A 241,044-nucleotide genomic window follows, 5' to 3' on the forward strand; every position below is an offset into this window, starting at 1 on the left:
TGACACGCAACTCTATTTCTCCTTTTCATTTTCCTCAGGTGAGGCTGTTGATGTGCTGAACTGTTGCCTGGCCGCGATAATGGACTGGATGAGAGCTAACAAACTGAGGCTCAATCCTGACAAGACTGAGACGCTGTTGGTGAGTGCCTTCTCGGCCCAGATGGTGGATGTTCAACCTGATCTGGATGGGGTTACACTCCCCTTGAAAGAACAGGTGCGTAGCTTGGGGGTTTTGTTTGATCCATTCCTGTCTCTTGAGGCTCAGGTAGCCTCGGTGGCACGGAATGCGTTCTACCACCTTCAGTTGGTAGCCCAGCTATGTCCCTATCTGGACAGCGACGACCTCGCCTCAGTTGTGCATGCTCTGGTAACCTCTAGATTGGACTACTGTAATCCACTCTACGTGGCGCTGCCTTTGAAAACAGTTCGGAAACTACAGCTAGTGCAAAACGCAGCAGCCAGACTGTTGACGAGGACCAGACGGTCCGCACATATAACACCTGTTCTGGCGCGTTTGCACTGGTTACCTATCGGTTTCCGGGCCAAATTCAAAGTGCTAGTTTTGACTTATAAAGCCTTACACGGTGCGGGACCACAATACCTAGCGGAACACCTCTCCCGATATGAACCTACCCGTTCACTACGTTCAACATCAAAGGCCCTCCTCCGAGTTCCGACTCACAGAGAGGCTCGGAGGGTTGTAACGAGATCTAGGACCTTTTCAGTGGTGGCCCCCGAACTATGGAATAGTCTCTCCGACGAGGTTCACCTGGCGCCTACACTTTTATCTTTTCGGCGCCAGGTTAAAACCTTTTTATTTTCCCAGACTTTTTTAAAATTTTACATTTTATTGTTGTTATACAGACCAGGCTGTTAATTGTTTAAAATATATGCTCAGTGTTACTATTGTCATTTTAATGTATTTTTATTGTATTGTATTTATTGTGCACTGCCCAGAGAGCCTCTGGCTTCGGGCGGTATAAAAATTGAACAAAATAAATAAATAAATAAACCTGCACAACCTGACCCAAGCCTTAATCAAGAGATTGCAGAAAGTGATGATGAGGCTGAGAGAGGTACAGACGTAGATGAGAATGATGAGATGACTGGACTGGAAGATGCTGCAGAGCCAGACCAGATCCCAGAACAAGCCCCCAGATCCTCATCGCGAACCAACAAGGGTGTACCACCTCTACACCTGTCCTACCTCGCAAAGTCAGTGTTACCCAAAGAACCATTGACTTGGGAGGAGATCAAGCAGATGCCAGCATCTGAGGGCACTCAGTGGAGAAAAGCCGCTCAGGAGGAGATGGATGCACTGCACAAGAATAAGTCGTGGACCCTGACAGAACTTCCACCAGGCAAGAAAGCCATAGGATGCAGATGGGTGTTCAAGGTGCAGCAAGATGCAGAAGGAGAAATTGAATGCTACAAGGCAAGACTAGTTGCCAAAGGTTTCCTGCAGAAATATGGAGAGGACTATGATGCTATCTTTGCTCCTGTTGTCCGACACAGCACAATAAGAATGCCACTAAGCGTGGCAGCCTCCAAAGAGATGCACGTCAGACACCTCGATGTCAAGACTGCCTTTCTGCATGGAGAAATAACCTAGGAGTTGTACATGCAACAACCTCCAGGTTTTGTGAACCAGAAGCAAGCACATCTTGTATGCAGACTTAAAAAGGGCCTATATGGACTCAAGCAAGCTGCAAGGGCCTGGAACGAGAAACTGGATAAAATGCTCAAGGAGCAAGGCTTCAAGCAAGGTGAGGTAGACCAATGCCTGTACACCAGAAGCAAAGATGGATATTTGACATATATTCTGATTTATGTCGATGACTTGATCGTGGCAACGCAAAGAGATCAAGACTACACAGAAATTGTACATCATTTGAACAAAGAAGTTGAAATCAAAGAGCTAGGCACTGCAACATACTACCTAGGCGTCCAGATTGAAAGGGAAGCAGATGGCTCCTACCTACTCAACCAAAAACAGATTGTTGGTTGAGTAGGTAGGAGCCATCTGCTTCCCTTTCAATCTGGACGCCTAGGTAGTATGTTGCAGTGCCTAGCTCTTTGATTTCAACTTCTTTGTTCAAATGATGTACAACTTCTCTTCCTCTTCCTCTTGTGTGAGGCTTGGGCTGGTTTACATTCTCATTACAACTCTGCTAAGAAATAGGACCAACCAAATTAGTTCCTGTTTCTGTGTGTGTATTTTTACAATACCGATACTTCACACATATTTTTAAAATACCAAACATGACCCACCTCCTTTCACTCTGATTGGCTCCATTCGGCAGGAAAAGACAAGGAAGCATGTTAGAAGATTCTTCCCAGTGGCTGATTGGCTCATAGGATGCTGGGAGACATAGGGATCCTGTTGGGACCCTGCTCCCCAAAAAGTAAAGGGTCTAAGACCCCCCAGAACCCTGGACAACTACACCCCTGAATAAAAATGATAAACCCTGTTGGCTGCCTTCAGAAGGAGGCATTTTGGCACTTTGAGAGCCCCAGATTTTGGTTGCAGACCCCAGCCCCAATTCCCAATGCTGCCCTGGGTTCCTACAGGGAGGAAGGGTGGGATATAAATCTAATTAATAATAATAACACTTTTGCCTCTGCCTTCAGCCCACCGGTATCCCATGAACCTTGCTCCTTATTTCCTCTGTAATGGCTGTTGTAGAAGAATCTTGCTCCACCCTCCTCTTCATCTTTCTCTCCCTTCACAGTTCATTCTGGCTTATCCCTAATGCTGTGGACAGTCACCTTTTGTGCCAGATGGAGAATCTGTGCTCTCTTCATAACCAACAGTATCTTCTACTGATTCTCTTGCCAAGCCTAAAGATCTATGTGTATTTTAGGGCCAAACTAGAAGTGATGCTTAACATGTCACATGGAATCAAGTCAGTTTATATAAAAAAAAAATTACAGCAGGTGCTGGGAGGGAGGGGTGATACTTTTGTTGAGACTACTGCATAAGGGGAAGGATAGTGTAGAGCTGGAAAAGGTTCAGGAAATCATAATTAAAATTATCAAGGAGATGGAGCAACTTCGCTATGAGGAAAGTTGGGCTTTTTAGCTTGGAAAAAAGCCAAGTTACAAGTGCACAATGGAGCTGTGCAGAATTGTTCACAGTATGGAGACAGTGGACACAAGGAGACTTTTTTCTCCCTCTCACATAATACTAGAGTTTGGGGCCATCCAATGAAATTGAAAGGTGGAAGATTCAGGGCACACAAAGAAAAGTACTTCACGCAGCACATAGTTGGAGTATGAAATTTGCTTTCACAGGAGGCAGTAATGGCCACCAACTTGGATGGCTTTCAAAGAGGATTGGATTATTACATGGAGGGTAGAGGCTACTAGCCACGATGGCTATGTTCTACCTCTAATATTGGAGGCAGTATGCTTCTGAAAACCAGTTGCTGGAAGCCGCAAGTGGGAAGAGTGCTGTTGCACTCAGGTCCTGCTTGTGGGCTTCTGACAAGCATCCGGTTGGCCACTGTGAGAACAGCATGCTGGACTAGAAGGGCCCCCTTGGTCTGATCCAGCACAACTGTTCTTATGAAAGCAACTCCTCAAAATCAATATTAGGTGCAATTAGCTTTCCTCTCAAGGGTAATATCAACTGCATGCAACAGTCCCAAGTAAAACTGTGCCCTTCATGCCCGCTATTAATGTTTAAATGCGCACTAATATGATTTCAAAGGATATGTTTGGCTGTTGGTGTCTTTTAATGATTCTTACCCTTTTTAATAAGATAAGTATGCTTTTATGATGTATGCGAGGGGAGGGGAGCCTCTGGGCCAATCATGCCCCCCCCCAAGGGATCCAATTTGGTCTGTGAGGCCATTTAGCCCAAACCACAGCCACCCGCCACCTGAGGTCATAGAATCATAGAACAGTAGAGTTGGAAGGGGCCTATAAGGCCATCAAGTCCAACCCCCTAGGTCACTAGTGATATCAGCTGATGGGCAGGAAGACAGAGTTTAATCTTGCCTTGGCTATGTGATCCCATTCCCAGCAGAGAATGAGATTGCACAGCCATGGCAGCAGGATTTAATCCCCACTCACCAGCTGAGCAGAATTAAAGCCCTGTGAAAAAATGTCCTTTAAAGCTGAGAGCACATGTGCATGGTATTTCAAAGAGGATTTCACAGAGGCTTTAAGACAGCTCATGTGCTCCTGTTTGCTGCCTTAAAGTCTCCGTGATTGGGAACTTAAAGGGAGGAGGAGGGGAGACTTGCAAAAGCATTTTCCAAGTCTCCCCACGTTTCCCTTGTGAACAGGGACATAAAGGGGGAGGGGGGAGACTTGGAAGAGGCTTTTCCAAGTCTACCCTTTAAGTCCCCGATCGCAGAGACTTAAGGGAAGCACAAGGGATTTTGACAGTAGGTTCCCCACCCACTTGCTAATAATGATGCCATGTGAAATTTGGCCCAGGAGGCAGATCCTGATAAGGATCTGGCCCATGGAGCCAAAAAAGTTCCCCATCCTTGATGTATGTACATCATGTTCTTTCTGCTTCAAGTAACATAATGTACTCATGTATGTTCTTCCTTTACAACAGGCCTGTAATGCCTCAAGCTTCTAAAAATAAACTAACTTTTCTTTATAAACTGCTTTACATTTCAACAATATTGAATGTTTAGTTTTTTTCAAAGAATATCAGTCTTTCATCTATTTATTTATTACATTTGTACCCCAACTTTCTCCCAAGGAACTCAAGGTGGCTCATTTTTATCCTCACCACAGCCCTTTGATGTAGGTTAGGCTGGGAGACAGTGAGCTTCATAGCTGAGTGGAGATTTGAACCCAGATCTCCCAGGTCCTAGTCCTCAGTGTCATATGAATCATTTGGAAATGGTCTGAGTAAAGAATGAATATTTAGTTTAGAGAAGAATACTCTGCTACCAGGAACATTTGCTACAAATATTGCAAAACAAAATAGGCTGAAGACAGTAACACGTTTTAAAACCTCAGATGTGGAAGTGATCCCCTGATAGTGTAAGAACCTGGACAGACAGTTTGGGGGCAAAATTGATGGAGGGGGGTAACAAGAAGAATTCTGCATCCAGCTGGAGAACACATATTTTCATTGTATATCCTAATTTATATGTATGGATGCAAATTTAGAAACAATTTCTATAATTAAATAGAAATGTAATACATTTCACCTTTGTGGGGAAGACTGCAACCAGATGACCTGTGTGCCATCTCAGTCTAGGGCTGTTGATGGGCAACTTCAAGGCTCCTGCTCTCCCTTCTTCGAGGCCCCTATCTTTCCTTATGGTTTTTTGTCTTTAAAATGGATTAAACTGGACAGCCCTTCAATAGAGAGCTGTAAACACCCACGGGTGTTTCTGTCACCTCCTCCCAGTTGTGTTACCCCGGGAGACTGGTCTGAGGAACTTGTAATGAAAGTCTTTCCTGTGAGAAGGATGAGACATGCATTCTTTAATTTACTCCTGAGTAGACTACCATGGCGTCCTCCTTCCAGGACGCTTAGGACTGAAGCAAGGCAGAAACCTGACATGTGGGGGTGGGCAGATGATTGGGAGAGAGGCATGAGCTCAGCAAAACACATAAAGATGCATTTATTTAAGAGAGTGGGAGAAATAAGAAGTAGCAAAAGGATAGGAAATTAGAACAGTTCTAAATTATTCTGTTTTAGGCTGACACAATGTTTAGGGTTATACTGGCCTGCAACCAGGTTGTCTCCCCAGGTGTTTCATGAGAGACACAGATATAACAAAGACCCCTCATTTTTATACAGTATGGGCAGATCAGTGGATAGAATAGTGGAGTTTGCCAGATACACCTGTGGGTAAGAATTCCAACTTGTGGTATCAGGTCTGGTCCTCCTTACAAACTTTGCTGGAGAAAGTAGAGCAATTGTTACTGGAATTTTACTAGCTGGTGATTTTAATGCTAGAATAGGCCAGGACATAAAAAAGACTCAGGCTAGTTTGGAGGATTCAAAGAATCTCATCTCGACCTCTTAGGGTAAGGTGCTGAATAAGCAAGGGTTTTTTCTCCTGAACTTGGCCCTTAGATTTGGCCTTTATAGCCTTCATGGTACTGACTGTGATCATTGGCAGATTGTATCTCCCTACATGAACCTGCCTGGGATTTGAGATCTTCAGGTGAGGTCTTTCTTGTGCTCCCCACACCTTCGCAAGTACATATGATGGGGACACGAGATAGGGCCTTTTTGGTGGCTGCCCCTAGGCTATGGAACTCCCTGCCGAGTGAGGTGCGTGCGATTAGCTCCCTCCTTGCCGTCTTTCCAGCGACAAGTAAAGACTGTTTTATTTCAACGGGCATTTGGGATAAAGAATTACTAGGATTAAGTGTCCTAGGATTGGTGACTACATTACTTATTATTTTAAATTGTCTGCTGTTTTTAACGTATGTTTTATGGTTTTAATTTTTCTCAAAGTTTAATTCTATTTTTAATTGTATACTTTGTATGTTTTAGTTTTAGTTGTAAGCTGCTCTGAGTCCTATTGGAAAAAGGGTGGGGTAGAAATAAAGTTTATTATTATTATTATTATTGGCATGGCTTATACACTAGTTCTAATGGTGCCAGCATCACTGACTATTCCTTGGTATCATTGTCACTCTTTTCTCAGATTCATTCTTTCAATATACATAATAGATCAGAGAGTGACCACTTGTCCTGGTTATGATATTTTCAGACGCTACTGCACCCCTCCACTTGTGGTGGTGTTGTTGTTATGTGCCTTCAAGTCGATTATGACTTATGGCAACCCTATGAATCAGTGACCTCCAATAGCATCTGTTCAGATCTTGTAAGTTCAGATCTGTAGCTTCCTTTATGGAATCAGTCCATCTCTTGTTTGGCCTTCCTCTTTTTCTACTCCCTTCTGTTTTTCCCAGCATTATTGTCTTTTCTAGTGAATCATGTCTTCTCATTATGTGTCCAAAGTATGATAACCTCAGTTTCATCATTTTAGCTTCTAAGGACAGTTCTGATTTAATTTGTTCTGACACCCAATTATTTGTCTTTTTCATGGTTCATGGTATGCACAAAGCTCTCCTCCAACACCACATTTCAAATGAGTTGATCTTTCTCTTATCTGCTCTTTTAACTGTCTAACGTTCACATTCGTACATAGGGATTGGGAATACCATGGTCTGAATGATCCTGACTTTAGTGTTCAGTAATACATCTTTGCATTTGAGGACCTTTTCTAGTTCTCTCATAACCCTGGTCATCTCTCTCATGAGATATGCTCCTCCCAAGGAGTCAGACAAGGAAGTGTTTTAGCACCCACTTTATTCAACCTATACTTGGCCGACCTTCCTTCTGCTTTGCGAGGGATACAATCTCACCCTCCTAAACTAGGTTCTGCTAAAGTCAATATTCTACTTTATGCGGATGATGCAGCTCTTATATCCCAAACCCAGTTGGGCTTGAAAAGACTACTCTCAGGTTTCGCGGAGTACTGCAAAGATAACCTTCTGACCATCAATCATACAAAATCTAAAGTCGTCGTATTCTCTAAGAGGAAGGTCAGAGTTCCCTGGTATCTCGGCTCTGTTAAAATTGACCAGGTAAATTCCTTTAAATATCTGGGGATCTGGTTCCAAGAGAGGGCAACCGGAATTCCCAAGCCAACTACATCAAAGCAAAAGCTGGGGAAAACTTGGGAGCTTTACCCCGGTTCTATTTGTTAAAGGAGGGAAATTTGTCCCGGCTGCAATACACATCTATAGAGTTAAAATTATCCCAATGTTGATGTATGGGCCCCCTGTATGGATTCCATATTTTAAGGGGCACTTAGAGGGTCCTCTTCATGCCTTTTTGAGATCTATCCTCGGTGTCCCTAGATGTGTATTTGGGGCTACTCTTATGCTGGGAGTTGGTTTAAACTCCCTAAATTGTCTAGCCTGGCTCTATACCATTTATTACTGGCTACGGTGCTATTCTAAGCTTACACAAGAGTCCTATGTGCAACAGATCCTAAAAGACTCTTCAAATGCATCCTGGACGAAAGTGGTTTCAGAGAAAATAGTCTCGGTAGGTCTTTCTCCAGTAGAACTGCTGAGCATGGAGCTTAATGTAGCCAAGGCAATGGTGAAACGTCACCTAATGGATATAATCAAGAGCTTTCTATAGATGCTTCTGGCCCATGTTCCCCTCGGGCCTTAGGCTTGGACGTACCTCCCAGTAAAGATGGGATGCGTTATTTATATTGGCTATCTGTCCCTAAATACAGGCCGGCCTACTCATTGGCCCGCTTTGAAGCTCTACCCTCAAAATTATTGGAGGGCAGGTATGATAAGACCCCAAGAACTCTTAGGTACTGCCCCTGCAAAACACATGAAGTGGAGTCGGTCTCGCACGTCCTTTTTAAATGTAAATTTTATGAGGAAGCCAGAAACGACCTCTTAACCCCTATCCTTTTAAATATACCGGGTAGTACTCTCAGCGTACTTTTAACAATTCTTCTTCAGGGCTCCAACAAAGAAACTGCCATATCAGTGGCCAAATTTTTAAACCAGGCCATGATGATTAGGAAGACCATGACTATCTCTAACAGGGTTTAGGCCCTGTTTATTTGTCCGATCGGATGTCATTTTATGAACCCTTCCGCCCCCTGAGATCTTCTGATGAGTCCCTTCTTGTGATTCCCTCAGTTTCACAAGTCCATCTATCGGGAACTAGAGATAGAGCGTTCTCTGTCATCGCCCCTACACTTTGGAACTCATTACCAGTTGAGGTGCGATTGACTTCTTCGTTTTTGGCATTCCGTCACCAGGTTAAGACATTCCTATTCTGGGTGGCGTTCAACTTAAATAAGGAATAGGAATAAGAATAGGAAAATTTTTAAGGAGAAATGGTGTTTAACTTAAATGAGGAATGGTAATGTTCTAATTTTAATAGATTATGATAACATGTATATGTTATTATGTAGTTTTAGTATATTTATTTTTTTGTAAGTGATTATAGTTTATTATGTATATTGTATTTATGTTTTTATAACATAAAGAGGCTGCTGCTATGTCAGGAAAGAGACAGAGGGAGTGTGACTCTGTTGATTCTCCTTGATCTCTCAGCGGCTTTTGATACCATCGACCATGGTATCCTTCTGGAGAGGCTCGCGGAGTTGGGAGTTGGAGGTACTGCTTGGCAGTGGTTCCGCTCCTACTTGGCGGGTCGTCTCCAGAAGGTAGTGCTTGGGGAACATTGCTCGACACCGCGGGCTCTCCAATATGGGGTCCCGCAGGGGTCAGTTTTGTCCCCCCTGCTTTTTAATATCTACATGGAGCCGTTGGGAGAGGACATCAGGAGTTTTGGAGTGCGTTGTCATCAGTATGCTGATGACACGCAGCTCTACTTCTCCTTTTCATCTTCTTCAGGTGAGGCTGTCGATTTGCTGAACCGTTGCCTGGCCACGACAATGGACTGGATGAGAGTTAACAAACTGAAGCTCAATCCAGACAAAACTGAGATGCTGTTGGTGGACGGGTTCTCTGATCGGATGGTGGATATATACCCTGTCCTGGATGGGGTTACACTCCCCCTAAAGGACCGGGTTCGTAGTCTGGGAGTCTTTTTAGACTCTTCCCTCTCACTTGAGGCTCAAGTAGCCTCGGTGGTTAGGAATGCATTTTACCAACTTCGGTTGGTAGCCCAGCTACGTCCCTATTTGAGTAAAGAGGACCTTACATCAGTGGTACATGCTCTGGTAACCTCACGTTTGGATTACTGTAATGCGCTTTACGTAGGGCTACCTTTGAAGACAGTTCGGAAGCTACAACTAGTGCAAAATGCGGCGGCCAGATTGCTGACAAGGACCAAGCGGTCCGAGCATATAACACCTGTTCTGGCCAGCTTGCACTGGTTGCCAATATGTTTCCGGGCGAGATTCAAAGTGTTGGTATTAACCTATAAAGCCTTATACGGTGTGGGACCACGATACCTTGCGGAACGCCTCTTCCGATATGAACCGGCCCGTGCACTACGTTCTGCTACGAAGGCCCTCCTCCGGGTTCCAACTCACAGGGAGGCCCGGAGGGTGATGACAAGATCTAGGGCCTTCTCAGTGGTGGCCCCCGAACTATGGAACAGTCTCCCCGAGGAAGTACACCTGGTGCCGACTCTGCTCTCCTTCCAGCGCCAGGTCAAAACCTTCCTATTCTCTGAAGCATTTTAAGTTACACTGATTTACTTTTAAAAATGCTTATTGTATTGGATTGTTGATTGTATTTTAGTATTATTTTGTTATTCATTGTATTTTTATGCTAATTTATGTTCACCGCCCAGAGAGCTATTGCTAGTCTTGACTATTGTCTCTATTTTGGTTAATGACTGTGCCAAGGTATTGATAATCCTTGACAAGTTCAATGTCCTCATTGTCAACTTTAAAGTTACATAAATCGTCTGTTGTCATTACTTTGGTCTTTTTGACATTCAGCTATAGTCCTGCTTTTGTGCTTTCCTCTTTAACTTTCATCAGCATTCATTTCAAATCATAACAGGTTTCTTCAAATAGTATGGTATCATCTGCATATCTTAAATTATTGATATTTCTCCCTCCAATTTTCACACCTCCTTCATCTTGGTCCAATCCCGCTTTCCGTATGATATGTTCTGCGTATAGGTTAAACAAATAGGGTGATAAAATACACCCCTGTCTCACACCCTTTCCGATGTATACTGTCCTTACAGTAGCCTCTTGTCCAGTGTATAGGTTGTGCATCAGGACAATCAGATGCTATGGCACCTCCATTTCTTTTAAAGCATTCCATAGTTTTTCATGATCTACACAGTCAAAGGCTTTGCTGTAGTCTATAAAGCACAGGGTGATTTTCTTCTGAAATTCCTTAGTCCGTTCCATTATCCAACGTATGTTTGCAATATGATCTGTGGTGCCTCTTCCCTTTCTAAATTCAGCTTGGACATCTGGCATTTCTCGCTCCATATATGGTAAGAGCCTTTGTTGTAGAATCTTGAGCATTACTTTACTTGCATGAGATATTAAGGCAATAGTTTGATAATTACTGCATTCCTTGGGATCCCCTTTCTTTGGAATTGGGATGTATATTGAACGCTTCCAATCTGTGGGCCATTGCTTAGTTTTCCATATTTCTTGAGAAATGTTTGTCAAAATTTGGACAGATTCAGTCTCAGTAGCTTGTAGCAACTCTATTGGTATGCCACCTGCTCCTGGTGATTTGTTTCTTCCAAGTATTTTAAGAGCAGCTTTCACCTCACATTCTAAAATTTCTGGTTTTTCATCATACGGTTCCTCCATGAATAAATCTGTCATTCTGGCATCTCTTTTATATTCAATGTATTGCTTCCATTTTCCTTTTATTTCATCTCGGTCTGTCAGTGTGTTCCCCTGTTGATTATTCAGCATCCCTACTCATGGTTTAAATTTCCCTTTCATTTCTCTAATCTTTTGGAATAGGGCTCTTGTTCTTCCCTTTTTGTTGTCCTCTTCTATTTGTATACAATAACTGTTGTAATAGTTCTCTTTGTCTCTACGTACTAGTTGCTGTATTGTTGCATTTAGGGTTCTGACCGTGTTTCTATCTCCTTTTGCTTTCCTTCTCTCTTTAACCATTTTAAGAGTTTCTTCAGCCATCCATTGAGGTCTTTCTCTCTTTTTAACAAGAGGTATTGTCTTTTTGCATTTTTCCCTGACCTTGTCTGTGACTTCACTCCATAGTTCTTCTGGTTCTCTATCAACTAAGTTTAAAACCTCAAACCTGTTCCTTATTTGAACTTTATATCCTTCTGGGATGTTATTTAAATTGTATTTTGGCATTATGATTGTTTTGTTGTTCTTCTTTAGCTTTACTCTGATTTTCGATATGACCAGTTCATGATCTGTACCACAGTCTGCTCCTGGTCTTGTTTTCGCAGAAAGTATGGAACTTCTCCATCTTCTGCTACCAATATAATCAATTTGATTCCTATATTGACCATTTGGTGATGTCCATGTGTACAGTCGTCTTTTTGGTTGTTCAAAAAATGTGTTCTCAAGAAACAAATTATTAGCTTCATAGAATTCAATAAGTCTTTCTCCTGCTTCATTTCTGTCTCCTAAGCCCCATTTCCCCACAATTCCTAGTTCTTCTCTGTTTCCTACTTTTGCATTCCAGTCCCCCATGATTATCATCATATCTTGTTTTGGTGTGTGATCAATTTCTTGTAAAATGCCATAATTTGTGTGTGGGGGTCCTATTTCTGACAGATGCTGCCTCAAGTGGAGTACTGGCTTTAATACCTGTTTAACCCTGTTAAATTCTCAGTGGATGCTAAAAACAGATACCTTACAAGATGAATAAATCTAGATATATATTCACTAATAGGCTTGCTTTGTACTTTGGTGGTTTGGATTATAGTGCTGGCCCTCCAGCTTAGAATCCTCCAAGGTAATGAGTTTACCAACTCCTTCCTTCTTTTGTCCAGGGCTTGAGTTCGTATGACACATAGCTATGGGAATATTATTCTCGAAGAATCTAGTCACCTCCATGCCCATATTTAAAAATTTGGTCTTTTTGTCATAAATTTCTCTGGTAATCTGCTGACTCCTAAATGTCACCACGCCGCGTGCATGATGGTAGTCGTAGAATAAATACTCTATATTCACTAATAGGCAAAGAACCTTGCAGTTTAAGATCGTACCTATAGTCCACAGATATTTCTATCCAACTTTAAAAAGCAGGGAAATTGGGCAGCTATAGTGAATGCACCAGGGGAGCAGGAGACCTGACCTCCTCTCTGAAAAATTGGACTGCCCTACAAATTTGTCAGAATGCAAACACAATTTGGGTTGGTCTTTCACAGTCCAATCCACTTCCTGTGTAGCTTGGAAGAATTTGGTAACATGTGCCTCTGAGCATATGGTGAGTGGTGGCAACACCTGCCATCTCCAAAGATAGAGAATTATATTTGTGTATGTTTGTTGGTGTTCTTCTTACTTTGCTTCTTTTCTGTGTTACTACTGTTTCTACAGAGAATCTAAACTAGAAAATTTTATTTCCCTCATTATTCATAAAGAAATCTTTATTTTATTTTATTAATTTCAAAGCCTTTGTATTGGTCAATGTCATGTGATGGTGCAGACAACCTTTTCTGTTTCAAATTGGAGGTTATGTTCTATTTCTCTTTTGGGTGCATTAACAGTTGAATCTGAAACTGTAGTTTGATGTAAAATCAGACTGGTTACAATATGCTGCTACTTCAGCAATGACTCTTAGCTGTTGGAAAAAAGAGGATGCATATTTTCAGCCTGCTATGTTTAAACTGTTTCTTCAACTAAGCAATGTTTGCAAAAATGCCTATATTAGGGGAAAGTATGCATAAAATTGAATATATTAATGAAAATAACATACAAAAATGCATTACATTAGGAGAAATTGCTTGCAAAATGTGTACATTAGTTAAATCTGCCTACAAAAATGTGTTTACTGGGAGATTTCTCAGTAAAGTGCTGGAGAACTTTCATGAGGATTTTTTTTTTTTTAAAGTAGCAAATTGCTGCAGAAATGCGGAGAACTGAATTTAAGACTGGAAAAATGAGAAACTGAAAGAACTGAAATGGACAGATTTTTCTGTCCCTACTTGGATACAAATAAAATTCGTCACTGGCTTCTCAAGTGGGTTGCCAAAAAAAGATGCTGGTCTGGTTCAGTATTCAAAGTTCTCCATGAACTACTCTCACTTTAAGAAAACAATTAAGAAAAATAAATTTATCTCACAGTGCTTAGTCAACCTCACCAGTGCACCATTAAGGAAGCACTTTACCAGTTTACATTTTCAAACTATGCTCACTGCGAATCTTGAGGGTAGATAGTATAAAATTCCCATGGAACAGCACATTTGCCCTTGTGGGCAGAGTCAAGCAGAGGACATTAAACATTAAGTCTTACACTGCCCCTTGAATGAAGCAGTAAGAAGCAGGATGCTGGGTTAGATTATGGCTAACTTCATAGAATCATAGAATCGTAGAGTTCAAGAGGCCTACAGAGCCATCAAGTCCAAGCCCCTGCTCAATGCTGGAATCCAAATTAAAGCATACCCAACAGGTTGCTGTCCAGCTGCCTCTTGAGTGCCTCCAGTGCTGGAGAGCCCACCACCTCCCTAGGTAATTGGTTCCTTTGTCATACCACTCTAACAGGAAGTTTTTCCTGATGTTCAGTCGAAATCTGGCTTCCTGCAACTTGAGTCCATTATTCCATGCCCTGCACTCTGGGATGATTGAGAAGAGATCTGGGCCCTCCTTTCAGTTTTCAAGAACTTGAACAGTGCTATATCTCCCCTCAGTCTTCTTTTCTCAAGGCTAAACATGTCGAGTTCTTTCAGTCTAATGTGAAGTATTGGTTCCCCTCTATTCAGCACTGGTTAGGCCTCATCTTGAGTACTGCATCCAGTTCTGGACACCTCACTTTAAGAAGGATGCAGACAAACCGGAACAGGTTCAGAGGAGGATCAGGGGAGTGAAACAAAGAGGAGAGACTGAAAGAACTGGGCATGTTTAGCCTTGAGAAGAGAAGACTGAGGGGGGATATGATAGCACTCTTCAAGCACTTGAAAAGTTGCCACCCAGAGGAGGGCCGGGATCTCTTCTTGATTGTCCCAGAGTGCAGGAAATGGAATAATGGGATCAAGTTGCAGGAAGCCAGATTTCAACTGAACAGCATGAAAACTTCCCAACAGAGTGGTACAACAATCGAACCAATTACACAGGGATGTGGTGAGCTCTCCTACACTAGAGACATTCAAGAGGCAGTAGACAGCCACCTGTATTTGGAAACTATTCTTCTGTTAATGCAGCCTAAAATAGCATTTGCCTTTTTTGCAGCCACATCACACTGTTCACTCATGTTCAGCTTGTGATCAACAACAATCCCATGATGCTTCTCGCATGTAGTATTGTTGAGCCAAGTATACCCCATCTTATAACTGTATATTTGGTTTCTTTTTCCTAGGTGTAGAACTTTGCACTTATCCCTGTTAAATTTCATTCTGTTGTTTTCAGCCCAATGCTCCAGCCTATGAAGATCACCTTGAATTTTGTTTCTGTCTTCCAGGGTATTAGCTATCCCTCCCAATTTTGTTTCATCTGCAAATTTGGTAAGCACTCCCTGCACCCCCTCTTCCAAGTCATTAATAAAAATGTTGAAGAGCACTGGGCCAGGACCGAGCCCTGTGGCACCCCACTCATTACCTCCCTCCAGTTTAAGAATGAATGAATGAATGAATGAATAAATGAATGAATTTATTCTTACGGTCGGAGACCAATATAAAACATCAAAAATATTAGTACAATACAGGTTAAAACAAGAAGCACTTTCTGTGCAAAGGCTGGTACTGCCTAAAAGACCAGTGCTCAGGACTGTACAGACGGTTGGACTAGCAATATTCTGCGATGTGTAATTGCTGTGGCACAGAATCTCACGACCTGCTTGTAATTTGAGGGTTTTGGTCTGATAAAAGATATCTGACATAAAATGCAGCGTCCCTACCCAAAATTTTTTGGATAATCGGGGTAATAGTTAAAAGATGAAAATCGTGATAAAAAGCACAAGCTAAAAGTACATGGCCAACAGTTTCCACTACGCCCACACCACAAGGGCATAGGCGCTCAGCAAAAGGAATCTTTTGGTATCTGCCATCTAGGAGAGCTGACGGTAGTACATAAAGCTTCTCCAGCGTGAATGCCTTTCTGAGCCTAGAGGTGGAAAGGGAAGTTAGATAGTGCACAGGGGCAAAAGTTCCGATGGTAAGAGTAGGGCCAGGGTTGGTCACTACCAGGGAATGGTGGTTTTGGAGTTCAATGTCTAGGATTCTTTGATGGATAGCCTGCCTCGCATTGCAGAGGCCTAGCAGAAAAATGGCGGAGAGGGAGAAACCTAGACTTAAGAATTTCCTATTTAGTGTTTTTTTCCACCTTGATTGGTATACATCTGAGAGTACAAGGGGGGCGAGTCCCACAGGGGAAAACAGCAATTTCAGCCAAAACCTAGCCTTGAGCATCCGTATGCGGGCCTCTATTGTGGGCAGCCCTGCTTCAAGGCGCAAAATGCTGTTAGGAACATATGGTGGAATACACAGAATGGATCTCAAAAATCTGGTTTGAACAGGTTCAAAGGAAGAGTATTTGGAGTAGGGAACCATATAACATTTGGGAGATGACTTTCGCCACAAAGACTTGTATAGCAGAGGGAACATATTGCCCTCCCTTCGTATAAAAGAACAAAAGGAGCGCCTTAGAGTTCCTCTGAGCACTGATGATGGCGTTCCTAGCATGAAGATGCCATGTTCCAGAAGAATGGAAGGTCACTCCCAAGTACCGATACGAAGATACTTGTTCAATTGGGAGACCGTTTAGGTGTCAACGGTGCTTCCCCTTTTTCCTGGTGAACACTAATACCTTCGTCTTGTCCTGGTTGATGACAGTTCCTTGGAGCAGTGGTCAGCGAGAGCTTTCAGCAGTTGTCGCAGGCCAGTACTAGATAGCAAGATGAGAACTGCGTTGTCTGCATACAAAAGGATAAACACGGGTTTATTCAAGAGGGTGGGGGGATGGGATGGAACCTGCACCAAGGATCCGACCAGGGAATTTATATAAAAGTTGAACACGGTGGGGGCTAAGACGCAACCCTGTTTGACGCCCTTGAAGGTAGCAATAGACCTGGTCAGGTGGCCAGCATTGTTGCACCTAATGCGTAATGTGGTGTTTTCGTGGAGGCATCGTATGAGTGCTAAAAGGCATCTGTCAATATTGGTGGTCTCAAATTTTTCCCAGAGCTTGTCTCTGGGAATGAGATCAAAGGCTGACTTGAAGTCTATAAAAGCCGTATAGAGACTTTCCCTCCTTTTAGATAAGTATTTTTCCACTAGGTGTCGGAGAACCAACACATGGTCCATGGTGGAGCACTCCACTATGAAGCCAGCTTGTTCCTCCGCCAAGATGTTTTCCTGGTACAGCCAGCTTTGCAATTTTTCGAGTAGATGAGAGGCATATAATTTGCTGGCGATGTTTAGTAAACTGATAGGTCTATAATTAGCTGGATCAGATCGGCTGCCTTTTTTATAAATTGGGATAATAATAGCTAATTCCCAATCTTCAGGAATACAGGCAGTGCGATCTATACTCGTGAAAAGGGCTGCCAGGACCGGGGCCCACCACTCAATGTTGGATTTAAATATTTCAGGGGGGTGTTAACGGGCCCGGGTGACTTGCCTGGCTTCAATTTTGTAATTAATGTGGAAACTTCCTTGACAGATACCGGAGGCCAGTCAGGGAAATCCAACTCTGCATGTTGGATTCGATTCTGTCCCCTTGAGTAGATGTTGTAGAAGTGCTGTTCTCAGGATTGCACAGAGATGTAATAGTCCAGGCTGATGAACGGTCTGGGCCATCCCCTGGCCACAAACTGCCAGAAGGTGGCAGCGTCTTTAGCCCTTGAGGCCTGAATTAGGGATTGCCAATGCTGGGTCTGAGCCAGTTTTTTTTTTCTTAATTAGTAGTTTATATCTCTTCTTCAATGCTAAGCATTCAATGGGAAGTGCAGGGAGATCCTTATCCCTGTAGGCTCTGTATTTCGTGATTAAAAGTTTTTTCAAGTCAAGGCATTCTCGGTCAAACCAGGGTTTAGAGTTGTGTGGACAAGTATGTGGCCTTGTCGTGGACTTGGTGATTAAACATTTTTGAAGATCCGCGATCAGGTCTTGGTATGCCACGAGTAGAGTTTCCCCGGAAGCCGCCGTTAGGATAGTGTCACGCTGACGAAGGCATCTAGGTGAGTGTAGTGTTCCTTTAAGATCCATCTCAGTTCTAGTTGACCATTTGACACGCGCAGTTCTTGCTGCATAATCTGGTTCCTTGACCGGGAGCCAGTTGGCGAGAGGAAACACATTGCCACAACAAAGGGATAAGATCAATGGGAGATGGTCACTTTCCGTGCGATTGCCTACTGTGCAATTAGATACTGTACTTAGAAGGTCAGAAGATACAATAAAGAAGTCTATGACAGACGCACCAGATCCAGAGAGGTAGGTGAACTCACCACTTCTATCACCATCACCATGACCAGATTCAAACTATGTAACATTTGAAGTAGACAATAACTGACGTAGTTGCATCCTGAGCCTTTAGATTGTCTGGCCGGTAAATTGAGCGCCTCATCTGCAGGTGGGGGAATTTCGTGAAAATAGGCATATAAAGCCCTGTCGTTCGAACCTATTCTGGCATTGAAATCGCCAGCGATCATCACCATGGCTTCAGGAAATAGCGAGGACAGATTGGTAATATATCGCTCTAGCTTCTGACTGATAGCTTTTACCATAGTTTTCTGGCGAAGCGGGGGCAAATAAACATTAATGAGTAAGAGCCTAGCCTGATTGGATCCAATAAGTAGCGACATGGCTAGCCCAGGGAGAGAGGTTAGACTGCTGATGGTGGCAAGTAAATTTGTGGCAACCAGCACAGTAAGGCCACTTTTGAGCCGACCGCCTTTGTTGCTTGGCATTGCCTTCGGCGAGTAAGCAGAGAAGCCATTCAGTTCGACTTGCGCTCTGGCCCACGTCTCCTGAAGGAGAATAATATCATGTCTGTTCACAAAGTCTAAAAAAGAGGGGTCCATGACTTTATTCCTCCATCCAGCAATGTTCCAGGACAAAATAGAAATCCGGGGAGTAAGAGAACTCGTGATGTGTCAAGCTGACCTAGCTTGAGTCTTGATATTTAGATGGACAGTTGGCACGTTGTGGGAAATGAGAGAGCTGGGTAGAGTGGTCGATTCAGCCGGTGAGGAGTTTATTATCTCTAAGGAGGGATCCAGCCGGCTGACATTTGAGATTGTCACCTTGGATGGAATAGAAGGAAGGGCCACTAGAGTGGACACCTTATGCGGGGATCCCTCTTCGCTTTTATCCAGTTGTCTCATGTCAGTCCAGGAGGGAGCTGGGCATGTGCACTCTGTGTTCTTTGGGTTGCATTTTTGTGCTGTTTTTAATGCTGGTAGGTTGATTTCTGCTACAGTCTGTGGAAGAGAAGTGCCTTTGTTCACGGGAGAGATCGATGTTGGTGCCTAAGACCTATCAGAGTTGGTAACTTGCGGCTCATCAACAACCTCCGTCGATCGATGTTTTTCATTCTTGAAGCAGATCTCATGCTCAGGTTTTGACAGTCCGTCACAAAGATGCGTTATCAGTCTCTGGAGTCTAGAGATAATGTCCATTTGAGCTGAGGATGGGAGAGCACCGAAGGCACTGAATAGTCTCTCCTCGTCTTCATTGAACAAAATCCGTCCATTGTTGTTTTCAGGGGTGTATTCGGGACCTTCCAGCCCATTGTTAGTCACATTGTCCTGAATCAAATGGGCTTCGTGAAGGGGAGGCTCTGACTTGGGCTCTAGCTCGATAGAATTCTTTGCCAACTTGCGTGCTGGTTTTGTCGGTCTGGCTTTGCCGGGCGCACTTTGTTGGATGGAAGAGAGAGGACAGTTAGGGCCTGAGGCCAAGCAGTGTTCTCAAAGAGCCTTTGCGTTGTGATTCCAATTGTATGAAGCGCATCTTTGTTTATAAGATGGAGACTAGCTTTGTCAGGATTGCTAAAGGTCACCTCTATGCGAGCGTTGATGGAGTTGTAATGGAGATATTCTATATGATTAATATCATCCAAAGTGAAGAGACCTGGTGTAATGGTTTCTAGGGTCTTCAGAAGATGAACTTTGCATTCAATCTGCGTGCGATGACCGTAGGATTTAGAACTTTTGGCAATTAAGTACTAATCACCATCTGGCCTCAGGCACCAGACTCTGGGGATGTTTAGGTTCCTGGAGTACAAGAGTCCACGGATTCTGCTGCTCAGAGTTCTGTAGCTGAGGCGAGCTATCAGTAAAAGGAGGCGGTAAGAATGGAATTGCCACTACATCAGAGAGATTAGAGTTAGTTTTGTCATCCTTGGGAGAGTCATCCCGCTTTACAGCTTTGGTTTCTTGGCTGTTCCTCATATTGAGAATAGAGTCTAATAATTTGAAGAGTTTAGCAAAGTTCATTTTCCTATAGCGATGGAACTTGATCTGTTTAATATTTTTACTCTTTTTGACAGTGTTGTTCCTTCTTTTTCTAGAAGATCTCTTGTAATCCTTGTTGCCCTTCCACTTAGGGTTGCTGGACTGCAATAGTTGTACTGAGCCAGTGCATTGTCGAGTAGTCTTTGTGTCATTTTCATGTTGTAAGCCAAATTTCCTATAGGCTTCCACCAATGTAGTTAGTAACTTATTGGATTCAGTCAGGAAATCTTTGATACAGATTATATCCCTGGTTATCGTATAGAGCCAGCACTCGAGTGAGAGCTGGTCAGGTTGGTCTTGTGAGTTCACCTCTATTGTTGAGTCAGGTATCCTGTTTGGATTCGTGCTGGATTTTGAATAATTGGGGCTTGACTGCTTGAGTTGCTGGGAGCTCCCGTTGTTTGTTTCATGAGATAGCTTATTCACCAGTGTGCTTATTCACCATGCTCAGCCAGGCTCTCTGCTAGCTCTATCTCCAGTGCAAGGTTGGAGGGAAGGGGGTCAGCAAAGTCCATTTGAAGGGCCCCATTAGTGTCCAGGGACCAATCCAGGAGAGTGTTAGGCTGGTTTATAATGGCTGGTTCAGACTCCATAACCGTTGTGACATAGTTCTTATCGAGTCTCTGTGCATCCTCTGGCGTGTCTAATCTCTCTGTCTTCACTTTTTGCGGGGGGAATGTATAATTTTTGACTGCTTTGATCTTTTTGTATGTGGGGGCGGCTCACAATATGGGAGCATTCCCAGTTTTCTGTATGCATTTCTGGTGTAGACCATAATAAGATGCTATCACTTTAAAAGAAAAAAAGAGCTGAAATTACAGCTGCTATTGTCCAGGAGAAGCAAAAGAGCAGGGTTAAAGCAGAATAATTCCTTGTTTATTCTATTTTTTGGGGGGGGAGCTCTGACAGCCCAACAGGCACGCCGTGAGTGGGAGAAAGTGCGGCAAGTTATAAGTTGTAAAAATTGCTTACTCTTCATCTGCAGTAGTCCCAGATAGGTGAGAATTAGGAGATGGACGCTGAGCAGAACAGAAAAACAGTCCTCCACACGCTCAAGGACAGCCAAAACGAAGGCCAAGAAACAATGATTGGTGTTGAAGTTAGTAAATCAACATGCCAAGTGAAAAATAGTGAGGCTGCAGCTGCAGTTTGAAGAGCACTGAAAGAGAATAGTCTGGAGAGCGGCTGAAGTGGCGTCTTCCTATCAGTCTGCCATCTCCCCCCCCCCCCAGTTTATGGAGGGATCATTGATAACCACTCTTTGAGTACGATTCTGTAGCTAACTGTGGATCCACCCAATAGTTGTTCCATCCAGCCCACATTTAGCTAGCATGCTAATCAGAATATCATGGGGCACTTCGTCAAAAGCTCTGCTGAAGTAGAGATATATTATATCCACAGCATTCCCGATCAAGAAATTAGGTAAGATTAGTCTAGCAGGATTTGTTCTTGATAAATCCATGTTGGCTTCTAGTAATCACTGCATTGTTTTCAAGGTGCTTACAGATTGACTGCGTCATAATTTGCTCCAGAATTTTCCCAGGGATCAAGGTCAGGCTGACTGGTCTGTAGTTCCCAGGTTTCTCCTTTTTGCTCTTTTTGAAGATAAGGACATTAGCCCTCCTCCAGTCATCCGGCACTTCACCCATCCTCCACGATTTCACCAAGATCTTCAGCCAGTTCCTTCAATACTCTAGAATGCAGTTCGTCAGGCCCTGAAGATTTGAACTCATTCAAAGTGATTAGGTATTCCTGTTGTCTATCAATTTCAAGCTGCAATCCTGCCCCTTCAACTTCACGTTTAGCAGGAGGGTCATAGATGCTCTTTTGGGAGAAGACTGAGCCAGAGTAGGAACATCTGCCTTTTCTTTGTCATCTGTTATCATTCTGCTTTCCTCATTGAATCGCTGTATCACCATTTCTTTTCTTTGTCTGTTGCTATGGATGTACTGTCATGAAGAAAGCTTTTTTGTTGCTTATGGCATTTCTCACTAACCTCAGCTCATTCTCAGCTTTAGCCTTCCTGACGCCATCCCTGCAATTCCGTGATACCTGCCTGTACTCTTCCTCTGCGGCCTGGCCTTCCTTCCACTTCCTGTATGTGCCCTTTTTGGTTTTCATGTCATCTCTAAGCATCTCCCCCCTTTTTTCCTTCATGGAATTTTTTGCCATTATGCCTTTAGAATTTCCTTTTTTAGAAACTCCCACCCATCTTGGACTCCTTTTCTCATTAGGGTCACTTGCCGCAGACCTTTCCTTACCATTGTTCTGAATTTATTAAAATCAGCTTTCCTGAAGTCCAGGGTTCACGTATGGCTACCCTCAGCTTTTGCTTCCTTTAAAATCAAGAACTCAAGTATAGCGTGGTCACTTTCCCCCAGAGTTCCCATAACTGCCACTTCATCCACCAAGTCATCTCTATTGGTTAGAATTAAGTCCAGGATAGCTGATCCTCTAGTTGCTTCCTCCACTTTCTGTAGGAGAAAGTTATCTCCAACACAAATCAGGAATTTTTTGGAGGGGCCGTGTTTGGCAAAAAAATTCATCCAACAGATATCAAGGTAATTGAAGTCCCCCATTACTACTAAATCATGCCTCCTCAAAACATTGGCACTTTGCTGTTCAAAAGTTTCATCCTCGTCTTCTTGATTGGGTGGTCAGTAGTAGACTCCAACTACCTTTTATTCCTTGCCCCATTTATTTTAATCCAGATACTAACAATGGAGCTACCAAGCTCATCCTCCTGTATTGCTGTGCAGGGATATATATTTTTAACATATAGTGCAACTCTGCCTCTCTTTCTATTCTGTCTGTTCTTTTTCAGCAAGTTATATCCTTCAATTCCTGTATTCCAGTTATACCTATCAAGTCATATTTACTCTCCTGTATCAGAGAGCCAGTGTGGTGTAGTGGTTAAGGTGCTGGACTACAACCTGGGAGACCAGGGTTCAAATCCCCACACAGCCATGAAGCTCACTGGGTGACCTTGGGCCAGTCACTGCCTCTCAGCCTCAGAGGAAGGCAATGGTAAGCCACCTCCAAATACTGCTTACAGTGAAAACCCTGTTCATAGGGTCACCATAAGTCGGGATTGACTTGAAGGCAGTCCGTTTCATTTTTTCATTATGAGTTCAAGTTCGTTGTTTGTTTCCCATACTCTGGGTATTAGTATGCAGACATCAAAGACCATGTGATTTGCGGCTGGCTGCCTTCCTACATTTTGATGAAGACTATTGCTGGGCCCCATTAGAACCATTACCTCAGTTCCTCTTACTGTGCACAAGCCTGCATTGTTACCTCCAAGTTTACGTCTCTCTCCCCCTTGGGATTCAGTTTAAAGCTCTCCTGATGAAGTTCTCCATGCTGTGGCCAGAAGCAGAATATGGCTCAGAAGCAGAATGCATTTCCTTATGTTAGCTACCAAGTGGCCATTTTTACTTTTATCTTTTAAAACCAGAAAGAGATCTGTATTTGCAAATCCTGCTAGATGTCTGACAAAATTATAGTTTTAGACTTGCCCTAGAATCTGGACCACTTTTATTAGTGTTATAACTACTATTTGACATTTTGAACTCAGTTTTATTTTATCTTATGTTTGAACATATGTTTTAATGCTTTAAAATTCTACTGGACATATGATTTATTGATGTTTTTGTGTATGTTCTGATTTGCTGTGTTATGACCTGGGGTTACAACATTAAACTTACACTACGCAAGCTTTGAATGGATCTAGTGGATTTTTACAGTGACGAGCAGTGTCAGGTTTTGCTCTGCATGACACCCTCTTCAACATGCTTGATGCCTCTGGATGCTCACCAGTCTGCTGATATTTCTCTGTTCCCATTGTTCATGCCCTTTTGTGGCCACCCTCCATTAATACCACTCCCTGGGAAGGTCAGTGCAGAGTGGTGAAAATGCAGGTTGGGGGAGGAATTCCTACCTATCCTCTGAAGTCAGCTAATTCTGCAGCTAATTACGAACGGATGGGCAGATGCTGAGTTGCCTTCCAATTGTTCCTGGCAAGTGGGCTCTCAGCCTTAAATAGCTGGCTGGTGCCCATCCCATTGACATGGGTGCCTGGAGCTCTGTGGCTGGCTGTTGGTGCATCATCCCATGGCTGCTATGTCACAGCTGGGTTAACAGGACCCTTCTGGATGGTAGAGACAACTACTCTATTTGAAATACTGATTTGTCTCAACTTTTAAAAAAACCTTTCAATTTGTGATGATACAGCTTCAATTTAAAGAATGAGCACTTGGTGCTGTGTTCTAAGACCTCTTCCTGTTGGGACTGGAGTCATGGTGACGTGGGCAGGGCAATCTTCATTATGGGAGTGGTGATTTGTAATTTCCCCCTCTCCATTGAATGGTTTTTCATGGCTGTGGTCTGAAGAGATAGAGGGATGGCTTTTCTTCTCCCCCGAGATGTTCCTGACTCTGCCCTGTTTTGGCATCTTCACTGGCATAGCAGATGTGTTGTGTTCCACCAGCACATCTAAGCAGTTGTACTGGTGTATCTTGTGGCAGTGGTATACCTGGCATTGCACCAGTATAGGGGGGCTTCCACCATATTCTATAACCCCTCAGCCAACATATCTCAGTTATAGAATTGCACCTTAAATACACCAAAATGTTTACCACTGAAGAAAGCTAAAACCATGTAAAAGGGAATGTTTACCTGGGCTTAGAAACAGAATACAGACTTTAGCATTATCATGCAGAAAGAGCAGAAACTCTTTATTTCAGAAAATAATTATCCTTGTAAAGTAATTCAGTAGCAGTACATTTGGATATTTACTTAAACTTTAGATCATTGAACTCTTCAATATTATATCTTCATTATGCACAATAGTGACTATATGACAATGTTACTTTGAACCCATATTTATTCTTTTTGTACCCTGGTTCTTGCAACTAGATAATATATCAAGTCCCCACCGACAGAATCAGTGTCTTAAAGTTCCATAGCTTCTTATTCCAACTTTAAGTTTCATGGACTTCAGAAAATTGAAGGTTTGCAGAAATTAACAAACTTTTCATTCTTTTCACATATTTTGTTCTCTGATTGCTTATGTCTGTTTTCAAGCACTCCATTCTTCCATCTGATACAAATGGTGGAAGAGTCTGAGGCAAGTGACAAGGAAGAGGTGCCAGAAGTTATGTTGGAGAAAGGCCACGTTGCCATCCAATGTTAGGAGCAATGTGCATGGAAAACCCCTAGACTAGACTAGTATTTGTTGTGTATGCCACAATATTTGAACGCCCTATGTTTCCTTGTGTAGAGATCTAGGCAAATGCAGCAGAGCAATGCTATCATTACTACTACATCTCAATCACCAGTATGAATTGATTCTGAAGACATTGCTTTAAAGCGTATTGCACTCATCTTTCTGAAAGAGAAAATATTTCATAAGATTCCCCCTTCCCCCAAAATTCTATTTTAGGTCAATAGGAATGGAAGGGGGTCCCCTAATTGTCCAGATCCCTCTCCCAAGCCTTCACATCTCTACATGTGTACTGTCACTTGCTTCTACCAGCTGCTTTTAGAATACCCATCCCAAAATATGCACATGTGTACTATGGGCAATGCCAACAATAGCACTTCATTGTCCACTTGTGCATGAGCAGAAAGCACCTCTGTGCACATGTGGAAAGCTACCAGTTTTTCCCCTTGACTGCAGCTTCTTACACTCGCCAAAAAGCTACTTCAGAGGGTTGGCAGACCCTCTCCGGCGTAATATGCCATGCAGCATTTTGGGAGATAAGAGAACTGCATGCACAAGGGGGAAATCAGTGACTTCCCTATGCACATGCAGAAGTGCTTTCTGTTTACACACAGAGATCTTAAGCCACAGTCTGTACATGACCCAAAAAAGCAGTCACAAAACAATAATCTAAGATGGGGGATCTTCTCCAGCAATATGATTGTTCACATGGGTGTGGTTCTTTTCTTGGATGCAGAACTAGTGGTGGTCTTTCTTTGTGCTCTCTGTGGGAAGAAATACAAACAAAATAAGACACTATATCTTGAGCTTTTGTGGGTCCAGGCCACTGCAACACTGGGAGATAGTGAATGCATTGTATGGATATTCAGAGAAAGGGGAACAATTCCTGCTGGGAGGAAGGGTGGGATACAAATAAAATAAATAATAATAATAAAAATGATAATATCAACTTACTGAAGGAAACAGTGAAGAACAGAGGGATAAGGAACAGCAGGTACAGGCGAGAATTGGGAGATGCACGGGATGACAGTGAGCAAATCCAGTTATGCAATGCTTTGGCTGCAGGCTAGAATGAAGACTGGAGCTGCTTCATGCAGTGGCAGCAGCTGTACACTGGGGCAGTAGGGTACAGGGCAGAAGGCTAAGCAACTAAGGGCTTATCCAAACGGAGCAGGATAATCCACGGTTTCCATATTCGGTTTGTCATCTGATAGTCCTCACTTTGCCTTTTAGTTCGCTCTTTCCCAATTAAAAAAAAAGACTCCTACATTCTTTTTGCTTTTTCCAAGCTCCGCCTCTAAAACCTCCCCCTGTCAACCAATTGGTCAGCAAAAAAATGATGTATGCTCCGCTCCCCCTTTGCAAGGAAGCACAATATGGCTGTAAAGGAGTTCTCGCCTGGGAAGGAAAGGCTGCTGGTTGGTTTCATGCCTGCCTTGTTTGTATTTGCGTTATTATGCTTAAATGAATGTATGCTTTTCTGCCTTTATTGATATTTAAGGAGATACACATGCTGGCAATTGCACTTATTTCTCCAAAAAAGCAAGAAACGTGCCACCACCACCCCTCCTTCTCCCTTTCCTTCCCAGGGAGAATGAACAGGCTTGAAACCGACCAGAAGCCCTTTTCTTGTTTGTATTTGCAATATTACACTTAAACGAATGTATGCTTTTCTGATTTGAAGCAAAAATCCCAGCAAGTAGAATGAAATTGAGAAGGCTTTCAGAGGCAGGCTGAAACCGACCATCTCCCCCTTTGTCGCTTGCTGTGCATTGCAGATCTCACCCAGAGTGGCCACCCTGTTTGCAGGCTGGCAAAAAATAAAATGCATCTGCACAATAGTTGCAGACACCCCCCCCCAACACCCCACCATTGCGATGATTGGTTCAATTTTCCTGGGCTTATTCTCACACATGCGCAAAAGTGCAGATACGTGATTGGCTGGAATGAGGAGAAGGGGCAAGAGGAAACGCCCAAGAACCGCCCATCAGCTGTAAAGTCCGTGGTATTGCATCCTAACTCCTGAAGGCACAGCGGATGATTCCCGATTTTAAACAGCAAATTTTTGCCGGTATTGCAAGGAGCGGATTTAACCCGCGAAAATGCGTAACAGTGCGAGACGTCATTTGGACGACCGAAAAATAATGAACACACATAGCGGGCGTGTCCCACATTTTACAGTCGTCTGGATGAGCCCTAAGAGAAGAGGGAGCCAGAGGTCCAAACAGGCAGAGCATCCTTGGTGCAGACAGCATTTAAGGGGAGGAAGAGAGAAAGAACAATGCTAGGGTCTGGAAGGGGAAAGAAACAGAGAGGTTAAAGGATGGATGGGGAATAGTGAGGCAAGGGATTGCAAGAGGGAAGAAAGAGAGCAAGGCTAATAGCTGTGAGGGTGCAGAAATAGAGGCTGAGGGGGAAAGCCAGAGAAACAGTGGAGGCATGACTAGAGAGAGCAGAAATAGTAGCTAAGGAGTGGGAGGGAGAAGAAAAAGCAAAGAAAGGGGATAGGAAGGGACAGAAATAGTGAGGTTGAGGGAAATGGAGAACTTTTCTGTGCTGTGCTGTTGTATTTTTCATCCAGTACAACACTGAAACCAAACTTCATCATCATAGTTTCCTATTGCTGATTTAAAAACAAATCAGAACAGCCTGCCTGCTTCTGCCTGCCCAGAAGAGGTGTGTTCGCTAAGGTCCTCTTTTTCAGAACAGAAAAGCAGCAGCTATGTAACTGATGGATTCTAATTGGTCAAAAGGACGCCAGAGTAAGATTGGGGAAAATATTTTGAAGTGCTTGCAGTCAATTGGTTTTGGTGTCAACCTTGAATGAACCACTTTATGGAAATCCCAATAAATACTGGTGTCTGGATTAGGGATGGAGAGTCACATTAAAGTCTGCCCATCCCAGTTCTCAGAGGGGTTGGGACAAAGTCCATCCCATCCCATTTGCAGATAGATTATTTTATTATTATTATTTTAAATTTATAACCCATCCCGTCTCCCAGAAGGAGCCCAGGTACAAACAAAAACACTAAAACATCTTTAAAACATCTTAAAATCAAAACATCTTTAAAAACATCAAACAGATTGATAGAAATTTCTTTCAAATCTGTCTGGAAATACACATTTAAAAATACAGTTGAAAGTACTTATGCGGTGGACACTGCCTCCACCCCATTTTTCCCCCATTAAAACTTTTAAAACAGCATGCCCAAGCTAGCGCACATTTTATTTATTTATTTATTTATTTATTTATTTATTTAACTTGTATACCACTTTATATTTCAAAAAATCTCAAAGTGGTTTACATTTCAACAAAAATCAATATAAGTTTTACATTCAATATTATTGCTAATAATAAGAAAAACAATCTACATTTTAAGTAACATAATTGAGCAATACATCTCTAAACAATATACATAACATGAAACCAAAGTGAATCATATACAAAACAAAGAATATAACAATTATAAAGTATATCTAAAAATTCACATGAATATTACAATAAAAGCACGTATACAATATCTTAAGCCTGTTTTAATTGGAATTAACTATTGAGAGGAAACCACTACTAAAAATGGACCCATACAGCATCAGGGCCACCAGCATTGGAGAACAAAGAAAAAATGAGTCTTTGAACTTCACAGAGGATTCGGGGGTGCTGCAACTGGCTGGTTACATTCACCAAAAGATAACTCAAATCTTGTATCTAACAAAATCTTATGAGGTGTTCTGTTTTTGGTGCCACAGACCTCATGGCCCTTCATCAAGACCTCTGCTTCCAGTGTAGCCCACACCCCAGGGCTTTCCTCATCTGACTGCCTGATGGCCTTCAGCTCAGTCCACGCCATCCCAACCATGGTGTCCCAGATCAGCCCTTTGTTCCAGACTTCCACAATCAAGCCCAAGTCCAGGCGGCTGATCTCAAAAAGAAAGTCTTGTTCCCAGCATGGCTGGTCCCCTGGAACACCAGCAGTTGTGCTCTTCACATTTTGTACCTTAAAATGCCTCATTGTTTTTGCTCACTTCCTGCCTTGGGCCAGTTACTCATAGTTTGATGATGCACAGACAGCAAGTCCCTCTGGGAGCAATAAGACTTGTTGACATTCCATTGCTCCTAGGAGGAACTGTATGGAAAAACAATGGCTGCCCTCAGTGTTTACACCCTCTTTGTAACCTTTATTGTCACATCTGAAATGGTTCTTGGTCTATAACACATACTGTTCTAATCACAATTGTTCATTTGAACCAGTCACACACACATACACACTTTTATTTATCCACATGAGATATGAAATGGTGACAAGATTGGCTCTATGTGGGATATTGCTACACCCGCTTCAATTATTTGAAGTCTATGCAGTCTATGGTTGTTCTCAAGCAGGTGTCGGGAACCTCTGCCCATGGGTCAAACTTGGCCTGCCAGGGGTCCCTCTTTAGCCCATGAGGCCATTTTCTTCAAGCCATGCCTACCTGCCCCACACCTGATGTCATACGTGATGTACAGACACGGTTTAAAATGAATAATTGCACACTTAAAATGAGCTCTGATTGTTCCTTTACTTGGAGCAAGGTTAGCTCCTCCGGCCATCAGCTGAGGATTTGCCTCACTCCAGGGACATTTTGCAGGAGAAGTCCTTGTGCAGCCGGTGCCTGCAAAAGGCAGACTTTTTTTCTCTCCCCACTCCACAATCAGCATGGGAGAAAGAAACCTGCTTTTTGAAGGAATTGGCTGTATGAGGGACTTCTTCATACAACAGATACCTGAAAAATGCTCCTGGAGCAAGACACACCCTCAGCTGATGGGTGGAAGGGAGAAGTGCTTTGCCAGCCCTGTCCTTGGTGCGTCCCACAGTGCCAAGCATAGGGCTGGCAACAGCCCTCGCACTGGGGCTCCCAACCACAAGGGAATTTCTAGCTGGATGGGACAACCCATCTGTCAATCACGTGGTGTCATAATGCCATGTGACTACCGGATGGTTGTCCTGCCCACCTGTTAAAGTTGGCCCATGGGCCCAAAAAAGTTCCCCACCCATTTTCAAGAGCGTTCTACCAGTTAAGAATTTCCTTCCATGAAGTGTCAGAAGAGATTATTTAAATCCAGTGAGGAATTGGATCCGTTTGCTGGGCCAGATAATTTATCTCCCCCCACCATCACTGGGCCAAATTGGACAGAGAGACAGGGAGACCAACCTGGCAATCTCCTGATATCACAATGATATCAGGTGACACAAAGAGTCAATGATCAGCTGACCATCGTAGCTTGTGCAGTGCTGTGCAATGGACTTCACAAGCCCCAGCCACCAGCTTATTATTGGAATTTGTGGGGTCCTATACATAGTGCTTTGCACAGGGCTTTGCAGACACTGTCAATCAGCTCTGATGGGTGGTGCCTGCAAACCCTCTTTTGGTGAGCCAAATCTTTACCTACCCAACACCTGACATTATACATGACATCAGGTGTAGGGCAAATGGGTGTAGCTTGGCCAAAATGACCTCAGCGGCCAAATGGGGATGCCCGTGGCCTAATTTGGCCCATGAGCTGAAGGTTTCTCACCACTTACTTAAATCAAAAGGAATAATATGTTAATCACTTGCTCAAAGTGTTTTTTCCTCATTATAACAGTTCATCCAACAGATGGTTCTCATTACGTTATAAGGAAGAGTAGCTCCTGAGCAAATAAAGTATAAGTGACACCACCTGAGTTCATCCATGGCAGTTCAGAACTGCTGTGACTTTCCTCTGCTTTCTGAAATGTGCCCAAGAGTAGCCCTATTCCATCCTTACCTGTGCTGCAGGGAGCGTCATATTCAGCATCCGCTTTGTCTTCTGTGTGTGTGAGAGAACAGATGATGAGATGAACAGGAAGCCCCAACACCATCTTCTCTCCAAGCCCCATTAGCATTTCTGTAGAACTGGGGGGGGGATATGGGGGGGGATCCTCTAAAAATGTCTGGATTACAACTCCCATCATGCCTGACCATTGTCCAGCTCCCATCAGCCCCAGCCAGCTTGGAGCCCAGCAGCATCTGGCAGCCACAACTTGCTCAACTTACTTGTTGAATAATCTTAGAAACTGTAGACATTAGCCATTCTAAAATGGGATTATTTCTCCCTATATTTATAGCGCAAAGTAGACTTGTGAAACTCCCTCCCCAGGCAGGCTCACTTGGTGCCTGCAGTAATAGCTTAACACTTTTCAGTGCCAAGCAGATATCTTATTTTCCCAGGCTACTAATCTCTAATGTATTTTCCTTTCTGCTGGGTTTGTGTTTTAGAGCTCCTCTTTACTGTTGTTCAACTCTTTTACCGATTATTGCTGTTTATTATACAGCCACGAGAATGGCTGTTTACTGTAGCCACCGTGGATTTTTCCCATTCCACAATGTTAAACTGAAAATACCCCCATGCCATTCTGATCCTTCCCATAAGCTAATTTCAAAACAAAACCATAAAACTTATAGTTCTGAATTCAGAAACACTCTCAATTTTCATGGTGATACACAAAACAGTCAAAGAGAATCGAGAGTTCAAAGTCTAAGAACAGAGAAAAAACCTCAGAGCCCTTTTGGACTTTTTTCTCTGAGTTCTCATAACCTGTTGAAATTCATTAAAAATCAGCCCTGTTCACAGAGTACCTGTAATCCTAATACTGACCTTGCCCCATACTCTGACCTTCAACTTCTGCAGTTTAAAAGTTAAAAAAAATGCCTGGCTTATTTTTAATTAATTTAAGAAATTTTGGCTGGAAGCCTATGATAACGTGGGGCATGCTCAGTAAGAACCAAATGTCAGTGTTCTAAAAGCCAGACTCACAGCTGCTGGGCTTGCCTAATCAGGGGACCACACCCACACTAGACTTTGATTTCACTTGACCAGTCATGGCTTCCCTCAGAGAATCCTGGGAAATGTAGTTTGTGAAGGGTGCTGAGAGGAAACTCCTATTCCACTGACAGAGCTCCAGTGGCCAGACTGGTTTAACAGTCAGCCACTCTGATTGAAGGTCTGTGAGGGAAACAGGGCATCTCCTAGCAACTCTCAGCACCCTTCACTAGTTACACTTCCCAGGATTTTTTGAGAGAAGCCATGACTGTCCAAAGCAAAATAAAGGCCTGGTGTGGATGTGGCCAAGGACAGCTTTGGTTTAAAGTTGGCTGGGAGGCTACATGTGCCTGCTGTAGAATAAAAAGGTGGGGGAAACGCTGAAAAGCAGCGATACTGTTCACAATGTTTTCCTTTTGGAAAGGAAAGGGGCTTCCCCTCTGCCCAGTGCCCACCCACCCAATCTCCTCCCCCAACCCCTCCCCTCCCTCTGAATACCATTTACCATGAAAAGCCTATTCATAGGGTCGCCATAAGTCGGGATCGACTTGAAGGCAGTCCGTTTCCATTTTCAAACATGATTGCACATAAATAAATCCCACTGAACTCAAAACGTATGCAAATGATCAAACCCAACCTCCCTTCTCCTCCCCTATCCCCTCCCTCTTGCCCATTCCCTCCCCCTTCCTTTGCCCCTCCCTCCCCATCCCCATCCCCTTCCAATACTCTTCTTCCCCCTCCTCCCCATGGTCAGTTTTTCCTATCCTAACCATGATTGCATAGGAGTAAATCCCATTGAACTCAATAAGCATGCAAATGATCAGACCTGCTTTCCCCCTCAGTCCCCTCTCATCTCCCTTCCTCCTCCCCCCTCTTCCTTCTTCCTCCTCCCCTGCCCACTCCAGCCCTCCCTCCCTCCCCCCAGTCAATTTTACCTATCCTAAGCATAATTGCACGGGAGTAAATCACACTGAATTCAATAAACATGCAAATGATGAAAACTGTCCTTCTCATCCCCTTCCCCTCCTGCCTGCTCCCATACCAGTCCTCCCCTCCCCTTTTTCTCCCTTCCCTCCTCCTCCTCCCCTCCCCATCCCCTGTGGTCATTCACCTATCCTAAGCATGATTGCAGGGAACTAAATCCCACTGAACTCAATAAGTATGCAAATGATCAATCCATTCTCAGCAAACTTGCACAAGATCCCATTTCTTACCTCCCGGATTAAAAAGCAGGGAAATTCACTAATAGGCAAAAAAACCTTGCAGTTTAGGAATGTACCTATAGCCCACAGATATTTCTACCAAACTTTAAAAAGCAGGGAAATTGGGCAGCTATAGTGAATGTACCATGGGAGCAGGAGACCTGAACTCCTCTCTGAGATATTGTACTGCCCTACAAAATTGTCAAAATGCAAACACAATTTCGGTTGGTCTTTCACAGTCCAATCCACTTGCTGTGTAGCTTGCAAGAATTTGGTAACTATGGCCAAGCAATAAAGCGATTGATATACTCATTTAACATCAAATTTGTAGGGCAGTCCAATATCTCAGAGAGGAGGTCAGGTCTCCTGCTTCCCTGGTGCATTTTCCATAGCTGCCCAATTTTCCTGCTGTTTAAAGTTTGATAGAAATATCTGTGGGCAATAGGTACATTCTTAAACTGCAAGGTTTTTTGCCTATTAGTGAATTGTTTATAGCTTATTGTAAACTGCCCTGGAAGTATTTAAGTAAGGGAAGTACAAGAATGTTACAAGCAATGTTTCCTTAGGGCCTTTTTAAATATATATATATACTTTTTATTCTACTGGGCCTTCTTTTTTAAAAAAAGTGAGACAGCCTGAACTGAAGTGATCCTTGCAAAAAATACAGCATTGATATTTTTATTCTGTAGAGTCAAGGAGATAAAGAGGTGAGTGGATTCAGGCATTTACTTACTGTATCGAAGCCATAACTTCTTTCACTACGCTTGTGACAGGGACTGCTGACCAAACTCCACTTTCGTGCATATCTCTATGTGTCTATATGAGCATTAAGTTGCCACTCAAAATTCACAGATGAAACTACTTTTAGGAGACATTTTATCAGTGCCAGATACTGACAGATGTGGATGTACATGTCAAAACATGGTTTGGATAAACAGTGTGAAATTACCATGAATTCACCTATACACACACTCAACATGAAGAAAGACATAGAATTGAAATAAAGGAGTACTGAAAGTCCCCTATAGACGTCTTTGGGGAGCATACAGTTAGAAAGCAAGGAATTTGGAGACAGGCAATATTGTGAGGGCAAAGACAGGGTGGTCTATAAATGCAGATAGTGATGAATGATACCCATTCCAGCACTGAGATGCTTACCTGGATGGTAATAATCATAGACTTTTACTGTTGCTGGCTTTAGATCCACCACTTCTGTTTCCTGGTCCACAGACAAACTAAAGCTTTGAACATTTTTATCCAGCTGAAGAGAGAAAAGAGACAAAAATAGTAGGTAGCTGTGATGGTCCATTAGAGAGAGAAAGAGAAACAAAAGTAGGATAATTTCTTTATTAGGACCAACTACAGTATCACAATGTGATAGGCAAGCTTTCGAGTTCCCCAGAACAAGATGTTAAGTAAAAAAGAGGAAATAAGGAAAGGTCTTTCATCTAAACAAGATTTCTCCCTGGTACTTTTCCTACAAACAAGAACTGTAGTTCCATGCCCTCTTTCCCTCGATCCTGGATGGAGCATCACCTTGAATAAATATCCCAGAATCCCTTCTCCATATCCCTGCTTTATGTCAACCTGACAGAGATATGCGTAGCCCTTACCTGATCTAGGTAGATGCTGATCTTGTCAGGCTCAAATTCCACCTTTTTAACTAGGGGCTTCTGTAGCAGCTGTCAGGATATAAAAGAAATAGACACAGTTAGTGAACTTTGTCTGGATTAAGCAGGCAGCCATAATGGTAGATGAAGAGACAGCTGGTGTCCCCTAAAATCTGGGCTTGTACAAAAGCACCTCTCAAGGATGACAGTTTTATACATCCTTGCAATTGTTGCATAGAAAATGAATAAAGGGTTTCTCATTCCAAGACTCGCTTAAATATATATCATACTCCATAACTTGTCTCCACATCAGAAGTTGAGTGAGTGTATAACTTTCAGCAGCAGAAAGTTTACCTTTCTACAATAATATAGCAGGAAATCTAGAACTGAAGATCACAGCAGGTTCTTGGTAGACATGCACAAACAGTAAACAATTTCAATTATATTATAATTATATTTAATTACTTGCAAAAATAGCATATTATACATTTTATCTTTCAAATAATTTTTGAACAGAAATTTGAAAAAGTGTACATGCTGCAGCATATGATGGCATAAGTCTAAATTTTCCTGGGCTGTTTAAGACAGCAGTTTATTTGTCTAATTTAAACCTTCCCAAAATGAAGCTTTAATTTATTTATTTATTTATTTATTGGATTTCTTACTCGCCCATCTGGCCAGCCATCCAGCCACTCTGGGCGATGTACAAAATGAACAAAATAACACAAAATGACACACCAATACAATAACATTAAAATCTAAAAGCGATAATGGTAAAATCTAAACCACCCCAAAGGCCTGCCTGAAGAGCCAGGTCTTCAAGGCCCGGCAGAAACTCATCATAGAAAGGGCATGGCGGAGATCATTTGCGAGGGAGTTCCACAGGGTGGGGGCCACAATTGAAAAAGCCCTCTCTCTAGTCCTCACCAGTCTGGCTGTTTTGACTGCTGGGATAGAGAGAAGGTCTTTTGAGGCCAATCTTGTTAGGCGGCATAGCTGATGATGCTGGAGGCGCTCCTTTAGATAGACTGGGCCAAAACCGTGTAGGGATTTAAGGGTCAAAACCAACACCTTGAATTGGGCCCGGTAAGCAACTGGTAGCCAGTGCAACTCTTTGAACACTGGAGTTACGTGATCTCGCCGGCGGCTGCCTTTAATCAGGCAAACCGCCGCGTTCTGAACCATTTGCAGCTTCTGGACCGTTTTCAAGGGTAACCCCACATAGAGTGCATTACAGTAGTCAAGGCAAGAGGAGACCAGGTCATGTACCACTGATGGGAGCAGATGATTGGGAAGGTAGGGGCACAGCCTCCGTATCAGATGGAGTTGATACAGCGCCGCCCGGCTCACAGCCGAGACTTGAGCCTCCATTGACAGCTGGGAGTCAAGAATGACCCCCAGGCTGCGGATCTGGTCTTTCAGGGGCAATTGTACCCCATTGAGCACCAGGTCAACATCCCCCAGCCTTCCCTTGTCTCCCACAAACAGTACCTTGGTTTTGTCAAGGTTCAGCTTCAGCTTATTCCTTCCCATCCAGCCACTCACCGACTCCAGGCACTGGGACAGGGTTTCTACAGCCAACCTCAGTGAAGATTTGAATGAGAGATAGAGCTGCGTGTCATCTGCATACTGGTGATACTGCAGCCCAAATCTTCTGATGATAGCCCCCAGCGGCTTTATATAGATGTTGAACAGCATCGGGGAGAGGATGGAACCCTGTGGCACCCCACAAGTGAGAGACCAAGGATCCGAAACCTCATCCCCCAATGCCACTCTCTGGTACCTACCAGAGAGGAAGGAATGGAACCACTGCAGAACAGTGCCCCCTATGCCTAACCTCTTCAGGCGGTCCAGGAGGATAACGTGGTCAACGGTATCAAAAGCTGCTGAGAGATCCAGGAGGACAAGGAAGGTGCATTCGCCCCATCCAACACCCTCCTCATATCATCCACCAAGGCGACCAAGGCTGTTTCAGTCCCATGTCCAGGCCTGAAGCCCAAGTGAAATGGATCGATAATCCGCTTCCTCCAAGTGCGCTTGCAACTGCTTCGCCACCACCCGCTCAACTGCCTTGCCCAAGAATGGTAAGTTTGAGATTGGGCGGAAGTTGTTTAAATCTTGGGGATCCAAGAAGGGCTTCTTTAAAATTGGTTTTATTACTGCCTCCTTGAAAGCTGATAGCATCACGCCCTCTTCCAAGGACGCATTTACCACCGCCTTGACCCCCTCGCCCAGTCTATTCTTGCAGTTCATGATGAACCACGATAGGCAGGGATCAAGTAAGCAGCTGGTTGGCCGTAAGGTTGCAAGCACCTTGTCCACTTCATCAGAAGGAAGAAGCTGGAACCAATCCCACATCACCAAAAAACCACTGGCCGACTCTGGCTCACTCACTGTATCCACAGCGTGTGGAATCGTACTCTTTAGATGATCGATTTTATCCGCAAAGTGCTTCGCAAACTCATCACAGGAGGTTTTAGAATGTCCCATCGGTTCCGAAGCAACTGGACCGACCAGGCTTCGGACCGCTTGGAACAGCCTCCTGGGACAGCACTCTGCGGATGCAATAGAGGCAGCATAGAAATCCTTCTTTGCTGCTCTTATCACCACATGCAGCCACTCTAACCCGTGTCCTATCGTCCTCGGAGCGAGATTTCTGCCACCGGCATTCTAGCCGTCTCACCTCCCGCCTCAGAATTCGCAGCCATGGAGTATACCATGGTGCTGTCTGAGTCCTATTCAGGGGGAGAGGGCATTTCGGAACCACCTGGTCTAATGCCCTGGTGATTGCCTCATTCCACTCCTTTACCAGGGAGTCGACTGAGTGCCTGTCTGCAGGCTCCATAAAATCCCCAAGCTCATTCAGGAATCCATCTGGATCCATCAAATGCCTGGGGCGGACCATCCTAATGGGTCCTTTGCCCCCACGGAGGGTGTGTGGCATCGAAAGGTCTACTCTCACCGAATAGTGATCTGACCATGACAAGGGGGTAAGAGATGTACCCCCATTTTCAGATCACTCCCCTCCTCTCCTGAGGCAAATACAAGATCAAGTGCATGACCAGCTACATGGTGGGCCCCATGGACATAAGGCGCAGTTCCCAGGAAGCCATGGTTTCCATGAAATCCCGAGGTGCCCCTGTGAGGGCAGCCCCAGCATGTACGTTGAAATCCCCCAGCACCACCAAATTCGGGGATTGTGCCCGCACATCTGAGACCACCTCCAGCACCTCAGCCAGGGAGTCCGTCATGCAGCAGGGTGGACGGTACACAAGCAGAATCCCTAAGCTGCCCTTTGGGCCCAACCTCCAGTACATGCAATCCGCAACCTTGGTGTCATGGAGAGGAGGTCTGGTGAGAATCAGGGACCCCCGATAGATGACCGCCACTCCCCCTCCCCATCTCCTGACCCTCAGTTGCTGCGCATATAGAAACCCAGCTGGACACATGGCCTCAAGAATGGGAGCTGCGGCCTCATCTAGCCAGATTTCCGTAATACATGCCAGATCCGCGCCCTCATCCAATATCATATCATGCATGAGAGATGTTTTTTGGGCAACAACCGAAGGTCAGAGCATGGAGTCCCACATCCCCCACTATCTTCTGGTGTTGGGCAGGCCCAGAACAAGAGACAGATATTACGTATCTCTCCCTAGTTCCTCTTACCTGACGTGGCATTTATACTCCGCCTTTCTTTTCATGAAACCCAAGGCGGCTTACATATGGTTCCCAGGCGGTCTCTCATCCAGGCACTGACCAGACCTGACCCTGCTTAGCTTCATCAGGGAGCTGGCCTTATGTGCCTTCAGTCCATAGCCTGGGACCTATACTTAATCCTATACTCACTTTTCTGGGAGTAAAGCTGCAATGCTAATTCCACATACCCGGAAGCAAACCACATTGAATTCAATAGGACTTACTTTTGAGTAGACATGGTTAGGATTGTGCTGTGAATCAATGGGACTTTTGAGTGAACATAGCAAAGAATTGTGTTTGCATTGTAAATCTTTCTCTCCTCTTCCAAACCCTTTTTTTGTAAGCAATTACGCAGTGCTTTCTTAGGTGTCACTGCTTTTATTTGGTAGGAAACTACTACTGATTAAAAAAATGTTCTGCAATGACCAACTGGTTTTGACAATAAACTATTGTAGGGGGTGTATGTATTTTTACATCTGCAGTGTCTGTATACTTCCAACAACCCTGTGAGGTAGGGTTGGAAACCAAAGTAGCTCACACTAAGCAATAAATCCATGTAAAATCCAATAATCATGAAACAGTTGCAAAAGAGCTTAAAGTGGCATGATTCTGAATTTTGCGTTGGGTGAATGACATATCATTTAAAGTTGTAGTCCTGTGCATGCTTCCCTGTTTGAATAAGCCCCACTGAATACAGTGGGACTTGCTTCTGAGTAAACATGCATAGGACTGCACTGTAAATATCTTTACAGGTTGTGTAAATAACATCTTTGACTGTCATGCTTATATGAATATTTTTTCATACTATGTCTCAATACATATCTGATTTTACACTATGGTGGTACATTATTATTTCCTCTACATTTTAAGTGTGCCCTTCTTGCTTGAGGTAGTCATGGTCCCCCTCTGTTATTTTCACCCTGAGGGACAGATTAAGCTGAGAGATGGTGAGTAGCCCATGGTCACCAAGTAAACTTTGTAGCCCATTTCCATTTAAAAAATTAATTAAAATGATTTATACGCAGGCAAAGTTTATGAAGAAATGCAGATCCACATAATACATTTAAAGCACATCCAACCCGCATTTAAAGCACATAACTTCCCCCAAAGAAGTGTAGTTTCCCTTTCACAGTTATAGTTCCCACTGTGGTGGGATTCATGTGCTTCAAATGTATGTTGAATACACTATAAATGCATGGTGTGGATCTGCCCTAGGTGTGCTGTGCATTCATTTGTGAACTGAAAAGAACAATTTAAAAAGATACTTTCTTAAACAGGGGAACGAGTGTAACTCAGTGGTAGTACACATGCTTTGCATGCAAAGGTCCAAAACTCAGTGTCTGGAAAAGACTATTGCCTGGAATCCTGGAGAGCCAATGCTAGTCCGTGTCATCAGTACTGAGCTAGATAATACCAAATGGCCTGAATTGGTATAAGGCAGATTACTTTGTTCCTAAAAGAGAAAAGAGACCCAAGGGCCACGGTGACTCTGAAATTTATTTATGTATTTTACTTACAGCATTTATATACCACTTTATTGTAAAAAACCTCAAAGCAGTTTACAGAAGGAATTAATAAAATCACTGGTAAACAGTTAACGACAGTTTAAAAACATTCAAAATATTAAAACCAGCTTTGAGTTAAAAACAGATAAAAAACAATAGCTTCTACATGCCTGCGTAGGCTTGCCTAAACAAAAATGTTTTTAGCAGGTGCCAAAATGAATACAATGAAGGCATTTGCTTAATGTAAATAGGCAGGGAGTTCTAAAGTGTAGGTGCTGCCACACTAAAGATCCATTTTTTACAACAACAGAACAAGTACTATATGGCACCCATAACATGGAAAGCACAGCTTGAACTTGACCTGGTAGCGAATCGATAACCAATACAGATTTCAGAGCAGAGGTATTATGTGCTGACAGGGTCTCACTCATGTCAGCAATTGTTCCACAGCATTCTGCACGAACTGCAGCCCCCAGGTCAGGTAGTGCTGCATGGAGATTTCTATGACCTTGGCTGAGTGGCTACCAGTTTTTTTTAGTTTTGGTTTTTGGTTAGGAACACTAACTGGTTGTGGGATGTTGAGTTTTCACCTAGTCACATGAATCTTGTGGTTGGTATGGTATTGCATTTAGGAAATAATCACTGTCTTTTGTTTTTGTTTTTCTATTTCCATTTCATTTATCTCTGAACTCACTCCCTTATAGCAACAACAGTAGTTCCATGCACTCAGCTCAACCTCCTTAAACCCACTGATGCATTGTTATTTCCATGATAGTTTGTTTCTTGCTCATTAGTGGTAAAAGAGAATTCACATACTGGGAAGTCTGGCTTCAACTGCTGCTGTTCCCAGTCTACTGCCTCTGAAGGTAGACCAAACCATGTATTTTCTCTTTGTCAATTATTGCTCAATGGAATTGGGTTGGCTGTCAAAGTGAGTTTATAGCAGCCCACAAGATAGACAGAAAGGGGTAGAGAATCTTCGTCCTCTTACTCATTTCTCAAATCTATTTCTGAAGTGAAGGGTCAAGTCTGTAAAGATGTTTAGAGCAGCCATGTAGGGTGGTCATGTACGTACATAGGGTCAGGGCATTCCAGGCACAGGATTGCCAGCCCTGGTTGGATATTGGTATCTTTGCAGAGGATCCCTAGTCAAGCCTCAGCAATAGCACAATCCTAACAATATCTACTCAGAAGTAAATCTTGTTGAGTTTGGGGCTTAGTCCCTTAGTAAGTATGTTTAGAATGGCAGCCTTCGGGGGCATCCATTTTTACTCCTGACTGCTCCCATCTAACATCTTCATAACACTAGGCTTTCTTCCTACAGTGGTCTTCTGGTGATTGGCCTGGCCTGAGGGCACTTAAACCCTTCTTGCCAGAAGTAAGTAGGTTAGATTAAATGTTCCCTACCCAGGCTCCCTAAGCAGATGAGAAGGAATGAGCCTGTCACTTCAGATGAACCTGGGAACACCCTCATTTAGCTAAGATTTCTATCTTAATTTCCAGTCACAGAATTGTTTTTGTTTGACTGGTATGCTCCAAGCAACTGTGGTTGATGCTTAATGTAACATGCTTAATGACATCACTAGGGCCAGCCCCTGAAATCTCAGTATTTGGGATGCTTCTGACCTGGCAACCCTACTCGCAAAGCTCACCCCACTCTGATCCTTTCAACCTGAGAAATTGGAGGTTGAAAGGGGGAGTGAGGGAAAGGGCTTTGTGATCCTTCCTGTGCTTTTGCACCCTTGATATCAGAGGTGCAAAGGAGAAGCATGGAAAGGATCGCAAAGGGCTTTCAAAGCCTCCCACACAGCTCCTTTCCACCTCCTATGCTGCCCTCCTTGAGCAACGCATGCTTCCCTCATCAGCTGATGAGTGGTTGAGAGGGCACCTTGCTCTAGCACCGGAACAATCAGAAGGCCACTTTAAATGATTCTTTTGAAGTCCTGCCCTCATCTACCCCGTCCTTATCCTCTTTCAGGCCTGCAGATCTATTTTTAAAAAGAGTAAGGCAGGTGGGCATGGCTTCCCCAAAACAGCCTCATGTGCCGAACAGGGAGGCCTGGCATGCCAAGTAGGCCCATGGACCAGAGGTTCTCCACCCTGTCTTAGAAGCTATCCATGTGACTCTGTGTAGCAATGTGGTCAGATAAAACAACTAAAATAAGAAAATTATTGAAGATGGGGAGAAAACAATCGAAATTATCTTACCTTCTTCACAGACTTCTTCACAGGAATATATCCAGACAGCATATTCACCTCTATCAAGACCATGTTGGTTGTATTTCGTGTCCCTGTGTAGCTAAAGGGAAAAAGGGGAAAGAGGTTTTCATAAGGGAGGCAGTTGTTAAACCTCTGGGAAAGTTTGGAACCCAGTAGTGAACTTCCTTTCTTTTCCCACAAGCAAACAGTGTGAGGGAAGTGTTTAATGCCTCACCATGAGATGATTACCAATGGGACCCATCACCAAACCTGCTGCTGAGACAAAATGCTGGCTACAGCCATCTGGGCCCAGTGCTCCTCTCAGACTGGAATCTGGGTGGCTGTGGCTGGCAACCACAAAGCCTCAGAGGCCCTAGTATAGAGCCTGGACAGAGCCTATCCCTTGCTTCCATTCCGCCTGGAGCCTAAACTGAGGGGGCTGGCCTCAGAGAATGTGTGACCTCAGGCACACATATTTCTACCCCCATTCCCTTCCCCTTACATGGATCTAAGGAGAAACTCCCTCCTCCCACCTCAAAGGATTGCAAAGAGGGAAGACATCATCCGCAGAGGACATGAACCTCTGAATATACATATGTCAATCATAATAGCATCATTTCCCCAGTGAAAGGATTCCCAGGGAAGAGGAAAGTCACTTCAGAAGATTCTTGCCGTGCACATGCCTCATCCCCAATTTCCCTTACATAAGTAGACCCATTGCTTTGCTGGTCTTGTACCGAAATAAACAAATACAACCCATTGCAACATCTCTGCTTGCACCAGATTCTTCCTGCCTTGAGAAGAGAGGCTGTTGCAGTGGACCCAATTCACATTAGAAATCTAATGCGGGAGCAGGATCTGTTGGAGGGTCAATGCTGTGAGCCTTCCATTTTGTGCTGAAGTATAATAATAATAATTTAATAATAATTTAATTTTTAGGCCGCCTATCTGGCCGAAGCCACTCTATGTATACCTGTGTATGCTTTGATTTGGATTCCTGCATTGAGCAGGGGGTTGGACTCGGTGGCCTTGTAGATGCCTCCCAACTCTACGATTCTATGATTCTAAATAAAAATGGTGTAAATTCTTATATCCTGGGCTGGTTTCTTTGGAATGAGGGTAACTGGAGATATGTGTTGGAATTCCTGAAATCTCTCATTACTTGTAGACTGAGGCAGCATTCCAAGTTCATTTTGAAAGCACTTTCCAAACAAAGCACCATAGAGACAGGCCCCACCTGCAGGTTTACAATTTATTTATTTATTATTTGATTTATATCCTACCCTTCCAGCAGGAGCCTAGGGCAGCAATCTAACTGTTACAATCTAACAGTCCTCTGAGTCAGCGCTTCTAGAGGCTTCTTAGCTTCCACTTTGGGTTTTGAAAGTAAAGCTGAATGATAAAATCTTAACATTCAAACCATCATATTTAAAATAGATACAAACAATAAGTTGGCAATATGTACTAGTATACTGAGGGGCAGATATGACAGCACTCTTCAAGTACTTGAAAGGTTGCCACACAGAGAAGGGCCAGGATCTCTTCTTGATTCTTCCAGAGTGCAGGATGGAGGATAATGGACTCAGGTTACAGGAAGCCAGATTTTGACTGAACCAATGACCTTGGAGCCTACGTTGAGGAATGATATTAATGGCCATAGTGGATTGAATTAATCGGTGATCTGACCAGCAGTCATCGGCACTCATCATGGCCCTGGTGAGGAGTACATCACGACAATCTCTGGCACGGACAATTACGTAATCCAGGAGATGCCAGTGCTTTGACCGAGGGTGCTTCCATGATGTTTTAAATTTATCTTTCTGGCGAAACAGTGTGTTTGTAATAACAAGATTCTGCTCTGCACATTTAGTCAGAAGTAGAATTCCATTCAGGTTGCTATTGCCAACTCCTTTCCCAATGGTTTCTGGCCATAAATCAAAATCACGCCCAACTCTTGCATTGAACTTGCCCAGGAGGATAATTTTATCCTCTTTAGGTATCTCTGATAAGATGGTGTCCAGCTGGGTATAAAAAATTTCCTTGATGTCGTCATCAGCATCTAATGTTGGTGCATAAGCACTTAGAATAGTTGCCTGCTGGTTGTTGGTGAGTTTCAATCGGAGAGTTGAAAGTCGTTCATTAATGCCAGTAGGAACTTCTGACAAGAGCTTCACAAGATCATTTTTAATAGCAAAACCTACTCCATGTATTCATCGTTCTTGTTCGGGCAGTCCTTTCTAGAAGAAGATGTAACCTCCTTTTTCTTCCTTCCATTGTCCCTCTACTGCTCTTCGAGTTTCTTGGAGTGCTGCTATGTCAGTATCAAAACATCTCAACTCCCTCACGATGATGGCAGTCCTGCATTCAGGATGTCCACTATATGTATTGTCCAGCAATGTCCATATATTCCATGTTCCAAAGTTCATTTGTCAATGTGCTGAACTGGTGCCTGGCTGCGACAATGGACTGAATGAGGGCTAATAAACTGAGGCTCAATCCAGACAAGACTGAGATGCTGCTAGTGGGTGGTTCTTCTGACCGGATGGTGGATGTCCAACCTGTCCTGGATGAGGTTGCACTCCCCCTGAAGGAGCAGGTTCGTAGCTTGGGGGTTCTCCCAGAACCATCTCTGTCACTTGAGGCTCAGGTAGCCTCGGTGGCACGGAGTGCCTTCTACCAACTTCAGTTGGTGGCCTAGCTGTGCCCCTATCTTGACAGGGATAACCTGGCTTCAGCTGTCCATGCTCTGGTAACCTCCAAGTTAGATTACTGCAATGCACTCTATGTGGGGCTGCCTTTGAAGATGGTTCGGAAACTGCAGCTTGTGCAAAATACAGCGGCCAGATTGGTAACAGGGACCAGACGGTCCGAACATATAAAACCAATTCTGGCCCACTTGCATTGGCTGCCTGTATGTTTCCGAGCTCGATTCGAGCTGCTGGTTTTGACCTATAAAGCCTTACACGGCTTGGGACCACAATACCTGATGGAACACCTCTCCTGATACAAACCCACCCGTACACTACGCTCAACATCTAAGGCCCTCCTCCGGGTGCCTACTCCGAGGGAAGCTTGGAGGGTGGCAACAAGGCAGAGTGGTGGCCCCCAAATTATGGAATGATGTCCATGACGAGGTACGCCTGGCGCCATCACTGTTATCTTTTTGGTGCCAGGTCAAGACTTTCCTCTTTTCCCAGGCATTTTAGCATGTGTTTTTTATTGTTTAAAATTTTTTAAAGTTGTTTTAAACTACTTGTATATTTGTTTTTAATGTTTCTAGTTACTGTTAACTGCCCAGAGAGCTTCGGCTATGGGGCGGTATACAAATACAAAAAAAACTAAATAAATAAAAATAAATTTGTCTTTTGCGACCGCTAAGTGGTGACCCCACTGGACATGGTGATCCAATCAGGGAGAGAGATGAGGCAGACTATGGGCTCATCCAGACGACTGCAAAAAGTTTGACACGCCCGCTATGTGTGTTCATTATTTTTCGGTCGTCCAAATGACGTCTCGCGCTGTTACGCATTTTCGCGGGTTAAATCCGCTCCTTGGAATACCGGCAAAAATGTGATTTGCTGTTTAAAATCAGGAATCATCCGCTGTGCCTTCAGGAGTTAGGATGCAATATCGCCGACTTTACAGCTGATGGGTGGTTCTTGGGTGTTTCCCCTTGCCCCTTCTCCTCATTCCAGCCAATCACGTATCTGCACTTTTGTGCATGTGCAAGAATAAGCCCGGGAAAATTGAACCAATCATTGCAATGGTGGGGTGTTGGGGGGGTCTGCAACTACTGTGCAGATGCATTTTATTTTTTGCCAGCCTGCAAACTGGGTGGCCGCTCTGGGTGAGATCTGCAATGCACAGCAAGTGAGAAAGGGGGAGATGGTCGGTTTCAGCCTGCCTCCGAAAGCTTTGTCAATTTCATTCTACTTGCTGGGGGTTTTGCTTCAAATCAGAAAAGCATACATTCGTTTAAGTGTAATATCGCAAATAAAACAAGAAAAGGTTTGCTGGTCGGTTTCAAGCCTGCTCCAGAAAGCTTTGTCAATTTCATTCTCAGTGGGAAGGAAAGGGAGAAGGTGGGGGGGTGACACGTTTCTTGCTTTTTTGGAGAAATAAGTGCATTGCCAGCGTGTGTATCTTCTTAAATATCAATAAAGGCAGAAAAGCATACATTCGTTTAAGTGTAATATCGCAAATGCAAAAACAAGAAGCCCTTTTCTTGTTTGCATTCGTTTAAGTGTAATATCGCAAATGCAAACAAGAAAAGGGCTTCTGGTTGGTTTCAAGCCTGCTCCGGAAAGTTTTGTCAATTTCATTCTCCCTGGGAACGCAGGCGTGAAACCGACCAGCAGCCTTTCCTTCCCAGGCGAGAACTCCTTTACAGCCGTATTGTGCTTCGTTGCAAAGGGGGAGAGGAGCATACGTCATTTTTTTGCTGACCAATTGGTTGATAGGGGGAGGTTTTAGAGGTGGAGCTTGGAAAAAGCAAAAAGAATGTAGGGGTCTTACCGCTGCGGGTGCGGGTGCAAAAAAGCTTTTTTTTTAATTGGGAAAGACGCAGGCCCTGCAGGAGAAAGAAAGCATCGCCCCAAGTGAAGGAGAGGCTGCTGCTGTGCTGCTGCTGCTACTGCTACTGTGGGACCTCCACCTCCACCACCCTTCCCTGAGGGACTTCTGCCTGGCAGGACCAGGCCCCAGGTACCCAGCCAGCCAGGACTGATTCTTACCACCTGTCCCTCTTTGGAGGGATACATAAGCCGGCTGGCTGAGGTGGCCTGGGAGACGCAGGCCCTGCAGGAGAAAGAAAGCATCGCCCCAAGGGAAGGAGAGGCTGCTGCTGCTGTGCTGCTCCTTTCTTTCTTTTTTTTATTTATATATTTTTTATTTTTTTATTTTTTTTACTTTTTTGTTGGTGTGTTGATGCAATTTGAGATGAATGGGTGCCTGATTATATGAATGTATGTCTGAGTGAGTGTGTATGTTTATATGCTGTATATATGGCTGTATATATAGCTGTTTTTATACGTTTAATTGTTGTATATTTTAGTTGTATTATGTGCTTCGGAGAGAGTTTTATCCATCAGGCGGGGAGACTTGAGGGGGCCCCAATTGCCGTAGTGACGGGCAAAGGAAGGTATGGCGCTGTGAGAAGGACGTGCCAGGTAAGGGGAACGCGGTCCAGACATGTTGTGGCTGTGCCTTGTTCCGGTCCTTCCCACACCCGCAAGGTCGTTGGTAGTCCTGTCAGCCAACTCTCAGATCTCCAGTTGCTGTTATTAAATGCCAGATCGGTATATAATAAAACCTCCCTCGTCCACGATTTGATTGTGGATGAGGCAGCCGATCTGGCATGTATAACCGAGACCTGGGTGGGTGAGCAGGGAGGAGTTGGTCTCTCTCAGCTCTGCCCACCGGGGTACTTGGTTCAGCATCATGGTAGATCTGAGGGTCGGGGAGGTGGGGTTGCTGTCGTCTATAAGAGTTCCATCTCACTCACCAAGCACCATGTTCATTCAGTTACCGGCCTGGAGTGTTTGCACCTTGTGTTGGGCCAGAGGGACAGGCTGGGAATCCTTTTGGTGTACCGCCCACCTTGCTTCCCAATGGCTTCCCTAACTGAGCTGGCGGAAGTGGTCTCGGATATATTGTTGAGGTCCCCCAGACTAATAGTACTGGGGGATTTCAACATTCATGCCGAGACCACTTTGTCTGGCGCGGCTCAGGACTTCATGGCTTCCATGACAGCCATGGGGCTGTCTCAATATGTTAGTGGTCCAACACATGTATCGGGGCACACTCTAGACCTTGTTTTTGCTACTGAGCATGGGGAAAGTGATCTGGATGTGGGGAGTTTTACAACACTCCCTTTGTCATGGACAGACCACTGCTTGCTGAAGTTTAGACTTTCAGTAACCTCTTCCCTCTGCAAGGGTGGGGGACTTATTAAAATGGTCCGCCCCCGGAGACTAATGGATCCTGAAGGTTTTCAAAGGGCTCTGGGGGATTTTCCGGCTGATAGGACTGGCGCTCCTGCTGAAGCCCTGGTCGCTCTGTGGAATACGGAGATGACCCGGGCTGTAAACACGATCGCTCCTGCACGCCCTCTCCTGTGTAGAGCTCATACAGCTCCATGGTATACTCCGGAGCTGAGAGCGATGAAGCAAGATAGGAGGAGGCTTGAGCGGAAATGGAGACGAACTCCCGATGGATACAATTATGCGCTGGTTAGTGCTTCGACTAAGCTCTATGTAGGAGCAGTGAAGGCAGCTAAAAAACATCATTTTGCTGCCACTATTAAATCATCTCTTTGCCGCCCAGCGGAGCTCTTTCGAGTTGTCCGGGGGCTTCTCCATTCAAACCCTCCGGACACGGTGGAATCATCGGAGGCCCGCTGTAATCAGTTTGCCGATCACTTCCAGAATAAGATCTCATGTATCCGCCAGGACCTAGACTCTCAAGTTATAGCAGTAGATCCTAGTGAGATGTCCGGAGCACAGTCTTGTCCTGTTTTGTTGGATGAGCTTCAGTTGGTTCAACTCGAGGACGTGGACAAGGTGCTTGGACAGGTACGTGCAACCACTTCGGTACTGGATCCTTGCCCCTCCTGGCTGATAAAAACTAGTAGGAATGGAACAGGTAGCTGGGCCAAGGAAGTGATAAATGCCTCTTTACGAGAGGGAGTGGTCCCGGGCTGTCTGAAAGAGGCAGTGGTGAGACCACTCCTGAAAAAGCCTTCTTTGGACCCAGACAATTTTAACAGCTACAGGCCAGTGGCGAATGTTCCATTCCTGTGCAAGGTCTTGGAACGGGTGGTTGCTGGCCAGCTCCAGGCGCTATTGGATGAAACTGATTATCTAGATCCATTTCAATCGGGTTTTAGGCCCGGTTTTGGCACTGAGACAGCCTTGGTCGCCCTGTACGATGACCTATGTCGGGAAAAAGACAGAGGGAGTGTAACTCTGTTGATTCTCCTTGATCTCTCAGCGGCTTTTGATACCATCGACCATGGTATCCTTCTGGAGAGGCTTGCGGAGTTGGGAGTTGGAGGTACTGCTTGGCAGTGGTTCCGCTCCTACTTGGCGGGTCGTCTCCAGAAGGTAGTGCTTGGGGAACATTGCTCGACACCGCGGGCTCTCCAATATGGGGTCCCGCAGGGGTCAGTTTTGTCCCCCCTGCTTTTTAATATCTACATGAAGCCGTTGGGAGAGGTCATCAGGAGTTTTGGAGTGCGTTGTCATCAGTATGCTGATGACACGCAGCTCTACTTCTCCTTTTCATCTTTTTCAGGTGAGGCTGTCGATTTGCTGAACCGTTGCCTGGCGTCGACAATGGACTGGATGAGAGTTAACAAACTGAAGCTCAATCCAGACAAGACTGAGATGCTGTTGGTGGACGGGTTCTCTGATCGGATGGTGGATATATACCCTGTCCTGGACGGGGTTACACTCCCCCTAAAGGACCGGGTTCGTAGTCTGGGAGTCTTTTTAGACTCTTCCCTCTCACTTGAGGCTCAAGTAGCCTCGGTGGTTAGGAATGCGTTTTACCAACTTCGGTTGGTAGCCCAGCTACGTCCCTATTTGAGTAAAGAGGACCTTACATCAGTGGTACATGCTCTGGTAACCTCACGTTTGGATTACTGTAATGCGCTTTACGTAGGGCTACCTTTGAAGACAGTTCGGAAGCTACAACTAGTGCAAAATGCGGCGGCCAGATTGCTGACAAGGACCAAGCGGTCCGAGCATATAACACCTGTTCTGGCCAGCTTGCACTGGTTGCCAATATGTTTCCGGGCTAGATTCAAAGTGTTGGTATTAACCTATAAAGCCTTATACGGTGCGGGACCACGATACCTTGCGGAACGCCTCTTCCGATATGAACCGGCCCGTGCACTACGTTCTGCTACGAAGGCCCTCCTCCGGGTTCCAACTCACAGGGAGGCCCGGAGGGTGATGACAAGATCTAGGGCCTTCTCAGTGGTGGCCCCCGAACTATGGAACAGTCTCCCTGAGGAAGTACGCCTGGCGCCGACTCTGCTCTCCTTCCGGCGCCAGGTCAAAACCTTCCTATTCTCTGAAGCATTTTAAGTTACACTGATTTAATTTTAAAAATGTTTATTGTGTTGGATTGTTGCTTGTATTTTAGTATTGTTTTGTTATTTATTGTATTTTTATGCTGTTTTATGTTCACCGCCCAGAGAGCTATTGCTAGTCGGGCGGTATATAAATTTAATAAATAAATAAAATAAATAAATAAAATAAAAGGCAAAGTGAGGACTATCAGATGACAAACTGAATATGGAAACCATGGATTATCCCACTCTGTTTGGATAAGCCCTATGTTTAGGGCACCTTTTCTAGCCCCTTCCCCATACGGGGTGAGCAGAGTGGATCCTGAATAGGACTGCTCAGTCGTGGATACAGCTGCCGAACTACTCAACTGCCTCGGTCCTTGAGCCAGGATGACTGAGTCTGTATCCACCGCCCATGTGCCAGTCCATGACTAGGGGCTTCTGGATTTCACAGTCCTGCCCCTGTTGCCATTCACTGATCGCCACAGGACTTTTGTTTTATTTTAGTTGGAAGACGCCTGGGTGTGAATTCGTTTATGTGGGGAGGTTGGCGCACAACGATCAACACACAATCTTGACAGAAAAAGGCTTTGATCCAATGACATGGATACCACAATGATTGGAAGTCTTTTATCTGCTGCAGCCTTCATCCGCCTTCACAGCCGTTGTAACATACACATTATTATCCTCCGCCTGTTCTGCCATTGAGGACTTTCTTGGATCGTTCTTTGTCTGGTTCCTCTCCCTTGACCTTACCGCCATGGGTGACCCTGCTGGGAGTACATGACTCCCGACAGCATCACTCACAGGGTTCATTGGAATACGCAAGCCCACTCACCACTGCAAGGTGACGATCCAGCAAGGGGCACCCTGAGGTGTAGGAGAATATGAATGCTGACAGTTTCTCCATCACAGAGGACACTGATGTCCCCCTAACCCAGTCTCCCCAATATTCCTTTTGGAATTGTGTGCTATTTTTTTTACAGAAACCCAGAAAGACTAACAATGAAGACTGGATTATAGAACAGATCCTGGCACAGATACTTTGTATTTAGAAACAGTACAAAATGATGAGATAACACTGAACTACATGAATTGCAAAATGTTATAGTTCTCTGAGCTCAAGAAGAAAAATAAAATAAAATAAAATAAACAGGCAGCCAGTGTCCATGAACTCCATTATGTCTATTAGCTTAGCTATAGACAGTGCTTCTGAACCTGGGGCCCCAGGGGAACTCCAGCTAGGGGCAGGGTGGGATGTTGAATTTATTTTTATAACTGACATGAAACTATTCATACGTTCCCAAAACCTCACAAGTTGCTTCCCAAGAATTGTAATTTTGGAGTTCCTCAAGAATCAGCTTAGCAAAAGTACTGTACCTTACTTGGAGGAGGATATCAAAATGTTCTTTGGAAGCCTGGTTGCATTCCTTTGGTGATGTCTCTACGCTCAAAGCAAAAGCTTCAGACTGTGGAGGTGCTTCATGATATCGAAGAATAGTCTATGTGGGAGAAAAAAACTGCTGTATTCTGAGCTGCTGATATCTTCTGGGTAACAGTTGTTGCTCAAAATGAAAGCCTATGAGGTGCTGACAAACTGCGGCTTCAGAGCTGAAAATGCCACCTGAGGAATCTTGACTGGCCCAGAGTTACCCATCCTCTTGCATCATTTGATTAGCTTTCTTGGGACAGGGTTTTTCTGCCCCAAATGGTGTGGATGGGCAAGGTAGGCTCTTCCTAGTCATACAAACCTATGGCATAGGTGGGAAGGGCAAGAAGGGATGTGTCTGCTACAGTGGTGTTTTAAGTGTAGATTACTACTCTTGTGGGCTAGATCAGGTCTCCATCTAGTGATTTCTCCCATTTGTATACCAGCAATTGTATTTCCTAATGACTATATAATTGCCTGTCACTGTCAAAAATGGGGTAAGTCACATAAATGGGACCTACAACAAAATATTGCAGTGTGGAGTGCTTCTGTCCGTGGTACCAGCCAGCCATGCTCTCTTCCAGAATAGTCTATTTCAGTCCATTTCTGAGTGCCAGATGCTGGTTATGACCTATAAAGCCCTAAAGAGCTCAGGGCTGGTATACTTAAAGGGCCATCTCCCTTTCTATGAATCTGCCCGTCCCTTTAAGAACAGCGGTTGCTCTTGTGCATGCCATTGCTTTCTGAGGCAATGCACAAGAGGGCTTTCCCTGTATGCAGACCTCCCTGCCCCAGGAGGTTAGATTATCTCCCTCTATTCGTGTTCTGCAAGCATTTGAAAGGATTCCTCTTTTAAAGAAGATTTGTATTTTGTTTCTGTTTAATGTACTGGTCGTGCTACTCTATGCTTTGCTTTTTTATTGATTGAGATTCTGGTTGTTTTTATTTTATGTTTGCATCTATATAAGCCACTTTGAGCACTTCTTTGTGAGAGGAAAAGTAGGATAATAAACCTTTTCAATAAATAAAATCCTCACTCCCCACCCACCCCATTTTCTGTTCTCTCCCAGCAGTCAGCCTGCAACCTGTGCCCAATGAGCATGCTCAGTCCTCCTCATGGCCTGTGTTGGGGGATCTTCTCCTCTTAGAGGTTTTTTCCTAACACACACACACACACTTCTGCAAAACTTGCGGTGTGCCCAAACACACAGATACCTTCCGCTTGAGTGTGGGTGGTGCTGTTTTGCATTGGTTCTCAGAGCATGAGTTTGCTATTAGTAAATAGTATTTATATAGTACCTTCAAGAGCAAATAGCCGCCAAAGGGGAAATTTCTGGCCACAGACTGGCACAAGGCCCTTATCTGGACTGAGGGGACATTCTGGATTGATATTGTGACTGTTTTTCTTTGGAATAAAAGTTATCAATGGAGATAGTCATCTGCCCACCCACAACAAAATTGCCCAAAAACAATGCTATATCATAAAGTAGTGCTGTACCTGTGGCGCACTCTGCCCCAGGAACTCTCACAGGCTCTTAGGAGAAGCCAAACCACTGCATGAAGTGGAGACAAGCCCCCCCCCTCTCTTTTGGTAAAAGAAGAGGGGGGAACCCAGCCATTTTGTCTTTAAAGGTAAGGCCACACCCCCACACCCCAAAATTCTACCTGAATTGTGCCACATCCCCACCTCATGAAAATAATATTCAGCCCAACATCACTATTCGTATATATCATATGGGACAATCAATAAGTGTTCCATCACCTCATGTTCACCAGGTAGGATGTTGAACCTCTTGATGACTAGGCATTGATCAAGTTATGCTCTGTTTGTCTAGTTCTTTATGCTATTGGCTGTGCTTACACCCATGACAAGAACCTCCAGCTGCTAATTATGTACTATTGCATACCAAGGAGCTGTTTTTCCCTTCAAACTTGCTACAGTCAGTATGTTTTATTGTCTGTTACCCAGGTATGGCAAACATGAATTCTCTGTTCATTTTCTCAGAGTTGCTCAGGATCCAAGACACCCCTAGCCATTTTCTCTCCTGGGCCAATCTCAAAAGAGAGGCTGCCAAAGTCTGTGCTTCAATTCCACTCCCTGTGGATCAAAGGCAAGACTTGTTTTTACCTTTGTTCCTTCCCCCTTACGATTTCTCTGGCTCACCTGCATGTAGACGCAGCCATTCCCCGACACCTCCACACTGTATTGACCAGGAACCTCTGGGAGAGAGGCTTGTTGCAGCACCAGCCGGTTCTTCTTGTCCACATGGAAGTCATGTTGGAAGCCCTCACTGGATTTTACCAGCACTTTTACATCTTCTGTCTCACGATAGGTCAAGGCTGCATATGCGGACAAAGCCTGCAGAGCAAGCACTGTGTTCTAGTGGGGAAAGCCAACAGTCATCTCAGGTGTGATGTGGAGCAGAAGGAGCAGAAGAGATCGACAAGGCACATTTAAACACATATTGAGATCTTGTCATTGAATATATTTTGACCTGGCATCGGGACATAGTTTGGTGCTAACGGAACAAGCGTGAGAAGCCTTGGGCTCATAAACATACACACACATATGTACATGGAGATTAAAAACATCTGATCTTAGTTTTGTCCAAATAGGAAAGCTATGATTTGTATGGAAGCCAATATTACAAACAAGGATCAAACCTGGTTTGGAAATCAAGGTGCACCAAAACTAAAGAAGAGCTATTTTGCTCAAAACATATCAGGTGCAATCTGGAGTGGATTTTACAATAATTTTTTTTCTCAGTACTTTTGGTACGGTTAGCTGGATCCAGGAGATGGTAAAGTCCATTCTCCTTAAAGGATACATTAGTTTGACTGATCCTGAAAAAAACTTCCAGAATATTTTAACTACTATAGACTGGTGACTAATACCCCCTTTCTGGGGAAGGAGATCAAGCGAGCTCAACTCCAGACACTCTTAGATGAAACTGATTTTCTAGATCCATTTCAATTGGAGTCTAGGCCTGTTTGGCACTGAAACTGCTTTGGTCTCTCTGAAACATTCCTCAGTCACTCTGTGAGATGATTATTACCAAGAGAGAGACAAAGTGAGTACAACCTTGTTGATTCTCCTGGAAATCTCAGCAGCTTTTGATAGGTCTGAGTTGTCTGTAGGCAGCACTGCTTTTCCGGGGCACCACTCAGACATAGACAGCTATTTCCAGTAGGTGGTGCTAGGGGATATCTACTCATATTCTTGGTATTAATGGTCTGCAGTCCCACAGTGTCCTATTTTATCCCCTGTGTTGTTGAACATCTAAATGAAACCACCAAGTGTGGTCATCCAGGGATTGCCACCAAGTGTGGTCATCCAGGGTTTGGGGTGCAATATTATCAGTATACAGATACACAGTAGGAAAGGGAGATTGCCTCGGAAGTGCTTGGGGGAGAGAGAAGAGATTAACAGTTTATTGCATCCAAACTAAATAATTTAGGGTTCCCAACACCATGCTCAAGACCACCCTTCCACAAACCACTGTCCCCCAGATGTTGTTGGACTCCAACTCCCATCAGCTCCAGTCAGCATGGCTGCTGGTTATGGATGATGGGTGTTGCAGTCCAAAACATCTTTCGGTCACCAAGCTATGGAGGGCTGCTCCAGATCATTAGCTCAACCAGGGATTGTGTTAATCAGTGGGGTGGACAATATACCAACAGGATCCCTAGTTTGTTCCTATTACCCAGCAACAGGAACAAACAGGAAAGGCAACCTGCCTAGTGGGCAAGATGGAATTTTACGAATCACAGGAGCTCTACCTCCCTGCCCACCAGCCTTATGCTGACACAGCACCAGACCTTCTCCCTGAGCCAGGTCTCATGCAAAGGCTGGCCCTTTCATGAAGGACTAAGGCCTGGGTCAATGTTTTGTTGAAGACCAATCGGGTGTTCTTAGGGAAGGTAAAAGACTAACAAGGGATCCAAGGTTGAAGGCCATGGATCAGAAGGGAGAACAATAAAAGCACAAGTACATGTAGCTGAAACAAAATGTAAGAACATGCACCTGTACCTACTCAAATGTCATCCCTCTTACTTTGTCTGGCCTCTGCTTTTCCTCCCTTCCCTACTTTCTTTTCATCTCCCTCTGCCAAGGGTTAGATTTTTGGAGCAGGGTCTTCAACTTTGCTTTGTTGTGTCATTCTGAAGAGTGCCATGTAGCATTGATGGCACTACACAGACTATTACTGTCATTAACCAACAATAGCAAATTTTTATCCACCACGTCTTGCTCCTACCAAACCATTGCAGTCATTAAACATAGTGAGCTTCGTATGATGGATTTCTTGTTGCTGAAAATCCACTTAAACATTAACCCTTTGCTAGAATGTGCGTTCCAAGGGGCATATTCAGGGTTGACTTCAAAGAACATAGTGCATGCCCCCTAAGTATTTCCCACTTCCCTAGCTTTTAGGCACAGTACATTCAGGTGGATTAAATCCTTGCTCATTTATCCTTTCCATCCCTTTGCTCCACCAAGCTAGTTTTTTTTCTGAAGTCACCCCTGCATTCAGTACACTCAAATAGCAATATCTGGTAACCCCCTCTCCCTCAGGGAAGCTGCTGATGTTACCTGTGTAGATGTAAAGCCCCCATAAGGGTTCTGTAGCTTGGTGAGAGTAGGCACAATCTTAGATGCATAGTTGATGTCATCTGTGGACACCTCTGGTGTCGAAAGGACAGCCAACAAAAAGTAGGCTGTGGTCTCCATATCTGACAAGGATACAGTTCCTTCTATAGAGGGAGAAGCAAAGAGTGGAGCTGAATTTAATTCTTTATAGAATAAAAAAGCCACCACTGATGGCACATTTCACCTTCTCCAGAGCAATCCTTAGAGCAGGAAAAGTATTTTGCTTTACCAAGCTGTTCTACCCTGTACCCTTGGATACTTTCCTTTTCCAAGCAGTAAAGAATACCATGTGCCAGAGATAGGAGCACACAGGGAAGGGAAGAGATTTAAGGCTTCCCATCCCAGCAACCAGCTCAGTAAAAACTGCCCTGCTCACCCAGTGCATCAATTAACATTAGAAAAAAGGCTCCCACTGGTGTCTATGGTAGGTTTTTTCCTAGTGATAATTGCCACAGTATATGTGCGTGATTTTCACTGAGACTGCAGCTATGGCAAGAAGGCTTAAACCTCCCCATACACTGCAATACTGATAACATCCCCTGCTTCCCTTTTAAAAAATAACAATGCGATTTCTGAGTTGTTACATCACATGTAGTCAGGCCCAGGGACAATTCAGACTTGTCTTCCGCAGTAAGACATTTTGGGCAGAGTGGACCTTGAATCTGGGGTCTGGAAATCCCAGCAGATCCATGCAATCCCAAAGTGGCCAGAAAATGATATATGGCTTATATCTGTATAACCCTGTATGACGCTGTCTGAAAAACAGGAATACTGACAGATCTCAGAAGATTATCGTAAGGAAAAACAAGATGAAGAGTAGAAAGCATATGAAAGCACCATATCAATGAGGTGTTTATATAAACCTAGTAATTGGGGAGAAGTAATTTTGGCTCACAGACACAAAGAAACACCTGAGTTGACATATTTATTTAGGAACAATAGCAGCTAGTGAGGTACTCAGAATTCAGCCCAACATCCTTAGCAGAAAAAGTTGGTACTCTAGAAGAGGCAAAACGGCAGCCTCTAGAACCAAGATTATATTGAATGAAATCAGCCTTCCTACCTGTTTTGTCGGCCTGCTCATCTAAGTCTTTCAGGAGGCTTTGTCGTGTCTCTCTATCCCCAGCCATTGTGAAGACGTAAGCCAACAAGGCCTTAGGATAGGCATCGTGCACAGAACTTAAGTTCTTCTTCAGGCAAAGCAAGGCATCATCTACCATTGTACCCTTTAACACAATTTTTAAAAGACTTTGTTAGACTGCTGAGCAAGATGTGATCCCATTTGAAGAGAATGGCAGGGGAACATCTCACCAAAGTATAGTCCCCCAGGAGTCCTTGGGGGAAGCCATGACACCTAAAGTGGCCTAATACAGAATCAGCAGGATGTGCAGCTGTTCCTTATTCAGCCAGAAGGTGGAGATTACCTGGTTCCTCTTTCTGTTCCAGACTGCAAAGAATGCCCTTCTAGCATCTGGATGCAAGGTAACTGAAGCATACACAAAAGACTTGGCAAGGAGTGGTATTTTACCACACATCAGGTGCAGACATGTGGTCAATGTGTACCCATTACCTGCCACTACCACAGTTTTGTATCAGCCGGAGGTCCACATTCCTCACAACTTCCACACACACAATCAGGTAACCTTCCTGGTAGACTGTGGGAATGCTGTGGACATAATATATCTTGACTTCAGCAAAGCTTTTAACAAAGTACGCCATGATATTCTGATTAACAGGCTCGCTAAATGTGGGCTGAAAGGAACAACTATCAGGTGGATCCACAGCTGGCTACAGAAGCACACTCAAAGAATGCTTATCAGTGATTCCTTCTCATACTGGGGGGAGGTAATGAGCAGGGAACTTCAGGGCTCGCTCCTAGGCTCAGTTTTCTTCAACTTTTTTATTAATGAGTTGGATGAGGAAGTGCAGGGAATGCTTATCAAATTTGCAGATGATACAAAAATATGCAGATGATAGAAATTGGAGGACAGAAACAAAATTCAAAGAGATCTTGATAGCCTGGAGCATTGAGCTGAAAACAACAGAATGAAATTTAACAGGGATAAGTGCAAAGTTCTACACCTAGGAAAAAGAAACCAAATATACAGTTATAAGATGGGGTATACTTGGCTCAGCAATACTACATGTGAGAAGGATCTTGGGATTGTTGTTAATCAAAAGCTGAATATGAGCCAACACTGGATGTGACTACAAGAGAGACAAATGCTGTTTTAGGCTGCATTAACAGAACTATAGTTTCCAAATTGCGTGAAGCACTAGTTCCCTTCTATTCGGCACTGGTTAGGCTTCATCTTGGGTACTGCGTCCAGTTCTGCACACCGGACTTTAAGAAGGATGCAGAGTAACTGGAACAGGTTCAGAGGAGGGCACCAAGGATGATCAGGGGACTGGAAACAAAGCCCTGTGAAGAGAGACTGAAAGAACTGGGTGTGTTTAGCCTGGAGAAGAGAAGACTGAGGGGAGATACGATAGCACTGTGTAGGCCAAGATCTCTTTTCGATCGTCCCAGAGCGCAGAATTTGGAATAATGGACTCAAGTTACAGGAAGCCAAATTTCAACTAAACATTATGAAAAACCTCCTAACTCTTACAGCAGTATGACAATGGAACCAATTATCTAGGGTGCTGGTGGGCTCTCCAACACTGGAAGCATTCGAGAGGCAGCTGGACAGCCACCTGTCAGATATGCTTTAACTTGGATTCCTGCATTGAGCAGGAGGTTGGCCTCAATGGCCTTTTAGGCCCCTTCCATCTCTACTATTCTGTGATTCTATGAACCTTCTGCATGCCAGCAGTGATCATGGGCAGAACAATGGATATGACCTTTGTGAAGTGGGCTACATTCCAGCCACATAAAAGTCAGGTTTCTATGCGCACATCTCTCCATCCAGAGCAGCAAGAGGCATTATTGCAGTGTGAGGGGCACATTCCAGCCAGGGAAAAGAGCTCGAATAGGGTACATTATAGAGCCAGTGAGGGGCATGGCCTGGGAAGAATCTGGAAGGCCAGGCAAAGAGGCCTGGAAGTTCCCCTGCCCCTGTAATGAACCATTTATGACACATGGTGGCAAACTAGCCATACATATGTACTCTGAGACCAGATCCAGCTCATGGTTGCCAGGGGCCATCTTTGCCTTATTCTCTGTTTAGATCTACTGGTGCAAAAAACGTGGAAGTCAATGCTCTTGAAGCCCATCTTTGCTAAAGAGGGGAGGAGGTACAGAGGGGACTTTTAGAGAAGCAATAGGGTGTAATAGGGTGCTTACCCAAGCACTCCCACATAAATGAAGAGAGCAACAGTCAGGAGAAGTGGCTGCAGGAGCAAAGTAGCAGGGGAGGGGAGCCTGACCGCTTCTTTTCCCTTTAAAGCTCTCTTGCATCCTGTCCTTGCATTCACATTACTCAGCAAACACTGAGTCGGTAGTTCTGTCCTGAATGTCAAAGTTGTCCAGAAGGCAGAACTTGGGAATGGCAGGACTGGTGGGGGATCACAAGACTCTGTGGAAAGACGAAGTCTAACAGAGCACTTACATTCTTCTGCAGGTGGAGCTCCAGCAATGAGGCAGCAATGTAAGCTGTCAGTGAAATACCATCATCCACGCCACCCTGAGGGAAAAAAGAAGAGTCGAGCCAGGAAACTGCAGGCACTTCCAGACAGTTGCTATTTTTGAGTGGGATTCTATCACACCCAGGAAGATTCAGATGCAATCCAAGCTGATTTTATGCTCTTGGGCAACAAGCCTGCTTCCCCCCCAAAACGGGACCTTTTGCAATAAGGAAGGTGGCAAGAAAATGCAATGGGAACTGTGGAATAACAATTACCTGATGCGACATTCAATAACCTCCCTGCAAATAAATGAATGCTCAAACAGCCAACATCATCGAACCTCCTTGCAAACTCTGTGCAAAGAAATCAAAATGGATGCTGAACAAGCAGGTCAGCTGGAAGCAACCTATGAGAACTCATTTCCACAGAGTCTGGAAGACATTTCTCAAATGCAATGACAGGAATCTATACTAAGAACACCAACTGCCAAGCAATCTCTTCCTCTCCAGGCTTTAACTGTAAACTCAAACTGCCCATGCTGTTAATTTCCAATCCGCCCACTTTTGAGGATCCAGACAAGTTTCTTTAAATTCTGTTTTGCTCTACACACTCAAGTGAGCTCAGAAAAAGTAATACATTCACTCAGGCTCTACATCAGTGGTTCTCAAACTTTTTTGGTTCATGGCACACTGTACAACATACAAAACTTTTCTGGTGCACTTCATGTACAAAATTTAGCGAGAGAGAGAGAGAGATATCATGGATGTAATAAATCTCGTGTCATGGCCCCGTCAGAGGACTCATCAGACGAGGATGATTCAGGAGTAACAGCAGCAGACCCAGAAGGAGAAACTGAGGAAACTCCTGAGAACCCAGCTCCTCCTCCCCCTCAGCTGCAGAGCACCCCAGGCACAGCTGAAGCCCTTCAGCCAGACGCAGACAGTGAACAGGATACTCCCCCTCACCTGCAGAACGTAGACAGCAGAAGGTCAGGCAGAAGAGGGGCAGGCCTGTCCCCTTAAGGCCAAAACGCTGAGGGCTCACACCTGCTGACAAACCTGCTCCTTAAAAGACAAACCTTGGGTTCAGCTTGTCCGTGACTACAACGTCAGGCGTGGCTTCGTGTGTTTCCAGATTTCCTGAACCTGATCTTGGACTGACCCTTTAGCACTTGAACCCGGACCTCTACTGACCTCGCTTCTGGACTTCTGACTTGGCATGTAAGCTTGGAAAGGGCCTTGCCCTTATCACGCTTCATCCTTGTAGCCTGGCAGATTTATGACCAAGCTGCCAGCTAAGGACTTTCCCGCCCTGGTAAATACCCAGGAATTTCCCGCCCCACCTGCACTGCTGTCTCAGTGCAGAGCTGACATCTCTTTACAAATGGGTTTCTTCTCATTTTTAAAATATACTTCCATAATATTCACGGCACACCTAGTCACAGCGCACTGTTTGAGAATCACTGCTCTAAATAATCAACAATTTAAAGGCAAAACTGCTGGCCTCCTTCTGGAACTCAGTCAGGATGCACTCAGTCAGGGCTCATCCAAACGGAGCAGGATAATCCACGTTTTCCATATCCAGTTCGTCATCTGACAGTCCTCACTTTGCCCGTTTGTTCGCTCTTTCCCAATAAAAAAACCCGCTTCTTTGTGTCCACACACGCAGCGAGAGGACCCGTACTTCTTCTCGCTTTTTCCCAGCTCTGCCCATAACACTCCCCCTATCAGCCAATTGGTCCGCAAAAATATGACATATGCTCCTCTCCCCCTTTGCAACAAAGCACAACAAGGCGCATGCACTTGAATGTACGAGCACAAAAGTTTGAATTTCCTGATGGTTTGGTAGTAGTGGCTGTAATGGAGTTCCTTGTCACTCATCACCCTGGAGCAGCGCCAGCCGGGGGGGTGTCTCCAGGTGCCCCTGACCATCCAGGGGGATTGTGGGCAGTGCAAGGGATCAGCGCTTGTAATCTCCCGGCAAATCCCCCCATAACCCTTGGGCTCATTCACTGCAGGGTTCAGCCCCGGACCGTTATACAGCTCGGCGGCAGGAATGCTGCCCCTGAGGGAAGCAAACAGCCCCCCCCCACAGGTGGCCGCTCTTGGCTCGGGCAGGGAATGCAGGCAAACAACCCCACGTGCTGCTGTGTCAATCTGCGCTGAAGCGACCAGCACAGGCTTTGTGGTGTTCCCTCTGATAAAAGAAACATGCAAACCACTTATATGCCTATAATTCCTGTGTTTTTGTTTGTTTGTATTTGCAATATTTTGCAAAACCGACTGTATGCTTTTCTACCTTTACGCATATTAACATTTCTGGAGATACACATGATTACAATTCCACTTATTTCTCCAGAACAGCAAGTAACGATGTGTCATGTCTAGGAAGGTAGACCACCAGACTCTATGGTTACGGGTGGCTGAGATGCTCTAGCAAACCACTTATATGCCAATAATTCCTGTGGGTTTTTTGCTTGTATTTGTGATATTTCACAAAAGCGACTGTATGCTTTTCAGCTCAGCTGGGCTGCAGAGAACCTGCAGGCTGTGGTTGAAATTGACAAGACTCAAAGAGAGTAGCCTTGCAGGCAGGAAAGCGAAATTGACTAAGGGCGCGCGAGTGTCTGTATGTAATCCAAGAGGAAAGCCTCTATTTCTCTTCTCCCTCCCTCTCCCTCGACTCTGGATGCCTGGAAGCAAAGACCAAGAAGGGCATTTGATGCCCTGGAAGCAAAGACCAAGACGGGCATTGTTCAAGAAGGGCATTTGATGCGGGGGTGAGGGGTGGGAGGTGGAGGTTAGGCAAAGATAAATATTTTCTCCCCCCAACACCACACCTTTGCTCTGATAGGTTCCTTTTTCCCTGGCTTTCCCCTGACATTCGCAGTGGAACAGTGGAACAGTGGAAATACGTGATTGGCTGAGAATGAGGGAAGGGATACGGGGATACGGGGAACCACCCAAGAACCGCCCATCAAATGCCCACAGCTGTAAAGTCTGCGGTATAGCATCCGAGTGCCTGAAGGTACAGTGGATGATTCCCGGTTTAAAAAAGCAAATCGCATGATTTGCGTTATTGCAGGAGCGGATTTAACCACGTGAAAATGCGGAAAAGCGCACGGCGTCATATGGACGACCGAAAAATAATGAAAACACAAAGCGATCATGTCACACATTTTACAGTCGTCTGGATGAGCCCTCAGACAGGATATCATTCATACTATTAGTAATCACATGATTCCCCGCCCCCAGCAACTATAGGTCCCCAATCTGGATTGGGATCCTGGCAGGAGGTAGGGAGATTTAATCCTTTGTATCTCCTCCCTGCCCACTGCAGACTAACCTTGATCAAAGCCTCACCTGCTACTTACATCTGAAAGAATATTTCCACTGGGGTAAATGAGGGCTTTTCTTCCAATGTAAACAGGACTGGGGAGCCTGATACAGATGGAGCCCCCAGCAGGAGCAAAAGGTTAAAAAGCACCCCCTTCCCTCCCCCCACCAGGATCCCAACTTTTCATGCTATCACTAGTTGTGTGACTTCTAGTTTGGCCCACCGAGGCATCCAATGTGATGTTGCGATATAGCAGAATCCACTGTTCTACATTGTTCACAGTAATTCACACTATCCATACCTTCACGGCATTGTTGAAGACCCTTCCCACATTTTCAAAGCAGCCACTGGGAAGTTGGTGTTGTCTCAGCCAGCCTACAGCATCCTCAATGTGCTGCTCATCAACATAGATATAGGACTTTAAACGTCCAAAAGCCTTCGCCACAGAAGCTGTCAGCCTATGGAATTGAAGCAAGAACAAAAAAGGCAATGAGGTGCATTTAGCCTCAGAATCAGGAATGCTCATGTCCCATTATTTCCCACTTTGGTCTTCTTCTGCACTGTCACTGTCCCAGTTCTGATCTGTGTGCCTTTCCTATTTGTTTCTCTTGTAAGACCTATAGGCCCTTTGTTACCTGTAAAATAGCACTGAATTTATTTCCTAAAAGGAAAAAAGGGGAGTGGAATATTAAAAGTAATATATTTTTATGAAATGAAATGCTGCTACATTATCATAACCTCCCCTTAATCTCTTTGACTCTGGTCTCCCATTTCCTCACCTTCACCCATTCACATCCATCAAGCACTCTGCTGCCACAATGATTACACTCTCTCGTCACTCTGACCATGCGACTCCCCTCATTGTATCCCTTCATTGGCTTCCCATCCACTCATGGATCCTGAATGAGCTTCATGCCCTAAGTTTCACAGCCTCCATAGCCTTGCTGCCCCTTATCACTCTGGTTATTTCCCTTCCTGTATCCAGCTCTTCCACCCTCAGCTACCCAAAGGTCTCCTGCTCCCTGAAACAACTCCACACATTTTCCCTTGCTAACCCCTTATGTCTGGAACACCTCCATGCCACCTCCCTGATTTACTTTGAGGCTGTGAGCACACTAGTCAACTACAGCAAAGCATTTCCATTAGCTACTCCTGCAGGGGGAACAGGTTGATCTGCCGATCAGTTGCAAAATTTCTTTGAAGCAAATGTTTAAAAAACCACACTCAAGCAGATCCCATCAGGTTTTACAGTAAAAAGGGGCGGGATTTGTCTAGTATTGTGTGCCTGTTTTCAGAAAAGAGAGGTAGAGGCACACTGGAACCAGAAGAATCGTGAGTCAGAGTCTACCCAGAGTCTCTCCTGAAAACTCACCTTTTCCAGGAAGCCTTGAGATCATCTCTCTAGTGTAACGAAGCCAAAGTAGGTGTAGCTGAAGTAAACACATATTCATTCTCTGCCTACCCATGCCTCCATTGCCACCCCTACCTTTCTTCTGCTGCTTCCCCATGTCTGTTTTAAACTTTGGGGACAAAGACCTTTTTTTCCTGTTCTAGGGTCGTGTAGTGGTTAGAGTGTTGGCCTAGGACCTGGGAGACCAGGGTTCGAATCCACACTCAGCCATGAAGCCCAGACTTTAGGCCAGTCACAGTCTCAGTCTAACCTACCTCACAGGCTGATTGTGAGAATAAAATGGAGAGGGAGGAGAACCATGTATGACACCTTGGTGGGATATAAACAAAATGTAATGTAAAGCGCCCTGTGCATAGCTGGCCCTATATAAATAATAAATAACATAAAAATATAAAGAAAGAAAGGGAGGAGGGGAAAAAAGGAAGCCAATAATTAGAGCCCATTTTCCTGCAGGGAACAGGAACAATCTAATCCATTATTATCATTGTTCTAAATCCATGGCAATTAAGAGGCAATTCATTGGTTTTTCACCAATAATGCTGGCAGTTCCTAACAGGAAACAATGAAAGTGACAGAAGCTGTAAGAAAGAGCCATGGGATTGACTTCTGAATAAACACAATTTAAATATCTTGGTCACAAGGATAGGCAATGCTATATAATAAAATACTCCATTAAGTGTCATTTGAAATCTCCACTTTAATTTCAATTCCAGCTGATTCCAGAAAGACAATGTCCCTGTAGCACTAAATGTCCCTAGCGTAAAAGCAATCTGTTACTCAAATATATCTGAATTGTAGAAGCATATTTTCCAGATTCCTGACTAGGCTATACTATATAGCATTTTTATAGCATTTGAGCAATCAAAGAGTTTTACATCTTAATTAGTACAACAATCCTGCTGGGTAAACTAATACTATCATTCCCATATGGGGGCTGAAGTGGAGAGAGAGTGGCTTGCTTAGGATCATCTAGTAAGTTCGTCCCTGTGATGAGGTCCTCCCAACTCACACACTAAACCAGTTCTCATCTTTATATGAGACTAAGCCTAAGTATATACAGAACTCAAAAGATTGTGCTATTTACCCCTGCCTCTGTTGTTTTGCCTGTGTTGGATTACAGATTGTTAAATTCCTCAGGGCAGGCACACTGATAGTGCCATAGAAACAAAACAACAACAAAAGAGACAAACTCAAGAAGCAGTTTGGTTTTGCTTCTCCTGAAAAAAAGGCCACAGAAGACTTCTATCCAAAGAAATTGATAGTAGGCTTACAGTAATTAGTGGCAAATTTAGAAGTCCAGGTTCCCTTCATAATAGTCACACCACACTCCCTCACAGCCATGTCCCCTTCTAACATCTTATGCAATTTTCTAAGATTATTTTATTTATTGGATTTATATCGTGCTCTTCCTCCCGAAGAAGCCTAGGATGGCAATACAATAAAATTGTATTTTAAACAAGCTTTCAGTCTCTGCGATTAATAAGTGAGTTGTTTGGACACCAGGAATCTCAGTGGTCCTAAAGAGTTGCTGTTTCACCCTCTCCTGCACTTAGCTAGTGGCTTCTGTCTCCTTGTAATCTCCATTTGAAATCAGGTATAATAAATAATAAATAATAAAATTTTATTTGTTAGTCGCCTATCTGTCCGAATTAACGGACACTCTAGGCGACTTACAGCAGCATGATAAAATACAATACACAATTCAAACACATTCATCAATTAAACACCTTGTACACCTTGTAAGTTATTTTCTGCATATTCTACTACACAGTAAGTATCCCTGGTATACACGTCTACTCAGAGAAGCAAGTATCTTGGTGTTTAATAGGACTTACTCCCAGTTAAGACAGCCTAAGATTTATTGTGCAGAAGGGGCAGATGAGGTTCATGGTGAAAGGGCCCCTTGTACACACAATCTGGGAGAAGTACACTTGAATACAATTGGGACTTATACATGCACCTAAACATACAATAATCATGCCATATCGGTTGAAGCCTGGAGATATAGAAAAAAAGTCCCTTCCTTTATAAAGATGCACCATTTTGGTTAAAGGAAGCAAAGTTTGATGCCTATGATACATGCACTAAGTTCTCCTTTGCAGCCATTCCATGCCTCCTTCTATATCTTCACAACAAGCCTGTGAGGTAGGTTGGCACCAAATAAGCTTCATGGTTGAGTGGGGATTTCAAATCCTTTTTGCTCAAAAATGAAAAAGAAAAAAAATCTGTAGTTATTATGAAGTATTAATAAATAAGTACAACAAATGAATCATAAGAACATAAGAACATAAGAACAGCCTGCTGGGTCAGGCCAGTGGCCCATCTAGTCCAGCATCCTGTTCTCACAGTGGCCAACCAGGTGCCCAGGGGAAGCCCGCAAGCAGGACCCGAGTGCAAGAACACTCTCCCCTCCTGAGGCTTCCAGCAACTGGTTTTCAGAAGCATGCTGCCTCTGACTAGGGTGGCACAGCACAGCCATCACGGCTAGTAGCCATTGATAGCCCTGTCCTCCATGAATTTGTCTAATCTTCTTTTAAAGCCGTCCAAGCTGGTGGCCATTACTGCATCTTGTGGGAGCAAATTCCATAGTTTAACTATGCGCTGAGTAAAGAAGTACTTCCTTTTGTCTATCCTGAATCTTCCAACATTCAGCTTCATTGAATGCCCACGAGTTCTAGTATTATGAGAGAGGGAGAAGAACTTTTCTCTATCCACTTTCTCAATGCCATGCATAATTTTATACACTTCTATCATGTCTCCTCTGACCCGCCTTTTCTCTAAACTAAAAAGCCCCAAATGCTGCAACCTTTCCTCGTAAGGGAGTCGCTCCATCCCCTTGATCATTCTGGTTGCCCTCTTCTGAACCTTTTCCAACTCTATAATATCCTTTTTCAGATGAGGCGACCAGAACTGTACACAGTATTCCAAATGCGGCCGCACCATAGATTTATACAACGGCATTATGATATCGGCTGTTTTATTTTCAATACCTTTCCTAATTATCGCTAGCATGGAATTTGCCTTTTTCACAGCTGCCGCACACTGGGTCGACATTTTCATCGTGCTGTCCACTACAACCCCGAGTACTCTCTCCTGGTCGGTCACCGCCAGTTCAGACCCCATGAGCGTATATGTGAAATTAAGATTTTTTGCTCCAATATGCATAATTTTACACTTGTTTATATTGAATTGCATTTGCCATTTTCCCGCCCATTCACTCAGTTTGGAGAGGTCGTTTTGGAGCTCTTCGCAATCCCTTTTTGTTTTAACAACCCTGAACAATTTAGTGTCGTCAGCAAACTTGGCCACTTCACTGCTCACTCCTAATTCTAGGTCATTAATGAACAAGTTGAAAAGTACAGGTCCCAATACCGATCCTTGAGGGACTCCACTTTCTACAGCCCTCCATTGGGAGAACTGTCCATTTATTCCTACTCTCTGCTTTCTGCTTCTTAACCAATTCCTTATCCACAAGAGGACCTCTCCTCGTATTCCATGACTGCTAAGCTTCCTCAGAAGCCTTTGGTGAGGTACCTTGTCAAACGCTTTTTGAAAGTCTAAGTACCGTATATTCTGGCGTATAAGACGACTGGGCGTATAAGACGACCCCCAACTTTTCCAGTTAAAATATAGAGTTTGGGATATACTCGCCGTATAAGACTACCCCTGCTTATGACATGCAAGCGATGTACCTTACCGGCGATTGGCTGGTTGTTGTATACAAAGCAGGGGATTTGAACCCCAGCCTTCCAGGTCTTAATCCAATTCTCTAACCACTATACCCCACTAGCATAAAATAAAACTCGGCATACATCCTAACCGCTACACCGCGCCACATAAAATGAAACAAAACCTAGCTAGGGGACAGGGTGGTACAGAGCGAAACAAGTGCCAGGGATAAGTTGGGTGTTTTTAAGCTCCACATCCTAAAAATGAGATTATGACATCAGCCTGTGCTGGCACCTTTTAACTTTGGAATAGTCTACTGCACAAAACACTAGTCCCTATGATTGCCATTGCTTCTTTTTAGCCTGCATCGCAGCCTCCCCTGCCCTGGTGCCCACCAGATGTTTCGGACTACAACTCCCAACTGTGCTGGCTGGGAGTGGTCGTGCAAAACATCTAGAGGGCCCTGGGTTGGCAGAGGGTGCTGTGCCCCAAACATTTCCATTTCCAGGCCGATTCTAACAGAACCACCACACTGCAAATTCAAACAGCTTAGCTTAAGAAAAAGCATACAGAATTGCCATGACTTTGCCCACATGCCCTGCATTTAAACACACACAGATGCAGCTTCCCCTGCCGCCTTCCAAGGTCTTAGCGATCAAGTTAGCTTGGACAGACCTAGCTGCAACAATTCTCTTTTCACAAACAAGGGGGGGGGGAAGACAAAAATAAATAACCAAGCCCAAAACACACACACAGGGGACAGAATAAGAATTGCTAACTTATTTCGGGGAGCTGCGGTGCATTCAATTTGCAAAAAAATGTATCTATAGTGGGTGGCAAAGATTTGGTGTAGGCCTCAAGAGGAGACGGGCACTTCCTGGATCTAACAGAGAGGGGGAAGGAAAGAAGAAATTGAGCCAGGGAGAATGCACACTTGGGGGAAGGTGGACTTAAAATATTCCACAGGGATGCAACATATTTTGGGAAGGCAAGCAGAAGCATCCCCCAATAAAAATAATAATAAAAAAGGGCTATCATGCACAAACATGGCTTTCAGGCACTGATGGGCGGTGGGGACACCATCCACAATCTTAGCTGAACAGGGCTAAACAAACAGAACATTGTCCCAACCACAATGGCCCAACCACCAGCAAAAACCAGAGAGATGACCCCTCCCCAGCTAGCACCAGTGTTGGACATTCAGGGGGCGGAGGGAGAAAAACATACATCATGCCTCCTATCTCCCCCTTTTTTTGGCTAAACATTTGTAGTCAGCTGCAAAGAACTCTTCCATTTCTCAAAACACCAAAGGCCTTTAACAAAAATCTGCTTCCCCATCCCAGAGAAACAACACAAGCTGGGAAGAAGGGGGGAGGCCGGGGTTCTCCCCCCAAAAAACCCCTAAGTTAAAAAAAAACTTTATCCAACCACAATCTTTTTCATATATATTTTTAAAAGATTTTTTTAAAAGGAAGAGAAAACAAAAGGGGGGGCTTATAGATTTGAAGGGAGGGGAGAAGACCTGGAAAGGACCCCACCCTCTATAGAATAGGATTTCTGAGAAACAGCATCAAAAAGGAGGGAAGGGAATGATCATTACTCTAATTTTCCAAGAAGAAAATGAACGCCAGTGTTGTTTCTGCAGCAATGAATCAGATCCGTGGGGGAGGGGGGGGCTGTGAATTTTCACTGCCCCCCCAAATCTCCTTATAAAAATTACCGTAGTCGGGGGCGGGGAATGCACAGCTCAAGGAACACACCCGGCCTCAAAGTAAGTTTAGCTATTAAAAGCAGCTTGCCCAGAGCTTCACGGCCACGATCCCACACACCTTTACTTGGAAGTAACCGCCCTTGAACATAGCGGGGCTTCCTTCCAAGTAGGCTGCAAAATCCTAAGCGTCTGGGGCGGGGGATCCCCCTTACCTCCGAGTAAACGTGCAGAGGGCTGGGCTGCTAACGGGATGAGTCGATGCGAAAAGTTCACCTTGGGAGGCGAGGGGGGGGGCTTCTTTACTTCCGAATAAAGGCGATTCCCGCCGGGCTTTGCTTGGGAGTGAAGAAGCCCCCGGGGGGCTTACTTTAGAGTAACGATGCAGCGGAACTGGGCGGCGCAAACTCTTTCGAGCATGAATTTCCTTGGGGAAAAAACGCCTAAGCGCTCCATGCAATCAAAAGCAGGACTGGACCCAACCTTGGCCACAAAGTAGGCCTGCTGAAATCAACAGGCACGGCCGGGCTCCGTTAGTTTCAGTGGGTCTCCTCTGGAGTAGAACTTTTCTGGAGGCCAGCCCGCAGCCAATCACACATTTCCCAACTCTAATTCGAGGGAGACCGCGTCACCCCAGCCATGCCTACTCGGAAGTAAGTCCTCTTGACTTTCACGGGGCTTACTCCCAGGTAAGTGGGGTCACGAGCGCCGCCCCAGTCAGGCTCAGAAGAGACAAACATTCACACACCCCATTTGAAACCGATGGGCTCAAGTCTACTCTAAAAGTAACTTGAATTTTCCCGTTAAAGGAAAGAAAAGAGACCGATCCAACTTAATATTTTGCTCACCCGATGAAGAAAGAGAAGATGGGGAGGGGGAAGGACGGAGGGGAAAAGGAAGGTCACCCCCCACTCACCCTCTCCGACCCCAAATGGCTTAAAAGAAACGTGCCTGGCGCAGACCCGTTGAAATTAACAAGTCTAGTCAGTTTCACCAGAGGAAGCAGAATTGCTCCGGACTAGCCTGCTTTGGCTAATCTTTTCCTGAACCCAAAACGGCATTGGAAGAAGGAAAGATTGGACAGGAGGGGGATGCTGAAGGAAGGAAAGTGGTGGGGGGGGAAGAGAGAGACTTGTTGCAAGGAGGAGAGAGCTCTAGTTCCTTACACTCACGTTTGGCAGGAAGTCAAATGGATATATAATATATATATTCCCCTTTCTTTCTCCGGCACCCGGTTTAATTGATTTTTTTTGCGGGGGGGAGGGATGAGGGAGGGTCTCTTCTGCGGCTTCCCACGCGGTGGCGGCGCTGCAATGGCACCTGAAATGCAGCGCCTCCGCCGCCTGCCCTCCGCGTAGCCCCGTCGAGAGGACCCAGGAGATCGGGGCTCCAATACCCCCTGCTGCTTTGCCAGGAGGCTCACCGGGGACCCTAAGTCGGGGCCCCCCTGCGGCCGCTGGATCACGCCCTTCGCCCAGCACCTGCCCTCCTCCCCGGGGCCAAGCAGACTTGGGCGCAGAAGGGCTTCCTTGGATCCAGCAGCGACCTCCAGCCATCTCGCCCGCCCCCGAGCTCCAGCCCCCGCATGCCGGGCCTGATGCAGCTGCGCTCGCTCGGCGGCGGCCCGAACAAGGAGCTCCGGCAACTTCTTCCCTGCCGCTCGGCAAGCCAGGGGCAGTAGGGAGCCAAGCGGCTGGGCTCCCTCGGGGCAGCCTTCGGGTATATGCAGGGAGGGGATGGAGGCGCCCCTTCCCCTCTAAGCCGTGACCATTGGCCGCTACTGCAGCTTTGTTGTGTCTCGGAAATGTTCCACGCCGCTCGCTGACCCTCCCCCCGGCCCCTCTGATTCAGCCCCGCCGTCCGTCCTCCCGCCCGCGTCATCCCGGCCAGGCCTCTGGCTCGGCAGCTATTTTTCAGCACCCGGCGTATAAGACGACCCCTGACTTTGGAGAAGATTTTCCGGGGTTAAAAAGTCATCTTATACGCCGGAATATACGGTACACTATGTCCACTGGATCACCTCTATCTATATGCTTGTTGACACTCTCAAAGAATTCTAATAGGTTACTGAGACAGGACTTTCCCTTGCAGAAGCCATGCTGGCTCTGCTTCAGCAAGGCTTGTTCTTCTATGTGCTTAGTTAATCTAGCTTTAATAATACTTTCTACCAGTTTTCCAGGGACAGAAGTTAAGGTAACTGGCCTGTAATTTCCGGGATCCCCTCTGGATCCCTTTTTGAAGATTGGCGTTACATTTGCCACTTTCCAGTCCTCAGGGACGGAGGAGGACCCGAGGGACAAGTTACATATTTTAGTTAGCAGATCAGCAATTTCACCTTTGAGTTCTTTGAGAACTCTCAGGTGGATGCCATCCGGGCCCGGTGATTTGTCAGTTTTTATACTGTCCATTAAGCTTAGAACTTCCTCTCTCGTTACCACTATTTGTCTCAGTTCCTCAGAATCCCTTCCTGCAAACGTTAGTTCAGGTTCAGGGATCTGCCCTATATCTTCCACTGTGAAGACAGATGCAAAGAATTCATTTAGCTTCTGTGCAATCTCCTTATCGTTCTTTAGTACACCTTTGACTCCCTTATCATCCAAGGGTCCAATTGTCTCCCTAGATGGTCTCCTGCTTTGAATGTATTTATAGAATTTTTTGTTGTTGGTTTTTATGTTCTTAGCAATGTGCTCCTCAAATTCTTTTTTAGCATCCCTTATTGTCTTCTTGCATTTCTTTTGCCAGAGTTTGTGTTCTTTTTTATTTTCTTCATTCGGACAAGACTTCCATTTTCTGAAGGAAGACTTTTTGCCTCTAAGAGTTTCCTTGACTTTGCTCGTTAACCATGCTGGCATCTTCTTGGCCCTGGTGGTACCTTTTCTGATCTGCGGTATGCACTCCAGTTGAGCTTCTAATATAGTGTTTTTAAACAACTTCCAAGCATTTTCGAGTGATGTGACCCTCTGGACTTTGTTTTTCAGCTTTCTTTTTACCAATCCCCTCATTTTTGTGAAGTTTCCTCTTTTGAAGTCAAATGTGACCATGTTGGATTTTCTTGGCAATTGGCCAGTTACATGTATGTTTAATTTAATAGCACTGTGGTCACTGCTCCCAATCGGTTCAACAACACTTACATCTCGCACCAGGTCCCGGTCCCCACTGAGGATTAAGTCCAGGGTTGCCGTCCCTCTGGTCGGTTCCATGACCAACTGGTCTAGGGAATAGTCATTTAGAATATCTAGAAACTTTGCTTCTTTGTCATGACTGGAACACATATGCAGCCAGTCTATGTCCGGGTAGTTGAAGTCACCCATTACTACCACATTTCCTAGTTTGGATGCTTCCTCAATTTCATATCTCATCTCAAGGTCTCCCTGAGCATTTTGATCAGGGGGACGATAGATCGTTCCCAGTATTAAGTCCCTCCTGGGGCATGGTATCACCACCCACAACGATTCTGTGGAGGAGTCTGCCTCTTTTGGGGTTTCGAGCTTGCTGGATTCAATGCCTTCTTTCACTATAGAGCGACTCCGCCACCAATACGTCCTTCCCTGTCCTTCTGATATAGTTTATATCCAGGGATAACCGTATCCCACTGGTTTTCTCCATTCCACCAGGTCTCCGTTATGCTCACTATATCAATGCTCTCCTCTAAGACCAAGCACTCCAGTTCTCCCATCTTGGTTCGGAGGCTCCTAGCATTAGAATCAGTGCTTGAGTTTTAACTATTTAAATCTTGAATTTATCCCAGCATGAGCATCGATAAGTCTTTCAGTCCCCTCCATCTGAAATGTAATGCCTGGTCTTGCACTGAATGTACCATTGCCAGCCTAAGATCAGCAGGTGAAAGGCCTGCAGAAGCATAACTGCCCCTCCCCAACAGAATCGTCCAGACACGCATCCAGCGCACACACACACCTCCCCCGACTTACGTTTTTCCTCTCCCTTCCTACCTCCTGGCTTTGGGCTGGATCAAAATCACACATCCCCCCTTTTTTGCTTTTTTGGAGGTGTACTAAGGCGGGTAGGGGGTAAAGGCAGAAACATGCCACTTCCTTTATAAAGATACATCATTTTTGTTAAGGGAAGCAAAGTTTGATGCCTATGATACAAGCACTTAAGGCTGCAATCCAATGTCTACTCAGAAGTAAGCTCCATTGGGTTCAGTGGGGCTTACTCCTAGGTAAGTATGTATTGCATTGCAGCCTAAGTCCCCTTTTGCAGCCATTTTACACCTCTGTATATATCTTCACAAGCTTGTGAGATAGGTTGGGCGCAAGGGCATCAAAGGAGCTTCATGGCTGAGTGGGGATTTCAAATCCTTTTTGCTCAAAAACAAAAAAGAAAAAATATGTAGTTATTATGAAGTATTAATAAATAAGCACAACAAATGAATCAGTGCTTGAGTTTTAACTATTTAAGTCTTGAATTTATCCCAGCATGAGCATCTGAACAGAACTGCTATACATCTTAAATCACTTTCAACCCTCCCATCTGAAAGACACTGCCCGGTTGTAGCATTGCCAGCCTAAGATCAGCAGGTGAAAGGCCTGCAGTAACATAACTGCCCCTCCCCAGCAGAAACATCCAGGCTCACACCCAGCAATATGGATCTGCACGCCCCTGCACACACACATCCCCCTCCCCCACCCTCACTTTTTCTCCCTTTCCCTCCCTAACTCTTGGCTTTGGGCTGGATCAAAACCACACACCCCTCCCCCTCTTTTTGGCTTCTTTTAAACAAACCAAGAGTGAGAAAGTTAGCAATACACTTCCTCTTTCTCTGCTCCAAAAGAGTAAAGTACCAACCTGAGGTTTCTAGTTACTGCTTTAGAGTGGGGCTCCTGTGCATGCACACTCGTGCACACACACACAGAATCAGTTGTATGGTATTACATTTGCCTTGTCAGAGTTTTCTGATGATCTTCCTACAGTTGTCATTGAGTTACACACTCACCTGGTAGTAAGCCACACTGAACGCAGTGGGACTTATTTCTGAGTGAGCATGCATATGGGCTGTAAGGCATATTTACTTAGGGGTAGGTCCTCACGGAACAAAAGCGCTCTCTCGCTCTCTCGCTCTCTCACACACACACACACACACACACACACACCTTGAACAACCCCCCCAAACTCCTCCCTGGGGCAAAGGAAAGGAAGCGCTCGCTGGCAGACAACAGCATCTGCAGTACACAGGGACCCATCCACTGCTCCGTGCTTCCCTTCACAACTTTTTTTAAAAGCGAGCCCCAATCACTCCCCCAAAGCTTGCTGCTGGCTGGCAGCCTGAGCTTGCAGTGGTCATAAGAAAGTAAGTACCTGGGCTTCACGCCCGCTCCTCTCCATGTAAACTTCTCTCTCTCAGGTTTTCCTCCACAACAACAAATGGTAGGAGCCAATCAGTGTGCAAGGGGTATCCATGCTAACTGTTTATTGGCTATAGTGACTGCTGACCTCACTGGATTCAAGGCTCATCTCTCCCAAGGCAACCAGGAGCCCTTAGCAATTGCACAACTTGATTGGCTGTAGAGACAGAGGGACTCTAGGAGGGGGCCACCTGCAAAAAAAAGTAACGGGACTGTGTCCCAACACGTCCTACTGCAAAAACACACCTGTAGGCGTATACCTCTTTTATGACAAAAAAGTGCTGGCTAGGAGCAATGGGGGCAGGTAACAGTAGGCAGGGTTGACTGCATCCCTTCCCTTTGCAGTCGACGAGAACAGCAGAGGGCACAATAAAACCACAAGTCTGGATGCCCACGTCACCTGACAGCTGTGATGGGCACCAGCTCTGTTGCTTACTCACCAGGTATTCCCCTCAGCATCACGCTTCCCAAAAGCACTGTAGGAGCCATTGTCATGTTTGTAAAGCAGTTGGCGTTGATATCCTGGAGGAGAGAATGAAGTAGCGCTGTCCATTCTGACTGGTACTCTGTTTGTACTTACATATTTAAGGGATTTAGATTTCACTCTTTAGGTAAAAACCTGACAAAGTGGCCAACAAATTTAAAACAATCAGCATAGAAAACAATATGACAACACAATAGTGTTGGTTTTGACCTATAAAGCCTTACACAGCGCGGGTCCGCAATACCTGGTGGAACGCCTCTCCCGATATGAACCTACCCGTACACTACGTGCAACATCGAAGGCCCTCCTCCGGGTACCGACTCATAAAGAGGCCCGGAGGATGACAACAAGAACTAGGGCCTTCTCAATGGTGGCTATGGAATAGTCTCTCTGACGAGGTGCGCCTGGCACCAACTTTGTTATCCTCTCGGTGCCAGGTTAAAATCTTCCTCTTTTCCCAGGCATTTTAGCATATTTTAGCATATTTTAGCATATTTAGCACATTCTGGTATTCTAAATTTAAATTGTGTAATATGTTTTTAGCTCTGGGGAATTTTTGTGGTGTGTTTGTATTTACGATGTGATTTTATTATATTACTGTATTTTTATATTTATGTTTTACACCGCCCAGAGAGCCGTTGGCTGCGGGGGGTATAGAAATTGAATAAAATAAATAAATAAATAAATAAATACCTGTAGCTGCAGGAAGATTATCCTGAACAGATGCATCAGGGGTACCCCATGTGGTGCCAGATGTTTTGGACCACAACTACCAACATCCTTGCCTGCTGGTGCACTAGATAGGGCTAATGGGAATTTAAGTCCATAACATCTGGAGGGCACCACGTTGGCTACCTCTGAGATACACACATAAACTCAGCATCTAAAAGGCCTGGGGGGAAAACAGTTTGTATGTAGTGCTAAAAAGATAACATGCTCTACACCAAGCAAGCCTCCCTGGGTTTTATTAGGGCAAAGTTTGTAGGTGAGAATGGAAATTGGTACTTATCATGAATTTTTATTTGCAGATTAGGCTGGAGGACATTCTGTAGACACGATGATGCCTCCCTCTGGACGTGATAGGCAGCCTCTTTAGAGCCTTTCACCTCCTCTTCCAGGGGGAGGAGTCATCCTCCCCTCAAGACAGAACTGAGAGAGCAGAGAACTCCTCAACCCCAACACAATACAGTAATACCTCGCATTAACATACTCAATGGGACCAGAGCAAGTACGTAAACCGAAAATGTCCTTAAAGTGAAGCACTACCTTTTAAAACTTTTTCCCCCTCTCCTTCATGCGGAGCCTCAAAGCTCCACGCTAAAGCCTCTGCTGCTGCGCTGCCACGCCTCTCAGCTGATGGTGATTGCGCCTCCCAGCTGATTTGCGGTGGCGCGATCGCATCTATTTCCACCCCCACAGCTAAAGCCTCTGCTGCTGCACTGCGTTTCTGGAGAAATACAGGCATATGGAGCATGTATGTTATAGCGAGGCGACGTTAAGTGAAGCAACGTTAAGCAGGGTATGCCTGTATGAAGAATGTACAAAAATAATTAGCACAAAGCAAAAAAAACCAGGAGGAAAACATAGCAGGACATATACACAAACTAAACATAATGTGTGGTATGTAAGACGCAGACAGAAGCCCTAATCACCATACCCCAAAGATTCCAGAGGGTAGTGCAGAAGGAACAGGGGAGGGGAGAATGTCCTCCAACCTAATCTGCAAATAGAAATTCACGGTAAGTACCAATTTCCATTTTTGCCAGATTAGGTTGGAGGACGTTCTGTAAGCAGGATGTAGCAGAGCAGTGAGCCATACAGGGAAGGTTTCCTCTGTCCCCAAAGTACTGACAAACTACCCTCTGGAGAACATTCCTGCCAAAAGCTGCATCTGCTGATGAAAATGAGTCTATCTTATAATGTTTGGTGAATGTGTGTGGAGATACCCAAGTAGGCGCCCTATAGATCTCCAAAATTGGGAAGCTCCCTTTATAAGCCACTGTAGTGGCTGCCCCCCTCAGGGAATGTGCTGTGACATCCCTAGGGGGATCCTTGCCTAAGGCCCTATATGCCTGAATGATGGCTTCTCTCAACCACCTAGAGATGGATGAAGATGAGACCTTGTGGCCTTTCAAAGGACCAGAAAAAGCTATGAACAAGCTTCCGACTTTCTATAACACCAGCGTCCTATCAAGGTAAAACTGTAGGGCACGTCTCACAGAATCCCATCTGTGCTCCTGATGGCATGAAGGAATAGGACAAAAAGAGGGAAGGATCACCTCCTGGGACCTGTGAAAAACTGAGTTCACTTTTGGAATAAAACCCGGATTGGGGTGCAGGACAACCTTTCCTGATGGAAAATGCAGAATTGAGGGTCAGAGGAAAGAGCCGCCAACTCAGAGACTCTATGTGCTGAAGTGATTGCAACCAGAAAAACCATCTTAAGGTCACAAATTGCTAGAGGTTTGAAGGGAGAACCAGTTAATGTGGACAAAGTCGGGAACCTGTGACCCACAAGGGGCGAAATCAACATCACCCCTTTAATGAACCTCTTATACAGGTGATGGGAGGACAGAGACTTACCTCCTCCAAAAGAAAGGACACTGCTGAGCACTGCCACCTGTTATGGTATTAACACTTAAATCCCCATCAACTCCAGCCTGCAAGAACTTCAAGTTATCAGGTCTTTGGATAGAGTGCTGCTCTGCTTGTTTATCTAAGATTTTGCTGAGGTGTTGTCTGTTCTGATGAGGATATGCACCCCCAAGATCCACGGACAGAAAGCGCATAATGCCAGACGGATGGCCCATAACTCCAAGACATTGATGTGCATTTCCATTTCCCTCGTAGACCATGTGCCTTGGACAGTCTGGGTTCCCATGTGGGCTTCCCAACCAAATAGGCTGACATCTGTTGTGACAGCCAGGCGATGCAGTTCCTCCAAATCTGCACCTGCAGCAAGATATTGCGGTGCCATCCACCACCCAAGGTCCTTCTTCAGCATCAACTTTTTCCATTGGGTTATGAGCACCTGAAAAGGTAGGAGGAAGTGTAGAGTCCTTGAGCGGAACAGTGCCCACTTGGTTAGATTGTATGAGGAGACCATCAGGCCCTCTAGCTGGGCTAAGACCATGAGATCCACCAGTCTGAGCTCAGAACCTGGGACACATTGTATTCATGGAGACTCTCTCTGGAGTGAGATACATCTGTAACTGAGTGATGTCCAGTAGAACCCCCAGGTGTGTGATCACCTGGGATGGATACAGCAAGCTCGTCTCTCAATTCACAACAAAACCTAGGTCTTGTAGACAGTTCAGGGTGACCCTTGTGTCTCCTCTGCAGTTGTCCTCTGAGGGAGCATGGACCAGAATGTTGTTGAGATAGGGGCAGATTCTTTTTAAGGCCATCTTTCACTTCCTTGGAAATATCAGCTGCAGAACCCATTTCTTCTGCCCACATGAATGTGACCAAAGAGAACACTGAGGCAGTGGTGGCGGCCCTGAATACCACAGTGTCTGCCACAAAGCTTCTTCAAAGGGCCCCCTCAACCCTTTTGTCGCATGGATCCTTGGATCCTCCCTCCCCTTCCAAGGGAATGACCAAAGAGCAAGCTAAGGCTGCCACCAGCAGGTCCACGACTGGAAAGCGCAGCTGTTGCATGATTGAGTCTGAGAGGGTATAATGACTCTTAGCTTAGAGACCAACTTGGCCTTACTGGAGTTGGCCCACTCAGCCTTCCAGGCTATGTCAAACTGTTAAGGAAAAGGAACTTTTAGAGGGGCTGATGTTGCAGCAGAAAAGCCTTCTTGGCCCCAGATGCACTAGACTACAGAGCGGGGGTGGAGGAGGCCTTGCCTTCCTCAGTCAGCTGTAGAACCCGGCATGTATTGGCTAAAAGTGACTGAAAAAATTCAGATGAGAAAAGGCAGGGTTGAAATGGTACAGCCTCCCCTTCCTCATCTTAAAGCACACCTTCCTCATTGGTTGATTTGGTTGGGGGAGAGTCCAAATCAGAGAGCTCCCCCTTGTCAACCAAAGCAATGGCCATGCCCCCTGGAGTGTGAGATATACCGTTCTCTGACAGCAAGGTCTGAGAACACCCCTGAAGTGCCTCCTGCGCTGCTGGCCTTGGGCTATGTATAGGAATCAACGGAGAAGGCACTTCCTGCCAAGTATGTATTTGAACCTCAGCCACCCCTTGACTAGGCTGGGGCTGGGACCCTGTTCTAGCCCATTTGGCAGCTGGTTCCCATCTGGGGGGGAGACAGACTGACTAGAAAAGGACCTGGAATAAGGAAAACCTCCAGAACTGTCAGTGCTACTGGATCTCTGGTGTTTCCCCCTCCTCCGCTTTTTAGATCTATGACTCGCTCTGATGTCCATGTTTCAACCTTTTCTGGTGGCACCCTCTGGAGGAGGAGTATCCCCTTTTACTGGGAATTATGTATTTCCTCCAAACTAAAGGACTTAATCCAAGAGAGAAACTTTGGAAATTATCCCATGCTGGGAAAGGCCCATGGGGACTGAGAAGAGAAGGGTTCACTCACCCCCACGCTGGTCATGCTAGGGGATGACAACACCACCTCTCTCTGACGCCTGCCATTCTGAAGCCTTATCTGAACCAGAGAAGTGCAGGAGATCACTGAAGTAGTTGGAGAGGCCATAATCCAACCAATTTCTCCCTCCCTCCCTCCCTCCGTTCTTTTACCCAACCCCACAAGGGAAATGAAAAGAAAAAATGGCAGGAAACTGTCACCAGACTGCGTGCTCACTGGCTGTGGCTGAAGACACTGCAGTACCTCCAGACTAATGTCTTTGCACTGCGGATGCGTAACCAAGGTGAGAGCTGTGGGGGAGGGGTTGAGGCGATCCCACTCATAGCAGAGAGTTGCAAGATCTCACCTTACAGCGGAGCTATGGGCCAGTAGGAATTGAGTGCACACATGAACCCATGTGTCTAGGCCAAACTGGCAGTCCTGCTCGATGGAGATTGCAGGACCTGCCCAGCTCCCCCAATGCACCTAAAACTGGAGCAATCAGTTGTGCAGGCCCAAGCAGTGCTTCGTGCAAAAACAAAATGGCAGTCCTGCTCGACAGTGATTGCAGGACCCGCCAACCCCAGCTAACAAGTCTCCATGAAGCCTACAGGGGAAGGAGGAAGATCGTGCAGCGCTTGCTCATAATTAGCGATCCCGTTGGATGTTGGTTGTGGGATCCGCCAAACCCCTTCCTTATCAAGGGGTTATGTTTTTTTGAAGGGGAAACAGGAAGGGCGAAAAGGGGTTACCAACAAGGGAGAACACCACCACCACCCCAAACAGACAGCCACAAACACTCAAACAAGGAAGAAGAGAAAGAGCAATAAAAATGGAAAAGAAAAAAGGGAAGGCTCAGACACTGGAATTTTCTTTCCAAAGGAAAAGACCCTACCACTTTCCAGCTGAGGCAAGGGAGGTCTGGAGGGTGGGACCACTACTCCCCCTGGAAGAGGAGGCAAAAGGCTCTAAAGACCCTGCATATCATGTCCAGAGGGAGGCTTCATCCTGTCTAAAATCCTAATCTATGAGACACTGGCAGTCAAAAGATTTGGCTGGTTATATTTCAAATTAATGCATACAATTCAGTCTTCCCCTAACTTTACCCAATTGTCTTTGCTATCTTCAATAAATCTTTTATGTTGTATCATTTTGGCATGTTCAAAGCGCTTCATGATGACCTTTTAAGCTTTGTCAGTATCATTACTCCCATATTGCAATTGGCGGGGGGGGGAGGGGAGGTATGAGGCTGAGAGATATTGACTTGTGAATTTATCCCAGAGGCAAGATTTAAACATGGGCTTCCTAGTTCCTAGAAGACTATCCATCTCTTAGCCACTATGCTGCACCAGTCTTATTGGGATCTGGCCATTGTGTGGCTATGAGGGGGCACTGAAGGAAAACCTCTCAGGGAGCAATTTAATTCTTCCTATAACTTCTTCATGCAGCCTAGAAGAGCTGGGGCATGCACTACTCTTCTTGTCTCTCAGTAAACAGAGAGAGAGAGACTGGCAAAAGCTTCTAATATGCATCCTTCTAACGTAGAGCAGCTGGGAGAGATGCCCAAGAAAAAGTATGTGAAAACTTGTTCATGCTCGTTTTGGAGAACTGCTGGACTGCAGCACATCAAGCTACCAAAGGGGTGCCAAACACATACACACTTAATCAGGGCTGGCTCCAGGTTTAAGGGGCCTTTTGGTGGCTCTTCTCCATTTAGTAGGCAGGTACCCCAAATGGTGCTGGGACGAGCTGCCATTTTAAATGTATCACAATGCTGCAAGTGACACTGTGTCAGAGGTTTTCTGAGAAATTTAAGTGACAGCTAGACTCAATTGTCTAGAGTACTAGGATAGATTAAAAAAAAAAGAAAGAGGTGCCTATGCAGGCGTCAAGTGATGGGCCCAGGCAGCTCCCAAGGCTGCCAAGGTCTGATGGCAGCAGCCCTGGGCTCAGTTTTAGAAAGAAGGTGTAAATTCCATACTTTCCATGCAGGAAAAAAAAATCTTGCTTTGTGAAAAGAAATCCATTGGATGATATTAAATACTAGTCCTACTCAGAGCAGACCCACTGAAGTTCATAGATATGACTAATTTAGATTTATTAATTTCAGTGGGCTTACTCTGAACATGACTAGCATTGAATACAACCCATAGTTACCAGAGAAACCAACATAGTGCAGCATACTATTTCCAATCTCAGTATTCTTTGTTTAGGGGTACATGAGAGGCAGATCTGATTAATCAAATGAATAGTGCTTCTTTTTTCTGTTATCAAAATCTGGAAGGACAGATCCTACTTCCTCCTTTACAACCATGATAGAAGAATCTCCTAATAACTCCTAATATCAATGCTTTTCTTAAAAACACCGATTCACATGGTGTAGCTAGCACACAGTGAACATAAACTGTCTGTATCTGTGCAGTGTGCTGTTAATCCCAACTTGCAACAAAAGTAGCAGTTTATGAACTGGGGCTCAAAAGCTGCATTCATCAGCTATCTGATAGCAATTAAAATGGACCAAGTGATAGGATAAATGTGGACTGGAGAAATTATATAACAACGTCAGCACATACCAAAGGATGAACAGAACCATCACACCCAGAGCACAACTGACTCTGAGGGCCAATGTGCCATGTAAACTCTACTCCCAGTCATAACTCTTTCATCTATGAAGAACAATCTCAAACAGATCCTATAAAAAACAAGTTGTCTCCTGCAAAGCCACCTTCTAGTTGTATGTAGTAGCATATTCCATGGCTATACTCAAAACATTCTCCTCTGGTCTTGCAGCCTTTAGCTGTCCACACAGTCCTTGCCTTGAACCCCTTACTTAAGCAGCACTCCAAGAAGAAAGGCTCTACTCACCACTCTGTAGGAATTCTATCGTGTTCTTTTTGAAGGGGGGAGCTGCCTGGTTCGTCTTCTCCAAGTACTGGAGTATAAAAATGTTGGGAACAAATTTCATCAAGTTTTGCTCACCGCAGCCGAGGGGTATCTGAACCAGGCGGTCTATGTGTTCTAATGAGGTGCCCAAAATGTCTCCTAAATGTTGGGAAAAAAATTATTATTATCATCATCATCATCAGATGGAGGACTGAGAATAATAGAAAATGGCTTCTCTAAGGCCACCTGAGGCAGAGCCAAGTCTTGAATCAGAGATTTTCCTATTTCTAATGTCTTAGCTACAGGATGCTACATTTTTGCCAAAATAGATTTCAGTCCCAAATTCTGTTTTAAGTTCAACTCTCCATAGCCTATAGATGGCAACTTTTTTCAAAATGCTGGAGCCAGACTAAGTTCATCAGCTAGAAATCTATGACATAAGTTAGACCAGTGGTCCTCAACCTGTTTTGCTCCATTCCCCCCTTTCACCATTGTTCAGAATATAATTCCCCCCTCCCCAAGATAGTCTCTCGTAGCGTGTTGACGTTTCGCGAGTGACGGTGGTGTTTCTCGTGAGAGAAAAATTTCTTAGTTTATATTATAACAGAATTTCTTGGAGCACTTTCTGGTCTTCAAATAATAATCTAATTTTGCAAATGAAAATAATGCTGCATGTTCAAGAATCGATTTTAATCTGTGACATTCAATAAACTTTATTGAATGTCGCAGATTAAATTAAAAACAAACTACAATTTTACAGATTGTACATAACCTACAGGACATCACACTTTGCTGAATAGTGGTCCCAATTCCCCCCCGGAACCCTAAAATTCCCCCCCGGGGGGGAATTCCCCCCTTGTTGAGAACCCATGAGTTAGACACTCACGACTTAACATATGGTGCATGGATTCATGGGAACAAAGTTCAACTAACTACCCATCTGGACTACATTTAGACTTCAGAGGAAATGGAAAAGGCTAGATCTTTTGAAACTGATTAATCAGTGACAGGCATGTGCTTTGGAATTCAGATGACCTACAGCATCTGCATGTACTAAAAAAAATGTTTCCCGGTGGTGGCACCGCAAAAGGAATACGGGCTCAGATGTAAAATTGGAAACTCTAGCTGCAAGTATTACTTTATTCTGCAAAAGACTGTCATGCACCAGATTCTGAAACAGGTGTGACAGTAAACAGACTATAAAAGCTTCCTTTTAAACATCAGTTTATTTACTAACACAGAGGAAAGAAAGTTAGCGTACCCTAAAAAAAAATAAAAAATAAAGCATCCCCTAGGGTCAAAACAAGGACAGTGATTTACCCAGGAAACGAAACATAAGCGACAGCAAAAGGTTTTCATCGTCATAGATATATCTGGGCTCACCTGAAGGCTGCTATTTAGGAAAAGTGGGGTGGAATGGGCCCCTCATGTGTTAAACCACATGTAAGTATTTACCAAGAGCATCTGTATCTCTGGTATAATGAAGTGTAAAAATGAACCACAATAAACATTCTTAGAATAAATGTTTTTGCTATTTAATCCTGAAAATATCCAATGGAAGGTCTTTAACCATTGGTATGACCTTGGCCCCCAAGATTTATTTGTACACCATCCCCTGAAGTCTGAAAAGGTACTTCTCTTTAACAAATCTGTGACTCCCTTCTCCTTTACTCCTGCTACTGTAATTCTTTCCCCAGAACAAAGGGAGACACATGCAGCCATTTTCCATTCATTTGTTAAAAACAGTTTGATGTAAACACATCTTCAGGCCAGCCAGCTATTATGGCGAGTCTTAGCAACTAAGTAAGAAATGAAAAAATGGATGACATTCTGGACCACATGAGGAGTGGGAAATCAATGCCAAATACTCTGAAAACAATGGGAGCCAGAATTACACCATAGTAACTTGCACTACAGCTTAAAGTTAAGTCTCCACATCTCTCATGTGGCTGGGGAAAGAACTCTTAGTCTGATGTTTTTTGCCAAGGCATATTTCCTCACCAGGAGAGCCAGTGTGGTGTAGTGGTTAAGGTGTTGGACTACGACCTGGGAGACCAGGGTTCGAATCCCCACATAGCCATGAAGCTCACTGGGTGACCTTGGGCCAGTCACTGCCTCTCAGCCTCATAAAAACCCTATTCATAGGGTCGCCATAAGTCGGAATCGACTTGAAGGCAGTACATTTAAGAACATAAGAAGAGCCTGCTGGATCAGGCCAGTGGCCCATCTAGTCCAGCATCCTGTTCTCACAGTGGCCAACCAGGTGCCTGGGGGAAGCCCGCAAGCAGGACCCGAGTGCAAGAACACTCTCCCCTCCTGAGGCTTCCGGCAACTGGTTTTCAGAAGCATGCTGCCTCTGACTAGGGTGGCACAGCACAGCCATCATGGCTAGTAGCCATTGATAGCCCTGTCCTCCATGCATTTGTCTAATCTTCTTTTAAAGCCATCCAAGCTGGTGGCCATTACTGCATCTTGTGGGAGCAAATTCCATAGTTTAACTATGCGCTGAGTAAAGAAGTACTTCCTTTTGTCTATCCTGAATCTTCCAACATTCAGCTTCTTTGAATGTCCACGAGTTCTAGTATTATGAGAGAGGGAGAAGAACTTTTCTCTATCCACTTTCTCAATGCCATGCATAATTTTATACACTTCTATCATGTCTCCTCTGACCCGCCTTTTCTCTAAACTAAAAAGCCCCAAATGCTGCAACCTTTCCTCGTAAGGGAGTCGCTCCATCCCCTTGATTATTCTGGTTGCTCTCTTCTGAACCTTTTCCAACTCTATAATATCCTTTTTCAGATGAGGCGACCAGAACTGTACACAGTATTCCAAATGCGGCCGCACCATAGATTTATACAACGGCATTATGATATCAGCTGTTTTATTTTCAATACCTTTCCTAATTATCGCTAGCATGGAATTTGCCTTTTTTGCAGCTGCTGCACACTGGGTCGACATTTTCATCGTGCTGTCCACTACAACACCGAGGTCTCTCTCCTGGTCGGTCACCGCCAGTTCAGACCCCATGAGCGTATATGTGAAATTCAGATTTTTTGCATTTACATTTACATTTCCTCACCAATGGCAGAGATGGTGGCTTGGCCAGAGTCCTTCACAACAGCTTCAGGCAGCTTTAGAGAAACCTCATCCAGAACTGTGTCCCCTGAGGGGAGACAAAGACCAGGAATTAATACAATTTAATACACTAATCAAGTTGCAGTAGTCTGCATATAGCAAGGATAAGACAAGGAGCTTGCCAACTCAGAAAGCCTGCTTTTCACAACCCTGCTCTCTCAGCTGTCTTTCCCTCCTCCACTCCACTTGGTAGTGTCTTCTGCATCATGCTATTGCCCTTGGGAAGAGAGACATCCCCAGCTCAATGACAATTATAGCAACACTCGCTCCATGTTGTCTCCGAGCCGTCCCAGGAAGGGATGAAGCCCAACCATACCTGAGGAGCAGAGGAATACATTGTGGGTCTCTTCTTCCAGGATGCCTTCCGGCTGTGGGAGGAAAAAAGTGTTGTGGTGTAAATTTGTTAAGCAGAGAATAACAGTGGTCTGAAATGTGTGTGTGCCAGCGTGTGCGTGCGTTTACCTAAGAAAGCAGGCTTTTACTCTGCATTGAGATCACTGAGACTTAAGACTTAGTAAAATAAGAAAAGCTACGCCCAGGCTTGGGAATTGCCCTCATGGCTAGGAGAGAGAGAGAGAGAGCAGAGACAAAGGTGTCTCCTCTGCTCCCACAAGACACAGAGATGGCCACCAGCTTGGACGGCTTTAAAAGAAGATTAGACAAATGCATGGAGGACAGGGCTATCAATGGCTATTAGCCATGATGGCTGTGCTCTGCCACCCTAGTCAGAAGCAGCATGCTTCTGAAAACCAGTTGCCGAAAGCCTCAGGAGGGGAGAGTGTTCTTGCACTCGGGTCCTGCTTGCGGGCTTCCCCCAGGCACCTGGTTGGCCACTGTGAGAACAGGATGCTGGACTAGATGGGCCACTGGCCTGATCCAGCAGGCTCTTCTTATGTTCTTATGTTCTCTCTCTTGGACAGTGGAGAAGAGAAGAGAGGAAAGGGGGGAAGGAGGAGGGGCAGATAAGCTTCCCTTAAGACATAAGTCTAACAACGGAAGGAAGTCAGAGCATCACAGGTAAAGGTAATCAAGCCTATCCATCAGGAGGACCCTAACTCTATCTCCCTTCTGAAACATAAACAAAAGAACAAAACAGGAGTTGCTCTTGCTCCACTTCCAACACAAAGAATCATGGGTTCTTCTGGGGCTGCTCTCTCAGAGGAATCTCCCTCTATATTCCCCGCCTTTCTCCTGCTCCATGTAAGAGCTCTCTCAACTGCCAGGCCTTCTGACTGAGCACAGCATTGCTTTGTTTTGGCCAAAGAAGAGGAGCCATCTACCTGGCTGACCTGGCCTTAGACCAGGAAATGCAGTGGTTCTGCAAAATCCAATGTCACTCTCCTTCCCGGGCTGTCAGTAAATGATTTCCCGTAGAAGTTGTTTATGAGAGATTCCTTTCTCAGAGTTCTGGATCAGTTGTCATACTGTACATTTAAAGCACTCTTTATACCCCTTATACCAGTCATGGCTTTTCCTAAAGGATCCTGGGAACTGTAGTTTGTTAAGGATGCTGAGTTGTTAGGAGTCTCATCACAGAACTACAGTTTCCAGCACTCTTAACAAACTACAGTTCCCAGGATTCTCTGGGGGGAGCCATGACTGGTATAAGTGCTGATGGCCACGTACTGACCTTGACAAGCAGGGCTTTTACCACCGTGTCTGACCTGCCTCGCGCAGGCGTTGTGGAGATCTTGTTGCCACACAGATGATGCGTCTCCTCTGCCTCGGCAGTTATCGAGAAGTTGACGTGCCCTAAAGGAATGCAAACATGGCAGAGATCAGTGAGTGCTGGAATCTCAGCCAAGTGTCCAGTGTGAGGGCGAGTGGCTGCTTTTATGCAGTGGGATAGAGCCTCCCCTCCCAGCAACATTTCTGCCACCATGCCCACATTGCCTCCTGTCTCTCTGCAGACTGATGCCATGGATGGAGGTCAGAGCATGGAGGGTTCAAGGCTTCTTGAATGGAGATGGACCCCACCCCTGTCTTCCAGTCCCCAGATCTGCACTAATGGCAAAGCTGCCACCAACACAAGCTGACATAATTAACTAATTAATCCAACATAAACACCCATTTGTTTTGCTGAGTGTTCACGGATGACAAGGTATTTGGGGTGGAAAGGGTGATGCACATGGGAGGCTCAACAACACAGGCCTCCTCACCCCTCCCTTACTCCCACCCCCTCAGGCGCCTCAACCTCACCAAGCTGAGTGGCCGTCACATTCCAGGAAAAGGTCTGGGCCTCGTCAGCACAGAGGCAGGTTTCCAACTGGCAGGCTGGACATGGCTTCACCTCCACGTCTTGAGACTGCAGCAGCTTGACTCTCACCTGGGTGGTGCAAAGAAACAACATGCATGAGACAGGCAGGAGTCCAGGGCAAGTGGCAAGCATTCAGGGAAGAGACAAAGGCAAGGCTTGATGTGGGCTTGTGCCAGGAGAACCAGACACCTGTGCTTGAGGCTGCCCCACAACTGGTAGAGACAGGATGCTGAGCGATGTGGACTGGAGTGGTGCCCAGAAAGATCTTGGCAAGTGAGTTTTCATGTTGCTTTTTGGGCACCGCATTTATGCCTGCAAGGAATGTCCCCCTTAGATGGGAATTTAAAAGTGGATGGTTTGGTCCTCTGAAACAAACCCGCAAACACTATTGCTCTGTATGCCTCTCATGCCGTTCTTCACCCTGCTGCTTGCAACACGTTGCGGCCTGGATTGTGTATGAGGGGAAGAGGACTGGAGCAGTAGCTCAATGTCCTATGGGGCTTGGTAGTGGATTGGACTTGGTGGCTTTCTGGCCCCTTCTAATCTCTCGCAGCTCTAAGGCTGTGTGATATATGTGGGAGACTCAGACAAGGAATGGGCACTCACCTGGATACAGTCCTTGAGGTAATTGAAGACAGTGGCCTTTAGCTGGAAAGTCTCTCCACGGATCACGGAATATGGCAGCGCTAGATCCACAAAAAAAGGCTGGAAGACCCGGAGCGTGGCTTGTCGGGAGAGTCCAAAGCCAACGTCTGCCACACAGAATGCATCAGCGTTCCATTCTGTGATAGTGTCTGGAATTGTGACTGAGTGAATTGCTTTCCCCTCCTCGCTGAAGAACAAGAAGATAGTTGACTCCCTCAGTGACAACAAAACTACAAATCAGTTTTCTGAGGGCTGAAGTTACATTTTGAAAGCAAAACCAGGCTCCAGACTATGTAACCGTAGCACAGGTAAACCTGGTTCAGAAAACCATCCAACTGATTTTGGAGGCACCATAAGCCTAACTTTGTTATTGCCTTTTCAAAGTGGCTGGGCAGGAAAATTGTCATATATGGACTTTCATTTCTAGAAGCATTTCTAGAATGCTCCACAAAATGGCTTCTCTAAGTCCTTCACTTGTTGGTCTCACAAAGCAAGACAGGCCTCAAGAGGACATGAGAAACCCTCAGTCCACTCTATGTGTATTACAGCATTCAGACTGACGGTCCCATTTTTACTGATAATTTGCGGCTAGGGAGAAACAGAAGAGTCTCCTACCTTTATGGATTTTTTTCACTTTCCTTCCCCCCTTATTATACATCCATACTACAGCCAGCATGGATTTTTCACATTCCACAGTGTTAAACTGAAAATACCCTCATGCCAGTCTGCTGCTTCCCATAAGCTCATTTCAAAACAAAACCTTACAAAACCTACAGTCCTGAACTCAGAAACGCTTGCTTAACGATACTCTAGGTTTTTATGGCGATACACACAACAGTCAGAGACAATTGAGAGTTCAAAGTGAAAAACAAGAGAAAAAAATCCAGACCCCTGTTGGACTTTTTTCTGTCAGTGGTCTCATAATTTGTTGAAATTAATTAAAAATCAGCCATGTTCACAGAGTGCCTGTAATCCTATTACAGTAGGACCCCACTCATACGGCAGGTTATGTTCCAAGCCCCCGTCGAAAAGCGAAAACCGCCAGAAAGTGGGGCCCTACTGTATTCCAGCCCCCGTGCTCCAGCTGACAGCGATCAGCTGTAGTGAACGATCAGCTGTAGCGTGGGGAACTCCAGCCACTGCGCTCCAGCTGACAGTGATCAGCTGTAGCGTGAGAGTTTCCCGCGCTCCAGCTGATCACTGTCAGCTGGAGCGCGGCGGCTGGAGCTCCCCGCATTCCAGCTGATCACCCCACCGGCGCTGCCGTATTAGCGGAAGACCAAAAAGCAGGACCCTACTGTACTGACCTTGCCTTGTACTCTGTCCTTCATCTTCTGCAATTTAAAGGTTAAAAAAAGCCTGGCTGATTTTTAATTAATTTAAGAAATTTAACACTTAAGCCTATTATTACGTCAGGCATGCTCAGTAAGAAGCAACTGTCAGTGTTCTAAAAGCCAGACTCACAGCTGTTTAGCTTGGCTAATCAGGGGGACACACCCAGGCCAGACAGTTATTACCATTTAGGCAATCCTGGCTTCCTCCAAAATATCCTGGGAAGTGTAGTTTGTGAAGGATGCTGAGAGGAAACTCCTATTCCCTTGACAGAGCTCCAGTGGCCCACTGAACTCAGTAAGCAATAATCAATCCATTCTCAGCAAACTTGCACAGGATCCCATTTCTTACCTCCCGGATTAAAAAGCAGAGAATTCACTAATAGGCAAAAAAAACCCTCTTGTGGTTTAAGAACATACCTATAGCCATCGGATACTGTATATTCCGGTGTATAAGACGACTGGGCGTATAAGACGACCCCCAACTTTTCCAGTTAAAATATAGAGTTTGGGATATACTCGCCGTATAAGACTACCCCTGCTTATGACATGCCATTCTTGCCTTCGTATCGAACAAGTTTGTTATTCCAGATAGCAGTTTCTTGTTTTTTGTTTGTGTATTCGTTTCCCAGAGTGTGAAGGTTTTGTTATCTGTCTATCCTATGTTTCTTCCTTCCCTCTGTCTTGTGTTTGACATTGTTTGTCTCGTTGTTCCTGGGGAATTCCTTGGGGGGGGCCCTCCCTTCCCTGATCCTTTCCCCCAGAACTTTAGCCTACGGTTCCCAGAGATACCGCGGCTGCGGTTCTCTCTCTCTAAGGCGGCTGTCTTAGTCTCCTTTTGTTAAGGGAGCTTACGGCTTTCCTTCTCACCCAGCGGCACTCCTCCGCCCTCGTTTAGCCTCGCAGGAGCCGCTGCTCTCTGCCGGTCCTAACGGCGATTCCAGGAGACCGTGGCTGCAACTCTCCCTCGCTCAGCAGGCGGCCGCAAGTCTAATCGAGAGCTTCCGATCGCGGCTCTCCGCCTCGCACCGCCTCGCTCTCTCCCTTTTATCGCCGCCTATTTCGGCGGCCCCAGAGCCTACAGCTGCGGATCTTTCCCTTGCTCTGCCTCCCCCTCCCTCCGGCTTTCTCCGCGGCAGTTAATTATGCCGTGACGACCATTGAAGCCTGTGGCTGCGGCTCCGTTTAAATTTGTAGTCCAGCAATGCCCACTCTTGCGAAATAACTACCGTATATTCTGGCGTATAAGACGACTGGGCGTATAAGACGACCCCCAACTTTTGAGAAGATTTTCCTGGGTTAAAAAGTCATCTTATACGCCGGAATATATGGTATCAAACTTTTAAAAGCAGGGAAAACGGGCACCAGGGGAGCAAGAGACCGGAACTCCTCTCTGAGATATTGTACTGCCCTACAAATTTGTCAAAATACAAACACTATTTGGGTTAGTCTTTCACAGTCTAATCCACTTCCTGTGTAGCTTGGAAGAATTTGGTAACATGTGCCTCTGAGCATATGGTGAGTGGTGGCAACACCTGCAATCAGTCGAAACAGAAACATGATATGTGCTATGCTGATCTTGTTTTAGCAGGAAGGATGCAACATTATTAAGTTCAGATACAGTTCAGATAGTCACTTTAAATATGTTTGATTTACTTTGCAATTTTACTGAAGGTTCCTATAGTAAATCATTTTCTTTTGCTTCTGTTTCTGTGAATATGTGAAGTACAGCAACACTTTACCACACTAAAAAACTCTAAAAACAATTGTGGAATAATGGCACTGACTATTCTGCAGAATAGCCTCCAATAGACCAGAGCTTGGAAAAGTTACTTTTTTGAACTGCAACTCCCATCAGCCCAATCCAGTGGCCATACTGGCTGGGGCTGATGGGAGTTGTAGTTCAAAAAAGTAACTTTTCCAACCTCTGCAATAGACATGAGGATGTTGGTGTGTGCGGTTGTTGCGTGAGAGCACACATGGTCAATGGTCAAGAAACATCACAGAGGCAATAGATCTTGTTAAGAGTCCTTTTTTACTTGGACATTAAGGCTTGTAGCAGTTACAAACAGCTTCCCCCCCCTCTAAACAGAACATCTCTCTCCAAAAGCAAAACTTAGACAGACACTAACAAAACCTGTTAGAACATTTCCCCAGTCGCTATCTCGATGGTTGCCATGGTACCGGCCTTGGCTGTCCGTTCCCAGGCCAGACACAGGCTTTGTAGCTGATAACAGAGGAATGTCTCAGTTTGCACAGAGGGAGGTGAAATATGTTCTAGAAAATTTCTATGTGTGCTCTATGTTTTTAATTCACCATGCCCACATTCCTTAAGTGGAGTGGTTTATGCACAGCAGGCTGAACACATGCATCTTGGACAGGCCAAGTTTGTTTTTTCAACAGCTAAATTATTTGCTTAAGTAGCAGCATATTGTAATCAATCTGATTTTACATCAAACTGCAGTTTCAGATTCAGCTGTTAATGCACCCCAAATAGAAATAGAACATAACCTCCAGTTTGAAACAGAAAAGGCTGTCTTCACTATCATACGACATTGACCAATAAAAAAGTGTTGAAATTAATAAAAATAAATTTGACACAAATTTCTACAATGAATAATGAGAGAATTAGAGAATGAGGTTAGATTTTCTGTAGTAACAGTAGTAACACAGGAAAGAAGCAAAGTAAAAAGAACACCAACAGACAAACAAAAATTTAATTCTCCATTTTTGGAGATGGCAGGTGTTGCCACCACTCACCATATGCTCAGAGGAACATGTTACCAAATTCTTCCAAGCTACACAGGAAGTGGATTGGACTGTGATAGACCAACTCAGATTGTGTTTGCCTTTTGACAAATTTGTAGGGCAGTACAATATCTCAGAGACGAGGTCAGGTCTCCTGCTCCCATGGTACATTCACTACAGCTGCCCAATTTCCCTGCTTTTTAAAGTTTGGTAGAAATATCTGTTGGTTATAGGTATGTTCTTAAACCACAAGGGGTTTTTTTTGCCTATTAGTGAATATATATATTGTATACATGTTTTCTGAGCACACCCACATTTGGGTTTTAACTTGCTGTACAATACAAACACATTCTATCTACATAACAACCTAACAATGGGAAAGAGAAAGTAGGGAGGAGGGCAATGCAAATTGGGTATATGGTTGGCGATCACACATAGCCTTAATTGCTAGAAGACTAACTGGAAAGCCACAACTCTCTATTGATCAGCAGTTTAAAGGAGGGGTTGGCAATCCAGCTCCTATGAGTGCCACGGCACCTGCAAAGTCCTTCTTTGATGCCCCTGGGATGAATCATAAACCCCAGATTCCCAGCTTTCATTTTTTTTAAAAGGAAGTTTCTAGCATTTTTAGAACCTGAGATATAAGGCAAAACATCATTCTTCTTAGTTTTCCTTCCCAGGAACTAGCCTGTTCCGCCATTTCAGCATTTTACTTTTGTACCACCACCCCTGGAAAAAATTGTCCTGCTGGAAAAATTCCTGTGAACATCCATGTGTGTGAGAGAGGGAGCGATAAACGTGTGTGAGAGCATGTGCGCATATGAGAGAGACAGAGAGGGGTGGGAGGGTGTATGATTGAGTGAGAGATAAATGCATGTCTGTTTGTACTCTGTATGTGTACAAAAGAGTGAGTGTGGTTTAGCCACTTTGTATATTTTTCCTTGTATTTCCTGTTATTATACAGCAACAGTGCATGTCTGTATCTGTGTGTGTAAAAAATCAATAGTGTCATTTTTGCTATCATGACCAGCAGGAATTTTATTATTTATTACCTGCCTTTCACCCAGAGGTCCCACGGCAGATTACATGAATTTTAAAACACATAATTAAAAACAGTTTAAAAACAGCTAAACAATGCCACAGAAAATAGGATGAGCCCTAAAACTATACATTTCAGGCATCAAAAGCCAGGAAAATGGTATCACCACCATTATGACCTGTGTTTACTTGTTCCCTAGCAAGGTTTGGGACTCACTTACTTGACTGGAACTAAATCCCAGATCCAGGCCTCTGGAAAGTATGTCCTGGCTTTGGGTCTCTCTTCCTTCTTACTTTCTAGGGAATTAAGAGCCTGAGCCACGTCTAGATTACTTTGGACAGGGATTATTGACGTGTCTGTAGAAAGGAGAAAAACATGCGGAGTCCATCAGTAAAGATGAATAAGCAGCAGAATGGCCAAATTTCAGACAGACATTATGATGGCAGAGATAGGCCAACACCACTAGTCTCATCAGATGTAGAACATCCACAAATCAAACTGTTGACTCAAGTGATAGAATGTCAGGAGGGAGATCTTATTTGGTCTGCCAACAGAACATCATGAGGTGAGTATCAGTAGGAATAAAAGACAGTTAAAACCTGAGGAGCCACAGAAAAGAAAAAAACAGAAAGAACAACTGATTTTTATATCCTGGGATTTTCCAGCAGCAGAACAGTCAGATTACTGTGATTCTCACCTTTAGCACTTTTAAAATGTGGTTTCCCTGCTTGCGGAAGCTCACATGAAACCGGCTTTTTAACCTTCGTGTTGGTTAAAATTTTCATTCTTAGTTGCTGTGGGAAACCAGAAGAACAGAAAAGTGAGGTGTAGAGGACCCAGCAGTACGCAGACGTCCAGTCAGGCATCAGCACCCTCCCTCCCTCCCAGTCTTGATGCTGCTCCCCTTTCTTCTGTCCATGCTGCCCCCTGCAAGGACCCTCCACCTGTGTACAAAATATGTATAAAGCTGGGGGCCACATGCAAGAATTTTTGCATGCATGGACTACATGTGAAAATTCTTGCCTGCAGCTCCTCCTTGCTCTGGGATGAAACAGAATAATAGCTATACTTCATTGTTTATCACATGGGGACCAGGGAACAGGGATCCGGTTGTGCTTCTCCTGAGTACCTCCTGCAAATTCCAAACCCCTTTCTGGCAGAGCTGCTCTCTGCTTCCTGGAGCTGAGTCTCACAGATCGTATAGTTCTGGCCTGCTGCTGGACTTCTCTATTGCTGCCTCAGGAAGGATTCCTCCTTTAATAATGATAATAATAATAATAATAAAATTTAATTTTTGTGTCGCCTATCTGGCCGAAGCCACTCTAGGCGACGTACAAACTAAAATTTAAGACCCGGCCTCACACCACTCCCGTTCCTATCTTTTCATAACCATCCTTTATTTTAGAATATCCATGATTTTTATCTTTAAAAATGCAAACTGAAAAAGAAATAAAGTTTAAGATTAATTGAGGAAGATCATTTTTGTAATTAGTACCCAGTCTGTAGAACCTTGAAAAAAAGGTTACAGACACTTGCTTTTTGCCACCCTAGCTCACTGCAGACAGTATATATAAAAAACACATCCACTGAGCTCAACTAGGTGCCCTGGACAACCGCCCAGCTGAGCTCACCCACCCTTAAAATCGGCCCTGGTCAGAGTAGAGCTACAACCGCCAGAATTTGCTGGGAAGAGGGATTGATTGTTAAACCACTCTGAGAACTGTAACTCTGTGAGGGAAAAGGGGTCTCCTAACAACTCACCAAACCCTTATCAAACTACATGTCTCAGGATTTTGGGGGGAGGGAGCCATGATGGTCTAAATTGGCATGATGTTGCTTTAAATGTATCATGTAGACGGGGCCTAAGATTGGTTGAAGTCTTGGAGCTGTACTAATTTGCAGGAATGAAATACTTAGAAAAATACAGACCTTTATAGTAGAAAGATACATAATTCTGGTTAAAGCATGGGTTCTCAACAAGGGGGGAATTTCCCCCCTGGGGAGGAATTTTAGGGTTCCAGGGGGGGAATTGGGACCACTATTCAGCAAAGTGTGATGTCCTGTAGATTATGTACAATCTGTAAAATTGTAGTTTGTTTTTAATTTAATCTGCGACATTCAATAAAGTTTATTGAATGTCACAGATTAAAATCGATTCTTGAACATGCAGCATTATTTTCATTTGCAAAATTAAATTATTATTTAAAGACCAGAAAGTGCTCCAAGAAATTCTGTTATAATATAAACTAAGAAATTTTTCTCTCACGAGAAACACCACCGTCACTCGCGAAACGTCAACACGCTATGAGAGACTATCTTGGGAAGGGGGGAATTATATTCTGAACAACGGTGAAAGGGGGGAATGGAGCAAAAAAGGTTGAGAACCACTGGGTTAAAGGGACCAGGATTTGATGCCTATGATACAAGCACTAAGTCCCCTTTTGCCACTTTCTGTATCTTCACAACAATCATTTGAGGTAGGTTAGGCTGAGAGTTGGTGACTGATCAAGTTAGGGAGTGAGCAAGCAATAACAAGGAGTTTAAAATATGAAACTTCACATGCTCACAGCATTTTTTGTAGTCCATGAAAGCTTATATAATAATATATTTGGTAGCCTTTCAGATACTTCATGATGTGGTTTTTTGTAGGCAGGGCTAACTCCAGGTTTCTGGGGGCCCTCGGTCACCGGGTATCAGTGGGCCCTTGTCCCCTCCCTTTCCTCCTCAAACCACATCCCTCCTCCCTTGTGGGCCCATTCCTTTCACACAAAACAATTTTTCACCAATATTGCAACCCCCTCTTATAAAATAAAGATATACAATTTTGATTTATTTTAATTTGGGGGGGTAAATTTACCTATTCTGTAGTCCTCAGTTCCTAAAAATTTATTCTGGTTCACCATGTTAATGATAGGCAGATTATATGAATAGTATCCCAGCATTATTGTCTTCTCTGATAATAATGCTGGGGAAAACAGAAGGGAGTAGAAAAAGAGGAAGGCCAAACAAGAGATGGGTTGATTCCATAAAGGAAGCCACAGACCTGAACTTACAAGATCTGAACAGGGTGATTCATGACAGATGCTCTTGGAGGTCGCTGATTCATAGGGTCGCCATAAGTCATAGTCGACTTGAAGGCACATAACAACGATGATGTATCAGAGCCTGGAATCTTCCAAAAAATATACTGACAACTAATTCTAATTTTTCACTGTTTCTGTTGGCTTCTCTACTTTAATGTTTTCACAGACAAAAAAATGTGTGAAGGAGGAGTTGAATCCATCCTTTCCTGACATTTGCAAAGATCTTTGAAAAAGCACTTTAAATAAACATTTCAATTCTCCACCAGGATTTTCTACTCACATAGGAAACTGCCTTATACTGAGCATCTAGCCCAGTACTATCTACACTGACTGGCAGCAGCTCTCCAGAGTTTCAGGCAGGAGTTTCTTCCAGAGGGTCTCTCAGGTTCAGTCTCTGATGGCATCTCTCCTCCCTGGAGATGCTAGTGGGGACTGAACCTTCTGCATGGAAGGCAGATGCTGCAATGGCCCTTTCCCTGCACTCACAACTTACAACTTACTCAGCTGTGCTGAGACATTAGGAAGCATTCTAGAGTTAATCTTAAAACTCCTTATTGTCACATGTCACTGTTATATCAGAACACCAGGGCAAGCCAAGGACAGAACTCTAGATAAAAGGCTGCCCTTTTAAGCAAATACTATTTTTTTAAAGTTAAAATTCCATTTCTCAAAAACAAAGCCATTCACAATAATCAGCTACAATTCACCTGTATGCTAAGAAGTATGTATAGTGTACAAAAATTGATACTGAAGGATACTTCCACATCACAGGGCTTACATGCTCGGATACTGTAGACCCATATAAACACAGATGCAACAGAATACTCCAGCCTGCCTCAGTCCATCAGAATCCCTCATAAAAATGTCTAATAAGAGGAATCACCTTTGATGTCTAGTACAGAATAAACATGCAGCACGGGTGAAGATTTAATGCTCTTAGTACTACTAATATAGTACTTTGTATGAAGGGCTGTAAAAAGGGCCTTTCTAGGGACAAACCATTAGTCTCTGAATATGCCAGGCATCATAAACGTACAAGTTTCCAACTTGAACAGACAGATGATATCTAGGACCTCCTGCCAGACCTGGTTTCAAATCGCTGCTCAGCGATGAAGCTCGCTAGGTGACCTTGGGCCCGTAACTGTCTCTCAGTCTAACCTACCTCACAGGGGTGTTGAAAGGAGAAAATGGGAAGGGGAAGAACCATCTTTGAGCTTCTTATAGAAAAAGCAGGATATAAATGAAAATAATAATAGGAGCTTCCCAGCTACAACTGGGATGGTGGGGAAGCGAGGGGGTGAAGCGAGGGGCTGAAGAGAGGGAATTCATATACAAAAGCCCCAGTACAGATCTGAACAATGGAAGCTTGCCTATAAAAGGAGAGGTTGCAATCCAATGCATTCACCTGGGAATAAGTCCCACTGAACCCAATGTAGCTTACTTCTGAGTAGACATTATTGGATTGTAGCCTAAGAAAACCAGGGAAGCTTTCTTACTTTCCTCCCAAGCTCCATATCCCACCCTTAAACTTAGGGTTGCCAGGTCCATGGCCTGAGACTAATCCTGTATCTTTAGGAGAAGAAAAAGTCAGCCAAGTGCAGGTGTTCTTGCAACTCTGTAATGGGAAAAACCACAAGGTGGAATTCTCCCTCCCCCCTCCACAACTTTTAAAGATACAGAAGACCTCTTGGAGCCAAGAGGTCTTCTCTATCTTTAAAAGTTGTGCAGGGAGAGGAGAGAATTCCACCTTGTGGTTTTTCTCATTACAGGGTTGCAAGAACACCTGCATTGGCTGACTTTTTCTTCTCCTAAAGATACAGGATTAGTCTCAGGTAGGGTTGCCAGGTCAGAAGCATCCCAAAACCTGAGATTTGAGGGGCGGGCCCTAGTGATGTCACAGGGCGGGCCGACTGATGTCACAGGGTGGGCCCGAGTGATGTCATGGTGCGGGCCCAAGTGATGTCATTAAGCATGATACATTAAGCATCAATTACAGTTGCTTGGAGCATACAATTAAAAAAAATCTGATTGGAAATTAAGATAGAAATTTTAGCTAAAAGATGGTGCCTGGGTAGGGAACATTTAATCTAGCCTACTTGCTTTCAGCAAGAAGGGTTAAGTGCCTTCAGGCCAGGGCAGTCACCAGAAGGCCACTGCAGGGACAAAGGAGCCTAGTGTTGTGGAGCTTTGGGGAGTAAAGATGGATGCTCCTGAAGGCTGCAATTCTAAATACACTGGGATTAAGCCCCATAGAACTCAACAGGACTGACTTCTAAGTAGATATAGTTTGGATTGCGCTGTTGGTAAACCTTGACTAGGGTTCTTCTAACAAGACGTCCATATCCAAGCAGGGTTGGCAACCCCCTGCCTGGAATGCCCTGCCCTTATCTTTTAACGTGGCTGCTCCAAACCTTTTTACAGATTTGACCCTTCAGAAAGAGGTCTGAGAAATGAGTAAGAGTAAGAAGTATCTTTTAAAATTGTTCTTTTCAATTCACTCTTGAATGAACATCATACCTAGGGCAGATCCACACCATCCATTTAAAGCACATTCAACACCCATTTGAAGCACATGAATCCCACCACAGAATCATGGGAACTGCAGTTTGTTAAGAGTGGTGAGAACTATAACTGTGAGGGGGAAATGACACTTCCCAGAATTCTTCAGGGGAAGTCATGCGTTTTAAATGCGAGTTGGATGTGCTTTACACATATTGTGTGAATCCACTTAATAAATTTTGCCTGCATGTAAATTGTTTTAATTAATTTTTCAAAATGGAAATAAGCTATAAACTGTAGTGGGTGACCATGGGCTACTCACCATTTCTCAGCCTATCTGCCCCTCAGGATGAAAACAATGGAGAACCATGACTACCCCAAGGCATACTTAAAATGTAAAGGAAGTATTGTACAACCATAGTATGAAACTGGATACTTATAGGGACACAGCATGACAAAACTGGGCGGAAGTAATGAGTGGGGTACCACAGGGCTCGGTCCTGGGCCCAGTGCTCTTCAACATTTTTATTAACTACTTGGATGAGGAGGTACAGAGCATGCTTATCAAATTTGCAGATGATACAAAATTGGGGGGCATAGCTAATACTGTGGAAGACAGAAAGAAAATTCAAAGGGACCTTGATAGGCTGGAGCATTGGGCTGAAAACAACAGAATGACATTCAGCAGGGATAAATGCAAAGTTCTACACTTAGGAAAGAGAAACCAAATGCACAGTTATAAGATGGGGGATACTTCGCTCAGCAGTAGGAGAAGGATCTTGGAATTGTCGTTGATCACAAGCTGAATATGTGCCAACAGTGTGATGTGGCTGCAAAAAAGGCAAATGCTATATTAGGCTGCATTAACAGAAGTATAGTTTCCAAATCATGTGAAGTATTAGTTCCCCTCTATTTAGCACTGGTTAGGCCTCATCTTGAATACTGCGTCCAGTTCTGGTCTCCGCACTTCAAGAAGGATGCAGACAAACTGGAACAGGTTCAGAGGAGGGCAACAAGGATGATCAGGGGACTGGAAACAAAGCCCTATGAGGAGAGACTGAAAGAACTGGGCATGTTTAGCCTTGAGAAGAGAAGACTGAGGGGAGATATGATAGCACTGTTCAAGTACTTGAAAGGTTGCCACACAGAGGAGGGCCGGGATCTCTTCTTGATTGTCCCAGAGTGCAGGACACGGAATAATGGGCTCAAGTTGCAAGAAGCCAGATTTCGACTGGACATCAGGAAAAGCTTCCTAACTGTTAGAGCCATACGACAATGGAACCAATTACTAGAGAGGTAGTGGGCTCTCCAACACTGGAGGCATTCAAGAGGCAGCTGGACAGCCATCTGTCGGGAATGCTTTGATTTGGATTCCTGCATTGAGCAGGGGGTTGGACTTGATGGCCTTATAGGCCCCTTCCAACTCTACTATTCTATGATTCTATGAAAATATTTATATAAGCATGACTATCAGTTATGTTTATTATTTATACAACCTGTAAATATATTTATAGTGCAATCCTATGTTTGTTTACTCAGAAGCAAGTCCCAATGTATTCAATGGGGTTTACTCAACCAGGGAAAACTGTACCCTGAAGTGATAAGGAACTTGTTCTTTTAACGAGACCTTATCCCAGTCTGCGTCTGTGTTGGAATTGCTTTTTAATATGTTTTTAAACCTTTTCTTAAAAAAAATGTTTTTAAAGCTTTTAAAAATGTTTTTAAAGATGTTTTGTTTTAATATATTTTAAAGTCTGTTTTTATTATTTTTAAAGTGTTTTTAGTGCTTTTGTTTGCCGCCCTGGGCTCCTACTGGGAGGAAGGGCGGGATATAAATCAAATAATAAATAAATAAAAATAAACTTCATTCATTTTTTTAAAAAATCAGTATTAGTTTCCTCCATAATAAAAACTGTGATAAACCCTGCCTAATTTCTTTAAAAATAGGGTTGGAGGGGGAGAGAAAGATTTACAACACAAACACAAGTCTGAGCTATGTTTACTCAAAAGTCCCATTAATTTACAGCACAATCCTAACCATGTCTAATTGTCTACTCAAAAGTAAGTCCTAATGGAGTTCAATGGGGTTTACTCCAGGTACATGCTTTACTCCCAGAAATTGCTTTACTCCCTGAAAAGCAGGTATTGGATTAAATACTTTCATATTTCATAGCCCAGGGTCTGACTCTTGGACAGAAGAGGAAAAAAAACGTTAAGCCATATTACTTACGCAGACTGCAAAAATCTTAAAGCCACCATTTTCTGACATTGAAATTAAGCCTAGGCATGCCTGGATCAACAAGTCACAACCCTGGCTTCATTGGCTACAATCCTGAAAGGGCGGGGTTACAGACAGAGCTTGGAAAAGTTACTTTTTTAAACTACAACTCCCATCAGCCCCAGCCAGCATGGCCACTGGATTGGGCCAATGGGAGTTGTAGCTCGAGCAAGGAATTGTTCTAAAGATTGTAAAAAATCAGTCGCGCAGTAGGGCGGTTGACGCTTCGGTGTATATCTCGGGAACCAGACCACCTAGAAACTGAAGCTGAGAGTCCGGAGATTAAGGGGTGCTAGCCGGAGAGCCAGAGGGGGCCCCCCAAAACCAGAGACTCCAGCCAAAAACCAGAGATTAAACAACATGGGGCAATTCTGGCCAGAGGTGAGAAAAGCAAGGGCGGGGCTGGAGTGTCCGGCTGTTTGCCGGAGATCTGGCATCGCTAGTCTCAGGCCAAGAACCTGGCAACCCTACTTAAACTGCAATTCTAACTACATTTACCTGGAATGAAGCCCTTCTAAATTCAACAGGACTTACTTCTGAGCTAAACACAGGCTGTTTTTCCAGCCCCTTTCTCCCCTCAGTATTGCCTCGTTCCGTTGCTAAGCTCAGCCCCTCCTCTCATGTCTGAAACTCAGGACAGGCAGGGCAGCTCTTTAGCAACTGTCCAGGCACTTCTTATGACCAGGCTTACGACCCTGCACTTACTTCTCCAGAAAGCTAACAAGTGCCGAGATGAATTATACAGCCTGAGAGAAGGAGCTGCTGGCCATTTGTGACACCTTCGAGACCTGGCACCATCTGCTGGAGGGGGTGCGGCACGAAGTGGAGATTCATACCGACCACTGAAACCTAGGAAGTTTACAGACGGCCCGCATGCTGAATCAGCAACAGGTTCGCTGGGCCCAGTTCTTCACCAGGTTCCACTTTTACATCAGTTACATTCCCCAGGCTCAGATCCGCCAGGCAGATGTGTTGTCCCACAAGCCTGAGGACCAGGATGTTGGTCAGTGACGCAGGCTGTGAGACTCACAGACAAGGTTTTTAGCAGAGAGAGAGAAACCTGAAGCAGAAGGGTTAAAACCTTCACCCAGGGTGAACCACATAGAACGTTTTGGGGCAAAATGCTGGGTACATGTTGCAAAACAGTCAAAAGCTCAAGCAGGACGCATTTTGGGATTTCAGAATTCATATTATAGAGTTTGGTTGCCTGAGAAACAACAAGTAGTGTTAAGCAGAAACATAAAGGTGATAGATAAACCTTGGAGAGACAGTCAAACAGTGATCCTAGATAGTGAAAGCAAACAGGAAACAGCTGATGTTCCTTTTGGACAGCAAATTCCATTAAAAACTGCATTAACAGATTTAATACACAGTGGCAAACGTACTGTTAAAAGACTGAGAGGTGAAGACATAACAACACATGATACAGAAATGCCAAGTACTAGTGGTGCAGGTCCGAATAAAATTGAAAGTGAAGAAGAAATGGAAATAGATAATGTCAGGAAATCAGAGAGAAAAACGAAAGGTCAACCTCCTCAGAGATTTGCATTTAATGTTACACAACAGAATAATGAGACAGATGAAATTCCAGTAGAATGGGAAAAAGAGGGACCAATAGATAAGGAAACAATGGATCTAATGTGGAAGTTTTGTGTTGAGGAATGAAATAAACGTATCATCAAATGAAAGTGAACAAACATGAATCTGTGAAACTTGTGTAAATAAAGAATAAAGAGAAACTGAACTGAACTGTAAATGTAAACTGTAAGAAAACAAACCATGTACTGAAATGTATTGTAATGAAAAGTTAATGTTGTAGAAATGTAATAATTGTAACATGAAGTTTTGAGGTCTGTAAGTCTCAGGTGGGGGCTGTTGGTCAGTGACGCAGGCTGTGAGACTCACAGACAAGGTTTTTAGCAGAGAGAGAGAAACCTGAAGCAGAAGGGTTAAGCTGTGAGAACAGAGTGCCAGACTATCAAGGTCAGTGGCTGGCTGAGAGTGTGATAAGGTGGGAAACTTGCAGGAACAGAGTGTGGGGGAAGAAATGTCGATGGAGAGAGCTGTGTCTAATGTCTTTGCCTAGTAAAGACTCTTACAAGAAACTTGCCTGGCCTGTCTTATTCCTGTTCTATACGGCACTTGAATTCAAACCACGTTTGATCTATTCACGCACTCGCCAACACAGGACACCCAGCTTACCACACAGCAACTTCACATCATTCCCTTGGAAAAGATGGTTGCAGCCAGTTGCCCTGACCCATGGTTCGAGGAACTGCGCAGAGCCCAAGAACAAGACCCATATGCTCAGGAAAGGGTGCGGGAACTGGAGCAATCACAGCAAGACTGTGCACCATTGAGCTGGGCTTCGTTATCACTATCAGACTCTGTATGTGCCTCCAGAAGAATTCTGTGCCCAGGTGCTTCACCAGTGTCATGACACCTCCACGGCTGGTCATTTTGGGGTTTTTAAAACACTACAAGTTGTCACATGGGACGTTTAGTGGCCAAAGGTTAAACATGACGTACAGAGATACGTACAGTCCTGTCCAACATGCACAAGGGCAAAACATGCTCCAGGATGACCTGCGGGTTTATTGGAGCCTCTGCCCACATCTGAGGGACCCCGGCGAATGGTGACTTTGGACTTCATCACAGACTTACCCGCTTCCCAAGGGAAAACTACTACTTCGGTGGTTCTGGATGCTTTCAGCAAAATGGCTCACTTAATCCCGTGCAGGGTTGCCAACCGCCTGAGAGACTGCCCAACTGTTTGTACAGCACATTTTCCATCTTCATGGCCTCCCCACCAGTTTGGTATCGGACCAGGGAGCCCAGTGAGAGAGGAATTTTAACTCATTGATCAGCTATTCAATTAGAATTGCTTTTAATCATGTATTGGCTGGTATAGCTGTGCTCTGGTTCATTTATAATGGGTGTGATATTAAAGTAGAAGAAATGGGGAAATACTGTTCAGGCAGCAAATGTTCAGAGAACAGGGAAGTTGTGGTTAGGCAGAGAACTATTTCTCAAAGGTTTGCCTTTTGAAAAGTCAGGCCGCTTGCAGCTGGCATGAGCTGGCTAATTGATTGTAGGAGGGTACCACCTGGCCTGGCACATGGATAAGACTACCCTTGGGTGTATGAGATTTTTGCCATACATGGTTATGAGGTAGGCTTTCCTGTGACATATGTTATGATGTATATTGTTCTTAATAAACTCATGTAACCTGGTATAGGGGAGAGCCCTTGCCTTTTGGCTCTCCCTGATGGCCATCAGAGTCTTATTATTGCTTCTCAATAAAGCTCTGGCCTTTTGGCTGTTGTGAAGTGTTTTCCTTCCACACCAGGTTACAGCGCATTCCTGGCGAGCTTTGCGGCAACTGCTACAGAGTGAGTTAAGATTGTCATCTGCACACCACCCCCAGACAGATGGACAGATAGAGAAAGTGAACGCTACTCTGGAACAATATCTCCACTTCTATGTAAATTATCAGGAAGACAACTGGGTGACATTATTGCCCCTGGCTGAGTTTACCTACAACAACTCAGTGCACTGCTCTTTGCCAAATTTGGATTTCACCCACGTACTTTTGCCACCCCTGGCTCTATTCTGGCCATCCCAGCAGTGACAGAGTTTGTGCAAGCATTGCAGGCAATGCAGCAGTTATTACAGGAGCAACTTTCGTGAGCAAAAGCCGACTACAAGCGGGTAGCATATCAACGTTGCCAGCCTGGCCCAGAGATACAGGTTGGAAACAAGGTGTGGCTTTCCACATGTTATCTGCCCACCCAGCCATAAACTAGAGGCTCAAAGACTGGATGTCTTTGAAGTGGTCGCTCAGATCAATCCAGTGGCATTTTGTCTACGTCTACCCGCTTCTCTCAAGATCCATCCCTTAATCGCTCCTTAACGCCAGAGAAACTGCCAGACACCCACCGAGTGCACGAGACTCCGCCTCCCCCCGTTTGGATCGATGGTCAGGAGGAGCAAATCCTTGACTCATTGGCAGGGCCGACTCCAGGCATGCCGGGGCCCTTGAGCATCAGCTTGCCTTGGGCCCTGGCGTGCACGTGTGCGGGGGGCCCCCACACCCCCACCTACCTGTCTCCTGTCTTTTACCATTGCCCTTAATGAAGATGGCGGCCACGGTTTCCCTAAGGGCAAGGTCTTGGAACGGGTGGTTGCTGGCCAGCTCCAGGCGCTATTGGATGAAAATGATTATCTAGATCCATTTCAATCGGGTTTTAGGCCCGGTTTTGGCACCGAGACAGCCTTGGTCGCCCTGTACGATGACCTATGTCGGGAAAGAGACAGAGGGAGTGTAACTCTGTTGATTTTCCTTGATCTCTCAGCGGCTTTTGATACCATCAACCATGGTATCCTTCTGGAGAGGCTCGCGGAGTTGGGAGTTGGAGGTACTGCTTGGCAGTGGTTCCGCTCCTACTTGGCGGGTCGTCTCCAGAAGGTAGTGCTTCGGGAACATTGCTCGACACCGCAGGCTCTCCAATATGGGGTCCCACAGGGGTCAGTTTTGTCCCCCCTGCTTTTTAATATCTACATGAAGCCGTTGGGAGAGGAGGAGTTTTGGAGTGCGTTGTCATCAGTATGCTGATGACACGCAGCTCTACTTCTCCTTTTCATCTTCTTCAGGTGAGGCTGTCGATTTCCTGAACCGTTGCCTGGCCGCGACAATGGACTGGATGAGAGTTAACAAACTGAAGCTCAATCCAGACAAGACTGAGATGCTGTTGGTGGACGGGTTCTCTGATCGGATGGTGGATATATACCCTGTCCTGGACGGGGTTACACTCCCCCTAAAGGACCGGGTTCGTAGTCTGGGAGTCTTTTTAGACTCTTCCCTCTCACTTGAGGCTCAAGTAGCCTCGGTGGTTAGGAATGCGTTTTACCAACTTCGGTTGGTAGCCCAGCTACGTCCCTATTTGAGTAAAGAGGACCTTACATCAGTGGTACATGCTCTGGTAACCTCACGTTTGGAATACTGTAATACGCTTTACATAGGGCTACCTTTGAAGACAGTTCGGAAGCTACAACTAGTGCAAAATGCGGCGGCCAGATTGCTGACAAGGACCAAGCGGTCTGAGCATATAACACCTGTTCTGGCCAGCTTGCACTGGTTGCCAATATGTTTCCAGGCTAGATTCAAAGTGTTGGTATTAACCTATAAAGCCTTATACGGTGCGGGACCACGATACCTTGAGGAACGCCTCTTCCGATATGAACCGGCCCGTGCACTACGTTCTGCTACGAAGGCCCTCCTCCAGGTTCCAACTCACAGGGAGGCCCGGAGGGTGATGACAAGATCTAGGGCCTTCTCAGTGGTGGCCCCCGAACTATGGAACAGTCTCCCCGAGGAAGTACACCTGGTGCCGACTCTGCTCTCCTTCCGGCGCCAGGTCAAAACCTTCCTATTCTCTGAAGCATTTTAAGTTACATTGATTTACTTTTAAAAATGTTTATTGTATTGGATTGTTGATTGTATTTTAGTATTATTTTGTTATTCATTGTATTTTTATGCTAATTTATGTTCCCCGCCCAGAGAGCTATTGCTAGTCAGGCGGTATATAAATTTAATAAATAATAATAATAAATAATAATAATAAGGGGATGAAGCCTCCGCCACCATCTTTGTTGAGGGCACACGTGCATGGTACGCGCTCACATCTCTGCCATCAACTAAGATGGCAGCAATGGCTTCAGTGCCTTAGGGAAGCCACGGCCGCCATCTTCATTAAGGGTAATGCTAAAAGGCAGGAGAAAGGTAGGTGGGGCAAGGGAATGGCGGGCAGGCGGAAGCTCCTGCCCTGCGATCCACAGGTGGTGCCGCAGATCTTAGAAGGGGAGTGGAGGGCCCCTCAGGGGCTCCTGTAGCTCCGGGGCCCTTGAGCCAGTGCCCTACCTGGCCACCCTTTAGAACCGGCCCTGCTCATCGGCGCCGGGGAAAGCTGCAATACTTGATCCATTGGAGGCGTTTTGGCCCAGAGGAAAGATCTTGAGAGGCAGCAACCAACGTTCACGCACCGGACTTGGTGAGAAAGTTTCATGATGCTAACCCTGACAAGCCAAAGCCACTGGAGTGGGGGAAGATTCGGCATGGGGGGGATGAGGTGGTGACCCAGGTGGGGAGGGGAGGCCTCAAGGCACCAGGCTCTGACATTGAGGACTGGGAGGATGAGCAGGGGGAGGGGACAAGCAGTGGGGAAAGTTCTCAGAGCACGCACATCCCAATCACTGACACCTCGACTGCCCCCACATCTGCCCACCCCACTGAAAAACAACAAGAACTGTTGGAGACCGTCCCGTGGAGACTGATCTGTTACATACAACCCCCATCCCTGCTCCCACGGTTCAGATGCCCCCTGCTACACCTAACATTTCCCAGCCAGGCACCCACAGGTTCCCACGGTCGAGCAGGCTAACCACCCACAACTCTCGGAGAGAGAAGCTGAGAGCCAGCCCCCTTCACCCCATTCGCACCAGTGGCAGAAGAGGGAAATTCAAGTGTCGTTAAGGAGAAGCCAACAACTTCACGCGAAAACCCAGGCTTCTTAAGGAGGCGCGGGGGGTGTTTCTTTGCTGCGTCAACATCGGAGTGCTGCAGAGTCATGTTTAGCCAGAGTTAGTCAGGGCAAAGTTTCTAGAAAGCATAGTTAGGTGGATGAGTCATAACGCTTTTGATATAACTGTTACTTTAATAAAAAGAGAAAAACTCACAGAACCGAGTGAGCCTCTGTTCCTCGACTTCAGGCAGGGCACTTAGTCAGATCAATAAACACCATATATAAAGGTTCGTTTTGCTCCCAGCATTTTTCTTGAAGCTGTTGTGCAGTGAAGATAATGTCCACTGTCCCCCTGGAAGGTGGAAACCATTTTGGGATTTGGGGAGGATATCTTCTGAGATAGGTAGGAGGCGATTTGCAAGGATCCTTGCAAGGATTTTACCTATGGTAGCAAGGAGGGAGATGCCTCGATAGCTCCCACAATCTGTTCTATCGCCTTTCTTAAAAAGAGTGGTAATTATGGTGTCCCTAAAGTCATCCAGGATCTCCTCCCTTATCCAGATCTTTTCGATGAGCTTATGAAGTTGTTGTGTAAGTTCAGGCCCACCTTCTTTAAAGACTTCAGCAGGAATTCCATCATGTCCGCTAGCTTTGTTGTTCTTCATTTGATTGATGGCTTTACTGACTTCATCCAAATTAGGGGATACTGCAAGCTTGTCTCTAGTTTGTTGTAGAATTTGCGAGACTTCATCAGCCACAATAGAGTTACGATTAAGGAGGTCGTGGTAATGCTCTTTCCAACGCAGTGCAATATCCTTAAGAAGTTTGGTACCATCCATTGAACATAAGGGATTTGTACCATAATTTGTTGGTCCATAGATGGCCTTTGTGGCATTAAAAAAGCCCTGTATATCATGAGCATCTGCAAAATGCAGGATTTCTTGAGCTTTCTTTATCCACCAGGAATTCTTAAGTTCTCTAGTTCTTCACTGGACCTCAGCCTTTGCACTGGCATAGATTTTCTTCTTAGCCAATGTCATTCTGCCATATTCAGAAGGCTTTCCTTTTCTTGTCGATGATACATTCAATCTCAGTATCATTCTCATCAAACCAATCCTGATGTTTCTTAGTTTGGTATCCAATTGTTTGTTCACATGCTGTAATAATGCAAGTCCTCAGTTTAATCCAGTGTTCCTTGATGTTTTCAAGGAGTTCCATAGGTAGATATGTCTTAGAAAAAGGCTTTGATCCAATGACATGGATACCACAATGATTGGAAGTCTTTTATCTGCTGCAGCCTTCATCTGCCTTCACAGCCATTGTAACATACACATTGTTATCCTCCACCTGTTCTGCAATTGAGGACATTCTTGGATCGTTCTTTGTCTGGTTCCTCTCCCTTGACCTTACCGCCATGGGTGACCCTGCTGGAAGTACATGACTCCCTATGGCATCTCTCACAGGGTTCATTGGAACACGTAAGCCCACCCACCACTACAAGGTGACGATCCAGCAAGTGATACATATGTACATACATACATACATACACACAGACTCTTTATATATTCAGTGCAGTGGGGGTGCAAACTTTCTCCCCGTTAAGACCAATAGGAATGGAACAATCCAACCCACACTCACCAGCTTGGTAAAAGTTATTTGCTTACTACGTGATATATTTTACTCTTAGTGCTACATGTCTGCCCCGTGGCAGTGGCTGAAATCCCTTATTCCTAATGCCAGATTAATAGAGGCAAGCTTAGAATTTAATGCTGTAGAATGCACTCAGCACATATTTAGAGGATCCATTTTCTTTATTACTATGTCACATATTCAAAGCCCAAATCTTGTTTTTGCAAGGTCTGGGGAGAATTTCCTTTATTTAAAATTTGAAATGACAATGATTTGTTTGTAGCCATCTTCTTTTATACAGCCAAATTTCAAACATTATATATTTTGCTAAGTAAACCACTTGGGAACTTTAGTTGAAAAGCAGTATATAAATATTTTACTACTATTATTTCTGGAAGGACTCCATGTACATTGTATGCCCAAAATACTCTGAAGTTCAGGCAAACCTTGCTGCACAACAAGGTTCTGTTCTTTCTAGTAGCATATCAAATACTCTAAAGATAGGATACATCATTCCTATTTACTTGCTGATCTTCAATTTACTGCTCAGTGTAAGGATAAGCTTGGGTGTTACTTCAGGTACAGTAGGGCCCCTCTTCTCGGCGCCCTGCTTTTTGGCGTTCCATTCATACAGCGCCAGCAGGGCGATCAGCTGGAGGGGGGCCTGGAGCTCCCCATACTCCAGCTGATCACACCGGAGGAGGGGAAGATCCGCTGTAGCGTGCTGCAGCTGATCTTCTCCTCTTCTGGTGCGATCAGACTCCTGCTCAACCTGATCGCGCCCGCGGAGGGGAAGATCTGATCTTCTCCTCCTCTGGTGCAATCAGCGGGTTAGGTTCCAGACCCCCACGCTACAGCTGATCCACTTTTTGGCGGTTTTCGCTTTCCAGCAGAGGTCTGGAACCTAACCTGCCATATGAGTGGGGCCCTACTGTACTTCAAACTCATGCAGGAGTATAGTCTGGTGTTGGAAAGGATTCTATGACAGCACTGCTTGCTTTGAAGCTAATTAGATAAGATTACAGTAGGGCCCGCTTATATGGCGGGTTCCATTCTGGACCCCCGCCGTAAAGCGGAACCTCATTGAGTTGAATGGGCCGCGTCGTGCAAAAATGATGCAAAAACGGCGCAAAAGGGAAAAAAGCCCTGTTAAAATGGATATGAAAGCCGCCGCATCAGCGGAATGCCTTAAAGCGGAACGCCGTAAAGCAGGGCCCTACTGTATTGACTGAACTGATAATATTGAAATCTTGATTTCTATCTGTGTTACAGGTTGTAGCATTCATTTCATATTTCCTAATTGTAGTTAAGACCAAGGCTGTGGAGTCAGAGTCGGAGTCTCGGAGTCGGAGTCAGAGTTGGAAGCAATTTTGGGTGGAGTCGGAGTCAGAGTCAGAGTCGGTAAAAATGTACCGACTCCGACTCCAGCTTCAAAATAAATTTTGATTGACAAATTTTTTAAAATATAAATTCAAAATGTCAAAGAAGCTTCCCATGAAGTCAGCTGTAGTTGAGCATTTCACCATAACTCAAGATGGAAAACATTTTGTGTGTCAGTGTATGACACAGGACCCAGATGAAGACAAATGCTGTGATACCAAGATCAGCGCATATTCAGGCAGTGATAAAAATGCTCCTATGACAGCTTCCAATTTAAAAAGACATTCACAGCCCTTTCCAGGGCTGTGGCGTTGGAAGCAATTTTGGGTGGAGTCGGAGTCAGAGTCGGACAGTAGAAAAATAGAGGAGTCGGAGTTGGAGTCGAAGGTTTGGCATACCGACTCCACAGCCCTGGTTAAGACAACCTCTCAGTCACAATATTGCTTTTAACTGACATTGTGTATTTTTATTGTTTTTGTAAGCTACCCTGAGAGCAGGATATAAATCCTCTAAATAAATAAATAAATAAATATTCCAAAGTGTTGGAAACTGAAGTCTAGGCATTTAAGGCTGAAAATGTAAGTTAAAACAAAAAAAGATGCTTCACATCCTCCCCTAGTTTTTGGTGGTAATTGTTAGGCACAAAAACGAAACAACTAGACAATACAACCATTAATATGCTTAATTTGTATAATAAGCAAATGATTCACATAATATGCAAGTTTGTCCAGTTTTGTAGGACTGGAATATGGCAACCCTATCTTCAGAGGTATTTGGGCCTCGGCCAAGTTGGGTTAAGATAGCCGCAGATCACTATGGGTTGGGTATGGCAGCCCAGAGTGATCTGGGGCTATCAGGAGGCGGGGCATAGGGCAGGAAAAAAAGAGGCAGGCATGCACGGGAAGGAAGAGAGAAAATGGGGAAAGGAAGGACCTCTTTCTGGGAGAAGGAAGGTCCCTTGCCCACCAGACCTTTTCTCCATTCTGCCATGCCTCCCTAAGCCCTGAGTGCCAAATCCCCTTAGCTAGCATCCACCCTGAATGCAGGGAAGCCTCTTGTAAAGGAGCAGCACCCCGCAGGAGGAATTCTCTTGTTGATCAGCTGATGAGTAGTACGGTTGCATGCACTGCTCTCAGTTGCAGGGGAGGAGACATAGCGTCTCCTTCTTCCCCCTTGACCATATTTTTAATTTTAAACAACCCTTAGCCCTGTCCCCTGAATAACTTTGGGGAAGGATCCGAGGCGGAGTGAGTGGTCTCATCTTTGGGGCAGGGTGGATTGGCCCTCATTGGGAACCACAGATCGGGGACATAAGGTGGGTAGGGAGGGCTGTGCACAGCCCTAATTTTCTGGTACCTTATTCCATGTGTTCCTTTTTTTTGATGAAGGAGGCCCTATTATGGGAACTGGACAAGGGCCCTCAACTTCCTTAATCCAGCTTTGTGGTGGTGGTGGTGTTATTGTGTTGTGGTGGTGGTGGTGGTGGTTATGTTGTTGTGTTGTTGTTGTGTTTTTTGTGGTTGTGTTGTATTGTTGTTGTTGTGTTGTTGTTGTGTTGTTGTTGTTGTGTTGTGTTGTTGTTGTTAGATTTATTAGTTGCTTATTATCCAAAGGTCTCCAGGTGACTTATCAATATTGTTAAAGAAACAAAATATATCACACCATAGACAACATAATAAAACAACCACTACCCCATGCAGCCTTGATACAGATGTTCAAAATTGGCAGACTGCTGACTGCGATATCTGGAAAGGAAGTTGGAAATCTTTATGGACAACAGTTACCCTTCGTCCTTGACCACTGTGTCCAGGTTGATGCTGCATCTGGAAGTCTGCTGGGCGCAGACAGCTTTGTGTTATGTACTTGGATGAAAAAATAGATAGCTGCTTTTTTTTCTGTTAAATGACCAGGCTTGGATGGACTGCAGAATGGCCAATAATGTTATGGAGTGGAGAATGGACCAGAAAGGGCGATAGCATGCAGATGTTAACTGCATCTTTCCCCAGCCACCCACCGACACCATAACACAGCCAAGGAAGCTCCTCCTCCCCCTGAGCATTCAGGGCCTTCTCTGTTGGCACCTCAACTCACCACTGTTGGCACCAACCACCCAAGGGGGGATTGCTTGGCCCCCTCACTAAACAGTTTACATAACAAACTGTGCTTGCTCTTTTGCAAAGTGTTTGGGAGAGTGGCCTGTTAATTGTTTTTATGCTGTACAGCTTTGTTGTTTTATTGCTGCTGGTGCTGTGATTATATTACTGCTTAGAAGTTTCATTTATATTAAGTCGTTTTGCAAACTCTTATACAGTAGTTGGAGAGGCAGACTACAAATAGCTAGAAATACATAAAACAAAGCATACATAGGGCCCTGTATTGAAGAATGATAGTGAAGCATTCCACAAATCTATTAATGAATCTCAAAATGTTTAACAGAAACAAACTCCCTGGTACACAATGTACCTTATGAAAATGAGCAAGGTAGGTTTCAGAGAAGCCAAGCTCAGGGGTAAATTCCACTCACCTTAAACAGGCTATAAACATCAGCTTCACTCTGATACCAAGGAGCTGCCCTCGAGGACCCTTGTTGTTTTTTACTGGAATCCAGAGGGGGAAGACAAGGATATGGTTCAAAGTCTTCCAAGCGATAGGCAAATCCTCTTCCGCCAATTATATAACCCCAATAAGCCTGATGAATTTCAAACACCTGGAAACAAAGAGTTGGAAATGAGGAATCATGCAACTGTATTCAGTGTTGATATAGCTGATTTATAACAGATTTGGCTGCAAGCCACACTGAAGTTCCTTTTGTTTGAGAGGCATTGCTGTAGCAGTGCTCTTCACAAATACTATTGCTGCGCTATTGCTGCTCAGGGATTGCGTTGTATGGAAAACAACACTGTTATCTCCTTTCTTAATAACATGTTTCCATGCTACACACCACTGTATATTACAGGTCACCTTAAGTCATTTGTACCATATATTCTTTCTTGGTCACACCACTTTGCACTAGACATCAATGTAATTGGTTGTAATTGCGTGGAAAGTTGGAGGTGTCTGAAGGATCACGTGTTGTTTTTATTCAGGAAAATGCATGCACACCTGTGCAAAGAGACATCTGCACATAGAATGTGGCATGCCTTTCCCCCTTTTAATACTGTTTGAACTGTACACAATACTAACCATGCTATTAAATAAAGTTATTATTCTTAAAGAAGACACCTGTCTTATGCTTAATAAAAACATGACAGTAGACTTCCGGGAAGGGTGACTTCGCCTGTGCCTGCCTTTGAGACGAGCTCTCGTCTCAGAGGAAGCTTTTTCAGTTTTAAAATCAGTCAGAATGTTTTTTTTGACTGGTAAAGACTTTCTCCCGGGCAGGGAGAAACGTAGAGATTAACCACAAAAGCCTGTGTTTGTTGGGAGGACTGGATTTCATTAGTTTATGAGAGAAGGTTCAGCCAGCAGTGCAGGACGGACTTCCAAACAAGCTCTAACTGATTAAGCGACACGTTTATCTTTTCTTTAAAGGAAAACGGATTTTAACAGGCAAGCATCCTTCTTTCTATTTTTATCATCTGGTTTAAATTGTTGCAGCAAAAAGAGATTTGTCAATGAATTAGCTATAAAGAATCCCTGGGTGAGTTATAACTCTTCTCTTTCATTCTCGAAATTAAGGAGGAAAGAAATTGAAAAAGCTTATCTTTGTTATTATTGCAAAAAGCTGGCCTGGAATTGTGCATTTTAAAGATACAAATGGATGAGGAATTTCTATTCCGAGGAGAAAAAAAATAAATAAATCTGATTTATGAACTTTGGAGTATTATATGTCTGGGACTATTTTTTTTGGTCTATTTCATTTTGACGAATCTGCTTGTTCACGATGCCACTAACTGTTTTGATGCTGTGAACTAAATTTGTTTTGCATTCCTGAACATATAAGAGATAAGGCAGGCTGTGCTGTCTACACTGTGATGTCATCAGGCTTGGAATATTAACCCAATTGTTGCTGGAATAAGAAGTGGGGTTTTTTTTCTTCGTGGTTTTAAGAATGGCAATCAAGAAAGTGGCTGAGATCCTGGAAGTAATTATGTTTCAGAAAATAATGGATGAGATTGTGATAACGAAACAAACCCTGAGACAGGGTAGACAGGAGATGAAAATTGAATTTGGCAAAATGAAGCAGGAGCTTAAAGAAATAGGGGATCTTGTGAGAGAGGAGGTTGATGAGATCAGAGATACAACTCGACAAGCATTAGAAGATGAAAAAAGAAAAATTAAAGGGAAGATGCAAGCCCTGGAGATTGGAACAAATGTGGAACTGGAAAAAGACTTGGAGTTTATGGATATTAGAGATAAAATTTACTGTTTGGAATTCAACGTTGTCTCTGAAGAAATTAATGAAGATATTAGAGATAAAGTTATCAATGTCTTGGATAAATTTCTGGACTGGAATGATGTGATGGAGCTTGACATAGAAAAAGTCTATGGAATTAATTACAGATATGTGACAATGGAAAAACTCTCAAGAGATGTGCCAGTGCATTTAGTAAAAAAGAAGAACAGCGATATGACTTTACAACAATATTTCAGCAACACATTCAGAATTGATGGCAAGGAAATATTTGTGATAAAGGAAATTCCCATCAGACTCTTATTATATGACTATGGCTATGACAGCAAGATTATTATGGGATATTGATAATGGAAGAATGGCTACTGAAATTACTGGACTTAACAGGATTATGGAAGATGGAAGATGGAATTAACATTGATAATGGAAGAATGGCTATTGAAATTATTGGACCTAACAGATTTGATGAGATGGATTAATCGACATGTTTATTTGGAGAAAAATTGATAGATATATTTCTCAAGCAATTGAAACCTCTCTTTGACTTTTTGTGGAAAGAATAAAGTAATGTTTATGAGATTTGATGATTAATTAAGATAACTACTGGAGGAAAGTGATTTTGTAATATAATTTAAGAGACAGGTTTGTTATATATTGTAGACCTATAACTGATCTGCGACAAATCGGAAGTCAACATTTTATTTTATTGTTTAATTATTTTTGTTTTGTTTTGTTTTTGAAAATTTGAATAAAAAATATTTAATGATAATAAAAACATGACAGTAGAAAGTGTGAACAGCATTTGCCATTTGGTGTCGGCTTGGAGTGGGATGGGGACCATGGTGTACTATAGTGAAAAGGATACTGATGTGGACTTAGTTTTCATCAGTCCTTCAGAAAGATCTCTAAAAGGCTTGGGTAGTCAATGTGTGTTAAAGTACTCTTGTGCATTAATGAACACTCCTGTCCACAACATATGTGGCTCCAGAAAGGTTTTCCATTTGTGATTTTTGGCTGCAGAGAACTGCTGTGCAACAGTACCAGGCACAATGAAAAGGACCTCCCATCCCCCACCAAAAGGAGGAAGAAAATGGAGGGCAATCAGAAATATCTCCCCCCCCAAACAAAATGGTGAAGGTGTGGGGAAAAGGCATTTCAAATCAAGTACAGTGTAAAGGTGTGAAGTAGGCACAGCACTAGGGTCCAAAAATCATGAATGATGACTGTCAGATCACTGACAGTAAATGCAGGATAAAAATTCCTCCCCATGAATTCATCCCCTTGAAAAGTTAAAGATTGGGGGAGTGGGGAGAAAAGGTAAGAGGAAAAAGTGCCAAGCTGGTTCTGCAGGATTCAAACCACTCCTACAGATAATAGCAATAACAGTTTGTGATTGCTAGTTCACATGGAAATCAGAAGCCCAAGGATAACACAAATGAAACCAAGTTATACAAACAAGTTTGGAAAATCCATAGGTGTTTTTTGCCAATTCTTAGCAAAAAAGTTTTAAATATCTTAGAGGCAATGGGAAGATAAAAGCAGGAAGATCAGGCAAGGAAAATATCAATAACAACCCACAAAGGTGCAGTAGGAGTTATTGCAATGTGGCTTCATTAAACCTTTCCAGATCAGGACTAGTGCCAGCAGGTGGCCAGGTCAGGCACTGGCTGAGGGTCCCTGCTGCTACCCAAGGGCCCCTTCCATTGGCCGCTTGGAGGGTGGAGCTTGTATATATGTGGATGACACTCAGCTCTATCTCTCGTTTAAATCTTCTCCAGAGTTGGCTGTGGAGACCATGTCCAAGTGCCTGGAATCCGTGAGTGGATGGATGGGAAGGAACAGGTTGAAGTTGAATCCCGATAAGACTGAGGTGCTGCTTGTGGGAGACAAGGGAAGGTTGGGAGATGTTGACCTGATGTTCAATGGGGTAAGATTGCCCCTAAAGGACCAGGTCCGCAGCCTTGGGGTTATTCTTGATTCCAGGCTGTCCATGGAGGCTCAGATTTCGGCAGTGAGCCGGGCAGCCTGGTATCAATTACACCTCATTCGTAGGCTGCAACCCTACCTCCCTGTTCATCAGCTCCCACTGGTAGTACATGCCCTGGTCACCTCTCGTTTAGACTACTGCAATGCGCTCTACGTGGGGTTAGCCTTGAAAACGGTCCGGAAATTACAACTTATACAAAATGCTGCGGCTCGACTACTTACAAATTGTCGCCGCCGGGAACACATCACTCCAGTGTTATTCGATCTACACTGGCTTCCAGTTATTTTCCGGGCTCAATTCAAGGTGTTGGTACTAACCTTTAAATCCCTACATGGTTTCAGACCAGTTTACCTGATGGAGCACCTCCAGCGCCACCAATTATGCCGCCCGACAAGATCAGCCACTCAGGGCCTTCTCTCAGTCCCACCAACGAAAACAGCTAGGTTGGTGGGGACTAGAGAGAGGGCCTTCTCAGTGGCGGCCCCCACTCTCTGGAACTCCCTCCCGTACGATCTTCGCCATGCCCCTTCCCTGGTTACATTCCGCCAAGCCTTAAAAACCTGGCTCTTTGGACAGGCCTTCGGGACTTCCGGGCAGGGTTAATTTTCAGGACTAATTGCCTATTACTCTGAACTGTTATCATTCCTATTTATAGTTTCCTTGTTATAGTGTATTTTATGTGTATTTTATTGTGCTGCATTTACTGCAACTGATTTGTACGTTGCCTAGAGTGGCCATTGGCCAGATAGGCGACACATAAATTAAATTATTATTATTATTATTTTTGTGCTCCACAATCCCCGCCAACATCAAGTCAGGGGCTGTGACTGGATGGTGGTGCAGATTGCAGAGCAGGAGCTCCACTGTCCCAGCCAACAGCACTGGCAGGTGCTTAAATATGACCAGTTGCTTCACCTTGAGCGTTAGCATGCATGCCTGTCATTATCTTGGGTGATGGCAAGCATATGCACTAACGTACAAAGTGGCACAACTGGATATATTTAAGTGAGTGCATGAATGCACACACGGGGGGGAGGCCTGCAGCAGGCTGGTGCCAGCCCTGTTCCAGATACCTGGAGTACTGTGAGGATATATCTGTGAAAATCTCCAAAGGTCATTGCAGAAAAGCCCATTAGAGGGGGGAAATAGCAAACAAGTCTTGTAATACCTTAGATATCAATACATTTAAGGCTTCATTGCTTAGAAAGCTCTTATTCCACAATGCCAAAAAATGTCTCAGAAAAACTTATTTCCTCCAGGTTTTCTCTGGCTTGTAATATTGCCAAGTGTCCGATGAGAGAGACAACATCCTCCCTGCCCTTGGCCTTTCTCACTCTTTATCTCAAGGAATAGTTCCATATTTGGTAATATGAGGAGTTGCAATATTTAGGAACAGTTTCTTAAAACAAAGAACAAGTGGCAAGCTACCCTGTCCCCATGTCCATTCCATATGTAGCATCTTAAATTTAACCTACATTATGTTACCACATTATGTTAGAGGCTGAGCATTCATTCACCAAGTATACCATTTGAGTGTAGATGCACTTATGAAACCCTTAATAATAGTCGGAAAAATGCCTCAGATCCTTAGCTTCTTTTCTTGTTCTTCAGAGGCCATCCCTCCTTCTACCTCCCCAATACATTCCCTGATACTAAGGCATAATTAGTGCTATTTCAGGTATAGTACAAAGAATTAACAGAGAATGAGGGAGAGGGGGGCTAACAAGAAAGGCTGTGGTGAGAAACCGAGGAGGGAAGGAAGCCAGAAGTATTGTTAAACCTCTACAAAGGCAGAAGGGCTTCAGGGATCATGACAGAAGAGGGCAGAAGCAGAAAAATGGAACCAATCATCCATCAGCCAGAAAATAAAGTAAAACATTGTATGTAGCCAAATGAATAGGGTACAGGGAAGGGAACTCTATTTGAAGTTATTGGCCCTGACTGAGAAGGAAGAAGCCCCTTACTTTTTCTGCTGTCAGGGTTGCATTCTCCTTCAGGGCAACACTCTTGTCCACAGCACGGAGAGAACACAGCGCACCAGGGGAAGCTTCTATTTGCAGATTGACATTTGACCCTGGAAGTTCCTCCTCCTCAGAAAAGCCCAAAGTCACCTGTGGAAGGAGGCAAATGAGAGTGGGATAGCGGACAACAATGAGCAAGCACTTCATGGGAGAATGATAGAGAAACTACAATGGCAATAGGAGAACAGTGTAAACTAGGGATGGGCAAGGATTCAGCTGAATTTGGATTCAGCTCTGGATTTTTCAGTGGTCCACATATTCTCCATCTTTGCAGAGTGATCCTGTTTGCGTCAAACTTCTATGGCTTTCCCCAACACCATTTTTCCCTTTGAATATTCCCTCACATATATTGTTCTTTTACTGTTTTTACTCACAGCACAGCAATACAGCTCTCTCTCTCTCTCTTGCTATGCACTCCTCACTACTCCAATAATCCCTGTCCAGCTATCGCCGAGCCTTGAAGACCTGGCTGTTCAGGCAGGCCTACAAGATTGGGACAGATTAATTTATGTTACAACTGAATTAATGAATGGTTTTTTAGCTTAAAATTTGATTATGTTGATCTATATGTATTGTTCTTATTCTTGCTGTTCGTCGCCTAGAGTGTCCCTAGCCCGGACAGATAGGCGGCTGAAAAATAAAATTATTATTATTATTATTATTATTATTATTATTATTATTATTATTATTAAAGAAAAAAGCCAGGTCTCAACTTCGTTGACTCTAGGAGGAGGTGGGGGGCACTGAAAGTTACTTCCCTCTTTTCCTTTCTAAAAGGAAAAGAGCCTGTCTCTGCTTCCTTGCTAATGTGAAAACTGACCAGGCTCAGTCATAGTGGAAAGGATGAAGTGAAATAGCTTTCCTTTCTTTTATCAATATTTTCTTTGAAAATGTTGGTATTTGCTTTCATTTATCAATCTCCTTTTAAAATACCAATATTTTTGAGAGGGGAAAAATCAGACTGATAAAAGCAGCAGAAAGCAGACAAAGAATGAACTCGTAACAATACTTCCTATTAGGTTGACAGAATGCTTTCAAAGCAGCACCAGCTAAAGGATCCCATCCCTAGTGTAAACAGTGAAAAGGATCCAAAGATTTGCAAAACGTAAGGTCTCACTCTGCCCCATTTGCTCTCTCACTAACCTCATATTTGAAGCACTTGTCTATTGTGAACTCATCCACGTCAGCCGCCACCTCTCCATCAGGAAACACAGCATATAGCAGAAGCCAGGCAGTGGGTGCCAGATCAGAGTTCACCAACAAGGTGAGAGAGAAGGTGCCTTTCAGAGCTGGGTCAACGGAAATAAAAGCTGGTGGTGAGGGGCACATAGAGAGAGGGTTCACATCTTACACTCAGAGAAAAACGACCTAGTGGATCTCACTTCTACCAGATAAAAGAAAGAAAAATCAGGGACACCTACCCCAAACCGAGCCAGCCCACTTGTGCATTGCAGAGGTATTCTAACCACAAATGTTTTGAAGCTAATAACTGATTTCTTCCCAAGAACAAATTTTATTCTGCACTACATGGAGAGCTCTAAAATAAATATAGTTTAGTCTATTTAGGTCAAACCATCAGTTAACTGTGGCAATTGACCTTACCTGACTACACTACTCATGCATCTTATGCCAACTGCTTACAAACAAGCTCTTCAGAATATCTTTGTCAAGTGGGAAAAAATTCAGGAATCACTCATAAGGTTTAATTCTGCTCAATGTCAGGAAGTTTTGTCTAGGACTGTACACACCTTAGGAAAACAAAAACTATACTGTAAAGGGTGGAAAGAGTTAACTAGCTGAGAAAGGGTTGCCCAGCAGGAAAGAGGGCTGGGAGAGAAAGAGTATGAGGAACTTCTGGTCTCACCCACTGCCTTTTTAGGCACTGCCCACTCCTGACAGATGATCTCTAAGGGAATTCAGCTCTTGATGGCGGGGTAGTTGCCTCCTCCAGCTCTCACTGATGTAATCTTTTCAAGGTGCTAGGACTGGGTGTCAGCATGTCAGAAACACTGAATATATGTAGAGTTCAAACGATAGCCAGGGAGAGTAAACAGAATGGCAAGGTAGTACCCTGCTGTTCATGCCAGCAGTGGCAGAAAGTTGGGGTCAGGCAAATTGCTGTGCCAGCCTAGAGTCCACATTAAGCCTAACATTGGTAGTGGGGCCAGCTCGGGATTCAGTGGATGCCAGACCAGCACCTTCCCACTCCCAAAAGAGATTTTCGTACCTGTGCCTTTTGCTGTGGCCAGCATGAGTGACTGGGCTGCAGATTCTAACCAATAGAGATGACTTGGTGGATGAAGTGGCAGTTATGGAAACTTTGGGGAAATATATATGTTATATTTCAGTTCTTGATTTTAAAGGAAGCAAAAGCCGAGTGTAGCCATACATGTACCCTGGCCTTCAGGAAAGCCAGTTTTAATAAAGTCAGAACAATGATAAGGAAGGTTCCATGGCAAGCGACCCAAATGAGAAAAGGATTCTAAGATGGGTGGGAGTTTCTAAAAAAGGAAATTCTAAATTCTCACAATGGCAAACAATTTCAAGAAGAATAAAAGGGGGAAGACAGCAGAAGAAGCCCCTGTGGCTTCACAAAAAGTTTAGAGATAACCTGAAATAAAAAAAAGGACACATATAGGAAGCAGAAGGAAGGGCAGGCCACAAAGGAAGAGTACAGGCAGGTAGCACGAAATTGCAGAGATGGTGTCAGGAAGGCTAGAGTTGAGAATGAGCTGAGGTTAGTGAGAGATGCTAAAAGCAACAAAAAAGCTTTCTTCAGGTACATCCATAGTAAAAGACAGAGAAAAGAAATGGTGGTTCAACTCATCACTGAGGATGGCAAAAGGATAACAGATACAGAAGTGCTCAATTCCTACTTTGGCTCAGTCTACTCCCAAAAGAGGGTCTATGACCCTCCTGGCAAACATGAAGTTGAAGGGGCAGGATTGCAGCTTGAGATTGACAGACAAATGGTCAAGGAATAACTAATCACTCTGAACGTTCAAATGTCCAGGACCAGATAAACTGTATCCTAAAGTATTGAAGGAACTGGCTGAAGAACCCTCAAAACCACTGTCTATTATATTTGCAAAATTGTGAAGGACTGGTGAAATGCTGGATGACTTGAGGGCTAATGTTGTCCCTATCTTCAAAAGAGGCAAAAAGGAGGAATGTAGGAACTACGGCCCTGCCTTACATCAATCCCTGGGAAAATTCTGGAGCAGTTTATAAAGGGGTCAATCTGTAAGCACCTTGAAAACAATGCAGTGATTACTAGGAGCCAACATGGATTTCTGAAGAACAAAATCCTGCCAGACTAATGTTATCTCATTTTTAATTTCGGTAACCTCTCTAATAGACCACAGGAATGTTGTGGACATAATTATACAGCCACAAGACTGGCTGTATACTATAGTCAGCATGGATTTTTCACATTCCACAATGTTAAATTGAAAATACCCCCATGCCATTCTGCTGCTCCCCATAAGGATATTTCAAAACAACACCTTACAAAACCTACAGTCCTGAACTCAGAAACGCTTGCTTAACAACCCTCTAAGTTTTCATGGCAATACACACAACAGTCAGAGAGAAGAGAGAGTTCAAAGTGTAAAACAAGAGAAAAAAAATCCAAACCCCTGCTGGTCTTTTTTCTGTCAGTGGTCTCAAAATTTGTTGAAATTAATTAAAAATCAGCCATATTCAGAGTACCTGTAATCCTATTACTGACCTTGCCCCATACTCTGACCTTCATCATCTGCAGTTTAAAAGTTTAAAAAATGCCTGGCTGATTTTTAATTAATTAAAGAAATTTAACATTGAAGTCTATTATAATATCAAGCATGCTCAGTAAGAACCAACTGTCAATGTTTAAATGCTAGGCACAGCTGTTTGCTTGGCTAATCAGGTGGCCGCACCTACACCAGACTTTTTTCCCCACTTTAAACAGTTATGGCTTCCCCCAAAGAATCCTGGGAAGTGCAGTTTGTGAAGGATGCTAAGAGTTGCTAGGAGATGCCCTGTTCCCCTCACACAGCTTCAGTCAGAGCGGCTGACTGTTAAACCGCTGTGGCCACTGGACCTCTGTCAGAGCTCCAGTGGCCAGAGTGGTTTAACAGTCAGCCCTTCTTCTGAGGATAGCTCTGTGAGGAGAATAGGGTGTCTCCTAGCAACTCTCAGCAGCCTTCACGAACTACATTTCCCAGGATTCTCTGGGGGAAGCCATGACTGTCTAAAATGAAATAAAGGTCTGGTGTGGATGTGGCCAGAGGCAGCTTTGGTTTAAATTTGGGTAGGAGACTATATTATTATTATTATTATTATTAATTTCATTTATAAACCGCCCATAGCGAGTAGCTCTCTGGGCGGTGAACAAAACAAGATTAAAATACAGTATTACAATAAAATCAATAACAAACAGCAGCAGGTTAAACGAAAAACATTAAATATAAAACATTGAACATTAAAATGCCTGGGAGTATAGCCAGGTCTTAACCTAGCGCCTAAAAGAAAGTACCGTAGGCGCCAGGCGTATCTCCTCCGGTAGGCTGTTTCACAGTTCAGGGGCCACCACAGAAAAGGCCCTAGATATAATAACAATCCTCCGGGCATCCTGGTGAGTTGGTACCCGGAGGAGGGCCTTGGATACTGAACGAAGTGAATGGGTAGGTTCATAGCGGGAGAGGCATTCCACAAGGTATTGCAGTCCCACACCGTGTAAGGCTTTATAGGTCAAAACCAGCACCTTAAATCTGGCTCGGAAACAAATAGGTAGCCAGTGCAAACGGGCCAGGACAGGTGTTATATGCGCAGACCAATGGGTCCTCGTCAACAACCTGGCTGCCGCGTTTTGCACTTGCTGAAGTTTCCGAACAGTCTTCAAGGGCAGCCCTACGTAGAGCGCATTACAGTAGTCCAGTCTAGAAGTTACCAGAGCGTGAACAACTGAGGCAAGATCGTCACTGTCCAGATAGGGGCGTAGTTTGGCTACTAAGCGAAGATGGTAAAACGCATTCCGTGCCACCGAGGCCACTTGAGCCTCAAGCGACAAGGAAGGGTCAAAAAGGACCCCCAAACTACAAACCTGTTCCTTCAAGGGGAGTGTAACCCCATCTAGAACAGGATGAACATCCACCATCTGGGCAGGTAAAGAGCTCACCAACAGTGTCTCAGTCTTGTCTGGATTCAGTTTATTAGCTCTCATCCAGTCCATTATCGCGGTCAGGCAACGGTTCAGCACATCAACAGCCTCACCTGAAGAAGGTGAAAAGGAGCAGTAGAGTTGCGTGTCATCAGCGTACTGATGGCAACACACTCCAAAACTCCTGATGACCGCACCCATAGGCTGCATGTAGATGTTAAAGAGCATGGGGGACAAGACCGACCCCTGAGGGACTCCACAATGGAGAGTCCAGGGTGTCGAGCAATGTTCCCGAAGCACTACCTTCTGGCGACGATCCGCTAAGTAGGAGCAGAGCCACTGCCAAGCAGTGCCCCCAACTCCCAACTCCGCGAGCCTCCCCAGAAGGATACCATGGTCGATGGTATCAAACGCCGCTGAGAGATCAAGGAGAATCAACAGAGTCACACTCCCCCTGTCCCTCTCCCGACAAAGGTCATCATACAGGGCGACCAAGGCTGTTTCAGTGCCAAAACGGGGCCTAAAACTGGATTGAAATGGATCCAGATAATCGGTTTCATCCAAAAGCGCCTGGAGCTGGCCGGCGACCACCCACTCCAAGACCTTGCCCAAAAAAGGGACATTCGCCACCGGTCTATAGTTGTTCAAAATATCTGGGTCCAAAGAAGGTTTCTTTAGAAGAGGTCTCACTACTGCCTCCTTGAGACTACCAGGGACTACTCCCTCTCTCAAGGAGGCATTTATCACCTCTTTGGCCCAGCCGGTGGTTACAGCCCTGCCGGCCTTCACCAGCCAAGATGGGCAGGGGTCCAGGGCAGACGTGGTCGCCCGCACCATTCCAAGCACCTTGTCCACTTCCTCGAGCTGCACCAACCAATATGTGCCTGTTGTAGAATACGAAGATGGGGAAAGGCTGAAAAACAATTATTCTGTTCACAGTTTCCTTTTGGAAAGGAAAGGGGTTTTCCTTCTGCCCAGTACCCACCCACCCAATCTCCTCCCCTCCCTCTTCCCTCCCCCTTCCTCTCCTTCCCCCTCCTTCCCCCTCCCTGCCCCTCTCCCGCATCAGTTTCACCAATCCTAAGTATGATTGTACAGGAGTAAATCCCACAGAACGCAAAAACCACACAAATCATCAAACCTGCCTTCCCCTCCTCCTCCCTCCTATCCCCTCTTTTTTGCCCCTTCCCTCCCCATCCCCTTCCAATCCCCTCCCCCTCCTTCCACTCCCTTCCTCCTCTCTCTTGTGTCCTCTCCCCCTCCTCCTCCTCCATGGCATTCATGGCATTCCTGCTGTTAAGCATTCTAAGCATGACTGCACGGCAGTAAATCCCACTGAACTCAATAAGCATGCAAATGATCAAACCTGCCCTCCCCTCCTCCTATCCCCTCCCTCTTGGCTCTTTCCTCCCCCTTCCTTCACCCCTCCTTCTTTCTCCTCCCCTGCCCACTCCAGCCGTCCCTCCCTCCTCCTTCTCCTCCCCCATGGTCATTTTCACCTATCCTAAGCATGATTGCATGGGAGTAAATCCCACTGAACTCAATAAGCATGCAAATGATCAAATCTGCCCCCTCCTCCCCTCCCCCTCCTGCCTGCTCCCATCCCCCTCATCATCTCTGCCCTTCCTCCCCTCCCTCCTCTTCCCCTACACCTGCCCTTCCTCCTTCTCCCCTCCCCATCCCCCCTGGTCAGTTTCAACTATCCAACACATGATTGCAAGGGAGTAAATCCCATTGAACTCAATAAGCATGCAAATGATCAATCCATTCTCAGCAAACTTCCACAGGATCCCATTTCTTACCTCCTGGATTAAAAAGCAGAGAAATTCACTAATAGGCAAAAAAAATCCTATTGTGGTTTAAGAACATAACTATAGCCAACAGATATTTCTGTCAAACTTTAAAAAGCAGGGAAACTGGGCAACAGGAGACCTGACCTCCTCTCTGAGATATTGTACTGCCCTACACATTCGTAAAAATGCAAACACAATTTGGGTTGGTCTTTCACAGTCCAATCCACTTCCCATGTAGCTTGGAAGAATTTGGTAATATATGCCTCTGAACGTATGGTGAGTGGTGGCAACGCCTGCAATCAGCCCAAATAATTGTCGGAAGGCAGAGCTGGGGTCTGCCAGGAATTTTTCAAAAATTCATGAACGACGTGTTTAGAGACTTGTTGGACACGTATGTAATCTGTTACTTAGATGATATCCTGGTGTTCTCAAAGAACCAGGAAGACCACGACCAGCATGTGAAGACGGTGTTGAAGAGACTGAGAGAAAATCATGCTAAATTAGAGAAATGTGGATTTGACCTCAAGTCTCTAGACTTCCTTGGATATCGAATCTCAGCGGAAGGCGTGGAGATGGACCCAGGGAAAGTAAGCTGCATATTGGACTGGGGCCAACCTGTCACCAAAAAGGATGTACAGCGGTTTTTGGGGTTTGCCAATTATTACAGAAAGTTCATTCCAGGGTTTTCCAAATTAACAGCTCCTCTGACTGACTGTTTAAGGGGGAAGAAGAAGTTTCAATGGACAGAGAACGCCACTGAGGCCTTTGAGGAGCTGAAGAGAAGGTTTGCTACTGAGCCCATTCTGCGCTTTGCTGATCTGAACCGCCCTTTCGTAGTGGAAGCAGATGCTTCAGATTTTGCCATCGGGGGGGTCCTGCTACAATTAGACCAAGAAGGGAAGGAGCTGCACCCCTGTGCGTACTTCTCTCGGAAGTTAAAGCCTGCAGAGAAGAACTACACAGTTTGGGAGAAGGAGCTGCTGGCCATCAAGGACTCTTTTGAAAACTGGAGACAATACCTAGAGGGGACCTCTCATCGAATTGAAGTGCGCTCCGACCACAAGAATCTTGAAAGCCTCCAAACCGCCAGAAAGCTGAACCAGAGACAGATAAGATGGTCCCAGTTCTTCACTAGGTTTAACTTCCAGATTACTTACCATGCCCAAGCCAAAAACCAGAGAGCGGATGCCTTATCCAGACAGCCACAATACAAAGAAAGTGAATCCGAGGACCAGCCTCAGTACGTAATCCCGCCAGAGAAATTAACGTTGGGAGTATGCCAGCCTTCATGGGAAGAGGAACTCAAAAAGGCACAACAAGAAGATGCAGACATGCTAAAATATCAGCAGGAGACGGGACAAGGTCAAGACTCAGAAGTAACCTTTCACTGGAGAAATGGACTGTTATGGTTCAAAACCGCCAGATATGTGCCAGAAGGGGAATTAAGGCTCAGAATCCTACGCCAGTGTCATGATTCCATCACAGCGGGACACTTTGGGATTTACAAGACCATTCAGAACGTGGCCAAGGACTTCTGGTGGCCTAAAATGCGTCGGGATATTGAGAGTTATGTAAAGTCCTGCTCTGTCTGTCTGCGGACAAAAACACAAACAGGGACACCAGCAGGACTGTTACAACCGTTGCCTGTCCCACACGAACCCTGGAAGGACCTCTCCATGGATTTTATAACTGATCTACCCAAGTCCCAAGGAATGATAGCCATCTTAGTAGTGGTGGATCTACTTACCAAAATGGCACACTTTCTTCCTTGTGCAGGGGCCTTAGAGGCTAAAGAAACGGCCAAGTTATTCATAAAAGAAGTCTACCGGCTGCATGGGTTGCCAAACAGCGTAGTCTCAGACCGAGGAACTCAGTTCACAGCCACATTTTGGAGAGCAATGTGGAAACAGTTGCAGACGGAATTAAAACTCTCCTCCGCCCATCACCCCCAGACAGATGGGCAGACGGAACGCTTGAACGCCGTTTTGGAAAGATATTTACGAAGTTATGTGTCCTATCAACAGACTGACTGGGTATCATATTTGCATTTTGCAGAGTTCGCCTACAACAATTCTCTGCACTCCAGCACTCAACAAACCCCGTTCTTCGCTAATTATGGATTCCATCCTAAAGTTTTTCCAAGCAGCTTAGAAGGAATGCTGGTACCGGCAGCTGAGAACTTCCTTAAGGAATTGCAAGCGGCGCAACAGACACTGAAACAGCAGTTAAACGAAGCCAAAACGGAGTACAAGCGAGTTGCTGACCTGCACAGGAAGGAGGGCCCCCCCTTCAACCGGGAGACCAGGTATGGCTGTCCACCCGCTTCCTCCAGATGCCGGGCAAATGTAGAAAATTACAAGACAAGAGGGTGGGTCCTTTCGAAATAGAAACTCAAATCAATCCCGTGGTGTACCGACTGAAGCTGCCTGACACGTTTAAAATACATCCTGTGTTCCATCGATCCCTCTTAACGAAAGCCGCCCCTCCCAGTGAGTTACGGCTGGAGGAACCTCCCGGAGCTCCACTCCTGGTAAATGAGCAGCTTGAGTTTGAAGTTGAGGAGATCTTAGATTCCAGGATCAGACGCCACAAGCTGCAGTACTTGATTCACTGGAAAGGCTATGGGGTGGCTGACAGATCATGGGAAGATGCAGCTGATGTGCATGCTCCAGAATTGGTAAAACTTTTCCATCAAAGTTTTCCCCACCGTCCCAAGCCAGACAAGGGGAGGGGGGCACAGCCTGGGAGGGGGGATGGTGTCGGAAGGCAGAGCTGGGGTCCCAATCCCGGGGAGCTGGATCCCGGAGAGTTGGGAGAAGAGTATTCGGATGGATGGCAGAGGGAAGGGGGAGGAACTTCCCCCCTTTGGAGCGAAGACGAAACAGAAGAACTGCCAGTGATAAGGTCGCTTAGCAACGGAGCCTGAGCCCTCCCTGGACATTCTCACGCCTCCCCCTCTTTCAGGCTCAGAGCAAGAGGGGAAAGAGGGAGGGTTGCTCACAGCCGAAAGCGGGGAGGCAGTTTACCATCAGCCCCTCCCCTATCCCCCATCCTGGAATCAGAAACTTCAGAAGAGGAGGGGGTGATGCTTCCCCCATCACCGCGCACACGCAGACAGCTGAAAAGACAGGAGAGAAGGGGGGGAAGGCGGGCAGTACCTGAGGGGCAGTTAAGGAGGAGCGAAAGATTGCGCGCCCGTTTGGCCCCTTCTTAAAGAACAGGCGGGAAGAAGTCCCTTGCTCTGTCAACTTTCTCCCAATGCCGCAGGACCTGTATCCCTGTATTGCTTCATGAGAAAACGCAGTCTTTGTTTGGACATTACCCTAATAAAACACGAATTAACTACAGCCATTGGTCTGGTTCCTGAGTCACATCCTGGGCCTGACAATAATGAAAACAAGACATGTGCTGTGCTGATCTTGTTTTAGCAGGAAGGAAACAACATTATTAAGACAGTTGATATAGTTCAGATGGTCACTTTAAATATGTTTTATTTACTTTGCATTTAGTGAATGTTTCAGTGAATATGTGAACTATAGCAACACTTTGCAAAATTTACACTAACAAACTCTAAAACCAATTGTGGAATAATGGCACTGGCTATTCTGCAGAATAGTCTCCAGTGGACACGAGGAGTGTCTCATTTTGCACAAGATAAAACAGTGTGAGGTGAAATACGTTCTAGCAAATTTCTAGGTGTGCTCTATGTTTTTAATTGACCATGCCCACCTTTCCTTAAGTGGAGTGGTTTAAGCATAGCATGCTAAAAACATTCATCTTGGGCAGGCCAAGTTTGTTTTTTCCAACAGCTAAATTCATTGCTTAAGTAGCAACATATTATAATCGGTCTGATTTGACATCAAACTGCAGTTTCCGATTCTATTGTTAATGTACCCAAAATAGAAATAGAGCATAACCTCCAGTTTGAAACAGAAAAGGTTGTCTTCACCATCATATGGCAAATTCCTGATGGGCCTTGCTGATAATTTTCTCTTTCAAAAAGTAGAAGAAGGAATAAGGGGATCAGCAATCCTGGACCTGATCTTAACTAACAGGGACGAGTTGGTCATGGGAATTAAAGCGGTTGGTACCTTGAGGGAAAGTGACCAGGTAATGCTGGAATTCCTGATTCTGGGGAAAGCCAAAGAAGAATACAGTCCGGGAAGTGGTGCTGGCTGGTGGTTGTCTCTGAGGGAGCTCTGCCTCAGAGGAAGCTTTTTTCAGGTTAAAAGCCAGCCAAGAGGAATCTTGGACTGGCTTAAATGTTCTCCAAGGTATAGGAGAACCGATCAGATCTTCCACAAGACTTCGTTGAGCTGTCGGCGGCTGGAATTGATCAGGAAATTCCTGAGATAAGAAGGCAAGCCGATCGGCTGAAGACGGAGTCAGGAATTCCACGCAAGCTGAACTGGAATAAAGCGAAGCGTTTTTTCTTCTCTCAAAAAAAAAAACGTTCTTAACCAGCGAGCCCACTTCTGCCTAAACCTTATCATTCGGCTTAAATTACTGCAATAAAAGGGATTTGTTTATGAATCAGCAATTGAGAAACCTGGGTGAGTCATACTTTTTCTCTTTTAAATATAATTAAGGAAGAAAGAAAATATAAACAACTTATATACTTTTTTTACGACAAAAAGCTGGCTTGAATTTGGACTTTTAAAGTTTAAAAACGGATGAGAGGTAATTATTATATTTTGGACTATTTTTCTCTTTGGACTATTTCTTGTTGGATGAATCCGCTGCTCGTATATGCTACTAATTGTTTAGTCTTGGCAACCAGAATTGTTTTGCATTCTTGGAAGCAGATAAGGACTGTGTTGTGCTGGCTGGATTTCAATAATAGGCCTGGAATATTAACTCTTCTTTTTGGTGGAGGGAAAAAAAGAAAAGAAATAGACTGCCCTTAGGTTCTGAAACAGTGATTAATATTAGAAATTAAAGGCCTCTTTTTGAAAATGACAACTAAAAAAACAACCAAGGCCCAGGGGCGAAGAGGTTCTATTGATACACAGGAAGAGGATATACCCCCAGAAATGTTTCAAAAAATAATGGAAGGGATTAATGCTATAAAACAGGAAATGAAACAGGAAATGAAAACTGAATTGACAGATATAAAAGACTATATTAAAACACAAGTGGATGAGATTAAAGGGACAATTGGGCAAATAAAGGAAGATGCAAAAAATACTAAAGAAAAGGTACAAACCTTGGAGAATAGAACAGATATACTAAATCTGGAACTAGAAAAAAATTTGGACTATTTAGCTGTGACTGAAATGAGAAATAAAGAGCATTGTTTGAGATTCCGTGCAATCCCTGAGGAAACAGGTGAAGACATTAGAGATAAAATTGTTAATGCTTTAGTAAAATTTCTGGACTTGAATGAAGATAGGATGGAATTTGAAATAGACAAAGTTTATAGAATTAACTCCAGATATGCAACAATGAAAAAAATTCCAAGAGATGTGCTTGTTCATTTCGTAAAGAAGACGACCAGAGATATGGTTTTACAGCAACACTTTAAATATACCTTTAAAATTGATGGTAAGGAAATACTGGTGATGAAGGAAATTCCTATTAGACTTTTACGTAAGAGAAAAGAATATGCTTTCCTTACAGAAAAACTTAAGCAATGCAAAATTCAATTTAGGTGGGACGTTCCAGAAGGAGTGATTTTTACATTCAGACAACAGAAATACAGACTGAATACTGTTCAAAAAGCAAGGGACTTCTTGAGAAAAGCTTCAAAAGATATGGAAGAAGATAAACTCAAAGATATGGATATAGTTCCTGGGAAACAAAGTCAACAAGGATATGCAGAGGAGGGGAAGGAAGATGATGGATCCAAAGGAGCATCAGGCAAATTTTAAAATACACGCTTAATGATGGATTACAAATACCTAACTTGGAATATAAATGGAGCCAACACGGCGCAGAAGAGAAAGAAAGTGTTTCATTATTTGAAAAAATTAAAATTGGATATAATTTGTCTACAAGAAACTCATATTCAGAAGAAAGATTCCAAATATTTGATTTGTAAAAATTTGGGTGAAGAATTTATTTCAGCTGGACCAAAAAAAAAAAATGGAGTTGTTCTCTATATTAACCCACAATTGCTTCCTAAATTGGTATTATTGGACGATAGTGGTAGATTTGTGGGGGTTGAAATTACTTTACAAGGTACAAACATTTTGATAGTGGGTATTTATGCCCCCAATGAAGATAAAACAAGGTTTTATACAGGACTTATGGAAAAATTGTCAGAGTTTTCATATGAGCATTGGTGTGTCATGGGTGACTGGAATGGGGTAATCTCACCAAAAATTGATAGGCTTTCTGAAAAAAATATCAAAGAGACACAAGGTAAATTACCGAAGATTTGTTTTGAACTCATGGAACATTTAGAATTGGTGGATACCTGGAGATATATAAATGATAATGCAAAGGAATTTACTTATTTTTCAGAAAGACATAAAACATTTTCGAGGATTGATATGATTTGGATGTCAAAAATTTTAGCGAAGGATATTTTTAAAATGGATATATTACCAAAAACTTTTTCGGACCACAATCCTGTGATATTAACTTTAAAAAAAAAAAATCTTGGATTTAGATGGAGACTAAATGAATCTTTATTACAGAATGATAAAGTAGTACAAGAATGTAAGAAGAAATTAAAGGAGTTCTTTGAATATAATTTATATAAAGGAACAAGTGAAAATATTGTTTGGGATACGAGTAAGGCATTTATGAGGGGATACTTTATTAAATGTAATTCTGAATTAAAAAAAAAGAAACAACAGAAAATGCAATTAATTTTGGAAGAAATAAAACAAAAAGAGGAAGAATTGAAAAAGAATCCAGCTAAAGTTTCTATTGTAAATCAAATTAAAATGTTACAGAAGCAAGTATCAATGTTGACAGTTAGAGAAATTGAAAGGAAATTAAATTTTGCTAAACAAAGGACTTTTGAATTTGCAAATAAACCTGGGAAATGGTTAGCATATAAATTAAGAAAAGAACGTCAAAAAAATATTATTTTAAAGATACAAGAAGGAGATGAGACGCTGACAGATAATGTAAAAATCAAAAAGATTTTTCATCAATATTACTCAACATTGTATAAGTGTCAAGAAATTCCATCTGAAAAAATAGAAGAGTATTTATCTAAACAGAATTTGCCGAAAATTACAGATTTTCAGAGACAAGTTATTAATGGCCCTATTACGTCAAGAGAGATATCTGAAGCTATAAATAAAATTAAATTAGGAAAGGCGCCAGGACCAGATGGGCTATCTGCAATGTATTATAAATGTTTGGAGGAAGAACTCTTGCTACCCTTACAGTCTACAATGAATTCTATTTTGCAAGAGGGAAAGATACCGGATAGTTGGAAAAATGCTAATATAACATTAATACCTAAAGAGGACCAAGATTTAACTAAAACAAAAAATTATCGGCCAATATCTCTACTGAATAATGACTATAAAATTTTTACAATGATTTTGGCTGAAAGATTGAAAATAATATTGCAACAATTTATTCAGGAAGATCAATCAGGGTTTTTACCTAAAAGACAATTACGTGACAACGTCAGGAATGTTTTGAATGTGTTGGAATATTTAGAACAACGAAATGATAAACAAGCAGCTTTGATTTTTTTAGATGCTGAAAAAGCATTTGATAATTTGAATTGGAAATTTATGTTCCAGGTTTTGGAGCAAATGGATTTTGGAGACAACTTTATAAAATGGATCAGATCGATTTATACATCACAGAAGGCCCAGATAATTGTTAATGGAGACTTAACGGATTCATGTGAAATACAAAAGGGTACAAGACAGGGATGTCCATTATCTCCCCTTTTATTTATTCTGGTTTTAGAAGTGCTGCTTAGAGATATAAGGCAAGATAAAAGGATTTCGGGATTAAAAATAAAAAAAGAAGAATATAAATTGAGAGCATTTGCTGATGATTTGATAATTGTACTAGAAAACCCTTTGGAAGGAATTCATATATTGATGGATAAATTAAAAGAATTTGGACCGTTAGCAGGATTTAAGATCAACAATCAAAAAACAAAGATGTTGGTGAAAAATTTAACTTTAAGGGAACAGAAAGAGTTAATGGACAAGACAGATTTTACAATAGAAAAAAAGTTGAAATATCTAGGCATCATCATGACAAATAAAAACTCAAAGCTGTTTCATAATAATTACGAAAAATTATGGACAGAGATTAAGAAAGACTTGCTAAGATGGGATAAACTACAACTGTCATTAATGGGTAGAATATCTGTGATAAAAATGAATGTATTACCGAGAATGATGTTTTTGTTTCAAACAATACCTGTAATATCCTCTGATTTACCTTTTAAACAATGGCAAAAAGATATTTCTAAATTTGTATGGCAAGGAAAAAAACCAAGAGTTAAATTTAAATTACTTCAAGACGCTAAAGAAAGAGGAGGACTGGGATTACCAAATTTGAGACTTTATTTTGCTGCCTGCTGTTTAGTCTGGATAAAGGAATGGATCTTATTGAGGAATAAAAGACTATTGGATTTGGAGGGCCACAATCTGAAGTGGGGATGGCATGGATATCTATGGTATGACAAAGTAAAAGTAAACGTAGACTTTAACAATCATTTTATAAGACGTTCTCTGTTGAAAATATGGAATAGATACAAACCAAGGTTTTATTCGAAAATACCATTATGTGTCTCAAGTCAAGAAGCGTTTTATAGAAGAGAAATGTCTGGAAAAGAGAAATGGTTAACTTATCAAGAACTATTAGAAAATGTACATGGAGAATACACAATGAAAGAGAGAGAACAATTGATAAAGGAAGGATATAGTTTTCATTGGTTTGCCTATTTACAATTGTTAGAAAGATATAAAATGGACAAGAAAATGTATGGGTTTGAAATAAGTAAATCTGATTTTGAAATAGGTTTGTATACAAATGATGAAAACATAATTGCAAAAATGTATAAACTTTTATTGAAAATGGATATGGAGGAAGAACAAGTAAAAGAGTGCATGGTAAAGTGGGCAAAAAATTTTGGTCATAACATACAAATGGATCAATGGGAAAATATGTGGAAAAAAGGCTTGAAATTTACATTATGTTATAATCTTAAAGAAAATTTTTATAAAATGATGTACCGTTGGTACATGACTCCAGAAAAGCTGTCAAAAATGTATAGTAATGTCTCTAATGTTTGTTGGAAATGTAAACAACAAGAAGGATCTTTTTATCATATGTGGTGGTCATGTAAAAAGGCGAAATTATTCTGGGCACAGATAGGTAGGAAGATGCAAAAAATTTTAAAGATAAATATTCAGTCAAAACCAGAATTTTTTTTACTGGGTTTTATGGATAAACAAATAGAAAAGAAATATGGAAGAATATTATTATATATGATTACGGCAGCAAGATTATTATATGCACAAAAGTGGAAAATGGAATCAATACCAACAATGGAAGAATGGCTACTGAAATTAATGGACTTAGTAGAAATGGATAAATTGACGTGTTTACTTAGAGAAAAATCGACAGATACATTCCTTAAGGATTGGAAGCCTCTCTTAGACTTTTTGTCGAAAGATCAAAATAAAATGATGATACTGGGATTTGATGATTAATTAAGACAGCTTATGGAGAAAAGGGATTCTGTATGTACATATTAAGGGACAGGTTTGATGTATATTATATACTTATAGCTGATCTGTGACAAATCGGAAGTCAACCATTTTATTTTTATTTTTTGTTGTAGTATTGTTATGTTTTTTCTTACTTTGTTTTGTTTGTTTTTTGGAAAAATTTGAATAAAAACTATATAAAAAAAAAAAGAATACAGTCAAATATGGACCTTGGATTTCAGGAAAGCCGATTTTAGCAAGCTCAGGGAAATGATGGGTAGGATCCCGTGGCTAGATAGACTAAAGAAAAAAGGAGCCCAAGAAGCGTGGGAGTTCATGAAGAACGTATTACAAAAAGCGCAATCGCAAACAATTCCAAAGAGGAAGAAAAAAAAACCTTGCATCGGTAGCAATCTCAGTAAGGGGATGGGATTGCAGTTCAAGATTGATAAGGAGATAGTCAGGAAATACCTAGTTAACCTAAATGAGTTCAAATCTCCAGGGCCTGATGAACTGCATCCCAGAGTATTGAAGGAACTTGCGGATGTACTCTCGGAACCTCTTGCCATCATCTTTGAGAAATCCTGGAGAACGGGAGAGGTGCCGGAGGATTGGAGACGGGCAAACGTCATCCCGCTCTTTAAAAAGGGTAAAAAAGAAGATCCGGGGAATTACAGGCCGGTCAGTCTGACTTCAATACCGGGAAAGATATTAGAACGGATAATATCTAGTTGACAATGCTGTGATTAGTAGGAGACAGCATGGGTTTGTCAAGAAAAAATCCTGTCAAACTAATCTCATCTCTTTTTTTGATCGGGTCACTAGCTTAGTAGATGGTGGAAATGCTGTAGATGTCACCTATCTAGATTTCAGCAAGGCGTTTGACAAAGTTCCCCACGACCTTTTGATTAGCAAACTCATCAAATGCGGACTACATGGAAATACTGTCAGGTGGATTCACAACTGGTTGGAAAACGGTACTCAAAGAGTGGTCGTCGGTGGCTCTGCTTCGAACTGGAAGGAGGTTTCCAGTGGAGTGCCACAGGGTTCTGTCCTGGGGCCGATACTCTTCAACATTTTTATCAATGACTTAGATGATGGGGTGGAGGGAAGCCTTATGAAGTTTGCGGATGATACGAAACTGGGAGGGATAGCTAACACAATGGAAGACAGGAATAAAATCCAAAGGGACCTGGATAGACTAGAAAATTGGGCTGAAATTAATAAAATGACATTCAATAAAGACAAATGCAAGATTCTGCATTTAGGCCACAAAAACAAAATGCATGGGTACAGGATGGGAAATACCCGGCTTAGCAGTAGTGCGTGTGAGAAGGACCTTGGAATTGTAGTGGATCGCAAGTTGAACATGACCCAGCAGTGTGATGCTGCGGCAAAAAAGGCAAACACGGTTTTGGGCTGCATAAACAGAGCTATAGTTTCCAGGTCGAGGGAAGTAATAGTCCCACTATATTCTGCATTGGTCAGGCCTCATCGTTCAGTTCTGGGTGCCTCATTTTAAGAAAGATATAGACAAGTTAGAGCAGGTTCAGAAGAGGGCGACGAGGATGATAGCCGGTATGGAGAACAAGTCTTATGAGGAAAGGTTGAAGGAACTTGGCATGTTCAGTCTGGTGAAGAGAAGGCTGAGGGGTGACATGATTGCACTCTTTAAGTACCTGAAGGGCTGTCACATAGAAGAGGGTACAGATTTGTTCTCTGCTGCCCCAGAGGGTAGGACTAGGTCTAATGGTTTTAAGTTGCAGGAGCGTAGATTCAGATTGGACATTAGAAGGAACTTCTTGACAGTAAGGGCAGTTCGGCAATGGAACCGACTGCCTAGGGAGGTGGTGGGATCCCCTTCGCTGGATGTCTTCAAGCAGAGGCTGGACAGCTATCTGCGGGAGATGCTCTAGCTGTGGATTTCCTGCTGTGAGCAGGGGGTTGGACTCGATGGCCTACAAGGCCCCTTCCAACTCTAGGATTCTATGATTCTATGATATGCATGAGAACAACCAAGGATGCATCAGACTCATGGAGTCAGAAGGGGTGAGTTCACAGACCAAGCACATAGATGTGAAGCACTATTTTATTAGAGATACCTACTGCAGGAGTATTGTCCAACAGAAGACATGACTGCAGACGCTCTCATGAAGGTGTTGGGCAAAGTCTTCTTGTGGATAAGGAATTGGTTAAGAAACAGAAAGCAGAGAGTAGGAATAAATGGACAGTTCTCCCAATGGAGGGCTGTAGAAAGTGGAGTCCTGCAAGGATCGGTATTGGGACCTGTACTTTTCAACTTGTTCATTAATGACCTAGAATTAGGAGTGAGCAGTGAAGTGGCCAAGTTTGCTGACGACACTAAATTGTTCAGGGTTATTAAAACAAAAAGGGATTGCGAAGAGCTCCAAAAAGACCTCTCCAAACTGAGTGAATGGGCGGAAAAATGGCAAATGCAATTCAATATAAACAAGTGTAAAATTATGCATATTGGAGCAAAAAATCTGAATTTCACATATACGCTCATGGGGTCTGAACTGGCGGTGACCGACCAGGAGAGAGACCTCGGGGTTGTAGTGGACAGCATGATGAAAATGTCGACCCACTGTGCGGCAGCTGTGAAAAAGGCAAATTCCATGCTAGGGGTAATTAGGAAAGGTATTGAAAATAAAACAGCCAATATCATAATGCCGTTGTATAAATCTATGGTGCGGCCACATTTGGAATACTGTGTACAGTTCTGGTCGCCTCATCTCAAAAAGGATATTATAGAGTTGGAAAAGGTTCAGAAGAGAGCAACCAGAATGATCAAGGGGATGGAGCGACTCCCTTATGAGGAAAGGTTGCAGCATTTGGGGCTTTTTAGTTTACAGAAAAGGCGGGTCAGAGGAGACATGATAGAAGTGTATAAAATTATGCATGGCATTGAGAAAGTGGATATAGAAAAGTTCTGCTCCCTCTCTCATAATACTAGAACTCGTGGACATTCAAAGAAGCTGAATGTTGGAAGATTCAGGACAGACAAAAGGAAGTACTTCTTTACTCAGAGCATAGTCAAACTATGGAATTTGCTCCCACAAGATGCAGTAATGGCCACCAGCTTGGATGGCTTTAGAAGAAGATTAGACAAATGCATGGAGGACAGGGCTATCAATGGCTACTAGCCATGATGGCTGTGCTCTGCCACCCTAGTAAGAGGCAGCATGCTTCTGAAAACCAGTTGCCGGAAGCCTCAGGAGGGGAGAGTGTTCTTGCACTCGGGTCCTGCTTGCGGGCTTCCCCCAGGCACCTGGTTGGCCACTGGAGAACAGGATGCTGGACTAGATGGGCCACTGGCCTGATCCAGCAGGCTCTTCTTATGTTCTTATGTTCTTAAGTCAGAGATTGCAAGCTGAGAGACAAGATGAACCTCGTGGGCTGAACCAAACACTCGTTGAGAAGGGGTGTTGGAAGTGGGGCAAGAGCAACTCCTGTTTTGTCCTTTTGTTTATGTTCCAGAAGGAAGATAGAGTTGGGGTCCTCCAGATGGCTAGGCTTGACTACCTTCACCTGTGATGCTCTGACTGACTTCCTTCCATCGTTAGAGTGATACGTCTTAGGGAAGCTTATCTGCCCCTCCTCCTTCCACCCTTTCCTTCTTCTCTTCTTCGATTGTCCGAAGAGAGAGGAGACACCTTTGTCTTTGCTCTCTCTCCTGAGCCATGAGGGCAATGCCCATGTGTGGGCATTGCACCTCCAACTTAGTTAGTTAGAACTAGGTATGCCTTTCCTATCTACTAAGTATTTCTGTAAATAAAGTAGCTTTTCTTATTTTACTAAGTCTTAAGTCTCAGTGATCTCAATACAGGGTAAAAGCCTGCCACTTAGGTAAACGCACACACTGGCACATACGCAATACAGACCGACTGCCAATCTCTGCTAAAATATACACATTTACATAACACAGATATGATCAGTTTCGTCTAGTGTGTTGCTTCTCATGAGGCATATCTGATGGAACAACATGATTCTCCCACTTACTCTCATCCTGGCCAACCGGCACCGGCTTTTGTCCACTGGAGACAATCTTCCCTTTTGATAAAACCTGCAGAGAGATTATATGTTAGGCCTGAGATAAAAAGAAAAGCCCCCTCCCTCCCTAGAAACTAGAAATGCAAGAAGAGGAGAGAAAAATGTGGACGGAAGAACCCTGAAGAAATAGTGTGATGGATTTTGCCTAGGAAGACTCATGACTTTGTAGGAAGGGAAAACCTTTAAATTTGTTATGCTAATGACAAATGTGAGGCAGCTTATCACATTACAGGATTCCCAAGCTGAAACCTCAGTTGCTATTTCCGAATGTGCAAGTGGTGGCCATGACTAGGAAAGCCTGCAGCCCCCATTCTACTGTGTGTTGGGCACAACAGCAAGTGCTGTGTAATTGACTTCACTTTTGTCTGAAATCTCAACAAAGCTCTCCACACTCAATGAGCCACTGATAGAATGAACCACTGAGGTTACTCCGTCTCAGTTCAGTTAGTGTCATGGCTCTGCTGATGGCTAAACGACTCTATACATATGGGAGGCACAAATTCTACCGCAACATTCATGCTGCTTAGATCCAAATAGCTTCACAAATTGCAAAAGAAATAGAAATGTCAATACAAATGCTATTCTGCTCTCATTCTTTTATCATCTTATCCTGTTTTGATTTTTAATTTCTCCTTTCCAACTGTCTGTATCATCTTGCCCTTAATAATAATTTCCTTTTATTTTATTTTTCTCTTTGCTTTTTACGTTCCCCTTCCTTACATACCCATTATGTCTCTACATATGCCATTCGTTCATTTTTCTCTCACACACTTGCTCCACCGTCCTCAAATCACAACACCAGGGGGTGACCCACCTATGGGACAAGCCACACCATTCACATAATTTCAAGTTGGTGACAAGGAGGGGGGATGGGAAAAAAGGTGTGTTGGAGGGAGGGAGAGAGAAAGGTACTTCACTCACTTTTGGCTCTGGCCCAAAGGAAATGTAGTCCTCAACAGGAAAAAAATGCTTCCCATCCCTGCATTAGATGCTCACCAAGTAATAGAAATCTACGTGGTCAGCCTCAGGGCCCAGTTCTTTCCGGTCAAGGATATAATCCACCAGGACTTCCTGATCCTTTCCACAAGGTATCTCTTCCTGCACATGCTGGATCTCAAGAAAACTATTGCTCTCTGAGTAGAAAGGCTTCAGCCATTTGAAATCTTCAGAAAACATCATCCCAGCAAGCTCACTCTGGGTCACATTCTCAATGGAGTATCTACTCTACACAGCAAAAAGGCATGAAAGCAATCAGAATTAATCAAGGGTGTTTTACAGTGACATTCAACTGAAGAGGACTGGATGGTAGAATATGACATATTGAACATTCTACACCATGGTGGTCCTGGTATGTCTGTAAAAATACAATTAAAGATAATTTAGCACCTAGCACAGCACATTACAACAAGCAGAAAAATAATTAAGTGGTCCACCAAGACTCTCAATTTTCAAGTGGTCCTTGGGGGGAAAAAAGGTTTGGGAACCAGTGTTCTACACTACAGATGTAAACTGGCTTTGGAAACTATTTGGAATCCATTGAGAGGTATCTAGGACACATTCCAGGCCCCTCCTGCTCTCCATTGCGATCTAAGCATCTTCAACTACCATCAGTGCTGCCAAGGTAGCGGAATCTGTCCTCTGCCTCCCCGCAAGCCAGATGCCAGCTGGACCAGCCATCTTGCAGTGTGTCTCCACTTGCAAAGGAGACACCTGAGCTACCCAGGGCCCTGGATGGGGGGGGTGTGATTAGCCACCCATCCTTTGCCTTTGAAGATGGCCTGTGGGGCATCTTCTTACCACTCTACAGCTGAGAAGGAAAACATGTCTCTCACCATTCTTAGGAGGAAAATACACTCGCCATGCTAGCCTTAGCAGTGGGCGCAATTTTGCATTCCCCGCCCAAGGTGGTTTCTCTTTCCCAAGTTCCTTCCAAGCAACCAGGGAGTGTGTGAGCAGGGGTCCTGTGCCTCCTCTGCTCAAAGGTCCTCTAGGAAGTTCAGACATCACAAACACCATTCCTCTGGGGAGTTGGCCCCCTCTTATGTGATGGCGTGGTTCAGTAAGGCCATGTTGAAAGGAGGCAGGGGCCTTCCTAGTCACACACTTAGCATGTTCCCATAAGAAATGATCCAAACATGGCAGGGCACACTTGCCTTCTTCATACTCCACCTCCACTTCCTCTCCTCCCTCTTCTACCTCCAGCTCCAGTCCAGTTACGGAGAGGGGGAAGACTAAGCACAAGGGCTCCCACAAAGCTAAAGACAAAGAATAAGAGGTGCACTTCTAGTGCCAGGGCCTTTAGCCCCTTCAGTGCCCTTTCTCTTAGACCAGACTCACTAAGGGGAGGTAAGCGTCCTTCCTCAGAAATGAAATGTTTGGCTGAATCAATGGGAAGTGGATCATATTACTCCAAGGCCAGTCTATCTGTTCTCCCATACACAGGGGAACAGCTCTTCGGCAGACCCCTGGACCACCACCTGGTGGAGACCAAGGATTGCCAACTGTAAATATGAAGGATGACAGCAAGTCTCACAATACATTTGCACAAAGGGATACCCCTCCACCTATAGGAGCACCAGACAGTTTTGGGGCTCCTGAGACTTGTTACATGAGCTCCACAGGCATCAGCTTCAGGAGGCAATGCCAGCCCGAGGCCAATGTTAAGCAGTCCCAGGCATGATGGCAGGAGGCCACAGGTGGGGGGGGGTAGGCTACAACTATTTGCCAATGCCTAGGTGACCTCCACATCAGACAGATGGATATTCAATACCTTCCTGAATGGATACTCCCAGGAGTTCACATCCATCCCAGGGGACAGGTGGTGGACAGTGCCCCCATCCCACAACCTGGAAAAACTACAGAGAATACTAGATGTCATCGCATATCTCAGAGACGTAAGCCAGTACCCAAGCATCAGCAATCCTCTGGGTCCTTCTTTGTGTTCTTCATGATGCCCAAGTGCAAGGATGAATTCCACACCATCTTGGATCTAAAATTCCTGAACCTCTTCATCCAGACCACAAAATTCAAAATGAAGACCCTCAGGTCTATCACAAAAGCAATTCAACCAGGAGACTTCTTGGCATCCATAGACCTCACAGAGGCGTACCTTCATATCCACATCTTACCCAACAAATGAGTACATGAAGTCAAGGTCTAATAAAACATGCTATATTCTGAAAATATGCAGAAATAAATAGTGGGAAATATGGTCTATGGCTGATAGCCAAACGAATGTACAATAATGACCAATTTCTAATGTACATGCAATTTGCTCTCACAAATTGTGATGTAAACTGCTTGCTGTGCTGACAAGATGTACATGCACTCCCAATGACAACACATTAAGAAATTACAAAGGTATTCTAATACAGAAGTATAAAATGCAAAGCTAAAATACACCACATATCTCAAATAATTTGCCAGATGCATTTCGACTTGAGGCAAGCCTTCTTCAGTGGCATATTTTCAGAAGGTTTCTCTTTGAGCATGGATTTAGATAAGGCACTACAAGTGAACTAAGTTACTGCTGTAGATATCTATGAAAGATATTTTATAATCCTTCCATAATGCAGCAAGATACAAGCCAAATGTTCTACTTCTTTCTCATGTTTTTGCTCCTGTTCTACATACATATGCTTCCTATTCTGCATAGAAGCAAAAACAAGAGAAATCCACGCTCAAAGAGAAACTTTATTGGAACTGAAGTCCAGGGTATGCATATGGCTACTCTCTGGTTTTGCTCCCTTTAAAATCAAGAACTCTAGTATAACGCGGTCACTTTCTTCCAGAGTTCTCGTAACTGCCACTTCATCCACCAAGTCACCTCTGTTGGATAGAATAAAGTCAAGGATAGCTGATTCTCTAGTTGCTTCCTCCACTTTCTGTAGGAGAAAGTTATCTCCAACACAAATCAGGAATTTCTTGGAGGGGCCGTGTTTGGCAGAATTTGTCTCCCAACAGGTATCAGGGTAATTGAAGTCCCCCACTACTACTACATCATGCCTCCTCAAAACGTTGGCAATTTTCTTTGAAAAAGTTTCATCTGCATCTTCTCCTTGATTGGGTGGTCAGTAGTAGACTCCAACCACCATGTTCCTTTCATTCCTTGCCCTATTAATTTTAATCCAGATACTCTCAGTGGAGCTACCAAACTCATCCTCCTGTATTTCTGTGCAGGGATATATATTTTTAACATATAGTGCAACTCCGCCTCCCTTTCTATTCCTTCTGTTCTTTTTGAACAAGCTATATCCTTCAATTGCTGTATTCCATTCATGGGAGTCATCCCACCAAGTTTCAGTTACACCTATCAAGTTGTATTTACTCTCCTGTTTTAAGAGAACAAGTTCAACCTGTTTGTTTCCCATACTCTGGGCATTAGTATACAGACATCAAAGGCCATGTGATTTACAGCCAGACTTCCTTCCTACATTTATATGAAGACTATTACTGGGCCCAATTAGTTCCTCTTACTGTGCACAAGCCTTTGTTAGTCGTTACTGCCAAGTATACGTCTCCCTCCCCCTTAGGATTCAGTTTAAAGCTCTCTTGATGAATTTCTCCATGCTGTGGCCAAACACATTCTTCCCAGTCCTTGTAAGGTGCAACCCATCACTCGCCAGCAACCCATCTTCCAGGAAGCGTAGCCCATGGTTCTAGAATCCAAATCTCTCACACCGGCACCACCTTCGTAGCCAGTCATTCACCAGGAGTATTTTTCTTTCCCTTTCCACTCCTCTTCTAAGTACTGGAAGGATGGACAAGAAAACTATCTGGGCCTCAAAGTCCTTGAGTTTCCTTCCCAGAGCTTCAAGGTCTGATGTGATTTCTTCATAGCTCCGCTTGGCAGTATCATTCATTTCCACATGGATGAGAAGAAAGGGATATTTGTCAATGGGCTTTATGAGTGATGGCAACCCTTCCGTCACATCTCTAATCCATCATCCAAGGAGGCAGCATACCTGATGAGCCCATGGATCTTCTCAGCATACTTGGGTGTCAATACCACACAGTAAGGAGTCTCCCACCACTACTACTCTTCTCTTCTTGTTGTTGTGCAGCGTGGTTTCATGGTGCAGACTGACAATGTCACAGCCAAGGCACACGTGAATCATCAGGAGGGCACCAAATCAGGGCCCCTGAAAGAGATCAACCTTCTGTTCCAATGGGCAGAATAACATCTAGTGTCTATCTTGGCCGTTCATGTGAAGGGGCTTTCAACACCCAAGCCGATTGGCTGAGCAGGGAACAGATACATCAGATGGTTACTATACAGGGAGATATTTCAACAAAGCTCACAGAGGTGGGGATCCCTGTGGATGGACCTCTTTGCCTCCGAGACGAATGTGCAGCTGGACAGGTATATATCACAATTCTGTGAGGCCAAGGCCAAGGCTCAGGACATAGATTCACTCTCAGCTCCTGGCCCCAGCGTCTCCTGTTCGCCTTTCTGCTACTTCACTCCTGACCAAGTTCCTACACAGGGTGAAGGCCCTGCAATCCCAGGCAGTGGTGGTGGCACTCTGCTGACCCAGGTTCTCAGACCTGGTGAACCTCAGCTCCAGCGCCCCCTGATGGCTTCCTTCAAGACCACATTTCTCTCCCAGGGTCCCATCCAAATCCAGACTGGCTCCAGCTCCACACCTGAAGGTTGAGTGGCAGTTACTGAGGGGGAGGAGGTTTATCAGACAGAGTCATCAGCATCATCTTAGCCTCGTGCAGGGTCTCCACACAGAGGATCTACAAGCTCATGTGTAAGGCCTTCAACTGGTGGTACAGACGAAAGAGCTGCTGGACTAGGAGTGCCAGGTGCATGTCACCCTAGACTTTCTTCAAGATAGCCTAGAGCAGGGCCTGGCTCCCAACACTCTGAAGCAGCAAGCAGCAGCACTAGGCAGCATACTCCCCTCACTGGGAGGTCATCCCTCAGCAGGTCAGCCTAAGGTCAAATGCTTTCTCAGGGGGGCAGCTCTCCTCTCTTATCCTACACAGATTTCCTCCCGGAACCTCTCACTAGTCCTCAGGGCGTCACCACCCTTTGAACCGGCCTGCTCCATTCCACTCAAGGACCTTACCCTCAAGATGGTGTTCCTTGTGGCTGCAATGTCAGCTAGTTAGATGGGGGAGCTAAGGGTGCTCTCTACCAGTCTCTCCATATTCCACCCCAACAAGGTGGTACTCTGGCCTGACCCCACTTTCCTCCCCAAGGTCAACTCCATGTTCTACAGAGGGCAGGACATCACTCTACCCAGCTTCTGTCCCTACCCAGTGCACCACAGAGAGAAGAAATGGCATAAGCTCGATGTCAAGCAGATCCTCAGGATCTACCAAGACCAGACCAAATCCTTCAGGAAAAGGAGTCACTATTTGTCTTTTTCAAGGTGGGTGCATAGGGGTGGAAGACGTCTAGATCCACCATCAGCAGGTGGGTCATAGAGTGTATAGTCGGGATATTCCAAGCTAAAGCCATAACCCTTGTCTCAGGGCATCACCACCAATTCATTCAAGGGGCTGCAGCCACAGCGGCACTCCACAGGGAGGTGCCATTCGAGGAAATCTGCAAGGCTGTCACATGGGCGCATCCTTTCACCTTTACCAGTCACTACAGGATGGACATTACAAGGTAAGCAGGGTACCACAAAGCTCAGTCCTGGGCCCAGTACTCTTCAACACTTTTATTAATGACTTGGATGAGGAGGTGCAGGGAATGCTTATTAAATTTGCAGATGATACAAAATTGGCAGGGATAGCGAATACCCTAGAAGACAGAAACAAAATTCAAAGTGATCTTGATAGGCTACAGCATTGAGCTGAAAACCACAGAATGAAATTTATCAGGGATAAGTGCAAAATTCTACACCTAGAAAAAAGAAACCAAATGCACAGTTATGGGGGATACTTGGCTCAGCAACACTACATTCAAAAAGGATCTTGGATTTGTCGATCACAAGCTGGATATTGAATTGAATTGAATTGAAACTTTATTTTTACCCCACCCTTTTTCCAAACAGGAACTCAGGGCAGCTTACAAATAGAACTACATGTAGTTAAAAACATAGAAAAACATACAATTAAAATACAATTAAACTATGCACAACCCTAAAACCGTGAAAGTCACTTAAAAATCTAAAAACAATTTAAAATAATACAAATAATAATATAAAACAATAAAACGAGCCTTGTAAAGCCCAATCCTAAACACCTTCTATCCCAAAAGCCTGTCGGAATAAAAAAGTCTTTACTTGCCGACGGAAGGATGGCAAGGAGGGGGCCATTCGTGCCTCCCTAGGAAGGGAATTCCAGAACCTAGGAGCAGCCACCGAGAAGGCCCTATCTCACATCCCCACCAATCGCACTTGCGAGGGTGTTGGGACTGAGAGAAGGGCCTCTCCTGAAGATCTCAGGGCCTGGGCAGGCTCGTATAGGGAGATACGGTCTGACAAATAGCCTGGACCTGGGCCATATAGGGCCATATGAGCCATCAGTGCAATGTGGCTGCAAAATAAATGCTATTGCAGGCTGCATTAACAGAAGTATAGTTTCCAAATTGTATGAAGAACTACTTCCCCTCTATTTGGCACTGGTTAGGGCTCATCTTCAGTACTGCATCTAGTTCTGGATACCGCACGTTTAAGAATGAGCAGACAAACTGAAACAGGTTCAGAGGAGGGCAACAAGAATGATCAGAGGACTGGAAACAAAGCCTATAAGGAGAGACTGAAAGAACTGGGCATGTTTAGCCTGGAGAAGAGAAGACTGAGGGGAGATATGATAGCACTCTTCAAGTACTTGAAAGGTTGCCACACAGAGGAGACCCAGGATCTCTTCTTGATCATCCCAGAGTGCAGGACATGGAATAATGGGCTCAAGTTACAGATTTTGCAAGGAAGCCAGATTTTTGGCTGAACATCAGGAAAACCTTCCTGTTACAGCAGTTCAACAGTGGGAGGTGGTGGGCTCACCAACACTGGAGGCATTCCAGAGGCAACTGAACAGCCACCTGTCAGGTATGCTTTAATTTGGATTCCTGCATTAAACAGGAGGTTAGACTCGATTGCCTTATAGGCCCCTTTCAACTCTACTATTCTATGATTCTAAGTGACTCACACAAATAAATATAACAATCACTTTGAAGTGCAGTTAAGAACATAAGAACATAAGAAGAGCCTGCTGGATCAGACCAGTGGCCCATCTAGTCCAGCATCCTGTTCTCACAGTGGCCAACCAGGTGCCTGGGGGAAGCCCGCAAGCAGGACACGAGTGCAAGAACACTCTCCCCTCCTGAGGCTTCCGGCAACTGGTTTTCAGAAGCATGCTGCCTCTGACTAGGGTGGCACAGCACAGCCATCATGGCTAGTAGCCATTGATAGCCCTGTCCTCCATGAATTTGTCTAATCTTCTTTTAAAGCCATCCAAGCTGGTGGCCATTACTGCATCTTGTGGGAGCAAATTCCATAGTTTAACTATGCGCTGAGTAAAGAAGTACTTCCTTTTGTCTGTCCTGAATCTTCCAACATTCAGCTTCTTTGAATGTCCACGAGTTCTAGTATTATGAGAGAGGGAGCAGAACTTTTCTATATCCACTTTCTCAATGCCATGCATAATTTTATACACTTCTATCATGTCTCCTCTGACCCACCTTTTCTCTAAACTAAAAAGCCCCAAATGCTGCAACCTTTCCTCGTAAGGGAGTCGCTCCATCCGCTTGATCATTCTGGTTGCCCTCTTCTGAACCTTTTCCAACTCTATAATATCCTTTTTGAGATGAGGCGACCAGAACTGTACACAGTATTCCAAATGTGGCCGCACCATAGATTTATACAATGGCATTATGATATCGGCTGTTTTATTTTCAATACCTTTCCTAATTATTGCTAGCATGGAATTTGCCTTTTTCACAGCTGCCGCACACTGGGTCGACATTTTCATCGTGCTGTCCACTACAACCCCGAGGTCTCTCTCCTGGTCGGTCACCGCCAGTTCAGACCCCATGAGCGTATATGTGAAATTAAGATTTTTTGCTCCAATATGCATAATTTTACACTTGTTTATATTGAATTGCATTTGCCATTTTTCCGCCCATTCACTCAGTTTGGAGAGGTCTTTTTGGAGCTCTTTGCAATCCCTTTTGGTTTTAACAACCCTGAACAATTTAGTGTCATCAGCAAACTTGGCCACTTCACTGCTCACTCCTAATTCTAGGTCATTAATGAACAAGTTGAAAAGTACAGGTCCCAATACCCATCCTTGAGGGACTCCACTTTCTACAGCCCTCCATTGGGAGAACTGTCCGTTTATTCCTACTCTCTGCTTTCTGCTTCTTAACCAATTCCTTATCCACAAGAGGACCTCTCCTCTTATTCCATGACTGCTAAGCTTCCTCAGAAGCCTTTGGTGAGGTACCTTGTCAAACGCTTTTTGAAAGTCTAAGTACACTATGTCCACTGGATCACCTCTATCTATATGCTTGTTGACACTCTCAAAGAATTCTAATAGGTTACTGAGACAGGACTTTCCCTTGCAGAAGCCATGCTGGCTCTGCTTCAGCAAGGCTTGTTCTTCTATGTGCTTAGTTAATCTAGCTTTAATCATACTTTCTACCAGTTTTCCAGGGACAGAAGTTAAGCTAACTGGCCTGTAATTTCCGGGATCCCCTCTGGATCCCTTTTTGAAGATTGGCGTTACATTTGCCACTTTCCAGTCCTCAGGCATGGAGGAGGACCCGAGGGACAAGTTACATATTTTAGTTAGCAGATCAGCAATTTCACCTTTGAGTTCTTTGAGAACTCTCGGGTGGATGCCATCCGGGCCCGGTGATTTGTCAGTTTTTATATTGTCCATTAAGCTTAGAACTTCCTCTCTCGTTACCACTATTTGTCTCAGTTCCTCAGAATCCCTTCCTGCAAATGTTAGTTCAGGTTCAGGGATCTGCCCTATATCTTCCACTGTGAAGACAGATGCAAAGAATTCATTTAGCTTCTGTGCAATCTCCTTATCGTTCTTTAGTACACCTTTGACTCCCTTATCATCCAAGGGTCCAATTGTCTCCCTAGATGGTCTCCTGCTTTGAATGTATTTATAGAATTTTTTGTTGTTGGTTTTTATGTTCTTAGCAATGTGCTCCTCAAATTCTTTTTTAGCATCCCTTATTGTCTTCTTGCATTTCTTTTGCCAGAGTTTGTGTTCTTTTTTATTTTCTTCATTTGGACAAGACTTCCATTTTTTGAAGGAAGACTTTTTGCCTCTAAGAGCTTCCTTGACTTTGCTCGTTAACCATGCTGGCATCTTCTTGGCCCTGGCGGTACCTTTTCTGATTATAGGCAAAAAGTACACTACATTCAACATCTAAGGCCCTCCTCCGAGTTCCGACTCACAGAGAAGCTTGGAGGGTCGTTACAAGATCTAGGGCCTTTTCGGTGGTTGCCCCCGAATTATGGAACAGTCTTCCCGATGAGGTGTGCCTGGCGCCTACACTTTTATCTTTTCGGCGCCAGGTTAAAACCTTTTTATTCTCCCAGGCATTTTAATTCTATCTTTTAGTTTTTAATGTATATCAGGTCGTTTAATTGTTTAATATGTATGCTTTTACTGTTTTTGTGATTCTATTGTATTTTATCCTATGTTGTGCACCGCCCTGAGACCCTTCGGTCTGTGGGCGGTATAGAAATCGAATAAAATAAAATAAATAAAATAAATAAATTAACTGGTAACAGAGGTAAGCTGCAGAAATACAAAAAACCTTGGGGGGAAATGACACTAAAGAGGGTTAAAAAATTACACCCACTGGAATAAACACCTTGTCATTACACCTCATCTTCCTTAAGTCATGTCTGTATATTTAACTCACCCTTATGGAAACTATGGTGTTTTTCCAGTTGGTCGTGTCTAGGGAGAAGTCTGCTTCACCATTGTCATCTGTGACATATGGGATGTGTGTCTCTACATCATCAACATCAACTGTGAGGTAGACTGTCCAATTCTTGACAGGCGATTCATTGATGAAAGCTATGATCTGCCGGAATAAAAGGGGGATGAAGGGTAATAACGTGGAACCAACAGCCACTTTAATTTCTGTGAGTCTTTACAGACAACTGTTTCCCCATGCAAGAAATGTTCACATGTTTTTTCACTTCTGACATAAGATCCAAACATTTTTCCTTAAGACAGGGCCATCTGCAGCAGGGGCACTTGGTTTCCCCAGCACTAAAGCTGCAATTTTTTGTCATGGCTGCAAATTGTGTTTTGTAGCATGTGATTTTTTTGAGTGTCATCAGCATGAATGAAATAAAGTCTCTGATATCACTAGTAATGACAGAGGTCATAATTCTTTCCCTCCATTCCAACAGAATTTTGCAAACTTCTACAAAGTTTTACTTTATTAAATAAAACTCTACCCCTTAAACGAAGCACAGTTTTTTCTCAGTTAATCAGTCAGCAATAGAAAGCCATTCTTCCAGTTTTTATAACAGGCACAGCCAACTGAGAGCCTTTATACTGCCTGCCAACTCCAGGGATAATGTTGCAGACTCATTTCTCTTCAGTGCTTTAAAAAGGCCTTGATGCTAGAGAACACACAATTCAAGCCATATCCATGAGGTTCTTGGTTCAAGCCCTGAAATCCTGTCAGAAACTCAGAATTTCTTCCACATAAGGGCAGCTTCTCAAGTGAGAGAAAAATTAGCCAATAACACTCTTCAAATATTGTCATACATAAAGCTAATTCTGGAGAGGGAGACTTTGCTCCTTTGTCCTGCCCCCAATATTGTATTCCCCATCCAGACTACCTCGAGATGTTTGTGCATTGATCACTTATCATTATTAACAACAACAATTTTCTTTCTTACCTACACTTCACCAGAAGGTGGCAGGGCAGGTCACAGCAATATAAAATACAATATTAAAAACCGTTTAAAACAAACTACATTCACAACTAAAGAGGGTCCTAAAAATTTATGCCTCAAGTATCTATAATATGAGAAGGGAAAGCCTCTGTGCATACAAGCCAACACACACAGACTTCCCTTTGCAGACATCACACCACACTCAATGAGCAGTTATTTGAGGACTGGTGCCATAGGGCGTGGTCCTGCTCATCCTTCATGCAAGTAGCCATATGCAGGGAGGGCAACGTCTGAGTGGGTACAATCCTACACATTTTATCATACATCTTCACCCAATATGTACTGAAATTCTTTCTACCTGTCATGCCTAACCCAGACCTGAGCCATGATTTCACCTCCTCCAATGAAGACCATGATGGGATGAAGTCCGTAGAACTTTTTGGACCTCCTGACTCTAGTACTACCCCAGACACCTCCAGCATCTCCAAAGATACAATGGCAAGCCCACCTGTGGTGGGCCCATGGACAAGGTTCCTGGAATTGGAGGGACCCATGGACAAGGTTCCTGGCTCACCTGTGTCGGTTCATTTGCCTGCAGAATCAGAGGGGGGAGGTTGAACTGCCTTCCAATCCTAAAGAATGCTGGCATCAGAAGATGCAGGCACAGGCAGCCACTTCACCTGTCAACATAATGCACTGCTCAAGGTCTAGAAGTACCAGGCTCCTCAGGAGTAAGAGGGGTCCTTGGGAGAAGGAAACCTTGAAGGCTGAGCTAAGAAATTGCAGCCGAGTCTGGGTGACCAGGCTACATAAACTTTCTGCTGTAGACTGTTACTTGTTGGAACAACACAGAGACCTACCAGGGGACCTGTTTATGAAGCAGTCACCCTGATTTGCTTGCACAAAGTTTACACAGAGGTTAGATTATATCTGGGCTTTATTGAGCATTTCTTCTGATTTATTTGGGGAGTGTTTATATAGCTTCTTGTTAGTCATTTGTTCATCCCACACTTCAACCATTTCTCTGTCACTGTCTTAACTGCAAAAAGTCTGATTCTTTTTTAAAGTAGGCTTGTTTCGCAATGGCAACAGAGCCCTTTAATTCAATTTAACAGCTCAAACCTAAAGTTCTGATATGTGCCTGAATCCCTCCCACAAAAGAGTAACTGTCTGGAGACACCTTAGCTCTGTGCAGTCCAGAGTCTTTGTTCTGGCGTTACTGTTGTTGTTGTTATGTGATTTCAAGTCAATTACAACTTATGGAGACCCTATGAATCAGCGACCTCCAATAGCATCTGTTATAAACCGTCATGTTCAGATCTTGTAAGTTCAGGTCTATGGCTTCCTTTATGGAATCAACCCATCTCTTGTTTGGTCTTCCTCTTTTTCTATTCCCTTCATTATTATTAGAAAAGACAATACTGCTGGGATACTATTATTGTCTTTTCTAGTGAATCATGTCTTCTCATTATGTGTCCAAAGTATGACAGCCTTATATGGATATGGGCTGCCTTCAAGTCGACCCCAACTTATGGCGACCCTATGATAACAGTTTTCATGGTAAACGGTATTCAGAGGGGGGTTACCATTGCTTTCCTCTGAGGCTGAGAGGCAGTGACTGGCCCAAGGTCACCCAGTGAGCTTCATGGCTGTGTCGGGATTCAAACCCTGGTCTCCCAGGTTGTAGTCCAGCACCTTAACCACTCCACTACACTGGCTCTCACATGATAGCATTAGTTTCATCATTTTAGCTTCTAATGATAGTTCTGGTTTAATTTGTTTTAACACCCAATTATTTGTCTTTTTCACAGTCCATGGTATGCGCAAAGCTCTCCTCCAACACCACATTTCGAATGAGTTCATTTTTCTCTTATCCCCTTTTTTCACGGTCCAACTTTCACATCCATACCTAGAGATCGGAAATACCATGGTCTGAATGATCCTGACTTTAGTGTTCAGTGATACATCTTTGCATTGGAGGACCTTTTCTAGTTCTCTCATAGCTGCCCTCCCCAGTCCTAGCCTTCTTCGGATTTCTTGACTATTGTCTCCATTTTGGTTAATGACTGTGCCGAGGTATTGATAATCCTTGACAAGTTCAATGTCCTCGTTGTCAACTTTAAAGCTACATAAATCTTCTGTTGTCATTACTTTGGTCTTCTTGATGTTCAGCTGTAGTCCTGCTTTTGTGCTTTCCTCTTTAACTTTCATCAGCATTTGTTTCAAATCATTACTGGTTTCTGCTAGTAGTATGGTATCGTCTGCATATCTTAAATTATTGATATTTCTCCCTCCAATTTTCACATCTCCTTCACCTTGGTCCAATCCCGCTTTCCGTATGATATGTTCTGCGTAAAGATTAAACAAATAGGGTGATAAAATACACCCCTGTCTCACACCCTTTCCAATTAGGATCCGATAGGTTTCTCCATATTCTGTCCTTATAGTAGCCTCTTGCCCAAAGTATAGATTGTGCATCAGGACAATCAGATGCTGTGGCACCCCTATTTCTTTTAAAGCATTCCATGGTTTTTCATGATCTACACAATCAAAGGCTTTGCTGTAATCTATAAAGCACAGGGTGATTTTCTTCTGAAATTCCTTGGTCTGGTCCATTATCCAACGTATGTTTGCAATATGATCTCTGGTACCTCCTCCTTTTCTAAATCCAGCTTGGAAATCTGGCTTTTCTCGCTCCATATATGGTAAGAGCCTTTGTTATAAGATCTTGAGCATTACTTTTCTTGTATGGGATATTAAGGCAATAGTTCGATAATTACTGCATTCCCTGGGATCCCCTTTCTTTGGAAGTGGGATATATATTGAACGCTTCCAGTCTGTGGGCCATTGTTTAGTTTTCCATATTTCTTGACAAATTTTTGTCAAACTTTGGACAGATTCAGTCTCAGTAGCTTGTAGCAACTCTATTGTTATGCCATCTGTTCCTGGTGATGGTTTCTTCCAAGTATTTTAAGAGCAACTTTCACCTCACATTCTATCATTTCTGGTTCTTCATCACACAGTTCCTCTGTGAATGAATCTGTCATCCTGGCATCTCTTTTATAGAGTTCTTCAGTGTATTGTGTCCATCTTCCTTTTATTTCATCTTGGTCAATCAGTGTGTTCCCCCATTGATTATTCAGCATCCCTACTTTGGGTTTGAATTTCCCTTTCATTTCTCTAATCTTTTGGAATAGGGCTCTTGTTCTTCCCATTTCGCTGTCCTCTTCTATTTCTATACAATAACTATTAAGAACATAAGAACATAAGAAGAGCCTGCTGGATCAGGCCAGTGGCCCATCTAGTCCAGCATCCTGTTCTCACAGTGGCCAACCAGGTGCCTGGGGGAAGCCCGCAAGCAGGACCCGAGTGCAAGAACACTCTCCCCTCCTGAGGCTTCCGGCAACTGGTTTTCAGAAGCATGCTGCCTCTGACTAGGGTGGCACAGCACAGCCATCATGGCTAGTAGCCATTGATAGCCCTGTCCTCCATGAATTTGTCTAATCTTCTTTTAAAGCCGTCCAAGCTGGTGGCCATTACTGCATCTTGTGGGAGCAAATTCCATAGTTTAACTATGCGCTGAGTAAAGAAGTACTTCCTTTTGTCTGTCCTGAATCTTCCAACATTCAGCTTCTTTGAATGTCCACGAGTTCTAGTATTATGAGAGAGGGAGAAGAACTTTTCTCTATCCACTTTCTCAATGCCATGCATAATTTTATACACTTCTATCATGTCTCCTCTGACCCACCTTTTCTCTAAACTAAAAAGCCCCAAATGCTGCAACCTTTCCTCGTAAGGGAGTCGCTCCATCCCCTTGATCATTCTGGTTGCCCTCTTCTGAACCTTTTCCAACTCTATAATATCCTTTTTGAGATGAGGCGACCAGAACTGTACACAGTATTCCAAATGCGGCCGCACCATAGATTTATACAATGGCATTATGATATTGGCTGTTTTATTTTCAATACCTTTCCTAATTATTGCTAGCATGGATTTTGCCTTTTTCACAGCTGCCGCACACTGGGTCGACATTTTCATCATGCTGTCCACTACAACCCCGAGGTCTCTCTCCTGGTCGGTCACCGCCAGTTCAGACCCCATGAGCGTATATGTGAAATTCAGATTTTTTGCTCCAATATGCATAATTTTACACTTGTTTATATTGAATTGCATTTGCCATTTTTCCGCCCATTCACTCAGTTTCGAGAGGTCTTTTTGGAGCTCTTTGCAATCCCTTTTGGTTTTAACAACCCTGAACAATTTAGTGTCATCAGCAAACTTGGCCACTTCACTGCTCACTCCTAATTCTAGGTCATTAATGAACAAGTTGAAAAGTACAGGTCCCAATACCCATCCTTGAGGGACTCCACTTTCTACAGCCCTCCATTGGGAGAACTGTCCGTTTATTCCTACTCTCTGCTCTCTGCTTCTTAACCAATTCCTTATCCACAAGAGGACCTCTCCTCTTATTCCATGACTGCTAAGCTTCCTCAGAAGCCTTTGGTGAGGTACCTTGTCAAACGCTTTTTGAAAGTCTAAGTACACTATGTCCACTGGATCACCTCTATCTATATGCTTGTTGACACTCTCAAAGAATTCTAATAGGTTACTGAGACAGGACTTTCCCTTGCAGAAGCCATGCTGGCTCTGCTTCAGCAAGGCTTGTTCTTCTATGTGCTTAGTTAATCTAGCTTTAATCATACTTTCTACCAGTTTTCCAGGGACAGAAGTTAAGCTAACTGGCCTGTAATTTCCGGGATCCCCTCTGGATCCCTTTTTGAAGATTGGCGTTACATTTGCCACTTTCCAGTCCTCAGGCACGGAGGAGGACCCGAGGGACAAGTTACATATTTTAGTTAGCAGATCAGCAATTTCACCTTTGAGTTCTTTGAGAACTCTCGGGTGGATGCCATCCGGGCCCGGTGATTTGTCAGTTTTTATATTGTCCATTAAGCTTAGAACTTCCTCTCTCATTACCACTATTTGTCTCTGTTCCTCAGAATTCCTTCCTGCAAATGTTAGTTCAGGTTCAGGGATCTGCCCTATATCTTCCACTGTGAAGACAGATGCAAAGAATTCATTTAGCTTCTGTGCAATCTCCTTATCGTTCTTTAGTACACCTTTGACTCCCTTATCATCCAAGGGTCCAATTGTCTCCCTAGATGGTCTCCTGCTTTGAATGTATTTATAGAATTTTTTGTTGTTGGTTTTTATGTTCTTAGCAATGTGCTCCTCAAATTCTTTTTTAGCATCCCTTATTGTCTTCTTGCATTTCTTTTGCCAGAGTTTGTGTTCTTTTTTATTTTCTTCATTTGGACAAGACTTCCATTTTTTGAAGGAAGACTTTTTGCCTCTAAGAGCTTCCTTGACTTTGCTCGTTAACCATGCTGGCATCTTCTTGGCCCTGGCGGTACCTTTTCTGATCTGCGGTATGCACTCCAGTTGAGCTTCTAATATAGTGTTTTTAAACAACAGTTCTTTCTGTCCCTATGTACTAGTCACTGTATTTAGGGTTCTGACCATGTTTCTATCTCCTTTTGCTTTCCTTCTTTGAAGAAGCTCTTGGAATCCTGCCTACCCTTGGACTGACATGTTGTGTTTGACCGTGGCTTTGCCTCATGACCTTGCTGCAGGACCATGCTCACTCTTGGACTGTTTTACTGTGCTTAACCTCAGTTTTTCCTTAACATTCTCTGTCTCTTGATTGCCTTGATACCTGACTGCAAACAGACGAAGGTGGAATATTACAATTTGGCAGGATGATAGAAATAATTGAGCTATCCTGGGATGTGAATGCTCTCCTCAGGGTAGTTTGGCTGCCGTGTCATTGACTCTAAAATTTCTGATAGGCATTTCTGCTGCTAGCCAACTCTTTTCCATTCTGCTTCTCTACCCCCAAAATATGAAGAAAGAGACATGTGTGGTTGATTCACACATTTAGTTTTGAGATTGTAAAGGCTGAAAGTTGTACAATCTAACATTATTACCTTTGTTTTTACATAGAGTGCTGTTTATATCAAATAGTCCAACCTTACGAAAAACTAAGTTTACCTCATAAGGGAGACATTACTTTTCAAAGTATTTTCTGACAAGGTAAACTTTCACATGTGGGCTATCTTACAAGGAGGTGATAATTTCAGTGCCTACTTGAAAAAGTTAGTGTAAACCTTCCTAGGGCTGCTTTATTAAACAGAAGCGATAGGCTGTTACCTTTCCAGCGTACGGAAAACCTTGCTTATAGAATGGATTGAGTTGGGAAAACCCCACATTCATTTCCTGGACAGCGATAGCCATAGTGTCCGATCCCGATTCCTTCACTCCTGCACAGAGAGATGACATGTTGGCTCAGCATAGCAGTGTGAAGAGTGCTACAGTGAGTACATCTGTAACGTTACTCAAAAGTCAGTCAGCAAAGGTCCCCTGAAATATTAATTAATAACTGCTTCTTCGTCAGAGCTTGGAAAAGTTACTTTTTTGAACTACAACTCCCATCAGCCCCAGCCAGCATGGCACTGGCTGGGGCTGATGGGAGTTGTAGTTCAAAAAAGTAACTTTTCCAAGCTCTGCTTCTTCTGCCCCTTTCATTTCTTCCTAGGGGACTAGTCAACTGCGCTGAGCAGCTGATTTCTACTTCCCAGTGGGAGCTTTAATTTTACTCTTTCTTTTGAGTGAAATCGTACAGTTTCACAATAAATGGAAAAATAATGAGTTGGATCCAGACTTCACTCCCAACAGCAGAGGCGGTAGGAAAGTGGCTTCTGTCCCGTCCCAAAGAGCATCACTTTCCACACTCTTTCAAAAAGTCCTTCATCCCCAAGGAACACTATGAAGATGGCACTGGGAGATGCTAGGGGACAGGAAATCAAGACCTTTCTATGGACAGAAGAAGCTTTACCATCCATGGAAGATAGTTTGGATCCAGCCCCTCCATTTAACTGCCTGGTAAAGACTTTTTTTAAAATTTCAGCAGGCATTTTAAGTAAGCTGTCATGATTGTTCCACCACTCTCTGCAGGTCCCAAGGACCTTGAGACTGTCTTCTTACTCTCAGATACTACCCGGTGAGCCTCTTACTGTCACAAGGCTGGTTGGTCTTGTCATCATCAATCCTGTTTGTTGTATATTTTATTTCTTAATTATACCTAATTACAGTCTCACAGCTTTTCCATTGCGTAGCTCTCTGTTCCTGCCTCAAAGAACCCTTTCTCAACTCCTTTCAACTCACTACTGGAAGTTTCCTAGCTCCCAGACCTTCCTCACTCACACTCACACTCACACTCTCTCTCTAGCTTGTCTCATTTTAAGGATACTTTTAAATGATTTTCTCCTTTGTATCTGCTTTAACATCATTGTACGCCTCTTAAGAACAATGGTATCAAGTGGTATAAAAATTGTTGAAATAAACAAAAATAAACTCACTGAAAGGAAGTCAGAAATGTACATGTGGGAAATAGAAGCTGACTAATTAAAGGACAATTCAACAGAAATCGGTCAAGTTATAAAATGGGATGAACCTGTAAACAGAAAGCTTTTGGTTAAACCAAAAGAGTCATGCTGGAGCAGGATGGGTGTGAGGGAATGAGTGGCTCTGTAGCCTTAACTCTTCCCTTAAACTGAAGTTGACATTTTTATCCTAGGATTCATTATTTATTATTCCTGGACTTCTTGGGGTTAATGTTAGTATAGTACAGAAATGTCATACATTTCTCTCTGTGTGTGTTCAGAGTCTGTTACCCTTTCATTCTGCCTTATTAATGTGGTACAAAATTATCAAATTAAATTCTCAACAACTCAGAATAATTTAGATCAAAATGCTTGATTTTGATTTGATGAGAAACAAAAATACTTTTTATAAAAATGCATATAGAACTTTTGCAGATGTTGTAAACACAGTAGCCTCTGTTGCTCTCCTGGCCTCCCAACATTGCAGGTCGCTGCCGCTAACTGAGAGGAAGAGGGACGGGCTGAGGCATGAGGAGCTTGGGATGGAGCTAATCCAGTCCTCCTGCTGCCACACGCTGGGCTGAGCTCCCCACCCTTCCCCCTCTCAGTCAGTGGTGGGGGAGCGTGGGGTGATGTTGGGAGGCCAGGAGAGCAACAGAGACCACACACACACACACACACACACACACCAGCCACTGCTGATTAAACTGCTAGTCCCATACAAATCTGCAGGGACTACTCTGATGTGCATGCCTGCAAGAAGGCTTCTGGCAGTTAAACAGAAAGCTGCCGGTGGTGGGTGTCACCGCTGACAGGATCGACTATAACTACAGGTGAGGATTTTTGCACATCAGCAGTGCCATTTTCCTTGAGTAAACTGGACAGGAAACAGCTCAGGATAGCCAATATTTGTTGTATGGACTGCAAAGTTGTTGCATCGACAACATCTGTAAGGCAGGACCTGTGTGACTTCAAAACTCAGATGAAATGCTGGAGGGAAACCAAGCCCTGACAATAACTTTCAATAGTCTAAAGCAGGGGTGGGGAACCTCTGGCTGGAAGGCCAATCTTGGCCCACCAGGGAGCTCAGTTTGGCTCACAAGGCCATTTTCCACAAACCATGGCCACCTGTCAAGAGGGCAAGGTTCAATTCTGCCTTGGCAGTGCAAACAAGCACTTGCAGACAAAACAGGATTTAGAGCCTAAGTTGTCAACTAACAAGTGGTGGCTAAATTCTGCTCAGTTTGACTGCACATGTCTGTACTCTACTGGGAACAGGTCTATGCAGCCAAGGCAAACAGAAAGAAAGATGCCTTTTGTGAGCATCAACAGAGCACAGAAGTTCCTCACTTCATGAAAGGGGGAAAAAGAAAGGTGAATTTTGCAAGCAAAGGCAGTGGGCAGGAGAAGTCCCATCCCATGAAGTGAAAGGGAGGGGGGAGAGAAATATGAGTTTTGCAAACTGCCTATGCTCCTTCCTCCTCACCTCCCTGTCACCTTTGTAATCCCCACACAAGGGATTTTGACAGATGGGTGACAGAACCTGCTTGTCAATCATGTGACATAATGACACCATGTGATTGACATGTAGATTGTTCCCCCGCACACCTGTCAACGTTGGCCAACAAGGGTCGCCACCCCATTTAAAAAGACATGAAAAAATGAGAAGGGCAAGTCAAATATAACTTGCAGGGGGAAAACATTCACCAAATGAGGTGAAACTGGATTTTCCTGCTTCTTTTCATATCCCTTGTACCTGTTCCTTTCTCCTCCAGATCTGCATAAAACACAGCTTGACTTAGATAGCCTTTTTGAGACAGATTAATATCAGTCCCATTAATGGTAAAAGAAACACAGCCAGTTTTGTCCGTCTGGAGATACAAAAAAAAGAAAGTACATTAGCAAACGTGGATTCTGAGACATTGTACCATTGCACTAGTTATCAAAGGCTAGTTTATATTTTATCTGGATATGGGGGAGAGGAAGTAAAAATAAAGGGTGATCGGGGTATGATCTGAAGGCACATGAGGCCACTCCTTGGCTGAAGCCGAGCTGGTCTGGGTTTGGTCAATGCCTGGGTGGTTGACCACCTTGAAATTCCATCTCTTGAGTTCCATGATGGAAGAAAAGTGGGATATAAATGTAAAAAAAAAGTGGGCACTAAGACCATATTTGAAATGAACATATGAACATGAGTGATAATCACTGTATGTAACAACACAACAATGTTTCTGAACTCCTCCATCAGTTGACCTCCAAATTCTGCCAGTTATTAGATGAGATCTGAATTGCATCCTGTTTCACTAGAGAATTTGGAGAATGTCATGTGGATGATAACTGCAGATCCCTTTATATCCTCTTGTATAATTCTTCAAATTAGTATTGATCTTATTCAGCTGATATAGTTATTTCACAGAAACTTAATAAATGAAGCTATATCACCAGAAATGTGTTACTCCAAAAGATCATAATCAAATGATGACATTTTCAAAGATGTCATGTTCTGGTCCAATACCAGATCCCATGGAGAAAGCAGCTAGGTTACTGGGACCACAGTGGGCAACTTGCTCTAACAAGGGTTGGGAACAGACTGAGACATTTTAAGCCTCTGTCCTCAGACTTCCTCCTTGGGGCTCTACCCTTAAAGGGCCAACCCTCTGGCCTGAAGACAGGTGTTCCTCTTACATTCCATAGCCTCTCTCCTGATGTACTTCCTGTGGCACCAGACTGATGATGTTTGGTGAGAGGCATCTGGTTCTTCAGGCTTGGGGGAAGGTACCCATGAGGATCCAAGCTCTGGCCCTATAGGCCCTGGTGGTTTCAGAGGTTCCTTTGGGAGTTCCTGTTCAGCACCCTCAGGTGCAATGGACTCCCAGTCTCCAGCAGTCAGCTCTGAGCCCTCACCCTGACCTGGCTCCCCATCTGGTCCCCCTGCAACCTCTGCTAGATACAGGGATCATGACAGAAAAAGGTGACTTTGTGTTGTTGCTCATACACTGAAAGAACTATGTCAGCTGAACAAGAGCAATACTATTTTGAAAAATTATACAAGAGACTATAAGGGAACCTACAGTTTTATATTTTCTTCTAGATTCGGTGTGCCTTAGCCATGCACTCTCCTTTTCAGGTTTGTATCAGCCACGTAAAACAGTAAGCATAAGTGAGTCTCCACTAGGGTAAAAGCTCATTTGGCACTAAAAACAGCAGCTGCGCATCAAATTCCCCCTCTTTTCACCATTCGGTTGTCTACTTGAGGAAATGCATAACATGATTTCACCACATCCCCCTGGTCCATGGCAGCCAGTACTTAGGGGAGTAGCATGATGGAGTGATGATGACAAGTCAATTCAAACATGTCCTTAATTAGACATTGTAACAAAAGGAGGGGTAGGAAGAGATGCACAGCCTGGCATTTTTGGCAGCTTTTACTGTAATGTCATAGAATCATAGAATCATAGAGTTGGAAGGGGCCTTGTAGGCCATCGAGTCCAACTCCCTGCTCACAGCAGGAAATCCACAGCTAGAACATCTCCCGCAGATAGCTGTCCAGTCTAATTTGACTCTCTTTCCTCACATTCAGGTGGTGGACAATGCTACCATTAGTGTGTACAACAGCCATGGTCCTCACCTTTAGAAATGGAATTTTGCATCTTTTACAGAAGCACATGATTAGGGGTGTGAACAACACCAAGCAAATAGGTGTTATACAAGGAGCACTACATGTTCACTGCCAAATCTATAAAACAGGATACTGAGTAACTGAGATACCCTCCCTATAGATCAATCTGGCCCAATGGAGCACTTCTCTCCTCCTCCCCACCCACCTTCTTTGGCTGCGGGGAGAAAGAGAAAGTAAGGAAAACAGGACAAGGCCTCGAGTCTCTTAACCAAAGGGCAGGGGAAGATAATTCATCCCAACCTCCCATCTGTCCAAAGACACCTCCCCCTGCCACCAGTTAGCTCACCTGACCAGTATACTCTTTTGTAATGTCTGATAATGTTTCATTTGTATCCTCTTCAAAAATAAATGATGCTTCCCTTATCAGTGTGAGATGCACCTTTCCTGAAACAGGCTTCCCATATGTGTACCTAAGGAAAAGCCAAGAGAGAGAGAGAAAACATGAAGGAAGTTATTTTAATCTGTAGCAGTTCATAATGTGTCCTCTAGAACCATAGAGTTTCTCAGGAGCTTACGGGACGTCATTCAATGAGATTAACAGTAATGACAGAGAAGCTTCTCTGAAAGAACTAGTTCTCCATTTCCAATTGCCTTTTAAAATGGCCACAGGAGAGGGCTAAGTATGCTCTCAGAAGCACTTAGTTCATGTGGTGCGATAGTGAGCACATAGAGCGCTCAGAGTGAACTGTGTGCCCCAAAACATTTACAGATTTTCTGCAACACAGAGGAGTCCATTCCCAATGAGCAGGGATTCCTCAATAGCCAATAGCCAATACAGAAGACTTCCCTGAACCTAAAAAGTTCGGTAGGAAAGCATAAATGCAAATGAACAACTGTGTCCATAAATAGAATGACACAAATTAAAACCACCACTTTAATATAGAGGAAAAGATCTTGGGAGCTTGAAAGAACCTATTTCCTGCTGAAGCAAAATAGGAAGAGAGAAGGTACAATATTGTAGTCAAGTCTGGGAATGAAATACTCTCTCCAGCATGAGTTGGTGCAGCCTATGGCACTGGTCTTCCATAAGGGATTAGAAGCTGCAAGCAGATTACTGCCTGACCCAAGATGAGTCACATTGATGAAAGAAGGACACCGCACAACACTGTTTTATTTTCTTTTTAATTTTTTAGAAGTAGGAAATGAGGATGAGGGGCAGAAGGAGAAGGAATAAAGGTATACCTTGGGCTGAAAACAACAAAATGAAATTTAACAGGGATAAGTGCAAAGTTCTACACCTAGGAAAAAGAAGCAAGTGCACAGTTATAAGATGAGTTATAAGATGGCTCAGCAATACTACATGCGAGAAGGATTTTAGGATTGTTGTTGATCACAAGCTGAATATGAGCCAACAGTGTGGTGTGGCTGCAAAAAAAGCAAATGCTATTGTAGGCTGCATTAACAGAAGTATAGTTTCCAAATTGCGTGAAGAACTACTTCCCCCGTATTTGGCACTGGTTAGGCCTCATCTTGAGTAATGCACTTCTGGTCTCTGCACTTCAAGAAGGATGCAGACAAACTGGAACAGGTTCAGAGGATGGCAACGAGGATGATCAGGGGACTGGAAACAAAGCCCTATGAGGAGACACTGAAAGCCTTGAGAAGAGAAGACTGACAGGAGATATGAAAGCACTCTTCAAGTAGTTGAAAGGTTGTCACACAGAGGAGGGCCAGGATCTCTTTTCAATTGTCCCAGATTGCAGGACATGGAATAATAAACTCAAATTACAGGAAGCCAGATTTCAACTGAACATCAGGAAAATCCTAACTGTTAGAGTGATACAACAATGGAACCAATTACCTAGGGAGGTGGGGAGGTGTCCAACACTGGAGGCATTCAAGAGGCAGCTAGACAGCCACCTATTGCGTATGCTTTAAACTGGATTCCTGCATTGAGCAAGGGGTTGATGGCCTTATAAGCCCCTTCCAACTCTATTATTCTATGATACCAATTCTATTTTACACATTTATATGGTTCTATACTACAACTGTCATGGCTCTTTCCTTCCTTCAAAAATTCCTGAAAATCATAACTGGGTGCAGGTGCTAAAGATTCTTTAGGTGTTTTGTCAGGGTTCCCTACAGAGAATTAGGTGTTAAACAAGCATGTCCCTGCAGTGTAGACTGAGGCAGAGAAGGAAAAAAACAGACCAAGAGGGATGAACGGATATATGTTAACACAGCGAAACTGGGTCTGAAAAGGTTGAAAACTAAAAGTGTGTGGGAATATTGTTTACCACAAAGTTCTTACTTGCTGCACACGTTGACCTGAAATTCTTCATCTGATGTGGTGACTAGTGATGGGAACTCAAACAAAACTTCAAATTTAGGCAGCTCTGTAATGAGACATGAGGAGGGGAAAAGAAGAAAGTAAGTGGATAAAATGATCACAGGGGCCTGAACCCATCATGCATCAGTTACATCACTGAAACCAACACTGAACAAAGTTAAGAGCTGCTCCTGAAATATATGAATTCAAAGTCAGAAATCATACTTAGATTTTGAAGAAGCATAAAAATACGATCATAACACGTTAATAATCACAGACTAGGGTTAAGACACTTTCAAGTGATATTAAAACTCCATCTGTGTTTGATATCCTGAAATGATGCGTACTCCCCACTGCTCAGAACAAATATGTACAGGATTCTTGAAGTAAAGTGCTTCCAGATAATCCATACTAGAGGTTTACTCTGGAATTTCTGCTTTTTGTTCACTCACTTTTTTATGGGGCATCTATATGACATGGTCACCAATTCATTGTTCTCCTTTGTTTGTCCTGTATCTCATTTGAGACCTCACAAAATCTGACTTTTTTTAAAGAAATGGAGCAGCCATACAATTTCTGGTCATATAGGTTGTGTTTGTATTACTTTATCTGTTTGACAAGGTATGGTTTGGCCATGTGCTGTGCCTTTCAGGTACTTGAACCTATCACTATGCTATTTCAGGACCCAGTCAGTGCCACTTCAGAGACTTTATAAAATCTATCTTCTAAGTTGCACTAAAGCAGTTTCTTACATATATATAGATATGCAAAAGGATTATGTAAAAAAGTGATTTGGCACAAATTTTAAAATAGATTAAAAAAATTAAATATGTGGCCTTCCTGGTTGGCAACATATTAATAATTTGTGGTTTTAAATCCAGGTTTAAGTTGCAATTTTTAATCTATGTATTGCAAAACAAAATGAAGAAAATTAATGCATTTGTTTACAAAAATTGTTTTTCTTTTGACTATTGCACAATTATTTTAATGTAAGCTAAAAAGAGTTTTAGCACAACCTTTTTAACAAAAGAAAAATAAATGAACACACCACAAACAATGAGCAGCTTCAGGGTGGTTTAGTCACTCACCTGGTCATATGATTATGTCATGCCCACTTAAGTGGACAAAGCACAGAGCAGCCTTCCCCAACCTGGTGCCCTCCAGATGTTTTGGACTATAACTTCCATCAGCCCAGTCATCACAGCATGCTGGAGAAGGCTGGCATCGTGGGATGTTCATACAAGAAGCACTATACCATCCAAAGGATGGAAAGTCAGTTGCAATTCCACATGTAGCATATTGTGGAAGCCAATGACTGGCTGGCACTAAAAGCCACCAGTCTAGAAGCACCTTTGGCTAATTGGAGGGTAACAGACCTGCAGAATGCAAAGCCCCATGGACTTTGCTAGACATTCCTAACTTTGTGGAAACAGAAGGTAAACTGAAGTCTATCACAAGTGGTGTGGAAATGGGAGAAAGCCTGCATCTGTATTGCTCATGCTATCTCTGGGTTCAGAGGTACTTATTAGAGTTGGCTGCTCTCTCTCAGACATTGTTGGAGGGGATTCATCCTTTATCTTCCCTGCCATGTAGCAGGAAGAAGAGAATGCAATAGCATCTTACTAGTGGCACAAAGCATAAATGTATAAATTTTAATTTTACAGGACAATCCTATACATATCTACTCAGATATAAGCCTCACTGACTAAGAGGATTGCAGTCTAATTAAGGGACCTGCTTTTCTTAAAAACAAAAACAAATATATAAGGCAGCTAGGATTCCTAGCAAAGAAAAGTGAAATGTAAATCAATAAACAAATAAAATATTTTATCCTCACCAGCTCCACCACATATTAAACCAAATGGAGGGAAGGGGGAAGGGGAGGAATAATAGGAATTTAATAGCATGTTTTATTGTTAGAGCCACCCCACTCCATCCCCTCTGCAACCATAATGGTCTGTCTTTGAAATCTCACCATACTCCTCCACTGTGAATTCTCTTTTTGTCAACCGATCAATGTCAGCCATACGTCCCACTTCAATGCTGTATGTTCCCAGGGCTGCTTCAGAGGCCAGTGGGAAGGACAGATCCACAATGCCATGGTGAGGCTTCACATCCACCCACTGCCCTATTCGGTTCTCATTAGGATCCTGGGCACAGAAATAAGACCAAAAGAATTGTGTAATGTTCACTCATTTAGCTGCAGTACTGAGGCTGTGCTCTGATGGGGGCATCATTATCACATAAACTGGTTCTTCATATCCATTATTTTCTGTATACATGACTGGCACAAGAGTCCACACATTCCCCTTTTTTTCAGCCACTGTACTCCTTGCCATTTCACTGCTTGCTGTCTACCACACCAGCAGATGGAACTTGACAGGAAATACCCTGGATGTGGTTTTTGTGTGTGTGCGCTTCCCCTCAATCGTTTCCCCTCTGCTACATTCATCTCTGCTCTGCGGCTGTAGTCATTATCAGCTTTATTCTCTTACCTATGAAGCACCCTATTCCATTAGCCTATTCCATACAGACTTTTGACCATGCCCACATCACTCCCTCCCCTGCAAAGGGACAGAAAGTAAAAAACATCCTGCGTATTTCTGTCTCCCAGGGCCTGTGAAGGAGTGAGAGAAAGAGAGAGGACAATGTCACAGTGGGAAGACACCATTTAACATTATTATTGATTATATTTGTTAGTCACTTTCCTCACAAAAATGACCCAAAGCAACTTACATTAAAACCAGTTCAAACAAACACAGTGAATGAAAGCCCAAAACCACATCTACACAAATAGTTGCATACACTATGCACAGAAATAAAGCTTGGAGAGGAGGGTATTACATATTTCTCCCACACTCACCACACACCTCAAAGAAGCCAGACAAGATAGGTGACATATATTGCACAGGCACCCCAGCCCCAACACACAGCCACCCAGAGGTAAGAATTCATCCTATGGAACTGAAAGCATGCAGGTGATGATGTATACAAAGGGGTATGCATGCTGAATTTCAGGGAGAAAGATGCACATTCTTGTTCTTTTGTAGGCAAGATTCTATTTGTCAGAAGCTGATACATGCCTCTTTAGGGAAGGGACAAAAGATGGGTCTAAAGTGTGTGAGAGACAGGGGGGGAGAGAGAGAGGGAGAGGGAGATCTGAGAATTTCCCCAAGGAGAGCTGGGGGGGATTCCTTTAGGGGATATGGGGAGGGTGTTCTGAGAGCAGTAATGAGGAAGCTCTTAAAATGAAGCCCTGCTGTAAGCCCCACTACACTTAATGTAGTTTACTTTATGAGAAGCAATGTATGGGATTGTGCTGTACTGCAGAGAGGAGAGGAAAAGAAATGGCTGCTTGTGTGGGAAATGATCAGATAAATTCAGAAAGTTTCCTTCTTAAGCAGTGCAAACTGGAGGGGGGGATTCATGTAAGTTATCTAAATACTTTGGGCCACTGCTGTGAGTAGAAGTGGGGTGGGGTGAAGGCAGGGGTGCCAGCAGCAGAATATGTTAACAGGCATACCCTTTTTATTTATTTAAACCATGGATTACCATGATGTGCAAGCCAGATCTATGTGTCATTGGGAGAAAACCTCAGGGGAGGGGAAGAGAACATATACTGTATAATACACTAGGGGTGTTCATACAACAGTAGCATAATTGCATATAACTCCTATTCTCCAGCAGCTGCACTGGTTGCCAATTATCTTGCAGGTCTAATTCAAGATCTAATAACATTTAAAGTCCTGAACGGGCTGCAGCCCAGATAGCTAAAAGAACACTGTCTCCTGTAGCAACCTGCCTAGATGTTAAGACCTATGGTGGTCCCTGCATTAAATGAGGTGTATAGTGTGGGGGTCCATGCAAAAGCTCTATGTCTGTGGAATGATCTACCCAGTCTCCACTGTAATGTATCTTGTCCCACCTCTATATTCTTTCAGACACAAGGCAAAAACTAACCTTTTTGTCAGGCTTTTAGAGGTTGATGGGTTTAAGTCAATTTTATGATGCTGATAACTATATTATTCGTGTAAGTAATGACAACAGAAGATTTATGTAACTTTAAAGTTGACAATGAGGACATTGCGTTGTGAGGAGGACTTGCCAGGTAAGGGGAATGCAGCCCAGGCAGTTAACAATTGTGCCTTGTTCCGGTCCTCCCCACACCCGCAGGTCTGTTGGTTGCCCTATCAGCCAGATGTCAGGCCTCCGGATGCTGCTCCTAAATACCAGATCGGTGCATAATAAGATCTCCATGATTTAATTGTGGATGAGGCAGCCAATCTAGCATGTATAACCGAGACCTGGGTGGGTGAGCAGGGAGGAGTCAGTCTCTCCCAGCTATGTCCACCAGGGTACCTGGTCCAGCATCAGGGTAGACCTGAGGGTCGGGGAGGGGGGGTTGCTGTGGTCTATAGGAGTTCCATCTCCCTCTGCAAGCACCCTGTCCATGTGACTACTGGTCTGGAGTGTTTGCACCTTATGTTGGGTCAGCGGGACAGACTGAGGATTCTGTTGGTGTACTGCCCACCCCGCTGCCCAACAGACTCCCTAGCTGAGCTGACGGAGGTGGTCTCAGGTGTACTGTTGAGATCCCCCAGACTGTTGGTTCTGAGGAATGTCAACATCCATGCCGAGGCCACCTTATCCGGGGCAGCTCAGGATTTCATGGTTTCCATGACAACCATGGGACTGTCCCAACATGCCATTGGCCCAACACATGTAGCAGGGCATACTCTAGATTTGGTTTTTGCAACTGGACATGGAGTTGGTGATCTGAATGTGGGGGGCCTTACATCAGTCCCTCTGTCATGGTCAGATCACTGCTTGCTGAAGTTTAGACTTACAGTGGCTTTTCCCCTCTGCAAGGGTGGGGGACCTATTAAGTTGGTCTGCCCCAGAGACTAATGGATCCGGATGGTTTCCAAAGGACTCTGAGGAGTTTTCCGGCTGATAGGGCTGGCGCTCCTGTCAAAACCCTGGTCGAGCTGTGGAATACAGAAATGACCCGGGTGGTTGACATGATTGCTCTTGAGCGCCCTCTCCTGTGTCGAGCTCGTACGGCTCCATGGTATACCCCAGAGCTGAGAGCGATGAAACAGTATCGGAGATGGCTTGAGTGCAGATGGAAACGAACTCCTAGTGGATTATACACTGGTAAGCGCATATGGTAAGCTGTATTTAGGGGCAGTAAGGGCAGCAAAAAAATATTTTGCTGCCACTATTAAATCATCAGTTTGAAAGCAGAACTCTTCAGAATTGTCCGGGGGCTATTAAACTCTGGCCCCAGGGACAAGGTAGAACCATCTGAGGCCCCCTGTCATGAATTTGCTAGGCACTTCCAGGATAAAATCTTTAGCATCCGCCAGGACTTAGACTCCTGTGTTATAGCAGGTGAATCAAGCGAGGTATCCAGAGCACAGCCTTGTCCCGATTTCTTGGATGAGTTTCAGTTGGTGCAGCTTGAGGACGTTGACAAGGTGCTTGGACAGGTTTGTGCAACCACTTCTGTGCTGGATCCTTGCCCTTCTTGGCTAATAAAAGCTAGCAGGGATGGAACAGCCAGCTGGGCCAGGGAAGTGATTAATGCCTCTCTGCAAGAGGGGGTGGTCCCTGGCTGCCTGAAAGAGGCAGTAGTGAGACCACTCCTGAAGAGACCCTCTAATAACTATAGGCTGGTAGCAAATGTTCCATTCCTGGGCAAGGTCCTTGAACGAGTGGTTGCGGGCCAGCTCCAGAAACTCTTGGATGAGACCGATTATCTGGATCCATTTCAGTCGGGTTTTTTGGCATGGAAACAGCCTTGGTTGCCCTGTATGATTACCTTTGTCGGGAGAGAGACAGGGGGAGTGTGACTCTGTTGATTCTCCTTGATCTCTCAGCGGCTTTCAATACCATCGACCATGGTATCCTTCTGGGGAGACTAGCTGAGTTGGGAGTGGGAGGTACTGCATTGCGGTGGTTCCACTCCTACTTGGCAGGTCGCCTCCAGAAGGTGGTGCTTGGGAAACATTGCTCGGCACCCTGGACTCTCCAGTATGGGGTTCTGCAGGGGTCAGTAATGTCCCCCATGCTGTTCAACATATACATGAAACCATTGGGTGCGGTCAACCAGAGTTTTGGAGTGCGTTGCCATCAGTATGCTGATGACACGCAGCTCTATTTCTCCTTTTCATCTTCTTCAGGTGAGGCTGTCAATGTGCTGAACCGGTGCCTGGCTGCGAAAATGGACTGGATGAGGGCTAATAAACTGAGGCTCAATCCAGACAAGACTGAGATGCTGCTAGTGGGTGGTTCTTCTGACCGGATGGTGGATGTCCAACCTGTCCTGGATGAGGTTGCACTCCCCCTGAAGGAGCAGGTTCGTAGCTTGGGGGTTCTCCCAGAACCATCTCTGTCACTTGAGGCTCAGGTAGCCTCGGTGGCACGGAGTGCCTTCTACCAACTTCAGTTGGTGGCCCAACTACGTCCCTATCTGGACAGGGATAACCTGGCTTCAGCTGTCCATGCTCTGGTAACCTCTAAATTAGATTACTGCAATGCACTCTACATGGGGCTGCCTTTGAAGACGGTTCAGAAACTGCAGCTTGTGCAAAATGCAGCGGCCAGATTGGTAACAGGGACCAGATGGTCCAAACATATAAAACCAATTCTGAGCCGCTTGCACTGGCTGCCTTTATGTTTCCGAGCTCGATTCAAGGTGCTGGTTTTGACCTATAAAGCCTTACACGGCTTGGGACCACAATACCTGACGGAATGCCTCTGCCGATACGAACCCACCCGTACACTATGTTCAAGATCAAAGGCCCTCCTCCGGGTGCCTACTCAGAGGGAAGCTTGGAGAATGGCAACAAGGGAGAGGACCTTTTCAGTGGTGGCCCCCAAATTATGGAATGATTTGCTTGACGAGGTGCGCCTGGCGCCAACACTGTTACCTTTTCGGCGCCAGGTCAAGACTTTCCTCTTCTCCCAGGCATTTTAGCATGTGTTTTTTATTGTTTTAAATTTTTTTTTTCAATTAAATTTTTTTTATTCTAATTTTCAAAACCAAAATAATACAAAAAGAAAACAACACAAATCAATAACTAATACAATACTAAAAAAAAAATACATATATATAAAAATATTGTTTTAAATTTTTTAATTATGTTTTAAATTGTTTTTTGTTAAAAGATGTATTTTAAATTGTATTTGTTTTTAGTTACTGTAAACCGCCCAGAGAGCTTCGGCTATGGGGCAGTATACAAGTATAATAAATAAATAAATAAATAAATAAATAAATAAATAAATAAAATTGAACTTGTCAAGGATTATCAATGCCTCAGCATAGTCATTAACCAAAATGGAGACAAAAAGTCAAGAAATCAGAAGTAGGCTAGGACTGGGAGGGCAGCCATAAGAGAACTAGAAAAGGTCCTCAAATGCAAAGATGTATCATCAAAGTCAGGCTCATTCAGACCATGGTATTTCCGATCTCTATGTGTGGATCTGAAAGTTGGACAGTGAAAAAAGCGAATAAGAGAAAAATCAACTCATTTGAAATGTGGTGTTGGAGGAGAGCTTTGCGCATATCATGGACTGCAAAAAAGACAAATAATGGGGTGTTAGAACAAATTAAACCAGAACTATCCCTAGAAGCTAAAATGATGAAACTGAGGTTATCATACTTTGGACACATCATGAGAAGAAATTATTCACTAGAAAAGGCAATAATGCTGGGGAAAACAGAAGGGAGTAGAAAAAGAGGAAGGCCAAATAAGAGATGGATTGATTCCACAAAGGAAGCCACAGACCTGAACTTACAAGATCTGAACAGGATGGTTCATGACAGATGCTTTTGGAGGTCACTGATTCATAGGGTCGCCATAAGTCGTAATCGACTTGAAGGCACATAACAACAGCAACAATTTCTGAGTAAAGATGCAACAATTTATGAGAATTATTTTAATGACTTCCGTTATTATCTATTTTGTTTTACATTATGTTTTATTTTGTAAGTGCCCTGTGACCATTTCAGTGAAAGGCAGTACAGAAATCTCTTAATAAATAAAATAACACACCCACCCACAAGAGTGTGAGGAGGAACAGAATCACACCTGCTAGTCATGACCACTGATGTTGATGTATTCATCATCCACACTTTCTGGTGGCCATTCAGTATATAATAAACAATGTGGACAGCATACCTGAGCCTTTTCTCTTTCTACCTTTGCTGAACATTTATCATCAGGCCCCATTCCTACCCATTAGGCCTGGCACCAGAGGGCGGCCAGGTTGGGCCCTGGCTGAGAGCCCCTGCAGCCCAGAGGGGCTCCTGAAGGGCCTCTCAGTGTGGGAGCATGGCTCTCCCATTCTGCGATCTGCAGCAGCATCGGGTCCTGCAACCCAATGAGGGAGGGAGAGGGAGCTCCCAGGCACCCCCCCATACAAGCAGCACGGGCTTCAATAAGTCCACACGTGCCCTACCTGCTTTTCCCATCAGTGTGCATGCCATCCACACTGCGTGCACATGCCTGCCATAACCCAAGATGGTGGTAGGGTTTCCTTAAGGGGCTGATGGCAGGTATGCGTGCTATGCACGCACATCATTCACACAACTCAAGAGGTAGGTGGAACACATGCACTGGCTTATTGAAGCCCATACCCCCCGAATCAAGAGGGGGGTTGGGCTGTGGCACCACAGGCCCGGGGCAGGCTGTTGCCAAAGGGCCCAGTCATGCCTAGCGCCGGTGCTATAGCTCTTCCATAGTTCTTTTCTGATCATTACTAAAACTTACAGGCTATACACGACAACTGTGAGTCCCCATTCAGCCATGAAGCTCATTGGGTGACTTTGAGCCAGTCACTGCCTCTCAGTCTAACCTATCTTACAGGGTAGTTGTGAGGATCAAGTGAGGAGAGGAGAACCATGTATGCCACCTTGAGCTCCTTGAAGGAAAAGTGGGATTTAAATGTAGTAAATAGATAAATGGCATGACTTATGAGCGATATTATTTTTGGCCCTATGTTCATTGAGGTTAAGTCCGCACTACAAAATAAAGCCACTTCTAAAGCTAAGGGTAATGGTACCTACAGTAACTGGGGGTCATTAGAACTGCACTTCGGTTTACCCAATAATTCCCAGCCCCTCATATATAAGTACAACTCATAGGAATTGTACAATTCAAATTTCTAATTCAACCACTTCCACTCCAGTTTAATTTTGTAGTCTTGAAAGACAGAATGGAGCACAGAAGACAATCTCTGTAGAATCATTCATAATAACTTACTTTCAGCTGTATCAAAGAGATCTGCAAAGAATGAGGAATAGGGGGTAGGGGGAGAGAGACAGCACAAAATCAGCCTTGCAGAATAACTTTCAAATTCCCCAAAATTCTTTAAAGCCAGTGAAATAATTTATATGACATTAATCTGCCTGACATGTTTGCTCAAATCATCCTTTCCCCACTGGGTGCCCTCCAGATGTTCTGGACTGCAACGCTATTGGCCATGCTGGCTGAGGCTGATGGGTGTTAGGATCTAACAACAGCTGGAGAGCACCAGGTTAGGAAAGGCTGGTTTAAAGTGTGGCATTAAAGTGTGGGTTCTCAAAGGTGGTGTGAGTTCAGAAGTATTTCCTATGGGAACTGCAGAATATTTATTCCTGGGTCACTTTCAAATGACCTGTTTTTTAAGCATTCATCCTTATTTGTTTGCACAAAGTATGTGGGAAGTATAGATTATTTCAGCTATTAATTTAGCAATCATTCTGATTTGTGGGGAGATTAGATGACATTGCATCAAGCAATTGTTATTCCATACGTTCAGGCACATGTTTGTTGCACAAGAGCTCCAAATCAACTTCAATTGTGCAACCTGAATTTGCTAGTATGTGACTGAAACCCACCTCAAAATAGCGACAGTCTGGAAAGCACTGTAAGTCTAATTTCATGATTTAAAAAAGAAATAATGGATCAGATAAGAATACCCTTCTGGTATGAATGTTTTCAGTATAGACCTTGAATGCACAGTCTTTGCTTCTTTCCCTAAGAGAACAGTACTCACTGTTTTATCAATGGCCTTAAATTCGTCATCAAACCTCACAATGCGAAACCTGACTGAAAAAGCAAATGCAAAGACATTATTTGGAGCAGAAGATTATTTTTTAATAGAGTAGATGTTCTTATATCTGTTGTTCTGTCTTATCCAACAAAGTTTCCTTTACTTCATGTTGCTATATTTTAAAAACAAAAGTGGCACTCTTTTCTTTTCTCCAGTTCTCTTCTAACTACTATGTCATTTGTAATGACAGCAGCTGCAGACTGCAGTCACCTTCCAGATTCCACTGACCACTCATGCCTACCTGTTTCTCCAGGCTTGTAAAAGGGCTTGTCTGATTCTATGATATGCCTTGTATAAGAGTTCCTGACCAGCACTTTCTTCCTGTCCTCAAAGCTCACACTGTTGCCCTTTTGGATTAGAACATGCACACTGGCCACTTCTTCATCCTTCACAAAATAAAGGAGAAAAGTTGTTTCAATAGCAGGAGAGCTGAGAAGAGGAAAACATTTTGCAGCTGAAAGAGATACCTGAAAATTCCTCAAAAACTGGGCCTTTCTTCCCCAGGAAATGGAGAGTCAAGAAGATCAAGAACACACACTTCTCTCCATTTATTATCCACACACAACTTTCTTTTGATTTCTCTTTTCCAAGGCCCATTGTGGTTTTTCCCTTCGTCCTTGTCTTTGCTACCCATTTTTCCCCTTTCTTGATCCCTTCTTCCTCTTCCTCCTAAGACATTTACAAATCTCCCTTTCACCCCCTTCTGTCATGTTAATCCTTCCATCGATCAGAACGTACCAGAGGGAAAGGAATGGTTGGTAGATGCAGGACTTACGATTAGAGGGTTGACGTTTTTCTTGGGGGGAAAGGGGGGGACCTAAAAAGACGAAAGATTGATTGGTTGAAGGAAAAGAAGGATGAAAAGCTAAAAAATTCACACAGACATTCTTCAACTATGTCATAGATTTATGATTTAATGCTAACAGGTTTACAATTTAATCCTAATACAGTTTTATAAAATCCTAATACATTACTTTGACATTATTGGTTTTCTATATACAAAGCTATTTCAGCCCTCAAACCAGATTCAAATTGGCTTGTTACATATGTAACCTGCATATGTTGTAAACAGGAACTCACCTATTTGCCTGGAAGTTATTCTCCTTCACAAAGTGATCTGATAAGGAGAATTCCATAGACTGGAAGCTAGACAGTTGATTTTTTCCCTCTCTTTCAGGCTTTGAATGCTCCTCAAAGGACTTACATTAACATGTGTGGGCAGAAAAGCTAATAACAACTGTAATCAGTTCAAAGTGTTTGTGCCCTTGTTTGCAATAAAAGCGTAACATTTTTTATAAATAAAATTAAAATCCAGCTATTCTGGCCTGAGGGTGTGGACAGGAAAGTGTTTGGATGAGTGCAACCCACCAGTTGGTTGCTTGACCCTTGATCGTATACGAGGTTGACTATTTCCGCAGCTAAAGTATTATCCCTGCAATAAGACTACCCCTCACCTACCCTGGCCCCATCCCATGCCATAGAGTAGCCACTAGATGGGGTAGGGAAACTCACTGTGTGATGGTACCGGCTCACATGATGAATTCTACTAAACTAAACCTTATGGGAGATTGTTACGGTGATGCCAATCCCCACCACACTGAGTGTACTGTCTAGATTGTCCTTTCATCATATGTCATGGCCCCAGAGCTTGGAAAAGTTACTTTTTTTAAACTACAACTCCCATCAGCTCCAGCCAGCATGGTCACTAGATTGGGCTGATGGGAGTTGTAGTTCAAAAAAATAACTTTCCCAAGCTCTGCATGGCCCACCACCCTCTTATGGCTATCAAGTGAGAGCACCTTCTACTGAGTTGCTTGCAATTGATAGCACTTGCCTGGAAGCTGGTGCATTCATAGACTCCTGGCTTCTCCACATCCTTCTCCAGCAGGGTGTGGTTCTGGATCCTCATCTCTAATGTTACTACCAAGTGGACTGTCTCTGGGAGGGAGCGCAGAAGTACACAGAACATTTCAGTGCTGGGATGCTGAATGACTGCTGGGAAGGCCAGTAGATAGTGGCTGGAAGAGAAAAGAGAAGAGGAGAATCTCATAACTGTGGGGCTTCCCTGACAATGTTTTGGAGCAATTTTAGTTGGATAGTTGAGCAGTCGTTACTAAGTTGCTCAGTGAGATCCAGACAGTTTTAATCAGGTTATAGCTTCTTATCTAATAAAATCACATTTTCTCAGCTGTTGTTATGGCATTTGGCTAAATAATAAACTAAAACAAAAAAAAGTCCTTAAATTGCATTTTGTCACAGGAAAAAATGCAAATCTTCAGTTAGTGAAAATATTGCTTTTGGGCATGTTTGTGCAAGTAGTATCATTGGCTCCTAGTGGATAAAACTTAGACTGGGCGATGCCTGTGATGAGTCTTAACCTTCCTCTTCCCGTGTCTATGCTATTTTGTGTGCTTTCTTAAACTTATATTTTATTTTAAATCTTTAGAGCAGGGGTGGGGAACCATTTTGGCTCCACAGGCCAGATCCTTATCAGGACCTGTCTCAGGGGCCAAATTTGATACTGGGAACAGGATTGTGTAGCAAATACAGAATTAAACCCTGTCCTCCCACCCATCAGCAGTTACTAGTGATGTTAGCGGATGGGTGTCCAGATGGGCATGGTCTGGGGGAAATGGCCTCAGGGGCCACATGGGGCCCCCTGAAGGGCCATGATTGGCCTGGAGGTTCCCCACCCCTGCTTTAGAGGCTCAGCACTCACTGTAAAGGGGTACTAACTCTTTTTCAAGTGGTGGCACATTCTGGAAAAATAGGCACACAAACATCACATACACGCACACACATCTCACTGCCTTTTCTATTTCATAGACCGTTACTTTTTTACTTAGTTGGACTTTGTATTCCCTTTAACCAGTGACAGTTCTGGTTAAATTTGTTCTAACACCCAATTATTTGTCTTTTTTGCAGTCCATGGTATGCACAAAGCTCTCCTCCAACATCACATTTCAAATGAGTTGATCTTTCTCTTATCTGCTTTTTTCACTGTCCAACTTTCACATCCATACATAGAGATCGGGAATACCATGGTCTGAATGATCCTGACTTTAGTGTTCAGTGATAAATCATTAAATAAAGCAATGTTACAAAGACACCATAGGTCTCCAGTGCTCTCCCACCCCAAGAAAATGAAGGCTGCAATCCTATGCAAGCTTGAAGGTTACGTATGAGGAAAGGTTACAACATTCTTTTGGTGAGGAGGTGAGAGGAGGTTAGTTTTGAAAAATGGTGAGGAAAAGGGGGGGAAATGTGAAAGAGGTGTATAAGATTATGGAGAAAGTTTTTCTCCCTCTCTCATAATACCTAGAACCCAGACGCTGGACTAAATGAGCCTCTGGTCTGATCTAGCAGGACTTTTCTTATGCACTCAGATGTAAACTCCATTTGATTTAATGGTACTTATTTCTGAGTAATGGAGGAGAGTTTTGCACATACCATGGACTGCACTCGAAGCTAAAATGATGAAACTGAGGTTATCATACTTTGGACACATCATGAGAAGACATGATTCACTAGAAAAGACAACAATGCTGGGAAAAACAGAAGGGAGTAGAAAAAGAGGAAGGCCAAACAAGAGATGGATTGATTCCATAAAGGAAGCCGCAGACCTGAACTTACAAGATCTGAACAGAGTGGTTCATGACAGATGCTCTTGGAGATCACTGATTCATAGGGTCACCATAAGTCGTAATCGACTTGAAGGCACATAACAACAACAACATTTCTGAGTAAAGATGCATAAGACAGAACTGTGTATCTGGGAGCATAATACTGTAACCAAAGATTCTCAATTTAAACAATTTAACAAGGCAATTTAAACCTCATGTCATATGCATACACAAAAAGCTCAGTACTGTGAGTATCTATGCCTCGTGCTCATCTGCACTCATATGCCTCCATGAAATTGGCTGAGCAAAGAGAAATGAAAAATAGCAATCTTACGGATCTGAAATGACTGGAGATGTGAGGGAGAGGAGACCCAAGGACCAGAGGAGCATGGCTGCCCCCATAGCATGAGTTGTGATGAGGAGCAGAGGTTAGAACCGCACTGGACCTCCACACAGATAGCCCTGGAGATGCAGAGATGTAAATACCTTCCCAGAGATCCCTCTGTTATAAAGCACACGTGCACTATGAGATGTATGGACTTCATCTCTGCGGGTCAGTGACCCACCCCCATATTTACTTTCCTCCTTTAGTTCTAAGTAAGCAACACCATTCCCCAAGTCTCCTCCCACCAACTCCCAGTCTGGGACATTGCTGTGACTGTTATCTGATTGGTCAGTATAATACAGTTAAGGTTGACACCAACATTCTTGTCTGTAGGATTATGAGAAAAACCAAACAGGAATTTCGTGCACTGCAGCTTGATCTTAAGATGTATTTGAATTGAGCCAGGAAAAGGGCAATATGCATATTAATTTGCATAGACTTATGGAATCTCGGTGACTTCTTCTATGCCATATTCACACCATACATTTATTCCATTTTAAACAGTCATGGCTTCCCCCATAGAATCCTGGGAAATGTAGTTTGTGAAGGGTGTTGAGAGTTGTTAGGAGACCCCTATTCCCCCTTATAGAGCTACAATTCCCAGAGTTCTCTGGGAAGAGGAACAGTCTGTTAAACCACTCGAGGAATGTAGCTTTGTGAGGATAATAGGAGTCTGCTAACAACTACAGTTCCCAGAATGGTTTAAAAATCAAAACCTCTTCCCAGAGTATTCTGGGAACTGCAGATTGCAAGGGAAAAGGGTCTCCTAACCCATTACCAACTAACATATCACCAGCTAAAATTCCCAGGATGCTTGGAGGGAAGCTATGATGTGGTATAATAGTGCTTTAAATGTAAGATGTGGATGTGACTTAAGGGTTGTATTCAACTAAATCCTCAGAGTAGACCTAAGTTAGCCATGTTCATTAACTTCAATAGGTTTACTCTGAGTAAGACTAGCATTGAATACTGCTCCATCAAATTTATTATGGCATAAGTTTTTGTGGACTACATACCATTTCATCAGAACTATTAAGTGTAGCTCTAAATTTGCAAGTTTATTTCTGAGTAAACATAGTTAGGATTGCATGTAAACATGGCTATCCTTCTGAAAATTTGTGAGGGCACATCTGCCACACCATAATCAAGGAATAAAATGGAAATAATGGACACAGGAGAATCCACCACTGACATATTTTACTGTGCTGTGCAAACTTTCTTTCTTTCTTTCTTTCTTTCTTTCTTTCTTTCTTTCTTTCTTTCTTTCTTTCTTTCTTTCTCTTTCTTTCTTTCTTTCTGTGCAAACTGAAACACTTCCATCTCCTCCCATGTAGATGGGCAGATGATGTATGCAAAAAGTTTAAATAAGGGTTCCAGATGCAGGGGACTGCATTTTGGAACAGGTTTAGAAATGTTTTGGAACAGATATAATGTGAACTTTATACTTGCTGAGGTCAGTTAAACATAAAAGGAAAACACAATGGGTCAGTGACCAGAAAGTCTATCTGGATCAAGGCTGGCATCAGGTTAAAGCCTTCAGGTTCAATCTTCAATAGACCTTTCAAAAAATTGAGAAAGTCCCTCACTAAAGGCTGCTATAGAAAAAGCATGTATGTTAGGAACAGACAGTTAAAATGGAGCTTAAGAAATGGAGTTAAGAATGTGAAGAGGTCAGATCAGTACTGTTTAAATGATTCATGAGCAAGTCAGGACAGTGAAGGACCTAAATGTTCAGATCAGATGACACCAAATTATTCAGGATAATATTCTAACCAATCTGTGAAGAGCTCCAAAAGGATCTCTTCCAAATGTGTGAATGGACAATAAAATGGCAAATTTATCTATCTATTTATTTATTTATTACATTTGTATACCGCCCCATAGCCGAAGCTCTCTGGGTGGTTTACAACAATTAAAAACATTAAAAACAAATATACAAATTTAAAAACACATTTTTAAAAAACAATTCAAAAACACATGCTAAAATGCCTGGGAGAAGAGGAAAGTCTTGACCTGGTGCTGAAAAGATAACAGTGTTATCAAATGAGATTCACCAAGTACAAAGTGAGGTGCATTGCGACAAAAAACAAAATCTAACCACATATATGCTGATGGGGATCTAAATTTGCTGTTACTTCCAAGGAAATAAATCTTGGGATTAAAAGTAGGGTGGTCAGATGCAAAAAAGGATAGGGTCCTGCACCTTTAATAGTTGTGTGCAGAAGCGGGAATTTCAGCAGGTGCAACATGTCATGGCTTCCCCCCCTCCCCATACACTTCCCTGAAGAGGGATGTGCTGCATGTGCATTCAATGCATATTTTTACAAGTTTAAATGGGGATTTATTATTTTTTAGAGGAATGGCAGTAATGTACCTTTAGACCATCTTGTAAGTGCTTTTTTAATGTTTGTTTTTGTGTTGATTTTTAAGGATTAGTCCCATCCCCACTAAGAACTGAGATGGACAAGCCTTTAATGAGATGGACCAGATCTGAATCTATCCTCACTGTCCGCTACTGAAGCCATATTCACATATAATGAAGCTTGGTTTATTAAGCCATACTGTACACGGGCTGCACACTGGTACATTAAGCCCACATGTTCCTGTTTTATGTCTTCACACAAGATGGTAAAATGGGGTGCCAGTGTGGTGCCCACAGGCATACATATGCCCCTTAGGGTCCCCTCCCCCTGCTGATATTAGGCTTGAAAGAAGCATTTTTTTCCAAAATTACTTTTATTGTAATTTTAACATCACACTAAACAAGAAAGGAAGCTGCACTTTACATGAACAAAAAGAACAATCGCAATCAGAATACAACAATGGAAGAAGCAAACAAACAAAACAAGGGAAAAAGAAGCTGGTAAGCTTAGGGATAACGAAATAAAGTAAGAAAGGAGTCTGGAGATTTAAACAGGTGACATCCATTCATGTTACATCACAAGATAAGAATTCAACATTCAGTTCCCATGTGTATAGCAAGCAGTATCACATGGAAGAGAGGAGACAAGACTAAAGAGCAAAGAGTTTTAAGGGGCTATGGGTCATGGGCTCATAGTAATGGGAAAAGCACTTATCCAAGAACATCCCTCCATAAGGAGTCATGTGAAGAGAGAGGGCACCAGTCATGTTCCTCAGCTGCACTATAGCTAATAAACCATTTTGTGTGAAATGTCCTTTTCTCAACAACTTTCTCGGATGTTGAGTGAGTTTCTCCATGAAAGCAGAGCTTGGAAAAGTTACTTTTTTGAACTACAATTCCCATCAGCCCAATCCAGTGGCCATACTGGCTGGAGCTGATGGGAGTTGTAGTTTAAAAAAGTAACTTTTCCAAGCTCTGCATAAAAGCTATCATCCACAGTTGACAATACTACTCCTCTGTTAAATTACAATCTATTTTTTCCAGTGGTGTGCAATAACAATGCAACCCAATATTTTTTAAAAAAGAGAGATCAGCAGTAAATCCTTGAAGTGTAGAGTGTCACCTTCTTCCTGGAAAATTGACAGGAGAAGCATAAGAGGGTCAGGAGTTAATTGCTACCCTGTAATGACACTGATTTCATGAAATACCTTGTTCCAGAAGTTTTGAATAACTAGGCATATGGAAGAAGGAACCTGTCCCTCCACACCCCCTCCAACACATTCTGAGCAATTCTACTGATATGAGGGTGTGGAGAGTCAATGAAATAAGCATTCTAATGTAGCCAATAGATCATAGAATCATAGAATCATAGAGTTGGAAGGGGCCTTGTAGGCCATCAAGTCCAGCCCCCTGCTCACAGCAGGAAATCTGCAGCTAGAGCATCTCCCGCAGATAGCTGTCCAGCCTCTGCTTGAAGACATCCAGCGAAGGGGATCCCACCACCTCCCTAGGCAGTCGGTTCCATTGCCGAACTGCCCTTACTGTCAAGAAGTTCCTTCTAATATCCAATCTGAATCTACGCTCCTGCAACTTAAAACCATTAGACCTAGTCCTACCCTCTGGGGCAGCAGTGAACAAATCTGTACCCTCCTCTATGTGACAGCCCTTCAGGTACTTAAAGAATGTAATCATGTCGCCCCTCAGCCTTCTCTTCACCAGACTGAACATGCCAAGTTCCTTCAACCTTTCCTCGTAAGACTTGTTCTCCATACCGGCTATCATCCTTGTCGCCCTCTTCTGAACCCGCTCTAACTTGTCTATATCTTTCTTAAAATGAGGTGCCCAGAACTGAACACAGTATTCCAGATGAGGCCTGACCAATGCAGAATGTAGTGGGACTATTACTTCCCTCGACCTGGAAACTATAGCTCTGTTTATGCAGCCCAAAACCGCGTTTGCCTTTTTTGCCGCAGCATCACACTGCTGGGTCATGTTCAACTTGCGATCCACTACAATTCCAAGGTCCTTCTCACATGCACTACTGCTAAGCCGGGTATTTCCCATCCTGTACCCGTGCATTTTGTTTTTGTGGCCTAAATGCAGAATCTTGCATTTGTCTTTATTGAATGTCATTTTATTAATTTCAGCCCAATTTTCTAGTCTATCCAGATTTTATTCCTGTCTTCCATTGTGTTAGCTATCCCTCCCAGTTTCGTATCATCCGTAAACTTCATAAGGCTTCCCTCCACCCCATCATCTAAGTCATTGATAGAAATGTTGAAGAGTATCGGCCCCAGGACAGAACCCTGTGGCACTCCACTTGAGACCTCCTTCCAGTCCGAAGCAGAGCCACCGACGACCACTCTTTGAGTACGGTTTTCCAACCAGTTGTGAATCCACCTGACAGTATTTCCATGTAGTCTGCATTTGACGAGTTTGCTAATCAAAAGGTCGTGGGGGACTTTGTCAAACGCCTTGCTGAAATCTAGATAGGTGACATCTACAGCATTTCCACCATCTACTAAGCTAGTGACCCGATCAAAAAAAGAGATGAGATTAGTTTGACAGGATTTTTTCTTGACAAACCCATGCTGGCTCCTTCTAATCACAGCATTGTCATCTAGATAGTCGCCAATGGACTCTTTTATTATCCGTTCTAATATCTTTCCCGCTATTGAAGTCAGACTGACCAGCCTGTAATTCCCCGGATCTTCTTTTTTACCCTTTTTAAAGAGCGGGACAACGTTTGCCCGTCTCCAATTCTCCGGCACCTCTCCCGTTCTCCATGATTTCTCAGAGATGATGGCAAGAGGTTCCGAGAGTACATCTGCAAGTTCCTTCAATACTCTGGGATGCAGTTCATCAGGCCCTGGAGATTTGAACTCATTTAGGTTAACTAGGTATTTCCTGACTATCTCCTTATCAATCTCGAACTGCAGTCCCGTCCCCTTACTGAGATTGCTACCGATGCAAGGTTGCACACTGTTCCCTTTTTGGGAGAAAACGGAGGCAAAATAGGTGTTGAGCAGTTCTGCTTTTTCCTCATTATCTGTCAACATTTTGCCATCCTCATTGAGCAGCAGTCCCACCGTTTCCTTGGTCTTTCTCTTGCTTCGAACATATCTGAAAAACCCCTTTTTGTTGTTCCTCGCTTCCCTCGCCAGCCTCAGCTCATTCTGGGTTTTAGCTTTCCTTACACTATTCCTGCAAGCCCGAGCCGCTCGTCGGTACTCTTCCTTGGTGATGCGTCCTTCCTTCCATTCTTTATACATGCTCTTTTTTACTTTTACCTCCTCCACCAGTCTTCCGTGTAGCCACATTGGCTTTTTCCGATGTCTTCCATTTTTCTTCCTCTTTGGAATTGTTTGCGATTGCACTTTTTGTAATACGTTCTTCATGAACTCCCACGCTTCTTGGGCTCCTTTTTTCTTTAGTCTATCTAGCCACGGGATCCTACCCATCATTTCCCGGAGCTTGCTAAAATCGGCTTTCCTGAAATCCAAGGTCCATGTTTGACTATATTCTTCTTTGGCTTTCCCCAGAATCCCGAATTCCAGCATTACGTGGTCACTTTCCCCCAAGGTACCGACCGCTTTAATTCCCGTGACCAATTCGTCCCTGTTAGTTAAGATCAGGTCCAGGATTGCCGATCCCCTTGTTCCTTCTTCTACTTTTTGAAAGAGGAAATTATCAGCAAGGCCCATCAGGAATTTGTTGGAGACTTTGTGCTTCGCAGAGTTTGTCTCCCAGCAGATATCTGGGTAATTGAAGTCCCCCATCACTACTACTTCTTGCCTCCTTGAGATTTCAGAGATTTGTTTGAGAAAGGCCTCATCTACCACCTCTTCTTGGCCAGGGGGTCTGTAGTAGACACCTACTACCATGTCGGTTTTATTTGTTTCTCCATTTATTTTTACCCAAATGGTCTCTACCGGACCACTTTGTTCGCTCTCTTGGATTTCCATAGAGGTGTATTTGTCTTTGATGTATAACGCTACTCCCCCTCCTTTTCTGTTGCTTCTATTCTTTCTGTAGAGTTTATATCCTTGAATGGCTATATTCCAATCATGGGAGTCATCCCACCAAGTCTCTGTTATCCCTATGATGTCATATTTGCCTTGATGCACTAAGACTTCAAGCTCCCCTTGCTTGTTTCCCAAGCTCCGCGCGTTGGTATATAGACAGCAGAAGTCTCTTTTGTCCCGATTGGATTCCTCCGTTAATATACCGTGAGCTTTTCCATGCATCCCTTTCTCTCTCCCAGTGTCTCCTGTACCCTTCAAATCACTGCGTTTACAACCCGCTGTCTTGGGATCGGTCTTTAAGCTATCATCTCCATCCCCCAGAGGCTTTAGTTTAAAGCCCTCTTGATGAGTTTTGCCATACTTCTGCCAAAGAGATTCTTCCCAGTCCTCGTGAGGTGCAGCCCATCTCTTGCCAACAGTCCCCCCTCCAAGAAGCTTAGACCATGGTCCCAGAATCCAAACCTCTCCCATCAACACCATCTGCGTAACCAGTCATTGACCTGCAGTATCTTCCTTTCCCTTTGTAGTCCTCTATCCTTCACGGGAAGAATTGACGAGAAGACCACCTTTGCCCCCAAATGCTTGACCTTCCTACCCAAAGCGATTTGTTAGTTGCATCAGTTCTGACTCCCTCCTGTTTTTCCTTGCCCTTACAGTGACAGTCCTCCATGGGGATTTGTAGCTGTTGCAGTCCTGTTCTTCCTTGTCACTTTCTTCCTGTACTTTGTGTCGCTCCCTTAATTCCTCTTGTGTTCTATTGAGGAAGTCCTCATCTTCTCTGATAAGTCGCAGGGTGTCTATGCGTTGCTGCAGCCCCCTAACCTTTTCTTCTAGGAGCGCCACCAATCTGCACTTGCTGCAAGTGTAATCGCGTCTGGTTTCCGTTAAGAAGAGGAACATAGTGCACATGTTCAGGTGACAACAACTGCTTGATCCCCCTCCATTTTATGTTTGTTGTTTCCTATTTCGGTTGTCAGTGTCAGTCTTGATGTTTCTCTTGTGAGTGCCAGGAGTTAGTTGAATGGATTTTGGTTTGGGTTTTTTGGGTTTTTTGGTTTTATTTAAACCAAAGCTGGTTTATTTAAACCGAGCCTGATGGGAAAGAAAATATGCAGATGAGCTGCTTACCTCATCAGAGCTCCGCCTCCTCTCTTGGTCAGCTGCCTCCCAAGTCTCTCAGGTCTTTCAGGGTCAGGAATCCCAACACAATCATGTTGTGTTGTATGGATATTTGCAGTATTGTGTGGGGCCCAAGACCAAATGTCTCCCAAAAGATAGTCAGCCTCTGGAGTAAACAAACCATGAAGGGACTAGCTTAGTTTGAACTCAGATTAAGGTTTGTTTTACCATAACAAACCAAAACCACTAGCCAGCCTTCAATCAAGGTTTGTTGTTGGCTTAGCCATCATGGGTTGTTGGAGTAAAATATATCAAAATGCCAGACACAGACATAACACTAAGGGCAAATCTACACCATACATTTAAAGCACATCCAACACATTAAAAGCACATTAAATTGCATGACTTCCCCCAAAGAATCATGAGAACAGTAGTTTGTTACGGTTGATGGAAATATGTAGTTCTATGAGGGGGAAACTACAACTCCCAGGATTCTTTGGGGGGAAGCCAGGTGCTTTAAATGTGCATTGGATGTGCTTTAAATGGTGTGGATCTGCCCTAAGTTAGCTCCTTCATAGTTTGTTTATCTGCTCATGCAAAGGGGGCAGCAAACCACAAGGCTGGCCTAAAACATTTTGCTGCCAGGAGCAGAGCAGCAAATGATGCCCTGTTAATGCCACCACCACCCCACCCCCTTCAAGTCAAGATGACCAATACCCAAGGCTGATCAAGTTATTTTGGCACCTGAGGCAGATACTCGTACAAGCATCTGTTCCCATCTCTGGCAGTAAAAATACAATAATAACAAATTAAATAGCCAACAATTTGCTCTCTTGACAATGAAAGGGAGGCCAGCCCTGGCAAAGCTGAAGTGCTCAGGTTGTGCACCCCAATATACAGTTCATTCACAGAGTGGCTTAATAACCCGGCTTTGTGGCTTTGTGCTGGACTTGAAGCACTTAGCCTGACCTAGAAAGACAAATGTTACGTTCTAGTGTTATTTATTATTCATTGGTTAAATTTATATCCCACCCTTCCTCCCCAAGGAGCCCGATTAATAGAAGCTCTAATATCCCAAAAGACTGAAATTGTTCAATTTATCTGAAATTTTGAAAGGAATTACTTTATATCTGAACAAAACGCAACCGCCAGTCAAATAGCTGGACTATGTAATAGATGCAGCTTCTTCGGGGCTAACTACACCTTACATGAAAAGGCACATCAGAGGGTAGCCATGCTGCTTTTTCACAAGAAGACACTCTAGGAGAGGGAAACGGAAAAACAAGTTCACATGTATATTCTTAACCCTTTTCCTGCCCATTTTCCCTCTCTAGCCTTTCACTCACAAGCAGCTTTTTCCCCAGAGGGTTTCTGGGTTGTCCTTTACCCTTGCATGTACATAACTGGAGCTCTGGGGGGGGGGACTTTCCTGTCACCTCGGCAGGTGATTCTGTCGAAGCCTTGGCCGACCTCTGGAATGAGGAAATGACCAGGGCAGTAGACACAATCACTCCTAAGCGTCTCCTTCCGCGGATCGGAGCTAAATCTGCCCCTTGGTTTACTGGAGAGCTGACGGCGATAAAATGCGAAAGAAGGAGACTAGAGCGACGTTGGCGGAAAACTCTGAGCGAATCTGACCGAAAACGGGCTAGAAGCTATTTAAAGACCTATTCCGCAGCAATGCGGGCTCAGAAGAAATCTTTCTTCTCCGCCACCATTGCATCTGCTAACTCTCGTCCTGCGGAACTGTTCCGAGTGGTCAAGAGTCTTTTAAGTTCTGACCCACATGAATATGATGCTGACCACTCAACAGCCCGCTGTCACGAGTTTGCTTGATATTTTGCAGATAAAGTCGCTCAGATTCGCTCTGACTTAGATGCCAAAATTAATAAAGTCTCTGTGGATGTAACTTCGGCCTCTACTTGTATAATTAGAATGGATTCCTTTCAACTTGTTCAACCCGAGGATGTGGACAAAATCCTTGGAGAGGCGTGTCCTACCACCTGTATGTTAGATCCTTGCCCATCCTGGCTTATAAAAAATGCCAAAAAGGGACTGGTCAAGTGGGTCAAGGAAGTGATCAACGCCTCTCTACAACAGGGCAGATTACCACCCTGTCTAAAGGAAGCTATAATAAGACCTTTGCTGAAAAAATCCTCCCTTGACCCCTCATTATTAGGTAACTATCGTCCAGTCTCCAATATTCCTTTTTTGGGCAAGATAATAGAACGAGTGGTAACCGCCCAGCTCCAGAGATTTTTGGATGAGACGGATTATCTAGATCCATTTCAATCTGGTTTCAGGCCTGGCTATGGGACTGAGACGGCTTTGGTCACCTTGGTGGATGACCTACGCAGGGAACTGGATAGGGGGAGTGTGTCCCTGTTGGTTCTACTGGACCTCTCAGCCGCTTTCGATACCATCGACCATGGTATCCTCCAGGGTTGCCTCGCTGGGATGGAACTTGGAGGCATGGTGCTATGGTGGCTCCGATCCTTCCTAGAGGGGCGAACCCAGAAGGTGGTTATGGGGGATACCTGCTCAACCCCTTGGCCATTGACCTATGGGGTCCCCCAGGGTTCAGTCCTGTCCCCCATACTATTTAATATCTACATGAAACCGCTGGGAGAGGTTATCCGGAGTTTTGGGGTTCGGTGTCACCAATATGCGGATGACACCCAACTCTATTCCTCCTTTCCACCTAATGAAACCAAGGAAGCCGTCCAGGTCCTACACCGCTGCCTGGTATCAGTGATGGACTGGATGGGGACGAACAAGTTGAAACTAAATCCTGACAAGACAGAGGTGCTCCTTGTCAGTCGGAGGGCGGATCAGGGAATAGGGATTCAAATTGTGCTGGACGGGGTTACACTCCCCCTGAAATCTCAAGTTCGCAGCTTGGGAGTACTCCTGGACTCAACTTTGAGCTTGGAGGCGCAGGTCTCTGCTGTGGCCGGGAGTGCCTTCGCTCAATTAAGATTAGTGCGCCAGCTGCGCCCGTTCCTTGACCTGTCAGACTTGACTACGGTAACACATGCTTTAGTTACATCCCGATTAGACTACTGTAACGCGCCCTACGTAGGGCTGCCCTTGAAGACTGCTCGGAAACTTAAATTGGTACAAAGAGCGGCAGCCAGAATGTTAACTGGAGCTGGGTTCAAAGAACATACTACTCCATTGCTATACCAGCTCCACTGGCTGCCAATCTGTTTCTGGGCACAATTCAAAGTGCTGGTTTTGACCTATAAAGCCTTATACGGCTTAGGTCCAGGCTATCTGTTAGACCGTGTCTCCCTCTATGAACCTGTCTGCATTTTAAGATCATCCGGTGAGGCCCTCCTTACTATTCCATCTTTCTCGGAAGTTCTTCTTGCTGAGACACAGAATAGGGCCCTTTCGATGGCTGCCCCTTGATTGTGGAATTCCCTCCCTAGAGAGGTTCGGTTGGCTTCCTCGCCATCATCCTTTCGCGCCCAGGTGAAGACTGTTTTATTTAGGTGGGCTTTTAACTGAAAAAGTTATAGTTTTAATCTATTTTGATTTAATCTATTTTTAATTGTTTTTAACATGTATATTGGTTGTTCTGATTGTTTATTGTTTTAATTGTGAGCCGCCCTGAGTTCCTCGGAAGAAGGTCGGGGTATAAGTATTTTAAATAATAATAATGTGGGTGGAGAACAGCTTTGGAGCAGACAAATTATGACTAGGAAAAGGAATAACACACATCTTTGCTACTCCTTTATTCTACATTTGCCTTTTACATTCTGACACTTTTCCTTTCAATGTTTTCTTTAAATGTTTTTAACTGGGGAGATGAAAGTATTAACATTAATTCACTAATAGGGAAAAAAACTTGAATTCCACTGCTTTTTAATCCAGGAGGTAAGAGATGGGATATTGTGCAAGTTTCCTGAGAATGGATTGATCATTTGCATTGAGTTCAGTGGGATTTACTCCCCTGCAAGCATGTTTAGGATAGGTGAAACTGACACAGGGGGGATGGAGAGAGAGGGAGGGGGAGGGCAGTTCTGATCATTTGCATGCTTATTGAGTTCAGTGGGATTTACTCCTGCGCAATCATGCTTAGGATAGGTGACACTGACCTGGGGGAGGGGCAGGGAGGGGAGGAGGGCAGGAATGGGAGGGAGGGGGAGGAGATTAGATGGGTGGGCACTGGGCAGAGGGGGAAGCCCCTTTCCTTTCCAAAAGGAAAACATTGTGGACAGTATCATTGCTTTTCAGCATTTCCCCCACCTTTTTATTCTACTGCAGGCACATGTAGTCTCCCACCCAAATTTAAGCCAAAGCTGGCCCTGGACACATCCACACCAGGCCTTTGTTTCATTTTGGACAGTCATGGCTTCTCTCAAAGAATCCTGGGAAGTGTAGTTAGTGAAGGGTGGTGAGAGTTGCTAGGGGACGCCCGGTTCCCCTCACAGACTTTCAACCAGAGCAGCTGACTGTTAAACCAGTCTGGCCACTGGAGCTCTGTCAGTGGAATAGGAGTCTCCTCTCAGCGCCCTTCACAAACTACGCTTCCCAGGATTCTCTGAGGGAAGCCATGACAGTCTCACGTGAAATCAAAGACTGGTGTGGGTGTGGCCCCCTGATTAGCCAAGCCCAGCAGCTGTGAGTCTTGCCTTTAGAACACTGACAGTTGGTTCTTACTGAGCATGCCCGACATTATCATTATCATTGAGTTCCAGCCAAATTTCTTAAATTAATTAAAAATCAGCCAGGCATTTTTTAAACTTTTAAACTGCAGAAGATGAAGGTCATAGTATGGGGCAAGGTCAGTAGTAGGATTACAGGTACTCTGTGAACATGGCTGATTTTTAATGAATTTCAACAGATTATGAGAACTCTGACAGGAAAAAGTCCAAAAGGGCTCTGGGTTTCCCCCCCCCCTCTTTTTAGACTTTGAACTCTCTATTCTCTCTGTTTTGTGTATCGCCATGAAAATTGAGAGGGTTATTAAGCAAGCGTTTCTGAGTTCAGGACTATAAGTTCTGTAAGGTTTTGTTTTGAAATGAGCTTATGGGAAGTATCAGAATGGCATGGGGGTATTTTCAATTTAACATTGCGGAATGCAAAAAATCCATGCTGACTATAGTATATAGCCACCCTTGTGGCTGTATAATTATATTCACTAATAGGCAAAAAACCTTGCGGTTTAAGAATGTACCTATAGCCCACAGATATTTCTACCAAACTTTAAAAAGCAGAGAAATTGGGCAGCTATAGTGAATGCACCAGAGGAGCAGGAGACCTGACCTCCTCTCTGATATATTGTACTGCCCTACAAAGTTGTCAAAATACAAACACAATTTGGGTTGGTCTTTCACAGTCCAATCCACTTCCTGTGTAGCTTGGAAGAATTTGGTAACATGTGCCTCTGAGCATATGGTGAGTGGTGGCAACACCTGCCATCTCTAAAGATGAAGAAATATATTTTTGTATGTTTGTTGGTGTTCTTCTTACTTTGCTTCTTTCCTGTGTTACTAATGTTTCTACAGAGAATCTAAACTAGAAAATTTTATTTCCCTCATTATTCATCCTAGAAATCTGTGTCAAATTTATTTTTATTAATTTCAAAGCCTTTTTATTGGTCAATGTCATATGCCGGTGAAGATAGCCTTTTTTGTTTCAAACTGGAGGTTATGGTCTATTTCTATTTTGGGTGCATTAACAGTTGGACCTGAAACTGCAGTTTTAGCAATGACTCTAGTTGTTGGAAAAAAGAGGATGCATGTTTTCAACCTGCTATGTTTAAACCACTTTATTTAAGGCAAGGTGTTCACGATCAATTAAAAACATAGAGCACACCTAGAATTTTGCTAGAATATATTTCACCTCCCACTGTTTTATCTTGTGCAAATTGAGACACTTCTGAGGTCCACTGGAGACTATTTTGCAGAAGTCAGTGCCATTATTCCACAATTATGTTTGGAGTTTTTTTAGTATAAATTTTGCAAAGTGTTGCTGTACTTCACATATTCATAGAAACAAAGCAAAAGAAAATGATTTCCTACAGAAAACTTCACTAAAATTGCAAAGTAGATCAGACATCTTTAAAGTGACCATCTGAACTATATCAACTGTCTTAATAATGTTGCTTCCTCCCAGCTAAAACAAGATCAGCACAGGACATATCTTCTTTCTATTATTTGGGCTGATTACAGGTATTGCCACCATTCACCATATGCTCAGAGGCACATGTTACCAAATTCTTCCAAGCTACACAGGAAGTGGATTGGACTGTGAAAGACCAACTCAAATTGTCTTTGCATTTTGACAACTTTGTAGGGCAGTACAATATCTCAGAGAGGAGGTCAGGTCTCCTGCTCCTCTGGTGCATTCACTATAGCTGCCCAATTTCCCTGTTTTTTAAAGTTTGGTAGAAATATCTGTGGGCTATAGGTACATTCTTAAACCGCAAGGTTTTTTGCCTATTAGTGAATTTCCCTGCTTTTTAATCCAGGAGGTAAGAAATGGGATCCTGCGCAAGTTTGCTGAGAATGGATTGATCATCTGCATGCTTATTGAGTTAAGTGGGATTTACACACACACACCAGGCAATCATGCTTAAGATAGGTGAAACTGACCACAAGGGATGGGGAAGGGAGGAGGGGGAGGAGGGAGGGGTGGAAAGGCAGAGGGGAGGACTGGGATGGGAGCAGGCAGGAGGGGGAGGGGAGGACAGATGTGGTCGTTTGCATGTTTATTGAGTTCAGTGGGATTTACTCCCGTGCAATCATGCTTAGGATAGGTAAAACTGACTGGGGGGGAGGGACGGAGGGCTAGAGTGGGCAAGGAAGACAGAAGAAGGAAGAGGGGAGGAGAAAGGGAGAGGAAAGGGGAAGGAGGGAAAAGGCAGGTCTGATCATTTGTAAGATTATTGAGTTGAATCGGATATACTCCTATGCAATCATGATTAGGATAGGTAAAACTGACCAGGCTGGGCCTGCCAACCAAGACGTCTTCTGTATCTTTCACAGTTGGGCAGGGGGAAGGGACAATTCTACCTTGTGGTTTTTCCCATTACAATGTTGCAAGAACACCGGCACTTGGCTGACTTTCTCTTCTACTAATGATACAGGATCAGTGTCAGGCCCTGAACCTGGCAACCCTACCTCCCACCCAAATTTAAAACAAAGCTGTCCCTGGCCACATCCACACCAGGCCTCTATTACACTTTGGACAATCATTATTTATTTATCTATTTATTTAGTGTATTTATATACCACCCCATAGCCGAAGCTCTCTGGGCAGTTTACAATAACTAAAAACATTAGAAACAAATATACAAATTTAAAAACACATCTTTTAAAAACAATTTAAAAGAATTTATCATGGCTTCTCTCAAAGCCATGGCTCAAAGCCAATCATGGCTTCTCTCAAAGAATCCTGGGAAGTGTAGTTAGTGAAGGGTGCTGAGAGTTGCTAGGAGACCTTCAATCAGAGTGGCTGACTGTTAACCATTCTCTCGGGAATAGGAGTCTCCTCTCAGCACCCTTCACAAACTACACTTCCCAGGATTCTTTGAGGGAAGCCATGACTGTCTCAAGTGAAATCAAGTCTGGTGTGTGTGTGGCCCTCTTATTAGCCAAGCCCAGCAGCTGTGAGTTGGTCCTTACTGAGTATGCCCTGCGTTATAATAGGCTTCCAGCCAAAATTTCTTAAATTAATTAAAAATCAACCAGGCATTTTTTTAACTTTTAAACTGCAGTAGATGAAGGTCAGAGTATGGGGCAAGGTCAGTATTAGGATTACAGGTACTCTGTGAACAGGGCTGGTTTTTAATGAATTTCAACAGATTATGAGAACTCGCAGAAAAAAGTCCAAAAGGGCTCTGAGTTTTTTTCTCTCTTTTTAGACTTTGAACTCTCGATTCTCTCTGGCTGTTTTGTGCATTGCCATGAAAATTGACAGGGTTGTTAAGCAAGCGTTTCTGAGTTCAGAACTATAAATTTTGTAAGGTTTTGTTTTGAAATGAGCTTATGGGAAGCCTCAGAATGGCATGGGGGGATATTTTCCATTTAACATTGCAGAATGTGAAAAATCCCCGCTGACTATAGTATACAGCCACCCTCGTGGCTGTATAATATTGCTAGATAATAAAGCATTACCACATGGAACCACGGTTTTAATCCACTTCTAGCCATTGTAGAAATGCAATCCTCAGCAAATCTAGAGGGGCCTAGTGCAGAAACCACACAAGCGAAATTGTAGTTCTTCTTATACGTGACCAAAGGAGTTATACACGGCTTATCTGTGTGATTGGCCAAGAAGGGCAAAGGGCATTCTTGCCACAGGCTTTTGGATAAATAATTTATTCTACTCTCCTCTATAACCTTCAACATGTAGTAGGTGGAACTTGCTCCCCTTTCCCTCCCCCTCCCACAGCTTCCTGTTTAATTTGGAATTAGCCTGAACTCCATTTTATACTATGCCTACAGAGAATGCCAACGCAAGTAGGAGCTGTGGTAGAGGCACCGGAGCTGGCCCTCCCTGAAATAGGCCTGTCCACTCCACCTCCAACTTTCTCAAATTACGCAAGAAGGTCCAGGAGACTTTTAAGTGCATGCACCTCATCAAGAGTCATGTGCAGCAGAACAGACACCACATACATTCAGGGTTTCTGATTGTTATGAATACTTAGGAGCCTTCTCACAATCAGAAACCACTTGTGCACAGGGCTACTGTTACAACTCAATCCTATGCACACCGGAAGGGGAGCCAGCTCCTTGAGCCATGCGAACACCAGCTGACAAAGTGTCAAGGCGAGTTAAGCAGCTGAGTGAGATCAGCAGCAGGGCAAGGAGGCCAGGGAACAATACTCTGCCCCTCATCTATTGGACCTAAACAAATCCCAAGCCCGAGTAAAGTAACTTGATAAACTACAAAAGTAATTACACAGGTAGAAAGCCAGCAGGGGTGTGGGGGCTTTCCAGTATATTGTACTGTATGCCACATATATGACTATCTGCCTGCTGGACAGAAGTCATGGGTGTGTCCTTGGCCCACCCCTCAGGAAATGGGCTCATTCACTGACCTGGAAAAACGGAGAAAGGCAGAGAGGTTGGTGAATGAGGCCTTAGGGACATAGATAGCTGCCTTATACTGAGTCATACCATTGGGCCATCTACCTCAGTATTGTCTACACTGACTGGCAGCAGCTCTCCAGGATTCCAGGCAGGAGTCCCTCCCAGCCATATCTGGAGATACCAGGTACTGAACCTGGCACCTTCTGCATGCAAAGCAGATGCTCTCCCATTAAGCTATGGTCCTATGACCTTCAGAGACATTATAGCTAAGCCACTTCCCTGCTGTCATGGAGAATGAAGGTCTTGGAGAAGGAGGGCATCACTCTGAGGGAGAAGGAAACGATCCCTTAGAAGAAACCCATTCCTTAGGGGATAAACAGTTATCCTCTCATGCTAAGGATACTCCTTTGGGGTTGGTATTGCTTGTTTTGATCATTAGGAACATAGATAGGTGATACTTGCAGACCACAGGGTGAATTGCTTGCCTGGGAGTAAGTCCCATTAAATCCAATCCCCTCCTTCCCCTTTCCCCTCCTTCTGCTCCCCTCTCTCCTCCCTTTTTCCTTCCCTCTCCTCTCCCCTCCTCCTGTTCCTCCCCCATGGTCAGTTTTACCTATCCTAACCATAATTACATAGGAGTAAATCCCATTGAACTCAATAAGCATACAAATGATCAAACCTGGCTTTCCCCTCCTCCCCTCTCCTCTTCCTTCTTCCTCTTTCCCTGCCCACTTCAGCCATCACTCCCTCCCCCCCATCAGTTTTACCTATCCTAAGCATGACTGCACGGGAGTAAATCCCACTGAACTCAATAAACATGCAAATGATCAAACCTGTCCTTCCCCTCCCACTCCTTCCTGCTCTCATCCCCGCCTCCCCTCCCTCCTCCTCCTCCCCACCCCATCCCCTGTGGTCAGTTTCACCTATCCTAAGCATGTTTGCAGGGGAGTAAATCCCACTGAATTTAATAAGCATGCAAATGATCAATCCATTCTCAGCAAGCTTGCACAGGATCCCATTTCTTACCTCCCAGATTAAAAAGCAGAGAATTCACTAATAGGCAAAAAACCTTGCAGTTTAAGAATGTACCTGTAGCCCACAGGTATTTCTATCAAACTTTAAAAAGCAGGGAAATAGTGAATGTACCAGGGAAGCAGGAGACCTCACCTCCTCTGAGATATTGTACTGCCCTACAAATTTGTCAAAATGCAAACACAATTTGGGTTGGTCTTTCACAGTCTAATTTTGGTCTATTAATTTCAATAGTGAGTGGTAGCAATACCTGCCATCTCCAAAGATGGAGAATTACATTTTTGTATGTTTATTGGTGTTCTTCTTACTTTGCTTCATTCCTGTGTTACTATTGTTTCTACAGAGAATCTAACCTAGACAATTATATTTCTCTCATTATTCATCCTAGAAATCTGTGCCTATTTTTTCACTAATTTCAAGGCCTTTGTATTGGTTAATGGCATATATTATTATGATTTATCATTATTATTATTATTATTAGATTTATATCCCGCCCGTCCTCCCAGCAGGAGCCCATATAATGGTGAAGACAGCCTTTTGTGTTTCAAACTGGAGGTTATGTTCTATTTCTATTTTGGGTACAGTAAAAGTTGAATCTGAAACTGCCGTTTGATGTAAAATCAGACAGATTACAATATGTTGCTACTTCAGGAATGACTCTAGCTATTGGAAAAAAACAAACTTAGCCTGCTCAAGATGCATGCTTTCAGCCTGCTATGTTTAAACCACTTCATTTAAGGCAAGGTGGGCACGGTCTATTAAAAACATAGAGCACACCTAGAATTTTGATAGAATATATTTCACCTCCCACTGTTTTATCTTGTGCAAACTGAGACATTCCTGATGTCCACTGCCATTATTCCACAATTATATTTGGAGTATTTTAGTGTAAAATGTGCAAAGTGTTGCTGTAGTTCACATATTCACAGAAATAGAAGCAAAAGAAAATGATTTCCTATAGGAAACCTCATTAAGATTGCAAAGTAAATCAGACATATTTAAAGTGACTATCTGAACTATGTCAACTGTCTTAATAATGTTGCTTCCTCCCTGCTAAAACAAGATCAGCACAGCACATGTCTTTTTTCTATTATTTGGGCTGATTGCAGGTGTTGCCACCACTCACCATATGCTCAGAGGCACATGTTACCAAATTCTTCCAAGCTACACAGGAAGTGGATTGGACTGTGAAACACCAACCCAAATTGTGTTTGCATTTTGACATTTTTTTTTGCCTATTAGTAATAGAGATTTATGCGGAGGAAGTAGACAGAGAAGTTTTTGTCCCTCTCTCATAACTGTGGCAGTTTTGGTTCAGTTCTGAGTTGCAGTTTGGCCTACAAGCAGCACCATGCTGTGGCCCTTGTTCTCTTCATATCTTCAGTGATAGTAAATTTCTTGTTGTTGTATATCCTCTGTGTGGCCTTTTCCTTCAGAATACTGTACTTTTTACATCCTCCCTCATTAAAAATCTGCAGTCCTAAACACACAGGATTCCAGCTCCCAGGGACAGCTGCAGACATTTCCCCAATACATAGAAAACATTTGGGGAGAGGTTGGAAGAACATGCACAGTGTGATAATGTGCGGCTACACTCTTCTGCAACACATGGTTATAACTATATTATTCTGAATGCCTAAAAAAGAGCTACAGACAGCTTTAAAAGGGGATGAAACTAATGAATGGAGGATAAGGCTATCCATGGCTGCTAGTTGTGATGACTATATTAACTCCTGTATCAGAGGCAGGCTGTCTCTCAGTGGAGGCTGGTGGCTCTGATGTCAGTGGGGCAAGGAATCTGCTCCAGGTTTTAGTCTGAACTTCAAGGAGCTGTTCAAGTTGCTGAGGAACAACAAGTCAACACTAATTTTATTGCCAATGATGTTTGATCGATTTTAGGGTAACTTTGTGTCGCTGATTCCGAATATGGCATCGGTTTTACTAGATTGGCTCTAATTTTTGAGATAATGGATGCCCCCATTGAAAAACATAACAAATTCAAAAAAATTAATGGTCAGGCATAGCCTACCCACAAATGACATGGAAACTGTCTCAAATCATACAAAAGTAAACACATGAAATACCTAATGGCATTGTATTCAGTACAATAACATTAAAACAAAGTAAGCTGATTCAGATAATCACAATTAGTGCATAGAAAAATGCTGTGTGTACGATTTTCTTTTATGTGGGGCATCAGGACAATCACGTTGGAGGCTCCAGAAGTAGTCTGCCATCATGTGTCTGTCCCATCTGCCTTGATACCTTTCCTCCATCACCTTTATATCCTGATGGAACCTCTCCCCTTGTTCCTCACTAAAATCACCAAGATTATCTGGAAATCTGTCTAAGTGGCTATGGAGATAGTGTACCTTTATGCTCATATTAGCACCCAAATGTTTAAAGTTAGCGAGCATGTTTTGCACCAATTCTTCATAATTGTCTGCTTTGTGGTTACCCAAGAAGTTCTTGACAACTGAGACATAACTGCACCAGGCAGAAGCTTCAACATCATTCATAAATTTAGTGAAATTCAAATCATTGATGAGTTTACGACTTTTAGGACCATCAAAGATCCCTGCTTTTAGTTTTTCCATAGTCAGTCCAAGGAACGATCTACAAATGTATTTGAAGCAATCATCATCTTTGTCCAAGGCCTTAACAAATTGGTTCATAAGTCCAAGCTTGATATGGAGTGGTGGGAGAATGATTTTTTCTCTGTCAACCAATGGCTTGTTAATGATGTTCGCTGCACCTACAGTCATGTGTTCCCTTGAAGGCCATGTCACTTTTTTCCAATGATCTCGCTTTGCCCTACTATCCCACAAGCAGATGAAACAAGGGTACTTCGTGTATCCACTTTGCTGCCCAAGCAAAAAGTTCACCATCTTTAGATCAACACAAATAGACCACAGGTGCTCATGACAGCAGAGCTTCTGCAAGACCATTTCGATATTTTCATATTCTTCTTTAAGTTTTGTTGAGTGAGCAATTGGAAGAGATGCATAGAGGTTACCATTGTGCAATAAAACACATTTCAAGCTTCTGGTGGAGCTGTCTATAAAAAGCTGCCAATCTTCTGGTCAATATTCCGGTAGTCCCATTTGGAGAAGAAGTCCAGGAATGTTACTGCAGTATACAAGTTCTTCATCTTGACTGAAGTATGGAAGAAGTCCCTCCTCTCTTGTCCGATAAGCTGTTATGTTAGCTTCGGGCTGTAGACAGTTCTTTTCCATTAGCCTGGATGCTAAAAGTTCAGATGCTTGCTTTGACAGACTGAGGTGTCATATCAGATCATTGAGTTCTTTTTGGGAGAACTGCTCAGGTGTTGAAAAGCTTTCTTCATATCCACTTCCAGGGCTACCACCTGTGCTACACTCCATGTCCAGCATTTCTTCAACATCTGACAATGGAAGGTCAGGCAGTGAGGTAAACACTGGTATGGGAACGTCTTCGCTGTGTGGCACAGGTCGCCTTGCTGAGTCCAAATCAGGATACTCCCACTTATGTTTCTTGTAGCGATTGAAGCCTTTCACATTCACAACACAAAAAGAACAATCATCGTGATGGTTTTGTGGCTCTCTCCACACCATAGGCACACCAAAGTTTAAACGTTTCCTTTCTCCATTTTTCCACTGTTGTAGGCACTCTACACAGGTTTTGCAAACCTTATGGGGAGCCCAAGACTTATCTTGATCTTCAAGCTTCACTCCAAAATAAGCAAGATATGCTTGTTTTACAAAGTCAGTGATGTTTTTTCTTTGTTTTTGCAGAGTATATTCGCCACAAATGTAGCACAATGCATTAGGATTGTTTAAGCAGCCTCTTCGTGACGAACTCATAGTCCTCTTCAAAAAAAAAAAAAAGTATCAATATGATATTATGTGCAATGGATAAACTTGGAAAACAATGTTCAAAGACAGACCAAAACCTGCTGCATATGTCAGCAGCTACAGGTCATATTGGGGTACAATCGTCATTTGAGGGGTATCCATTATCTCAAAAACTAGAGCCAATTCGGCAAAACTAATGTCATTTTTGGATTTACCACCCCCAAAATACCCTAAAGTCATTCAAACATCCTTGGCAACTAAAAAAAAATTTTTTTTGTTGGGCTGTGAGAATGCTAATACCCTCTCGTCCCACTTATGGGCTTCCCAGAGCCACCTGGTTGGCAATGGTAGGAAGGATGCTGGACTAGACAGGCTCAAGTTTGGAAGAGCAGAGCTCGTGTTGTGTTCTTACAGAAGGAAGGTGCAAAAACTGGGAAGCTGTGCGTAAAAATGCTCACTGGGATGAGGTGGAGAAGGATGTAGCCTACCCTGGAAATCCTGTTCCTTTCCAGCTTTCTCCTTCTACCCAAAGGCATCCCTTCACTCCCAGCTTCCTATCCTCCACATATGTAGCACCCATGCCCTGCGCCTCTACAGAGGAAGGGGATTTCTGGATCATGCTTCCAGAAATTGTTGTAAGAAAATATAAAGAAGATCCAAGTTTCATGCGTCCTATTCCACAAGGGTTGTATTTGAATATAAATACAATTTCTCCCCCCATTATTTTCTTCAGGGAAACTAGTTTTAATACTGGGTAAGCAAAGTAACTACAAACACAAAGAACTCACAGAGGTGTTTGCCCTGCTACTAAAGTTTGTGTGGACAAACCCTGACCATTCACTTCGGATCTCAGAGGGCAGCTGTGGGTTGGTGGGAATTGTTACAGCTCTTTATTTTAGCTTGGGACACAGTTAATTTTCAATTTTCTACCTTCCTTCAGGTAAGAGTTTCCACATTGATTTTTATGCCACAGGACCTCTATACATTACTAAGGCTTCTGTGAAAGGATCTGGGGCACACCCTCAATTCATGCAAGACTAGCCTGGCCTGATGGGACTCTCTGTTATTCCCTCATGAGCAGAGACTTTTAAAGATATAGAAGACCTTTTGGAGGTCGGGCCTGGCAACCAAGAGGTCTTCTGTATCTTTAAAAGGTGTGCAGGGGGAAGGGAGAATTCCACCTTGTGGTTTTTCTCATTACAGAGTTGCAAGAACACCTGCACTTTCTCTTCTCCTAAAGATACAGGATCAGTCTCAGGCCAAGAACCTGGCAACCCTACTGTGACTGTACGCTAGATGGCAAGTGTGGTGAGCAAGCTGTTTTCCAGGGAAACTTGTCCTCTCGCTTATGCCAAGCTTCCAAAGACCCATAGGAGTGCCTAGGAACCTCCTTTGCTCAACACACGTTTGGGAGGGATACTGGTGGCTTTGGCTTTCTACTTGTATTGGTGCATGTGAAAACACTTTGAACACTTGAAAGTGCTATACAAGTACTACTACTACTAATCTGTGTGTTTTTATCTCTTTATACATACAAGACCAGGAAGGTAAATGGCACCTTAAAAAGCAACGTAGCAAAACATATAAGCCCTTGGTCTAAAGTGACAAACAATTTTAACACTTGAACAGAAGATGGAAGAAAAGGAATAATAACAATAACAACAACAACACACAACAAAATATGCAGAAATTAAGCAGATGAAAATTGTCCCCCCTCCCTCCCTCCCTCCCTCCCTCCCTCCCTCCCTCTCTCTCTCTCCATTGCTTCCCCTCCTTTTATCTTTCTGTCTCCTCCAACAAAAGCAGATGAATCACCTTCTTCCTTCAGTTGCAGACATTCACCTGCCACTTCCATTCCACAGTCCATGACCTTTTCCAGACTCCCATTCAGATGGAGAGCAGCTGTTTGGCCAAGGACCCTGAGGCTCGAGTACTTGTTAATCAGCTATGAATGCCAGAACTTTGTCCCTCCCCTCAGCCACTCCTCCCGTCCTCCACTACTTTTTACCATTCTGAGCACAAGTGCAGCTATTTCTGTACCTCTGATCACATAATTTAAAAAAAAAATTACACGAAGTGTGCAGGAGGAATTGGAGGATTATGCTTTGGGGGGGGAGAGGGAGAGACCAAGAGCACCTCAAATCCCTTTCCCCTTCCATGAGGTTTGTTTATAATAAAGGATAATACTCATAGTAACTGGATTTCAGCCTTACTCAAAAATCACCAGAGTGCCTGCTTTCCTCCAACAGTAACCCCCTTCCCATCTCCCACCTGATGCCCACCACAGAAAGATAGCTGTAGTATCAGCCTTGAATAAATAAATAAATAAATAATACAAGGCCTTGTGCAGTATCACTTACATTTCTGGTCACAGGCTTGCCTCTACAGACTGCTGTAAACAACAGGAAGGTTTTTTAAAAAAAATAATACATGGATTGAGTCTAACCCTGTCTGCCTTTGCATCTTGTAATCAGGGCCATAGCTTGGGGAGATGATATGTGCAGCCACAAAGGGGGGAGGCGAAGTGAGGTGGGGGTGGGAATGCAGCTGCCTGGAGCCCAGGAAGAAAAGTGTTTTGGATTTGTATCTGATGGGGAGGGGAAGGAAAGTGAAGAAACAACACTTCCCCTTTTTCCATTAAATTACTTTTCTTCTTATTCTACTTTGTTGTTCTTATGTGCCTCCAAGTCAACTACGACTTATGGCGACCCTGTGAATCAGTGACCTCCAAGAGCATCTGTCATGAACCACCCTGTTCAAATCTTGTATGTTCAGGTCTCTGGCTTCCTTTATGGAATCAATCCATCTCTTGTTTGGCCTTCCTCTCTTTCTGCTCCCTTCTGTTTTTCCCAGCATTATTGTCTTTTCTAGTGAATCATGTCCACTCATTATATGTCCAAAGTATGATAACCTCAGTTTCATCATTTTAGCTTCTAGTGATAGTTCTGGTTTAATTTGTTCTAACACCCAATTATTTGTCTTTTTCGCAGTCCATGGTATACGCAAAGCTCTCCTCCAACACCACATTTTGAATGAGTTGATTTTTCTCTTATGCCCTTTTTTCACTGTCCAACTTTCAGATCCATACCTAGAGATCGGGAATACCATGGTGTGAATGATCCTGACTTTAGTGTTCAATGATACAGCTTTGCATTTGAGGACCTTTTCTAGTTCTCTCATAGCTGCCCTCCCAGCCCTAGCCACCTTCTGGTTTATTGACTATTGTCTCCACTTTGGTTAATGACTATGCCAAGGTATTGATAATCCTTCTTCATCTTGGTCCAATTCCACTTTCTGTATGATATGTTCTGCGTATAGATTAAATAAATAGGGTGATAAAATATACTCCTGTCTCACACCCTTTCTGATGGGGAACCAATTGGTTTCTGCATATTCTGTTCTTACAGTAGCCTCTTGTCCAGAGTATAGGTTGCGCATCAGGACAATCAGATGCTGTGGCACCCCCATTTCTTTTAAAGCGTTCCATAGTTTTTCATTATCTACACAATCAAAGGCTTTGCTGCAATCTATAAAGCACAGGGTGATTTCCTTCTGAACTTCCTTGGTCCTTTCCATTATCCAATGAATGTTTTTGATATGATCTCTGGTACCTCTTCCTTTTCTAAATCCAGCTTGGACATCTGGCATTAAGGTGCTGGACTACAACCTGGGAGACCAGGGTTCGAATCCCCACACATCCATGAAGCTCCCTGGGTGACCTTGGGCCAGTCACTGCCTCTCATCCTCAGAGGAAGGCACTGGTAAACCCCCTCTGAATACCGCTTACCAGGAAAACCCTATTCATAAGTCGGGATCGACTTGAAGGCAGTCCATTTTCATATAGTAAGAGCCTTTGTTGTAGAATCTTGAGCATTACTTTACTTGCATGGGATATTAAGGCAATAGTTTGATAATTACTGCATTCCCTGAGATCCCATTTCTTTGGACGCTTCCAGATTCTAATTGGAAACCTGTTCTACTAGAAGTTTCCAATTAGAATCTGGATTCTTTTTTGACTTTTATTTGGTGCTTAGTATGGTTGGTGGTAGCCACAGTACATAGGCAAAGATAATGATGAAACTGGTCATGCCCTTTTTACTGCTTGACAGGAACCAAGCAAAACTTTTCATTTCCATTTTGTTTGAATTAATAGGATTTTTAAAATGCCTTCAAATTCATATTTGGGATGGAATCAAAATGCTATATGTTAGAACTGTAGAGGAATTTTTGCTTACAGGATTTTTGGTCTGCCCAGCAAAAGGTGCCCCTTTTGAAGGGTTTCCTCAGGAGACACCATTATTTCTGGCTATCAATGGTTCTTCCAGTACAGTACAAAAGAACTAAATACTGTATAACTAATGGTCTTAAAATGCTCTTTTTTTGTCTTGTTTAGAAGATATCTTTTGTTTTGGTTTTGCAATTAATGTTAGATACATCAAAAAGTAGTGTCATATTGAGAAACTTCCCTTTGCCCCTCACAAAATTACCTGTTTTCTTCCAAAGCCTGAAATGATGCAGAACTTGCTAAAAGTTCACCCCGCTTAAGCTTCCCAGAGCCAGTGTGGTGTAGTGGTTAAGGTGTTGGACTATGACCCCCACATAGCCATGAAACTCACTGGGTGACCTTGGGCCAGTCACTGCCTCTCAGCCTCATGAAAATCCTATTCATACGGTTGCCACAGATCGGAATCGACTTGAAGGCAGTACATTTACATTTTAAGCTTCCTCCTTTTGAGTTTAAGAATGGAGAGGAAGGAAGGGAAAAATGTAACAGCACAAGAACTGTGAACCTTGTGGAGAGGTTGACATTTTCTGCTGGCTATGTTACCTCTCTATGCTCTCTATCCATATCTATCATCATCATCATCATCATTTATATCCCACCTTTCCTCCAAGAAGTTCAAGGTGGTATACAAACATGGTTCTCCCCCTCCTGGTTTTATCCTCACAACCCTATGAGGTAGGTTAGGCTGAGAGACAGTGACTGGCCCAAGATTACTCAGTGAGCTTCATGTTTGAGTGAGGATTTGAACCCGGGTCTCCTTTCAAGCCTTGATGTCTCTTTGCACTGAAGCTCAGGGCAGGAAGATGGCATGAAAGAGCAGGGTCCTCCATCCCTTGTCCCTTAGTTTCTCTGCCAACCTGTGTGTTCCCCTTTCACTCTTTTTTCACACTTGCCCACTTAAAACTTTATGCCCATGGCTACATTTTGTCCTACATTTCCAAAGCTAACAAAAGCCTTAATGGTTCTACAGTTTTCAGACAATCTGGAGTCTGAAGTTTTAATGAAAGGGGAAGCTTGTCCTCTCCCTGACCTGCCTCCCCGAGGGCAAGTGGGAAACGACTGTTCAGATGTATAATGTTTTCATTTCTACAAGCCTTTTAACACCTGTTAGCGCTGAGATCCAGGAAAGAGGTAAAGTTGCTGCAGGGCAGAAGGAACAGCTATGGAAGAACAACAAGACTAGAATGGCCTGGTAATTGTATTCATCCAGGGCAGGGCAGAGCTGATTTTCTTAAAATAAAAGTTAAAAATTTAAGGGGGTTTTTTAAAAAAAAAACTTTTTATTTAGACCTGGTGCTTTGAAAGAGAGACTAAAGAACTTAAGTTTTATTTCATTATGCAGCTCCTTGTCTCCTCCCATGAGCTACAGAAATGATGGGTAACGCTCCTTTACAGAGCAGGTGGGAAATATCTGTGTCACTGTTGTGTCTCCCTGTGCCATTGGCACATGTCACTGGCATGGATGCTTCCCATGTGTGAAATGGGGAAAAAATCCACGACTATATTTTCCCATGGAAATGTTTCCACTATTGTGTGTGTGCGTGTTATGTGCCTTCAAGTCGATTGCAACTTATGGCGACCCTATGAATCAGTGACCTCCAATAGCATTTGTTATAAACTATCCTGTAAGTTCAGGTCTGTGGCTTCCTTTACGGAATCAATCTTCCTCTTTTTCTACTCCTGTTTTTTCCAGCATTATTGCCTTTTCTAGCAAATCTTGTCTTCTCATTATGCATCCAAAATATGATAACCAGTTTCATCATTTTCCACATTTAGAAAAGTATTATTTCATAAAATGAATTTGTGACATAATTCATGAACATAAGTTAGAACTCAATTTGGGCAAATGGAATGGATACAATATTTGTCAAATCTATAATCAAGGCTGCAATTAACTTCTTGCAGATGACTATCCCTAGCGAACACATAATCAATGGCATACTAAATCAGCATGTTGAATCTCACTTAAGTTCTACTCAGAGTAGGCCTATTGAAATTAATAGACCAAATTTAGTCATGCCCATTAATTTCAATGGATCTACTCTGAGCACAACTAGCTTTGGATGCAATCATATGTTTACTATTGAGCTAGAATGTTTTAAAATATTTATTATAAGCAATCCAATAAAAGTGTTTTGCAAGTGAAGCTTCAAAAGAATTTTAAAAACATAGGTTACAAGCGAGATGAAACTAATCAGAAATGTTTTCATTTCTGCAGTTTTGTAGGCACTGTGGTGAAAGCAACAGTCTCAGTAAACTTCATAGAGCCAGCACCAGAGCTGGTGCGTATAAGTTCATGTCACCCAGAGTGTGGTCTGTGAGCCTGGAGATAGTTGCATTGCATCAGGTTTTGTTGAATACAAAATAAAAGGGTTCCAAATCACACACAAAGCCTCAGGTTTTGCTCTCCTTTACTCTAGTGGCATGGGTGAGTTTCTCCAAGAGAGGCATATTTCAAAGTTTGTCACGCCAGCAGTCCACAGTTAGTTTATCTGCGTCTTTCCAGTGGTGTAGTATTCCTAGGCAGACTGGCAGAAGCATAAAATAAATGAGATTCTTAACATGCAGCCCCACCAGCCTCTCAAATGACCAGGAGAATAAGCAGGGCTTTGGGTCTTTAGAACTATTCTAGTTATTAGCATAAACTCAGTCAATGCCTTGCACTAGAAAGCATCTACTACTGAGCAAGACCACCCTATGTGCCAGAGTGTTCCTTGAAACCCACAGCCTCTCCAGCAAAGCTGTTATTCCTTGCCTATGATCCTAAACAGACAGACTGTAGTACTGTAGCACCTGTGTAAGATCCTTGGGAAGTCCTCCTGTACGTCTGCTGACACGGAGTGTAAACCACATCCCTTCCAGAGCCTTTCCCACTGTTCTTGTTCTAATCCTTCTTCCAGGTCCCTTTTATAGTCCATGAGCCCATTAGGCTGTGTTGTCTATCAGTATGTGTTATATCACCAACACCAGCCCTTTAGAATTAGCTTGGGCTTCTTGCATGAAGCCTTCAGATGTTGTTTCAGGGGGGGTTGCCTGTTCTGCTACCTTCTTACCTCAAAGGAAACGGGTGGGGTAATACAGCAAAAGCCAAGAGGCCTGCAGCTTTTGCAAAGTGACCTTCCTCTGAAATCCCTCTGCTGGAGAATGTTCACTTCCCTATCAGCAACACTATGTCCAGGGTGATCCAATGTTCATCTGGTGTTTGAATGTTGGCCTTTCTGGTGTCAGATTTGTGTCCATTTATTTATCTGTGTAAATGTTCACACTGTGTATACATAGACTAACATCATGATAATGCTTTTCTCCACTACAGTCATTTCCATTGTTGATGGACAACTATTTAGGATAAAAGATTCTTGATGGGGGGGGGTATGGATAAGGATTCCTGTAGCTTCTTGATCTCAGCCCTTTTAGTGATAGTTTTTCCCAAAGGAAAGGTCTGGTTGTTTTTCTGTTGGATAATCTCATTACATAAACCAACTTAATAAGATTTCATCTTATTAATACATTTTTTCTGGGAAGAAAACACAGGTAGTCTCGATTGAATGAGTTCACCATTTCTAATGTTGCTGCCTATGATTTCCCAGTTAGCATGGAATAGCAGATGGGTGAGAATCACTCTTCCTCTTCCTAATCTACTTCACAAGATAAAATGAAATAAATATTTCTTGTAAAACACCATATTCTCCCACAGAAAATAGCAAATCTACATAAAATTAAAGCAGGGGCAATTTTTGTTTCTCTCCCCCATGGACAAAGGGAATTCTTCCCAAGCAGCTTAGAATCATCATGATTGTGGTGGTATTTAAATTCCTTCACTCATATTTGACCAAATGTTTTGTATGTTTTATTTCTGTGTCACCAAAAACTTGTCACAGGCAAGTAAAACAGTATGTGTTTGACACCCCCTCCATTGTTTTCAGCAGGGGTGCTTGGGGGGGGTAGAGAACCTTTTTCAGTCACATTCCCTCAAGGGGAAGCTTTCACAGGCTCCATGCAGGGCCTGGGCAGGGCAAAAGTGTGTGGAACAGTGGATGTGATTCTTTGCACAGTAGGCTACATTCCACCCACATAAAAGCTAGAGGTTTCCCCATACATTTCTCCCCATCCAGGCAAGCCAAAGGAATAATCACAGTTCAGGGACATAGCCAGGCAAAAGCACTCAAGAGGGAACAGAGCAGGGCCAGTGAAGAGCATGGCCTGAGGGAGGTCCCAGGAGCTGGAAAGCGGGGGGCTGGAGGGTCACCATTCACCCCCACCCCGTTCTAGAGCAAGTACATAGCGAACCATCATTTTGATGATAATATTCATACTATTATTATATTTCATAAACATGTAGCCACTTTGACACCCACTTACTAGAGAGCAAATCTATTGAACTCAATGAGATTTATTTATACCCATTTCAGTCCTGAGTTTGGAACTGAATCTGTCTTGGTTGCCCTGATGGATGATCTCTGCTGGGAGAGGGAACTGCAATTCTGTTGCTCTTGCTAGACCTCTCATAGGCTTTTGATACCATCACCCACAATATCCCCCTAGACCATCTATGGGAGATGGGTATTGGGTCTTCTGTTCTCTCTCATTTTGGGTTATATCATGCTCTCCCTGGCAACCAAGAGTATTCAAGCACCCAGTATACCTTGGCCACATTTGCACACGTGGAGAACCTTGCATTAGTGGTGCCCATAAGAACTTAACCACAGCACTGAGGGTGGTGGAAGGCAGATTCTTATCTCTCCCTGGAACTAGGGTTGCCAGGTTCTTGGCCTGAGACTGATCCTGTATCTTTAGGAGAAGAGGTCAGCCCAGTGCAGGTGTTCTTGCAACTCTGTAATGAGAAAAACCACAAGGTGGAATTCTCCCTTCCACCTGCCCAACTTTTAAAGATACAAAAGACCTCTTTCCTGTCTTCTGTATCTTTAAAAGTTGTGTGTGTGTAGGGGGGGGGGAGAATTCCACCTTGTGGTTTTTCCCATTACATTGTTGCAAGTACAATGCACTTGGCTGACCTTCTCTTCTCCTAAAGATATAGGATCAGTCTCAGGCCATGGACCTGGCAACCCTACCTGGAACTCTAGTTTGTCTCCTCCCCTTTGTCTTGACTCTCAGTTGGAAGCAAGGATGACTGGGTGGGCAGAAAAGGAAGGATCCATCTGCCTCTCTTCTTTGTGTTGCATTTAAAGTTTTTTGATTGAAAAAAACTTCCAAGAAAAATATTTTTAAAAAATCTCCCCCCTCTCTCTGTGATCTTTCCGTATTGTTTGTCCTTAACATCTGATATGCAGCAAGTATACTGTCCCTTTACATGGAGGCTCCACCCACACCCTATGATTCTGCTCTAGGGCTTCTTTGCTAGCAGTTCCCTATGTCTTCCCACCCTGCTGAAATTTAGATGGTAAGCTTCTCAGAGGCAAGGACCTATTTTATTTTGTGACTTGTGTTAAAAACCTCTTAAGAACTGCTCTGTTAGCCATATGGCTCTCCAAAGCTACAGGTAAGACATTAAACTAGTGGCCTTTCCCTATGGTTTGTCCTCAGCAACTAATATGTGGAGGTATATTGTCTCTCTACATGGAGGCTCCATTCATATTTCTCTTGGCTTAAGCTAATAGCTGTTGAGAGACTAATCCTCTCTGAATGAGTCTGATCCTTTTGATAGTGCTTTGTACACTGATAGCACCACTTGAATTAATTATATAGCAATAGCAAAGTAACAGGAGACTCTTTTTCATCTTCTGCTGGAGTTTAATGGCGAATCAAGGCTGGTCTCGGTTCTCTCCTCTCCCTCTTGCCCGCGCCTTTTTGCCACGCCCAGTCAATTAGGCTACCTTTAACATGACAATGGCTGGGGAAGTCTCGTCTAGGGCCCATAAAAGATCCACCAAGTGGCTTGCAGGGGTTTGGTATTTCAGCCGCTCTTCCGGAGGGCTCCACTAGATCCATTCATGAGTACACCGCTGACAATAAATGCCTCTTATCAGGTCTACCCTACAGGAGTGGTGGTGGCCGCCTCCGACGACGACATGGGTTACGACGGGTATTTTTGGCCCCCGGCGAAGGAGGAGGTAGAGCCGGTGCACTGCTCTGAGGGAGTCCCTGCCCAGACTATTACTGGCTCGGAAGAAAAGGCCTCCAGCAATAATCCAGGTAGGCTGCTTTAGAGAACTGCTTTTCTTCATCATCTCAAATTGGATGCACAATCCAGTTGACGGCAGCCGGGCGGGCGGGGTTGCAAGACTAGAGCCCCTAAGTATTGGCCGGGGCTAGCCATGCCCTTTGCATACTGGGTTGTTTGGGTTGTCTCTAGACAAAGCTGTTTTTCAGCCACAATTAACAGCTGTGGGTCTCCCCCCCCCGTCCCCATGCTATCCCAGAGTAAACGCACTGATTACATTCTTTCCTTCCCAAGAAGCGTGTTTAGGATTGCAATCCTTGGCTTGACTCTCAAAACTCACTTATATAAGGAAGTTTGATCCGTTATAGAATTAAGCCTTTGAGTGAACAAGTACACGGTCTGTTACTGTTTCCCTTTTTTCTGCGAGGGTTCTTTTACCAATGTGGATTGTGGCGCTGTCCTTTCCCTCCTAGGATAGGTTTCAATTCTGTGCATCTTTCCTTGAATAGTAAGGAAACACCGAGCGCACCGCGTGTCCGCACAAATAAGCAGCTACGCTGCCTGATTCTGTGCGAAGTTAGGCGGGCCTAAGTTAATTGACTTCAGTGGGCTTTATTTCCAAGCCCGCCCCAAAGCACAGCCCCGCTGGGGAAAAGGTGTGTAAGGCACGACGGGAAGTTCTTCCGCTGAAAAGATTGGTTGGAGCTAGAGGTTGCCTCACAACTAGGGAACGAGGTAGAGGCGATCAGTCAATAGACGGAAGCTAGTGCCAGGAATTGTCCCCTAGCCAAATACGCTGCTTTTCTAGCCGGAGAAGGATGAAAGAGGGACTGGAGCTAGTTTTGCAACCCAATTTTTCACTGATTGTTATTGTACACAAATTGCTCAATTCCCAACATTTTGGGGACTGCAAAAATGAGTGCGCACAATTTCCAACGCAGGTGCTGGGTGTCTGCTGGTTGGTCCCAGCCTTTCCCAACTAGTGGGCCACCAGGTGTTGTTGAACCACAACTCCCATGAGCCTCAGCCAGCATTGCTAATGGTCAGGAAAGATGGGAATTGTGGTCCAACATCTGGTGGCCCACTAGTTGGGAAAGGCTGTAAGACCTTCGCTCCTGTTTCAAATATGTAAATTTGCTCTAGCGTTTTGCAAGCCTGGTACACTAGATAGTATCTAGTACACTAGATATGTGCTTGCATATTTTAATATAGGAGTGAATATTGAAAGCGATTACTGTTCTTGAAAAATACAGTAATGTGTTACCTCAGCCATTTTAAGCCTCATTGTTTTCTGTAGAAAAACTAATAGCATGTTTAGCTTTTCCACTAAAGCCAATGGAACTTCAAAACTTGGGTAATCTGAACTGGATCATGCGCATGCACTGAAATGAAATTGGGCACAGGGCAGGTAAAGGTAAAGTGCTTTTAAGTGTGATTGTCTTAAGAGTGTTCAAACGGATGCAGGGCTTATATGTAAAAGCACTCAGTTTGGGTTCATTCTAGTTCATCAGTGTTGGCAGTGACAGTATAAGCAGTTAGTTTAATAATGTGTTTCAGTGGAATACAAATAGCTAGTCCTAGAGAGTAGCAGTGTACTCATAACCATGTCTACTCAGAAGTAAATCCTATTGAACTCACAGGGACTAACTCAGGTAAATAAGTTTGCAGCCTAAGACTATAAGTTCTTTTCTCAAGGGTGCACAAGCTTTCAAATTGCACAGAAGGTCTGAGAACTAGCTGTCTTGCATGATTTTATTTATTTACTTATGTATTAGATTTATATCCTGCCCTTCCTCCCAAGAGGAGCCCAGGACTTTTTGTAGAAAGCTTGCACGTTGTTTCACCAACATCATTACCCTTATGCCATTTGTAACATTTAAACTCTGTCATGCTGTATGCATCATACTACCTTTGCTTGATCCCTAGATCTCTCCCCAAGGTCCTCCAGCTCTGGCATATTCACTTTTTACACACCAGACTCTGCAACCAGCCCCAACAAGCAGTCCCCCTCCCCACATCTGACTTCTACCCCCCAGAGGCGCAAGGAGGAAAATAATGGCAGCAAGAAGGTCAAAATCCGCACTGCTTTCTCTCAAGAACAGCTACAGATTTTGCACCACAGATTCCAGAGCCAGAAGTATCTCAGTCCACAACAGATACGAGAATTGTCCTCAGTCTTGGGACTCACTTACAAACAAGTAAGCCTTTTGCTTGATGGCTAAAGTAGGACCTGGCACATCAGAATTTATATGACAAACCTTTGCCCTGAGGTTGACTCCATAGTGAGAATTCCAATTATTCTGAGTGTTGACGGCAGTATAACAGTACCTTTTCTGTCCTGGGATCCACTTTAACCCTAGTTTGCCACACAAGAGGCACAGCTAACTGTGTATGCCTGTATTGCTTGTGCCTTGCCATCATTCCCTCTTCTCTATAGCTTTTTTCTGAAGCTTGTTTTATTCTTCCTCTGTGACATGCAAAATTATATTTGTTTTATACTACAATTGTCATTGCTACCCTCAAAGAACTGTGGGAGTTAGTTTGGTGATGGTGCTGAGACTTTCCATTAGACCTTCACAAGTCTGACCTGCAACAAAATGTTGCAGTGTGGAGTGCTCCTGTCTAGTCTTTCAATCAGCTGCATCCTACTTCTGGATATTTCTTTGCTTCCCCCACACCAGCTGATTAGTCAGCATTCTTTAGCACACTCTTGGGCTGTTTGAGGTTCTCCCCACCACCCCTTCTGGGGGAGTTTCTGTACAGCTGCAAATCTTGGGTTTCCCCCAAGCCTGCTAATGCCTCCGTCTTGTACATGAGTAGTGGTATTTTGGCTACAAATCTCCACCTAAACATTGAAGTAGAGGGAATGATATGACTGTACCCACCTACCCAGAACTATGGTTCCCAGGGATCTCTGAGAAGCCCATCTGAAGTCTGTTGTATAAACTTGCCCACTGTTGTTTTTTTGTGTGTGTATTCTTGGCTGACATTACAAAGAACTGAGGTGAGTGTATTTTGTGAGGGATGCAAAGATATATTTGCATGGATTGATTGCAGTCTAAGAAAGATGCTTATCTTGTACTGTGTTCCAGATAAAAACATGGTTTCAGAATCAGCGGATGAAGTTTAAACGAACCCAGAAGGAAACTCTGTGGATGAGAAGAGGGATGTGCCAACCTCAGGTAATAAGGCAGCTCATCTGATGAAGCAGAAGTTCTCTAGCTTCTGTTTCATCAAGATACTTCAGGGCATCACCTTTATAGTAGTTCCGGGCCCACAGGCTGGGCCAGAAACTGCCATAGATGAGAGGGAAGACCATCGGCTTTGTATGAAGAAGGTCGCAGATTCAATCCTTGGTATCTCTAGGTAGAGGTGGAAAAGACCCCTGTCTGGAATTCCAAAGTGCTGCTGCCAATCAGCTGAGCTAGATGTAGTAATGATCTCAATCCATATAAGGCAGCTTCCTATGGTTTCTTTTGTCCCCAAAGAAGCAGATCTTACTAAACAAGACTTAAGTTAGCATTAAAGAACATCATTTCTGTTTTTTGTCTCTGCATCACACTACTGAAACAGGTGTGCCATCTAGATTTGGGGAGGACTGAGGGAGAAGAGATTTCTGAAAGTGGGAGCCAAGATTTACAGCAGTTAACAGGTAGTTAGTTTTTAAAAGGAAATCTCCTCTGTCATGAACACACAAGGTGGCATCAGGTTCACCTTCAGTCTGCAGTATAGGAATAATAATATTGGCCTAACTTTTAAAGATGCCTTAAGGATTGCTGAGAAAACTGATGTGATGTGCTTTGTACAAGTGCTGTCTTAATGCAAAGTATTACTATTTTTGTGTTGAAACACCACTACCTTTCTCTTGCAGAATGGTTACCTGGATATAAATGCCAGCTGTCACCAAGGATATGCCATCAATGATGCTAGGAACATCCATTCATTGGCCAATGTGCATGAGAACTATGCCAACAGTCAAATCTCTGTCAGCAACCAGAACTATAATAATGACCACAGCCAGATCTACAGTAGATCCCAGAGTTTGTGTCCAATTGTGAATGGAGAAGATGGAAGCTTCTTTGGGAAAACTGCTGGGGCCTGTTATGGCCAACAGGCAATCGGGTACATCAGCCAGCAAAAGATGAACTTTTATCATGGTTTCTCTGCAAGTTTGGAGTATGCCACTGTGAAGAGGGAGGATGGTTACAAGTTCCCAAGTGTATCTGCCACTGCAGCAGGCAATTCTGTCCTCCAGCATTATCAGACACCTTTCCAAACTCAAGGATCACAGAGCAACTATAATTCCTAAGCTTATAGATCCTCTCCTCACACACCCCTATGCTCTCAGTATCTTACTACTTTCTCTCTCTTGAGAATCTTCAGTTTGAAAGATTTGAGTCTCGCTCCATCTTCCCACCTCATTCACTGGCATCAGCGAGGGATCTTGGCACTTGAAAAGGCTGGATTCTTCCTGTCTCCTCTTCTGCCTCAGGGGCATCTATCTGTCTGTGTGTATGTCTGAACTTGGCTTTCATCAGATAACCCTGGCTGGCTCCAGGAAAAAGGCACTAAGTGTGTGTATGGAAGGCCATTTTCTTGAAAGGGAGTGTGCAAATGTTAACTGGCTTGACTCCATCCACCCCTACCCTTGATTGCCTGCTGTGTAAATCATTCTTTGAGCTCAAAATCTGGAGGCCCCTCCTCAACACAGTTGGAAGGAAGCTTTTATTCTTAAAACTGCCCCCTTTGTCCTTTTTCTTCCTGATTTTGTACTTCTTTGATCTTTCATGAAAGATCTTGTTCTTGTCCTGACAAAAAAAATTAACCAGACATACCCATCTAGTGCTTCCAAATAGATCCTCTTGCTTCTTCAGCTGCATTTCTGTTAAGAGTAGGGTGACTTGGGGCAAAGGAGGACGGGACTCCAGGTCTAGTAGCAGAGGGATTGTCTTTCTGACCCTTGCATGACAACCTGCTACTATTGAAACTGCTCTCCTTTGCATCTGCTCACAGGAGACTTCCAAAAACATAATAGACTGAGCCAGATATAATCCAGGGAGTGTTTTTATTCAAGATTTCTTCACAGGTGAAGAGATGGCACAGAATGAACGCAGATTGTGTCTTAGTTTGTGCATGTCATACTGAAATTTAGCAAGGTAAATGGCATCTTTTAACATTTATGCCAGTCATGGCCAGGACAAGGTGGCAACTAAGCCTAACTGCTCTGTGAAATGCTTTAGCATCAGCAGTTCTTTTGAGAATGACACATGTCTGAAGGAAGCAGAATGAGAGAAAGTGACAAAAATGTTGAAAGGAAGCCAGTAGGATTCCCCATGTACAGCTCCTCTAGGAGGCACCAATGCCTATTCTTCCTCAAAATTCACTTGAGTTTCCTGCACACCACCAGCATGTCATCCAGCCTAATAATGAGGTTTTCCTGCTTTTTGCTGGCAACAAGTTACCCACCCAACGCTGTGGTGGACTGTATTTCCAACTGCACCTGCACCATAGATCTTCACAAGCAAGAGCAAGGGATGACCTCTGCAGGTTTCTCTCTGATCATTCTATGACCAATCCTAGAAGGACTACACAAACCATCGCTGATGAGAGTGGAGATGAGCCAGAAGCTCTCTTAGTAGTTAGGGCATGGTTGCTGAGCTTAAAAGGTATGGCAAACCTGATGCTTAGTCCATCTAGTTCTCCCAATTTTATTGTGAAGAAATACTTCAATCTCCAGTATGACAACATCTGTCTTCATAGGGGATATACTGCAGCTGCCAGACAAGATTAGGTATTGTGTACTTTTGTATATAAAGCTATGGGACACAATTGGTTTTTCTTCTGGCTAGCCTCGTTTAGTATGTATTGCTCTAAATATAATGTACTAATATAACTGGAAGGGGGGAGGAAACCTCTCCTGCTGTGAAACTGTTTAACATAAAACAAAAACTGGGCTGGATTAGATTTGCTTTCCAAATGAGGGGAAGAAGTAAAATGGGCAGCAGAGTTACTGATTTGCTAAATGTTTAATATTGCATATTCTCATAGTTGATTTGTTTGCACGCAGCACATACATGCTTGCTAATTAATGTAAAATGTTTACTGTATTGCTGTTTTTAATCTACATTTGGGATTTATGCTACGATTGTTTACTAAAAAGTACAAACAGATAATAGTGTTTCTGTTGAGCTTTTTGGTTTAAAATTTCTATAAGCCATTTGCAAGAATACATCACTTTCATCCTACAATAATTTTACAATAAGCACATGCATCCTTAGGCTAGGGAAAATGTTGCTAGCCCAGCTGTCCACCACCCATACCAACATGGCGCTCTCCAGACGTTGGACTCCAATCATTCCTGACTACTGGAGTTGGAGATGATGTTCAACAACATCTGGAGGGCATTCTGTTGGCTACTACTCTAGCAGATGCACAATTTTTAATTGAACTGGTCAAAATCTTTAAACATTGGCTAAGTGTATGCCTCCGATTTAATAACCACATACTTCCGCTGGTGCAATGCGTTGACTTGGAGGTAAGTTTCCCAAAATATCCATCTAAGACTGCCAAACCATCCATTGTAAATAAATGCTTTTCTAATGGTGAATTCTGACAGGTAATTTTCAACCCCAAAGTCTTGCTTTGGAGGCCATGCAACTATTTTAAGGTTTTCTGTGCCTGACAACTCATGCTGCACAAAAACATTTCCAGCCCTTCTCTTGATTTCTGCTTCAATGTTGTAAGGATAATGGTATATTTTCCCTAATTGGCAGGATGTTCAATTCTAAGCACATGCTTTCCTAGCTTTTATAATAGAACTGAGAGCATGTAGTAAAGTTGCTAAAGCCATGTAGGTGTTCCAGTATTGCTTTTTATTTGTAAAACAAATATTTAGGTAATTGCTGCAATCTAAAACAAAATCTTAAGTGGCCAATTTTTTTCCTGGCATTTTCTCTTATGCATTTTGAGATCAATGGAAATATAGAAATTCAACAGGTGATGCTTCTCTTAGTCCTTAGCTTCTGCCTGTCAAGCTGTTAAAAAGCATGCACTCACAAGGTAGCAGCCTTCCCCCCCCCTTGGTTAGAACAGCTACTGTTACTAAGGCAGCTGTCTTCTGCCCAGGTCATGATACACTCTCTGCCACCCCACCCGCAGTCCGGATCCGTGCTCCAGCAGTCTCCTTGCACCACAGAGGGTCTTGTACTCTGTGCTGTAACACCAGTGATCTGCTATGTGCTGACCTGGATTAAAGTCCTGCTTAACTGGCCTGGCTGGTTCTGTTCGTCAGGCTTTGACGTGCATCTTTTGCCAGTTTTGTTTTTCAGTGTAGAACTACCAAACTCTGCAAGGAAGCTGAGCATGTTGGTTCCTTAATGGCAACTGTTATTTTCTAAGCTAAGCATATCACTGAAGGAACAAAAGGCTGGTATACATTTCAGGAAATGAAAGGGGCAATATTTTAGAAGTGTAAAGATAGTATATGAAGAAAAGATGGAGAATATATGCTTTCATGCAACATACCTAACTTAACTGAGGGCGTGGGGTAGGCAACAGCATTTGGCAAAACTAAGGTAGGGGTCCCATTCATTGGTGATCACTCTTGGTTGAATAAGATTGTCTTCCAAGATTGCTTGGAGCCTGTGCGTGGCTCACGACAATCAACACACAATCTTGACAGAAAAAGGCTTTGATCCAATGGCATGGATACCATGATGCCTGGAAGTCTTTTATCTGCTGCAGCCTTCATCCACCTTCACAGCCGTTGTAACGTACACATTGTTATCCTCCACCTGTTCTCTTCAATCGTTCTTTGGTTCCTTTCCGTCGCTCACAGGGTTCATTGGAACGCGCAAGCCCACTCACCACTACAAGGTGACGATCCAGCGAGTAAAGGGTGGGGGTCTATGGGCCAGCAACTTGGCTGGGGGAGAAGTTTTTGCAAAATCTCACAACTAACCTATGGAAGAGAAAGGGCAACGGGGACAGTGGGAGCTGCTCAGGGCTGGACATCTCCTGTCATCAGGGTCATGTGGCACGGTGGGGCTAGGGATGGCGGGACAGGGCTGAATGGGTGTGGGGAGACAGGGACTGTTCTTAGCCTAACCATATACCTGGGCATAAGGCTCAGCCTTGGGAATCAAATTATCTTTAGCACCAACTGACGTACCTGCTGCTTGCATTGGGGTAGAACTGGGTTTTAGGGTGGTTGTTCCAGAGATACGGATACTATTTCTTACATGCTTTCATTGAGTTTTTGATTTTGATTACTTGCAAAGATGACATCTTGTCATAGCTTAAAGATTTGATGGCTACTCTACTCCAACAGCTCTTCAAGCCCTGTTAAAAGTTCTAAGAGTCAGGAAATACTGTGCTGCTGAAGACTCCACAATTGAGTTCTTTTCAAGGAAATGGGCAGATTAAATTTTTTTGCCCAATTTTACTGTGCAAACTACTTTGAACTGCCTATTTAAAATATTCTGCAAAACAGCACCACAGTGTGCTTGGCTAGCCTCATTAATTTCAGTTTGCACTTAGAGAGGTACAGATTGAGTCTGGTTTTGTTGCACTCACTTCAGACCCCAGTCAAAATGGCCAGACTTCGTAAACGGCAATAAAACTTTGTAAATGGCAATAATCTGCTTTATTTTTGTCACAGACAGTTAGGAATACAACAGGTTGAAGTGCAGACATTGCATGTAGTCAGTCTGTGGACACTTCCAAATAGAAATTTAGTGTTGGATTAATGCTGCACACAAGATTTTTGCAGCATCCACACAATATTGTCATAAATATGCCACCTGTATTTATTAGATTTCTTACGAATCCTTCACCCTAAGGTCCCAGGGTGGGTTACAACCAAGACTTTTTTTGTGACAGTACTCTGGTATGGAGTACCAGCACCTCTTTTACTGCCCATGCCAGCCATTTTGTGCTGGCACCCATGGTACTTTTATCAAGGCGTGATTACTGGCATCTCATTTTTTACCAAAAAGGCACTGGTATTTATAAAAGTAAAACTGTTCCAGCCAGAGAGAACAGTATCAATTCAGGAAAAGAGGTGAGTCCCACACAACAAATTTAACCCACAATTTAGGGGCTACCACAGAGAAAGCAGTCTCCTGCACCACCATCCCCCACACTTCTGAGGGTGGGGGGACTACCAAAAGATCTGCCTCTGCATATCTTAACTCCTGAGAAGGTTGTTAGGAATAGAGGCAATCTTTCAGATAGCTGGGGCCTAAGTCATGTTACATTTATTCTGGATTTGTCCTTCCTGCAGAAAATCCAATAAATAAAAATGATCTGTCATACATTTTGTAGTCACTACTGGTATGGAAGCTTTAATAACACTGGAGGGTGGGTGAAAGTTTGTCACACATGTGGTGACATCCTAGTAGTTGGACTCTGTCACACCCCCACAGAAATGTTGGCTGTGTGTAATTGTGTTGCTTAATTTCGTTTAAAGCAGCACCACAGCAAGCAGAGTAACAGCGGATGTTGAAATGCGAGTGTGCCAGCGTGTGCATGCGTTTACCTAAGAAAGCAGGCTTTTACCCTGCATCAGCATCACTGAGACTGGAGACTTAGTAAAATAAGAAAAGCTACTTTATTTATAGAAATACATAGTAGATAGAAATATATAAATTATAAATTTTATTTTTCAGCCGCCTATCTGTCTGGGTTAGGGACACTCTAGGCGACGAACAACAAGAATAAAAACAATACATATAGATCAACATAATCAAATTTTAAGCTAAAAAACCATTCATTAATTCAATTGTAACATAAGTTAATCTGTCCCAATCTTGTAGGCCTGCCTGAACAGCCAGGTCTTCAAGGCTCGGCGATAGCTGGACAGGGAGGGAGCATGTCTGAGATCGAAAGGGAGGGAGTTCCAGAGGGTGGGGGCCACAACAGAGAATGCCCTCTCTCTGGTCCGTACCAGCCTAGCTGTTCTCACCGGTGGGACCGAGAGAAGGTCTTGCGAGGCTGATCTCGTCAGGCGGCATAATCGGTGATTCTGGAGGCGTTCCTTCAGATATACTGGGCCGAAACCGTATAGGGTTTTAAAGGTCATCACCAACACCTTGAATTGGGCCCAGTAGACAACTGGTAGCCAGTGAAGATCTAATAACACTGGGGTGATATGATCCCAGCGACGGCTATGCGTACTCAAGCGTGCCGCCACGTTCTGTACCAGCTGTAATTTCCGGACCGTTTTCAAGGGTAACCCCACGTAGAGCACATTGCAGTAGTCTAAGCGAGAGGAGACCAGGGCATGTATCACCTGAGGGAGCAGGTGAACAGGAAGATAGGGACGCAGTCTCCGTATCAGATGTAACTGATACCAAGCTGCCCGGCTCACTGCTGTAATCTGAGCCTCCATGGACAGCTGGGAGTCAAGTATGACCCCAAGACTGCGGACCTGGTCCTTCAGGGGTAAACTTACCCCATCAAGCATCAGGTCAGTAATTCCTAACCTCCTTTTATCTCCCACAAGTAATACCTCAGTCTTGTCGGGGTTCAGCTTCAGCCTATTCTCTCCCATCCATCCACTTACGGATTCTAGGCACTTGGACATGGTATTCACAGCCAACTCCGGTGAGGACTTAAAGGAGAGATAGAGCTGAGTGTCATCTGCGTACTGATGGCACTGCAACCCAAAACTCCTGATGATTGCTCCCAGCGGTTTCACATAGATGTTGAATAGCATGGGAGAGAGGATAGAACCCTGTGGCACTCCACAATGAAGAGGCCAAGGGTCTGAAACCTCATCTCCCAATGCCACCCGTTGCTGCCTATCCGAGAGATAGGAACGGAACCACTGCAAGACAGTGCCTCCTATTCCTAATCCCTCAAGGCGGTTTAAAAGGATACCGTGGTCAATGGTATCGAAAGCCGCTGAGAGGTCCAGGAGGACAAGGAAGGTGTATTCACCCCTATCCAATGCCCTCCGCATATCATCTACCAGAGCGACCAAGGCTGTTTCCGTACCATGACCAGTCCTAAAACCCGATTGGTATGGATCTAAATAATCCGTTTCCTCCAAGTGTGTCTGTAATTGCGCAGCCACCACCCTCTCAATCACCTTGCCCAAGAATGGTAAATTAGAGACTGGGCGAAAACCTAGTTCTAATTCTAACTAAGTTGGAGGAATAACGCCCAGGTGTAGGAGTTAGCCTCATCATGGCTTGGAGAGAGCAGAGACAAGGGGATGTCTCCTCTCTCCCGGACAGTTGGAGAAGGAAAAAAGTGGAAAGAGCAGAAGGAGGAGGGGCAGGTAAGCTTCCCTAAAGAAGCAACAGTCTAGCGACGGAAGGAAGTCAGTCAGAGCATCACAGGTAAGGTAAACAAGCCTATCCATCTGAGGACCCAAGCTCTATCTCCCTTCTGGAACATAAACAAAAGAACAAAACAGGACTTGCTCTTGCCACACTTCCAACAAGAAGAACCTGTTTACTCGTCAGCTGAACACAACCTAACCATTTTGTTTCCAGCAGCCCAAACAATACAAGCCTGCTTATTTCCACCAACTGCTGCATGCAATCAACAACCTGGATAGGAGGAGCTGTTCTCCCAAGAGCTCCACACAGTGCATGTGCGGGATTCCTTCCAAGCCTGTAATTGCAGTATATACATCGGCTTCTTTAAAAAAGTAATATTCTTATTACTTGATCACTCTTGTGCAAGACTTAGGCCCAAATCCTAAACATGTCTACTGAGAAGTAAGTTCCACTGAAGTCAGTTGGACTTACTGTCAAGTGTTGATCTAGCATTGCAGCCTTGCTGAAGTAAATATCACTCTTATGCAAAACCTCAGTATAAAAATAAGATACAAAACTGAGAAACCAAATGAAAATTGATATCCCCACTCTACCCGGCAGAAGCCTCCATTTTGCCCACGGCAGAACATTATAACTGGCTGGTAACATTTTGTTCTTGCGTTCGTGGTCACTTTTTTAAAAAGATACTGGAAGGCAGGAGATAAGTGTGACTGAGGGGAGGTACTAAAAAACCCCACATCCATCAAGCAGTGGACTAGCAATGAATATCCATGACTGAAAAAAGCAGCATCTGTGGAATGCCAGATATGCACACAAAAAAGTTGTATCAGAATTCTCGGTTTGTGATATAAGGCCCCTCTCTGGAAGCACTCTGTATTTGAGCTTTGTTTCCTAGAGACATGCATCATGCCTATGAATGGTCACCTTTTGTTTCACCCTTGCCCAATTTCCAAAAGCAGCTTATGCCACTGCTTCAATTTCACAGGAAGGATCCTATAAATATGCAGCCTAGTCTAGTAAGGCTGTTGACACAGAGTTAGAAGACAGGCTTCCCAGCTCCATGTTGCATCTTCTGCAAGGAGGGGGGAAAGAGAGAGACCCCTCTTGTGACTTTCTGAGATAAGTCTCTGGTTGCAACCCCACACTTCCTTTTCCCCTCCTAACCCCAGATCCCATTCCCCTGAGTTCTAATCCCTAGCTGCACTTTCGTTCCCCTTCTAATTCTAGATCTCGCTCCCCCCACCATGCTGCTTCTAACTGGCAACCCTAAAGTGCCGTGTACAAGGAAGAAGTAGGAGTTAGAGGGAATGTGCATAAAACTGAAATTAGGCAGCAGTCCAATACCCACTTACAGCAAAATCCCAACCATATCTACTCAGAAATAAATCCTACTGAATTCCCTGGGACTTACTCCGAGGTAAATGGGGTTCATATTGCAGCCTCACCTGGGAGTAATTCAGGAGATTTACTTTATAGGGTTGCACGGGGGGGGGGGGAAATCAGCAAAAAGGTGTCAGAGTCAGAGATAAAAATGCCACCTAAAAATGTTAAGACTAACAAAATAATAAAGACATTACATAACAGTGAGAGGAATACAGTAAGGAATACCCCTTCAGAAGAAAAGGAAGGGCAGATTACAATAGATACGGCAGCCTATGGAAGAGAGTTGTGTGCTATTTCATAGGACTAATACTGCAGTCCTGTGCATGCTTACTCCGAAGAAATGCCCTGTGCCCAGTGGGGCTTACTCCCATTGTACATGGGATTTCAGCCTTAGACTTCTTACAACATACAACCATATCATTCGTATTTTATGCAGATTGGTCTATCAGGATTTAGGAGACTAGAATATGGCAGCTGTACTCAATATTCACATGCATACCCACCCAGCAAATGCAAGATGCAGCCACTGACTCCAGCATGTAATGGACTGGCTAAAACATTAGGTTTGAATGTCAAAAGCAAGCCCTGGTTTAAAGCTCTGCTCAGCCATGAAGTGGTCTTAGTCAAGTCACCATTTCCCAGCCTGACCTAACTGACCTCACAGGTTTGTCGTGGCCATGAAATGAGAAGCCCACCAAGGGTGCCCTGCATAAGAAGGGGTTGAGATGCTCTCTGAGCTGTTATTGTTTTTTCTTCTCTTTTGTAATTTGCTCCCCCCACCCGAAAACCACATTTCTGGGCCCTCAACTTTATCTTCCTCCTCCTGATTCTGTAACCTTTGGCAAGTTTGTCTTTGTTGCCTTTGGTAACAAAAGGTGGCAAAGAAGGGCATATTCAGAGTCCAAAGGAGCACTGGCCTGTCTTTAAACATCTCCATTCTTGTTTACATAACTTATCCTCTTCTCAGGAGATGTTCTGGAAGTTCTGCTAATCCTCTGAGCCAAGAACAGCACAAGCCAGAGAGCAGCCCAACTGCACAGCAAATGGATCAACCCTAGCAAGGCTGCCAGTAAATGCAGCATCAACAGCTCTGTATGTTCCAACACAAACTGGCGGGGAAAAAACCAGTTTTATTCTGTTGCTTGTTTTGCAGTTTTTATATTGTTTTCATCATCTCTGGTAAGCTGCCACTGGGAGTGCTTATGTGCTGAAGGCACAGAAGAAAATATTTTACACTTGTTTCTAATGTTTGTCTTTGTAAGTCACTTTAAGTTTGCCTTTCTGGAAAAAAGAGACTAATAAATATAATAAATAAACAGGTTTTGAAAAATGAATGAGCTCCTCACTAGTTTTGAAGGTACTTGTTGTACTTGTCGCAATACTGTAGAGTAAAATTCAACACAGACGACCCAGAAGTGCAAGAGTGTAAAGGATGGTGGTGATAGAGATGGTGACTCTTGATAACTTGCTCAGTAGGCTGACCAACCCACACAGGCCAGCAGGGCTCCTATATCTTTAACAGAAGGAAGAATTCAACAGATACAACTTCTCATCCCTCCTTAACAAGCTGTGCCTGCCACAGTTCCCTCATCTACTCAATCATAAAAGGTTACCAGAGTCTTGTCATAATTAACAGACTACCAACCTTTTCTGCCTTTGTTTCTCCCTTTTCCAAGAGCAGCCTGTCATGCAGAAATTAAGCAGGTGGTGCTTTTTCTGTCACTATATCTTATTGTCAGGAAATTGCCACTTCCTTAATTTCTTTTCTACATGACAGGCTGCTGTTGAGGGCAGAGAAGCATGGCAAACTTTACTGCAACAGGAGTTCAGCACTGGTATGTGTGGTGCAGAGGGGAGGTTCACCCAAATCTCATTGTGGTAAATTAAGAAAGGGGGCAGGTATTGTCCCTTCAGATTTCCCACTTGGTTGAATTAAAGCCTTATTTATCATTCTAGTACGCTCTCTTTCAGGGCCAAGCCCTCCCCATGTGGCTCACACACACAAAAACAATACATATATAAAACATTCTAATTACAATTTAAAACAATTTCAAAATTAAAAACAGCAGCAGTTTAATAGATTATAAAATCTAGCTCACTGCACTTTTTAATTAAAAGCAGATTGAACTATGAAAGGTTTTAAGGTCTGCTTAAAAATTGATAAAGATGAGGCCACGTATATCTTTCTTGGAAAAGAGTTAGACAATTCATGGGACCACCACCGAAAAAGCACTGTACGTCGTGCCTTACCACTCTAAGAGACCTTGATGTCAAGCTTGTGAGCCCGGCTTCTGAGACAGAGGTTTTTATGGGTGCAGGTAATCCTTCAAATAACCTGATGCCAAACTGTTTAGGGCTTTAAAGTGTTGTTGGGCCTGCAAATGAATAGGTAGCCAATGCAAGTAGCATAGTATAGATGTTAAATGGTCTAAATGCCTAACCCCAAATAAGGGTAAGTGCTTGCATTCTGTACTACCTGTAGTTTCCAAATGGCCTTTAAAAGCAGTCCCATATAGAATATATTTTAGTAGTCTAGTCTGAATGTAACCAGCATATATATAACTGAGGCAAGGTCTGTCTTCTCTATATAGTGTTGTAGCTGGCATAGCAGTCTAGAGTGGCAAAGGCATTCTGGAGCCACTAGTGGCACCTGCACGGATAATGTTGTGTCTAGGAGGACACCCAAACTGCAATATGGCCTTTCAAAGGGAGTACAGCCCCAACAGCTTATCCACCTCCACAGGCTGCACAAGCTGAAAAGTATCCATAATAACATGGCTAGACATACTTGTCAAATGTCCAAGTAACAAGAAGAAACAGAAATAGGTTCTGGAAAAGATTCCCTCCCAAGTACCACTATTTCTTTAACCTTTTAATATATTAAGATGCCCCTTCCCTGTGTCCAATTGTTCATGTGCTACTCCACAAACCCCATGGCTGTGCAGCTAACTGTGTATGCAAACAGTTAATGGCCTATGATATGCAAGAGCTTGGCAAGGAAAATTTCACCCCCCAATGCAAATGGTGTCACTTCATCATTGGCATGCCAGAAGGGGGAGAAAACTTTGCATTTCATTTCTCAGTGCTCAGGAGGCGCCATTATCCCCTTGACCATGTCTGCTCTTTCAGGAAACCTGGACCAAGGATGTTGATTGAATGAATTACCAGTCATCTTTGCTTGCCTTGTTGCCAATAAGAGCCAGCTTGGGTAGGGCAGCCTGTGATGGTTCTTTGTTAGGGGATGAAATGACTTGCTTTGTTAGGGGATGAAATTTTGCAAGATACATTGCAAAATTAGTGCTTTAATGTTTGAAAATATCACTTCTGGGGGCACACTACAATGGGCCTCCACTTTTTCCACGGCAGCTAGGTAAGTCTCACTCGTTGATTCTATAGGGGGCCTTAGACAAGTCTCTGTTCTATCCCACCCACATCCAAATATGGGGATACTAACCTACCTGGCTTCACAAGATTATGTATGTAAGGCATTTTGAGCACTAGAGCACTATATAAATGCTAAGTATATTTAAGACTCTGAGCAGTAGACTTGGAGGAACAGATGTTGTTGTCATATGCCTTCAAGTCGATTCCGACTTATGGCAACTCTATTAATCCTTTTTTTGTTGTTGAATTCATAGGTTTTTTTCATGGTAAGAGGTATTCAGAGGAGGTTTCCCATTGCCTCCCTCTGAGGCTAGTCCTCCCCAGCTGGCTAGGGCCTGCTCAGCTTGCCAGGGCCTGCTCAGCTTGCCACAGCTGCACAAGCCAGCCCCTTCCTTGTCCGCAACTGTCAGCTGGGGGGCAACTGGGCTCCTTGGGACTATGCAGCTTGCCCACGGCTGCACAGGTGCCAGGGCACGTAACCGCTGAGCCACTCACTGTGGGGTGATCTTTAGCTGGCCCTTGACACCCAGGAGACACAAGCAGGGATTTGAACTCACAGACTCTGGCCTCCCAGCTGGGCTGTCCTCCCCACTGTGCTATACCAGCTGTCAGGAGGAACAGATAGGAAGCACAATTCATGGGCACACTGCATATTACTTTCTGCAACATTTGTGTAAAAATCACACTTTTAACATCTGGTTTTAAAAAAGGATTTTGTATAAGACAAGACAGAGCTTGGCTGCAATTAAATATGTACTAAAACTTAAATTCTAAGGTTCACACACTAGCTCCATACACATATACTCCAGAATATATGCAATTTATTTATTTATTCAATTTATTAGTCGCCCATCTGGCTGGTTACCCAGCCACTCTGGGCGACGTACAAAGCAAAGACATATAAAACATCAGAACATCAAAGGGCTAAACAGTAAAAACAATAAGGTAGGGCAACTGAGTTTCAATAATAGGGCTTCTCGCCTCTATAGTCCGAAAGGTGTAACTTCAGATGGAAGCTCCTGGTGTAAGTCTTCCCACCCTGGCATAGAAACCAGTGTGGGTGTAGTCCGTTTGCAAGATCAAAAGCGGCATCTCCTCTTGATCATAACGTCCAGCAGCTCCAACAGGGAGAGGGGCGGGATAAACAGGCCCCTCGAAGTCGAAACTAACAGGGAAGTTCTTCTCAAAGAAGCCGAGGCGAAGGAGCCAGGGTGTAAGTGCAGCTGATATCAAGCCGAAGTGGACGAAGGCCAGACGCTACGACGGCAGCCGCTGCAGGGGCACTTCCAGGCCCTCAGAAGCCGCCGAAAGATCATCACAACAAAGCGGCATCTCCCGAGGACAGGCCGCAGCACCAGGACCGCCGAAAGGCCGCAGCCCATCTCCGGCTCCAGCCCGGCTTGGCGCTCTCCACTGCAAGAGGTGGCGGTGGTGGTGGCCTGGCGTAGGTGGAGTATCAAGTTGCGTCCCTGGTTCATCCTGACAGCTGGCGTCCAGGTCAATACGAGGGAGGCAGCATAGGAAGAAGGGAGGGGGACTCCCCCGTATTTCCCGTGCATTTCTGTGCATTGTAACCTCCGGCCAAGGGGGAATTACCCCGTAAAAGCCATTGGTGGTAGGGCTCCATTGCCCGTAGCTGTTGCCTCTACCGCCATCTTGGTGAAAGCAATCTTCAGAACGTTAGAGAAAATGATCCCACAGAATCATTTCAGTCTATATGGAAGTTGGACTACGACCTGGGAGACCAGGGTTCGAATCCCCCACACAGCCATGAAGCGCACTGGGTGACCTTGGGCCAGTCACTGCCTCTCAGCCTCATGAAAACCCTCTTCATAGGGTCGCCATAAGTCGGAATTGACTTGAAGGCAGTACATACAGTACAAAGTGAGCATGTTAATAATTGTTAATAGGCTACTTAAACTGCCACCTGTATTGAAGTTAGGATTGCCAACTCTTTTCTGGCACTGACCTTTAACAATAGCTAGATTTGCTTAACTACATTTATATCCCGTCCAGGGCAGAATGCTCAACAACATTGTGAGGGACGGAAGTTAGGATGAGAAATGGAAAGTGGCCCAAACTCGCCCAGTGAACTTTAAGGCCAAGTGGGAATTTGAAAGCATATCTTTCTGGTCCTATCTTGTATCTGTTATGCTAGGGGTTCCCAAACTGTGGTCCATGGACCACTGGTGGTCTATGAGCTTCATTCAGGGGGTCTGCAGAATGTCTGTAAAAATACAATTAAAATCATACATTATCTAGCACAGCACAGTACAATTGCTACAAGAGGCAGAAAAATAATTAAGTGGGCCACCAAGACCCTCAGCACTTTAGAAGTGGTCCATAGGGGGGGAAGTTTGGGAACCATTCTGCTATACCACAGTCTCTTGCTTGTCTCAACAGCCACTTTATGAGGCAGATTAGGCTAAAATAGCAACCTATTTAAAACCTACAAGGATTTAAATCTGCATTTTCTGGTTCCAAACCCAGGTCCTTCTCCTACTGCATAGGTGGCAAAATGAGGGCCTAACACCTCCTAAAGCTGCCCCATTTTCCTGTCCCATCAGAGTTCCTTTTTTGCTAGTTGTTTCCTCCTTACTTTTCCTGGATTTTAAAGTGCCCCCTTTCTGTATAATTTCAAAACAATTCATATATTTATGGAGTTAGGAGGAAACTCAAACGTCATCAGTCTGGCTGGGACAAAGTTTTATTGGATAAAAATTAAATAATATTGTTGTTTTTTACTTTTTTCCTGGTTGTATGGTTTGGGGGAATGCCTTTCTTTAAAAAATTGTCCACACAACTCCCCAACCTCCACTCCATAACTTCCTATCCAGAGACTAACATTGCTGAATGGGTTTGAATTTTGTAAATGTAATCCCATCCACTATGAGATTAAAACATTCTATTAAACATCCTTAACTTTTTATCAGTACACTGTAGGAAAGTGTTTTGGTCAGCTTACTAACAGTCTGCTTCAAAAGCCAGTGCAGGATGCATTATTGCCACGCAAATAGATACAGTATACTACAGCAGAGTGAGAATTATAATGGCATGAGTCTGTTACGATATTACCTGTAACAAACAGGGTTGCTAAGAGATGCACACCCTACAGCAAAAGGTGGAAAATGCTGGCCGTAAGGTATGCAGAAGCAATTTAAAAGGGTAGTCAGATTTAACCCCATTGCTTTTCAATGGTATTACATAGTCATAAATTAAAAGACATAATTTCACCAGCCGTCAGTCAGTGATAAAAATAATCCTAAACATTCAGAATTCAGGGAGAGGAAAACATATAGGACGCAGGCAAGCAGAGGATTTTCTTAAAAGATACACCATTATTTTACAATGAAACTTTGTATTAATAAATAAATAAATGCCAGTGTTTTCTTTTCGGATGGCACTGGTGGTCACACTGACAATGCGACGAAGAAGGGAGGAAGGCAATTTCATTTATGTCTATTTGTTAAGAAGTGAGGTCTGCTCAACATAGGCAGTAGAATGAGATGGTGGAATGGACTGGATCAGTGTAAACTACAGGTGCATGATCAAATAGTTGAATGCTTTCCTTTATTAAAATTATCTGTAAACAGAAAAGCAAAATACCTAGGAAAAGGTTGTGACACAGTCTTCCTGTTGTGCTAGTTTTCTATTTGCATGAAGGTTTTTTTTTTAATGGAACATTAAAAACTGGTTCCCATCGCCACCTACTGTCTGAAGTGGTGCAGTCCATTCTGCCACCTGGTTCTCCACATGAGGATGTTTCCCAAGCAAGACTGCTCAGTAACCTTACCAATCCCTCTGCATTTTGCAACAGTCATTTGGAAAGACAAGCCAGAAGGGCAGAGTGCAAGATCTCAACTCATCCAAAAGCACTGCAATGACCATTTGGAAGTCTGGGGTACATGCTGCCCTGTAGCCAGCCTTCCTTGTTAGGTGGGGCAGCCACATTTCTAGTTTTTTTTGGGGGGGTAGGTGCATAGTTCCAGCCAAGCCCCCCCCCCCGCACACTGGTGGAGAGGATGTGAGAGCCAGGCCAGGGGAAGGGAAAGGCAGTGACCTTCCCCCTCACATGCAGAGAGTGTATTAACTTACATAATGGGCTCTGTAAAGGCCAAGTTAACAAAATTTAGTATGAACACCAGGAATTATATGACTGGCATAATTTTTGTTTCATAAGGAAAAAGGATGTTAAGGATACAGTGAACAAGGGGATACCAAAAGGTTTAAAACAAAATAGTTTATGCTATAACTAAAAAGTTAAAAACTAGTGTGTAGCTAGCATGTTTTCTCAAAATTCAGTTTTAATTTTGTATCACAACATCAGTACAAAAAAGCAGGTTTAGAAGCAGAGTAAGAGCACATTAGAATGCAATCATAGTCAAGCATTTAGGGAGAATGGTGCTTTGAGAACAATATGCATAACTTTCGTGCTGAAGTCAATGAGACTGAGTCCTTAACTTTGCAAAAGATGTACTTCATAATAGATTTCCTTTCGTAAACTTATAAAAATGCTTGATAAACATGCAAGAAAGCTTTCTGAATGGTTGGTTCACGATATACCTTTAAAGAGAGGAAAAAAATGAACAGCACCTAAAAATCATACTTTAGAACAGTTGCAGCTTTCAGTTTTCCGAAAGTAATGTTTCATCAAAATTAAGGTTAGTTGCCCTTTCTTTTTCAAATGCAAGAAAAACCAAATTTGCTAATATGTGTGAGTCACTGAACCCTGAAAATGCCTCATGTTGAGCTGCATAACGTTGGAAAAAATCAGAAATTAGGCCTGAATTACTAGTAACCATATTGCTGCATGCCACCCCAATCTCTGAGTGGTGAGAGATATCCAGAGGTCCCTGCACTTGCCCAGGGTTTGGTTTCCTTGGAAAGAAGTCAATGGAGACTGTGGTGTTTTTTTAGGAAATATGGTTTTTATTTACACAGATTCCAATCTGAGCTTAAGATGGAGAGGTTCAAAGCATCAGCAGTCCAATAGATCTTACTTTTCCATCAGGCTTACAGGAAGCCAGCCTCTCTGCGTGTCTCATTCCCAGCTGTTCCTTGGTGTGTGTATATGTGTTGTGTGCCTTCAAGTCGATTACGACTTATGGTGCCCTATGAATCAGTGACCTCCAGTAGCATTTGTTATAAACCGCTCTGGTCAGATCTTGTAAGTTCAGGTCTGTGGCTTCTTTTATGGAATCAATCCATCTCTTGTTTGGTCTTCCTCTTTTTCTACTCCCTTCTGTTTTTCCCAGCTTCGGCCAGATAGGCGACACAAAAATTAAATTTATTATTATTATTATTATTATTATTATTATTATTATTATTATTATTATTATCTTTTCTAGTGAATCATATCTTCTCATTATGTGTCCTTAGTTTCATCATTTTAGCTTCTAGTGATAGTTCTGGTTTAGTTTGTTCTAACACCCAATCACTTGTCTTTTTCATGGTCCATGAAACCATGAAAAAAGCAACACTCTCCTCTAACACCACATCTCAAATGAGTTGATTTTTCTCTTACCCACTTTTTTCACTGTCCAACTCACATCCATACATAGTAGGGTTGCCAGGTGTCCAGTTTTCACCCAGAGACTTTTGATTTTTGGGGGTCCTCTCCAGGTCTCTGGGTAAATCACCTTAATCTCCAGACTCTTAGCTTTCATTAAAAAAAACAAAATTTTAGGTGGTCTGGTTCAAAAGATATAAACAAAAATGTCAGCTGCCCCCCCCCCCCCACTTCTGTTAGTACCGGCTACTTTGATCCTTGCCCTTTCAGGTTTTTAGCCAATAAGTGAAGTCAGGGGTGTGATTGACAATAGCAATAGCTAAACTCCACTTCAAGTTCTGAGAACAGTTTTCTTTTTCTGCTTGTCTCACATCAGGAATTCAGTAAATATATAGCTTTCAGCAGCATAAAGAGTACTTTCTATGTACAGGATTGGGACTTGCTTCTGAGTAAACATGCACAGGATTGCACTACAAGAGAAGATCGTAGCAGGAGGATCTTGGTAGGCATAAAAGTGTACATGCAGATTTTATTTTAATTACTTGCAAAAATGGCATATTCTACATTTTATCTTTCAAATTTTTGAATGCAAGTTTTAAAAAGTGTACATGCTGCAGTGCTATACTTTTCTAATTAAGGAGTCAAACAAGCTTAAATTTTACTGGACTGTTGAAGAGGGCAGATTATTAGTCTTATTCATAACATGTTTTGAAAACCTTCCCAATATGAAGCATTTCTGGGAATAAAGCTGCAATGCTAATCCCACATACCTGGGAGTTAACCTCATTGAATTCACTAGGACTTGAGTAGACATGGTTAGGATTATGCTGAAAAATCAGTGGAACCTTTGAGTGAACATAAAAAAGGATAGTGTTGTAAATCTTTCTCTCCCCCTCCAATCCTTTTCAAGCAGTTAGACAGGGTCACTGCTTTTATTTGGCAGGAAACTAATAGCTATTTTTTTTAAAAAAGTTCTGCAATGTCCAACTGGTTTTGACAATAAACTATTATATGGGGTGTATATATTTTTACATCTCCAGTGTGTGTGTATGGAATAAATAACCCTGTGAGGGTTGGAAACCAAGGCAGTTCACAACAAGAAATAAAACAATTTAAAATCCAATGGCCACAAAACAAATATAAAACAGTTGCAAAACACCTTAAAGTGGCATGATTCTGAATTTTGGATTGGGTGAGTGAAGTTTCTTATCATTGAATTGCAGTCCTGTGCATGCTTTCCTGTCTGAGTAAGCCCCATTGAATACAATGGGACTTGCTTCTGAGTCAACATGCATAGGATTGCACTATAAATACCTTTACAGGTTGTGTAAATAATAAACAGCTTTGACATTCATGCTTATATAAATATTTCTTCATGCTATGTTTTGATATGTATTTGATTTCACACTATGGTTGTAAATTATTATTTACAAATTATTATTTCCTCTACATTTTAAGTGTGCCCTTCTTCCGTGGGGTGGTCATGATCCCCCCTCTGTTGTTGTCACCCTGAGAGGCAGATTAGGCTGAGAGATGGTGGTAGCCCATGGTAAACTTTGTCGCTTATTTCCATTTTAAAATTTAATTAAAATGATTTATACGCAGGCAAAGTTTATGAAGTAATGCAGATCCACATAATGCAGTTAAAGCACACCCAACTCGCATTTAAAGCACATGACTTCCCCCAAAGAATCCTGGGAAATGTAGTTTCCCCCTCACAGTTGTAGTTCCTACCACCCTTAACAAACTGCAGCTCCCAGGATTCTGTAGTAGGATTCATGTGCTTCAAATGTTTGTTGAATGTGCTCTAAATGCATGGTGTGGATCTGCCCTAGTATGCTATGCATTCATTCGTGAATTGAAAAGAACAATTTTAAAAGATATGTTTTTAAATAGGGCTGTAGCTCAGTGGTAGGGCACATGCTTTGCATACAAAGGTCCAAAATTCGATCTCTGGAAGAGACTATTGCCTGAAATCCTGGAGAGCCAATGCTAATCCATGTCAGCAGTACTGAGCTAGATGGTATCAAATGGCCTTGACTAAATACAAAAGAGGAAAGAGAGCCAAGGGCCACAGTGACTCCAAAATGTATTTATGTATTTTATTTACATTTATATACTGCTTTATTGTAAAACACCTCAAAGCAGTATATAGAAGGAATTAAAACAATAAAATTATTGGCAAAAGCAATTAAAGACAGATATTTAAAAACATTCAAAATCATAAAACCAACAATGAGTTAAAAACAGATAAAAAACACAATAGCTTCTACATGCCTGGTTAGGCTTGCCTAAACAAAAATGTTTTCAGCAGGTGCCAAAATGAGTACAATGAAGGTGCCTGCCTAATATAAATAGGCGGGGAGTTCCAAAGTGTCGGTACTGCCACACTAAACGATCGATTTCTTACAAAAGCAGAACAAGTACTATGTGTAGGGTTGCCATATTCCAGTTCCACAAATCCGGGCAGGCTAATCTGCATGTTATGCATATTATTTGCATATTATGCATATTATTTGCATATTAATATTTGGATTGTCCAGTTGTTTTGTTTTTGTGCCTAGGAATTACCACCAAAAACTGGGGAAAGATGTGAGAAATCTTTTTTTAAAAAGCAACATTTTCAGCCTTAAATGCCTAGACTCTAGTTTCTAACACTATGGAGTATTTATTGATTGATTAAGAGAATTTATATCCTGCCCTTTTGCTGTTAAAAACAGAGCTCAGCACAGCTTACAAATATAATAAAAACAATAAAAATACACAATCAATATAAAAACATAATAAAAACACAAAATAGCAACAAACATAAAGTAAGTCAGGGCAGCAGTACGGTTAACCATTACATATACGATATATTTCAGAGATGTGGTGGGTGGAGAAAAACAAGAAGCCAAAATGTTAGGAAAAGGAGTCTTTCATACCACATGCTCAGTTCTAAATACTGTTGCAGCAAGTTTTACAAGTTCCTCCAGTATTCCACTGGTGCAGGCACTCAGACATTCAAAGTATCTGTATGTTTCTTAGGTTTTATAAAAGCAGAGCTTTGCTTAACTCAAAATTTCTTCTCCCTTTGATCAACCACATCTACACAGGTTCCACCTCCATACTCAAAATGAAACTGGGCCTGGAAGTGTGTAACACCCCCATACATATCTTGCTAATTATATTACCAATGCCAGGATGTCTGTCTTATTGACTACTCTCCCGCTCCCCCCCCCCGGCATCATGAAAGACCCAGTCCTGGGCTCAGAAAGAAAATAAATATCTGGTCCTCTTCAAAGTATTGATAAGCCTCTTGTTTTAATTGAAATAATAATTATAAATTCTTGCTCTTATCACTAATGGGAGTTAATTATCTTGCATATGCTGCTGTTGCTTCTATGGCTGTAGCGGAGTGTGGTTAAAGATAAGTGAAATGCAAATAGGAAAAAAACAACACAAAAGGCAGTATCACTTTCCTAAATGTAATACCATACCAACCACAAGATTCCCATGAGTAAGACAGAAAACTAAGCATCTCACAACCAGTCAGGATTCCTAACCAAAAACCAAAAATATGATAAATGAAGAAATATTTATATAAGCATGACTATCAAATATATTTATTATTTACACAAACTGTAAAGATATTTATAGTGCAATCCTAGGTTTATTTATTCAGAAGCAAGTCCCCGTGTATTCAGTGGGGCCTACTCAAACAGGGACAGAAATGCAACCTCAAGTGATAAGCAACATATGGGATTAGCATTGCTTTTACAAAAAGCAAGTATTGGGAAGGTTTTCAAAACACTGCCCAAGATCTGACTCCTGCACACAAGAGGAAAAGAAACTGAAATGTATATACTTACCCAATTTATGAGATTTTCAGATAAATGGGAGGGGGGGGGAACCACCATTTTGTTTTCTAGACACTGCCTCATGTCAATGAAACTGAAACAATCCTGGCTTCTCTGATTGGCTGCAATGCTGAACGGGCGGGGTTAAAGCTACGAAGTGCTATAGTACTGTATACAGTACTGTTTAAAGAAAGATTTAACAGTCGGGGGGGCGGGTGATGTTTTTCTGTATATCTCCAGAACCGGACCACCTAGAAACTTATTTTTTTTTTTAAATTAAAGGTGAGAATCCGGGCCACCTAAGGGGCTAGCCAGGCGCTGGGTGGCATGCAAAGAATCCGGGTAAAACCCGGCTAACCGGGCAATATGGCAACCCTAACTATGTGAAACCGTAACATGGAAAGCACACCTTGAACTTGGCCTGGTAGCAAATCGGCAACCAGTGCAAAGGTATTATGTGCTGATAGGGTCTCACTCATGTCAGCAATTGTGCCACAGAATTCTGCACTAACTGCAGTCCCCAAGTCAGGTTGTGCTGCAAGGGGATTTCGATGACCTTGGCTGACTGGCTGCCAGGGTAATTTTAGTTTTAGTTAGGAACCCTAACTGGTTGTGGGATGCTGAGTTTGTTTCATTTAAATGAAATAAGAACAGTTTGCAGTCCTATTTCTTAACAAAGTATATATGCAGCAGCAGAATTGAGAAAAACCAGTCCCACCTTCCCCTGTCATGCACACTAGTTAAATTGAAATAAACAACAGTCTTCTTAGGTAAAAAGTATAAAGAATGTTTACTCATGACCTTTCATATGTTCAGGAAACATAGGTTCTAGCTTGGATAGAAAAATAGAAGTCTTAGTCCATGGTAATGGTCATCTTGAACAAAAAGCATGTGTATGCTTCTCACTCCCTCAAGCTTAATGGAGAACATGCAAAAAGGATCAATATCCCTTTAATAAAGGAGGAAGAGACGATACATAACCCCATGCTTTAAGGAAGTTACATCATGGTAAACAAGCATAGAGATGTCCTCCAATTCTAAATAGAGACATCTCCCTATCAAAGGGGACAGCATGCAAGCTTGCTTAAACCCAACAGAGTTTTCAGTCTTACTCACAGGAATCTTGTTGTGGTTGGTATGGCATTGTGTTTAGGAAATCATCACTGTCTTTTGTTTTTCTTTTTCTATTTGCATTTCATTTACCTTTGACCTTACTCCCTTACATCCAAAGAAGCAACAACAGTGATTCCATATGGTCATCTCAACCCCCTTAAACTCACTGATGATGCACCTTGTTGCTTGCATGATGGTTTGTTTCTTGCCCGATAGTGGTAAAAAGAATTCACATCCTGGGAAGTGTGGCTTCAATTGCTGTTGTTCCCATTCTATTGCCTATGAAGGTAGACCAAACCATGTGTGTTTTCTCTCTATCAATTATTATTCACTGGAATTGGATTTCATAATGTGTTTACAGAGTAGGCAGGAAAGAGTAGAGAATGTTCTTAACTCTTACTCATTTCTCAAATTCTCAGGGTCAACTCTGTAAAGAAGTTTGGAGCAGCCATGTTAAAAGGCAGGCAGGACATTCCAGGCAGTGGGTTGTCAATGTTGCAGAGGATCCCTAGTCAAGCCTTAACAACAGTCCTAGCCTTGTTCTGATTTCTTGCCTTTCCTTGGACTCAACTAAAAAACACAAGTCTCTCATTTGGCCCCAGAAGAGAGGGGGGCTCTCCTGAAGAGTTTTAATAACAATAGGTTCTCCCTGGCTCATTTACCTGTTACTGGGTACTTGATAAATCCATTAGCCCACCTGGTCACTCTATTAGACTAACAATGGAGACTCATCTGACCAGTAGAGCAGGTTTCTCAACTGCAGAGGCCACTGCCAGGTGCAGGGTCTCAAATCAGAGGCTGGAAGGGAACTCATAGAACCCATCTATCTCAACCCCCAAACCCATAACAGTATGTAGTGTGCACAGCAGTGTTTCTATTATTCTGAGGCTGTTTTCATCATTTGCGAAGTACTCAAGAAAAAGAAGAAAAATAGCTACTATGATTGAGAGTATAATAAATGCTTTAAAAGATTAAAGGGTAACTTAGGGTAGATCTTTTTTCAGATCACTTTAAGTTATCTCTTTTTTCACCCTTTAGCAATAAGCACCCAATTCTGCTCTACTCATCATAACTGCAGAATAAACAAACTCTTAGTACTTTCTGCAGGCAAACAAACATGCTTCTTTATTGCTAACTGGACAGAGAACATGACTTAAACTGAAAAGCAGAGCAAAGGAAAGTCCAAGGAGTGGAGTCTAACTCTAACCTATACTACAAAGTTCTAATATTTAACTCTTCAAGGGGCATTTTACTGTACTGGCTGTTTTTCCCAGGATCAGTTAAGTAATTAAAAGGTGATTGCGAGCATGAAAAATCCACCCCCAGTCAGGGAAAGTCTTGGGAGAGCAGACTTTTGGCGGCATTTCCAGATGAGGCTTTTGTTGTGTACTGCCCCTGCCTTATTCACTGAATTTTTCAGAGGGTCCTATTTTTAAATTGTTTGTATTCTGAAAACAACCTACCATTCTTTAAATTGAGGCTATCATTGTTTGTCATTGGCTTTCATTTGTCATCTCACAAATGAAAAAAAAAACAATTAAAAAAAATCCGGGGGCGGAGGAGGGACAGTTCAGGGGAAATTGCCCCCATTTGCCCTCCCCCCGGGCTTCTGGGCTAGGTACATGTAATGGGTTGAGGGCTAATTTATCAGAGCCCCAACCCACATCAGTTCATTTTAATAGCCATTAGGAAGGACACATATGCACAGCTATATTAAGCAGACTACAAAGCAGTCAACAGATCACCATCCATTTGGGTAGCAATCTGAAAGGAGAAACAGCTGTTTAACCTTATCTTGAGGTATAAAGGTTGCAGTGCAGCATAGCAGCACATTCCAATCATAGGGTCAAATGAAATATGTTAATTGCATAAAAGCAATTAAAGTGCACCTTTCCACTTAATATAAATAGCTGCCTTGGAATGGGTAACAGCACTGAATGGGTTAGCTTTTAATGTTTATACTGTGATTCCACTGACAAGCCTCCCTGACCCAGAGTTCCTAATAGCAGCTTTGTGACCGGGGGAGGGGGTTTTTTCATTGGGGATTGTGGCATGGAAGAAAAGAATTAAACTCCCCTTCTACTGTAGTCCTGAGCCTGCAGCAGCTATTTACATTAAGAAAAAAATCCACATTAATTGCTTTCACACAATTAATACAATATTACATTTGCCCTCATAATTATAGAAGATTTACATGTCAGATGCCTGCTCGCAGAGTTGGGAGTTGGGGGCACTGCTTGGCAGTGGCTCCGCTCCTACTTAGCGGATTGTCGCCAGAAGGTAGTGCTTGGGGAACATTGCTCGACACCCTGGACTCTCCATTGTGGAGTCCCTCAGGGGTCGTTTTTGTCCCCTATGCTCTTTAACATCTACA

The 241,044-nt window shown here is 43.6% G+C and overlaps 2 protein-coding genes across 8 annotated transcripts; one reads left to right on the forward strand and one right to left on the reverse strand.

Moving 5' to 3' along the window:
* Positions 1-24,782: 24,782 nt before the first annotated feature.
* On the reverse strand, positions 24,783-203,646 carry LOC133363794 (alpha-2-macroglobulin-like protein 1). Of its 5 annotated transcripts, none has more exons than XM_061583281.1 (38): positions 203,567-203,646; positions 178,160-178,343; positions 177,101-177,142; positions 176,567-176,711; positions 176,269-176,321; positions 175,494-175,514; positions 168,200-168,374; positions 166,207-166,291; positions 164,242-164,365; positions 162,033-162,147; positions 159,045-159,154; positions 151,841-152,005; positions 141,988-142,215; positions 140,941-141,004; positions 121,487-121,632; positions 120,287-120,433; positions 114,506-114,688; positions 95,289-95,385; positions 94,812-94,947; positions 89,435-89,660; positions 88,771-88,897; positions 88,202-88,323; positions 86,888-86,939; positions 86,516-86,599; positions 83,419-83,595; positions 75,975-76,056; positions 63,685-63,841; positions 60,032-60,106; positions 57,544-57,706; positions 56,424-56,584; positions 53,997-54,212; positions 51,784-51,905; positions 42,339-42,429; positions 39,983-40,078; positions 34,933-35,001; positions 34,478-34,580; positions 31,083-31,124; positions 24,783-26,061 (listed from the first exon to the last, which is right to left on the reverse strand). In XM_061583281.1, exons 1-38 carry the CDS (start codon positions 203,587-203,589, stop codon positions 26,036-26,038), a joined length of 4,434 nt encoding a protein of 1,477 aa, XP_061439265.1. In that variant the 5' UTR covers positions 203,590-203,646; the 3' UTR covers positions 24,783-26,035. The 5 variants fall into 5 exon arrangements, with proteins under 5 accessions (XP_061439265.1, XP_061439245.1, XP_061439254.1 ...); XM_061583261.1 differs by lacking the exon at positions 203,567-203,646 and adding an exon at positions 180,283-180,473; XM_061583270.1 differs by lacking the exons at positions 31,083-31,124; positions 203,567-203,646 and adding an exon at positions 180,283-180,473.
* Positions 203,647-211,131: 7,485 nt separating this feature from the next.
* Positions 211,132-218,327, forward strand: LOC133363807 (homeobox protein NANOG-like). Of its 3 annotated transcripts, none has more exons than XM_061583322.1 (5): positions 211,132-211,434; positions 212,021-212,186; positions 214,081-214,352; positions 215,247-215,336; positions 216,026-218,327. In XM_061583322.1, the coding sequence occupies exons 1-5, from the start codon at positions 211,432-211,434 to the stop codon at positions 216,461-216,463; spliced, it is 969 nt and encodes a 322-aa protein (XP_061439306.1). In that variant the 5' UTR covers positions 211,132-211,431; the 3' UTR covers positions 216,464-218,327. The 3 variants fall into 3 exon arrangements, with proteins under 3 accessions (XP_061439306.1, XP_061439317.1, XP_061439298.1); XM_061583333.1 differs by lacking the exon at positions 211,132-211,434 and adding an exon at positions 211,441-211,533; XM_061583314.1 differs by lacking the exon at positions 211,132-211,434 and having other exon boundaries at positions 211,881-212,186.
* Positions 218,328-241,044: the final 22,717 nt, after the last annotated feature.

The sequence above is a fragment of the Rhineura floridana genome, chromosome 1 (genome assembly GCF_030035675.1).
Source record: "Rhineura floridana isolate rRhiFlo1 chromosome 1, rRhiFlo1.hap2, whole genome shotgun sequence".
Lineage (NCBI taxonomy): Eukaryota > Metazoa > Chordata > Lepidosauria > Squamata > Rhineuridae > Rhineura > Rhineura floridana.

What these genes read in the sequence shown, in the direction of transcription:
- LOC133363807 (XM_061583314.1), top strand. Translation starts at nt 211,985, where the DNA reads ATGAGTACACCGCTGACAATAAATGCCTCTTATCAGGTCTACCCTACA. An exon ending in GGCCTCCAGCAATAATCCAG is followed by an intron (nt 212,187 to 214,080) that starts GTAGGCTGCTTT and finishes CTTGATCCCTAG; the next exon opens with ATCTCTCCCCAAGGTCCTCC. An exon ending in TGGGACTCACTTACAAACAA is followed by an intron (nt 214,353 to 215,246) that starts GTAAGCCTTTTG and finishes ACTGTGTTCCAG; the next exon opens with ATAAAAACATGGTTTCAGAA.
- LOC133363794 (XM_061583261.1), bottom strand. Translation starts at nt 180,350, where the DNA reads ATGGGGGCAGCCATGCTCCTCTGGTCCTTGGGTCTCCTCTCCCTCACA. An exon ending in TGAGCAGGCCGACAAAACAG is followed by an intron (nt 56,585 to 57,543) that starts GTAGGAAGGCTG and finishes CTCCCTCTATAG; the next exon opens with AAGGAACTGTATCCTTGTCA. An exon ending in TCAGCATCTACCTAGATCAG is followed by an intron (nt 34,581 to 34,932) that starts GTAAGGGCTACG and finishes TTCTCTCTTCAG; the next exon opens with CTGGATAAAAATGTTCAAAG.